At 41.2% G+C, this 288,358-nt stretch overlaps 5 protein-coding genes, 1 long non-coding RNA gene and 1 other non-coding gene across 30 annotated transcripts in view; 6 read left to right on the forward strand and 1 right to left on the reverse strand.

Annotated features, from left to right (window-relative positions):
* The first annotated feature begins 880 nt into the window (after positions 1–880).
* Positions 881–146,225, forward strand: LOC143100796 (titin-like). Of its 20 annotated transcripts, XM_076264288.1 has the most exons (201): positions 881–1,095; positions 3,475–3,578; positions 3,813–4,016; positions 4,190–4,477; positions 4,725–4,822; positions 4,917–5,131; positions 5,352–5,616; positions 6,167–6,322; positions 6,991–7,227; positions 7,336–7,431; positions 8,259–8,516; positions 8,817–8,882; positions 8,979–9,237; positions 9,324–9,399; positions 9,520–9,741; positions 9,840–9,982; positions 10,101–10,252; positions 10,342–10,569; positions 10,684–10,925; positions 11,496–11,716; positions 11,833–11,997; positions 12,097–12,265; positions 12,387–14,089; positions 14,190–14,471; positions 14,577–14,843; positions 14,928–15,200; positions 15,597–15,860; positions 15,957–16,217; positions 16,402–16,662; positions 16,753–17,016; positions 20,280–20,540; positions 20,637–20,897; positions 20,991–21,251; positions 21,335–21,476; positions 21,569–21,737; positions 21,823–22,054; positions 22,207–22,491; positions 22,666–22,776; positions 22,871–23,059; positions 25,469–25,507; positions 25,938–29,663; positions 30,096–30,374; positions 45,230–45,520; positions 45,699–45,986; positions 46,203–46,319; positions 46,446–46,719; positions 46,812–46,980; positions 47,092–47,163; positions 47,261–47,528; positions 47,625–47,651; positions 47,997–48,206; positions 48,320–48,397; positions 48,490–48,516; positions 48,668–48,724; positions 48,822–48,869; positions 49,258–49,314; positions 49,767–49,838; positions 50,239–50,310; positions 50,524–50,604; positions 50,968–51,429; positions 51,738–51,977; positions 55,709–55,786; positions 56,224–56,265; positions 59,351–59,404; positions 59,484–59,885; positions 59,993–60,262; positions 60,382–60,657; positions 60,746–60,885; positions 61,010–61,136; positions 61,247–61,513; positions 61,728–62,000; positions 62,232–62,495; positions 62,606–62,745; positions 62,845–62,971; positions 63,084–63,350; positions 63,465–63,731; positions 64,075–64,341; positions 64,454–64,593; positions 64,779–64,905; positions 65,468–65,610; positions 66,182–66,305; positions 66,514–66,780; positions 66,870–66,967; positions 67,222–67,390; positions 67,487–67,753; positions 67,864–68,130; positions 68,228–68,506; positions 68,697–69,105; positions 69,214–69,338; positions 69,440–69,706; positions 69,907–70,176; positions 70,332–70,631; positions 70,731–71,033; positions 71,143–71,330; positions 71,440–71,554; positions 71,648–71,935; positions 72,054–72,205; positions 72,316–72,463; positions 72,561–72,738; positions 72,916–73,037; positions 73,150–73,437; positions 73,558–73,854; positions 73,958–74,144; positions 74,251–74,366; positions 74,479–74,778; positions 74,898–75,197; positions 75,289–75,394; positions 75,529–75,725; positions 75,837–76,142; positions 76,236–76,514; positions 76,617–76,916; positions 77,026–77,328; positions 77,445–77,834; positions 77,936–78,238; positions 78,342–78,641; positions 78,748–79,044; positions 79,167–79,451; positions 80,210–80,503; positions 80,605–80,904; positions 80,992–81,300; positions 81,390–81,580; positions 81,676–82,105; positions 82,512–82,820; positions 82,903–83,084; positions 83,647–83,776; positions 83,875–84,174; positions 84,268–84,588; positions 84,694–84,990; positions 85,094–85,393; positions 85,513–85,827; positions 85,911–86,059; positions 86,199–86,349; positions 86,512–86,793; positions 87,106–87,408; positions 87,517–87,819; positions 87,939–88,220; positions 88,355–88,654; positions 88,768–89,070; positions 89,158–89,466; positions 89,563–89,844; positions 89,924–90,223; positions 90,339–90,632; positions 90,746–93,712; positions 93,805–94,125; positions 94,214–94,498; positions 94,601–94,906; positions 95,042–95,509; positions 95,594–95,869; positions 96,072–96,371; positions 96,466–96,768; positions 96,870–97,169; positions 97,264–97,551; positions 98,041–98,343; positions 98,428–98,730; positions 98,826–99,131; positions 99,227–99,514; positions 99,602–99,892; positions 100,007–100,294; positions 100,405–100,995; positions 101,081–101,185; positions 101,308–101,505; positions 101,604–101,900; positions 102,000–102,587; positions 102,671–102,973; positions 103,103–120,589; positions 120,699–121,286; positions 121,380–121,682; positions 121,784–122,080; positions 122,176–122,463; positions 122,586–122,885; positions 122,964–123,266; positions 123,393–123,698; positions 123,808–125,574; positions 125,734–126,027; positions 126,126–126,410; positions 126,506–126,805; positions 126,929–129,037; positions 129,143–129,445; positions 129,553–129,858; positions 129,952–130,242; positions 130,337–130,636; positions 130,720–131,025; positions 131,131–131,442; positions 131,543–131,824; positions 131,911–132,504; positions 132,695–132,982; positions 133,120–133,419; positions 133,506–133,808; positions 133,991–134,293; positions 134,411–134,995; positions 135,085–135,384; positions 135,483–135,782; positions 135,908–136,483; positions 136,583–136,888; positions 136,989–137,582; positions 137,703–142,855; positions 142,953–143,109; positions 143,233–143,750; positions 143,850–144,003; positions 144,405–144,702; positions 144,880–146,225. In XM_076264288.1, the coding sequence occupies exons 2-200, from the start codon at positions 3,488–3,490 to the stop codon at positions 144,698–144,700; spliced, it is 82,917 nt and encodes a 27,638-aa protein (XP_076120403.1). In that variant the 5' UTR covers positions 881–1,095; positions 3,475–3,487; the 3' UTR covers positions 144,701–144,702; positions 144,880–146,225. The 20 variants fall into 20 exon arrangements, with proteins under 20 accessions (XP_076120403.1, XP_076120406.1, XP_076120408.1 ...); XM_076264291.1 differs by lacking the exon at positions 55,709–55,786; XM_076264293.1 differs by lacking the exon at positions 51,738–51,977.
* LOC143100804 (uncharacterized) lies at positions 56,410–59,311 on the forward strand. The gene has a single exon (XM_076264320.1). The coding sequence runs from the start codon at positions 56,611–56,613 to the stop codon at positions 58,981–58,983; it is 2,373 nt and encodes a 790-aa protein (XP_076120435.1). The 5' UTR covers positions 56,410–56,610; the 3' UTR covers positions 58,984–59,311.
* Positions 146,226–151,760: 5,535 nt separating the features above from the next.
* On the forward strand, positions 151,761–153,774 carry fkbp7 (FKBP prolyl isomerase 7). The gene is made up of 4 exons (XM_076264336.1): positions 151,761–151,995; positions 152,173–152,324; positions 153,111–153,238; positions 153,509–153,774. The coding sequence occupies exons 1-4, from the start codon at positions 151,784–151,786 to the stop codon at positions 153,671–153,673; spliced, it is 657 nt and encodes a 218-aa protein (XP_076120451.1). The 5' UTR covers positions 151,761–151,783; the 3' UTR covers positions 153,674–153,774.
* A 36,929-nt stretch (positions 153,775–190,703) lies between these two features.
* On the forward strand, positions 190,704–227,520 carry col5a2a (collagen, type V, alpha 2a). Its single transcript, XM_076264313.1, has 54 exons — positions 190,704–190,945; positions 207,258–207,476; positions 207,613–207,629; positions 207,749–207,781; positions 207,889–207,921; positions 208,142–208,195; positions 208,508–208,600; positions 209,273–209,347; positions 209,991–210,035; positions 210,207–210,260; positions 210,562–210,615; positions 210,704–210,757; positions 210,865–210,918; positions 211,146–211,199; positions 211,785–211,829; positions 212,092–212,145; positions 212,290–212,334; positions 213,546–213,599; positions 213,948–214,046; positions 214,159–214,203; positions 214,366–214,464; positions 215,170–215,223; positions 215,953–216,060; positions 216,251–216,304; positions 216,403–216,501; positions 216,618–216,671; positions 216,775–216,873; positions 216,961–217,014; positions 217,104–217,157; positions 217,434–217,487; positions 217,600–217,653; positions 217,803–217,847; positions 218,470–218,568; positions 218,708–218,815; positions 218,909–218,962; positions 219,608–219,661; positions 219,862–219,915; positions 220,004–220,057; positions 220,151–220,258; positions 220,353–220,406; positions 220,516–220,569; positions 220,817–220,978; positions 221,437–221,544; positions 221,709–221,816; positions 222,751–222,804; positions 222,913–223,020; positions 224,188–224,241; positions 224,369–224,476; positions 224,585–224,638; positions 224,749–224,856; positions 224,966–225,266; positions 225,491–225,672; positions 226,181–226,423; positions 226,735–227,520. Exons 1-54 carry the CDS (start codon positions 190,858–190,860, stop codon positions 226,879–226,881), a joined length of 4,473 nt encoding a protein of 1,490 aa, XP_076120428.1. The 5' UTR covers positions 190,704–190,857; the 3' UTR covers positions 226,882–227,520.
* On the forward strand, positions 217,914–218,084 carry LOC143101019 (U1 spliceosomal RNA). The gene has a single exon (XR_012982016.1). It is a non-coding gene; the product is annotated as a U1 spliceosomal RNA (small nuclear RNA).
* Positions 227,521–229,531: 2,011 nt separating the features above from the next.
* gulp1a (GULP PTB domain containing engulfment adaptor 1a) overlaps positions 229,532–288,358 on the reverse strand; it is a 76,898-nt gene continuing 18,071 nt past the window's right edge. The window contains exons 1-12 of one of the 5 annotated variants that reach the window (XM_076264330.1): positions 256,219–256,632; positions 247,226–247,305; positions 239,187–239,248; positions 237,075–237,146; positions 234,919–235,017; positions 234,675–234,812; positions 234,385–234,501; positions 234,167–234,253; positions 233,792–234,016; positions 233,276–233,411; positions 231,920–232,014; positions 229,532–230,795 (exon numbers count right to left, since the gene is read on the reverse strand). In XM_076264330.1, coding sequence (XP_076120445.1) covers positions 230,724–230,795; positions 231,920–232,014; positions 233,276–233,411; positions 233,792–234,016; positions 234,167–234,253; positions 234,385–234,501; positions 234,675–234,812; positions 234,919–235,017; positions 237,075–237,146; positions 239,187–239,248; positions 247,226–247,253 — 1,131 coding nt within the window. In that variant the 5' untranslated portion in view covers positions 247,254–247,305; positions 256,219–256,632 and the 3' untranslated portion in view covers positions 229,532–230,723. Of the gene's footprint in view, positions 230,796–231,919; positions 232,015–233,275; positions 233,412–233,791; positions 234,017–234,166; positions 234,254–234,384; positions 234,502–234,674; positions 234,813–234,918; positions 235,018–237,074; positions 237,147–239,186; positions 239,249–247,225; positions 247,306–255,856; positions 255,946–256,080; positions 256,633–269,259; positions 269,338–288,358 lie in introns of those variants that run through there. The other 4 variants (XM_076264326.1, XM_076264328.1, XM_076264327.1 and 1 more) reach the window with 4 other exon arrangements.
* On the forward strand, positions 282,709–284,370 carry LOC143100812 (uncharacterized). Its single transcript, XR_012981941.1, has 3 exons — positions 282,709–282,914; positions 283,579–283,701; positions 284,206–284,370. It is a non-coding gene; the product is annotated as an uncharacterized LOC143100812 (long non-coding RNA).

A 288,358-nucleotide genomic window follows, 5' to 3' on the forward strand; every position in this document is an offset into this window, starting at 1 on the left:
ACCTGCATTGTTAATTAGGTTAATTTGCATTTTGCAATGCATTTATTATTAAGGAAGGTACTATTCCTTTAAACACTATTATGTTACAAAATGTTTGTTTTGCATTTCACTGGATAGTACAGTAAGTATGTGTGTTGGTGCACAGTGTCTTAAGTTTATGATCAACCAAAAACTTTCAACTGTATCCAAGTCACTTAACTAATGAATTCCATGCTATCCTCTGGTTTGTGTGGAATGCAAGAGCAAGTGTCCAGACGTATTAGTTGTCTTCCAAAGCCATGTTATAAAACTGTGTTGTGAAACCAGGAAGTGTGTCAATATTGTATATTTTTTTAAATAAAGCATCTATTGCTGCCAAAGCAAAACTAAGACTAATCAATAGCCACCCATTTTAGACATAATGTTTCTGCCCAAGAGGCATCAACACTGTATAATAATGATAATGGACACAAAACAAGCATGAGAAGCACCATTCTGTAACAACCGTATCTGCCCCTTTCTGGCAGTGGGGGGTTGTCTTCCATTTGACTGACAGGGACAGCCTCTCTCTCCTTTTGGTCATCCACAGGTTACTGAATGCTTCCTTGAATGTGTCTTTCAAAAGACTGAAGCATGGTGAAATGTAGCAGTGAGGGAATAAAACTTTTTCTTCAGTAGAACACCTCTGACACAGTGTGGGTTCATGGGTGTATCAAGCTACTATTAACAGTGCCGGCATCAAAGTAACTGTGGTTAGTAGCAGGTGTGAGCTTGCATAAAAGGCATCTCTTTCCCATCATGCATCTGCTCAGGCCACCAATAGGCAAGGGTAGGGCAGTTGTGATGCTGCTTTCACCAGGGGTATAAAAAGTAAAACAACCATGTTAGCACTTCTGAGCAGTTGGAGCATTCCCAGCCTTGCCTCGGGTGTAGGGATTGCAAGGTAAAAAGCAAAACTACACGGTGACTCTGTGTAGTTTTGTTTTTGGGGGATATTTCGAGGCTCAACCGTTCTCACCTTGGATTTCTGGAAACACATTTGGATAAAGAGATTGTTTCAGAAGCTATAGACTTCTGGGCAAAGTCCCATCAGTGACAGGCATCCTTGTGACACAAGTAAGTGGCTTTTAATCCACAATGTCAGAAAACTGTTAAAATAGAGTTGACAACTTCAGCCTCCTGTGCTCTATGGGAATGCCTATGCAGTTGTTAAACTGTTGCATGTGCAAATGTGAGAGGCATGTTGAAAACACATGTTCATCACAATATGATTTAGATAAAAAGTACAATGAAGAGATGAGAAGTTTTTGAACTTTCAAGGTTATTATTTGGTGCTATGATTCAGAAAAGCCAAGAATAGACCCTGATAGCATTAGAGTGGTGTCCCAGCTGGGCCGCAATGTCTTTTTAAGGGAATCAGTGGTAGGGCTATCAGTTGCACCTTCAGCTATGTGCCACATGGTGACTGTCAATCAAGTGAGGGACTACTTATTTTTGGAGACTGCCATTTCTGTCATAGTGAATATCATTCTTCAGCCATAGAATCTGTTTTTATGGTTAACGTTTTACATTTTGCTAATGACTTCTGCTCTCGAAGTGACATGGTTGTAGAAATGCTCTGTAATGCTGAGGTGTTTTGGGCGGAAGCGTGTGTTTACCTGCGGTACCAACCTCAGACATTTTAAATTGAAACTTGATCAATTAAATTTTATTCCACTTGGCTAGTTCCAGTTTCTCAGATATGTTGCTGATGTTTTTTGAAAATATGTTGTCTTTAGACCATTGGGTTCAATCTAATAAAGGCCTGCTATTTGGAGATATTAAAAGACATTAGAAGATATTAATTATAGATACTGGTTCTAAGTAATTGGATACAGACAGGGTTGGCCTGTTCATTGCAAGCATTTAGTGTCAGTTAATATAATTTCAAGAATCAGGATTTTAATGTATTTTTTAAGTATTGGAGGTTTTCAGTGTAGTCGCTGTTTTATTAATTTTCATTTTTATATTTGGACTAAAATCATTTATTTACCAAATATATGCAATACCTGTCTTTGATGTAAGAGCATCAGTGCTTGATAGGTTTTTGTTAATAAAACATTTAGTGACATGTTGTAAAATATGTTAATCTTGTGTCTTCCATGGAGTGGCCTCTCAGTAAACCCAGCCATTTTGGACTGCATTTTCCACAGCATTGCTCTGTGTTTAATTATAACTTCACAGGCTGTGCCAGACACAGCCCTGCTTTTCCCTGATTCATTGTCGGCTCTCTAAGCTCTCCCTATTGGTTGTTTGCTTCTTTACTGTAAGATCTTGCTTAATATAATAATGTGGATATTTAAAAAAATCACCCATAACAAAGAGCTTATTGGCTGGAGTAAATATTTGAAGTATATGAGTAGTTCTATTTTATTTATTTTTTCAGTTGAGATCAGTGACAGTTGCATTATCTTTAGTAAGATCACATGAAAGTGATGATGATTTGTCTCTGTAGAAAACAAACAGAACTTGTCTTAAATACAGCATATGTGTGAAAAGACACACATTGCCATCTCTGAGAGGTACATCTGATCTGCTCTGTTACCCAATAACTTCAGTGCGTCTCAGAAGCTATTGGCTTTCCCCCTAGATATATTAAGAGTTTGCCTGCATAAACAACTTTCTATCCTAGCCATTAAGAAAGGATGTGCTATTGTAAAGTTATGTATTGAAATCTTTCACAATAGCAAAATGTATGCATTAATCAGTACAGTTTGGTCATCCTCATCATTGATATGTTTTTGTTGTTGCAAATATTTAAAATATGTTCTACTATACGCATGCAGATAGTGAAAATTGCTGAACATTTGCAAAGGTAGAAATTAAATTAATGGAAAAAGTAGGAATAATGTGGGATGCTGCAAAGTTCTTAGAGTTGACTTATAAGTGAGAATAGAGATAAAATGTTACTCTCTGTATGCAGTAGCCTATGTAAATGTGGACACATGGCAGTGCATTACTTATATCAACACAGTTTTACATTACCAAACAGTGTTGTTGCTGGCACTAGCTCTTGTTTGAAAATGTTGCCTATATTCAGAAACTGAATCATATGTTCTTATTTTTCATTGAGTTTGATTCATTTTTATGTTTATGTTTTGTACATTTGTACCTGTACCTGTACCCATATGGATTTTTGATTTGTTCCCAAGCTTGAGGTCATAGTTTCCAGTTGCTACCAATATGTCTATAAGCTGTCAATTGCTGCTTGTTTTAACACTTAGACCCCATGGAACCACGGGTCTCTCAGATGACAGGCTGTAAAGGGCCAGGTGCTGGGGGGTGACATAAGTCATTAGTCAGTTCAATTCCCCCACAGCAAGGCTATATATAATCCACTTATGTTCTCATTGTTAACTGTGTCAGCCGGATTAACTGGAATGGTATAGTTAATGGTGTTTATGTTTTTGTTGTCATTTGCTTTTTGTTGATATTCATTTCCAATTTCTTTGCCAGGGTGCCTACCAACATGTCAACACAGGCGCCAACGTTTACACAGCCGCTTCAGAGCGTTGTGGCACTTGAGGGTAGTGCCGCAACGTTCGAGGCTCAAGTTAGTGGTAAGGAGAAGGCCTCTCAGCTGCTCTCACATATCACATTGCAGATGTCCAGTTCATTACAGGGAATACAGTGCATGGAAAACAGTATCTTACACAGTCATTTACAGTGAATGGGTTTCCATGTCTCACCTAATGAAATACAAAATTCTACCATTTAAAAAAAAAAAAAATCCTTACAATATCTGCAACTGTCATTGTGCATTAACATGAATTTATATCAACTCATGCTCACAGGTAATCCAGTTCCTGAGGTGAGCTGGTTTCGTGATGGCCAGGTTCTTTCCGCTGCCGCTCTGCCCGGCGTTCAGATCTCGTTCAGCGATGGCCGCGCTGTTCTGAAGATCCCTGCTGTGACAGCCGCACACAGTGGAAGATTTTCCGTGAGAGCCACCAATGGCGCTGGACAAGCCACTAGCACCGCTGAACTTCTTGTTACAGGTGATCATTTTAGCACTATGTACAATATAGGGTGATAAATACACAAGCTATCAATAGATCAGTACTATGAGACTGCCCGTTAACTGAGTGCAAAATATGAACCAGTAACCAGTTACCAGTTAAGCAAAACTTAAATGTTCTTTTTTGGGGGTTGTGTTTTTGTGTGTTTGTAGCTGAGACCGCGCCACCCAACTTCATTCAGAGACTTCAGAGTGTTACGGTGAGACAAGGAAGCCAAGTGAGACTGGATGTTCGTGTGACAGGAATCCCTACACCTGTGGTGAAGTTCCTCAGGGAGGGAGCTGAGATTCAAAGCTCCGCTGACTTTCAGATTGTACAAGAGGGAGATCTTTACAGTTTGTTGATTGCTGAAGCCTTCCCAGAGGATTCTGGGACCTACTCTGTCAGTGCCTCCAACAGCAGTGGCCGTGCCACCTCTACTGCTGAACTGCTCGTTCAGGGTAAGTTGAGGGGTAGCATGATACATTTTGTTTGTTTATTTGTACCATTTTTGCTTAGTAGCCACACTGTAACTTTTTTCCCATGTATTAATACTTCACTAATTTGAACAAAGTTGTGTGTATAATTATGCTTTGATGTAAACATTTATTCTAAAAATACAATTTACATATACCATAAGTGAATAAGAAAGGTTCACAGAGTTCTTTAGCCATTGGTGTCTAATGGAATCTCTTAATTCATGACCAGGTGAAGAGGTTGCAGTGCCTGCTAAGAAGACCAAGACCGTTGTCTCATCTTCACAGATTTCTTCTTCTTCACAGACTCGTCAGACTAGAGTGGAGAAGGTAAAAGATATTTCAATAAATTTGTATCAACCTCATACTTGAGTTAAGTTAAAGAGGTAGTGATTTTTCTCTCCCCCATGTTCTCCACTTCCAGAGAGTGGAGGCTCGTTTCGAGTCCTCTATGATGCAAATGCAAATGGAGGGAGGGGAAGTCACCCAGCAGCACCTGGCACACAAGACTCCCCCACGTGTGCCTCCCAAGCCAACCTCAAGGTCCCCCCCATCAATGGTGTCAAAAGTTGCAGCCACTCGTCACCAGTCCCCCTCCCCCGTGAGACACGTGAAGGCACCCACCCCCACCCCTGTCAGGTAAACTGATTTTTATGTTAATGTCTTATGTGTGTGTCCTGGTATAATTCCCCATGTTAATGTGTGGTTCATTGTACTACATGTGAATAATCTGACATTGTTCTGGTATACCAGTTGACACTGTGGGCAGAACACACGATATATTTTAGCATTCCATGCCTGTGGATCTCTCACTGAAACTCTTGTCTAAACATTTCTACCCTGGCCGTTGTATTCCCAGACCTGTGTCCCCGTCCTCGAGACTCTCAGTGTCCCCAATCAGACCGGTGAAGTCTCCCATCACAGGCCGCAAGCAGCTCATCCCGGGCGTGGACGTACCTCCACCTTGGAAGCAGGAGGGCTACGTGGCTGAGGGCAGCTACACCACTATGACCTCGGGAGCCACCCACGTCCAGACCACTTCCTCCAGCCAGATGCATATGGAACAGCACTGGGAGGCCTCTTACTCCACACGCCAGCAAGTCAGTGGTGCTGTTGCCATGGAGGTGAGTCATCTAGCTCTCACTAAAAGAGAGGTAGCAGTGTCACCTAGTGGCAAAAGTTGGGCAGTCTTTTTTTTTTAATGGAGTGTACTGTGTATTTTTGGTATGCTGTCCAGGGGCCTATTCTTATCCAGTGGCATATTCCTTTCCTCGTGTGTGTATTTTTGTTCTTGTCCTTTTGAAATGGTGATTGTCTTTACATACATTTTATGCAATGCTTATGGTTGCTCTCCCGTGGCACTAATGGTAGGACCTGCATGATGTGGATGAGAATGCAGTGGCAGGTGCTACTGTATTAGCAACAGTTGATCAGGCTCCCAACTGTGAACCACAGGATGATTCAGCTCAGCAGTTCATAACAGAGACCAATTCTACAACACATGTAGACACTGTACAAGAGCAGTTAGTTGAGTTGCTTTGTTCAAACTCACTTTTGCCTTGACCTTTTTAAGTCATTTTTGTCATTGAGTATGTTTTTTTGTCAGGGTTTTGCCTTTGATCATATATATTGTTTTTGGGATATTCTGACTATGTTGTTAATACAAACACTCAGGAAATGGATGCATCTGACGGCGAAACACAGATTGTGGAAACTGATGATGATATGAATTCAGATTATATGGCTTGTCCCTCCAATGCAGCCAGTAGTGAAAGTTTTAATGGAGAAAGTCCTACTGAATCAAAAGATGATGAAGAACTTCTCAGTGAGGTATACTGTGGTGACAGAGGTTAAACCAGAGGTGCGTTCAAATTCGGCAACGTAGGCGAACATTTGAGAGGGTATACGAGGAGGTAGTTCTCTGCGAACATTTAGTGGAGCTGGACAAAGGTAACAATGCAGTTACCATTACAATGGAGTTACTGTTCAGAGAAAACTTATTCGCCACAAATGTTTGCCAATGTTTCCCGAATTTGAACACACCTCTGATAGCACTCTCATAGCACTCTCTTCGATGCGACCACATGTGAGGCTGCTGAACAGGAGGAGGTTGAGCAGCTTTGTCAACACGAGTGTCACTGAGTTTCCATCATCTCTGCATGGTTCATCACACTACTTTTATTACGCTTCACACGATCGGCGTTGGCATGTTTGTCTTTCAGGAAAGCATGAATGAAGTGGCCTCACGTCAAGGAAAGCAGTTCACCGACATTGAAAACAAACAATTGAAACACTTCTGCCTTGCTGACACTGCTTGGGGGGAGATGTTTAGAAAGATGTATTGAAATTGGCGTTTGAACATGTCACTACCATTTTGCTGCTGCAGTACTTGTAGAAATATGCTGTTGTTCGTCAATTTATGTTTGGTTGTGCCTGATGCCATGGATTATATGCAATCTGTGTGCAAAAAATGACAGTTAACCGCTTGTTGTCTATAGGGTGAGGTTGGGAAAAAGGCAGCTGTGGCAACAGTACTAGCTGCTGTTGATCAAGCGCGTGTCCGAAAGCCCATGTACTCTGAGGGTGGCCTTACTGAAGAGGAAGCCATAGAACATGACTTAAATCAGCAAGCCATGCTCTTCTCAGAGCAACAAGTCAGAACCACGACAGAGGCTGTGGCAATGCCCACTGCTATGCAAATGGGTTCCTCTGCACAGACAGTTCATGTCTCCCAGGTTAGAGGAAACAAATGAGAATTACCTTGTTCAGCTTTTATGATTTCAGAAGTGTGTGTATCGTTTCCCCCTGGAGTTTCCAACAAAACTTTGATTCTGTTGATTTAGATTCAGACCCAAATGGATACTGGCCTTGCCCCATCTCCAGTTCCACATTTCACAGTTTCAAAAGTTACTGTTCCTAAACCTGACCATAGTTATGAGGTAAGCGTAGGTAAAATCAGGCAAGCAGGAATGTATTTATAGTACACATCATATGGTATAAGACATCTGTTACTGAGAAAGAAAAGAGCTAATCAATAACAATAATCAGATGAAAATTACCAAAATGGTGAATGGCTCACAGTATTCTGACAGGGCCTTGTCTGAGAATAGTTGCCTAAGTGTGGTCAGTAGTATTATTTAGCTTTGTCTGGTCCTAATTTAATTTCAAGAATGTGAACATTTTGAAAATGTTTGATTCATAAACATTTGTCTATAACAATTTGAAAATAATAACCCCATGATCAAAAATACTCCAAATCCCAAATGCAACACATATACCATATGAAATGCCGTTGAGCATAAAAGTTCTTTGCAGTGCCTTCATAAGAGGCAGCAGGAGTGATCGGTACAAATGCCAGTCTCCTGATTTAGTGTGAACAGATGCCATGTGATGATCTTATTATAGAACGTGGAGAACATTGCCAAGTGTAGGTTACTGCTTGCCTGACATACAACCTTTTCTATCAAAGTGTTTTTTTAGGGGGAAATGAGTGCATATTCCCTATCTAATCTAGTTTGCAAGTTAACAAATTTGTTTTGCATTAGAAACATTAGTGCCTTCATAATATGAATAACCTATATAAACTTTATTTATATAAACTTTATTTAGCTCTACAAAATATTTCTATAGAACTAATATTTTAATCCACAGGGCTTTTTCAAATGGCAGGCATAGCTTTAACGCAACTAACTCTCTAGGACAGCAGAGACTAATCGGTCTTCATGTTATTCTGTTATGGTAATGCTATTCTTCTTGGGTCGGTTAGGTTTCGATTGCAGGGTCTGCTATTGCCACTCTGCAGAAAGAGTTGTCCACTACCGCTGCTGCTCAAACAATCATCAGGCATGTCCAGCCACCATCTCATAGGATCGTGGAGGCAAGACTGACTCCTGAGCCAATCTCATCTCCGTTTAAAGATGTCGGTGACAGATATCAGACCAGTTTTGAAACACAGTTACAAAAAGAGATAGGCACTTCACTGACAGGTGGCATGGATCAAAAGTACGGCGATTGGGACATTCAGGTTTGTCTTTGTCTGGATATGCCACCGCTCTTGGTTTAACAGCGTCCTTAATTATCACTCATTCTTCCAGCCTAACGAGCTTACCAACAACGCTTTACACCCAGGATACCTGTCTGCCTGCCTTCTCCTCCCTCTGACCATCTTGTGTTCTTTTGAATCTTATTGATCCCCTGCATACTCTTTCAGAAGCTCCATCTTAACCATTATCATCACCTCTTCCTCCATCCCACTGAATTGCTAGTAATTAACTCAAATGTTCCATTTTGGGTAAATAATAAAAATTGTGATTTTTTTTAACAGGTTGTTGAGATGGCAATGGTTCCCTCAGAAGCTAAAGAGGCTACTGTTCCTCCTACACTTGTGGCTGTAAGTACAGTCTATGTGCATAGCATTGATGTGCAGAAGCTTCCGATTTAAAGAATGGGCTTCAAATATGACAACTATTCTATGTTTTATTTATAGGGATTGAAAAATATGACAGTTACTGAGGGAGAATCTGTTACATTGGAGTGCCAGATTTCTGGCCACCCGGCCCCAGGCATTATGTGGTTCAGGGAGGATTACAGAATTGAGAGCTCCATTGATTTCCAAATTACATATGAGGGTGGATATGCACGTCTGGTGATCCGCGAGGCCTTTGCTGAGGACAGTGGTCGCTTCACTTGCACTGCTACCAACGAGGCTGGAACAATCAGCACATCTTGCTACCTGCTTGTGAAAGGTAAAATGGCAGAATTTAGTTTAATTGCAATTTTAGTCTTTATATGTAACACATCCAGCAAAACTAAAACCAAGCTTATCTTTTAGTGTCTGAAGAGATTGAGAGCAGAGAGGAGTTAACTACTGTTTCTGAGGAAATTGAAACTGCCCATGAAGAGGCACAGTAAGTGGATTTTTCCTCACTCTCTCTTTTTAATCCAAGTACATATTTATTCTTTGCCTCATTTCATGATCAGAGAATATTGAAAGACAAGAGTATGAAAAGTGATTTAAATGCTTTCAGGATTACTGTTACTGAAGCAAAAGAAGAGACTATGTCTGTGACCAGCGGCTTTTCTGAGACTGTTGAAGCTGCAGCCACTGTAGCCCCATTCTTTATCAAGAAACCCACCGTCCAGAAGCTTGTGGAGGGTGGAAGTGTTGTCTTCGAGTGTCAGATCGGAGGCAGCCCCAAACCTCACATTTACTGGAAGAAGAGTGGAGTGCCCCTTACTACAGGATACAGGTGCTTGTTAGGAAACTTTTCATATGTTTGTGTAGCTGATGTCTATAATTTGTTATATTGTTGCTTTGATACATTTCCATTCACTTTTGGGAATACAGGTACAGAGTGGCCTACAATAAGGAGACTGGAGACTGCAAGCTGGAGATCTCCATGACTTTTGCTGATGATGCTGGAGAGTACTCCATCATTGCCAAGAATCAGCTTGGAGAGGCATCTGCCTCAGCCCAGCTTCTCTCTGAAGGTCAGTATAATCCAAAGATGCATCCAGGCCATATTTCCTTGGATGTAACAGTAAAATAAGTAATACCTGCTTTACGTAATCCTCTTGTTAAAATCTTACACTGTCTTTATCTTCACAGAGGAATATGAAGTATACATGAAGAAATATGAAGCAACAATGACGACAGTGACCACGACCATGGTGCAGGAACCCAGAGTTGGTGATGTTCCTCCTGTGGTTGTCAGTGAATATGAGAAGAGAACACAGACAATGACCTTTGTTACTGGACAGGTAAGACATACTACAGTACAAGAAGAGATGTGGAAGTGTGATTTTTTATTTTTGTGTATTAATGTTGTATATGATGTTTCTTTTATAAGGAATTCCAAATATCTGCCTTTGAGCAAAAAATAATCCAAGAGATTGAACTTCGCATTTTGAGGATTACCTATCAAATACTTGTCACTGAAGACAGAGAAGAGATGGTTATGATTGCAGAAGATCAGGCCACACAACCAACCTTTGACACACCCGTGAAAAGCTACAGAATCATGGAAGGAATGGGAGTCACCTTCCACTGCAAAATGGCTGGCACTCCCCTCCCCAAGGTGCAACCAGCAAACCAAACTTTAATGGCAACATTCATTTGCAATGAATACATATATCTGACCAGGATTTAATATTTCATAAGACTTCTAACATGTAATTCTTTATTATCATAGATTGCTTGGTTCAAAGATGGCAACCGCATCAGACACGGAGGCCGTTACCAGATGGAGTTTCTCCAGGACGGAAGAGCCAGTCTGCGTCTGCCCGTGGTGCTGCCAGAGGATGAGGGTGTCTACACTGCTTATGCTTGCAACATGAAGGGCACTGCTGTGAGCTCTGGGAAGCTGTACATTGAGCCCACCGCTGCTGCTGCTCAGCCACAGTACCCACAGCCAGAGGCCATGAAGAGAATCCGGTAAGTCTCTTACTGAGATGACAAATATTGCAATTTAGACCAGATATTATGATTAATATATTAGTGTACCTTAAGGAAATGTGCCAGCTTTTTTGGAAATTAGCTTATCTACCGTCTACCCCAGAGTTAGATAAGGGGATGACACCCTTCTCTTCTCTGCGTGTGCAATAAGAAGCTATAAGCTAACAGGTGTAAGGCGAGGATCACATCAGCCAGCGGCAAGCGGCAAACGCTCAGACCATAATAAGTTTTGTCTCGTTTCTAAGCAACACAAACAATTTGTCAATTGAATATGCTCGCGTTCAACGCTCAGCTTGTTCAACGCTAGCGTTACGCCAGCGTTGCCACTGTTCGGCTGCCGAACCATAGAGAACAATAGGAAACCTGCTGCTTGCCGCTGGCTAATGTGATAACCCACTTGCTGGCTAATGTAACCCACTTAGGCAAACGGTGTCAAACTAGGTTACTACACACACAGAGAAGAAAATGGTATGCATCCTCTTATCTAACTCCTAATTTCTTTAAGGTTACTTAGATTCACTCAAAAAATATTTTTTTTTGGTTTTGTAGGTCTACCTCTCCTCGCTCCACAAGCCGCTCCCCCGGTCGTTCTCCCGGTCGTTCCCCAGCACGTAGGCTTGATGAGACTGATGAGAGCCAACTTGAGAGGTTGTACAAACCTGTTTTTGTCCAGAAGCCTTCCTCCTTCAAGTGTTCTGAGGGACAGACAGCAAGATTTGACTTGAAAGTTGTTGGCAGACCCATGCCAGATACATTCTGGTTCCACAATGGTGAGTAACAAAATGTAATTAAAATTAAACAGGATTAATAGGTTTGCTTTAATGAGGGAATTATTATTTTATTTAATTTCACAATTCCCTTAATCACTGTTTATTTCTTGACACAGGACAACAAGTGGTCAGTGACTACACCCACAAAATTGTCGTCAAGGAAGATGGAACTCAGTCCTTAATTGTGGTCCCAGCCATGCCAGGTGACTCTGGTGAATGGACAGTTGTTGCTCAGAACAGAGCTGGAAAGACGTCTGTCTCCATGACACTGACAGTTGATGGTAGGTTTTGTCAAAGTTTACATTTTCACATTGCTATCTAGGTAATTGAGATGTTATTTTGATCCTCACACCTTTGCTTGACATGTTTGTCTTTCATAGCCAAGGAACACTTGATTAAGCCTCAATTTATTGAGAAGCTGAAGAACATCACTGTCAAGGAGGGCACTTTGGTTGAGCTTGCTGTCAAAGCCATTGGAAACCCTCTCCCTGATATTGTCTGGTTGAAAAATAGTGACATTATTTCTCCTCACAAGCATCCTAATATTAAGTGAGTGCTACATTTTTAGTATTTTTGACATCACAAAATGGTTAATTGATGTTTGGTACAACAAGCTGAAATGTGAAAAGCTAAAACGTTAAAAGTAATATATTGAAACGATTCTTTTTAGGATTGATGGCAACAAAGGAGAGTCTCGATTCCAAATTCCCTCAGGAGCAGGTACGGACACTGCCTGGTATACTGCTACAGCCATTAACAGAGCTGGTAGAGATACCACTCGCTGCAGGGTCAATGTTGAGGTTGAGTTCACTGAGCCTCCTCCAGAGGCTAGAAGGCTTGTTATTCCCAAGGGAACCTACAAGGCCAAAGAGATTGCTGCTCCAGAATTGGAGCCACTGCATCTTCGCTATGGCCAAGAGCAATGGGAGGATGGCGACCTTTATGACAAGGAGAAACAACAGAAGCCTCATTTCAAGAAGAAGCTGACATCAGTCAGACTGAAGCGCGTTGGACCTGTGCACTTTGAGTGCAGATTGACCCCTATTGGTGACCCCACTATGATGGTGGAGTGGCTACATGATGGGAAACCCCTGGCTGCTGCCAACAGGCTGCGCATGGTGAATGAATTTGGCTATTGCAGTCTTGACTATGAAGCTGCATATCCCAGGGACAGTGGTGTGGTCACTTGCAGGGCCACTAACAAGTATGGAGTTGACCAGACCTCAGCAACACTGATTGTGAAGGACGAGAAGGGCCTTGTTGAGGAAACCCAGCTGCCAGAAGGCAGGAGGGGACAGAGAATAGAAGAGATGGAGCGCATTGCCCATGAGGGAGCACCTGCAGGAGTTTCTGGTGATGACTATACTGAGAAGACAAAGCCAGATATCGTGCTTCTCCCCGAGCCAGCAAGAGTTCTCGAGGGTGAGACCGCCAGGTTCCGTTGCAGGGTAACCGGTTATCCCACTCCAAAGGTGAACTGGTACATTAATGGTCAGCTCATTCGCAAGAGCAAGAGATTCAGACTTCGCTATGATGGCATTTACTACCTTGAGATAGTAGACATCAAGTCCTACGATTCAGGAGAGGTCAAAGTTGTGGCAGAAAACCCAGAGGGTACAGCTGAGCATGTTGTGAAGCTGGAGATCGAACAAAAGGAAGACTTCAGAACGATCTTGCGACGTGCCCCTGAAGTTAAGGCACCAGCACCTGTCGTTCCCTCTGTTGAGCATGGCAGAGTATCCTTTGAAGTTGTCAAAGTTGATAAACCAGCTGATGTTTCACAGCAAAAAGAGGTTGTCAAACTTAGGAAGGTTGAGAGAGTTGTGCATGAGAAATCAACAGAGGAGACAGCGGAGCTGAGAGGCAAATTCAAGCGCAGAACACAAGAAGGCTACTATGAAGCCATTACTGCAGTCGAGCTGAAAGCGCGCAAAAAGGATGAATCCTATGAGGGTATGCTGAAGAAGAGGAAAGAGGAGCTTCTTCACCGGACCAAACAATTGTCTGAGGCTGAGAAGAAGAAGCTAGAAGAAGGTACAGTCAAGATTCCCACAATCAAACCGGAAAAGTTGGCTCTGTCACCCAGTATGGAAGCTCCTAAGATCCAGGAGCGCATTCAAAGCCAGACAGTTGCTCAGACTGAAGAGGTGCGTTTCCGCATAAGAGTTGTCGGAAGGCCAGACCCAGAATGCCAGTGGTTCAAAAATGGTGTCTTGCTGGAGAAATCTGACAGAATTTACTGGCATTGGCCTGAAAACCATGTCTGTGAGCTGGTGATCAGAGATGTCTCTGCAGAAGACTCTGCTAGCATCATGGTCAAAGCTACAAATATAGCTGGAGAGGCCTCAAGCCACGCATTCCTTTTGGTCCAAGGTAATGTGCATTTTGTAGCTTTTCAGTAAAGATACTTTTCAGTTTTAGTTCATTCAAAGGTATGTAAAAATGCTGATTTTTAATGTCTTCCTACTTTTAGCAAAGCAAGTTGTTTCCTTCTCTCAACCACTGGAAGATGCCTATGCCAAAGAGAAAGACACAGTTGTGACATTTGAATGTGAAACAAATGAGCCTTTTGTTAAAGTCAAATGGCTGAAGAACAATGCTGAGATTTTTGCTGGTGACAAATACAGGACACACTCTGACAGAAACGTACATTTCCTGTCTGTTCTGGTGATCACCATGAAAGACGACGATGACTATTCCTGTGTTGTTATCGAGGATGACCAAGTGAAAACTACTGCCAGACTCCACGTAGAAGGTCAGTCTCAATATTCAATTCGTGTATTTTATGTAATATTGTAAAATTGAATATTTATGTCTAGCACTGGCGGTTTGTTAAGGTTATTTAAATTCCATGTTGCAGGTGCCCCACTTGAACTTCTGAAGAAACTGGAGAGTGTTGAAGTCCCTGAAACATATTCTGGAGAATTTGAGGTTGAAGTGTCTCGTGAAGATGCTGAGGGAACATGGTACTTTGAAAACAAGGAGATCACTCCCAGCATGAAATATGTAGTGTCCTCTCGCCGTGGACGTCACAGTTTGTCTGTAAAAGATGTCAAGAAGGAAGATCAGGGCAAATACTCTTTTAAAGTTGGAGATTTGAGCACAAGTGCTTCTCTGAAGATGAAATGTGAGTAACCACAATTAGGAGATGAACCAATGATATTTTTTAATTCATACACTCATTAATTATGGTACTTTTGCTTTGTTCTAGTGCGTCCTGTTACACTGATGCAGGGCCTCACTGACCTGACTGTCTGTGAGGGTGATATTGCTCAGTTTGAGGTGCGCTTCTCACAAGAGAATGTTGAGGGAACATGGATGAAAAATGGACAACCTCTGTCTGCTTCCAACAAAATTCACATCGTCATTGACAAACTCATTCACAAGCTGCTTATTGAAGACACTAACAGAGATGATGGTGGGACGTATTCATTTGTTGTTCCAGCCCAGGATATTTCTACATCAGGAAAACTTAACATTCAAAGTAAGTTTTCTTAAAGAATCCTTCATGTGTTGTCTTGTAATACTTAAACTACTGGTCTCTTATATGTATGACATGCAACACATCAGGCCCAGTTCATTGCACATGAAGTAAAGCTAATTTTATCACAAGGCAAAATAATTTTACTAACTACTACTTTAGTATGCTCACAATTCTTTAACTACTTAACCCATTTTTGTTTGATTGCACCTTATGTTGTATCAGTAAATTAGTGAATATCGGTATCACAGCTTGTACTTTGTGCATGATTGATACGTGGCTGAAGCGGTGTTTGCGGTATGCATTAAGATTTCAAAGAAGAGCCCTGTCTATCCTTTTAACTACATAAGTTCACTGTTTTAAATGTTAACATTATTTATTTATTTATTTATATTACAGCCATTGGCATTGTGGCCCCACTCAAGGACGTTACTGTAGTTGAGGGCACAAAAGCCGTCCTGGAGACCAAGATCTCTGCAGCTGACATCACCTCTGTGAAATGGTACCAAAACGAGAATAAGATGGCAGCAAGTGACAGAGTCCACATGGTGGCTAAGGGAACCAAACAACGTCTGGTGTTTAGCAGGACATATGCATCTGATGAGGGACACTATAAGCTGTTTGTTGGCAAGGCTGACACAAGCTGCAATCTTACTGTTCAAAGTATGCACCTATGTTTTTTTACACACTTTCACTCCATAAACTCAATCAACTTTTGGCTTAATGGTAATTGAATGTATAACCTTTTTTACTTTGTAGAAATTTCCATTGTGAAGCATATGGAGGAACGTGTTTGCACTGAGACCCAGAATGTGACTTTTGCGGTGGAGTTGTCCCACCCTGGTATTGATGCCCTCTGGACTCTGAAAAAACAGCAACTCAAAGCAGGTGCCAAATACAAGATGGAGTCCAAAGGCAAACGTTACAGCCTTACAATCATCAATGCCATGAAAGACGAGGAAGGGGAATATACCTTTGCAGCTGGTGAAAAGACATCCAGTGCAAAGCTTATTGTTTCAGGTACTTTGGGTTAACACATTGAATCAAAATAACATTTTCACTACTGATTTGACAGTCCAGCTAACTGAAAATGAGTTTTGAGTTGTTTTTGTTTAGTGCTTTTAATTTGATTTCTTTTGGATTACCGCAGATGTGTTTCAGATAATGCTTGACTAACATTCCATGCACTACTGTGATTATACAGGTGGTGCTATCAACAGACCCCTTTGTGACCAGACTGTGGCAGAATCTCAGAGTGCTGAGTTTGAGTGTGAAGTCGCCAATGCCAGTGCTAAGGGCAAATGGCTGAAGGATGGCCAGCCTGTTGACTACAGTGATAATGTCCACAGCGAGGACAAGGGTGCTGTGAGGCGCCTTGTGATAGTCATCACCAGACCACAGGACGTTGGTGAATACACCTACCAGGTGGCCAACTCTAAGACATCTGCACATCTCAAAGTTGAAGGTACTTGTAGACTTTCATTCATCATCAATGTGAGTTGATATTTTTGTTGTTGTTTAGGCGCTGGTCCTAATGCTTAATATCTTTCAATAGCTGTGAAAGTCAAGAAGACTATGAAGAATGTGAACGTTATTGAAACACAGGAAGCAGAGTTTAACCTTGAACTCACCCACGAAAATGTGAAAGGTTCTCAGTGGACCAAGAATGGCGTGGAAATTATTCCAGGCGACAAATATGAAATCACAATGGATGGCATGATGCACTCCCTGAAGATCAAAAACTGCAACCTTCAAGATGAATCGGTCTATGCATTCAAACTGGGAAAACTCACTGCTAATGCCAGGCTGAATGTTGACAGTAAGTAGAACAATAGCATTATAGTAGATTCAAGATTCAAAAAATGTATTTGATAAAATAAATAAATACTATAACAAACTAGAAAATGTAATTCCAGGGAATTACCATTGCATGTAAATGCAAAAAACTGCTGTGTATAACATTACTTACAGCATGATTATTTAGATTACATAGACTTACAGTATTCAAGTTGAAAACCACTTACTTGGTTAGATGTTAGCTTAGAGTATATGACAGTCAGTATAAATACATTGTCAATTCAATATTGATCAACATTCTTTGTTTTAATACAGTACTGCAGAATGATACTCAGAACACACTAATGAACACTTAACAAGCAAGCTTGAAGTCAAAAAAATCAAAGTTGTTGAAACCAATTTTAAAGTTAACCAATAATGATAAGGGAGAAACAAGATGTCTACTGAATTTGCATTCTTACAGAACTTGATGATGCCAATCATATTATCCTAAGACAGATCTATTTATCAGTTTTAATTCTGAACTGGCAGCAACAGCTAGAGGCCTCGGTTAATGATAATAGGTCAAATTTGATGGTGATATATACTGAAGAATAAAAGAGTCAGCCCTTCACATGATCAGTTTTAGACAGAACTTAGGTTAGAATCTTAATTTTCCCACAGCACAGCTCAGGTCTAAAAACAGAGGTCTAACAGCACAGCTAAGTTTCACAGATGTTACAGCACAGGTATGATTCAAAGGTATGAATGGTTGACAAATATGATTCACAAGTATACAAGTTCCATATAGTATAGTCCTCACACAACAATATAGTTCTCAGAATGTCTCAGTGTAGTTCTCGGATAAGTCTCAGTATGGTTAAATGTAATGTGCACAGATATGTTGAGATATGGTCACATGTTTGTAAGAATGTATGTCAGTAGGTATGTTGCTAGCAACATTGTCAGAGATGTATGGTTGACAGGTGTGCACACAGACAGGCACACATGTAATGTCATACACGGTCATCACCACTGGTCTGGTCTGGTCTGGAACCTAAAAGGCAAAAGCAAACAAGTTTAACAGTTATACCAAAACAATACAAGGAATGTCTGCAATTGTCCAACAGTAGCCTATCCATGGCTTTCATAAGGTCCCTTTCCACAGGAGTATTAATCAAGCACCAATGCATTCATAATCTAGGTGCTTGATTGTATACACCTGTGGAAAGAGACCTGATGAAACCCATCAATAGACGAACTATGATAGCATACCGTGATAGTGTTTACTTAGGCTACGTAAGAATCAGGAGCATAGAATGAAAACGTAGCCATGGCCTATTTGATACACAAACAAGCGGTGTAGCCTACAACGTTACAAATTTGGTCAAATAAAAACAGGAGCATATTTGTCAATAAAACCAAGGAAATGGTAGTGGATTACAGAAGGCAGCAGCAGAACTACAGTTACACCCCACTAATGATCAGCGGGCAACCTGTAGTGAGAGTCACAAGTTTTAAATACCTTGGTGTCCACATTACTGAAGACTTAACATGGACTGTTAACACTCAATATGTTCTGAAGAAGTCCAGACAACGACTCTACTTCCTTCGTCAGCTAAGGAAATTCAAAGTTTCTACATCCATCATGAAGGGCTTCTACACTTCAGCGGTTGAGAGTGTTCTAACTGGTAGCATCTAGCCTAGAAATCTAGACGCGCCCCTAGCGGCAGCGAATTACATTTGCTGCCAGGGCTAGGTAGCATTATCACCTGGTATGGGAACTCCACAGTTAGAGATTGTAGTACTCTGCAGAGAGTAGTGCGCTCAGCTGAACGTACTATAAGAACTCAACTCCCTGCTCTACAAGATATCTATTCCAGAAGAGTACTCCTAAGAGCCCAAAAGATTCTGAAGGACTCTTCTCATCCTAACAATTGATTATTCCTACCACTGAAATCAAGAAGACGCCTATGTAGTACTGAGAGACTCAGGAGAAGTTTTTATCCCCAGGCCATCCGAACTCTGAACTCACACTATACTGACTTTGCACACATTCACCACTCAGCACTCATGACCCCCCCCCCCCCCACACACACACACACACACACCTACATGGCTTTTAGCACTTTTACATCCCTCTCCCTATGCTACAGACCTTTTATTTATTTTCTTATTTCATCACACGTCAAAACACACACACATACACACATACCAACTTTTGCACATCTCCATAGAACTTTTTATTTATTTGTCCTTGATTGCCTAGCCTTTCTGCCCCCCGCCCCCCCCACCCCCATCCCCAACACACACACAAAAAACACACACACTTACATCATCACTGTCATCACCTCACATACATACAACACACTGCTTGTTACAGTAAGCCTCCTCTACATACTTGCTGCACACTGCCCCCCCCTACATACACAGCACATTGTCTTCAGGATCTTCTCCAACACACATCCTCTACATACTTACAGCACACTGCCCCCACCTACCCACACACACACACACACACACACACAGTCACTGCTCCACTCCCCTCCCGCCCACACACATATCTTCACTGTCATCACTCACATACATCATACATACAGTACTCTGCTTGCAATAGTAAGTCCCTTCACCATACTTGCAGTACACTGCCCCACCACCCCTCTCCCCTACATACACAGCACATTATTTCATCAGGAAGCTTCTCCAACACACAACCCCAACCCCCCCCCCCCCCAGCAATCAGCAATGCCTACTTTCCCTACACAACCTAGGTTGTGTAGTCCTGGTAATTTGCTCGGCACATCAGATACTATTGCTATTCTATGTTTCCAGAAATTACACGCTATTATGGCAGAATAGAAGTACTATAATAAAGTACTTGTAATTGTAAAAAGAAAGATGAAAAGAAAGATTTTGCTACCAATATGCAAAGGCTAGACAAGTATACCTTCACACCTTACAGTTTCTTATGAAACTTAATCTAAATTATCTTCTGTGCAACAGAATGCAGCAATCAAATATTTAGGTCATCAGTCTTTACTTCTGTTAGCTGTTTGGTTGTTGTGAAAATACCCGATTGGTAAAGCTGGCTGTGGGTAGCCTCTGCTTTCCTTAAAAAAGTGGTGATGCATTAGCTAAGTGACCAAGTTTAATGACTAAGTGGCTAAATGACTAACAGAACTTTGCTCCCTCATTTTCTGCCTTTTACGGAAGGATAAACAGGCATGCTGTATGTTAGCTATACAATGTGGGTAAAATGTGGAGCTTGAAGTTATGTATAACCTGCTTATTGTTAATTTTCTTTAGCAATCAAATTTGTAAAGAAGCCCAAGGATGCAACCTCTCTCTTGGGTGGCACTGCCTCCTTTGAGCTGAGTCTGTCCCACGATGACATCCCTGTGAAATGGATGTTTAACAACACTGAAATCAAGCCCAGCGCAGACTACCAGATTCTGTCTGAAAGGAAATCTCACAAATTGGTCGTGCAGAATGTGACTTCAAACAGAGCTGGAGAGTATTCAGCTGTTGTTGGAAAATTGCAGTGTAGTACAAACCTACATGTTGAATGTAAGTTTTTCAAAGAAATAATAATATGTACTGTATATGGGCAACAATTTTTTTCACACCAATGGACAGATTATTAAGCATTTTCTATTCCTCCAGCTTTGAGAGTGACCAAGCCCCTGAAGAATCTGGATGTTCCTGAGACTCATGTGGCAACCTTTGAGTGTGAAGTGTCACACTTCAATGTCCCATCCACTTGGCTGAAGAATGGTGTGGAGATCGAGATGAGTGAGAAGTTCAGAATTGTGGTGCAGGGAAAGCTCCACCAGCTCAAGATCATGAACACCAGCAGAGATGACGTAGCAGAGTACACGTTTGTCTGTGGAAATGACAGAGTCTCTGCAACACTGACAGTTAGCCGTAAGCCATCCATTGTTTTTTTTTTTTCGAAATATAAATCATAGATCAGATTTTAGACAAAAATTGACATCCCTTTCTTCCTTTCCCTTCCAGCCATTCTTATCAGTTCCATGCTTCAAGACCTCAATGCCCAGGAGAAGGACACTATTACATTCGAGGTCAATGTCAATCATGAAGACATCTCTTACAAATGGTATAAGAATGGTGTGGAAATTCGGTCCACAGATAGGTGCCAGAGCCGAAGCAAGCAACTCACTCACTCTCTCACCATACGCAACGTGCACTTTGGTGACAGTGCAGACTACAAGTTTGTTGCCGGATCTGCTGAAACATCTGCAAAACTCTATGTTGAAGGTAACGTAACATCTAAAACAATATTTCATAGAAGATTTTGCACCTGCCGTGCATTTTGTAATGTTATGTGTTCTATGCCCCAGCTCGTGTGATTGAGTTCACAAAGCACATCAAAGACATCAAGATTACTGAAAAGAAGAGGGCTACTTTTGAATGTGAAGTGTCTGAACCGAATATCCATGTGATTTGGATGAAAGACGGACAGGAACTTGAAATGTCTGAAAGGTATTTCACACCATATGTAGTCTTGGAAAAAGGAACATTTGTTGTTTAGTAATAGTAGTCCTCTTTAATTGTTATTGTTATCTCTTGTGTAGGTGCAGATCTGCCTCCGATAACTTCCAGCACTCCCTGACAATTCAGTCAGTGCGTATGTCTGATGCTGGAGAGTACTCTGTGGTTGCTGGTGCAAACATGTCAAAGGGTCGCCTCACCGTGGAGGGCCGCGATGTTGTCATCAAAGAACCCGCTGAGACAGACATCACAGTAATAATCACTTCAGTACAAGCTAAAGTTATTAAAAAAGGCTCTTTTCATTCGCACTGTTCTAAGATCTGACTATTTGTTTTAGGTTGTTGAGAAGTACAGAAGCACATTTGAGTTTGAAGTCAGTGAGGATGACATTGAGGGACGCTGGCTGAGGAATGGAACTGAGATAAATTTTGTCTCAGAGGTGCGGTTCAACTATGTGGCTATTAGAAAGACCCACCGTCTGACAATCACTGAGACATACAGAACTGATGCTGGAGAGTACACCTTTATTGCTGGCAAGAACAGGAGTGTGGTCACGCTTCATGTCATGAGTAAGTATGATGAAAAGTGAGCTTCAACATCTTCAAAGTTATTTGGTCAGGTCTCAGCATGATCCCTGGCCTTTCACAGCTACTGAGAATGATTATATTTTCTTAAAGGTCATATTTTGCTGATTTTTTTCTTTTAATATCCTCTTATTTAGCCGCAGAGCTTCCCCAGGTTGTTAGGCAGATGCACCCACTGAAGGTGGTGTCCGGCAGAATGGCACGCTTCTCGGTTGAGGTCAAGGGCACCCCAGAGCCCCAGGTGACCTGGTTTAAGAACAGTCAGCAAATGTATCATGGGGCTGAGTGCAGCATCTTTAAAGATGGTGGGGAGCACACTCTGATGCTCAGTCAGGTGTTCCCAGAAGACGCAGGTGTCTACAGCATTGTGGCAAAGAATGATGCTGGAGAGGCCACAAGCTCTGCTGCTCTCCATGTTGAAGGTAAGATTTAAAATGGCTTCACTGTCTCTGTCTGCAGAATAAGTAAGCAGTTTAGTCATACTAGCTTTATAGCCAAACAGATAAAAAATGCATGCAGAATTTAAAATAAATGTATAGAAATATAGAATTGTGTGGAATTTTTTTAATCAATTACCTCTTGTCATTTATTTTCAGTGCCAGAGGTGATTACACCTATTTCACCTCCCCAACTTGTTTTCCCAATCTCCGACATGACTGTTGATGAGGGAGATTGTGCAAAATTCAAGTGCAATTTTACTGGAGATGGTAAGACATTGCATGTTATTAAATAATTAACAAAATCATGGAAAGTCAGAGAAAGTTTACTGATCTGACTCCTCTCCCTCTTTCATATCTGTAGACTTGATTATCACCTGGCAGTGCAAAGGCCAGGAGATCCAGAAGTCAGCCTCCTTCAAAATGACTCGGTATGATGATTATATCCAGCTGGAAATTTCCAGAGTTTTCCCCGATGATGAGGGAGAGTACACATGTGTTGCCCGCAACTCTGCAGGAACAGCCTCATGTTCTGCCAAGTTAACTGTTCAGGGTGAGTTCCTGGTATCTTACATTTATTTAATTACTTGAGTATACATAATGTTCCTCCTTTTGCATCTGTAAAATATACAGATCACTCTTTGTTTATATTCATTTTTGCAAGTGTGTAGGTACTGACTTGCACCCAAATCATGGAAGAATTTGCATGATAAGTTGCACCTGAGAAAAAGAAAGCAAAAAAATTAATGCATCTCACTCCACTGTTTGGACATTATGATCAAAATTGTTGTTTTCCAATGGGAAACTTCTTTACATGGCAAAAACCCAAAACAAATTAAAACTGCTCAAGTGCTGCATGTCTCACCAAGTCTATCCAAATAGCACATTGATAGTAAAAAATAAGCTAATTGGTGACTTTCATTGAGCCCACCTCAAGCTGCTTGATGCCTTTCGGAAAAGTGGCCTGATTCCACCCTGGTGTATCTTGGTTGCTAAATCCAGATGCTTCTAAAGTCAACAAAGACTGCTGTCTTTCATTTCGATGAGAAGACAAACACTGCCAGACTAATCATAGTCGGTGCTTTTTCTAAGCATGCTAGACAATGAATGCATATCAATATTGCTGGACAGGCCATTTACACAGCTACTCTTGCGCTAAACAAAAGCTGTTAAACTGAATTGTGGTCAGATTAACGCATCTTCATCAGGACGTCTCTTTTGAATCTTCACATATCTGGGACATCTTCTTTTTGTTTATGGTTTCTTATTAACAGTGTAACAGTGTTTTGGATGTTATTTCAGACATTTTGACATTTATTTTGACATTGCATTGATATTGCAACATTGCAATTGAGTCTGTTTGCTTAATAACTCATTTGATGCTGTGAAATAATCTTTCATCATCAAAAGCACCAACCAGATTTGGTGCTACAATGCATCTTCCATCTTCATTCATGACCTCCTTTTCATCAAAGCTCTCCAGTCATAAACTCACAAATGATTTTTATGAAGTGCCTAATTTCATTTTTTTCACCGCTCAGATGTCAAAGCTCTAGATAGGCAAACTATGTTGAGCACTGGAAGCTCTCTTGTGGAGAGTGCGGAGAAGGTTCCTGGAAGTCCAAGCTTGACTCTGAAAATGAGTGATATCAGAGTGAGCGCTGGTGACCTGGCTCAGTTCAGCTGTTCCTTTGATGGACAGCCATTCACTGATATTATGTGGGATCATAATGGACGCAAAGTTACAGTCACAGAGAGGGTGAACTGTGCCCAAAATGGAGATTTGCTGTCTCTTACCATTCACAATGTCCAACTGACTGATGAGGGGAACTATCGGTGCTCAGTAAAAAATAATAATGGTGAAAACAGAACTTCTGCACAGCTCAGAGTGGAAGGTGGATATTTTCATATTTTCCCTTTGTGGTCCATTCCATCCCATCCTGCTTCCTGCTGGTGCTATTTAAACATTTAATATTTTCCTTGAAGCTATAACCTATTGTAATATTTTTAATGTAATAACCAATTTAATAAATACAGGATCATCCATGACAAGCCTGGCTTAACATCATTTCCCCATCACACTAACTCCTTGTTTAGTGCTAAAATACCCTCTCATTGGTGGATTTAATACCTAATAAATTTCCCTAACTTTATTCTCACCCAGCTAAAGAAGCAAACCCCAGTGCAGAAACTCCTGTACCTTGTGATTCTCAAAGTAAGGCACCTAAAAGTGACAGAGAGTCCACTATACAGACCTCTGAGCAAGAAAAACAGGAGACCTTAAAGAATCTTGGATCTCTTCCACCCTCCCAAAGAATGCAGTGGCATATAAGCAGCCATTATTTCCCTGACGTTGTTCCCTATGAAGAAAGGGGTATATATGGTGCCATTCTACCAGAGCTCCTTCTGAAACTTGCCCCTGAAACTCTTGCCAAACAGACAGATGACGTGGTGTCACCATTTTATGTTGTAAAAGCAGCACCCTCTCCATTTGTTCTTTGGCTCCATGATCTGTTAATTCTCGAAGAGCCTTTGTCTTTTTCAATGAGACATGATGGCCCCATCTGCTGCTTAAATGTAAAGAATGGGGGCATTGGTCAATGGGGGACCTGCACTTGCAAAATTATCAATGCAGCAGGAGACTGTGCGTGCAGCATTCCCCTCAAACTGAAGACAGGTTGGCAATTGCATGCTTTAGTCCTTACCAGTCAATTTCTGAACTTGGACACTCATTAGATTTCTTCACTATTCACATCTTTGGTAGTGACATCTTGGATGGATATAAACCCACACAAAAACACAGGCTGTAAGCAGTTCACATAGGAATACTTGGTTGAATAGTTGGCCCCTTTGGAATAATGTATTTCCTATTATAGACAAAACTCACTTGTTCACACTTAAATTTAGGTGGCATGAATGGCTTACATGTCTTCTCTAAAATGTTTTTTTATTTTCTTTACAGCAGCTAAAGTGGAAGAGGCTGACCAAGGAGAAGGAAGAGGTAATTGCATATTTAAAACATTACCATTTTGTGCAAACATAATTGTCTGCATTTGTATTAAGTGCTATCTTTTCAAAATGATTCCGGTGACTGCAGTGTTAAATATGTGTTGTTAAGGGCTCACATGTACAGGAATGGTGTATCCTGTGTTGACAAATTTGTATTCATAGTTGACACTTATAACCATCAATATTATAAACATGACATTTAAATCCCTACTGCAAGGACAGTGTAATACACATCATGCAATTTTGTGTCAGATATTTCATTTTGTATATTTGTGTTATACTTCTTTTAAAAAGAAGATATTCTTCACATCTGTGCATGTTAGCTGGAATGTAACATGATTACATGACATAATTGTATATCAGAATGGATTATTACATCATTTAGTGAATAATGTGTGTTAAAAGATTTATTTTTTGCTCAGCCTTTTCTAGCTTGGCTGTTTCAACAGAAGAGGAAAAACACGACCACATAAGCATGAAAGAGAAACACACAACATTTGAACTTGAGCCAGAGTCAAAAAGCTATGTTAGTACTCTTTCCCAAAAAATAGAGAAACCAGTATTTGTAACCAAACTCTCACCTGCAATTGTTTCTGTTGGGGACACTGCCAAGTTTACTGTCATTGTATCTGGATTCCCAAAACCAGACGTTCAGTGGCAGCACGATGGCCAAGTCATTGTTTCTTCATCGGTTTACAAGTTTATTCAAGAGAGAGATGAGTACACATTAATAATAACCAAGGTGCAGGAAGAAAGCGAAGGAGAGTACTCATGTATCATGCGCAATGAATATGGCGATTCAAAATGTTCAACTTACTTGCATGTGAAAGTAAGAGACTCAAGGCAGTTAGAGAAACCCAAAGGACAACCTCCCTCTTTTACAAAAGAAATTGACTCAGTGCAGTGTACAGTTGGAGGCCAGGCACATTTTCAGTACACAGTAACAGGAACACCGCTGCCTGAAATTCAGTGGTTGAGAGGTGGATATCAAATTCATCCTAGCAAGTACTGTGTAATAATGAACAATCCAGATGGCTCTGGTTTTATGATGATGACAAGCCTTCAGCAGGAAGATAGTGGTCTCTACACTTGCAGGGCATTCAACTTATTTGGAGAGGCTTCATGCAGTGCTGAACTTATTATCTTCCAAGAGACTGTTGCTGTACCATGGCATCAAGAACAGGTTGTCACTCAAAAACAAAAAAGTTACAAAGTTTCAGTGACTGAACAATCGACTGAGTCTCGCCTGTACATGGTAAATATACCAGGTGAAGTCAGAGAAAACCAGCAGGCAAGACGTCAGATGATCTACACCATTGGCACTGAGGATACACAGGCTGTTGCCAGTGAGCAAGTTGACACCTTAAGAGAGATAGATTTTTCTGCTGCCACCATTCATAAGGAACAAGTGACCCATCAGGCTGCAGTCTTGCAGTCTCATGAGGTGCAAGAGAGAGTGACAATGGGTCCAACCATACCACAGCCAGCTGTAGCCATCTCTGCTAAGCAGATGCACACTGTTTCCCTCACATCTGCCGTTGAGGAAAACCTAGGTTTCATAGAACAACACTCGGAACGAATCAAAAGCCCTGAGGTTACTGAGTTAGAGTATGAGAGGGAACTGCCTTCGAAGTTGATGTCTGCCACCTCTGAGAACATAACTGGATTCTCAATGGTAAGAGCTGAATCTTTTACAGATAGCAAAGAGGAACAAACAGAAACAACAGAAGAACCAAAATACCCTGTCAGTGGCTGTCAAGTAGAAACCAGATTTCCTTTATTGAGAGAACAGTATCAGAATATCCCTCAACCCGAAGAAGAGAAAGGTTTTACAATTACTGAAGGGGTCAAATTGTTATATTCTGCTACTTCCTCAGAGAATTGGCCAGTTTCAGAGGGCCATACATCTGACCTTACTGCTTCGGAAACCACTCAAGGTGTAGTTGGTAAGGAGTTAAAAAAGCCAACACTTGCAGGAGTCAGTGAGGTAAAGCATGTATTGTCTAAAGAGGAGGGATTTGAGGTACATAGGCCAAAAGAGGAGATAGCTGGTCTTTTTAAAGACAAATTATTCCTATCAGCTTTAACTGCAGAAGAGAAGCTAGAACTCAAATCTGACCCTGTTGGCAAAATACAAGGAATAGAAAGTGCTGAATCAGTTACCACACAGAAGGAAAAAGAGCAGATTTTACACTTGCAGGTGATTAGTGATCAAGACGTTCTACTTTCAGAGGGCAGGTTTACCTGTGAGAAACCAGCCCAAGAACAGGCAGATATCAGGAAGAGTCCTACACTGCGCCACTCAGCTTGTACAAACGAACAGAAAACTGCCATTTGTGAGGACTCGGCAGAGTTTTCATCTGAAAGGACCACTTTGACTCTGCAGCCTAAGAAAGAGCCCACTGGGACTTTACATCTTCAGTCTATTCAAGCAGAATGGCCATTAACCAAAGAGGCTATACTTACAACAGAGAAACCAGATGAGCACTCTGCAAGGAAAAGGCAAGAAAAAGCTCAGAAACGTTACGTAAATGTAGAGGAAAAAATGGAGCTTACAGCAGATTACATCAAAGATCTTGATGTATCAGTTGCAGGCATTAAGTCTAATTATAAAAAAGAACCCAAACCTCAAAATATTCTTCAAGTAATTTCAGAGCCTTTGGTGCTCCCGAAAGAAACACCATTTCCCTGTGACGTTGACCAACAGAGAGCTTTAGGCCAAAAGGAAGATCGGTGGAATATAGTGCACATAACATCTATCTCAGACAGACAAGTTCTTGAGGAGGGCCACACTGACCAGCTGAAGACAGCAGAAAAATGCACTTGTGAGTTGGGAGTAGAGCCCAAGATGCCAACACAACCTTTACACATAGAAGAAAAGGCTGTTTCCACAGAGAGCAGTGTTGCACTGGAGTCTACAGAGCAGGATTTTGCTGTTCAGATTCAAGAGGGACAGTCAGTGAGACAGTCATTATTAATGGAGGAAAAGCATGTTATGATCGGGGAAATATCCAAGCACACCACAGAGTTTGAGTCAACAAAAATTCATGCTACTACGCAGCCCAAAAGACCCCTGTTTATCTCTGAGTCCAGAGATAGCAAAACTCTTCCCAAAGAGCTGACATTTATCATTCCTGCACCCAAACCGCATAGCCTAGACATCCGTTATCAATTAAAGACTGCCCTCCAGTCGGCAGTGGCTCGCGATCAACAGCTTATTTTGGCCGATGTTGTGAAGAAACTTGATGTTGTGGAGGTTAAAGAACCCATAATACGCAAAGAGCCAAAATTCACCATGTTCACCTATCTCATCACTACCACAAGCACACCCATTGATATATGTTTTGCATTTGAGGGTGACTACCCTCAGACTGCAGATCTGAAGAATGAACTTCAGGCAGCATTTTATTCTATAGTATATCAAGAACACCAGGTTCTGACCTCAGCACAGCCTGGGGCCTTAGAAATGGACAGACCACAAAGGTTACAGGTCAAGAGTGCTTCCAGGAAGGAGATGCTTACATCTGTGGTGGGGACGGTGCAGACCGCAGAGAGTGTCTCTGGTATCAAATCTGCAAGAATGCAGTCAGCTGCAGTGAAGACAGAAGCTAAAACCTCCTTTGAAACTATTGTAGCTCAGGAACAACCTTTGGTACAGGAAGCCATGCAGATTTCTAAACCAGAAATCAGATCAATGACAGTAAATGGCAGTGAGAGAGATGTAGGTGCTGCAGATATAACTACAACTGTACCATGTGCCCCTATACCCATTGAGCAACCTGTAGATGTTTTTGTACAAAGAGAGTTGAGAGAGGAATTTCTCTCTGAAGAAATTACAATTAGTAAGACAGTAGAGCACATTGCAAATTACCCTATCATTGAAAAACCCCTGAATGACATGTCTGTAGAGGAGGACAGTAAAGTTACATTTTCAGTGACTATAAAATGTGTTAAGAATCTAAACTGGCTCTTCAATGGAAAATTGGTTAAATCTGGCGTCGAGTTCAAATGTTCCAAATTTCGTGACACATACATGTTAGCAATCGACAAAGTTAAGAAGGACAAGCATCAAGGAGAATATGTCTGTGAGGCCGAGAATGAAGCTGGCAAGACCTCCACATCCTCAAGGCTCACAGTTATATCAAGAGGTTGGATTATGGAGATGTTTTAATATCACAGTTTCTCAAGGTTTTACTTTAATCTTTGGCGTTTACCATTAGATCATCACTAATTCATGGATGAAAATCCATATCACCTTCACATTCCTACTCTCTTGATTTCATATAATTTTTCCCACTATTTCTCTTCACTGCCAGGTATTCATCACTCCTAGATTTCACTCTTCGCCACTCTCTAAATCACTTTGTTTCACCCATCAATTTTAGCATGCTTTGAGGTTTCATATAATTTCATTACTCTTCATCAACTCTTCATTTTCTTCATTCCCTCACAATAACAGTTCTTTTCACAGTCACCCTGGATTACTAGAGTGTGTATTCATTCCTTTCCCAGTTATGCAAGATGTCATCTTTCCATTACAGCCTGGGTAACTTTGCTTTTTCTCTTCCTCCACAAAACAGTGCCACCTGTTTTCAGGCGCAAGATCCAACCCTTGGAGGTCAATGTTGGCGATCTTGCCAAGTTTGACTGCGATATTGAAGATGCTCCAAATGTCAACTTCAAATGGTTCAAGTCTAGCACAGAGATTCGTCAGGGTGAGCAGTACAGGATCATCAGCACTCAACATAAGTCCTCGCTGGAAGTCCTGAAGACCACCAATGCTGACAGCGGTGAATTTACCTGCAAAGCCACCAACCAGAATGGCAGTGACAGGTGTTCAGCTTACCTCACTGTGTCTGGTAAGTTAAGTGTGTATTTTCTGACGCAAGCCGCCGTGTTTGCAGGCTGTGGATACTGGATAGTCTGGCATTGTTGGCAATTCTGTTCATGTTGCAGTTTTTGGAGTGTGTGTGTGTGCTTTGCCATAATGTCTTTGTGAGGCATCTCACAGATTTATTTGAATGGGTTAAACTCTGATCTTTCTTGGGAAAGGGAAGGATTTTCACAGAAAGGATTATGTGCAACAAATACAGTTTATTGTCCTATGCTTTGATCTTTTGTAGAACTCCTCCCTCCAACTTTTGTTACTAAGCCTGATCCTATGACGGTCTTTGTTGGGAAACGAGTACAGATTCAACTCTTAGTTACAGGAGCTTCACCTATGGATGTTGTCTGGCTCAAAAACAACGCTGCTATCTCAGAGAGCACCAGCTACAGAATATTTTATGAAAAGAACAAGCATTCTCTTGAAATCTTAAGACTTAGGCAAACTGACAGTGGTGTGTATGTGTGCAAAGCTTCAAACACCATCGGTACATCTATGTGCACTACGGAAGTAACAGTCATTAACAAACCGAATTTTGTGAGAACTTTTGACTCAGTTTATGTAGCTGTGGGTAACCCACTGCATCTTGAGAGTCAGGTTGATGAAGACATGGGTGTGACTGTTACCTGGACTAAGGATAACAAGAGACTTCACAACACTGTGAACTGTAAACTCTCTTTTGAAGACAAGATTGCCAGTCTTGACATTCTTCAGGCTAACCTCAAAGACACTGGAAAATATCTTTGTACAGCAACAAATGATGCTGGAAGCACAGAATACTCTTGCGTGGTTATGGTCCAAGGTAAGTGCATATCCGTGCCCAGCGTACTATTTTACTACTGTGTAAAATGTCTAAGAGTTTATATTTTTCAAGAGCAAACTGTATGCTACTGCTGTACAAAACACAACAACATTGCTCCAAAGGACAATGCATCAGTGTTTCCCACAGTATTGAATTCCATTTGTGGTGGTTGGTTTGCAGAATTAACTTGAATACAACAGTTTTAACAAACTAGCACAGCGTGGTTATGATGCTAACCAGATTTAAGCACAATTTAGTACAACCTGGAAAATCATTGTGTGGTGGTCAATGTTGATATTGTGGTGGGCCGCCACAAATACGTCAATGTATGGGAAACACTGATTCATATGTCAGTGGGTATACAGGTAATAGATTTGATGTACTGTAACACTCCTGAGTTACATGGCATGGCATGATTTATTTCTGATACAACACATGTTGGTTGGTTGGTTGATTGTTTGAAGGAAGGCAGTGTCAAAAAACAATGATTTTAATTAGGCTATATTCTGATATAAAGTACATAGATGTAAAAGGATGCTATGACAATGGTTTCACAAAATGCGTGAATGAGTTTGATTACCTGAAGGGTGAGGATTTTGCTTGGATGGATTTTGATTACCTGAAGGGTGAGGATTTTGCTTGGATGGATTTTGTCAGAGGTTAGATGGTATGTTTTATGAGATTTAAAATGATTAGCCCAGGTCTTACAGGCATTTCATATTAGTCTTGTCATGCAAATCATGATTAAGTCAAGTTATGTGTAAGCCATACAACAAAGAATATTATTATTTGTAATTTCAATGAGTTGGATTTCAGTTACTCTGTTTTAATGTATTGATTGGTAGTAGCTACTGTGTGCTGTGTTAGACTACAAGAGACACAAAATATTCCGACCATAGTCTGGTGGTGAACAGAATAGGCCTACAGCTCCACATTCAAATTACATTTTCAAAAAGTTGTTACTGTAGAGTGTACTTGTCCTTTACTGAGGGGTAGATTGGCTTTGAGATTTAGCTTGACTTTTTGTTTGGAGCATTCTCAGATTGTGTCTGCTGTGCATTGTTGTCGGATAATGCTATCTAGACTATGATGTTATTGAATTTGAAAAAATATTGTTACTCATAGGACAATATAAACCTTGCAACATATCAGTCATGGTGAATATGGACAGAAATGAATCTATGACATCAAAAACCATTATGTTATTGCTATTATGCCATAATAGCAATAGCGAAAAAGGTGACAATGCAATACATCTTGCTAATTGAGTGAATTAATGTTCATCATGCACTCCTTTTTGCAGTGCTAAAATGTCTATATTATGACCTGAGAGTATCTCACATTATTGATTTCCAGAACCACCCCAGTTCACAATGAAACTGCCAAGCACACAATTTTTTAAGCTCCATGAGCCACTGCGTCTTGAATGCAAAGTCAGTGGCTCACCCTCTTTAAGGATCAACTGGTACAAATATAACAACAAGGTTGATTCTGGACACTACAGCAAATCATTCGTTGACTCAGTAGCAGTCCTTGAATCGAAGACCACTGGATTTGAAGACAGCGGAGTCTTTACTTGTGAAGTACAGAATGATACAGGAACTGCCAGTTGTAGCAGCAACGTTGTTGTCAAAGGTCAGAGCTTATTCTGAATGTTTTGACATCCAACTTCATTTGGATGGTATCAAGGGACTTTGACATTTCAAATCCTGGATGTTATATATCTACATAAGGAATGAATCCCTTCATACTGGATGTCTTGTGTTATGCTGATGTTAGAATTTAGCATTTATTCTCAATATGATGTTGAGCCTTTTGTGCTGAGCTGGCATCTGAGGTGCAGTTTTGTCATTTTGAATGCATCATGAGATCAACATCTTTAGTCGTGCAACTTTTGAAGGTGTTTGTCATTTGAGTCTGCATGGAGCACATGGTATAAAACATATCATGCTGTTTCTTCATGTAATGTATGCAGTATGCATACGTTCTCACCTACCTTGTTTTATAGTGGATCGTGAACAGTGCAACTACATATAGTGCCTGCAAGATATTGGCAAGATCTATAGTGCATCTCACTGATTCTTTCTTATTATTTTTAGACCCTCCATCAGTTCTTCATGCTCCTAAACCAGCTGAAGGCATTGAAGGAAAAGATGTCAGTTTTAATTGTGAATTTAATGGCACAGGACCTTTTGAGATAACTTGGTTTAAAGATAATACAAAACTGACAGGAAGCAAACGGTATATAATGGCAAATAAGGAAAACTCAGTCACTCTTTACATTCTTGGATTGGAGAAATCTGATGTTGGTGAATATGTTTGTAAAGCAAACAACCAAGTAGGTACTGCAAAATGCAGTGTCTTTGTCACTCTAAGAGGTTAGTCACATTGTAGAGGAGTATTTCAACATTTCATATTTGAAGTCTGACATCTGGGATACTTAATCTCCCCTTTTCTGTTTCTTACAATATAGACCCTCCTTACTTTGTTAAAAGACTGACAGATGTTACAGCCAAACACGGTGAAGAAATAACTCTGAAGGCTACAGTTAGAGGTTCCCAGCCAATGACTGTTTCTTGGATAAAAGACAAAGATCACATTGTCAGAGATGGTGACAACTTCAAGATGTCATTTGAGAACAACCAGGTTACCCTCAAAATCTTTAAGGCTCACTCTCCCACATCTGGGCAATATACCTGCCATCTCAAAAATGACGCTGGTTCTGCAGAAAGTGTTTCAACAGTTACCGTGCTGGGTTTGTTGAAATCTTCTAATCTTTTATTTACTTTACTCTTGGGGCATTGGGGAATGTTGCAAATTACAGACCCATCATGTTCCCATCTAATTTACAGAACCTGCTGCCATTTTGGACAGACCAGAATCGTTCAGTGTAACTGCTGGTGAGACAGCAACATTAGAATGCACTGTAACTGGAACGCCAGAGCTGATAGCAAAATGGTTCAAAGATGGAGTGGAGCTGTCATCTGGCAAGAAGTACAAGATGACCTTCTCAAAAATGATTTCAAGTCTTAAGGTTTTTTCAACAAATAGCAATGACACTGGAGAGTACATTTTTGAGGTGAAAAACAGTGTTGGCAGAGATGTTAGCAAAGTTCACCTGACTGTCCATGGTTAGTACATTTTTTATCTTCTAAAGAACATTTCCCTAATGAACACTTGTTTGCACAAAGTAGCTATACTTATACTCTACATCCAGTTAAGATTATGTGTGATACCTATCTTACAGACAAAATGATTGCACCAACCTTTACCCGGAAATTGAGAGACTGCCATGCCATTGTGGGTAAATCCATGGAAATGAACTGTAAAGTTGCTGGCACTTCACCCTTAAAAATCTCTTGGTATCACAATGGAATTGAAATCAGAGATGGACAGCAAAACCATCAGATTGAAAATGTTGATAACATCTGCACTCTAAAACTCGTTAAACTGAGTTTGTCAGATGATGGAATATACAAATGCCATACTGTAAACTCAGCAGGAGCCAGTGAAACCAGTGCCTCATTGACTATAAAAGGTCAGTGGTGTGGGCCAGGTTAGGTATCAAGATATTTGTCTTTTTCATAATAAGACATTTACATCAGATTTTGTTTTATGTGCAGAATCCCCAACATTTGTGGTGAAACCACAACACCAGGAAGCACTACCATGCTCAAATGTGACGTTTTCAGCCACAGTTCAAGGAAGTGTTCCACTAAGGTTGAAATGGTTCAAGGGAAATAGACAGCTACTACCAGGGAAGAGCTGTGAAATATCTTTAAAAGAGAACATAGCAATGTTAAAATTGCATAAAATCGACAAGTCTCATTCTGGGGAATACTTATGCCATATCAGTAATGATGTGGGAGAGGAAAGTTGCCAGGTCAACTTGACGGTGAAAGGTCAGTTTGCATACACGTCCTTCATGCAGACAGTCATATTTGCTAAACTGCAGTTTAAGTTTAATGAGATTTTTGTCTTCTTCTTAGAACCTGCTCGTTTTGTGAAAAGACTGAAGGACATTTCTATTGAAAAGGGAAAGCATTTAATTCTTGATTGCACCTTTGTTGGAAGCCCAAAAATGTTTGTTACATGGATGAAGGATGGCAAGCAGATATATGCTTCCTACAGATACAATACAAAAGTGACAGGGAGCTCATGTATCTTGGAATGCCTTTTTGAAAGCAACCATGAGACTTCAGGAACTTACTCTTGTGAAATCAGTAATGGTGCTGCAACTGATGTCTGTCACTCTCAAATCACTGTGCTAGGTTTGTCCTTTTTCTATGACATTTTTACAGTTCAATAATATATGACATATTGTTGAGACATAAGTAATCATCATACATACCCTAATATTTTTACTCTGTAGAACCACCATATTTCATTCAAACATTGGCACCAAAGGATGTCAAAGAAGGGGATGCTGTTTGCATTAGTTGTCACATTGGAGGTACACAAGAGATACAAGTATCCTGGTTTAAAGGGAACAACAAATTGCATGCCTCTGCCACATGCAAAATGGAGTTCTCCAATGGCATTACTTATTTGAAAATATCAAAAACAACTAAATCTGACACCGGTGAATATACATGCACAGCTGAAAACCGCATAGGATCAGCCTCTTGTATCTGCTATTTAAATGTGAAAGGTATTCTCATTTCTCTTTGCTCTTAAAAAAATCATTGGAGATTCTTGAAATGCTTGTATAAGAGACTCTATTCATACACTGTGTTTGCTACAAATCGAATGTCATCAAGAATAATCTTGTTTCTTATAGACCTACCAAAGTTTGTGACAAAGATGAAAGACCTTTGCATTCCTGTGAGAAAGAAATTGAGACTTGAGTGCACGTTCACGGGAGCTCCCAAGATGTTTGCTATTTGGTATAAGGATAGCAGACAGCTCTATGGCTCTGATAGATACAGCACAAGGGTCACCAAGAACATGTGCATCTTGGAATGTCTTCAAAGCAGCAAAGAAACCAGTGGAAGATATTCTTGTGAAATTAGTAATTCTTGCGGAACAGACATTTGTTTTGCTCAAGTCACTGTCTTGGAATTAGAGAGTGGAGATAAAGAGATTCCTCGTGGTAATTCTTGTGATGATTACTATCAATATCCTCTCACCACCTCTAGAGGTTTGTATATAACAGGAAATGTTCAATGCCATCTTTACTATCTCTTCATTTTGAATTATTGAAGCATAGGCTGCAACTAAGTAGCAAATCTCAACAATTCTTATTCTTGAAAATGATTAAAGGAGACAATTCTTGGACACTTTTTGGTCTGGACCAGTACTGTATCACTGCATTGAAGTACAAGATTACTATGTCCGAGTCTTAGCTATCCTCATATTATTTTATCAGAATATCTGACGTATACTTTATTGGTTATTATTCTTTTTAGCACCTGGACGCTCAAGGCCTGCTCGCTTTGTGATGAAGATGGGAGATGTTTCTATTCCAATGCGCAATAAATTGAGATTGGAATGCAAATTCACTGGATCTCCTAAGCTGTTTGTGACTTGGTACAAAGATGGCAAACAGCTCTACGCTTCATACAGATACAACACAAAGCTCATTGGGAACAACTGCATCTTGGAATGTCTTCATGAGTGCAACAAGGACACTCCTGGAAAGTACTCCTGTGAAGTTAGCAATGCCTCTGGCAGCGACATCTGCCATGCTCAAGTCAGCGTAATAACAGGTTTGTATACCAATCATCAGAAAAGTGAGGTAGATAATTCTTTATCTAATTTAACTTTTTCTTACTTAAGCCATTTACTGCTTTTGGTATCTTTATATCAGGTCAATTGTAAATATATTTCAATTCAATATTACATGTAATGGATACTTCTTTGGAATCATCATTTTTTATAACAGTGGATGAGTTGCAGAATTTAAATTTACTGGATTATCTAATTGGACTCCTTATGAATTTAAAGGATCTTGCTGAAAAATAATTCAATCAAAAATATTGTTCCTCTTAGAACCTGCTCGTTTTGTGACAAAACTGAAGGACATCTCCATCCCTATGAGACAGAAATTGCAACTTGAATGCACCTTTAAAGGAGCTCCAAAAATGTTTGTTACTTGGTACAAAGATGGAAAGCAACTCTACGCCTCATACAGATACAACACAAAAGTAACAGAAAACTCTTGTTCTGTGGAATGTCTTCATGAGTGCAACAAAGATACTCCTGGAATATATGCCTGCGAAGTCAGCAACGCTTACGGAACAGAGATTTGCTATGCTAATGTCTCTGTGATAACAGGTCAGTGTAATGTCGTGAACTTCCGGAATGAGAAGGTTTCTGTGAGGATTTCTTGAGACAATGAGAATGTTTGAGTATTTCTAAATAGCACAATAGTTACAACAATTGGTATGAAAAATGCATGGATGCATTGAGCTCATTTTTCGGATTCTGACTGCAAAACCATTTTTTGCATGTTTTATTGGATCATATCTATAAGCAATGGAAATGTTCCACTCCCACTTTATCAAGTTACCATCAAGGCAATATAATATGCCCCAATTAATGTAGTCACAAAGAAAAGCATGGACGCATGGAGGATATTCTTGTGAATACGGAGAACACTGGTGTATTATTAAAGTTAAATTCAAGATCTTAAAAAATAGCATGCCTCACTCGATCCTCCCTGTAAGAATCTCTTATTCTCCTCTCTTGATTTACTTAAAAAGATGTTCCTTTTTCTCAGAACCTGCACGCTTTGTGAAGAAGCTGAAGGACTTCTCTGTTGCTTTGGGCAAGAAATTGAGACTTGAGTGTGAATTTAAGGGAGCCCCTAAAATGTTTGTCACTTGGTATAAGGATGGCAAACAGCTGTATGCCTCTTATAGATACAATACAAAAGTTACAGCTAATACCTGCACCTTGGAAGCTCTACATGACACCAAACCAGATACCGCAGGCAGATACTCATGTGAAGTCAGCAATTCCTATGGAACTGAAATATGCCACGCTCAGGTTTCTGTAGCAACAGGTTAGTATAGCCTTTTGTTGTGAAAAAAAATCCTAGTAAGGTTACTATGTTCCCATTTGCAACTTAATATATACTTTTAATGTTGATACCTTAGACAACCATCCCTTAAATTATTTATCGCAACATTATCTTTCACAGAACCAGCACGTTTTGTGACAAAGCTTAAGGACCATACTATTCCAATGAGCAAGAAGTTGATACTGGAATGTACATTTACCGGAGCCCCCAAAATGTTTGTGACTTGGTACAAGGAAGGAAAGCAAGTGTATGCTTCATACAGATACAATACAAAAGTCACAAAGAACTCATGCATCCTGGAATGTCTACATCCCTGTAACGAAGAAACAACTGGAATTTACTCTTGTGAAGTTAGCAATGCATATGGAACTGATATCTGCCATGCTCAGATTGTTGCCGTAACAGGTTCGTACATTATCCTCTGCATAACTGAAGTCCTAGTCAACATTCTAGGCCATCTTGTTCAAAAAAGTTTGATATAGAAGTTTCAGTCATTACCACTCTAATAACGCTAAAACATTTTCTAAACAAATTTGTCTCAGGATGTAGAATGTTCCCAGGCCTCTTTAACCTCGTAATAATACGCAACCCAGTTTGTCTGTGAAGTGTAGGCCTTCGTAGCACTGGGTCTTAGGCCAGTTTTAATCTCTTCATATTTTTCCTCTCAGAACCTCCTGAATTTGTCACTAAGATAAAGGATCTATCTGTTCCAATGAACAAGAAATTAAGACTACAGTGCACCTTCAAGGGAGCTCCAAAAATGTTTGTCACATGGTATAAGGATGGCAAACAAGTCTATGCGTCCTATAGATATAATACAAAGGTCACACAGAACTCCTGCGTCCTGGAATGCCTTAATGAGGCCAACGCTGAAACTACAGGCAGATACTCATGTGAAATCACCAATAAATATGGATCTGATATATGCTTTGCTCAAGTCACTGCAGTGACAGGTCAGTATCAGGAATTATTATATCAGATACTCTTCTACTCTTTCCAACACCTTAAGGTTAGCACACTATTGAATGAGGTGGCAATATTTAATTGAAATTTAATTAAATAAACAAAAATCTTCTCTCAGACCCTCCACACTTTGTGATGAAGCTGAAGGACCTTTCCATCCCATCGAGCCAAAAACTGAGACTTGAGTGCACTTTCAATGGGGCACCCAAAATGTCTGTCACTTGGTACAGGAATGACAAGCAGCTCTCTACCTCAGACAGATACAACACCAAAGTGACTGGAAACTCCTGTATCTTGGAGTGTTTGCAAAAAAGCAGCAAAGATACCACTGGAAAATACTCCTGTAAAATAACAAACAAGTTTGGATCTGATATATGCTCTGCTCAAGTTACAACAGTGACAGGTTTGTATGCCTTCCAGACCCTAGGACATTGATCAGATTCCAACATAGTAATGCTACATTGTATTTATCATGTTATCTTTAAACTCTTTGTGAGAAAGTTCAAATACATATTTACCGTATTTTTTTTATTTATTATAGTGCATTTAATAGAGCCCTTATAGAGCATATTAACTCTTTATAATAATAATAATTCAAAACATTTAACATTTTGCTCAGATGCTCCTCGCTTTATGAAGAAGCTGCCCAACATCCAGGTCTATATTGGAGAAAAAATGACCCTGGAATGTACATTCACTGGAGCCCCTAAAATGTTTGTAACTTGGTATAAGGATGGAAAGCAACTCTATGCCTCTTACCGACACAATACAAAACTAATTGGTAATTCATGCATCCTGGAGTGCCTTCATGGAAGTAACGCAGAAACTACTGGAAGATACTCATGCGAAATAAGCAATTCTCATGGATCAGATGTCTGCCATGCTGATATCACTGTTGGAACAGGTTCGTTGAGTACTGAGTGTTGGAACATTTTTCATAGATACTCTTTTCCATAAAGTTCTTTGTACAGTTAATTTGCATTAAGTTTTGGAAAGCAACCAGTATGTCAGTCAAGTCCATTTCACTACATCATCAGAATAAGTGATACATCTTGCTTATATAGTAGCATTTACACCTCTTTAAAATATAAGCATGAATCTTTGGACTACTTAATAAATTGCATTGTTATTCTCAGATGCTCCACACTTTGTGAAGAAGTTGACGGACATGACCATTCCAATGAGCAAGAAGTTAAGACTAGAATGTGCATTTACGGGAGCCCAGAAAATGTTTGTCACCTGGTATAAGGATGGCAAACAGGTCTATGCCTCTTATAGATACAACACCAAAACCACCAACAATTCCTGTATATTGGAATGCCTGCATAATGTAAACGAAGAAACAACTGGGAAATATTACTGTGAACTTAGCAATTCTTATGGAACAGCTATTTCCCATGCCCAGATCACAGCAGAACCAGGTTTGTTTTAATTCTCCTTCTTGATGTATTTTCCATGTATGAAAATTAGTCTATTTTCACAATACTCTTTCAAAACCTCCATACTTTCTCAGGATAGCCAACAGTGAGATAAAAATCTGTATGCTCTTATTTCTCTCAGCACGTGCTCGCTTTGTGAAGAAGCTTGAGAACCTCTCAGTCCCAATGAGCCAAAAACTGAGACTTGAGTGTACTTTTACGGGAGCCCCCAAGATGTTTGTCACTTGGTACAAAGATGGCAAACAGCTCTATGCTTCATACAGATACAACACAAAGGTCACTGAGAACTCATGTGTTATTGAATGTCTGCATGAGTGCAACAAGGAGACTGCAGGAAGGTACTCCTGTGAAATCACAAATCCCTATGGAACAGACATATGTCACGCTCAGGTCGTCCCAGTTACAGGTACACATCTTGGTTTCCTCTAATACAATCTTAGAATGGTTTTAAACCTTGTATAGTCATATTGGTTATAGTCATCAATAATAGCTATGCAGAAAAGCAGATATTTCTTGGAAATGTATTGAAACCTTTGGATAATACTTTCGTCTTAGATAACATGGTAATATCATTGTTCTTAGAACCTGCTCGCTTTGTCAAGAAGCTGAAGGATGTTAGCTTCCCTTTGAGTAAGAAACTCAGACTGGAGTGCACATTTAAGGGAGCACCAAAGATGTTCGTCACATGGTATAAGGACGGGAAGCAGTTGTATGCCTCCTACAGATATAACACAAAGATCATTGGTCACACCTGTGTCTTGGAGTGTCTTCATGAATGCAACAAGGACACTCCTGGAAGGTACTCCTGTGAAGTAAACAATTCTTATGGAAGTGACATCTGTCATGCCCAGGTTACTACAGTGACAGGTGTGTAACTTGTCTGTTGTCTTGCGGAATGACAAAGACTGCACGTCAAGTGATTAGTGGACATGAAGATGCATGATTTTCTTGTGGCTAGTTGTCATAAATACCTGACTGTTGATTGTCTCTGTGTTTTGCCTGAAGTGACGGTTCAATGGTACGATACAAGACAATAGGTCGGTTGTTTTAAATACCTGATTGTTGATTGTGTTCATGAGTCTTGCCTGAAATTACTGTTCAATACGATACAAGTGAAGATATTGGTTGGTTTGTTGGTTGGTTGTTTCAAATACCTGACTGTTGATTGTTGATAGTGTTCGTGTGTCTTGCCTGAAATTGCTGTTCAATACGATACAAGTGAAGAAGTTGGTTGGTTATTTTAATCTAACTGTTGGTTGTGTTAATATGTCCTGCCTGAATTGATGGTTCCATATGATTCAACAAGTTAACGATACAATATGGTACAAGTTAAGAAGCCTGCATCACTTGCATATGGTGTTCTACCCTTATCCCATGACAACTTTGCATGATTATTCGGATTTTTGGAGTCCTGCTCTTCAATGCACGTGAATGGAAGGAACGTCTCTAATGTCAAGACTTAATTATTCAAACTATTCTTTCCTATTAGAACCTGCTCGATTTGTGACAAGAATGAAGGACCAAACCATCCCAATGAGCAAAACATTGAGATTGGAGTGTACATTCACTGGAGCTCCAAAACTGTTTGTCACTTGGTACAAGGAGGGCAAACAAGTTTATGCTTCATATAGATACAACACAAAAGTCATTGGAAACACCTGTGTTCTTGAGTGCTTACATGAGTCCAACAAAGACACTACTGGAAGGTACTCCTGTGAGGTTTACAATGCACATGGAAGTGACATCTGCTACGCCCAAGTCACAGCAGTCACTGGTTAGTAAATTTAGTCAAGGATTACTATTCTTATTACTTATGAGTTATTCAATCAATCGCACATGGATACAATACTGTATGTTAGTATTCCAATAGTATTTAAATTGGGAATGCCCCGACATTTCCCATTTGCATAGTTAGTTAATCTATTCATTGTGTTCTCCCCCATAGAACCAGCTCGCTTTGTGACAAAACTGCAGAACCTCACCATCCCAATGACACAAAAGCTGAGGCTGCACTGTACATTCACAGGAGCACCAAAGATGTTTGTCACATGGTATAAGGATGGCAAACAGCTTTATGCTTCTTATAGATATAACACCAAAGTCACCAAGAACTCTTGCATCTTGGAATGCCTTCATGAATGCAACAAAGAAACCAGTGGAAGATACTCTTGTGAAGTTAGCAATGCCTATGGCACAGATGTCTGTCAAGCACAGATCACGGCAGTGACAGGTTGGTTTGCCAAATAAGCGCCGCCAAGTATTTGGAGTTATATCAGTCAGATATTTACAGTAAATAAGATCAGAATGTGCTGTAGGGATCTTTATTGTTCTTGTTGACACTTCAAATATAATTTTTTAGACTTGCAACTGATTATTTTTCCAGATATCAATTTTAAGAGATACCTCAGAATTATTAAGTCCTTCCAGATTAGATATTTTCTATTAGTTTCAGAAATTCAAAGACTCATCAATGCAACACTACTTTGTTTGCTGTAGAACCTGCTCGCTTTGTGAAGAAACTGCAGAATGTTGCTGTTCCAATGAGCCAGAATCTGAGACTTGAGTGCACTTTCACGGGAGTTCCTAAGATGTTTGTCACTTGGTACAAGGATGGCAAGCAGCTCTATGCTTCATACAGATACAACACAAAGATCATTGGAAACTCTTGCATCTTGGAAGCTCTGCACCCTTGCAACAACGAGACACCTGGAACTTATTCTTGTGAAGTTAGCAATTCTTACGGAACTGACATTTGTCACGCCGAGGTCAACACAGCAACAGGTTAGTGTCATACAGGATTGTGTCACGCATGATGGCATGATGAACAGTTTGACCCCAGAGCTATAGCAATTTCAATAGTAGTGTCATGGACAATATAAGGATTGGAATCTTAATGACAAATCTTAACAGTTCTTTCAGACTACAACAGTGCATGCGTCTGTGCATAAATCAACTCTACATATTTTTGTAACCTTCCTCTCTAATGTTGATGTCTCAGATGCCCCTCAATTTGTGAAGATGCTAACCAGCCACAGGTTGACAAGGGAACAAAAACTGCGTCTTGAGTGCACATTTACCGGAGCTGAAAAGATGTTTGTCACCTGGTATAAGGACGGCAAACAGGTCTATGGCTCTTACAGATACAACACAAAACTCATTGGTAACTCATGCATCTTGGAAGCTCTTCATGAGAGTAACAGTGAGACCACTGGAAGGTACTCCTGTGAAATCAATAACTCCTATGGAAGTGATATCTGCTATGCTCAAATCAACTTTGGGACAGGTGTGTAATACTGCCTTTCTGTCGGGAATTTACTGGCATTTGGAAAGTGCTCTGTATATTTGAATGAGAATTTCCTTGGAGAGCATTCTTTTGTACTTTAGATGGATATGAAACATGTCCTTGTACTAGCATAGTGCCAGTGTTGCTGTTATGTTTCAGACATAAGAGTTACAGACAGTGTTTCTCTATATTATATGAATATAATATAGTCATAGACACAGTATCAGTATAATGATCATTAAGCAATATATTAATATATGGTTGATTTTTCAGACATGGCAAAGCCACCAACAACTAAAGGTTAGTTTCAGAATATTTGCCCTTGATAAACAATACTTTGGTATTTTAAAACACAAATACTACTATTTGTGAATGCTCATAGTTAACCTTTTTGTGAATTATGCAGATGTGAGGAGGGCACCAGTGACTACAGGTCAGTATAAGTTCAGCATAAGAAAAATCATTTATATTTGGTGGTAGGATGAAAAAGGAAATGTTGAATCATCATTCACACTTCTCACTCAGATTCTGCAACGCTTTACTCATACTCCGTTGACCTTCATTGTATTATGATTGATTTTCAGACAAGGCGAAGAAACCTGTGACTGCAGGTCAGTGTTTAAGTCTTCTGACTACATACTTGAAATTAGTTCTCGGATATGATACGTTTAGTGTTCTTGTGGCCAGGCATTTGACTGTTGGATCTTCTCTAATGGAATCTTGGCTTGAAGATAAAGGATCTTTGAATAACCGATGGCACACATTTCATATGATCACAAATCTGTTCTTTTGAATACAGCAAAGTCATAGAACACATCTGTATAATTTGATTATCAAAGAGATCCATTTATAGAAAATCTTTGCTGAAAGGCTGATCATCTTGATGATTCAAATTATTAATCCTTCCCCATTTTCCTCTCATGGTCTTCAGTTCAACCAATAGACTCCAGATATCCTCCTTTGTTTGATGTAAAACTTAAGCCTGTGGATATTTTACTGGGAGACAGAGTGGAATTAAAATGTCACATGACTGGATCTTTACCAATTAAAGTCACGTGGTCAAAGGATAACAGAGAAATACGGGCAGGAAGAAATTACAGGATCTCCTGTATGGACAACACTGCACATCTTGTTATTTTGAAAGCCAGTCAATCAGACTTGGGGGTTTACTCTTGCCATGCTAGTAATGACACTGGAAAGGATGCTTGCTCTGCTGAAGTGTGTGTGAAAGGTATTTGACACGTCCTTGTTTGTGGTCATCTACTAATTCTCTGCCCATAAAAATAAGCTAACATTAGTTCCTTTTCGATCTTTTCAGAGCGCAAAATCCCACCAAGCTTTACCAAAAAGCCCTCATCTAATATTGATGACACTGAGGGTAAATTGGTAAAGTTGGAAGCACGGCTGGCTGGTTCACCACCCATCAATGTCCGCTGGCGCAAAGACAACAAAGAAATCTCCAGCTCTGACAATGTTGACATCTCTTTCAAGAGCAACGTGGCCCTGCTGTGCATCAGGTCCTCTACTCGCTCAGACTCTGGCAGCTACATTTGCGAAGCCACTAATGAAGCTGGTACAGTCACCTGCCATGTGACAGTGAACATCACAGGTTAGAGACCATGCACACCAGTTTGTGTGTGTGTGTGTGTGTAGGTGTGTTTGTCTGTGTATGAGATTTAAATAGTCTATAATGGATATATTTTATTATGACATATATTGTTAAATAAATTTGAGCTGTAGTAAGTGTCCATCATGATCAATATTTTCTCCTGTTTATTTATTCACAGAGCAAAAGACACCCCCAGTCTTTGACAAGCCTCTTAGGTCAGTGACTGTTATGGAGAGTGACAAGCTCAGCCTGAGCTGCCATGTCCGTGGATCTCCTCCTCTGAAAGTTCAATGGATGAAGGACAGACGGGAACTTGCATCCTCAGCCAGCATTAAAATTACTTTTGTGGATGGTACACCCAATCTGCAAATCCTCCGCACATCCAAAAATGATGCAGGCGACTATTTGTGCAAGGCCACAAATGATGTCGGCAGTGAATTTACTAAGTGTACAGTCACCATAAAGGGTAGGTTCTGCTTGATTTTTGAAGAGACTGCCCACTCTGAATTTAAACAGCTGAAACATGTCATTACATGCAAGTGGCTGCCAGTCTATTTTCGGTTGCATTTTGTTGACCATGAGAATATTTTCATGTTTATGTTGTGCATATAAGTCTGCAGATACATTTTTCCTCAGCTTCTTATCGGTTGTCTTATTTAATTCCTAATCTTTATAAATTCAGATAAAACAGCAGCTCCTAAACCTGAAGCTGCTCCAGCTGCTCCAGCTGCTGCCCCAGTGAAGCGACTTGACAACTTGTTCTTTATTGAAGAGCCTAAGACTGCCCAAGTAACTGAGAGTAAGTACCTTAGAGTGTTGCAATTATGTAGGTTGGCCATTTCGATGAAACATTTAATAATGTTTTTTCATTAATCAATAAAAAATAGGTTCATCACAATGTGTCTTTGACTATTCTTATTCTTAGAGGGCACAGCTACCTTCATTGCGAAAGTTGGTGGTGACCCAATCCCCAACGTGAAATGGATGAAGGGCAAGTGGAGACAGGTTACTCACGGTGGTCGCATCACTATCGAGCAGAAGGGTCAAGAGGCCAAGCTGGAAATCAAAGAGGTTACCAAATCTGACTCTGGACAGTACAGATGTGTTGCATCTAACAAACACGGAGAGATTGAGTGCAGTGCTGACATGAATGTTGCAGAGAGGAAGGAGACTGGTCCTGAGACAGTGACACTCAAGAAGTGAGTTCTTTAAAAGGTTTTCATTTATCTGTTAACTTTCCTGGGGATTTGTTTGGCATCATTAATTTAAATAATTGGTTAATTCTGTGTAGGACACCATCAAAGCAGAAAAGTCCAAAGGAGGCTCAAGAAATTAACATTGTTGAGCTGCTGAGGAATGTAGATCCCAAAGAATATGAGAAGTATGCTCGCATGTATGGAATCACTGACTACCGTGGTATCCTCCAAGCTATTGAGCAGTTAAAGAGAGAAAGAGCAGAGGTAAGTTAGATTGATTACGCCATCTCCATGTTATGCACTGTTGTCACAACCCCAAGATTGTAGAAGATGAGTGAATATGAAATAACGTCTGATAACCTGTTGTCACTGCAGGCAGGTGAAAAGGAATCCGATGAAGATTTGACCGCTTTCATGGCTGATTTGCAGAGCAAGATGGAACAGGAGGTCTTTACCATTCTTGTATACGAATTATAATGTTACCTTCAGTCACAAAGTGTGTCAATGTGGTCTTTGTAAATAACACACTATTACCTCATTGCAGCCTGTGACACTGGTGAAGGATATTTCAGATCAAAGCACACATGAAAACAAGGACGCCGTGTTTGAATGTGTGATTAAGATCAATTACCCAGAGATTTCTCTCACTTGGTACAAAGACACAAAGAAGCTGTCAAGTGATGGCAAATATGATGTTAAAGTGTCAGGTGATCGCCATACACTGAAGATCAAAAACTGCCAGTCATCAGACCAGGGAAATTACCGGGTAGTGTGTGGATCTCACATCTCAAGCGCAAAGCTGACAGTTCTAGGTAAGTGTTGTCTTCATTTGTTTTTCTTGTTTCAGTTCACATGTTGACTACTGTTTCAAAGCAAATAGTAAGATTGAGCAATATTTATCCATACAGAGTCAAAAGAGCAGATGCCACCTTTGGGTAAGGAGGTTTTGCAGACTAATTAAGTGCTGAGTATAGCTTCGTATTTCTAACCAAAGTTCTACTCATTACAGGATGCAATGATTAAAACAATTCTAAACACTCTGCTAATTTGTTTTAGATGATGTTTTGAAGTGTTTTGTTTTAAATGTCTGTTTTTTTGTTAGTTCACTAACCTCTTTCCAGTCTGTGTTTAATGTGTTATGTTGTCGTTGGTCGCCCTCTGTGGTCATCCTCTTTGGACGCCCTCTGTCTTGGTTAAACTGCCAAGATATATACAGTCTAAAACATTTTTAAAATCATTATTTGGAACAAATCAACATTAGTCTCATTATTTAATTTTAGCTGATCAAATTCAGTTCACCAAACGTATCCAGAACATTGTGGTAAAAGAGCGACAATCAGCAACTTTCGAATGTGAGCTGTCCTTCGACGATGCCACTGTTACCTGGTACAAAGACTCATGGGAACTGAGAGAGAGCCCAAAGTATACCTTCAGGTGTGAAGGAAGACGTCACTTTATGATCATCCGCAATGTAACCGCTGAAGATGAAGGTGTGTAGACAGAAAAACATATTAGCACTGGTATTTTTAAATATACTTAATCTAACAGACTGTATTTAAAAGAAAAGCTGACATCTGTGATGTCTTCACTCGTAACTTTTTAGGCGTATACTCAGTGATCGCACGATTGGAACCCGTTGGTGAAGCTAAGAGCACAGCTGAGCTTTATCTGTCAGGCAAAGGTCGGTAAAGTTATTTGGTTGTAGGCATCTTATTAATTTACCCCCTGTAGTGATGACACGCTAGTAACAGTGTATGTTGCCTCTTCTTACAGAAGTTAATTTAGGAAGGGTTCCGCAAGGTAAGTATTTTTCAGACTGCTGCATTTTCCAGCTCTTAGTTAATGCAATGACCGCATATTTTGAGCTAACACTAATAATATAAATAGATAGAAAAATAGTGTTGGCAGTAACATTTACCTGGACTGTATTTACTGTGTCCAACATGTTCAGATGTCCCTGATACATCAATACAAGTTCCTGAGGTGTCCTCTATAGTTAGTTTTAAAGGTAAGAGTGGGACATTTGTTCTGAATACCTAACAATTATTGTAGACAGTGATTTTTTCCTTGATGATATGAGTAATTTTTACTCTTTAATTTAAAAGAAGAGACTTCAGAATACTATCACTACGAACAAAAGACAGAAATAACAGGTACAAAGTCTAACATGCATCGTTACATTCATTGCTTTAATTCATTCGGGTGTTGATGTCACTGATCATAAAATCATCATCATCATCATCATCATCTTCATCTTCGTCATCTTTATTAACCTCATCTCTTATCATCCTTTCACCAAAATCATGACATTCACTAAGGCTTTTTTTGTTTAAACTAATTGTTTAACCAACCTAAACAACAGTTTGATCTATGGATTTGAGTGAAACCTTCAATGTAACATAAACTAGACCATAACCAAAATATATTTCTTCTGGTGGCAAAAGTTATAGTGTAGAATCTTTTTCTTTATGGTCAAATAATGCGTTTATTTTCCCATTTTTTTGTATCGCCAATCCTTTTCAACATCTCCCAATATATTAGCGGTTGAAAGTTGGACTGTTCAAGAGGAAACAGTGGTTGAGCTCTCTTCAGTTAAAGGTACAACAGGGACCTTACTTTGTAGTTTTCTACCTCTATATACTGTCCATCCCTGGTGGAAAGCATCTTCATTCCCTACTTTACCTGTTGTTTGTCACAATATTTGTGTGATTTATGTTGTATGTGTAAGTGTCGGAGTGTTCGTTCTTTGAAATTGAAAATAATACACCTTATTTTCTTTCAACATGTTTATTGTTCTCTGTTTTCTTTTTCCTGTCACTCACCTTATATATCTTACAACATAAAATAATGAATTTCTAACATAGGCAGCTGTGGTATGCTTAATTTGGATACATTCTATGTACTATCTTTGTAATGATACTGCTCTTTAGGCTGTGTTGTCATGGCTGTCTGTTTTTGTCTACAGGTACCAATATGTTTAAAGATTAATATTTCCTAAATGTTCATGTACTGTCTTGCACACATCTAAGTTAACACTCATTTTTTGTCAGAAACAAAGATACCAGTTGAGGAAACTGTTCCAAAAACAACGGTGGGGGTGAGAGAAGAAAAGCCAGTAAAAGGTATAAAGAGAAAAGATGGCTGCTTATGCTTAGTGCAGCTTAATGGCACATGGTTGAATTACGCTGGTAGCACTGCTAACCCATCTGTCTCCATCTTGTCTTTTGACAATTTTTATGTTTCATGTTTGTTGTCATCATTTTTGTTCATAATCTTCTCATGTTTCATGTTTTTGGTTGTCATTTCTGTCCATAATCTTCTGTCACTCATTCTTAGTGTCAAGCATTATTTTTGTGTGGCATTGTTTTGTGTGTTTGTGTGTGTGTATGTATGTGTGTTTGTCCCCATTTCAATTCCACTTGGCTCCAGACGCTTTTATAACCTTTAAACTTGCAATTGCTAAGATGCTAACGCAAATATGAGCTTTGCTGTTGAGATCTAACAACGCAAATGTCTTTTAAGTACCTGAGGTGAAGAAGCCAGAAGAGAAACCTGTAACAGCAGTGTCACAGGAACCTGCAAAACCAGCCAAAGGTATTCAGCTGTGTCTATTGTGTACACATCTTTTTCATCTTCTCTGCTTATGAGTGTATGTTTGTCATATCTTCTGTTGCTATTGTTTGTTGCTTACTTGGAAGATGTTTCTTTTTTAAATTACAAGCAGTTTTCTTCACTTACAACATTCCTTGTTTAATGTTAGTTTTTGACAACTAGAAAAATATATGCATTGTCATATCTTTATATAAGTACCTGAAGCCAAGAAGCCTGTGGAAGAAAAGGTGACTCCGGTTAAAACTCCTGAACAAAAAGAGAAACCACCAACCAAAGGTATTGTCTTTATGTGTTTTAGTGTATTTGTGTTTGTCTTGATATGATGACTTATTGTTTATAGTTTATGTACAGATTTCTTTGGTTTGTCTTTTGGTTCATCATGAATGTCATGCTATCTTCAAGTTCAATTGACTCTTCTGTTTGTCAAGTCTGTTTGTTGTATGTTCAATATGTGCTGAAATAAATGCAGTTAGCAGATAGCTAACATAAATGTTTCAGTGTTCTATTGTACTGTTCATTGTTGCATGATGCATTGATGCTCATGCATTCTTTGCTTTTGGTCACTCTTACTTCTAAATCTTGCATCTCTTTTCTCTCTTTACTGGTGTTTCAGTTGATAATAACTTTTTGTATCGCCAGCCATGGAATTTAAACCACAGGCACCATCTGAGCCAGTTGTAGAATCCAAGCCTGAACCTGCAGCTGCTCCCAAGGCTGAGCCCAAGCCTGAACCAAAGCCTGAACCTAAGTTGGAACCTAAGGCTGAACCAAAGGCTCCACCAAAGCCTGAACCAAAGGCTCCACCAAAGCCTGAACCTAGGGTGGAAGTGAAGGCTGAACCTAAGGCTGAGCCCAAGGCTGCAGCAAAGCCTGAACCTAAGATTGAGCCCAAAACTGAACCAAAGGCTGCACCAAAGCCTGAACCTAAGGTTGAGCCCAAAACTGAACCAAAGGCTGCACCAAAGCTTGAACCTAAGATAGAACCCAAGCCAGAGTCAAAGGCTGCACCTAAGGCCGCACCTAAGGCCGAACCTAAACCTGAACCTAAGGCTGCACCTAAGCCTGAACCTAAACCTGAACCTAAGGCTCCAGCTACTAAAGGTATTGTTGGAATGTTTCCTATGTGTTCTTCCTGTTATGTGTTTGTTTTCCTTGTATTTACAGTTTTGTGTAAATATGTGTCTATGTCTTGTCTTTCTTGAATAGTTTGTGTTAACTTTACTTAATTATGTTTGTTCAGCTATGTGTAATGTCATTCTCTTTGTCAAAGTATATGTATTTTTTCAGTGTGCAATCTTTCTTTTGTGCCTAAATGGCATAGCTGTGTATGTCTGGTAAATGTTTATGTTCACTTGTTAATGAGTGTGTCTGCCCGACTTGCCTCTTTTAAAACACATATTCTTCAAAAGCACCAGAAGCTCCCAAGAAACAAGAAGCTCCAAAGCAGCCACCTTTAGATACTAAAAAAGAGGTGGCTTTCCTGCCAATGGTCACTCCTCCAGCTGAAAAACCAAAAAAGGTTGAACCATTGACCCCAAAAGACGTCTCTACACCAGATGAAAAAACAAAGGTGGAACCACCAAAAGCAATGGTTCCTAAACCTGCTACTGTCGAGAAACAAGTTGAACCAGAAATTGCTTCACCTAAAGGTATTGCCTTTATAAGAGCATTAGTATTATACTTGCTCTTATATGTGTAGAATTATTCTTTGTTTAATTCTACATTGTGGTTTCTTATTCTCTTGTTAACTACTCTTTATTGCATGTGATTTGTCCTATCATTGTGGTGTCAATGTTTTCTTCTCTTTAACTTCTTATGCCTTTTATACAGTACATGCTATGTTGCAATAAGGTATTCACAGTAAGACTAGGTATATGTTGTGGTGGAAAAGACAACAACCGTTGTACAAATATTTCTTTTGAACAACAGTTGCAACAGATTTGAAACGGCAAGAAATTTTGCAAGCCCCTGTTGAGAAACCAGCACCCACACCTGCACCAGTTGAGACCGCAAAAACGATGGTACCGATACCCGCTGTAAAGACACAGAAGGTAGAACCAGTTGAAAAACCAAAGGTGGAACATGCACCGCCTAAGCCTCTTGTTGAAACAAAGAGGGCTGAACCCATCAGTCAACAAGAGACTGTTCCTGCTCCAGTTGAAAAAGCAAAGGTGGAAACACCAAAACCTGAACCTAAGCCCGGCCCTGTTGCAAAAAAGGTTGAACCAGTGACACCAAAAGATGTCTCCACACCAGTTAAAAAACCAAAGGTGGAACCACCAAAATCATTGGTTCCTAAACCTGCTACTGTTGAGAAACAAGTTGAACCAGTGAAACAAAAAGGTGTTCCTTGTGTTCCTACCACAAAGGCAGAACCAACAAAACCAAAAGAACCTGTGCCCTCACCTGTTGAGAAACCCAAGGTAGAAAGGCCTAAACCAGAGGAACCTAAGGTAGAACCACTGAAACAAAAAGAATCTGTTTCTCCAAAAGAAGTTCCCAAGGCAACAGGTATCTTTTTTAGTGTTTATGCATCTTTTATTGATCTTAATATCCTCTTTTGTATGAATATTGCACGCATAGTGCCCATATGTGTAATCTTAAAAAGCACACATTGTGTTTCCTCTTTCTTTAAAATGTTCTTTGAGCCTATGCATGGTATTGTGGTATTTGCTCCATCTTCCTCATGTCTCTCTGTCTCTGTATTGTTTGTTTGTATGTCTGTCTGTCTGTCTGTCTGATTCAAAGTTGTTGAATTAAAAAAGACAGAAGTGCCAGCAGAGAAAGTAGATGTAACTAAACCTAAAAAGGACACGGAGATAACTCATACTGAAGGTAGGCTTGGGGCCACTGATATACTCTATAGATGTCCATGAATTTGTTTTGTAGTTTAGTCAAAGAGTTTAATCTATCTTGGAAACCAGCCAGTTGAATTCAGTCATCTTATGAATTGAATTCCCCCAGACTGTGTATAGTACTTCAGTATTTTAGTTAAACTATTAACGTGCCTAATGTATTATCTACAGGCCTTAATGAACCATTACTAAGTGTAATAAATCTTGGTAGACTGTCCTTATAATAATAATAATAATCTGTTGTCCCTTTATGTTGTCTGTTTTTTTTCACCGCCTCATGGTGAAATCTTGCGTTTGTCATCTTCAAAGTTAATACAAATTCTGCAAGAATTGAAGAAATTCCCAGTCCTGTGGATAGGTCTTTGATGATTGAGAAGAAGGATCTCAAAGACTCATTTGAAGATTTGTCAGATGGCAGTACAGTAGTTATGTCTACCCAAATGGTTTTACAGCAAGAACTCATCCATGAAACAATAGAGTATCCAAAACAATTCCTAAAGGATGAAACTAAGACAGAAGTCAAAGTGGAGGTCAAGGCTCAGGAGGTAGTTTTAGTGCAAGAAACCATCCACAAAACAATTGAGCACCTCAAAGAGTATGAGGATGAAGGTAGGGAAGAATGGAAACCGGAAGTCAAGGTTAAAGAAACAGTCATAAAAAAACAGGAGTCCCCAAAAGAATACCAAAAAGCTAAGCTTAAGGCAGACCTGAAGGCAGAGCCTATGGCTCAAGAAATGGTTTTAAAGCAGAAAGTGATCCATGCATCAGTAGAATACCCAAAACAGTTCCTCAAGGATGAAACTAAGACAGAAGTCAAAGTGGAGGTTAAGGCTCAGGAGGTAGTTTTAGAGCAAGAAACCATCCATAAAACAATTGAGCACCCCAAAGAGTATAAGGATGGAGATAGGGTAGAATGGACACCTGAAATCAAGGTTAAAGAAACAGTCATAGAGAAACAGGAGTTCCCAAAAGAATACCAAAAGGCTAAGCTTAAGGCAGACCTGAAGGCAGAACCTATGGCTCAAGAAATGGTTTTAAAGCAGAAAGTCATCCATGAAACAGTCGAATACCCAAAACAGTTCATCAAGGATGAAACTAAGACAGAGGTCAAAGTTGAAGTCAAGGCTCAGGAGTTAGTATTAGAGCAAGAAACCATCCAAAAAACAATTGAGCACCCCAAAGAGTACAAGGATGAAGGTAGGGAAGAATGGCCACCTAAAGTCAAGGTTAAAGAAACAGTCATAGAGAAACAGGAGTCCCCGAAAAAATACTTAAAAGCTAAGCTTAAGGCAACCCTGAAGGCAGAGCCTATGGCTCAAGAATCAAATTACCAAAAAGATGAAAAGGCTGAACCGAGGGAAAATTTGAAATCTGAAGTCAAGTCTAAAGAAACTGTGTTAGAGAAACAGGAGTCCCCCAAACAGTACCAAAAGGCTGAACTTGAGGCAGAATTCAAAGTTGAAGCCAAGGCTGAAAAAACAGATATACTTCAAGAAGTTATCCATGAAACAGCAGGGTATCAAAAAGCAGTAGATGAATTGTCTGCAACAGGGAATTTAGTCAGTGGAGAAAAAGTCCCATACAGTATGCAGCCTGTCAAAACAGAGAAAATAGCTTCTCTCGAAGAACAAAAGAAACAGACCCTATCTCACAAGGTAGACATAGGTAAAGAAAATCAGAGAGGGACTATTATACAAACCAAAGACTCACACAAGAAGAAAGAAGACTGTTACTCTCCAAAAAAGCCTGTTACCTTCAGAACAGAAACTTCTCTACCTGAAAAGCAAGACACAGCCAGCAGAACTTTTGAGACTAGGTCGAGTCCATCAGCAGTCTCCAAAGAGAGTGAGAAGGTTCTTCAAAAGTCTCCTCACGGTGAAATAGCAAGCATTGAAGGAAGACCCCTAATCGAAGGGAGCAAAAATTCATTGAGAGAACATACTGCACCTGTGAAAGGTATTTGTAAAGGCAGCTTAGGCTGCACTCTTAGACGTATAGTCTTCCTCTTTTTTCTTCTTCATTTCTTCTTCATTACATGGTCATCATCATTCTTATGAATCCACTCTTTTAACACTCTTTTTTTTTTACATATTTTTGCCTTGATCTGTTTGTTTACATTTCTTTGAATACTTTTGTAGTGTCCATGTGTCTTTTCTTTATATTGTGTTTGTCTTTGTTTAGAATTCTCTTTCTTAATGTGTTATTAAAATGTATGGTCAATCTTCTTAGACCACAGTGTACCTGTTGAAGCAGCACCTGTTTCAGAAGAAATTGAAAAAGGTATACAAACCACCAAGGAAAATCTTTTTGATTTGTTTGATATCTTACTCTTGATTGTGAGAGTGTACAATGTGTACATACTGTATGTGGTTGTGTCTGTGTTTGTGTGTGTATTTGTTGTCATAAGCAGTCTTGTTTTGTTAGTGTGTAAGATTCATAACCTTACATAACCCCATAACCAGTCTTCACCTGTATAGTCATGCCCTGCACGTACCCATTATATCTTGGCATACTTCTTTTCAAAGTGACTCCTGTGGAGAAGAAAGCTTCACCTAAGACACCAACAGAAATTCCTATGAAAGAGAAGGTTTCCCCTCCAGAAGGTATAATCTTATTCTTATAGTGTTTTTGTCTACTTGTCTATATGTGTGTGTTTTTGTAGGCATTTCATGCAGCTAACTACTTAATGTATTTGTTACATGTTTCAGGTCATTTTCCAAGCTAATGAATGTCTTGATGAAAGTCTTATTGCAAATAACATCCTTACTTTTTACATAAGATCTTCACTTATCTTTCAATAATTCTTGAAGCCTTCATCTTGCTTTTTTACAGATGATTTTATACCTGTTTTGATTTAATATCTTAAAAAATCCACTATAAGCATTAGTGTGCACAACTATAATTAAATCAATAGTGCGCCATTTTCACTGTACTAATTTCAACTAACACAATGCTTACCCAGCTTCACAGGAATCCTACCACTTGGTGACAATGTCAGTGATTTCTGAAATTATTAAACATTCTTTAATTTTGGAAATAGGTCCGGGAGATGCAACACAGGCCCCTGGACCAGTCAAGAAAGGTATGATGATATCTGGAATTAAAATGTTAATATCCACATGTACGGATGCTGATATAACACATATAGATATTATTTTATTTATTTCAATATTGAACCAGTTCTGAAATTCAAACATCTAGTTTGTCTGTATATTTATGGAATACCTCAATTCTGTCACTTGTCTATGTGTTTTTTAGTAGCTTGTTTGTCATGATGGTAAATATTTTTGGTCTGTTTTAGTTTGTGTTGTCTTTGGCATAACTGTGCTGTCAGTGTTCAACCGTTGTGTCATTTTTTTGTGTACAATTATCAGAAAAAGCAAAACAAAAAGGTAAAGTTCGTATTGAGGAAGAAGAGACATTTGAAATGCCAACTCTAAAGAAGGTTACGAAAATAGCATCTAAGGACCAAGAAAAGGAACATGAAGTCATTTCACTGAAGAAAATGAACAAGCCTCCACATGTGGAAGAGCAGACACAGCTTGGAATAATACTCAAGTCAGTTGAAAAAACTGAAACGTATGAAAAAAGGACAGAGATTTATTCTGAGGCTGTATCTGGAGTCACAATAACAAGTCGCTTCGAATCAGAGGAGAGCCCTATTCCATACGGAGTTACTAAGAGAACAGAGACCATGTCAAGTTCTTTGGAGAAGAAAACCGAAGAACAAGTAAAAGTGAGTACAATTGCAGATGATCTTCCTAAGATTGCCACTGAGAAATCGTCAGAGGTGGTAGACAAAACCGCCAAGGATGAGAAGACTGAGGAAAAACATGATGTCAAGAAAACTCAGAAGAAGACTCTCAAGGAAGACCAACCTGATACCCCATCCTTAGTGAAAAAGAAAGTAACCAAACTACCACTGAAAGAGCAAGAGCAGGAAACAGTTAAGCTAAAACCATTTGCTAAGCCTGATAAGCCAGATGGACATGAGTTTGAGAAAACAATTAAAAGTGAAGATAGAGAGCATGCCACTTTCCATAGAAGTGAGAGAACATTAAAAGACAAGCCAGCCACAGAACAAGGTGACCAGTTTCCAGTCAAGCAACAGGAGATGGAGGTTAGAACAGAAGAAAAGTCTTTAGTTGGCAAAGATGAAAAAGTAGAGGAAAAGGTTGATATTAAGAAAAGTAAGACACCAAAAGTTGAGGAGGAATCCAAAACTCCTAGTTTAGTTCGGAAGAAAATATCAAAATTGCCATCAGATGAGAAAGAACAGGAGATTGTTAAATTGAAGCCATTGCCATCTAAAGAGGTTGAAAAGCCTGTACAGGATAGTGTAGTTGATGGCAAGGAAAGAGAGCAAATTGCTTTCTCAAAGGGTGAAAGGCCATTAAAAGATGAAACCTTTAAAGACCCTCTTTGTATACCGTCAGAATTAGCCAAAAGCAGTATTACTGAAAAGCCTCCATTTACTGAACAACATGAACAGGCAGGTGAAAAGGCAGGTGTCAAGAAATCAAAGACACCAAAGGATGAGGAAACTAAGGCACCTGGTTTAGTTCGGAAGAAAATATCAAAGTTACCATCAAGTGAAACAGAACCGGAAGTTGTAAAATTGAAGCCATTTGATAAGCCTGCTAAGCAAGATACTGATAAAGAAAGAAAAGACAGTATTAAAGAGTCAAAAGAAAGAGAACCTATTACCTTCAAAAAGAGTGAAAGGTCAGTAGAAGACGATACAATCAAAAAGCCTGTTGCAGAAAAAATACAGCCAGATGCGCCTAAAGACACTGCTCCTGAAAAACCTCCAGTTTCAGATAAAGTATGTGAAGTTCAGAAAGTAGAAGAAAGGGCAGCTGTTAAGAAAGCCAAAACACCAAAGGATGAGGAACCCAAGGCTCCAGGCTTAGCACCAATGAAAATATCTAAATTACCATCAAGTGAAAAAGGACAGGAAATAGTCAAATTGAAGCCAGTTGTTAGACCTGGTGAACAAGAAAGTGGTGAATTAAAACCAGAGAAGAAAACTCCAGAGAAGGAACGAGAGCATATTGCCTTCCAGAGAGATGATCGACCTCCAAAAGATGAAATAGTGAAAGAGCCTGAGAAGCAACCCATGAAAGTTGAGAAACTTGCAACACCAGAAAAAGAGTCAGAGATCACTGAAAATAAATATTTACCTTGTGAACCAGAGCAAAAGCCAAGTCCCAAGAAACTAAGTCCTGTGAAGAAAACTGAGATGAGTCCAAAAGGAGAGGAGAAGCCAGCTTTACAGAAAAAGGCTGGACAATTGCGCAGAGATTCAAAGGAAAAAGAAGAAATTACCCTGAAGCCAATTGAACTCACAAAGAAAATTGAGATGAAAAAGACACCTTCACCACAGGTTGAGAAATTAAAACCGAAAGCTGGTGAATCTGTTCCGATGGAGAGAAAACCAAGTGGTGACATCAAAAGGTTGCCAAAGAAGGTCTCACCTAAGGACTCAATTGAGTCTATCACTTTGAAAAAAGTTCCAAAGAAAGCTTCACCATCAGAAGAAGTCATAAAGACTGAGAAAAATAAGTTGCCTGCAACAAAAGTGTTGTCACCTGCGGTAGTGCAGATGAGAAAGATTTCAACTCAGAATGAAGAAGAGGTTGAAGAGCTCCAGGAAGAAGTACAGGAGGAGGAGGATTCCTGGGGATGGGAACTTGTTCCAACTGATGACTGGGAAGGTGAACTGGAAGAGGGGGCTGTTGAGACCCCTGGATTTGGTGGGAGGCGAGGTGAGAGTTTGGCTGAAAAATATCAACACTGACTCCTCATCGCTCTCAATGGACACATTTCATCGCCAATAATATTCATCCATCTAAATTTCCATTTTTCCATCCCCTCATCTTTTTTAACCTTGTCTGTGACGTTCTGTTATCAGCATTTCTGTTGTTAACTGTCATAACTGTGTTGTTCATCATGACTGTGTTGTTGTTTGTGTCGTCCTTGGTGTTCCATTCCGTAATCTTCATTCATAAAGAAATACCCACCATCATTGTTTCTCATTCCATGACCTTTTAATGTCATGAAAAATTGCTTACTAATGTGTTCATAAGGATAATCATATCTGCTGGGCTTTCTCAACATCCATGGCCTGTGAGTTGGATATATAGTAATCAACTCTGTTTTTATAGATGGAACGCCAAAGGATGATGCTGCCGGTCCAGGTAGAGGTAGAGGACTGAAACGTGAGTCTTTTTACAAAATGCAATTCACAATGACCAATATTGGCAGATAAGTATATTTATATAAATATGCTTATTTCAGCGAGACAAACACCATCCCCTGGTGAGGGTGGCAGAGGCAGAGGACTGAAGCCTGGTGGAGGCAAACCACCTCCAGAGGAGCCACCTTTTGCTGGTTTTAAACTGAAGGCAGTGCCTCTGAAGTTTACCAAACCACTGAAAGATATTGTGCTGAAAGAGGCCGAGTCTGATGTTGGTGCCTCTGCTGTGTTTGAGTGTGAGTTGACCCCCTCCACTGCTGTGACCACATGGATGAAGGACGGTAGCAACTTGAGGGAGGGCCCTAAGCACAAGTTCACTTCTGACGGCAAGGACCGCAAGCTGACAATCATTGATGTCCAGCTTTCTGATGCTGGTGAATACACGTGTGTTGCCAAGAATGCAGGCAAAGAGGCAACATCTGTTGCCAAGCTGGTTGTTGAAGGTAAGTTTTTTAGAAATAAAGCGGAAAAAATCTCTGAAAAGCTCAGTTAATGTACAGGTTATTAATGAAAGTGTTTCACAATGATTATTTTCTCTCTGCAATTACAGAGCTACCAGTTAAGTTCACTAAGACTCTTGAAGAGGAAACATCTGCTCTCAAGGGTCAGCATCTGTACCTGACGTGTGAGTTGAACAAAGAGAGAGATGTGATATGGAAGAAGAATGGAGAGGTACTGAAATCAATACCTGGAAAGGTCCAGATCAACGTCATCGGAATGCAACATGCAGTGACAATTCAAAAAAGTGATGAAGACGATACAGGTGTTTACAGTTGCGAAGTGGCGGACATTAACACCAAGACAAACGTCAAAGTAATTGGTAAGAATTTGATTTCAATGACAATATGGTATTACGCTGCAACATTCACAACTGCAGGGTTTTATTAGTATACTCTCATTAGTAATTAGTAAAACAAATTATCTATATTTACCTCACAGAAATCATCAAAGACTGGATTGTAAAGCCACTGAGGGATCAGCATGTCAAACCCAAAGCTCGTGCTTCCTTCAAATGCGAACTCTTCAAGGATACTCCCAACTGGAAGTGGTTCAAAGGAGACACAGAAGTTCCAAAAGATCCCACAGACAAGACTGAGATCACAAAGGATGGCAAAGACCTCACTCTGACCATCAAAAATGCATCCCCTGATGACATTGGGGAGTATTCCTTGGAAGTTGAGGGACGTAGATATGCTGCAAAGCTGACACTTGGAGGTTAGTACGTTTTTCTGTCTTTTTCTCTTGTTGTGAAGGTCTCAAATTAATATGGTCTAATATGGTTGATTTAATTACCTGTTCTCAGAACGCGAGGCTGAGATTTTGAAGCCTGTGGAAAGTGTAGAAGTGGTTGAGAAAGAGGAAGCTCACTTTGAATGTGAAATCTCTGAGGATGATATTCCTGGAGAATGGAAACTCAAGGGACAAGTTCTGACTAGATCACCGGTAAGTTTTTTTTTTTTTTTTTTACTGGTAACCGTCTGTTAATTTCCCAGAAGAAATATAATTATGTACTTTGACATAAATCACTTGTTAATGTGCTCTGTTTGATTGTCTGTTTGTTCATCAGACATGTGATATCAGAATGGAGGGAACTAAGAGATTCCTCACTCTAAAAAATGTCCAGCTTGATCAAGCTGGTGAAGTGTCTTACCAGGCTCTGAATGCCATAACAAGCGCAGTGCTCACTGTCAACGGTAAGTGTATATGCCCACCAGAAATATGCTGTCACTCAAGGCAACTTGAAACCAGACTGTCACCAAGCATTGAAATAACCCTGAGGACTGTTTCTATTCACACAACACAGAACTGGAAATCGACTTCACTGTGCCTTTGGATAATGTTTCTGTGCATGAAAAGAAACAGGCAAAGTTTGAATGTACCCTCAATAAGGAAGTGACTAAGGTCATGTGGTTTAGAGGCACTGATATTATAACATCTTCCAGTAAATATGAAATCATTGATGATGGATTTAAACATATATTGGTTGTAAACCAGTGTGAGTTTCACGATGAGGAAACTTTCACAATTGAAGTCATGGGCAAAAGGTGTTCGTCCAATCTTATTGTGGAGGGTGAGTTTTCTAATGTTGCAGTTTGTTTGCTTCATTGGACTTAAAATAGTAGTACATTTTACATATTATTTTTAAATACTGCAATAATTACAGAATTTTTACTTTATGCTAATTAATGTATTTCTATATTTTTAATATCCACTGTAGTTTTATATCATCCTTAGGCTAAGTAAACCTAAATGTATGTGTTATGCCCTGAATTAATACATTATAGGCATGAGGCTCAAGTTCGTCACACCATTGTCGGATCAAACTGTAAAGGAAACTGAAACTGCTCGGTTTGAGCTTGAACTCTCACATGAGAATGTTCCCATTACATGGTACAAAAATGAAATAAAACTCCACCCGAGCCGAACGGTGGTAAGCCATGTTGAAGGAAAAAAACATGTATTAGAAATAAAGGATGTCACTCTAGATGACACCTGCCAAATTAAGGCAGAGGCAGAGATTAAAGGAATATCTACAACTGCAAACCTGAAGGTCATAGGTAACCTTGGTTTCTTTCATTTTTTTCTCAGTTTCTTTCTTTCTTTCTTTCTCTTGTTTCTTTACTTTTTTTATTGATTTCTTAATTTCTGTCTTTCTTAATTTGTTGTTTATCTGGAACAACATATTTTCGCAGATGTCATGTACATTTCCTGACAGTCAAATGGCTGCAGTCCTGGAAACAAACAACACAAGAATTACTATTTTCTAAGGTTAATGTTCTGTATTTCAGAGGGTGCTGCCCGTTTTGTGGTCAAACTGCAAGATTTCACAGCAGTCGAGAAGGATGAAGTCACCCTGGACTGTGAGTTAAGTAAAGACGTCCCTGTGAGGTGGTACCACAAAGCGACCGAACTCAAGGCCTCCAAGATGGTGACAATGAGAGCCGAAGGCAACCGAAGGATTCTGACAATTAAGAAGGTGGAAAGCAAAGATGAGGGAGAGTATACTTGTGACTGTGAGACAGACAGGACAAGTTGCAGCATTAAAATTGAAGGTAAGCATGTTATCAAACTGTACCATGGCCAACAACTGCTAATTTAGTGCTGTTATAAAGCTCTAACGTCTTTGGGCTTTTTTTTGTACGTTTTATTTTATCAATGACAGCACGTGACATCAAAGTGGTTCGGCCCATCTATGGTGTTGAGCTCTTTGATGGAGAGACAGCCCGCTTTGAGGTTGAGATTTCTGAAGATGAAGTCCATGGCCAATGGAAACTGAAGGGAGAAGTCCTTACTCCTTCCTCTGTAAGTCTTGCTGATTATACTCTTGCCTACATTCACTTTGTTATGTCAGTGATATTATGAACAGGGTTAATGCATTTTTTCCCCTCTACTTTTCAACAGGAGGTGGAAATTATTGAGGAAGGTGTAAAACACACTCTCACACTGTACAACTGCAAGGTGGCCCAAACTGGAGAGATCTCCTTCCAGGGCGCAAATGCCAAGTGTGCTGCCAATCTGAAAGTGAAAGGTACCACATCACATACAAAGGAATTACCATATTGATTGTCTGGCAGTCCAGTAGCCATAATATGGCATTTGCAGTGTGTTCAATTGTGTTTGCATTTGTGTCTAATTTACAGAACTTCCGATCACGTTCATCACTCCTCTGAGCGACGTGAACGTATACGAGAAAGATGAAGCAAGGTTTGAGGTTGAAGTGTCCAGAGTACCCAAAACCTTCCGCTGGCTCAAAGGCTCGCAGGAGCTGAAAGCTGACGACAAGTTTGAGATACTCCAGGAGGGCAAGGTGTTCACTCTTGTGGTGAAAGGTGCTGCTTATGAGGATGAGGCCAAGTACGTCTTTGAGGCTGAGGACAAGCGAACCACTGCAAAACTGGTCATTCAAGGTATGTAGCTGACATTATTTTAAAGTGTGAAAACAAATGACAATATCTGTTGTTTCAGTAGGTATTATGGTATGTGTTCGATCTGAGTAATATTGATTCAATTGTTCTTTTCAGGCATTCGTCTTGAGTTTGTCAAGCCTATCAAGGATGTCACCGTGAAGGAGCGCGAGACTGCAGAGTTCAAAATTGAGCTTTCCCATGAGAAAATTCAGTTGGCTTGGTATAAAAACGACAAGCGCCTGCACCCTACCAAATTGGTGCACATGTCAGAGATTGGCAAGATCCACACCCTCTCTTTCAAGGAAGTATCCATTGATGACACTGCCCTGATTAAAGCAGAGGCTCTTGGAAAGACCTCAGAGGCCATGCTCACTGTTCTGGGTGAATATTTAATTCTGTTCAATTTTATTTATATAGTGGCAGAACGTAAATATATGTCTCAAATTGTCTTAATGCCTTATGGATGCTTATTGTCTGTATCTTGGAAAAACACAAGTACAAAAAATTAGAAATACAAACTCAATCTGTTTTCCTGTATGTAAAGTATGATGACCAACATTGTAAATGGTAATAACATATTAAAGTAGATTGTGTGTATAGCAAAAGATTGAAATGAAACAGGTTTTTCATAACCGTAAAAATAGTTTTTAAAAAACATTTAACATGTACAACATGTACACGTTAAATATTGTAATTTAATTGCCTGTGACTGTTTGTATTTCAGAGGGAGACATTTACTTTACCAACAAGCTGCAAGACTATACTGCAGTCGAGAGGGATGAGGTTGTGCTCATGTGTGAAGTCAGCAAGAGCTCTGCTGAGGTTAAGTGGTTCAAGGATGGCAAGGAGATTGTGCCCTCCAAGAACGTCCAAATTAAATCAGATGGAAAGAAGCGTAGTCTTACAGTAAGGAAGGCTGAGAAGGCCAACATTGGTGAATACACATGCGACTGTGGCTCAGACAAAACCACTTCTAGGCTGAACATTGAAGGTAATGAACTGCCCAGTTAATGTACTTATTTATTTACAGCCTCGTGCTTACATTTCTATTCAGTGATCTTGATGTTTATTTATATTTTCACTCTTGTGTTTTCTCTTCACAGATCGTGACATCAAGGTTGTACGCCCCCTGTACAGTGTTGAGGTAACGGAGACAGAAACTGCCCGATTTGAGACTGAGATCTCTGAGGAAGATGTCCACGGCAATTGGAAGCTCAAGGGAGAAACCCTGCACCAGTCTGCTGTAAGTGTCTAGCTTGTTACCTACTTATAGTTCACATTTGACTTCTGTAGGCAATGTGAAATATGTTCTCACAATGTGAAAAATGTTTTCACATCTTAAGGCAAATGATCAACAGTGTAATGGATTATGAATTCCATTTAGATTTAGAAATTTAGATTAATTCTGTTTTTGTTGTATTTCCTCAGGATGTTGAGAAGAAGGAGGAGGGCAAGAAGCATATCCTTATCCTCTACAACGTCCGTATGGACATGGCTGGTGCAGTGGATTTCTCGGCAGCCAATGCCAAGTCTACTGCACAGCTTAGAGTTAAAGGTGAGACAACCATATGCTAACTTTACCCTCTGCCCTCCATCTCTTTCTCTCTCTCTCTCTCTCTCTCTCTCTCTCTCACACACACACACACACAGCTAAACTGTAGTAGATTATTCATAGTGCGTATACTGAAGTAATTTCATTACTATCATTACACCCTTTTTACACCCAATTACACCCTTTTTTCTACTGGAATTCCAGGAAAATTCTCCAGGATGTTGATGGACAGCAGCAGATAGCCTGGCAGGGATAAGTTAGTAGCCAATCCGGTGTCAGGGCTATTTTAGGGGCTCCAGTCCTTATCTAGAGTAGGTAGAAGACGATTGGCAGACTGTCCAGCATGCCCATCCAAGTTGACCAAATGCATTGTAAGACAGATGAATATGCTAATGGAGAAGCCTTCTCTGTGATAAGTGTGGAGTGCCCAGCTATTCTGGATGCCCTGGGATTCCAGAGCAATGGGCTGGTTGAAGCAGAAGTGATGTACATCAGCGGTCACAGATTTGCAGGTTTGACTGGGGACAACTGAGGTGACTTAAAATGTCCTCTGCGTATTCCACAGCACGAACAATCAGCGCCACAAGGCCTCTGAAGGATGTTACAGTCACTGCCGGGGAGACGGCCACTTTTGAATGTGAACTTTCCTACGAGGGAATAGCTGTTGAATGGGTCCTCGCCGGACAGAAACTTGTGCCGAGTGACAGAGTAAGTTCATATTGTTATGAAGCAAAGTCATAGTACTGCTTATAATGTAGTGATAGTTAGTCCAGGTGTTCTGATATGACAGCATTTTTCATTCATGTTGGAAAAAATTGAGAGCATGTTTGTACAGTAACTATACAACATTTCATGGGATCTGTTATTCTTTTGGCACCTACGTTTTCTGCATATAAGGGCCGCCTGTGGGGCCTATCACGACAGCAGGAGTGTTCATGATGCAGGCTTCTCTGATAAGAGTCAACTGCTTAGCCCTGACAGCGTTCCTATAGTTATTTTTAACCCCCTAAGAGTGTGTGTGTGCGTGTGTGTGTGTGTGTGTGTGTGTGTGTGTGTGTGTGTGTGTAAATGAGTGAGAAAATGTGTCAAGTTGAAGAATCACACTATGAGATATGTGACTGCTGCACATTTTCTTAATGTTCAAATGAATATTCAGGGTAGACAGTGCTTTCATGCAACAGTTCTAAGTGGGCAAATGGATAAAGCAGTGATCTTGTGATGTGATAATACATTTTTTTAATTTTGAATGATCAGTCACTGACTGTATTACCACCAACAGGTTATGACCAAGTCAGAGGGCAGATTGCACACACTCACACTCAGAGATGTTAAACTGTCTGAGGCTGGAGAGGTATTGCTGACAGCAAAGGATTTCAAGACCAAGGCACAACTCAATGTTAATGGTATGTTTGTTTATTCCCCAATAACTCTTTAATTCATTTAATTGGCTCCTAATCAGTATCAAATGTACAGACCATAATGTGTATTAACTCAGGTTATTATTGTACGTTTTGCTTCTGGCATGTTAAAGATGAAACAGCAGAGGTGATGAAAAGAAGTCATTTGTCATATGCCATAGGTCCAGCATCTTTTAATTCGTTTTCTCCACAGAACCTGCCGTTGAGTTCACCAAACCTCTGGAAGACCAGACGGTTGAGGAGGAGGCCACTGCCACCATGGAGTGTGAAGTCTCCAGGGACAACGCAGAGGTCAGGTGGTTGAGAGAGGGACAGGAGATCCGCAAAACCAAGAAGTATGACATGGTGGCCGAAGGCCGCATCAGGAGACTCATCATCAGAGACTGTACCCCCGATGACTCAAAGATGTATACATGTGACGCCAAGGAGTTTAAGACCTCTGCCTTCCTCAGCGTTGAACGTAAGCGGAGTATTTTATTCATCACATAAAAGCACAAAATTACCATGTAGATGTAAGATAATTATAACATTATTGTTTTATATTTCCAGCGCCCCATGTTGAGTTCTCCAAGCCTCTTCATGATGTTGAGGTTAAAGAGAAGGAATCTGCCAGATTTGAGTGTGAAGTGTCACGCGAGAATGCTAAGGTAGGTCTGAAAATGTGATTTTTATCTATCTATCTATCTATCTATCTATCTATTTATCTATCTATCTATCTACAGTATCTGTCTATCTACATGTATCTATCCATTCATCCATTCATCTATCTATCCATCTATCCATTTATCTATCTATCTATCTATATACTGTATCTATCTATCTCAAATCTTATACAGGGATTCAATTTCCCAAATGGTCCCTGTCTCCGTCTTTTTCTCACCCTTACTTTTGTTGGTTTCAGGTGCGCTGGTTCAAAGATGGCAGTGAGATTAGAAAGGGCAAGAAGTATGAAATCATTGCCAAGGGAGTACAGCGCATTCTTGTCGTCACCAAATCTGTGTTTGATGATGAAGCTGAATATGAATGTGATGCAAGGACTGCCAAAACTTCTGGCATGCTGACTGTTGTTGGTGAGTTGTCATTTCCTATCATTTATTTTGTTTGCTTAAATAAACAACTATTACTGTAAATGATTAACTAATCATGATCATGTGTCATTCCTACAGAGGAGGAGGCAAGATTCACAAAGAATCTGTCCAACGTTGAGGGATCTGAAACAGACAGTGTGAAAATGATCTGTGAAGTATCCAAGGCCAGTGCAGAGGTCGTCTGGTACAAAGGTGACGAGGAGCTGCCTGAGGGTGGTAGATACGAGCAGATCCAAGATGGCCGCAAGAGGATCCTTATTATTCAGGATCTGCGCATGGATGATGTTGGAGAATACAACTGCAGACTACCTAACTCTAAAACATCAGCTAATCTGAAGCTCAATGGTAAAACATTTCTCTTCATGTATTTCTGTACAGCTCCAAATATACTGTACTTTGAATATTTTTTAATGGTGTTCACTTGTAAATAAATAATAACAAATATTGTTATCCAGAACTGGCTGCCGAGTTTATCTCCAGGCCACAGCCCACGGAGGTGGTTGAAGATGAAAAGGCAGAGTTTGTGTGCTCAGTCTCTAAAGACACATACGAAGTCAAATGGTTCCGAGGTGACAAGGAGCTTCAGTCTGGCGATAAGTATGACATTGTCTGTGACGGAAAGAGAAGATCGCTTGTGATCAAGAACTGCGAGCATCAGGATGAGGGAGCCTACACCGCTTTCATTGGAACAGTCAAGGCATCAGCCGACCTGACTGTGATTGGTAGGTTTCTGCCCATGAAACTGTCAATGTGTCTCAAATAGTCTCCACCAAAAAACTAGTTTAATTTTTTTTTTCAACATTTTGTATCTCTTTACAGAGAAACTCAGGATTATCACACCTCTCAGAGACACACCAATGAAGGAGGGCATGGAGATCTCTCTCAACTGTGAGGTCAACTCTGATGGAGCCAAAGCAAAATGGCTGAAGAATAATGAGACCATGTTTGAGAGTGGCAAATTCATCATGACTCATAGGGACACCGTTTTCTCCCTGAGAATCAAGAACGCTGAAAAGTCAGATGAGGCTGAGTACACCATTACTCTGACAAACCAGCGTGGTGAACAAGCCACCAGTTCTTGCAAAGTCTCTGTAGAAGGTAAATACATCTTCATTTATATACTGTGAAACAAAATACAATAATATGATATCATATGCATCTTATTTTCAGTACCAGAGCTCGACAGTTGCAATGAACAGACAAATAAGGTCTGTGCTAGTGCCACTGTTGCTTCAGCATATCCTTCTGTTTTGATAACTGCGTCTTCCATTTCATTTTTTATGTGCAGAGGAACAGCTCAAGATTATTGAGCCTCTTGAGGACTGTGAAACACAGGAGAAGAAGACCATCACCTTCACATGCAAGGTGAACAGACCAAATGTCACCGTGAAATGGATGAAGGGTGGTCAGGAGATCACCTTCAGCAAGCGTATCCTGTACAGGGTGGACAACAAGAAACACACACTTACCATTAAAGATTGCATCATGGATGATGAGGGTGAATACGCCGCTGTGGCTGGATCCGACAAGTCAACAGCCGAGCTGATCATCAGCGAGGCACCCACTGACTTCACTGGACAGCTCAAGGACCAGACCATCACAGAGTTTGAGGAGGCTGAGTTCTGCTGCAAGTTGTCCAAAGAGAAAGCTAGCGTCAAGTGGTATAGAGATGGCAGAGAGATCCGTGAAGGACCAAGGTAATGCCATTTATCGGCTAACTCTTAACTGTTGATATGCTAGAAGAGAAGGATGAATCTTTACAGATTAGATTAGACAATCTGCTCATTCTACTCTCTTGCCTTCAGATACAAATTCAAGAAGGAAGGAAAGAAATGCAGTCTTTACATCAAGAACTGCAGACCCGACGATGAATGTGAATATGCCTGTGGTGTGGAGGAAAGAAGAACCAGGGCTAGGCTCTTTGTTGAAGGCAAGAGCAATCAATTTTATAGACATTATGGTTCTTCATGTTGTCCCCTTCTAAATATGTTGTCAAGCTCACAGCAATCCTTGTGTTTGTCTCCATTATAGAGACCCCTGTGGAGATCGTTAGACCTCCTGCAGATGTGTTTGAGCCTCCAGGCTCAGATATTGTGTTTGAGGCTGAGCTGAACAAAGACAGGGTGGAGGTCAAATGGATGAGGAACAACATGATTATTGTCCAGGGTGACAAGTACCAGATGCTGAGCGAGGGCAAAGTTCACCGACTCCAAGTCTGTGAAATCAGACCTCGCGACCAGGGAGAGTACAGAATTGTTGCTAAAGACAAGGACGCCAGATCCAAGCTTGAGCTGGCTGGTATGTATTAGTTGATTAATTTGGTCTGTTCTAATGGTTGCATTTACCTGGTATTTAAAAGCATTATTCACTTTACCATATATGTAAGATAATAATAATATTGTAATGATTAATATAAGTAATAATGAGGTCACACATAAGCATCACAGATAGCATAACAAACAACTCACATATATTTGCATGTGTTTTCACTTCCACAGCTGTGCCAAAGATCAAAACTACTGACCAGAACCTGGTGACAGATGCTGGAAAGCCTTTCGTCATGTCTGTTCCGTATAATGCCTACCCACGTGCTGAGGCTGAGTGGTTCTTCAATGACTCCAGCTTGCCATTCCAGAACGTCGATACCTCTGCAGAGAGAACGGAGTACAGACTGAAAGCCCCCAAGAAGGCAGACCAGGGTCGTTACAAGGTCGTGATCAAGAACAAACATGGAAAGGGAGAGGCTTTCATCAATCTGGATGTCATTGGTGAGTCTCATCTGAAACATTTAACAAAACTCAATAAGTAATTACACTATGACCATTGCCGTTTTAGATTTTTTCATCCTATAAACTGAGATCATGTTCTTTGATGCTAAAGAAACATAGGCAGTTTATTCACTCTAATAACATTATTTCCCCAGATGTTCCTGGGCCTGTCAAGAACCTAAAAGTGGTTGACACTTCTGATGGAGAGGTCAGCCTTGCTTGGGAGGAACCAGAGAACGATGGTGGCAGCAAGATCATTGCTTATGTTGTGGAGAGACGAGATGTCAAACGCAAGACATGGACTGTGGCTACTGATCGTGCTGACATTCCAGAATACTGTGTTGGCGGACTGAACAGGGACAACTTCTACCTCTTCCGCGTCTGTGCTCGCAACAGAGTCGGAAATGGACAAACCGTTGTAACGGACAAACCTGTTCAGGCTAAGAACATGTTTGGTAAGATAATATTTTTATGGTAGACGTCTATACTTAATACCTAGTGTAAGTCTGATTGTTCGATGTAAATATTCATTGTCTTATATTATTGTGTTTCAGATGTTCCTGATGCTCCTCAGAACGTTATGGTTGGAGTTGTCAATAGGTATGGTGCCAGTATCTTCTGGGAACGTCCACTTTCTGATGGAGGATCTGAGATCACGAACTACGTCATTGAGCTCCGTGACAGGACCGCCGTGAAGTGGGAAGCTGCAATGGTGACCAAGGCTTCAGAGTACACCGCAACACTCACTGACGTTGTGGAAAACAAGGAGTACATCTTCCGTGTCAGAGCAGAGAACAAGGCCGGTGTTGGCCAGCCAAGTGCTGCCACTGATCCAGTGAAGATCATGGACCCCATTGGTTAGTTCAGTTCACATGCCATTACAATTTCTTTTAGGGTTTTCTATACGTTTCTGCCTTCATTCCTGTCCATTACAATATTTCTTAATATACTTGCTTGTCATTACAGAGAGGCCAAGTCCACCACTGAACTTCAACTACTCACATCAAACCAAGAACTCTGTGCAACTTGACTGGGAGACTCCCATGAACAATGGAGGCAGTATGATCACAGGCTACATCATTCAGAAGTGTGAAGAGGGATCAGACAAATGGCTGAGATGCAATGCTAGGCTCTGCCCAGACCTTTGCTACAAGGTACGTATGTAACCGATTGTTTGGTGATTTGATGGTTTTATATGTGTTCAGATGTTATTGAAGATCAAAATAAATTGTATCTGTTTTATTTTATCTGCTGTCTGTGTAGGTTTCTGGACTGAAGGCTGGACAGAAGTATCTGTACAGAGTATCTGCAGAGAACGCCGCTGGAGTTTCTGACCCAGCCGACACACTGGGACCCCTCTTGGCAGACGACCCACATTGTGAGTCTTGCACCATTTGTGAAACACCACATGTGCACTAGGTATTTGGCATTGGAATGCTCAGTAACACATTTCTTTAATCTGGTTTCTCAGTTGCTCCAACAATGGACCTCAGTGGTTTCAGAGATGGCCTAGAGGTTATGGTTCCTCATGCTCTTACAATCCGTGTCCCCATCAATGGTTACCCCACACCCAAAGCAAAATGGTGCTTTGGTGATAAGGAGCTGAGTCCTCAAGATGAACGTGTGACCATGACAACTAAGCAGAACTACACAGAACTGGTTATTACCCCAAGTGTGCGTCCAGACAAAGGAACATACACTCTGACCCTGGAGAATGATGTCACCTCTATCTCCGGAGAGATCGACGTCAATGTCATTGGTGTGTTACTTGTCTCTTAAACCAAACAAATTATTTTCACACTAGCAAAATTACATAGCATTTTAACATTTTGTATTGTATTCATGTATTTCATGGTCCTTTCTCTTGTATCTTGCAGCCTCTCCAAGTGCACCCAGGGACTTCAAAGTTCCTGAGGTCACCAGACACCATGTGCACCTCTCATGGGAGGCTCCAGAGCACGATGGAGGCAGCCCTGTCATTGGCTACCAGATCGAGAAGCGTGAAGTGTCCAGAAAGACCTGGGTCAAGGTTAGTTTACCTGCTTTTTCAACTTTTTGTAGAAAAAACCCCCACTGCTGTTGGTAATGCTTCTGGTAGCTGACTTTGCATAAGCCTAACATTTTTATTTCTTTGTGTAGATAATTTCAGGCGTGCAGGACCTGGAGTACACTGTCACTGATGTCATCGAGGGCAAAGAGTATTTGTTCAGTGTTACCGCTTGCAACAAATGTGGCCCTGGTGAACCAGCATACATTGATGAGCCTGTCAATGTTTCCTCACCAGCAAGTATGTCCAGTCTTTCCAGTCAATTTTTTCATAGTGACATTTTTAAAAATCGTGGATTTTGGAAGATGAGTAATCTATGCATGTGTTTAAATTACAGCTGTTCCTGATCCACCGGAGAACCTTAAATGGCGGGACAAGAGTTCTAAGGGCATCTTCCTTCAATGGGAACCTCCCAGGTATGATGGTGGCGCAAGCATCAAGGGCTACATCGTGGATAAATGCCAGCGTGGAACTGACAAGTGGGAAGCTTGTGGAGACCCAATAGCTGAGCTGAAGTAAGTGGGAAAATAACACAATGTTACATCTGAATACTGTTTATTTTTTATTATTATTATTTCTCTACATCACATTTATAACCCATAGGACATTTTTGTTTTCAGAATTGGCACAAGGAGTTAAATAAATTGCATGGTATATACTGTATAGTGATTTTGCTTTGCACTTCTCCTTAGATACCAAGTAACTGGCCTCATTGAGGGACAGTGGTATGCTTACCGTGTGAGGGCAGTGAACAGACTGGGAGCCAGCAGACCTTGCCGTGCTACGGATGAAATCCAGGCTATTGATCCTAAAGGTATTGTTTTCTACACTAAATTGAGATTATCTTGAATTATAGTTTGTCACAGTTTCCATTGTGTTGTGTGAGGAGTCACCAAGGTGACTAACTTCTCTGTTTGACTCAACAGAACCTCCAGAGATTCTGCTGGATGTCAAACTTCTTGCTGGTCTGACTGCCAAGGCAGGATCAAAGATCGAACTCCCAGCTGATGTGCTTGGTAAGCCTGAACCCCGGGTTAAATGGACCAAAGCTGACCTTGTCCTTAAACCTGAGGACAGGATCACAATTGACACCAAACCAGGTCATTCCACACTGGGCATTGCTAAGACAACCAGAAGTGACACTGCTACCTACATTATTGAGGCTGTGAACTCAAGTGGCCGTGCAACTGCAACAGTTGATGTCAACATTCTTGGTACGTGTTTTCTTTATTGCTGTCTTTATAATGTTTTATCAATTTATTTTTGTACCATGGAGATGATGTAAAAGTGATTAAGTTTGAATATGTTGTTGACATGTGTTTGACCTCAAACAGACAAACCTGGCCCACCCGCTGCCTTTGATATCTCTGACATCACCAACCACTCCTGCTCCCTGGCCTGGAATCCACCCAGGGATGACGGAGGCTCTCCTATTACCAACTACATTGTGGAGATGAGGCCCATGGACAAGGAGGAGTGGACCAAACTCTCTGCCACTATCAAAGCAACCACCTTCAGTGCCCAGAAGCTGGTGGCCTTGAAGGAGTATGTCTTCAGAGTGTCTGCTGAGAACCAGTATGGCATCGGTGCTCCTGCAGAACATGTGCCTATAGTGGCCAAATATGCATTCGGTAAACTATCATATTCTGATGTTTTCAAGTGTTGATTTCTTGGTGAGCTTTCACATTGTGCTGTTTTGAGTTATATGACATTGGATTTTGCTCTTTTGTTCAGATCCTCCTGGTGCTCCCACTAGAGTTACACCTTCTGATATTGCAAGGGATGCTGTGACTCTGACATGGTTTGAGCCTGATGAGGATGGTGGTAGCCCAATCATTGGATATTGGGTTGAGAAGTTTGATGCAGAGAATGACAAATGGATCAGATGTAACAAGCTTCCCATCAAGGACTCAACATTTAGGTAAGAGCTGTGTGAGAAAATTTAGAATCCGTACTTGACTCTGTTGCCACTCAACATTATGTTCCCAATGATGCTTTATGAGTTAATGGCCTGATTCAAATTTCAGAGTGAAAGGACTGCCAACTAAGAAGAAGTACAGATTCCGTGTCCTGGCTGAGAATCTTGCCGGACCAGGAAAACCAAGCACTGAGACTGACCCAGTCCTGATTAAGGATCCAATTGGTATATTCCCTTTTGAAACAAAGCAATGAAAACACTCAAAGTTTCAGTGGTGTAACATTAAAAATGTATATTATAAATCATTGTGCCTCTTATCACATATCTCTCTCTCTAGACCCTCCATGGGCTCCTGGTAAGCCTGTCATCAGAGACATTGGCAAGACCTTTGCATCTCTTCAGTGGACAAGGCCTGAGCATGATGGCGGTGCTAAGATTGAGTCCTATACCATTGAGTTCCTCAAGAGTGGAACTGAGGACTGGGTCCGTGCTGCTGAAGATATACCTACAACTGAACACTGCTTGAAAGGACTCATGGAAAAACAGGAGTACTCCTTCAGAATAAAGGCTGTTAATGTTGCTGGTGAGAGTGAACCCAGCGAGCCAAGCGATCCAATTGTCTGCAAGGAGAGACTCTGTAAGTGAACTCGTATCAACTTTTACCATTATTTACAAACGACCATTATTTATTGTTATGCATTGGTAAGTATATTGCTTTGAAGAAATGAATGATTATTGTGTTTAAATATTTATTAGATCCTCCATCACCTCCTCGCTGGATTCAGGTGACTAACATCACTAAGCTTGATGCTGACCTGAAGTGGACTGAACCAGACTCAGATGGTGGCTCTCCTATCACCAACTATGTTGTGGAGAAGAGAGATGTCAGGCGCAAAGCCTGGCAGACTGTTGACACCACTGTGAAGGAATGCAAGTATACAGTCACGCCTCTGAACGAAGGCTCACTGTATGTGTTCCGCGTGGCAGCTGAGAATGCTGTTGGCCAGAGTGACTTCTGTGAGCTGGAGGACTCGGTTCTGGCCAAGGATACATTTAGTAAGTCTAAATACATATTTATTGAGATGTGTAGTCCTGCTTAGCTAAAATGTGGACATCCATGTAAGAAGTATCAATGCATTTTTTTCAGCTACTCCTGGACCTCCTTATGCCCTGACTGTGGTTGAAGTGACGAAGAGACATGTTGACCTGAAATGGGAGCCTCCCAATAGTGATGGCGGAAGACCAATTACAAAGTATTTGAATTCTCTACAGATGCATATATTTCAGTCTACACTTGCTTTCATTTTCAACTTGTTCAGTATATACTAAGGATAACTTTGCCTTTGAGAGAAATACAATGTAACTGGTTTTGTTTTTGCTTTATTAGATATGTCATTGAGAAGAAAGAGAAACTGGCAACACGCTGGATGAAGTCTGGAAAGACGTCGGGACCTGAATGCAAGTACAGGGTGACTGATGTTGATGAGGGAACCGAGGTCCAGTTCCAAGTCCGTGCTGAGAATGAGGCTGGTGTTGGCGATGCAAGTGAACCAACTGAGGTTCTGACAATTGAGGACGCAACAAGTATGTTTCTCAGTGTTGCACTTTAAATTAAACCGCAATTGTTCAATAATCATTTGATGACTTTGAAAGACACATAACATCTTACTAATGCTAATGATTGTTTGATTTTAGGTCCACCATCACCTCCAATTGAGGTCAAGATTGAGGATGCAAGCAGAGAGCATATTAATATCACATGGAAGCCACCAGAGAAGACCGGAGGAAGCCCGGTCACTGGTTATCATGTTGAGATTGCTGAGGCTGACACTGAGAAGTGGATGAGAATCAACTCTCGTCCAGTCAAGGAGCTGAAATTCAAGGCAGAAGAGGGCATTGTTCCAGAAAAGCAATACGTTCTCAGGGTTCGTGCTATCAATGCTATTGGTGTCAGCGATCCCTCTGAGATTTCAGACAAGGTCTTTGCCAAGGATCCTGATTGTAAGTGGTCAATAAAAAGTAAACTATTTAGATTGAAGCAAGCATAATGTGTAATATATTAGACTGTACATTCTCTGTTCTTTTCTCTTGAAGCATCCCCAACAATTGACATTGAGACCCAAGAGATTGTTATTATTGAGGGAGAGAAATTGCATCTGAAGCTTCCATACACCGCTATCCCAAAACCAACAATGGTTTGGAAGAAGGAAGAGACCGAGCTGAAGACTGATGACAGGATCACCCTGTCCTGTGAGCTGAAGACTGTACACTTGGAGATGCCCAAAGTTGTGCACGCTGATGCTGGAGTGTACACAGTCACTCTGGAAAACTCACTTGGCTCTGTCACTGGCACAGTCAATGTTAAAGTCATTGGTAAGTTTGGGTGTGAAGATTTTGTCTTTTGAAATGCAATTCTTGCAGTGCATCAAAATGTATGTAAATCGAAATCACAGTGTCATTTATGTAAATGCACAGGCCTGCCTGGACAGTGTAAGAACATTGATGCCTGTGAAGTCACCAAGAACTCATGCAAGATCACATGGGAACCTCCAGAGAATGATGGTGGCACCCCCATCATCCACTACGTGCTTGAAAGAAGAGAGGCTTCAAAGAAGACTTTCTTGCCTGTGATGTTCGGTGACAATGTTGTTGAATTTAAAGTCAAGGATCTTTACGTGAATGCAGAGTATTTCTTTCGTGTGAAGGCTGTCAACAAGGTTGGCGCTGGAGAGTATATTGTACTCCGCAACCCTGTTATCACTCAGGATCAGAAGCGTAAGTTAACATGAGATTAAGATGACTAGAAATCAACCTCTATTGACTCACAAATGATATTGTTTAAATGTATTTGTTATGTTTACAAGGATATTCTTAAATGTTGCAGAGCGTCCAGACCCACCCATTGATGTCCAGGCCATCAACCCTACCTCTCAGTCTATCACAGTTACTTGGAAGGCACCAGAGTATGATGGTGGCTTACAAGTCAAGGGGTACCTGCTGGAGATGATTGAGAAAGATGGCGATAAGTTTGCACCTTGTGTTGACTCTTTGGAGCCAGGTTTCTCATACACTGTCAAAGGCCTCACTGAGGGCAAAGAATATCAGTTCCGTGTCCGTGCTGAGAATGCTGCTGGTGTCAGTGAGCCATCTCGCCCCTCTCCTCTGACCAAGGCAGCTGATCCTGTTGGTAAGATATGTTATGGATGTCTTAAAGAATGAGAAATGTCCCTGTGCTTATTTTATTAGTGATTTTTAGTGTTGTAAGTGAGTAAACGTAGGGTCTGTGACATTGTCTCTTTTCAGATCCTCCTAAAGTCACCCTGCATGCACGTGTCCAGGGTGGCCTGGCTCTCAGGAAAGGTGACGAGATCAGGGTGGATGCCTTCATCTCTGGCTCGCCATACCCAACTGTTACATGGCTGAGGAATGATGAGAATGTCAAGAAAGAAGTCACCAAGAAGGTAGAGATTCCTGTCTTCACGAAGAAGAAGAAGAAGAAGGGAAAGGAGGTGGAGCCCGAGCCAGAGGAGTTCCATCCTCCTCTGATCGACCGCTTGTCCTTTGACCAGAGCAAGAGAGGCGAGACTGCCTTAATGGTGCGTGACTCCATTCGTAAGGACCATGGCAAGTACACCATTGTGGTAGAGAATCCCCATGGTGTTGCTAAAGCATCATGTGAAATCAACGTCCAAGGTAAGTCAACACCATTTTGAAAGCACAGAACAAACCATTTCTCATGGATTTTTGTCAAGATTATATCGAAATCTAACCTGTTTTTTTCCTGTAACCTCCAGATAAGCCTGGTAGGCCAGTCAACTTTGAATTTGACGAGATCAGAAACACCTCAGTTATATGCAACTGGGAGCCACCTCTGGATGATGGTGGCAGTGAAATCCTAAATTACATTCTTGAGAAGAAAGACAACAAGAATGAGGAAATTGGTTGGGTCACTGTGAGTTCAACAGTTAAGGTCTGCAGCTACCCTGTGACCAAGCTCATTGAAGGAAAGGAATACATTTTCCGTGTTACTGCAGAGAACAAGTTCGGATGTGGACCTTCATACATTTCTGAGCCACTCATTGCCAAAAACCAGTTTGGTAAGAATCCGTTTTTTTATTCAAATTTATTTTTGAAAATAATTTTTAGTATCTTTGTTTAAATTAATTAAATGATTAATTCAATTGTGACTTTGTTATACAGATCCACCTGATGCACCAAACATGCCAAGAATTGGGGAAGTTACGTCAAACAGTGTGGCTCTCTCATGGCATGAACCTAAAGACAATGGCAGCCCTATCTTGGGCTACTGGGTTGAGAGGCGTGAGATTAATGGCAAATACTGGACCAGGGTGAACCGCAACCTCCTCAGTGCACTCTCAGTCAAGGCAGAGGGACTCATGGAAGGCCTGACATACATTTTCAGAGTCTGTGCAGAGAATCTTGCTGGCCCTGGCGAGTTCAGTCCTCAGACTGATCCTCAGATGGCAATGGACAAAATTTGTAAGTTGCAGACATCCTTGTTTAGGAATGCAAACATTCTTACAAACATAAATATTAATACAATCTTACAAACATGAACATTAATACAAACTTAATTTAATTTCAGTGCCTCCTGGGCCACCTATTCCGAGAATCGTTGACACCAGCAACACTACTGTTGACATCGCCTGGAAGCCTCCACTGTACAATGGTGGTGGAGACATCCTTGGTTACCACATTGAGCGCTGCCTGGTTGGCGAAAAGGACTGGGTCCGCTGCACAGAGTTCAGGTGCAAGGAGTGCAAGTACACGCTAACAGGACTGACAGAAGGCTCTGATATTATCATTCGTGTCTTTGCCGTCAATGATGCAGGCCATGGCCCACCTGGAGTGACTGAACAAGTTCAAGTGAAAGAGCCTGAAGGTAACCAAAAGTATCTTTGCATGTCATCAGAATAGATTCATCATTGGTGAATATTTTTGATTTTCCTTTGGTGTGCATTTTCCCCCTTCAGACTAACCTCTTAAATGTGTTGAATGTTACAGAGGCTCCAGTGGTAGAGTTAGACGTCGCTGTGAGAAACGGAGTTATCATCAAGGCTGGTGAGAGTCTGAAGCTGCCTGCCTTTGTTGCTGGTAGACCCCAGCCTGAGGTTTCATGGACCAAGGATGATGCTGAACCCGACAAAGAGCGTGTTGTTATTGAAACTGCTGGAAAGAACAGCACTCTTTTCATCAAGCATGCTGTGAGAACAGACTTTGGCAATTACCAGATCACTGGAAAGAACCCTAGTGGAACCAAGTCTGCATCTTGTAAAGTGGACGTTATGGGTAAGATTTTTTTGTTTCTACTTGTTTGTTGTTATGACATTTTAGAGTTGGGCGATTTCCCCTTAATTTACATTAGACAATGTGTACAGTAAAACATTATATGGACGATGATATTGTCGAGTATAGTAAACACTAATAACCATAAGTCTGTACAGAAATAAATGTATAATTTTCTATATAGAATTATAAAATATTATATAGGCTATATGGCCTGATGGAATTGGACAGCTAAGAGATATAGACTACCGGAGTTGTGTGCAAGATCTGATCCAGTGAAAAAAAATTGCGTGTGCACCAACCAGCAGAATATTCCATACATCAATATTCCATATATTACATAGTCTGTACCAACCTCATACGCTACACATCTCATGTTATAACCGGCCATGCCGACTATGAGGATGGGCTAAGAAAAGTGAAAGTTAGGGGCTGCGATCGCACAGTCCAGGCTATGAGGGCACAGTGGAAAACTCATACAAATAACAAATCCTGATTACCATTCCACTGCTGTCTGAGGCTTTTGGCAAATGCCAAATACATGTACAAAATACAATCCTTAATTTTTACACCCTCTGGCTGACAGCCTTTAAAGCTTTTTTTTTTACATTTTGTAGCCTATAGAATTATCCGTGTCTTTCCATCGGGATGTAGGTCAACCATCACGATTGGCGACCGGCCCAACCATATGATTACACTATATTACATGTTTTTCCTTATTAAATCTTATTGTATCTTTCCTATTTTCGTTGATAAACCAGATGTTCCTGGGCCCGTGGTTGATCTTAAGACTACTCAAGTGAACAAAAGGATTATATCTATGACTTGGTCAGATCCACTTGACAATGGTGGAAGTGATATAATGGGCTACGTTGTGGAGAGAAAGGATGCTAAAATGCATATCTACAGACAGCCCTTGGAGACTGCTGCCTGCAAATGTGACATCGTTGGCCTTCTTTCCGGAGAGGAATATAAGTTCCGTGTTGTGGCCAGAAACAAATATGGCCTTGGAGCACCAGTTGAGTTGGGCCCTATTCTTGCGGCTGATCCATTGGGTAAGGAGCAATAGTCATTGTCAGACATTTTAGAGATTCTTGATACTTATCATGAAATGATTAAAAAAGAGAGATAACATGATTTTTTGTTGTTGTTTCAGGTGTGCCCTCTGCTCCAGAGAAGCTGCATTACACTGACAGAGGCAAGACATGCATCACCCTCTCCTGGGAGCCTCCTCGCAGTGACGGAGGTAGTCCCATTCGTGGCTACTACGTTGAGAAGATGAGACAGGACTCAGATGAGTTCGATCCTGCCAATCGTCAGATCTGCAAGGACTGTACTCTGACCGTGGAGAACCTGTCTGAGAACATGTCTTATAAGTTCCGTGTCAAGGCTGTTAATGAGGTTGGAGATGGCGAGCCATCAAAACCCATCTCTGCTCACATTCAGGATGATGAAAGTATGTATAGCTAGAAATGAACTCCTATTTATCAAATGAAATGACGGAAGATATATTAAACTAATACTAATTTCTCGTTTCCTCTAGTTCCCCCAACTGTTACATGGCTGAAGCATTTCAAGAGAGACTCTATCATTGTCAAGGTCGGTGCAGCCATTGACATCCCAGCTGAGATAATAGGTCTGCCACTTCCAACCTTTGAGTGGTCCAAGGATGGAGTCGTGATTGCCAAGCCTCCTGAGACAATGACATTAGAAACTGAGGAGGTTAACAGAACAACAATTCACGCCAAGCTCAGTATCCCTGAGACTGTCAGACAAGATACTGGTGTATATGTACTTACAGCTACAAACATCTATGGCAAAGCGGAACCTAAAGTCAAAGTGGAAATCTTGGGTATGACACTACCAGTAAAGTTTGTCAGTGAAATTATAGAAGTCTTTGTATAGTACTTGAATTCCTAATATTGTTTTTTTCCCCTACAGATCGCCCTTCACCACCAAGAGATATTGTGATTTCTGACATCAAATCGGAATCATGCTACCTCACCTGGAGTGCTCCAGATGACAATGGTGGAAGTGATATTATGAACTACATCATTGAAAGGCGAGATGCCAGCAAGAAGAAGTCTGACTGGGAGCAGCTGACATGCTGTGTTGTTGACAGGCGATATGGGGTTAGTTTTTGCCAGACTTTCTGTTATTTAAAAAAAAAAAATGTTGTCAAGTAATTGCAAAAAGTTTTTTTCTCTTCACATTTTTTCTCTTCAAGGTCTATAAGATGAATCCCTATGGTACCTACCAATTCAGAATCATGGCTGAGAACAAGTTTGGAATCAGCGATGGCTGTGAATCTGAGAAGGTTGAGCTGAAGGATCCATTTGGTCTTCCCGGACCTCCCAGGAATCCAAAAATTGTGTCATGCACCAGCAGTTCCATGGTTGTCTCTTGGGAGCCACCCAAGGATAATGGTGGATCTATGATTCAGGGCTATTGGCTGGAGAAGAGAGAGAGAGGAGCAGTGTACTGGGGCCGTGTAAACAGAGCTCCAGTCACAAAGCCTGCTGTTAAGGGACTGGAGTACAAAGTTCTTCGCCTTATCGAGGGTTCAGAGTACCAGTTCCGCGTGATGGCTGTCAATGCCGCTGGAGTTGGACCCCCAAGTGAGGCATCTGAGTGCAGATGTGCTGTGGATGCAAAGAGTAAGTAGAATGTCATTCAGCCAGAAAGTTGTTTTACATGTTGGTTTTTATCTACAGACAAGACATGTTGTGCATATCATATGCAGACATATTATACAGATAACAATGAACAAGCAATATAAAAGCAATATATAAAAAATAAACAATGTACATAATGTGCAATGGGTTAGGCTAGTGTAACACCATGATTGGGAATTAAAGGTGATGTATGAGTATATGTCCAATACAGTATTTGTAGTTGTTTATAACTGAAGCACAAGAGAAGAATATGGCATAGATCAGCTACCGGTATTTGATATTATGAAGTTTGATGTGAGTTTGATTATATGACTTTTACATAGTTGATTAAAAAGCATGTTCCCTAGACTGTTTTGTGACTGAATACAAACTCTTACTTATCTTACAGACACACCTAGTGCACCATCAAGTCCAGAGATTGAAGACAAAACGAAGAACAGTGTTACACTTAAATGGAACCCACCAGAGAAAGATGGTGGAAGTCCCATCAAAGGATACATTGTTGAGTACCAGGAAGAGGGTGACCTGGAATGGAAGAGAGCAAATAAGCCAGAAAAGCTGATTCCAAGCACAACATTCACAGTTCCTGATCTCAGAGAGAACAGGAAGTGCCGGTTCAGAGTCATTGCAGTGAATGCTGCAGGCGAATCGGAACCAAGTGCAAGAAGTGGCGATACCATGGTTCAGGATGTCCTTTGTAAGTCTTTTGATAAGCGAGACATTATTGAAAATTTTTTTAGTGTGTATATCCAACTAATTATGAATTTTTGGTTCTCCAGTGGAGCCTACTATAATTGTGGATGTTGACGTGCAAGAGCTTGTGTCCATCCATGCTGGTGCACCCATCAAAATTCCAGCCACCATCACTGGACGCCCCATGCCTAAGTTCTTTTGGAACTTTGAAGGTGCTGCTGAAACTGAGAAAAAGAATGAAGTTCATACTCTTCCAGTGGACGTAGAGGTAAACAGATTTGGTTTAACCACCTTGTAGCAGCCAATAGTGTAATAACTGCCAATAACGTAATAATAGCCAATAACGTAATAATTGTAATGTAATAAAGCCGATAATGTAATAACTTGTCAATAATATAATGGAATTTCTGAACCAACCAATAACGTAATAACTTTTTTGCCAATAATGTAATAAGTTATTATTGAATAATAACTTATTACATTATTGGGTGGTTATTACGTTATTGGCTGGGTTAAAAAAATAAAACCTTTAAAAATGTAATGCAATGTAATGTAAATTACCTGATAATTAAAAATGTACCTGATGAAGGTCTAATTACACCATACCATATAAGATTGAACTTTAGAAAATTCCACCTTTATTCTCTCAAGTTCTTATATTTAAAGCAGCTAAGAGCTATAAGCTATAATGATATAATAACTTACTTTATTACATTGAAATTATAATGTTATTGGCCGTTATTACGTTATTGGCTGCTGCACACCTAGTTCACACTACAACATCAATTTGTGACATTTTCTTTTCAAACATAATTTACCAATATTCACAGGTACAAGACACTCAGACAACATCAGTCATAACAATCCCCGAGAGTAGACAGGCACACACAGGACGTTTCATCATCTCTGCTGAAAATGCAGCTGGACATAAGAATGTGAAGGTCCGGGTGGCTGTACTTGGTAAGTACAATAGATATACAACACATATTTTCATTTTTCTTTTCTGTTGTTTGATCAGGAGTTTGACAATATTTCTTTGTTATTTTATCTTTATGTAGATCTGCCAGGTATCATTAGAGACCTGAAAATCAGTGATGTCACCCGTGGCACATGTAGACTGTCTTGGAAACCACCAGAAAATGATGGTGGAGATAGAATCAAGAGCTACTTCATTGAAAGAAAAACTGTTGAGGGTAAAGCCTGGACCAAGGTTAACCCAGCATGTGCCAGCCTGTCTATGCTTGTCCCAGACCTCAGTGTTGGACAGGAATATCTGTTCAGAATTCGTGCAGAGAATAGCCTTGGATTTGGACCATACTATGAGACCATTACGGGAACCATAGCCAGGGATCCAATCCGTAAGTAAAACACTTGACTAATCAATTGTGCCATCATCTATGCAAAAAGGCATATCTTTAGAAATATGTATTTGTCCTCCCTTCTCCCCCCAGATCCTCCTGATCCTCCAACAAGAGTCAAAATTAGAGAAGTTCATAAGGGCACTGTCACACTGACTTGGAAGCCACCAAGGAATGATGGTGGAGCCCCTGTTACCCACTACAGTATTGAAAGGCTGTGGTGGGACACATGTGACACAGACGAGCAAGACTCATGGAGACGTATCAACCGTCGTGAAGTTGAGGAACTTACCTTCAAGGCTGAAGATCTTACTGAGGGTGGAGAGTATGAGTTCCGTGTAAAGGCTCACAATGAAGTTGGAGCAAGCAGACCATCTTCCACTGCTGGGCCCATCATTGTTAAAGACCAGACAAGTTCGTACATGACAGCACAACTGGCTTTCTATTCTGTTTGAAACGACATGATTACATCAATACCAATACTTTCTGTTGACATTCTTTCTTGATTATCTATTTCAGAGGCACCATCCATTAAACTCGAGGAATTCCTTGAAGTTGAACAAGGAGCAGACATCAGCATCGTGGCTAAAATCAAAGGGTGCCCCTTCCCCACCCTCACCTGGTTTAAGGCTCCAGCTCACAAATCAGATGCCAAGGTCGAGATGGAGTATGACGAGCACATCAATAAGATTGTGTCTGATGATAGCTGCACTCTGCTGATCCAGCAGGGCAAGAGAGAAGACACTGGGCTCTACACAATCACAGCCACCAACAGCCTGGGCAAAGCTTCCAAGGAGATGAGACTCAATGTCCTGGGTAAACCTACATTAATACTCTGAAATTCAACCGTCACTGTAATACATACCAAACACTGTAAGACATACATACCACGGTGTAAAAAGGTTTATGCCCCTTTCAGGACGTCCCGGACCACCATCTGCACCTATCAAATTTGAGGAGATCAAGGCTGAACAGATAACCCTGTCCTGGCTACCTCCTAAAGATGACGGTGGCTCAAAGATCACTAATTATGTGATTGAGAGACGCGTATCAAACCGTCAGACATGGATCCCTGTGACCAGTGAGCCCAAAGAGCGCATCTGGACTGTGGAGGGACTCATGGAGGGACATGAGTACATATTCCGTGTCAGGGCACAGAACAAATATGGAGTTGGTGACCCACTGGACAGTGAACCAGAACAAGCTAGAAATGTTTGCCGTAAGGATTATACATATTTCCAGACAATTGGAACTTGTTTTGTGTGTTTTTTTCAGGGTTAACTATTCTGAACCTTTCCCTGATTATGCTAATAACAAATGTATTTTTCCCTCCAAAAGTTCCTCCGGGCCAGTGTGAAAAGCCAACTCTTTCAAGTATCGGAATGGATTCAATGACTGTGAACTGGGAGGAGCCAGATACAGATGGTGGTTCCCCCATCACAGGCTACTGGCTTGAGCGTAAGGAGACCACCTCCAAACGATGGGTCAGAGTCACTCGCGACCCCATCAAGCCCATGCCGCTTGGTGTGTCACATCATGTGACTGATCTCATTGAGGGGTCTGAGTACCTCTTCCGTGTGACAGCCATGAACGTGGCTGGAATGGGACCACCAAGTGTTCCTACTGATCCAACCTTTGCTCGGGACCCTATTGGTGAGTGTTCAGTGGACAGTTGTTAATTGAATATGTTTCTCAAACTTCAATTCACAGTGTAACAAAACTTGTTTTTTTATTAGCTCCTCCTGGACCTCCTACACCCAAAGTTATTGACTGGACCAAATCTACTGTTGATCTGGAATGGATCCCACCACTGAAAGATGGTGGATCAAAGATTCAGGGCTACTATGTTGAGTACAAAGAAGAGGGCACCGAGGCATGGGTCAAGGTAAGTTTAAACTCTATGCACTTAAACTTAAACTTATAAACAAATACTTTTGCTCTGGTAATTCTTTGTAGTGTCTTTAAGAGATAAAAGTGTTTACCTGAACTGTACATTTATGAGTGTTTGTTTTTTTTATGATAAGGCCAAAGAAAAAGAAGTGAGAGGAACCAGATTTGTTGTGACTGGACTAAAGGAGAAAGGCCTTTACAAATTTAGAGTTGTGGCATTCAATATTGCTGGACTTGGAGAACCTGGCGAGATTCCTGAAGCTCTTGAAGTCAAGGACAGGACAAGTATGTACTTAGATTAATAAAGAATATAATATATAATACAATACAATACAATACAATACAATACAATACAATACAATATAATATGATGTGATATGATATGGTATAACTGTATACATCTGAGTTGCCAACCTGAAGTCTCTGACAATTTGGTTGATTCTTTAGTTGCCCCTAACATCGAGCTCGACCTGTCAGTGAAGGAGAGGATGGTTGTACATGCTGGGGGAGTCATTCGCATCCTAGCCTATGTGACTGGCCAGCCTCCACCCATAGTCACATGGAACAGAGATGATGGTGCTATACCAGTGGATGCTGTTGTTGAGACCACTGCCATCAGCTCCTCTATGGTAATTAAGCAGTGCACCAGGAAACACCAGGGAACCTACTCTATCACCGTGAAAAATGATGGTGGAGAGGTGAAGAGAGCCATCGTTGTTGATGTTCTGGGTGAGTAACAAGCAAATCAGCTTTTTTGGAACCCATTGTGTTTCTCCATGCTATGTCTGTTATGTTGGGATATCTCAAGGATATGACAATCTATTTTGCCAAAATCCTGCCAACCAAATTTATATGGCTGCCATTTTGGATTTATTCAGAAACTTTTAAAAACGTTTCCCAAAACCTTATCAAATCAAAACTAAATTTGTCACAGATCATCTGATGACCTTGAAACTGTGTGTGAGTGCTCATGGTCATGCCTTTGACATGCCCTGTTGGCCAACTATATTTCAGTATTAAAGTGCTTTTTTGTATCCACAGATGTCCCTGGTCCAGTGGGTATTCCATTCACACCAGAACACCTGACCAGTGACTCGTGCAAGTTGAACTGGCACTTCCCAGAGGATGATGGTGGTTCTGCCATCACCAATTATGTGATTGAGAAACGTGACGCTGAGCGCAAAGCTTGGACATCACTCCATTATACCCTCTCCAGACACAGTGCTGTGGCACACAACCTTATTGTTGGAAAGGCCTACTTCTTCCGAGTTGCAGCTGAAAATGCCATTGGACTGGGTCCATTCACCAGCACAACTGCAGAGATTATCATCAAAGATCCAATAAGTAAGTTGAAATATTGGGAAAGATTTACTGGCTTACAAATATGCCAAACCACCTTTACACAAATGAATTTTCTCTAATCACATCTCAATTCATACCTTATTTTAACAGCTGTGCCAGACCGACCAGAGGAACTTCAGGTGACAGCCATTACTAAAGACCACATCAGTGTCACTTGGAAACCACCAAAGAGTGATGGTGGTTCTGAGGTCACTTCCTACATTTTGGAGGCCCGTATGATTGGCAAAGACAAATATATCAGACTCACCAAAGAGAAACTGATGGACAGGAGGTACACCTATGATGGTCTGCGGGAAGGTGACTCTTATGAATTCCGTGTCAGCGCAGTGAATGAAATTGGGCAGAGCAAGCCATCCTTCTGTACTAAAGCAATCACATGCAGAGATGAACTAGGTAGGACTCTTTCTCTCTAAAATAACCAACTTCCTTATAAAGCAACATCTTTACTGAAATGTATGTCAGAGAGAGGCGTTAAAAGCACTGATATATTTGATTGGGTTTCTTTTGTTCAGAGCCCCCAACCATCGAGCTTGACTTCCGTGACAAAGTAATCATTCGCGTTGGTGAGAGCTGTGCTCTTCTGGGCCGGTACACTGGAAAGCCTGCTCCTTCTGTCACTTGGGCGAGAGATGATGAGGACTTGAAAGCAGATGAGCATATCATGTTCAAGAATACTCTGACTACCATGTGTCTTGGTCTCATGAAGGCTAAGCGTGAACACAGTGGCAGATATTGTGTGACTGTAGAGAACAGCACTGGGGCCCGCAAAGGCATTTGCAATGTCACTGTTGTTGGTATGTTTTTATTTTTCATATTATTATTGTTTCTTTAACATATAGCATTTCCCTATATGAATTTGATGTATAAGAGTACAACTGTTTATCTCTCTGTGAGCCCGAGATTAAGCAAAAATATGTTTTCTTTGCAGACCGTCCATTGCCTCCAGAGGGTCCAGTTGTCTTTGAGGAGGTCCATAGAGACCACATGGTCATTTCTTGGAAGCCTCCTCTTGATGATGGTGGATGCGAAATTTCCAATTACATTGTTGAGAAGAGAGATATCAACAGAGACATGTGGACTTCTGTCACATCTGCCACAACAAAGACAACATGCAAAGTGCCCAAACTCCAAGAGGGACGTGAATACATCATGAGAATCTCTGCCGAGAATATGTATGGCATCAGTGACCCACTAGAGTCTGAAGAGATGAGAGCTAAAGATCGTTTCAGTGCGTAACAAATTGTAACATGATTAAAAATGATATATACTGATATATACTGATAATATTCTGATTTGAATGAACCATGAACTAATTAAAAATATTGTTGTGACATTTTTTAGGAGTACCTGAGGCACCTGCGGAACCCACTGTGAGGGAGGTATACCATGACAACGCCCTAATCCTTTGGAACAGACCACGTGATGGTGGCAAGCCCATCATCAATTATATCCTTGAAAAGAAGGAGCCATCTGCAAAGAGATGGAGTCGTGCAACAAGGGATCCTTTATATCCAAACACTCAGTATCGTGTGCAGGATCTTGTTGAAGGCTGCCAGTATGAATTCCGTGTTACAGCAGAGAATGAAATTGGCATTGGTGACCCAAGTCCACCTTCAAAGCCGATCCTTGCAAAAGATCCAATTGGTATGTTTTTGTTTATGTTTGATCCTTATTTGAAATAGGGCATGGACTAAAATAGTTCTAATATAATTTCACACTTTATTCTTCTAGTTCTTCCAAGTCCTCCAGTCCTGCCAGAAGCTGTTGATAAGACCAAGGATACAGTGAGTCTGTCTTGGCATGTACCTCGTCACGATGGCAAAGGCAAACTCTTTGGTTACTTGGTTGAATATCAAAAGCCAGGTGCCGTTGAATGGCAGAAGGCTAACGAGACTCCCGAAGAATGCCCGGACACAAAGTTTGTAGTTACCAATCTTATTGATGGAAATGAATATAGGTTCAGGATCAAGGCTGTGAATGCAGCTGGAGCCTCTGATCCTGCATACGTCAAGCAAGACATTAAAGTCCATGACAGACTTGGTTAGTTGATCCTACATATCTAAAGCGATTTTAAGACATTTCAGCACTTTCAGATCAAAGCAGATTACTTTACAGATATTTTTTTTCTATCTACAGAGGCTCCTGAGTTGTATCTGGATGGCAATATGTCTCGTGACCATCTTGCTATGGTGGGAACAGACATTGTGCTTAGTGCTACAATCAAGGGTATGCCTATTCCCACTGTTACATGGAAGAAGAATGGCGAGGAATGTCCAGCTAAGTGCATTATTGGGGTCACAGCAACCGGAAGCAAATTGGAAATCCGTAACTGTGATCGCAGCGACAGTGGCAATTACACTATAACTGTGGAAAATGCAGCTGGAACCAAGACTGCCACTTGTGCAGTGCTCACCCTAAGTATGTATAAACTATCAAAATGTGTGTTTTAATGCAGCGTTTGCACTGCACAGTGTTCTGACAATATTTTGTCTCTCAGAAAAACCTGATCCTCCTCGCAATCTGACGATATCCGAGATCACTAGTGAATCTGCCTATCTTACCTGGAAAGCCCCAGAGGATGATGGTGGAGCTGTGATTTCCCATTATGTAGTGCAAAAGAAAGATGTTGCATCTGACCAGTGGGTGCCAGTCAATGCTGCCTGCAAGAAACTTAGCCTTATGGCCTTGTATCTGATGGAGGGAATTCAGTATTTATTCAGGGTGGCTGCTGAAAATCAATTTGGCAGAAGTGAATTCATTGGAATCAAGCAGCCTATTAAGGCTCTTGATCCTCTTTGTGAGTACCATTCAGAATTATACCACAATGGTTAATACATTATTTTACAGTTCTACAACAGAATGCTCTGTAATTACACAAATAATTGTGATTATTATCATATACTTATTTGCAGATCCACCCGGTCCACCAAAGAATTTGCATCATACTGATGTAGAAAAGACTGAAGTTTGGCTTCAGTGGGAGTGGCCAGAACGCACTGGAGGAAGTGAAATTACAGGCTTTATTGTGGAGCACCAAGAGGAAGGACAAACTGACTGGGTCACTTTCAAAACAGTCAGTGACGCTAAGACCCATGTAACTGGACTGGTAGAGGGCAAGACTTACAGATTCCGTGTAAAATCACAAAATGCCATTGGAATTAGCCAACCTGATACCAGTGTTCCAGTGACCTGCCAAGAAAAGCTTTGTAAGATATATTACATTGATTAGTCCATCCAATTTATCTCGCCATTCAATGCTTATTTCTTACAATACTTGACCTACATCTTATTTTACTGTGTTTATGCTTGAACTTTTCAGTGGCACCAGCAATTGAGGTTGATGTGAAGCTTATTGAGGGTCTCGTTGTCAAAGCTGGCGGCACACTTGTCTTCCCAGCTATCATGAAAGGAATCCCTACTCCTACAGCCAAGTGGACTAGTGATGGCAATGAAATGAAAACGGAGGGCAAATTCAAAATTGAAACTGAAGGAACATCAACAACCTTAAGCATCAGCGATTGTACTCGCGCAGACAGTGGAGAGTACATTCTGACCGTGGCAAACCCAGCCGGAAGCAAATCCGTTGCTGTGCACGCAACTGTGCTTGACGTTCCTGGTCCACCAATTGGTCCTGTCGCCATCCTTGAGGTTACTCCTGACCATATGGTCATCAGCTGGCGTCCACCAAAGGATGATGGAGGTACTCCATTGATGAGTTACGTAGTTGAGAAAAAGGATGTCAAGAAGCCTTGGGAGCCTTGGTCAGTCGTCAGCTCGGGAAGCATGAGCTTAAAAGCCAAGGTTCCTCGCCTGGAGAAGGGCCGTGAATATATTGTGCGTGTTCGTGCAGAGAACAAGATTGGTATTGGTGCCCCACTAGAAAGCCCACCAACCATTGCCAAACACATGTTTGATCCTCCTGGTCAACCGGGACCACCATCATGCTCTGATATCACTGAAAATGCTGTAACATTGTCATGGGAAGCACCTGAGTCTGATGGTGGCAGCCCAATCAGTGGCTATATTGTTGAGCGCAGAGAACTTACAGGCAAATGGATTAGGGTCAACAAGACCCCTGTCCTGGATCTGAGATACAGAGTATCAGGTCTTTTTGAGGGCAACAGCTATGAATTCAGAGTCTTTGCTGAGAACATTGCTGGAGTGAGTGTGCCTTCACTTCCATCTGAACCCATGAGGGCAAAGCGGCCTCTTGGTCGCCCTGGTCCTCCTCAGAGCCCCAAACTGAAGGACTGGAGCAAATCATATGCTGACCTAGTTTGGACCAAACCCACAAGAGATGGCGGCAGCCCAGTGTTGGGATATATTGTTGAGATCCAGAAATCTGGCAGTGCTCAGTGGGACAAGATTAACACAGATCTCATTCCAATCTGTGCATTCAGAGTAAATGGTCTTATGGAAGGCATGGAGTACAGGTTCCGTATCAGAGCTGCCAACAAGATTGGAGAAGGTGAACCAAGAGAGCTTTCTGAGACTGTACTTGCCAAGGATATCCTTGTGCCTCCTGAGGTCATTGTTGATGTGTCTTGCCGTGACCTCTTGACTGTCAGAGCTGGACAGATTATCAGTTTGGTGACTCGTGTGAAGGGTAGACCTGACCCAGAGATCACCTGGACAAAGGATGCAAGGGCGCTGGGCAGAGACAAGCGTACTGACATGAACACCAGCTACCCCTTGGCTGAACTGGTCATTGAAGATGCAGTCAGAGGAGATTATGGAAAATATGCCATTCTGGCTAAAAACAGCAGTGGCACAGCACAAGCCACTATTGTGGTCAATGTACTTGACATTCCTGGGCCATGCCAGAATTTGAAGACTGCATATGTGACCAGAACTTCCTGTATGGTTTCTTGGGAGAATCCAGAGGACAATGGAGGTACAGAAATTACAAACTACATTATTGAGTCCCGTCAACCTAGCCAAAGGAATTGGACCATGGTGTCAAATGACTGCACAAAACGTCTTATCAAGGCGCCTCTTGTGCAAAATTGTGAATATTTGTTCAGAGTTAGAGCTGCGAATAAGATTGGTGCTGGGCCATCAATTGAGACAAGAGATCCCATTCTTGCTGTTGATCCTGTGGACAGGCCAGGACCACCTGAGAACCTGCAGATTGCTGAAATTGGTAAAACATTTGCCTTCCTCAAATGGAAGAAGCCAGAGAACGATGGTGGCAGCCGCAACCTTGCCTATCATGTGGAAAAGAAACCTAAAGAGTCTGAGGACTGGGATAGACTACACAGAGGTGCGATTAAAGATACATTCTTCATGGTTGACAGATTAGCTGAAAATCAAATCTATCAATTCAGAGTTCAAACAAAGAACGAAGGAGGCGAGAGTGACTGGGTGACAACCGCTGAAACACTTATAAAAGAAGTTGTTGTGGAACCAAGCCTCAAGCTTAAGTTGGAGGGCAAAGTTGTGGTTAAAGCTGGTGACTCTATTGCTATTGAAGCTGAAGTCAGTGGAACACCAGACCCAGATATCAAGTGGACCAAGGAGGGTTCCACTATTGATTTGCACAGGAGCCCGAGGATTACAATTGAAGGTGGAGTTAAATACTCCAAATTCCTTCTTACAAACTCAAGACGTACAGATACTGGAAAGTTTGTTATCACTGCTACTAATCCTGGTGGAACTGCATCTGCCACAGCTGTGTTGAATGTGCTTGACAGACCTGGTCCAATAAGAGACCTAGTAGTATCTGGAATTTCTATGGACAGATGCACATTATCCTGGGAGATCCCAGAGGATGACGGAGGTTGTGACATCTATAATTACATTGTTGAGAAGTGTGAAACACAGAGAGGTGTCTGGTCTGTTCATTCGTCCGCTGTTATTACCAACTCTGCTTTAGTTGCTCGCCTTACTGAAGGAAATGAATACAGTTTCAGAGTGCGTGCAGAAAACAAGATGGGAGCTGGCCCTGCAGTTGAGAGTGAGTCCATTGTTGCAAGAACACTCTTCAGTCCACCTGGAGCCCCAGATGCACCAGAAGTTACCAAAGTTGGCAAGAATGAAATGACAGTTGTGTGGTGTGCTCCTACTAATGATGGCGGAAAGCCCATCACTGGCTATATTCTTCAGAAGAAGGAGCAACACGCTGTTCGATGGGTACCCGTGGCAAAAGATCTTTCTGATACGTCAATGACCGCGTCTGGCTTGCTGCCCAACCATGAGTACCAGTTCAGAGTCAAGGCTGTAAATGAAATTGGAGTAGGCAATCCAAGCAAGCCTTCCAGATCACTTGTGGCCAGAGATGCTGTTGGTATGTATAACTTTTCAGTCTATTATCTATATCTATTAACTCCCAACTTTTAGCATAAGCATATATTAAACTACATCACTTTTGCTTTTTAGGTCCCCCTGGCCCTGTTGGTCATTTGAAGGTGGCAGATAGCTCAAGATCATCTATTACACTTGGATGGACCAAGCCTGTTGATGATGGTGGTGCACCAATTATTGGATATGTAGTTGAAATTAGAGTCCCGGAAGCAGGCAAAAAGGCAGATGAGGGTTGGAAGAGGTGCAATGTTGCCGCCCAGCTGATTGCAACTGAATTCACGGTTTCAAGTCTGGACGAGAAGATGGCTTATGAATTCCGTGTTTCTTGCCAAAACCAGATTGGCTTGGGCCCAGCCACTAATCTTGGGGCAGCTGTTGTACCCAGAGAGGTTCTTGGTAAGTTAATGTTCTGTATTTAAAATCAAATTGATTTCACCAAATTGATTAAAGTATATTAAATTGTTCTTCACATTTCCACAAACAGAAACCCCTGAGATTGACATAGATGCTGACCTGAAGAAGGGCTTGACTGTCAGAGCTGGATGCCCAATTAGACTGGTGGCTACAGTCAGAGGAAGACCTGCACCAAAAGTCTTGTGGAGGAGAATGGGCATTGACAATGTTGTCAGGAAAGGTCATGTGGATATCATTGACACAATGACATTCCTTGTTATCTCTGACACTAATAGAGATGATACAGGAAAATACACACTGAAAGTGAACAGTCCAGCTGGGGAAAAGGCTGTTTTTGTGAATGTCAAAGTTTTGGGTGAGTTTGGGTAAATGGTGATGAGTATGCATTTAATGATTGTCTACTTCATTTCATTTTTAAAAGTATGCATTCTGACATGTATGCTATTCCTGTTAATAGATACCCCTGGACCTGTGCTCAATGTTGAAGCTACAGATGTCACAGTTAATTCCTGCAAACTTGCATGGTCTCCTCCTGATAATGATGGAGGCAGTCCAGTGACACATTACATTGTAGAGAAACGTCCAATTGACAAAAAGACCTGGGCAACTGTCAACACCAATGTGGATGTAGAAAAGACGGTTCTTAAGATAAGCAATCTTGTGCCAGGCACAGAGTACTACTTCAGAGTGACAGCGGCCAATGAGTATGGTCCTGGCGTGCCAAGAATATCTCCACAGTCCTATCTGGCATCGGATCCCGTCAGTAAGTATTACATGGGAGAAGGAAAAAAACTTTAATTTTCAAATCTAGCAATCCTTTTTAATTCTAACTAGTAACTATATTTAAAAGGAAAATACCATTCAGTAAAATGTATGTGTTAATCCTTCCTCTCCTCAGGCAAGCCAGACCCTCCAGAGAAGATCGAGGTACTGGAAATCACCAAGAACAGTGCAACAATTGGTTGGGTTAGACCAATGCGGGATGGAGGTGCCAAGATCGATGGATATGTGATTGATTACTTGGAGATTAAACCACCAAAGAAACCTAAACCAGCAGAGGGTGAAGCCACAGCAGAGGGTGAAGCAGTGGCAGAGGTTGAAGCAGTACCAGAGGGTGAGGGTAAGGCTGAAGCTGCACCTGCTTCTGCATCTGAGCCTGAGCCTGAGCCCGAAGAAGAAGAGGACGAGGACGGCAAGCCAAAAGAGTTACCTTGGACACCATACACAGTTGTCAAAGGTTTAAGCATTACTTTGGTTGGGCTTAAACTGGGGAAGCATTATAAGTTCCGCGTTGCAGCAAGAAATATCATGGGTTGCAGTCTACCAACAGAGACCAGAGAAGCACATGAAATCAAGGAACTATTGTGTAAGTTCTGTTTATTTACTGACATCCATATATTTTAAAGAAAAAACAGTCCCAGTGTCTGAAATGTAATGTTTTGTTTTTCAGTGGACCCCAAAATTGTCATGGCAGAAACACTGACTGCAAAGGCAGGAGCCAAACTAAGAGTAGAAGCTGTTGTTTCTGGCAAGCCAGCACCTGAGGTCAAATGGAAACGTGGAGAGGATGCTGTTGTCTCATCCAGCCGTCTTGCTGTGCACAAATCTCAAAACCTCTGTGTACTCATCATCAAAGATGTTTCAAGAACAGACAGTGGCCTGTATAGCCTCATTGCTGAAAACAGCTGTGCCACTGTGACAGAATCTATCAAAATTGTCATTAGAGGTCAGTAACCATTTTTGTACAGTTATGTCTTAAGAAGGGCACTTGGGTATAATTGTCTCGAGATAAGTGGTCTTTTTTGATGCAAGAACCCATTTGTATTGTGCACTGCAATCATTGTGATTATCATGTGAATGTGAAATTAAAAATGAACGTTGCAACAAACCAATAGATTCTAATGACAATTTTACCTGAAATCTTTCAGATATCCCTGGACCACCTGAGCCTCCATTTGAGGTCAGTGACATTGATGCCGATGCCTGCACACTGTCCTGGAATGCACCTTTGGAAGATGGTGGAAGCAAAATCACAAACTATGTGGTTGAGAAATGTGATATCAGTAGAGGTGACTGGGTCACAGCAGTATCTTCCCCTGGCAAGACTGGCTGTAGACTTGGGAAGCTTATCCCTGGAAAGGAGTATGTGTTCCGTGTTCGTGCTGAGAATCGCTATGGCGTCTCCGATCCTATTACATCTGACAGAATGATTGCCAAGTTCCCCTTCAGTAAGGAAATTATTTTTTAAGTAAGATTTCTGTTCACTCTTAGAATTATTTACAGAGGCTTTGTTGATAACACACACATATTTGTCCTTTTTAGATGTTCCTGGTGAACCTCTGAACTGCCGCATCACCAAAATCAACAAAGACTGTATGTTTGTGGCTTGGGACAAGCCAGAATCTGATGGTGGCAGCCCTATTACTGGATACTACATTGAGCGTAAAGAGAGGAACAGCTTGCTTTGGGTTAAGGCTAATGACTCTGTTGTTCGCACAACAGAATATCCATGTGCTGGCCTCATTGAAGGTCTGGAATATAATTTCAGAGTGTCTGCCATCAATCGTGCTGGCCAGGGCAAACCTAGCAAGAAGTCTGACTTTGTTACGGCAAGAACACCTGTTGGTGAGTGGGGGTTTATTTCTTTATTTTTGATGATGTTTGCATATTATAACTTGTTTAAACTCTGGAAACTACCACATTGATTGTTTTATTTGGATTTATAGATGCACCAGGTAAACCAGAGCCTCTTGATGTGACCAAGAACAGCATTACACTGGTCTGGACCAAACCAAAGAATGATGGTGGAAGCAAGCTCATTGGGTATTATGTTGAAGCCATGAGATTGCCTGGAGACACATGGATTCGTTGCAACACAAGCAGCCAGAATGTACCAAGAGAGGAGTACAGGGTTACTGGACTGGATGAGGATGTCAAGTACCAATTCAGGGTTATTGCAAAGACAGCTGTGAATTTGAGCAAACCGTCTGAGATCTCTGATCCCATCCTTGTATCTGCTGAGAATGGTAAAGACAAAAAGATTGTATAGTTTCTTTAGTCATAGTGATTGTGATCTGCTTAATGCTCTTCATCTACAATTATGTTTTTTTCTGATTTCAGTACCTCCAAGAATAGAGCTCCAGATTCAGATGAAAAAGATGCAGCCTATTAAAGCTGGAAGAGATGTCCGTCTTGAGGCTGAAATCTTTGGTAAACCAATGCCAAAGGTTACATGGAGTAAGGATGGACAAGTCTTAAAGGGGGACTTGAATCTGAAGCTGACGCAGAAGCGAAATCTCTATGGTTTGGAGATGGCTTCTGTGACTAAACAACAAACTGCAGTGTACACCATCCTTGCTGAAAATGCAAGTGGTTCCAAGACTGAGGAAATAACACTTACTGTCTTAGGTGAGTAAAAAAAAAGGTCTTCTACTGTATATAACTTTAGGACAATTAAGCAATGTAATACACATCTTTACACATAGTTGTAATTAAATTTGTTTGTTAGGGTGTAATGGTTTTGAGACCCATCTAGTTTACCTGCAACAGCAGAAGTCTAAAATAGCTGTTAGTTACTAGCTAATGGACTACTTGAAATCATTAAGCTCCCTAGCAAAAACTGCAGTGTAAAACAAGTGCCGTTGAAAGCAAAATGTTGCATTCAAGTGCATAACTCTGAACTTTCAGAATCTTACACACAGCCCTTTGTTCTTAATTTTTTATTCAATATTTGAAATTAAATAAATGTTCTATGTTCTTTAGTGTTGTCTTTAGTAGTGTCCAAAAACAAAGTATGAGCCACACCATAGTTCAAAAATCTGAACTGAACCATGTATTTGGAGAATCATTACATCCCGCATATACTGTAATACCAAATTAATCTTTCCCTGATCTTAGACATTCCTGGACCACCAACTTCTGTCAAATTTGATGAGGTGCTGGCAGAAACTATCAAGTTAAGCTGGGAACCACCCACTGCTGATGGCGGTTCACCTATAACTAACTACATTGTTGATAAACGTGAAACTAGCAGGGCTGAATGGGCCCAGGTCTCTGCCAAAATCAGTGGTCAGGTCACTGAATGCACAGTGCAAAGACTGATTGAGGGACGCGAGTATCAGTTCCGTGTCCGTGCTGAAAACAGGTTTGGTGCTGGAGATGCCATCCTCACAGATCCTGCTATTGCCAGGAATCCATTTAGTAAGTCATTCATTTTAGCTACTTTTTTGCTGGCATATATACATGGAAAGAATTTATGAATCTGACTGTGAAACATTCTTACAGCTGCCCCTGGACCGTGCGATCCTCCAGTAATTACCAATATTACAAAAGAGAAGATGACAGTAAGCTGGAAGGAACCATCAGATGATGGAAAGTCTCCCATCACTGGATTCATGCTTGAGAGGAAACAAACTAAAGAAATGAAATGGACAAAACTTAACAGAAAGCCACTCATTGAGCGAACCCTTGAGATTACCGGTCTCTCAGAGGGAGTTGAATATGAGTACAGAGTTATTGCTGTAAACATGGCTGGTCCTGGAAAACCCAGTGAACCATCTGTTGGTGTCTCAGCAGTGGATCCTGTGTGTAAGTAACCATACAGAAATACACACAGGACATTAACATGACATTAACATATCAATACTCGAAAGTATCATTGACTTATTTTTTCTTTCCCACAGTCCCTCCTGGTCCTCCTGTTTCACCAAACGTTTTGGACACAACAAACAGCACAATCAGGCTATCCTGGACAAAGCCAGCAAATGATGGTGGAGCTCCAATCTTAGGCTATCTTGTAGAGTGCAAGAGATTAGACATGAAAGACTGGATAAGATGCAATGTCCCCAAGAATCTCCAGGACACCTATTACGTTGTCACAGGCCTTTTGACTAATTCTCAGTATCAACTGCGTGTGACAGCTGTCAACAAAGTGGGTTTCAGTGAGCCATGTGAAGTCCCAGACAAACCTATTGTCAAAGATATTTTGGGTAAGTGGTTATTGCCATTGCAGTGATATCCACAATAATACACTGTATGAGTGATATTTATTTTACTAATCATCATTGTCTTGGTCTGATTATAGTGGCTCCTGAAGCTACACTTGATGCAGAGCTGAAAGAAACACTGGTTTTGAAGGCTGGTTCTTTAATGAAACTTCATGCAACAATTAAGGGTCGCCCTGCACCCAAGGTGATATGGGCCAAAATGAACACCAACATTAAGGACAGACAAGGAATCATCATAAAGTCAACTGAGTTAGATACCACTGTGATTGTTGAAAAAGTGAACAGATATGATGCGGGCAAATATATTTTGAGTCTTGAAAGCCCCCGTGGAATGAAGATGTACACAATTGTAGTCAAAGTTCTCGGTAAGTCTTGGGATTTTGATATAAAGTTTTATTCTAACAAATGCATTGTTTTGGCAAGCACTGTATGAACTCCCTTTTCTTTCTCAGACACCCCAGGACCACCACTCAATCTTATGGTTAAGGAGACCACAAAAGATTCTGCATCAATTCTTTGGGACATGCCTCTTATTGATGGTGGAAGTCCAGTGACAAGTTATATTATTGAAAAGCGTGATGCTGAGAGAAAGGCCTGGTCCTTGGTTTCAAACGACTGCACGAAAACATCATTGAAAATTGATGGTTTGGAGGCAGGTAGATCTTACAGCTTCAGAGTTAAGGCTGTGAACGAATTAGGCATTGGAGAGCCATGTGAAACTGCAGATGCTGTGAGGGCCACTGGTGAGTTATTGAATGTGACCAATGCATGAACACAACGAGTGAATTGTGTGTCTGTGTACTTAAGAGTGTTAGTAGTTGTTGCGGAAATGTATAAAACAATTGATATTATTCCAGAACAACCTGGACCAGTCATGGACTTCAAGCCCATCTTGGTAACCAAAGAATCATGCACTCTTACCTGGAAGAAGCCTATCAGTGATGGTGGCAGTCGAATTATTGCATATGTCGTTGAGGTTATCAATGGTGATGACAACTGGAAGGAGCTTATGAGGTCAAAGAATATGCAGTACAGTGGCAAAGACCTAATTGAGGGCAAAGAATACAAATACAGAGTTAAGGCTGTGAATGATTCAGGAGATGGTCCTGAGAAGGAGCTCAGTCTGGTGGCAAAGGACACCATTGGTGAGTTTTATGAGTATAATGATTTACCCTCAACTTTGCACAGATGTTGATATAATATATTACAGTATATTCCAAGTTCATGATTTTTAACTCACATGTCTCTGTTATAGTTCCACCAAACTGTGATTTGCGTGATTTGCCCAACCTATGCTACATTGCCAAGGAGGGAAGCAATGTCCGTTTGAAGATCCCTCTCATTGGAAAACCTCCCCCAACAGTCAAATGGGTCAAGGGTGAGGACGAAAATCTCACTGATACCGGCAGAGTGTCTGCTGAATCCACATTAGTGAATACAACTCTGCTGATTCGTGACTGCCAGAGGAGTGACGCCTCCAAATACACCATCACTCTCAGAAATAGTTTTGGAACGAGGGAGTCAACCATTTTTGTCCGAGTAGTCGGCAAACCAGGGCTTCCAGTCGGACCTATTAAATTCAAGGAGGTCACAGCTGATGGTGCAACTTTGAAGTGGGGTCCACCTAAGGATGATGGTGGCTCGCCAATCACAAACTACATCCTCGAGAAGAGAGATTCCATCACCAACATGTGGGTCACAATTGCTTCATGTGTCGAAGAAGCCACATTCAGAGTGACTGGACTCCATGAGGGAACTGAATACATCTTTAGAGTGTGCGCAGAAAACAAGTATGGAGTTGGTGAAGGTCTCAAGTCTGAGTCAGTGTTGGCAAAGCATCCATTCAGTAAGTGATTTTTCGAACTTTTCCATAAGTAGCAATAATCTTTATAGAATGTGAAAATAATTAACTTGGTATGTTTATTTACTAGATGTTCCTGATGCACCACCACCACCTCAAATCATGAGTATGCGTCACAATTGTGCCTACCTGGCTTGGAATGATCCAAGGAAGACTGGAGGCTCTCCAATCACTGGTATGTATGTTTTTCCAATCTTTCAGCAACATTGCAGTTTGACTATGTAATATGAATGACATATGTACATGATTTGTCATATGTTTTTGTATTTGACATCTTGAACCTTTTTATTGTTTTAGGCTACCATGTTGAATTCAAGGAAAGAAACAGCATGTTGTGGAAGAGGGCTAACCAGACCAGTTTGAAAATGAGAGAATTCAAAGTGACAGGTTTCACTGAGGGTCTGGAGTATGAATTCCGTGTCATGGCAATTAATTTAGCTGGTGTTGGTCGACCAAGTGCACCAACTGAGTCCATGGTTGCCTTAGATCCAATTGGTAGGTAACAATATTTTGCACATTTTATATTAAGGAGGTTAATTTAAATTATATCAATGTTCCTAGCACTTTTATTTTATGTTAATTTTGTATTTCAGATGCCCCTGGTAAACCTGATGTCATCAGCATTACAAGGAGCACAGTAACACTTCAGTGGACCGAGCCTGAGTCTGATGGTGGACACAGACTTACTGGATACATTGTTGAGAGACGTGATCTACCGTCCAAAATTTGGGTGAAGGCCAATATTATGAATGTTGTGGATTGCGCATACACTGTTACAGACTTGCAGGAAGGATGCAAGTATGAGTTCAGAATCCGGGCTAAGAACTCTGCTGGAGCACTCAGCCCACCATCTGAGCAAACTGACACTATCGTGTGTTCAGATGAATATGGTAATAACTAATATAAAGTTTCACACAATTCATTGTAAATATATTCTGTGTTTTGTCCCTTTACCTCTGTAACATTGTTACTTCTTATTTAATTAACAGCTGCACCAACCATCATTATTGACTCCACTGTTAAGGAGGGACTTACTGTGAGAGCGGGTGACACAATTGTCATAACTGCTACAAGCATCTTGGGTAAACCTACTCCAACCTCTTTCTGGTCTAAAGGAGGAAAATACTTTAAACCTTCAGATATATGTCAGATTGAGTCTACCAAAACATCATCTACTCTCCACATCAAGTATGCAAGCAGAAGTGACTCAGGAGAGTACACCATATCTGCAAGTAATCCATTTGGCATTAAAGAAGAAAATGTCAAGGTGAAGGTATTGGATGTACCAGGTCCTCCTGGGCCCATTGAGGCCAGTGGAGTTTCCTCTGAAAAAGTCACCTTAACTTGGACACCACCAACAGAAGATGGTGGATCTGCAATTAAGTATTACACTCTAGAAAAGAGGGAAACAAGCCGCCTTCTCTGGACCATTCTTGCCGAACAGGTCACTGACTGCCACTATGTTGCTACAAAACTTGTCCAAGGCAATGAATACATCTTCCGTGTCAAAGCTGTAAATCATTCTGGTGCTGGAGATCCATCACATTCTGGGGCTGTCAAGATTGTTGATAACTTTGGTAAGTTAGCCATAGAACCATAACAATCAGAGCTCTGTTATATCTACATGTCACAGTGTACTAATGTGAATGTTTTTTTCTAGGCCCCCCTGGTCCACCTGCAAAGCCAGAAATTGAAAATGTTAGTGGAACCAATGTAACCATTGCATGGAAGAGGCCTGCTGATGATGGTGGCAGTGACATAACAGGTTACCTTGTGGAGAAGAAAGAAAAGAAAGGTGTGCGTTGGATCAGGGCATCAAAGAAGACTGTATCTGACCTTCACTTTGAGATTAAAAGCCTTGCAGAAGAAGTTGAATATGAATTCCGTGTGACAGCTGAAAATAAGGCAGGCTTTGGAGAGCCAAGTGAACCAACTATACCTGTTATGACGAAGGGTATAGCAGGTCAGTAAAAAGTATTTTTCCTACTTTCTTTTTTACTGAATAAGGTGTCCTGCTTGATGACTTTTTGTGAATGTTCACTATGCATTGAAGTTTATGTATTGTCATATATACCTTTTCTTTTAAAAACAGATGTCCCAGGTCCTCCTGTTAACCCAAGAGTTACTGACACAACAAAAACCACTGCTGAACTGCACTGGGGTAAACCACTAGATGATGGTGGACGTGACATAACTGGATACATAGTTGAACATAGAAAAGAAGGAGAAGAAGAGTGGGTCAAAGCCAAAAAAGAAGGAGTACTGAGGATTGCAGAATTTGTTGTGCCAAACCTGCAAACTGGAGTGAAATATCACTTCAGAGTGAGTGCAGTGAACTGTGTGGGTGTTGGGGAGCCTACACAAATTGAAGATCTTACTGAAGTTGTTGAACGGGAGGAAGTTCCAGATCTAGAGCTTGACGTCGAACTCAGAAGGACACTTGTTGTCAGGGCTGGAGGATCTATCCGCATTTTTGTTCCAATTAAAGGAAGACCAGCTCCTACTGTTAGTTGGACAAAAGATGAAGGACCAGTTAAACAGAGAGCCTGCATTGATGTCACTGAGTCTTACACTCTCCTGGTAATCCCTGACTGCAGTCGACGTGATGCTGGAAGATATGACTTGACCTTGGAAAATGCAGCTGGAAAGAAGACTGCTAATATAAATGTTAGGGTCTTAGACTCACCAGGGCCTCCTATTAATTTGAAACCTAAAGCCATTGACAAGGAGAGCATTACCCTTCAGTGGGAAATGCCTCTTATTGATGGAGGATCCAAGATTACAAATTATGTCATTGAGAAACGAGAGTCTACTCGTAAATCATATGCCACTGTAATCATGAACTGTGAGGAATGCTTTGTAAAAATCCCAGATCTGGCAGAGGGTTCTGAATATTACTTCAGAGTTTCTGCTGAAAATGAATATGGCATTGGTGAAGCTGCTGAGACTGCTGATCCAGTCAGAGCATCTCAGGCACCAACTGCTCCACAAACTGTCACAATCACAAATGTCACAAAGAATTCTGCAAGTTTGACATGGACTAAACCAAAACATGATGGTGGTAGTAGAATTACAGGATATGTTATTGAGGCTCAGAAGAAAGGGGGTGATCAGTGGGCCCATGTGACAACAGTGAAGGCCTTTGATTACACAGTGAAAAATCTAAATGAAAATGAGGAATATGTTTTCCGTGTCATGGCTGTGAATCACTCTGGTCGTAGTCCACCACGTCAAAGTAAGGCTGTTGTCATCAGGGAGCAGACCTCAGGACCAGAGTTTGACCTGCGTGGTATCTGTCAGAAGATGATTATTGCCAAAGCAGGAGATGACATAAAAGTTGAGATACCAGTCTCAGGGCGCCCAAAACCTACAGTTTCATGGCAGAAAGATAGTCAAGCACTAAAGTTCACACAAAGAATAAATGTGGAAAATACTAATGTTTCTACAATCTTGAGCATTAATGAATGTCTAAGAAGTGACACTGGAGCATACACCGTTACAGGAAAGAACATACTTGGCACTGTGTCAGAGACCTTTGGAATCAAGGTACAGGATGTTCCAGGACCTCCAAAAGGACCAATCAAGTTGGACAAAATCTCCCTAACGTATGTTGCATTTTCCTGGGAGACACCTGAAAATGATGGTGGTGTACCAATTAATAATTATATTGTAGAGATCAAAGAAACAAATAGTCAGACTTGGACAGAGTTATCCACGCAAATCATCAGAACGACATTCAAAGCAACCCGTTTAACAACAGGGGTAGAATACCAGTTCCGTGTCAAAGCAAAAAATAGATATGGTGTAGGACCTCCAATCACATCAGAAGCAGTGGTTGCAGCACATCCATTCAAGGTTCCTGGACCACCAGGAACCCCCAAGGTTGTTGCCTTCACCAAAGACACAATGACAATCGGATGGAATGAACCTGTCAATGATGGCGGAAGTGATGTGCTTGGATACCACGTGGAAAGGAAAGAGAGGAGTGGTATTGTGTGGCACAAGATAAGCAAATCTCTAGTTAAAGGAAACTTATTTAAATCCTCTGGACTGGAAGATGGCATTGCATATGAATTCCGAGTGTTAGCTGAAAATTTGGCTGGCATCGGAAAACCAAGCCATGCCTCAGAAGCCATGCTGGCTCTTGACCCAGTGGATCCACCAAGTCAGCCAGTTCCAATCTATGTGTCAAAGAATATTATTACAATTCAGTGGACAAAGCCAGAGTATGATGGTGGATTCAAGATAACTGGATACACTGTGGAAAAGAGAGACCTACCAGCTGGTCGCTGGATGAGGGCCAACTTCACAAATATCATTGAAACATCCTTCACTGTCAGTGGACTTACACAGGATGCCTCTTACGAGTTCCGTGTGGTTGCAAGAAATTCAGCTGGTGCTGTCAGTGAACCCTCTGATCCATCGGATCCAATTGTCTGCAAAGATGATGTTGAGGAACCAAGGATTATGGTTGATGCTATATTCAAGGATGTCGTTCTTGTGAGAGCTGGTGAGAACTTCAAGTTAGAGGCTGATGTTGCAGGTCAACCATTCCCATCCATGAAGTGGACTAAAGATGACAAAGATGTTGAAAGAAGCTCAAAGTTGGACATTAGAATGACTGACCTCACAACAACACTGATAAGCAAAGATTCACTGAGAAAAGATGGTGGTGAATTTGTTCTGACCGCATCGAATGTTGGTGGTTTTGCCAAGCATGTATTCAAGGTTAAAGTTCTGGACAGGCCAGGTCCACCAGGAGGACCCCTTGCTGTTTCAGACATAACAGCTGAAAAATGCAAGATAGCATGGACTCCACCAACAGATGATGGAGGGGCTGATATTGAATATTATGTTGTTGAGAAACGCGAGTCAAGCAGGCTTGCCTGGACACATGTTGCTTCTAAGCTAACTGAAAATGAGTTCCAAGTGACTAAATTATTGAAAGACAATGAATACATTTTCAGGGTCATGGCAGTCAACAAGTATGGACTTGGAGAGCCTCTTGAGTCCGCTCCAACCATTGCAGACAATCCATACGTTGCACCTGATGCACCACAAACTCCTGAAGTATCAGTCATCACTAAGGACTCCATGGTACTTTTCTGGGGTGCCCCAAATAGTGATGGTGGAAGTCCAATAACAAGTTACAATATTGAAAGAAGAGATAAAATTGGTCTGCGTTGGGTTAAATGTAACAAGAGGCGTGTAACTGAGTTACAGTTCAGGGTTACAGCACTTGTCCCAGGACATGAGTATGAGTTCAGAGTCTCTGCTTTGAATGCAGCTGGTGTTAGCCCACCCAGTTCCTCAAGTCCCTTCTATAAAGCTACTGACACTCTGTATGAACCTGGACCCCCGGGAAATCCAAGGGTTTTGGACACAACAAAGTCTTCCATTACTATTGCTTGGAATAAACCTGTATACGATGGTGGTTCTGAAGTAACTGGGTATCTTATAGAAACATGTCCTGCTGGTTTAGCAGAAGAGGAATGGACTATTGTATCTCCCAAAGATGGATTAAAGGCAACATCATTTACAATTATAAACCTAAAAGAGAATGAGGAATATAAGGTGAATATTTCGGCCATGAATAGTGAGGGAATTGGAGAAGCTGCATCTGTTCCTGGCACTCCCAAAGCAGAGGACAGGTTAATTCCACCGGAGGTTGAGCTTGATGCCGAGCTTCGCAAAACTGTCACTCTTAGAGCCTGCTGCACACTCAGACTCTTTGTTCCCATTAAAGGAAGACCTGCACCTCAGGCTACATGGACAAGAGACAATGACGAGCCTCTTGACAGAGCCACTATTGAAAGTACTTCATCTTTCAGCTCTTTAGTGGTTGGAAATGTCAACAGATTTGATAGTGGTAACTACAATTTGACAGTTGAAAACAGTTCAGGGTCAAAAACAGTCACAGTGAAGGTCAAAGTTCTTGATACACCAGGAGCTCCACAAAATCTTAAAATTGCCAAAGTTACCAATGAAACTGTGACACTTGAATGGGAACCACCATTGAATGATGGTGGCACAAAGATCAAGAATTATGTAGTTGAAAAACGTGAAGCAACAAGGAAAGCATATGCCACTGTTAAAGCTAACTGTCACAAGACAACATATACTCTAGAGAATTTGCAAGAGGGATGTAACTACTACTTCAGAGTCTTGGCTGAAAACGAGTATGGAATTGGTCTGCCAATAGAGACTCCTGAATCAATTAAAGTGTCTGAAAAGCCACAACCACCTGGAAAGATCACACTTGTGGATGTAACAAAGAACAGTGTTACACTATCATGGGAGAAACCTGAGCACGATGGAGGAAGCAGAGTGGGGGCCTATGTTGTTGAAATGCAGAGCAAAGGCAATGACAAATGGGGTCAAGCTGCAATTGTTCGTGTTACTGAGGCAGTGATTAAAGGACTTACGCCTGGTGAAGAATATATGTTCCGTGTTTCAGCAAAGAACGAGAAAGGAACAAGTGATCCTCGTGTGATTGGTGTACCAGTTATTGCTAAAGACCTTGTGATTGCTCCCTCACCAAAATTGCAATTCACTACATTCAGTGTTCTTGCTGAGGAAGACTTGACTATTGAGGTGCCATACATTGCTCGTCCAAAGGCAGCTGTCTCCTGGATTAAGGATGGAGTCCCCATGAAGCGAACTAGCAGGGTGAACTTTTCATCTACTGAGACAATGTTGACACTATCAATTACAGAAGCCTGCCGTGAGGATGTTGGCCAATACAGTATCAAACTGACAAACACTGCTGGTGAGACCACAGCAGATATTGGAGTGATTGTTCTTGATAAACCTGGCCCACCATCTGGTCCAGTGAAAATAGAAGATGTAACTTCTGATAGTGTAACTATTTCCTGGAAGCCTCCAGAGTATGATGGTGGTTGCACTATCAACAACTATATGGTTGAGAAGAGAGATACAGCCACAACAAATTGGCAAGTTGTAGCTGCTAATCTCGCAAGGACGAAGGCCAAAGCTGGGAGGTTGAAGACAGGAACAGAATACCAGTTCAGAATAACGGCTGAGAACAGATATGGAAAGAGCCCTGCACTCCTCTCAGGATGTGTTGTTGCTCAGTATCCATTCAAACTTCCAGGACCCCCTGGTACACCATCTGTTCATGAATCAACCAAAGACAGCATGGTTGTTGTTTGGAATGAGCCTGTCAATGATGGAGGCAGCACTATTTTAGGTTATCATCTTGAAAGAAAGGAAAGAAATAGTATTCTCTGGATTAAGCTGAACAAGTCTATTATCAAAGACACAACATTCAAGACAACTGCCCTGGAAGCGGGGCAGGAGTATGAGTATAGAGTTTATGCAGAGAACATTGTTGGCATTGGAAAAGTCAGCAAACTGTCAGAGGGGTACATTGCTAGAGACCCATGTGATCCCCCTGGTCAGCCTGAGGCCATTAAAATTACAAAGGAGTCTATTAAGATTGCTTGGACTAAACCAGAATATGATGGTGGAAGCAAGGTGACTGGCTACGTCGTTGAGAAGAAGGAGTTACCAGAAGGACGCTGGCTGAAAGCTAACTTCACCAATGTCATTGAAACTGAATACGTTGCCACTGGGTTAGTGGAGGACCAGCAATATGAGTTCCGTGTTATTGCAAGAAATGCTGCTGGAGTTTTCAGTCCTCCTTCATATAGCACTGGACCCATCACTGCAAAGGATGAAATTGAGCCACCACGTATCAGCATAGACCCAGAGTACACACAGACACTTGTGATACATGCAGGTGATTCCTTCAAGATTGATGCAGATGTCCATGGTAAACCATCACCTTCAATTCTCTGGATGAAGGGAGAAGCCGAACTTGGAAATACCATATATCGCGAAATAAGAAATACAGAAACTAAAGCATGTATTACTGTTAAAGAGGCTAAGCTTGCTGATGGTGGGCAGTACACTCTCTTATTAAGAAATCCTGGTGGTGAAAAATCAGTTAATGTGAATGTGTCTGTGCTGGACAAACCTGGTCCACCAGAAGGTCCCATTAATGTTACTGGTGTCACGTGTGAGCAGTGCTGCCTCTCTTGGAAAGCACCACTACAGGATGGTGGCAGTGAAATTTCTCATTACATTGTTGAGAGAAGAGAGACAAGCAGACTTATATGGACTATTGTTGACTCTAAGGCTCAAAGCACTTACCTGAAAATTTCAAAACTACTTGAAGGAAATGAATACATTTTCAGAGTGATGTCAGTTAACAAATTTGGTGTTAGTGAACCAATTCATTCAGATGCTGTAGTAATCAAAGATCCTTATTTGACACCTGATGCACCCAAGGGAATTGAAATATCTAATATCAAGAAGGACTCTATGGTAATAACCTGGGAAGCACCAACACATGATGGTGGTAGTCCTATCACAGGGTATGTCATTGAGAAACATGACAAGGAAGGAGTTAGATGGACTCGTTGCAACCGGTCAAGAGTCACAGACTTAACATTCAAAGTCAAAGGACTCCTTGAAAGACACAGTTATGAATTTAGAGTTGCTGCTGAAAATGCTGTTGGTGTTGGTGGGCCAAGCACTCCTTCTGTGTTTTTCAAGGCCGTGGACCCCATCTTCAAGCCCGGTCCTCCAAGTAATCCTAAAGTTACCGATATGACCAAGACCTCAGTCAATCTTGCATGGGGCAAGCCTATCTATGATGGAGGTTGTGAAATTCAGGGTTACATTGTTGAAGCCTGTGAAGCTACAGAAGAACCAGAGAAAACTGAAGAAGTGACTGAAGAGAAAACAGAGGAGAAATCAGAGGAGAAATCTGAAGAGAAACCAGTAGTATGGACTATGTGCACTCCACCAAATGGTGTCAAACACACCCGATTTACTGTTGAAAATCTAAAAGTAAAACAAGCATACAAGTTTAGAGTTTGTGCTATTAATAAGGTAGGAGTTGGTGAAAATGCAGATGTAGCTGGAGCAATAGTGCCAGAAGACAAGACAGAAGAACCAGATCTTGACATCGATCCAGAGTACCGAAAGATCATGAACATCAAAGCTGGGACATCTCTCAGACTGTTCATCCCGATCAAAGGAAGGCCTTCACCAACTGTTAAATGGGAGAAAGATGAGCTTCCACTGAAAGAAACAGCTCAGGTGGAGGTAACAAGCACTTACACTTCTCTTGTCATTGACAAAGTCAACAGAAATGATAGTGGAAAGTACAGCGTGACTGCTGAAAACTCTACTGGCACAAATTCAGCTATTATTATTGTAAGAGTACTCGATACACCCAGTGCCCCAGTCAGTTTGAAGGTCAAAGAAATTACATCGGATTCTATAACTCTCTCATGGGAACCCCCACTTTTGGATGGTGGAGCAAAAATTAAGAACTACGTCATTGAGAAGCGGGAAAGCACAAGAAAAACATATTCCGCTGTTGCAACAAACTGCCACAAGGTGGTATGGAAAATTGAACCTCTCCAAGAAGGATGCTGTTACTACTTCAGAGTTATGGCTGAAAATGAACACGGCATTGGTTTGCCTGTAGAAACTGTTGATCCGCTGAAGATTTCAGAAGTTCCTCAAACTCCTGGTAAACTGAATGTTGTTGATGTGACAAAGACAACTGTCTCTCTTGCATGGGAGAGACCAGTTCATGATGGTGGCAGCAGAATTGTTCAGTACCTAGTTGAAATGCAAGTTAAAGGCAATGATAAGTGGTCTGGTTGTGCAAATGTCAAGACCTTGGAGGCTACTGTCAAAAATCTCAACCCAGGAGAGGAATATCTCTTTAGGGTTATGGCCATCAATGAAAAGGGAAAGAGTGACCCAAGAACCCTTGCTGTTCCTGTTCAAGCAAAGGACCTTGTATTTGAACCAGATATATCACCTGTATTTAACAGCTACAGCGTTCGGGTTGGCAAAGATCTCTCTGTTGACGTTCCCATTTCTGGACGTCCTAAACCAACAGTATCTTGGAAAAAGGATGGGGAGGGTATGAAAGTAACTTCAAGAGTAAACATCATCAACACAGTGAACAGCACAACACTAAGCATCAAAGAAGCAGCTAGAGAGGATGGTGGCATGTACAGCATTCATGTTTCTAACTCCGCTGGCCAAAAAGACACAGCTATTGAAATCATCACTTTGGATAAACCTGGTCCACCAACAGGCCCTGTTAGGTTTGATGAAGTAACTACACAAAGTGTCACCATTTCATGGGATCCACCAAAGTTCACAGGAGGCTGCTCTGTTTCAAACTACATTGTACAAAAGAGAGACACAACCACCACCACATGGGAAAATGTTGCAGCATCAGTTGCAAGAACATCCCTTAAAGTACCAAGACTAAAAACTGGAGCTGAGTATCAGTTTAGAATTATTGCTCAGAATCGCTATGGCAAGAGCTATGCATTGGAATCAAAACCAGTGGTAGCTCAGTATCCTTACAGAGAGCCAGGTCCCCCAGGTACTCCATTTGTTTCACATCTGTCAAAGGATCATATGATTGTAGAATGGAATGAACCTGTTTCAGATGGAGGCAGCGCTGTTATTGGTTATCATCTTGAGCGTAAAGAGAGAAATAGTATTCTCTGGACCAAAGTCAACAAGACACTAATTCAAGACACTAAGTTTAAAACAGCTCCACTGGAAGAAAGCATTGAATATGAGTTCAGAGTATATGCTGAAAACATTGTGGGCATTGGAAGATGCAGCAAACTCTCTGAGGGATATGTGGCACGTGATCAGTGTGACCCACCTGGCATCCCAGAGCCAATCCATATTAGCAAGAATTCCATGACAATCCAATGGACTAAGCCTGAGTATGATGGAGGAAGTGTCATAACTGGTTATATTGTTGAGAAGCGTGACCTTCCAGATGGACGCTGGATGAAGATTAACTTCACAAATGTCATTGAAACCAACTTTGTTATCACTGGTCTAACTGAGGGTGAGAAATATGACTTCAGAGTAATAGCAAAGAATGCAGTTGGTACATTCAGCAAGCCATCCTACAACAGTGGACCTATCACTGCCCTAGATGAGGTTGAACCACCCAAGTTCTCAATTGACCCACAGTTCACTAAAGCTATTGTGGTTGATGCTGGAGAAACATTTAAACTTGATGCTGATGTGTATGGAAAGCCACCACCTACAATTGAGTGGTTCAGGGGAGAGAAACACATGGAAAACACTATAAGATGTGATATTAAGAACACTGAAAGTAGAGCAATGATTATTGTGAAAGATGCTGTCAGACAGGACAGTGGAGAGTACATTCTACAGCTGACAAATGTGGCTGGCTCTCAGACTGTTCCATTCCAAGTGAGGGTGCTAGACAAACCAGGACCCTGTGAAGGACCTCTTCATATCACTGGTGTTGCATCTGACAGATGTACTCTATCATGGAAGGCACCACTTCATGATGGTGGGAACCCAATAACTCATTACGTAATTGAGAGACGAGAAACAAGCCGTCTTGCTTGGACAATTGTTTCCAGTGATTGTACTACCACTGTATACAAAATAACCAAGCTTCTTGAGGGCAATGAGTACATCTTCCGTGTCATGGCACTCAACTCTTATGGTGCTGGTGAGCCACTTGATTCAGCATCTGTAATCATGAAAGATCCATTTGTACCCCCTGGTTCACCTCAAATTGTCGATGTAACTAACATTGCAAGGGATGCTATGACTGTTTGCTGGACTGCTCCAGATAGTGATGGTGGAAGTGAAATTACCACCTACATCATTGAGAAGAAAGACCGGGCAGGAATCAAATGGACAAAGTGTAACAGACGAAAGGTAACAGACTTGTGCTTCAGAGTTACAGGTCTCTCAGAGGATCATGAGTATGAGTTCAGATTGGCAGCAGAAAATGCAGCTGGAGTTGGGGAGCCAAGTTTACCAACCTCATACTACAAGGCTTGTGATCCAAAGTATAAGCCTGGCCCACCAACACATGCACACGTTATTGACACAACAAGCAGCTCTGTTACTGTTGCATGGGGAAAGCCTCTCACTGATGGTGGAACTGCAATTCAGGGCTATATTGTTGAGATGTGTAAAGCTGAGGCTGAAGAGGAGGAATGGACAATGTGCACACCACCAACTGGATTAAGAGTCAACAAGTTTGAAATCACCAAGCTTGCTGACCAAGAATATAAGATTAGAGTTTGTGCAATTAACAAACTGGGTGTTGGTGAAGCAGCTGAAGTTCCTGGAACTGTCAAACCAGAGGAAAGAGTTGAAGCTCCTGAAATCCTGCTTGATTCTGAACTGAGGAAAGGAGTCATTGTTCGTGCTGGTGGATCTGTGAGAATTAATGTACCATTTAAGGGAAGGCCAGCTCCAGAGATTAAGTGGACAAAAGATGAAGCAGAGCTGAGTGAGCGGGCAGTGATTGAGAAAGGTCAGCATCACACCCAACTTTCAATTGATTCTTGTGACAGAAGAGACTCTGGAAAATACATTCTGTCACTTAAAAATAGTAGTGGCACTGTATCTGAATTTGTGACAGTAAAGGTTCTGGACACACCAAGTGCTCCTCTGAACCTTAAAGTCACAGAGATTAAGAAGGACTCTGTTGTACTGGTCTGGGAGTCTCCACTTATTGATGGTGGTGCCAGGATCAAGCATTATGTTGTTGAGAAGCGTGAATCTACGCGCAAAGCATATGCTGGTGTCACAGCAAAATGCACCAAAACAACCTTCAAAGTTGAAAATCTTGCAGAGGGTGCCATGTATTACTTCAGAGTTATGGCTGAAAATGAATATGGTATTGGTTTGTCTGTTGAGACAAAGACTGCTTCAAAGGCTTCTGAAGTTCCACTGCCAGTTGGAAAGGTCTTCCTGACTGATGTTACCAAAGTTAGTGCCTCTCTGGCATGGGAGAAACCAGAGCATGACGGTGGTAGCAGAATTGTTGGATACATCATTGAAATGCAACCAAAGGGAACAGATAAATGGGGTGTAGCAACATCAGTTAAGACCTGTGAAGGAACCGTCCAAGGGCTAACAACAGGTCAGGAGTATCTGTTCAGAATTTTGGCATACAATGAGAAGGGGAAGAGTGAACCAACGCCATTGGCTTCACCAGTGATTGCCAGTGACATGACTATTGAGCCAAGCCTTAAGGTACAGTTCAGTACATACAGTGTGAAATCTGGTGATGACTTCCAGCTGGAAATCCCAGTATTTGGGCGCCCTAAACCGAAAGTTACTTGGAAAAAGGATGGACTAAGTGTAAAAATATCTAGCAAAATGAGTATTTCTAATACACCAACATCAACTATCTTAAAGATCACTGAGGCCAGTAAAGAAGAGTTTGGAACATATGCAGCCACAGCCACCAATACAGCAGGCACTGCAACAAAGGAGATTGGACTCATAATTCTTGATAAGCCTGGACCTCCAACAGGACCAGTGAAAGTATCTGATGTGACTAATACCTCTGTCACCATCTCATGGGAGCCCCCTGAGTATACAGGTGGCTGTCAGATCAAAAATTACATTATTGAAAAGCGAGACACAACGACAACCACCTGGCAAGTTGTTTCAAACAATATGGCAAGAACCACTATGAAGGTAACCAAGCTGAAGAAGGGTTCTGAGTATCAGTTCAGGATTTGTGCTGAAAACAGATATGGAAAAGGTGCTCCTTTGGACTCCAAAGCAATTGTGTCACAGTACCCTTACAAAGTCCCTGGTCCACCTGGTACTCCCTATGTCAAATCTGCCACGAAAGATCAAATGGTCATTGAATGGAATGAGCCAGTGAATGATGGTGGAAGTTCAGTCATTGGTTACCATCTTGAGAATAAAGAAAGAAGCAGCATCATGTGGAATAAACTAAACAAGACACTCATTAAAGATACTCTATTCAAGATTATAAATCTAGAGGAGGGTGCCGGTTATGAGTATAGAGTGTTTGCAGAAAATATTGTGGGTATTGGTAGATCAAGCAAAGTGTCAGAGAGCTTTGTTGCTCGTGACCCATGTGATCCACCTGGTACCCCTGAAGCCATTGCCATCTCAAAGAACCAAATTACTATTCAGTGGACAAAGCCAGAATATGATGGTGGCAGCAAAGTTACTGGATATATTGTAGAAAAGAGAGATTTACCAGAAGGTCACTGGATGAGAGTTAACTTTACCAATATCATTGAGACTGAATTTACAATCACAGGCTTAACACAGGACAATCAGTATGAATTCAGAGTAATTGCAAGGAATTCAGCTGGTATTTATAGTGGACCATCTGACAGCACTGGTGCAGTCACAGCTACAGATGAAATTGAGCCTCCAAGTGTCTCAATGGATCCAAAATATAAGGATGTCATTGTTGTCAGTGCTGGAGAAAGTTTGGTCATGGATGCAGATATTCATGGCAAACCAACTCCTACTGTTGCATGGCTAAAGGAAGGAAAGGAAATCGAAAGAGCACTCAGAATTGAAAGGAAAACTACACAGAAATCTGCATCCATTACAATCAAGGACTGCACAAAATTAGACAGTGGGCACTATGATCTCAGTCTGACCAACAGTGGTGGAACAAAAGTAATACCAATTACTGTGAAGATTCTTGATAAGCCTGGTGCACCCACTGGGCCACTGCGTATTACAGGAGTAATGCAGGACTCATGCAAACTGTTCTGGGCAGAGCCTGCTCTTGATGGTGGAGCAAAGATATCTCATTACATTGTTGAAAAGAGAGAAACCAGCAGACTGTCATGGAGCATGGTTGAACCAAATGTTGAAGGTGCCAGTTTCCATGTGACTAAACTTCTGCCAGGTGATGAATATATCTTCAGAGTTATGGCTGTCAACAAATATGGTGTTGGTGAACCTCTTGTGTCTGATCCAGTTGTTGCACGCAATCCTTACATGCTACCAAGTGCACCCTCTGCGCCTGAGGCAAGTGAAATTATGAAGGACTCAATGTTGCTAATCTGGACTAAGCCAGAATCAGATGGAGGAGCAGAAATTAGCGGCTATCATCTTGAGAAACGTGACAAAGATGGAGTGAGATGGACTAAATGCAACAGACAGAAGCTGACAGATGAATTCTTCAGAGTGAAAGGCCTTCAAGAAGGTCACTTCTATGAGTTCCGCGTTTCTGCTGAAAATGAAGCTGGTGTGGGAGACGTTAGTGATTTGTCAATGTTCTACAGAGCTATTAATGCGACTACACCACCCAGTCCACCACAGCATCCCAAAGTTGTAGATTATACAAAATCAACAGTGTCACTCTCCTGGGCTAAACCTGCTACTGATGGTGGTGCATACATGAAAGGCTACATCGTTGAGATGAAAGAGGTCGCTGCTGAAGAGTGGACCACATGCACACCTCCAGCAGGTATTCAGAGAACACGCTTAATGGTGGAAAATCTCAAGGAAAATGGGGAATATGACTTCCGTGTTTGTGCCTTTAACTCTGAGGGAGTTGGAGAGCCTGCTGATTTCCATGGCCCAGTCGTTGCAGTTGAAAAAGTTGAGGCACCAGAGATGGAACTAGATGCTGACCTCAGAAAGGTTGTGTCTGTCCGTGCTGGTGGTTCACTGCGCTTATTCGTAACTATTAGAGGTCGACCTGAGCCTTCTGTGAAATGGGAAAAGGCAGAGGCAGAGTTAACCGAACGTGCACAGATTGAAGTCACAAGTTCTTATACAATGCTTGTTATTGACAATGTCAACAGATTTGACAGTGGGAAATATGTTCTGAACCTTGAAAATACTTCTGGCACTAAATCTGCCTTTGTTAATGTGAGAATTTTAGACACACCAAGTGCTCCTCAGAAATTTGAAGTGAAGGATGTCAAGAGAGACTCAGTCACTCTCTACTGGGAGCCTCCTCTGACAGATGGTGGATCCAAAATAAGTACCTATATTATAGAAAAGCGAGAATCCGTAAGGAAAGCCTACACAACCGTCACAAGCAACTGTACCCACACGTCATTCAAGATCGATGAACTCCCAGAGGGTGGTATTTTCTACTTCAGGGTTTGCGCTCTGAATGAGTATGGTATGGGTGTGATGGCAGAAACTAAAAATCCAGTGAAGGTTGCTCAAGTGCCCATGGCTCCAGGAAAAGTCACCCTTGTTGATGTCACCAAAACCAGTGCAACTCTCACATGGGAAAAGCCTGCCCATGATGGAGGTAGCAAAATTATGTTCTACAATGTGGAAATGTTGCCCAAGGGAACTGACAAATGGGGAGTGGCCACTACAGTCAAGGTCTTGGAAGCAACAGTACCAAACCTGGCACCAAATGAAACATATTCATTTAGAGTTATTGCTCTGAATGAAAAGGGCAAGAGCGAGCCAAAAGAACTTGGTGTTCCAGTTGTTGCTAAAGAGATTGAGATTGAACCCTCTGTCCACATGCTCTTCAGTACTTATAGTGTAAAGGCTGGAGATGATCTCACAGTTGAGATTCCAATCAGAGGCAGACCTAAACCTGTCGTGTCATGGAAGAAAGACAATCTTCCTCTCAAACAAACAACCTCCACCACAATTCTGAACACAAAAACTTCAACTAAGATTGTCATCAAAGAAGCTACCATTGAGCATGTAGGAAAGTATGACCTCACTCTTGCAAATACCGCAGCCACTAAGTCATTTGGGGTTATCATTGTTGTTCTGGATAAACCAGGAGCACCCACTGCTGTGAAATGTGATGCTGTCACGAATGATAGCATTACTTTGTCATGGAGCCCACCAGAATATGATGGTGGATGTTCTATCAGTAATTATATTGTTGAGAAGAGAGACACCAACACACAAGTTTGGCAGATAGTTTCCACTAATGTGGCTAGACAATCTATCAAAGCTACTCGCTTAACTCAGGGCTCTGAGTACCAGTTTAGAATCTATGCAGTCAATCGTTATGGAAAGAGTCCTGGCAAAGATTCTCCAGCAATCACTGCACAATACGTGTGCAAGCAACCTGGACCTCCCTCTACACCTCAAGTTTCATTTGCTACTAAGGCTTACATGACTGTCACCTGGAATGAGCCAGTCAATGATGGAGGCAGCACTGTACTTGGATATCATTTGGAGCGTAAAGAACGCAGCAGCATTTTGTGGACAAAAATGAACAGAAGCCTGATCAAAGACACAGAATACAAAGTCACCGGCATCGAGGAAGGCATGTTGTATGAATATCGTGTCTATGCTGAAAATATTGCTGGAATCGGAAAGGTGAGCAAAGTCTGTGAGCCTGTAGCTGCAAGAGATCCATGTGATCCTCCTGGTCAGCCCACAGTTACTAGCATCACAAGAACATCTGTTTCTCTTTCCTGGACAAAGCCTGAGTATGACGGTGGAGCTAAAGTTACTGGATACATCATTGAACGTAAAGATCTTCCTGACGGCCGCTGGATGAGATGCAATTTCACCAATGTGCCAGAAACATACTTTGATGTTACTGGGCTCACAACAGATCAACAGTATGACTTCCGCGTTACTGCAAAGACTGCTGCTGGTACCTTCAGTGAGCCATCCTATAACACAGGCCCCATCACAGTCAAGGATGATGTTGAGCCACCACGCATAATGATGGATGTAAAGTTCAGAGATGTCGTGGTTGTAAAAGCAGGAGAGACTCTGAAAATTAATGCTGATATCGTTGGCCGACCCCTTCCAGTGGCATCATGGACAAAAGATGGTCACGATATTGAGCCCAGGGCCAAAATTCAAATCCTTTCTACCGACACCACCACATCCATAACAGTTAAGGACTGTGTAAGAACTGATTCCGGTCAGTATTTACTCACACTGCAAAATATTGGTGGAACTGTAACAATGCCTGTGAACTGCTCAATCATTGACAAACCAGGCCCTTCAGCTGGTCCACTGGCAATCACTGGCATCACTGCAGAGCAATGCACATTGGCATGGGGACCTCCTCAAGAAAAGGGTGGTGCAGATATCATGCATTATGTAGTGGAGCGACGAGAAACAAGCCGACTTGCATGGACTCTTGTGCATGGAGAGGTTACAAATACTTATTACAAGGTCACAAAACTTCTTCAGGACAATGAGTATATCTTTAGAGTTAGGGCTGTAAACAAATATGGAGTTGGTGAATCACTTGAATCTGAAGCTATCAAATGCTGTGATCCTTTCACAATTGCAAGTGCACCATCAAGTGTTGAAATCACAGAAATAACAGGGGATGAGATGAAGATCACTTGGGAAAAACCTGTAAGTGATGGAGGCAGTGAAATAACTGGATATGTAATTGAAAGGCGTGAGAAATCCGGCATGCGATGGGTCCGCTATAACAGAGAACTTATCAAGGATGTGACAGCAGTTGTGCGAAAACTGCGTAAAGGTTGTGAGTATGAATTCCGTGTTTATGCTGAAAATGCAGCTGGTGCTGGTCCTCATAGTGACCCATCTGCACCAGCTAGAGCAGAAGATGAAGCAGACATACCAGAACCACCAACAAAACCAAAGATTGTTGATTATACCAAGACCTCTATCTCAATTGCATGGCACAAGCCAGCAGATGATGGTGGAGCCCCAGTCCTTGGATATAGTGTGCAATATAAGAAGACAGAGGATGAGGAATGGACAGAAGCTATTGAATTGACAAAGAATACAGAGTTTACTATCTCGGGTCTTACAACTGATGTAGAATATGAGTTTTCTGTCAAAGCAATTAACAAAGTTGGTGACAGTGACCCCTCTCCAACCTCTGAACCTCAAGTAGCCAAAGAGAGAGTGGATGAGCCTGTATTTGATGTTGACATAGATATGCGCAAGACACTACTTGTCACACATGGCCATTCATTCACACTCACTGCACCATTTAAGGGAAGACCCACACCATCAGCTACTTGGGCCAAGGAGGAGGTAGACCTCAAGGTCAGAGCAAGTGTGGAGACCACTTCCTTTAGCAGTTCCCTCACTGTTGAGCATGCAACAAGAAATGACTCTGGACAGTATGTCATTACCATAGATAATGGAATTGGAACTGCTTCATTGCCTATGGTTGTCAAAGTCCTTGACTCTCCTGGACCACCACGTAACATCAAGGCAAAGGGTGTAACAAGGGATTCTGCTACAATTACATGGGAAGCTCCAGAAAATGATGGAGGTGACCCCGTGAAGGCATACCATGTTGAGAAACGTGAAGCAAGCAAAAAGGCATGGGTCACTGTAACAAGTAGTTGCCATGAGATGTCCTACAGAGTTGAAGACTTGCAAGAGGGTGCAATTTATTACTTCAGAGTCATTGGAGAGAATGAATATGGCGTGGGTGTTCCTGGAGAGAAGAGAGATGGAACTAAGATCACTGAAAAACCAAGTGCACCAGCGAAGTTGGGTGTGACTGGTGTGACAAAGGACAGCATCTCCCTGGGCTGGTCAAGACCAGAACACGATGGTGGTAGCAGGGTTACAGGCTACCTTATTGAAGCAGTTGAAAAAGGACAAACTAAATGGGTGAAGTGTGCAACAGTGAAGACAAACTCACACACTATTAAAGGCTTGAGAGAAAATGGTGAATACCTCTTCAGAGTTATGGCAGAGAATCATGCTGGACTCAGTGAACCTAAAGAAATGATCATTCCTGTCATCGTGAAAGATCAGCTTGGTAAGTGTTCTTATTATAGTTCTCATTTGTAATGTTGACCAACAGAACAATTCAATTTGTACAGTATTTCCTGTTTTTGAGTCTAAACATATAATTTTCTTTTATTCAGATCCACCAGAGTTTGACATGAAGAACTACCCGAAAAACACTGTATATGTACGAGCAGGATCTAATTTGAAGTTTGAGCTGCCACTGACCGGAAAGCCAATGCCAAAGGTTTCAATAGCAAGAAACAATGTTGCTGCAAAAACAGGAAAGAGGTTCAACTATGAGATGACACCAGAAAGCCTCCTCATCGATCTAAAGGAAAGCATTGCCAGTGATGCAGGCAGATATGATATCACAGCTTCCAATTCGATTGGAACAACTAAAATGTTTGTTAACATTCTGGTTTTGGATAGACCTGGTCCACCAGTTGGCCCAGTTGAGGTTGGTGAAGTAGGCGAAACAACTGTGTGCCTGAAATGGCTTCCACCTGTCTATGAGGGTGGCAGTCCTGTTACAAACTATGTTGTGTTAAGAAGAGAAACCAGCACACCTGCTTGGACAGAAGTAACCTCCCAGGTAGCACGGAATGCTGTCAAAGTAACCAAGCTGACAAACGGAGAGGAATACCAGTTCAGAATCAAAGCAGAAAATCGCTTTGGAATCAGTGATCACATTGACTCACAACCTGTGATGGTGAAACTTCCATACAGTAAGTATTTCTTCATGACTTATTTTTATTTACCTCTTTTAGTATTGTGTGTGTGTGTGTGTTTATATAAATATACATACATTTATCTTCTAGCCATCCCTGGTCCACCATCAACACCATGGGCTAGCTTTGTCTCAAGAGAGTGCATCACTGTATGCTGGCATGAGCCAGTTGCAGATGGTGGAAACCCTGTTTTTGGATACCATGTCCAAATGAAAGAGAGAAGCAGCATCCTGTGGCAGAAGGTCAACAAAACAGCTATTCCTGGAACTCAAATCCGTATTACAAATATATGCCCTGGTATGATTTATGAATTCAAGGTTTCAGCAGAAAATGCCGCTGGTATTGGAAAGATAAGCAAAACATCTGAAGAAATACTTGCAATTGATGCTTGTGGTAAGTAAAACCACTAATCACTTTTGTTATGTAGAGTTCAATTTATTATCACCAAACATTATATCAAATATGTTTCATAAAAATATGACTTGCCATTTCAGAACCCCCTGCCAATGTTAAAGTTACTGAGGTCACAAAGAACTCCATCAGCTTAGCCTGGCAGAAACCTCCCTATGATGGTGGCAGCAAAATCACTGGCTATATGGTTGAGAGAAGAGAGGCTCCAAATGGCAGATGGGTGAAGGCTAACTTCACCAACATACTTGAGAGAAAGTTCACTGTCTCAGGCCTGTCACTGGATCAATCTTATGACTTCAGAGTCATGGCTAAGAATGCAATTGGCTCTGTCAGTAATCCCTCACTTATTGTTGGACCAGCAACTTGTGTTGACGTAATTGGTAAGCTTGATTCTTTTCCAAACCTGTTGTAGATTATTTACAATAGTAATTGAATACTTTGTATTAATATTTGTTCAATGTCATATTTTCCCCAGGTGCACCAGTCATTGACCTTCCACCAGAGTACTTAGATGTTGTACAATATAAAGCAGGTGTCACTGTCAAGATCAAAGTTGGAATTATCGCTAAGCCTTTGCCAACAATCGAATGGCTCAAGGATGGCAAGGAGTTGGTACAGACTTCTACTATTTCAATTGAGAACACCACCGATACCTCTGGCGTTCTTATCAAGGATGCAACTCGTCTTAACACAGGAACATATGAAATTAAAATAAAGAATGTTCTGGGCACAGCAACAGCACAAATTAGAATCCAGATCCTAGGTATGCATGTAATACTCCACCTACACTTCTGTGTCCTCATTTTTTTCAAAGACACCACTCGTTCATTTTTCTAGTTTATCTGCAAAAGCCTTAATGTGTTTCTTTTGTGTTCTTCCTAACAGATAAACCTGGACCTCCTGCTGGTAACATTGAATTCAAATCTGTCACAGCTGACAAAATCGTAATTGCATGGGAACCAGTCACTGATCATGGTGGAGCTGAGGTCACCCATTATATTGCTGAGAAACGAGAAACAAGCCGTGTAGTTTGGTCGGCCATTTCTGAAGAACTGCATGACTGCACTGTATCAGTTCAGAAACTTGTCAGAGGTGCAGAGTATGTCTTCCGTGTACGTGGTGTCAACAAGTTTGGCCTCGGTGATACTCTGGAATCTGAGCCTGTTATTGCCAAGAATTCTTTCGGTAAGAATTAAACATAAAGGCACTAACACACCTACATTCAAATTGAAGCATTACTAAAATAAGTTCTTCTTCCTGTAGTTACCCCTGGACAACCTACTACACCAGAGGTCACAGAAGCAAACAAAACATCCATGAAAGTTGTATGGGACAAGCCAGGCATTGATGGTGGCAGTATGGTAACCGGCTACCTAATTGAGAGAAGAAACAAAAAGAGTCTTCGTTGGAAGAGGATCTTCAAAGACCCAATTAGTGAAACTACACTCACGGTTCATCATCTCACAGAAAACAATGAATATCAATACCGTGTTTGTGCTATTAACAAAGCTGGTGAAGGTCCATTCTCTGAGGTGTCTGACTTCTATAAGGCAGCTGATCCAGTTGGTAAGTTTTGTTTTACTCTGCCCAGCTTATCCTAAATTTAGTAAAACTTTTCTGGAAACTTGATCATTTGTTAATTAATTAATTGTTAATTAATGAATTAATTGTTAACTTTCATCCTCCATTTAGAAACACCACTTGAACCATCCAAACTAAGAGTTGTTGATTCTACTAAAACATCAATTACTCTTGGATGGTCTAAACCTGAATGGGATGGTGGAAGTGAAATCACCAGCTATGTTGTTGAGATGAGAGTGGGAGAAGAAGAAGAATGGACTGTGATTAGCCGTAAGGGTGAAGTGAGAACGACAGAGTATGTGGCATCAGGCCTAAAACCAGACACTGATTACTATTTCCGTGTGAGTGGTGTCAACTGTGCTGGACATGGAGATCCAATTGAAATGGAGGACCCAGTTCAAGCAAAGGATATTCTTGGTATGCTGACACAATTTTAACACTGTCAATTTTTACGCTTACACTATTCTTAAGATATCAGAAATTTGTTGAAAACATTGTCATACTTTATATTTTTTTCTTTTTACAGAGGAAGCCATGGTTGATCCAGATGTAGCTATGAGAACACACTATATTGTGAAGGCAGGAAATGATGTGGAAATTATCGTACCTCTCAAGGGCAGACCTGCTCCAACTGCATCCTGGAAGAAAGATGATGTAAACATTGACAAAGATCCAAACTATGAAATTCACAACACAGATACAACATCAGTTATGGTGATCCGGGAAGTCACAAGAAAAGACACTGGCAAATACATTGTGGAGATTCAGAATGGTGTAGGCCAACCAAAAACTCTCACTGTGTCTGTTAAAGTTCAAGACACGCCAGCAGCCTGCAGAAATTTGACAATCAAAGAAGTCACTCGTGGTAAAGTCACTCTTAGCTGGGAACCACCTCTTCTAGACGGTGGTGCTGAAATCACCAACTACATTGTTGAAAAGAGAGATTCCTCCAAACGTGCATACTCTAGTGTAACAAACAAATGCAAAGAATTAACATATGTAATTGAGGAGGTATCTGAGAAGACATCCTACTTCTTCCGTGTCTTAGCCGAGAATGAAAATGGCATAGGCGATCCTTGCGAGACTGCAGAACCAGTGAAAGCTACTGAGACTCCTGGTGTAGTCAAAGAGCTTTCTATGAAAGACTCTTCCAAAGATTCTGTTACACTACAGTGGAATAAACCAGACTATGATGGTGGTAGCATTATAACTGACTATATTGTTGAAAAGAAACTCAAGGGCGAAGAAGAATGGGCACCTGCTGGTACTAGTAAGCACCTTGAATTTGAAGTTAAAAAGCTGAAAGAACTCACAGAAATGTTCTTCAGAGTTTGCTCAAAGAACGAGAAGGGCAATAGTGATTTCACAGAAGTTGGACCTATCAAAGTGAAGGACTTCATCATTGCACCAGAAGCAAGCCTTGAGGAATATCCAACTGGAGAAATTAGTGTGCGCCTTGGACATAATGTCCACATTGAATTGCCATACAAGGGTAAACCTCGTCCCAGGCTAATCTGGCTGAAGGACAATCTGCCGCTCAAGGAAAGTGAACAGGTGCGCTTCAAGAGGACAGAGAACAAAGCAACTTTAATGATCAAAAATGTAACTAAAGACAATGGTGGCAAATACACACTCACTCTTGACAACAACTTCAAGAGAAATTCATTCCACATTCATGTCATCACTCTTGGACCCCCATCTAGACCTATTGGACCCATTCGTTTGGATGAAGTCAGAGCAGAACACATTGCTATATCTTGGGATGAGCCAAATGATGATGGTGGCGGAGAAGTGAAATGCTATACGGTAGAGAAGCGTGACACCTCTCAGTCAGACTGGAAGATGGCCTGCTCAAGTGTAGAAGGAACATCATTTAAGGTGCCTAACCTCATCAAAGGATTACAGTATCAATTTAGAGTGTGTGCTGAAAACAGATATGGTGCTAGTGACCCACTTGTTTCACAAAGTGTCATTGCCAAGCATGAGTTTAGACCACCAGGTCCACCTGGCATGCCCCTTGTATTCAATATCACCAATGATGGCATGAGTCTTCAGTGGGACAAACCAGTATATGATGGAGGTTGTCCAGTCCTTGGCTATCATGTTGAGAAGAAGGAGAAGAACAGCATCATGTGGCAAAAAGTTAACACAATTCTAGTGACCAAAACAGAATTCAGAGCCCTGGAGCTCATTGAGGGTCTGGAGTACCAGTTCAGAGTGTACGCCCAGAACGATGCTGGACATAGTCGCATGAGTGATGTCAGCAAGTTGAACACAGCTGTTTCTCCAGTCGGTAAGTTCCACATAGATGCAATAATCTGTGATTTAATTATTGATTTTTAATGATTGAAATAATATGTCAATATATTACAATGTGATTTTGTATTGCATTCATCACAGCTGTTGAAAACTAGTAAACTGTAACAATGGTATGACATTTATCTAATTGTAGATCCTCCTGGTACACCTGACTACACTGATATTACCAGTAACTCAGTGGCTCTTAAATGGGATCCACCCAAGCGTGATGGAGGAAACAAGATTGTTGCCTACAACGTTGAGAAGAGACAGGGACAAGGCCGTTGGTTCAAGTGCAATTTCTCAGATATTCCTGAAAGTGAATTCATTGTGACTGGACTTGCTTGCAATGAACGTTACGAGTTCAGAGTTACTGCCAGAAATGCCATTGGAACCATAAGCCCACCTTCTCAGTCCTCTGGCTACATTGTGGTCAGAGACGAAACCTGTAAGTTTATGATAACCTAAAAATAACACAACCTCAGCAACAAATATATTGTTTTGTTTGAAGTACTAATGTTTTTATATTAATCCTCTACTTTCTAGTTGCTCCAAACATCGAATTTGGACAAGAGTACTTTGAAGGAGTTGCCGTTAAGGCTGGAGATAACATCAGGATCAAGGTTTCTATTTCTGGACGCCCAACACCCAGGGTTGTATGGTACAAGGATGATGTGGAAATCACGAAGAAGATGATGGACATCATCTCTGCTCCTGGATCCAGCTCTATATTTATTAGAGATTCTGATCGTTCCCACCGTGGACTATATGCTGTAGAAGCCTCAAATCCCTCTGGAACCAAAAGAGAGAAGATAAATGTCCAAGTGTTTGGTATGCATTCCTAACATTTTCAATGGCAATTGGGCTGCAACATTACATTGTTGAATCTGATATCTCATATCATATATCTTTGCATATTTTCATAGACACACCTGGAGAGCCAGTGGGACCCATCGTCTTCTCAGATATCTCAGAGGGCAAAGTAACACTTTCATGGAATCCTCCTGAAAACAATGGCTGCTCTGATGTCACCCACTACATTGTTGAGAAGCGTGAAACATCTAAAATCTCATGGGCTCTTGTCACAGATCAGTGTGAGGAGTGTACATACAACGCTTCAAAGCTGATCAAGACTAATGAATACCAGTTCCGAGTTTCAGCAGTCAACAAGATAGGTGTTGGTAGACCACTGGACTCTGTACCTGTTATTGCACAGATGCAATACAGTAAGTGAATTATATTTTGACATTATATTTGACATTATATTATCCCTGACACTTGGCTAAATGCATTTGTATAGTCATTGCAAATACATGTGTGCAATTCAATTTTTTCCCACTGTTTTACAGCCTCTCCAGATGCTCCAGGCACACCAGATGCAACAGAGGTTGATGGAGAAAGTATAACAATTGCCTGGACAGCTCCAACTAATGATGGAGGAAATCCGATTAAGTATTATATTGTTGAAAGGCGTGAGAAGAAGGGTCGCTGGACAAAGGTTTTGACCAGAAAACCTATCACTGAAGTTGCACACCGTGTTACTCATCTCACAGAAGACGTAGAATATGAGTTCCAAGTGATGGCTGTGAATGATGCTGGAATTGGAACGCCTAGCAATATTTCAATGCCCATAAAATGTTGTGAGCCTACAGAGACCCCTGATGCTCCTTCCATTGTCAATGTATTTGATTCCACCAACACATCCATCAGCTTGGAATGGACCAAACCTGCATGGGATGGTGGAATGGAAATCCAAGGTTATATAATTGAGATGACCAAGGGTAGCAAGAAGGAAAAGAAGGAGGAGGAAGAGGAGGAGGAAGAGGAGGAGGAGGAGGGATGGCAGAGAGTCAACGAGGATTTGTGCACAGCAACAAAATATGTTGTAACTGGGTTGGAAACTGGCGTTGACTACAGGCTCCGTGTCTGTGGTGTGAACAGTGTAGGAAAGGGAGAGACCTGTGAAATCCCTGAGCCAGCCCAAGCTGTTGACAGAGTCATGGCACCAGATATTTATATTGATGCAAGCTTCAAGCAGACACATATTTTGAAGAGTGGAGGATCTCTCTGTCTTAGTATTGCATTCAAGGGAAAGCCAGATCCTGCTGTCACATGGGTTAAAGAGGATGGTGAGCTTGGCGTCTTGTCAGAAATTAGTACCACAGAAGGCACATCTTCATTGACACTGGAGAACTGCTCAAGAAATGACACAGGAAAGTACACTGCCACCCTTGAGAACAGCAGTGGCTCTAAATCCATTACATTTACCGTCAAGGTGTTAGATACACCTGGACCACCAACAAATGTGGCCTTCACAGAAATTGCAAGAGGTGCTGTGTCATTAAAATGGGAGCCTCCACTTAATGATGGTGGTGCCCGAGTTCATCATTACATCGTTGAGAAGCGAGAGGCTTCACGCCGCACTTGGACAGAAGCTGCAGGAAAATGCCTTTTACCTAAACTGAGTGTTTCTGAACTTCTTGAGGGAGTTCCATACTTCTTCAGGGTTATGGCAGAAAATCAGCATGGCCTTGGAGAGGCGTTTGAATTCACAGATCCAGTTATAGCCACTGCAGAGCCTTCAGCTCCTAAAAGACTGGATGTTCTTGACACCACTGATACATCTGTTACTCTTTGCTGGCTCAAACCTGAACATGATGGTGGTAGTCGCATCACCAGTTACACTATTGAGGGTAAAGCAAAGGACGCAGAGAAATGGATGGTTTGCGGTCAGACTAAAACTCTGAACTATGTTGTAGAAAACTTGCCAACAGGTGCAGAGTTTGAATTCCGTGTTAAAGCCAAAAATGATGCAGGCTTTAGTCAACCTAAAGGAATGTTTGCTCCAGTTGTTGTCAAAGAGCCTCACATTGAACCAACTGCAGATCTCAGTGGAATTGAGCATCAGCTCATCACATGCAAGGGTGGTGCAACCTTTGAAATTGATGTTCCCATCAGTGGAAGGCCAGCTCCAAAGGTGACCTGGAAACTTGAGGAAATGAGGATGAAGTCAACAGATAGAGTATCAATTGTAACAACTAAAAACAGGACTACTCTAATTGTCAAGGAGAGCATGAGAGGTGATAGTGGCAAATACTTCATTACCCTTGAAAACATCACTGGAGCAAAGACCTTCACTGTCACTGTCAATGTGATTGGCAGACCTAGTGCACCTGAAGGACCCGTTGAGGTTTCATCAATCACATCTGAATCTTGTGTGATTTCCTGGAATGAACCTGAGGATGATGGCGGCACTGAAATCACCAACTACATCATTGAGAAGCGCGAGTCTGGATCTACAGCTTGGCAACTTATCAATTCCAGTGTGAAGCGCACTTCCTTCATGGTCACAAACTTGACAAAGTACATGCAGTACACCTTCCGTGTCTGTGCTGAAAACAGATTTGGTGTGAGCAAATCCACTGAGTCTGATACTATTGTTGCAGAACATCCATTTGGTAAGTCAGTCAAAATTGAAATTAATTGTAATACAGAGACTATTCATTTTATACATATGCACTTTGTATATCAGTATGTCTAAGTTTTGTTCACTTTTTCTTTAGTTCCACCGGGTCCACCAACAAGACCTGAGATATTTGCTGCTTCTGCTACAACCATGAGCATTCGCTGGGAGGAGCCATACCATGATGGTGGAAGCAAGGTTACTGGATACTGGATTGAGAGGAAAGAACGCAACACCATTCTTTGGGTCAGGGAGAACAAGATCCCATGCTTCGAGTGCGTCTATAAAGTTGAAGGCCTTGCTGAGGGCCTGGAGTATCAGTTCCGTGTGTATGCCATGAATAGTGCTGGACTTAGCAAGGCAAGTGATGCTTCAAAGAAGAGGATTGCCCAGAATCCAGTTGGTAAGTGTACAATTTAAAGTTATAAAAGTAGTAGTTGTATTATTGTTCAATTACATCATGGTTTCATTCTTATAAATGTATAAATACTATTTTATTCTTGTGCCTAGATCCTCCTGGCAAACCAGAAGTAACAGAGGTGTCCAGGTCATCAGTATCAATCAAATGGTCTACACCACTAAACGATGGTGGAAGCCCCATCACAGGATATATTGTTGAGCGCAAGCCTTACACTGTCACTGGTGAAGGTCGCTGGCTGAAGTGTAATTACACCAATGTCACTGACACAAACTTCAAGGTCACTGCACTTGGAGAGGGTGAGGTCTATGAATTCCGAGTTATCGCCAAAAATGCTAACGGTGTGTTAAGCACACCATCAGAATCAACTGGAGCTGTGACTTGCAAAGCAGAATACAGTAAGTCATGTCCCACCTATCATTTCTGATGTTGTTAAATGCTGTTTGAAATAGTCCTTTCAACGTTTTATTTATTTCACTTTTATTTTTTAGCTCCTCCAAGGGCAGACCTTGACAGCAAACTTCTTGCTGACACTGTGACGATAAGAGCTGGCTCTGATCTGGTTCTTGATGCTGCTGTTGGAGGCAAGCCTGATCCAAAGGCGTTCTGGTCCAAGGGAACAAAGGAGCTGGAACTTTGTGAGAAGTATGCTTTGCAGTACACTGCTACCCGTGCCCTGGCAATCATCAAATTCTGCGATCGCAATGATACTGGCAAATATATTCTGACAGTGAAGAATGCCAGTGGAATCAAGTCTGCTGAGGTCAACGTCAAAGTACTTGGTAGGTATAATGACATGAAATAGCCTATCGAAACTTGATATGACTTGAGTGAGTTATGAAGATAATTGAACTCACCATTGATATTTGTTTGTAGATACTCCTGGACCGCCAGCTGATACGATTGTCATCAGCAATGTTACAGAGGATAAGTGCACCTTGACTTGGCAACCACCTCTTGAAGATGGTGGTGATGCTGTTGCACATTATGTTGTTGAGAGGAGGGACACCAACAGACTCAACTGGGTGGTAATGGAAGCAGAGTGCAAGGGCCTAACATGTGAAATCAGAAGACTTTTCAAGAACTGTGAATATATCTTCCGTGTCAGAGGTGTCAACAAGTATGGGGAGGGTGTGCCACTGCAATCTCATGCTATCATTGCTAGGAACAACTTCAGTAAGTATTTTTTTCTTTCTGTCAATTTTAATGACAAAAATACAGTGCAAAGTCTCACTTGTGTCTTGTGGTCGTTATTACAGCTGTGCCATCACCACCTGGACCACCGGAATTACTTGTTGTTGGAAAGGACTTTGCTACCATTGAGTGGCTGAAGCCAGAAAGTGATGGTGGAAGTCCAGTTACTAGCTACCTTATTGAAAGGCGTGAAAGGAAGAGCATAAGATGGATCAAGGTTAACAAGGATTCTGTGCTCTTGGACACAACATTCAAGATCTCAAGCCTACAACAAGGCAACATTTACCAGTTCCGTGTTTCAGCGATAAATGCTGCTGGTGAAAGCTTGCCAAGTGAAGTATCCATGTATGCTGTCTGCAGAGAGGCAACATGTAAGTATTTACTGACTTACCAGTCTTCCTAGACTAAGGCTGACCAATTCTCAGGTTATGAATTAAGCTGAAAACACTGACACTTCACTCTGCTTACTTTTCCAGGCACTCCTGCTCCTCCTTCAATTCCACGCATTACAGATACCCATGCAGAGAGCATTAGCCTGGCTTGGACAAGACCATTGGATGATGGAGGTGCTGATGTTATTGGATACGTCCTTGAAATGCAGGAGGAAGGAGCTGAAGATGAAGATGTATGGACCAAAACACATGAGAAGACTCTGAGAAACACAGAGTACACAGTGACTGGCCTTGTAACTGGCAAGAAATACTACTTCAGAGTTGCTGGAGTCAATGTCAATGGAATTGGTGAATTTAGTGATTCCTGCGCAGAGACAGAGCCTATTGAAAGAATTGGTATGTTGATATTCAAACCAGTTTGTTACAAGCATCGATATGAAATAATGATGAAAAAAATCATAATTTTAATTGTATCTCAACTGCCATTGTCTTTCAGTAATTCCTGACCTAGAGATCCCAGATGAGCTGACTAAGACTGTTTGCTTGAGGGCTGGAGGTTGCCTTCGTCTTTTTGTTACTGTTACTGGCAGACCAGCACCAACTATTGCCTGGAGCAAGCCTGGCACAGACCTTCATACCCGTGGCTTTATTGAAATAACTAGACACACTGCCTCTCTGATAATTGACAAGGTGCACCGCTACGATGCTGGCAAATACATAATCTCTGGAGAGAATTCTGCTGGCAAGAAGGAAGCCGCTATTCTTGTCAAGATTTATGGTACATATGTTTGTCACATCTTACATGTTTCCAGTACATGAATTCACAGTCAATCTGTAATGATTGTATTGATTTTTTCGTTTCAGATACTCCTGGTCCACCAGGTCCAATTAAAATCAAGGAACTTACATCTGAATCTGCTGTAATTACATGGGATCCTCCTACTGTTGATGGTGGTGCCCCTGTCAACAATTACATTATTGAGAGAAGGGAGGCATCCATGAGAGCCTACAAGACAGTTACATCCAAGTGCAGCAAGACCTCATACAAGATTGATGGATTGATTGAAGGAATGCTGTACTACTTCAGGGTCTTGCCGGAAAATCTTTACGGTGTTGGAGAGCCTAGTGAAACCGGTGATCTTGTGCTAGTATGTGAAGTGCCATTGCCACCACATAAACTTGACGTTATTGACATAACCAAGACCACAGTAACTCTTGCATGGGAGAAACCAGAACACGATGGAGGAAGCAGACTTACAGCATACGTTGTTGAGGCCTGCAAATTTGGAACAGACAAGTGGATGAAGGTCACCACTCTTAAGATTACAGACTTAGAGTACACTATTACTTCTCTGACTGAGAATGACCAGTTCTTCTTCAGAGTACGTGCTGTGAACAGCAGAGGACCAAGTGAGCCCAAAGAACTTGTGGCACCTGTAACTGTTCAAGAACAAAGAGGTAATATTACAATGATATCATTATTACCCTTCATTATAATGTGTTCAGTTATTTTGTACCCTTTATAACACTTATAATGAATATATTCTGTAAATTTATATTCTTTTATTTTGTCATTTTATATAGGAACACATTAAGAGTATGCATGTGCAATGATTCTACTCACTTTATTGTTTCATCTGTTTCACAGTTGAGCCACAAATCGACCTTACAGAACTTCCACAGAAGGCAGTCAGTGTCCTTGCTGGTAAACCTCTCGAGATAGAACTGCCAATTGTTGGCAGACCTCCTCCGAAGTGTCAATGGTATTTCAGTGACAAGAAGGTGAAGATAACTGATCGTGTTAAGGTGAAGAGCACTGGAAAGTCATCCAAGCTGACTGTGCTTGACACTACTATTGATGACACTGGAGACTACACTCTTGAAGTCAAGAACACTCATGGAATGGCTACAGAAATAATCAAAGTCATTGTTCTAGGTAAGACTGCTCAAGCTAATAAAATCACCTAACCCTAATAAATCCTCTGCCTTCATCTTTTCAGAGAAATTAAGAAAAAATGGTGTAATTGTTATCAATGAGTTTCAGTGTTTTACCTGTATTTCTCTTTTACCCAGCCAAACCTGATGAGCCTAAAGGACCAATCCGGTTTGATGAAGTTGATGCTACCTCTGTCTTGATCAGCTGGGAACCACCAATGAGAGACGGTGGAGCCACAGTCAGTGGCTATGTCGTTGAGCAGCGTGAAGCTCATCGTCCTGGATGGGTGCCTGTCTCCGATTCTGTTAGCAGACCAACCTTCAAGTTCGAGAGACTGACTGAAGGAGAGGAATATGTATTCCGAGCTGCAGCAATTAATCGCTTTGGCACTGGAGACTACTTGCAGTCTGATGTTGTGATGTGCAAGAGTTCTACATGTAAGACGTTTTCACACATGGAGATATTGAAAGAGTAGTTATGTTCTACATGAGGAAACTAAAATGTGTCTGTTCTCTTCCTTTAGCTATTCCCGGACCACCTGGCAGACCAACTGTATTTGACGTGTCCCGTGATGGAATGACCATAGCCTGGCACGAACCAGATGAAGATGGTGGATCTCCTGTGTCTGGCTATATCATTGAGCGCAAGGAGGTCAGAGCAGACAGATGGGTTCGTGCTAACAAGAACCCAGTGACCATGACCAGATACAGATCTACTGGTCTGATTGAAGGCCTTGAATATGAACACAGGGTAATTGCCATTAATGCCAGAGGAGTTGGCAAACCAAGTCTCCTCTCCCCACGTGCTGTGGCAACTGATATTGTTGGTAAGTACATATTTGTTGTGCAAGACATATTTATCATCCACAAACTGTGGTATAAGTTATAATTTGTTATATATATATATCATAACAATATATAATCATAACAAACATATACATTTATAACTTTAAGTTATATTTTAATAATGACAACGACAAAATAATAAAATTATATATTCTTTCAACAGATCCACCTGGTGCTCCTCAGAACCCAAGAATCACAGACACAACTAAGACCTCTGTGTCTCTGGCTTGGAGTCCTCCAGATGAGGAGGGAGGCGCAAAGGTCTCAGGTTATCTGATCGAGATGCAAAAGGTTGGCTCAGTGACTTGGATCAAGTGCAATACAACACCGTCAATGATCTGTGAGTACACACTGACCCAGATGCCTGCAGGAGAGGAATTCAAGTTCCGTGTTTTGGCTTGCAATTCTGGTGGTCCAGGTGAAGCAGCTGAAGTTCCAGGAACAGTCACCATAACAGAGATGCAAGGTGAGAAAATGTTATAGTTTTATTGTCTCATGACCTTTTTGTAATTCTTTATAAGTGATAATTAATGTCAGTTGATGGGAGATATTGGACTAATCATATCTATATGGTTTATTTCAGAACCTCCAAGTTATGATCTTGAGGCCAGGTACAAGGATGTCTACATTGTCAGACAAGGAGGAGTCCTCAAACTTACTGTGCCCATCAAGGGTAAACCAAGTCCTACATGTAAATGGACAAAGGATGGTGCTGATGTCTCAGAACGGGCAATGTTCGTATCTGATGAAGATGTCAGTGAGCTTGTCATCAAAAATGCAGACAGGAGTGACTCTGGTCTGTATGAGCTTGTGATCCAGAACAAGTGTGGCAAGAAGGTTCTGCGCATCAAGGTTAAAGTGATTGGTCGTCCAAATGCACCAGAGGGCCCTCTTGCATATGAAGAAATCCAAGCACATTCTGTGAAATTATGCTGGAAACCACCTACTGATAATGGTGGCTCTGAAATCCTTGGTTACATTGTGGAGAGGCGTGAGGTTCCTAAGACAGCCTGGTACACTGTGGACTCTAGGGTGGTTGAAACATCACTGGTGGTTAAGGGACTGAACGAAGGTGCTGAGTACCACTTCAAGGTGACCGCTGAGAACCAGTTTGGTATCAGTGGATCCCTCAAATCGGAAGAGGCTCTTGTTCCAAAGACCCCCATCTGTGAGTACTCACCTTATTACACCATCCTTTTATGTGTTTAAAAGAACATTCAATAAATGGCATCTCTTTTATTTAAACTATATCAACAGGTGTACCTGAAGCCTCAACAAGTCCACCTGAAATTATGGATGTCACAAAGAGCTCAGTTGCGCTGGCCTGGACTAAGCCTAGAGATGGTGGCTCAGCAATAACAGCATACTATGTTGAGTTCAAACTGACATCATCTGAAACTTGGGAGCGCCATGAAAAGAAGATTGCTTCTACCATGTACACTCTAACTGGTCTGACTGCTGATGCTGAATATCAGTTCAGAGTAGTTGCTGAAAATGATATTGGTCAGAGTGAACCTGGACCTGCTTCAGATGTAGTTACATGCAAAGATCCATTCGGTAAGTCAGCAATCATCTTTACATTCACTAATAAGTAGCTTGTTCAATTTAATTTTGTTTTCTTTTTGCCTATTTGTAACATTTACTTTTTCTTACAGACAAACCAAGTCAACCAGGTGAGATTGATATAGTAAGTGTTACCAATAACTGCATCACCATTCGCTGGGGAGTACCTGAATGCGATGGTGGAAAGGAGATCCTTGGTTATTGGGTTGAGTATAGAAAATCTATCGAAAGCACCTGGAAGAAATGCAGCAAGCAGCGCATCAAGGAGAAAGAATTCCTCATACCTGGTCTGCAAGAGGCAACTGAGTATGAGTTCCGTGTGTTTGCTGAGAATGCAACTGGAATCAGCAGACCTCGTAGAACAGCCACAGGCATTAAAACCAAACTTGCAAGTAAGTTTTTAGGCCTGGATGGCCCTCTAAGTGACATAACATTTTTTTTCTTTTTGGAAAAGATTTACAGATGATATGATATGCAAAAATATAGATGTCTAACAATTGATTATTGCCTTTAACAGCTGGAACAGCGCCAGGCCTTAGGAAAGAGATGGATGAGGTAACAGCAAAACTTGGACAGACAGTAACCATGAAATGCCAAATAGTTGGCCGACCTGTACCCGATATCAAATGGTTTAGATTTGGAAAGGAACTCAAGGTGGGCATGAAATATGAAATGAGTTCTGATGGTCGTAACCACCAACTGGTTGTGGTAGCAGACCAACAGGAAGATGAGGGCGAGTATACTTGCAAAGGAATTAACGAGGCCGGTGAAGCTGAGACCACAGGTGTCCTTGTTTTGGAGGCAGCTCCTCGCTTCCATCCTGATTATCCTCTAAAGAGCACATACTATGCTGAATGTGGCACTACCGTGCGCATTCATGCTGTCTACATCGGACGTCCTCAGCCAAAGATCATGTGGCTCCATGGTGCAACACAATTGCAACCCTCTGAGAACATTATTATGGAGAACACAGAGCATTACACTCATTTGGTTCTCAAGAATGTGCAGCGCAGAGTGAATGGAGGAAAATACAGAATTCGCATCAACAACCACTTTGGCAGTGCTGACACTGTATTCCAGCTTGAAATCTATGGTATGTAATTATTATTCTTTTTTCACTTGTCCTCTTGTCACCATTTAATGTGTTAAATTATTTAGAGGAATTAATTATGTCTGTCTTTAATTTTTTCAGATAAACCTGCCATGCCAGAAGGTCCAGTCAAGCTTGAGGCTCTAATGAAGAACTCTGTGATCATTAGCTGGAAACCACCAAAGGATGATGGTGGTTCGATGATCACAAATTACATTGTTGAGAGACATGAGGACAAGGAAGGTGATGAATGGCAACTAGTGTCATCTTCCATCACTGGAACATCGTGCCGCATTCCCAATCTTATTGAAAATGCTGGATATCACTTCCGTGTATCTGCACAAAACAAATATGGCAATAGTGAGGCACTTGAAACCCCAACTCCAATCCTTATTAAGAGTCAGTTAGGTAAGTTCAGCAAAATTTACTAACTAGACCAAAACAATGCTATATCAAGAATATTATTGTATGGATATTTACATACTGTATATGTTTTATTGCTTTACAGAGAAGCCTGGAGCACCACTGAGTGTTTCTGTGGCTGCTATAACAAAGAATTCTTGTGTTGTATCCTGGAGACCACCTCTTAGTGATGGAGGCTCCAAGATCAAGACTTACTGCTTGGAGAAACGGGATAAGAAGAAGGGTGAATGGGTCTCTGTGACAAGTGATGAAATTCACCAGACAGTGTTCTCTGTCAAGGGCCTGACTGAAGGTGTTGAGTATGACTTCCGTGTCAAATGTGAAAATCTGGGAGGACATAGCGAATGGAGTGAAGTGTCTCCTACTGTTATTCCCAAGACTGATGTTGATGTTCGTGCACCTGCCTTCAAAGAGGAGCTCAGGAACATGAGTGTCAGATACAAGAGCAATGCAACACTTGTTTGCAAAATTACAGGACAGCCTAAGCCTGTAGTGAAATGGTTCAGACGTGGCAAAGAGATTCAGTCTGATGGCAAAAAAATTAAAGTGCAGGAATTCAAGGGCGGCTATCATCAGCTTGTCATAACTGCTGCAGATGAAGAAGACTCAACTGTCTATCAGATCAGAGCAACAAACCAGGGTGGATCAATCTGTGCAACAGTCTCCCTGGATGTTGAAGGTAAGTTTACAGAATTTAGGTTAACATGGTGTTTTCATTTAGAATTCATACTGTTGAAATATGACTTAACTTAATGTGTTATTAACTATGTTAATAATGTTAATGTGCTTTTGTTTACAGTTCCTGCAAAGATAAATCTGCCCAAGAATCTGAAGGATAAGGAAGCAATTCCAGCCCTTCGTGGTGAAGTGGTTAACATCAAGATTCCATTCACTGGCAAACCTGATCCAGTCATTACATGGCAGAAGGGACAAGATCTTATTGACAACGATGGATACTACCAAGTCATTGTAACAAGATCATTCACATCCCTTGTGTTCCCCAATGGAGTTGAAAGGAAAGATGCTGGATTCTATGTTGTTTGTGCAAAGAACAGATTTGGCATTGACCAGCAAACAGTTGAACTTGATGTAGCTGATGTGCCTGATCCTCCACGTGGCATCAAAGCCAGTGAGGTCTCAAGAGATTCAGTGACTCTGAACTGGGTTGCACCTGCTAGCGATGGTGGTAGCAGAGTAAGCAACTACATTATAGAGAAGTGTGCCACTACTGCTGAAAGATGGATTCGTGTTGCACAGTCACGTGACACTCATTACACTGTCACCAACCTCTTTGGAAAAACAAGTTATCAATTCCGCGTTATTGCTGAGAACAAGTTTGGTCTAAGTGCACCATCAGAAACATCTGGACCTGTGGTAACCAAAGAAGACAAATCAAGAGTGCTTAACTATGATGAAGAAGTTGATGATACCACGCCTGTCTCTAAAGGAAGAGCTCCACACTCTGAGGCCAAGAACTTGCACACTAAGTACATGATTGCTGAAGAGCTTGGACGTGGCCAGTTTGGCATTGTTCACCGTTGTGTTGAGATCAGCTCTGAGAAGACCTTTATGGCCAAGTTTGTTAAAGTCAGGGGTGCAGATCAAGCCCTCGTGAAGAAAGAAATTGCAATGCTGAATATTGCCCGTCACAGGAACTTCCTGTGTCTTCATGAGTCATTTGATAGTGCTGAAGAATTAGTTATGATCTATGACTTTATCTCTGGTGTAGACATATTTGAACGCCTTGGCACAGCCAACTTTGAGCTCAATGAGAGAGAAATTGTCAACTACATCAAACAGGTCTGTGAAGCTCTTGAGTATATACACAGTAGGAGCTATGGTCACTTTGACATCAGACCAGAAAACATTGTGTATACCACAAGAAAGGGCACAAACATCAAGATCATTGAGATAGGACAGGCTATGAAACTTACACCTGGAGACATAGTCAAAGTTCAGTTCACTACAGCTGAATATGCTGCACCTGAAATCCACCAAAATGAAATGGTGAGCACAGTTACAGACATGTGGTCAGTTGGTGTCTTGGTGTATGTGCTTCTTAGTGGACTCAATCCATTTGCATCTGAAACTAATCAGCAAATGATTGACAGCATTTCAAATGCTGAGTACAGCTTTGATGATGAGTCTTTCAAGGAAGCTAGCATTGATGCATTAGATTTCATCGACAGACTGCTTACCAAAGACCGCAAACATCGTATGAGTTCTGCGCAAGCTCTGGAACATCCTTGGTTGACAAAGAGCACTGAGGAACTGAGCACAAAAACAATCAAGATCGCAAGACATAAGAGGTACTACCAGTCTATGGTTAAGAAGGAGTGGAACACAGTTGTTTCTTCAGCTCGTGTTGCTTCTGGTGGGGCCATCAGAAGTCAGAGAGGTGTAACAGCGGCTAAAGCCAAGATTGCGCCATTTGAACACGGCCCTATTGCAGGACCAATCAGGCACAATGTTTCAGATGTAGGTGGAGAGGTGAAGTTCGTCTGTAGCATTGAGAACTTTGACAGTAACACCGAGGTGACTTGGTACTGCGGAGTGAGACAACTTGAAGAGGGTGCTAAGTATGAAATCACCTATGATGATGAAGAGGGAATTGCAACTATCACCATCAAGGGAGTATCAAAACCAGATGATGGAACCTACAGATGCAAGGCCGTCAATGAATATGGTGAGGATTCTGCCTATGGAGAACTCTTTGTCAATGGAGTTAGAAAATACCGTGACTTCTTCACGTCACGTGTTGTAAAGAAAGTGAAGCGCAGAGTTGACACAACAAGACTGCTCCAGAGACCACCTGAGTTCACTTTGCCTTTGATGAACCGCCGTGCTTACATTGGTGAGGATGTTCGCTTTGGTGTCACTATCACTGTGCATCCAGAGCCACGTGTTATGTGGTTGAAATCTGGGCAGAAACTCGTACCAGGCCATGATGAGAAGAAGTACACATTCATAACAGATAAGGGTCTGTATCAACTTGTGATTCACAATGTTGATGCTGATGATGATGCTGAATACAGCGTTGTGGCACGCAACAGATATGGTGATGATAGCTGCAAAGCAAGACTCACCATCAGTCCTCGTCCTCCTCCTGCTGATAACACTTTGAGGCCTATGTTCAAACGTTTGCTTGCTAATGTTGATTGTAGGGAAGGCCAGAGTGCACGCTTTGAAGTGAGAGTCTCAGGAAAACCAGACCTGAGGTGGGAGAAGGATGGCGCGCCTTTGGCATTTGGTCCACAAATTGAGGTTGTGCATGAGGGCTTGGACTACTTTGTGCTACATGTAAAAGACACTCTACCTGAAGATTCAGGAGTTTACAGAGTCGTTGCCACAAACTCTGCTGGGTCTGCAAGTTGCCAAGCCACGCTTAAGGTGGAACGTGTCACACATGTAAAGAAGGACTATGAGGCTGAAGACAAGAAGAAAAAGAAGAAAGAAACTGAAACAGAAGACATTGACAAGAGAGCAAGACTCTCAATGATTCTTGCTGGTGCTGATGTCACACCTCTTACCCCAGTTGCACAGCAGGCCTTGAGGGAAGCTGCCACTATGTTCAAACCAGCAGTGGTACCAAAGAAGGGTAGGTCTGAAGCTGAAGAAGCCAGAGAAAAGGAAGAGCGCAAAAAGAGAGCAGAGGAAAAGAGGCTGAGAATGCCCTATGTTGTACCACCACCTCGTGAGCATGCTCCAAATGTACTTGAAGAGGATATGGAGATCAAGTACTTTGTGCCCTTCTCTGACATGAAATGGTACAAGAAACTCCGTGACCAGTATGAATTCCCTGAGCCTATGGACAAGATCCCGCAGAAGAGACTCAAACGTATCCGCCTCTCAAGGTGGGAGCAATTCTATGATATTCCTGTAAGAATCAAGGACCAGTATAAGCCAAGATGGCACATTCCAACTGTTTCTCAAGATGATCTCGAAACAGTAAGACCAGCAAGACATCGTACACCTTCCCCAGAAATAGAGAATTACTACAGAATCAGGAGGAGGTCTCTTGGTGATTTGTCTGATGAGGAACTCCTTCTGCCAGTCAAAGACTATCTGTCTATGAAGCAAACAGAGGAAGAAAGGCTTCGTCTTGAAGACGAACTTGAACTTGGATACTCTGCTTCTCCACCTAGTTTGAGCCCTGTGCGTTTTGAACTTTCTGCACTACGTCATCCATCACCACAGAGAGTGGCGTATGAAGAAGATGAAGAGGGCGAGGAGGTCCCAACATATGACTCCTATCGTATTCCCTCTAAATATGAAGCTGGCCCCAGCTACATTGACTTGCGCCAGCGTCATGACAAGGCTACTTACAGGCCTCCAAGGCAGAAGCAGAGAGTATATGAAGAAAAGGAGGACCAAGAGCTACTCCGCTCAGTGAAAACCACCCAAAGAATTACTTCATACAAGAGTCAGCTCAAACGCATGGAGTTTGAGGATAAAACAAGAGTGACTAAAAAGGAGAAAACAACTCATGCCCCAGTAATGTCTGAGGGTGGCGAGATGCCTTATGTCCCATTACCATCTTCAACAACCATGCCAAAGAGGAGACGATCACCATCTCCTAAACCTCGCAAAACACCTGCAGCTGAGACTGAGGCAGCCAGGAAACCATCACCTGCACCAGAGAAGCCACGCACCGCATCTCCAAGTGTTGCCTCCTCAGAGAAAGTAGCCTCTATTGACTTGTCAGCAAAGGTTGACTACATGTCAAGGTATGAGGCAAAGAAAAAGGCAATTAAATCTGTGAAGAAAGTTGAGGTTACGACACAACAACCATTCAGTCTTGACCATGCCCCACGCATTACAATAAGAATGCGCTCTCATCGTGTGCCATTTGGACAGCACACAAAATTCACTCTGAACATCCAGTCTCAGTCACAAACACAGGCCAAATGGCTCCACAATGGACAGGAGATTCATGCAAGCAATAAATACCGTATGAGTAATGTGAGTGGAGTTCTGACCCTTCAAATCATGGATTGTCAGTTAGAAGATAGTGGTACCTATCGTGTTGTTTGCAAAAATGCTAAGGGAGAGACCTCTGATTATGCTACTCTTGATGTGGCAGAAGGAGGATACTCTTCATTTGTCACTATTCGCCAAGAAGAGGAGCCTCCTGTTCTCTCTCTCCCAAAAATGACCAGAACTGATGTTTACCAAGTGTCTTCAAAATCGGCAGCATTTGAAGAGACAGAAGTGTCTTCAGTGATTTCCTTGAGTGAAGTGGAGACTATTAGTGAAACAGTGGAGACTCATGAAGAGTATGCATCCTCTGAATCAAAGCTGCAAGTCCTTGAAGAGACTGTAATAGTAGAGGCTTCTGTTGAGCAAACAAAACCAACTCTCCCTGCAACAATTCTCATCAAACCACTGTCACTGACAGTGTCTGAGGGAGAAACTGCCAGATTCTCATGTGACGTTGATGGTGAGCCAGCCCCTAGTGTGGCCTGGCTCCGGGAAGGACAAGCCATTGTAACCTCTCACCGCCACCATGTCTCAACCACACAGTACAAGTCTACATTTGAGATTTCCTCTGTTGAACTCTCCGATGAAGGCAATTACACCCTTGTGGTTAAGAATTCCGAGGGCAAACAGGAAGCTGAGTTCAGTCTCACCATCCGCAAACCATCAGCTGAGGAGAAAGCCGTTGCCTCACCTCCTAGAGTGAAGTCACCTGTTGCCTCACCCCCACGGGTAAAATCACCAGAGGCAATCAAATCTCCAAAGAGAGTGAAGTCTCCTGAACCTGTTAAGTCACCACCAAGAGTGAAGTCTCCAACATCTCCAAAGTCTCCGAGGTCTCCAACTCCCAAGGAGAAGCCTTCTTTCACCATGGGTCTGACAGATGTCTCAGCAGCCTCAGATAGCATTGTGAAGCTGACTGTGAAGGTGTCTGGAGAACCAAAGCCCAAAATCTCTTGGACGAAAGATGGAAAGGTACAGTTGTATTATGTATTATGAATCATTGTATCAATTTCACTTTTTGAAATTGTTCTAAGAAATTACCTAACTCAAATTCATATTGTCATTTCAGACTCTCTCCCAGGGTGGGAAATATGAAATCTTTGAGGAGCATGGGTCAGTCTATCTAGAAATTTATGAATCTGAGGTTTCAGATAGTGGAATGTATAAATGCACTCTCACAAACAGTGCTGGCTCAATCTCCTCAACATGTACTGTCACAGTTAAAGGTAAGGCTTTTCACACTGAACATTTAACAGTGTTATGTAATTTATAACATGATTATGATTGAAATGATCAAAAAGTTGATGTTCTTGATAAAATATGTATAATATTGTTGTGTCTGCTTATAGCATCCGAACAGATGAAAACTCAAAAGGAGTCTGTATCCACGTATGAAACCAAGGGAGAAGTCGTTGAACAAATCACAAAAATGGAAATTATTCATGAGGAAGTCCAATCTTACACAGAAGTAAAAGCATCCCACACCCAAATGACCATGACAGTCGGTCAGTCAATGACACTGAAAGCAAACATCCCTGGGGCTACTAATGTCAAATGGATCCTGAATGGAGTTGAAGTTGCCAACTCAGAGAGCTACAGATATGGAGTATCGGGAAATGACCATACATTGACAATCAAGAGCATTAGTCAGCAGGATCAGGGAATCATCACGTGTGAGGCAAAGACTGACCATGGGGCTGTCAAGTGCCAATTCGATACAACGATCAGTGAGGCGCGTTCCGATGCACCATCATTCCTCAGCCAGCCAAAATCTCAGAATGTCAATGCAGGACAAAGTGTAGCATTCAAATGTGAAGTATCAGGAGAGCCTTCTCCTGAGGTTGAGTGGCTTAAAGACAATGTCCTGGTACGTAGCATTATGTCACAATTATAGTTTACCCAGTACCCATTTCAAATTGAATTACATGTGTTTATATGTATTTTTGATATATTTCCCCCTCTATAGATCTCTGTAACATCAAACATGAAACTGAGCCGTTCAAAGAATGTGTACACCCTGGAGATAGAGGAGGCCACTGCTGCTGACAGTGGGAAATACACAGTCAAAGCTCAAAACAAGTTTGGACAGTGCTCAGCTACTGCATCTTTAAATGTTCTTGGTAAGTCATCAGTGCCTTTGCTTCACTAACACATCCAAAGAAGAATAATGCTTTCCCAAGTTTTAAGGGAAAAAAAACTTGTGCACGCTCAAATAACATCTGCTTCATGCAGACAACTACTATTGTACTACTGTATATTATATATCTATGGGAATGATGCAATTCTACCCTCATGTTTGTTACTTATCTCAACTCAACTGAACTCAACTCACTGAATGTAATTTAAATATTACATTATGATGCATATGATTTATGCTTTTATTCACAATGCACACCAGAGGTATATTTTATATATTATACAGTATGTAATCATTAAAGACAAAGAAAACTGTAAATACTCACAACTCAACTGCTGCTCAAAGGCTTCTTCGCTTCACTGTGCTGCTTCTATACTCTCACAGCTCTGGTTGAGGAACCTGTCAAAATGATTGTAATGGAGAAAGCCTCCGCTACTGAGAGTTTGCAGGGCAGTTTATCTGCGGCGGCCGTCCACATGGCTTCATCAATGAAAGAGTCATCCTTCAGCAGCTCCAGCATGTCTGAAGCTAAATTTGAAAGCATGTCTGCTAGCATGTCCTCCATGACCTCTGAAACAATGGTAGCCATGAGCTCCAGCACTGTAATGAGTTCCAGCAGTGTAATGGAGGTCTCAGCAACTCACTCACATACGGAGGGGTCCACCTCCCAACACCAGTAAAGGTGAGGCCGTGAACGTTGTCTTGTGTATGTCAGATTCACCGCTCGTGACCGAAATACTAACAGAATTATACTCTCTATAAAACAAGTGCTGAAGGTGTTCTAACATTGTCTACGTCTTCGTTTGTTTTGTTTTTTTGTTTGTTTGTTTTCTCCTCCCTCTCCTTTCATGATGTCTAGGTGTGCTAAAAACACATGGGGCTCTCCTGGATGATTTCAGCTTCGGAAAAGGAAAGATTTTGACAGTCCCCTGCGCTTTCTCAGGAGAGTCCACACCTTTCATTGAGTTGTCCCATTCAGGGAGGACTGTCCAGTGAGGAGGGGGAGAAAAGAGGATCTCACAACACTCGCTGTGTGAAGGAGAACAATGCTGGAGCATACACCCTCAAGCTGTTCAAAGAGCCTGGATCTGACACTGCAGCAGTCAATGTCAACATTTGATCTATGTATAAAAAAAAGAGAAAAATCATAATAGAAATTCTACCCCTATCCCATTTCCTTTCTTATTCAGTGCCTTTTTATTTATTGAATGAGTTGAAATACTCATTACTTGATAAAGACCTGGATTTCTGTTCTTGTAAATATGAACTATTTTTATACCAAACTTGACATTAATTTATGCCACACTAGACTAAAGTCTAAAGTTGTTATAAAATGTGCCATATTGGATAATTATGACTAGGATTTTTGAACCATTTTTCTGTGACATGTACATAATGTATATAGCCGAATTTACCGGTTATGGAAAATGTATGAATTGTTATTTATGACAATAACTGAAACAAAAGGAACTAAATGTTTAACAGGAGAAAGTTTCACATGAAACGAATACCCTGAAAAACTAGAAACGAAACTATGTGCCTCAACAATAAGTTGAAGTCTTAAGATTGCCTCAACAGGTAGAGAGGCTCCCTGTTGAAGTTAAACTAAATCAGACACAATGAAATGCACTGATGCATCTGTGCATTTGATATTTCAACACACATATGATTTTAAAAACTATGATCATAAGACCTTGAGTGCTGTTTGCATATTACCCTCATGCAAGCAGGACGACTAGGCCTTGTGTTCAGACTGATTATGTCATACCACCATTTTGATGACATGCTCAAAGTGCGAGCGGCCTGCACTTTGAGCCTTTTTTATTTTATTTTATTGTGCACAGGTTCTGGCATAGGACCATTTGAATTGGATTTTCTAAGAAACATCACCTGGCCATTTATTTTTCAAAATTCAATTTAAGTGCTTCTTTGCAGAATCAGTGCCACCTCTTGGAGGATTGCTAGGTAATTGTGTGTGTTTTTGTGTTAGTGTGTGTTAGCATTAGAACCTCACATTGTCAGTAGTCAGGGTAAAAAACAAGCAAGAGTGCCACAGTTTCACCATCTGCTGTGCTAAGAACATGACTTAATACATGTATACAATGCCCTGCACTTTGATTGAACTTATTTATGTAGTACTTATATATTCAACCTCCTTGAGTTTTATGATTACTGATTTAATAAAGCATGATTGCAGCACCATAATTGTTTTGTATTTGTGTCTTCATTTCATTCATTATACTATCACTGGCAAGCTGCTAAGCAGCTTGTTAAGTTAACCTGAATTTACACACACTTCAAGTTATAGACTTTATATTATATTATATTATATTATATTATATTATATTACCCCTCTCAAACTATGAAAACATTCAAATGATCCTTCAGTCATTATTGATTTATCAATTATCAATATAAATGACATTATACTGCAAACACATTTTACATAATTATATAAAGTATATAGAATCAAATTAATCTTAAAATTGACATTTTCTGGTCATATTCTGACATATTCAAGATATAAGACATATTTTCTCTCATAAAAATACACACCATCACATAAGACATATTATTAAAGAAAATTATTGCAATTTTAGAAGTTCCAAATAGATTATATGCTGAAATGGGATCTAGATCATGTTAACTTAGTTGATCATGAAACTATTTCACAATATTCATTCCAAACCAGTGCCAAGGCTTTATTTCAAGTCCCGTAATGACCACTACCATTTAGCATCTCAGAGCATTTATTTCTATCACCTGGCACAGCGTCTTCTTGGCAGAGCTCAGATGTATTTAATTTGCTGGTTTGCCTAGTTTGCACTTCTATCATTAGTGAGATGGCATAAGGGTAAGTGGTTTCTATTGGAGTGCTCGCTCTCATAGATCCACCGTGTGGATTCTCTGACCTGCTCCCAGACCATATCTCACAGAGGGGATGAGAGGAGCACAGAGCTTAGAGAGGTAGGTGATGATACTTTGTATTAATTATTGTCCTAAAACAAAAATACATTTTGTTCATGAAAAATAGATTTGTGGTTTGCATTTTCTATGTAACTGTTATCTATAAAGTCAATATCAGTCAATACTATTCTTCAGTGTGTACATTGTTTCTTTGCCTTCTCCAGATTTAGAGGTTACAATATGGGTAAGCCGGTCCACCTGCTGCCTCAGATTGTGTTATTGTGCACACTGACTATTACAGATAAAATATCAGCTTTTGGTATGTTAAAGATTTTTTATTTCACATTCAGAACACACAGCTATGTTGTTTATGTTTACATAAAAAATTGTCTATGACTTAACCTGTTATGCTTGGGAGTGTGACATAAGCTATGATATAAGCAGAAATAATAAATGCAAAAAGCTATGGCTTTTCCATTCTAATCACTTAAGCTGTTGCACAGACTGAACCTGCCAGCAAAGGCCATAAAGTGTCTTAGAATTGGCAGATGTAGGCTCTGTCCGTCAGCAAAATGCCAGCAGATAGAGTGCGCAGTAAATTAGATTCAGGTTGAAGAGCTATCAGAGTACGCCTCTAAAGGTTTCCTTCTCCATAGATAGTGTTTGATGTTTTGAATGCAGGCAGTCAGAGGTTACACTGCAAAAAATACAATTTTATTTTTTTTCATATCTAAAAGTCTTATTACTGTAATCTTATATTAACTTAAAAAATCTAATTGATATTGCGAGAGAGACTAACGTAATGCTCTCTCATAAGATCATTTTGACTTAATTTAATAAAAGTTTGACATATTTTAAGGTGTCTTATCAAGACAAATTGCTTAACGCACTGGCAGCCAAATTTGCTTGTTCTGAGACGTCAAAATAAGTCAAACTTTAATTTAACTAGATGTACCGCCACTCAGTCCTGCACATTCTCTCTGCAAAAATAAATCACACTTCTCAATTTGTTTCCATCTCCTACTCCATCCCCTGCTCTTGCAACTCATGTGTATGTAAATGAGTGTGTGCATGTGCATGTGCGTGTTTGCTTTTGTGTATACTGTATGTGTGCTTGTCTCTGTGTGTTTTTTGTGCATGTGAGTGTGTGTGTGTGTGTGCATGTGAGCGTGTGTGTGTGTGCATGTGTGTTTATGTGTTTATGTGTGTGCGTGCGTGTGAATGTGTGCTGAGTGTGTGGAGTGGCCCCCGGAAACCACACTCTTATTTTCCGTAAAAGTCTAGTGGGGCTACATGCCTACCGCTATGCGTCAAATTATTTTATGAGAAAGCACTAAGTCTCTTCATACTAAAAACAATACCAGCTAAATGTTTTGATCTTAACATAAGATTAATAACACTTAGATAAGCAGTTTTTGCAGTGTATGTGAGTGAATGTGAAACTCAGTTTGTAATAATTGCTCATATTTCCATTTAGACTACAAATGCAGAGATAGGATGTCAGTGTATGGGTCAGTCTTCATTCCTCCTCCACCACCACCTCCTTTTCCTCCTGAATCACAAGTGTCTTTACTGATGGTGACAATAATATTTTATTTTTATTTGATATTCTTATATATATATATATGCCATGGTCTATAATAACAATTTAGAAAAAAAATAGCTTTAATAGCTTTAATAAAGTTATTCTTTCAGATTGACATAACTGAGGATATAACAGGAATAAAAGGTGAAAAGGTATGTGACTTAGAAAACCCATAGAATTTCAAACCTCTGACAGAGTTAGAATATCTTTCACCACTGTTTATCCATTGATTTAGGGAAGTCGAGGACCCAGGGGTGAACAGGTATCAGTTTCCCTAACAATACAACATCTACACTACATTCATTTCAATCACACTAAAAAAAACACACAGCTTAACAACTTTTTTTTATTCAAATGTCAGGGCGAGACAGGGGAAATGGGACCTAAGGGTTATTTAGGTTTCCCCGGTAATATCGGTCAACCTGGAGAGAAGGTAAACAACGTATACTTTATTCCATTTTTATCTGCTTTTTCTTTCATTTCACCTAAGGTTAAGATCACTGAGTGTACCATAGTCTGGGGATTTTGTCGGCAAATTTATTAGAATATGTCACACTGAATTTCATCAAATCTTTATGAATTAACACGTTTTTGTCCGATCACACTGATATCCAGGGAGAAAAGGGCGAAAGAGGCTGGATTGGTATGTCTGGAGAGGATGGTGAATCAGGAACAGAACAGGTAAGGTATTTAAGGAGACAGTATTATCATCAATTACAATAATTTCCAATTCATCTACACCTAGTGTTTCTTTCAAGGGAAGAAGAGGCCGAACAGGTTCCAAGGTAAGTATACAGGTCTTCTCTACTTCAAACATTTTGGTAATGCTATCTTTGCATTTTTCACTCATGCATTTATTGTTATGACATACCACAACAGGGAGAAAATGGATGGAAAGGGAAACCAGGAATGCCTGGTCAAAAAGCAAGTAAATTAATCAAAAGTATTGTATATTTGGTACAAGTACATATATAAAACTGCTTGAAAAGTGAGATTTTCTTAATATGTCCTCTTTAAACTTCTGCAGGGCATGGCTGGAAGACAAGGTGCCAAAGGCCACAAGGTACTCTATCCTTAATACTGTATCTTCTACATATCTACATTTATGTTTAGCTTCAAGTATTTAGCAACAAAGAGGTGTTGTGGAGGCATGATTTCAGTAATGTCAATTACACCCCCCCTGACTTATAGTTATTGTGTCTTATACTACTGTACACCTCCCCTACTTTTTCCAGTCTGTCTGTCATGAACACAACAGATCTAAATGAGAGATGTACAATTTGACAAATTATCATTGGCAAATTGTACACATATGTGAGAAAGCTGTCTTCGTTTAAAAAAAAACATTTTCATTCTTCATTCATTGATGGTAAACGGACTTGTAATAGGCAAATCGTTCACCTATCATAACTACACAGAATAAACATAACGTATCGCTACCGAGAAAACAATTTCAACTTCAAGAACGGCGGCCCAACAAATCTGGCAAGAATCATGAAACATTACCTTGTCAGTAGATATAGCTCTTTTACCTGTTGTTAATCCTTCATCTCCACAACAAAAACATTTTCATTGTGTACAGGGGGGGTAAGTCATGAGAAGTTTGATATTTACAACAGATATGATATAAATATATCGTGACTCTAGAGGGAGCTCTACAGTCGCCAAAAATACCTAAACCTGCATAGTGTACCTTTAATGTTCACCATTACAGGGTGATATGGGATTGAAAGGATACACTGGATTACAAGGCCTACATGGGCCAAGGGGAGTTGCCGGAAAAAGAGGCCGAACAGTTAAGCTCACATTTTGCTGCCTGTTGTCTCAAATACGTGCTACATAAACATGTATAAGTACGATATGTACTGTTAATGACATTTCTCTCACACTTGAATCTCTTATTCAGGGCATCAAAGGTGACCAAGGGCCACCTGGCATGGCAGGATATGCTGGTATAATGGGCAAACCAGGGATGACGGGACGGCCAGGGGAACCAGGAAGAGGTTTGGTGCATCATATTAGCTCCCAATTCATTCATGACAATGGTATTCACCTGAAGATGCCTTCACAGAAGCAGACATGATGTATTCAAAATGGCTTTTGTTCACAGTACTAATGATAGCCGGGCCCAAAGGAGAAAAGGGAGTCGATGGAGTGACAGCACAATGCAACTGTTCCTGGGCTAATGCATCTGAGCAGCCTCATAAACAACTACCACAGTCTACCGGGGTTGTATCTGTATGTATCTGATGATCTCTTCAGCAATTTGTTAATATAATTGTGGTCGCTTAACATTTAGGTCCTGTGAATATGGGTTGTTTTGGCCTAACACATCTCTGCAATAACTTTCTCTCATGTATTACTTTTAGCACATTCTTATTGCAAACAATGAGAAGGAAATGTTAGATTTACAATCAGAAAATACAATGGTCTTAAGGAAGGATATTCGGGCATTATTCATCTTCACAAATTCAAAATGGAAACGTGTTCAAGTAAGTTAGCTACCTATTCTATTTTAAGTGTCAGTTTGGCTGTTGTTATTAGTCTGAATTTACTTTTGAGTGTAATTCCAGAATGTAATGTAATGTAAACAAATACCACAAACCCACTCTGCCCTCTCCGCTCTCCCTAAAGACTTTTCCCTTGTTGCACGTTGCTCTCTATCTAGTCAGACAAACAATACACATACTTTGCCCACTCTGTGCCTATTGGCATCTATTGGAATACTAATTGTTGTTTTTGTCTACGCCTGCAGGTACCTCAAAAATTGCACAAGACGTGAATAATGAAAACTCCATTCATCCATTACAAGGCACTTGTGAGAAGAGAAAAACTGACTTGTGTTCTGTTCTACAGCGGGGAAATGCTCAGACATGAAGGATGAACACTTGGCTCTCCAAATGATCACCATAATTCACAATCAAATAATCACTATGGCTGCACAATATCACATCTGTTTCACAGATCAAGTGCTTGGTTGAATAAAATGTTCCAACATTGATGCTGAATCTATAGTCTGCCTTTATTGCTTGTTTGTGCTCTCTTGTGGGTAGCCTACAACGTTAAACAAGCAAGGTCACCCACAGCAAGTAGTCGTCGTCAATAAAGTTAGAAAACAAAATGCATTGTCTCATCACTTCGCTAGTCTGCACTCTTCAGGAGACTGAGGGGATTGTGAAAGGAAAGCGGAAGAGATGACTGAAAGTGGGATGGTGCTGCTGCCGTCGCGTCATCAGTCTGTCAAGCCGTGCCACGCACACAAGCGGACATCATGACTTCTTCTAGGTTATTTATTTACTTATTTCTTGCCCTGCATCTCCAAGTTGCGCCACGGTTTTCTGCGGTAGCAACGGAGATAAAGGATGAGGTTAAAGTAGAAGTTTTGTTCGTACCAGAAAATTGCACACAGAAGAGTGGAAAAGGGGATTTGGTTAATGCTCACTACGATGGATACCTTGAGGACGGAACAAAGTTTTACTGCAGGTATGCGAAGGCCTTTGCGTCGTGTTTTACCCTACACATCTTTATACTGTTATATGGGCTAGGCTATTCATTTTGAACATTTTTGTCATCAGCAACATTTGATCCAACCTTTGTTTTAATGTTTAACAGCATAGTCTAGTTCGAGGCACTCAATTACTCACTTGAATTCCTTTTCAGTCGGTCAGTGAAGGATGGACACCCTCAGTGGTTTGTTTTGGGTGTTGGGCAAGTATTAAAAGGCCTTGACATGGGATTGATGGAGATGTGTGCTGGAGAGAAACGAAAACTTACTGTGCCTCCCTCATTAGCGTTTGGATCGAAAGGGAAAGGTATAGTACGCAGACTGCAACCGCTCATCATTATGTGCATGACAATACCGCCACCGCCTGTTAGGCCAGAGGTTGACCCGGAGAACCGTAGGGAAGCGTCATGCATGATCCTCAACTCTTTCGGAGCAATTTACTTTGGGAGTTTGCTTGCACGTTTTGAACTAGGCTGGAGATGCTGTTCTAACCCTAACGTTTGCTTAGAATACATGCCATATTTTCGTTTTGTGTACACCACACCATGGATATTATGATGGAGTCAGTAAAGGGTCACTGTTAATTATAGCATGAAAGAGAAGGTAATTAGTGTTGACCTTTCTTGACTGAAGTTATGCTGCTATACCTAGGCCTATATATTTAAACAGTCTCCTACCAGTTTACACTAGTGTAAATGTTCAAGTCATCAGTTCAAGTCATTTGTTATCTTATGGGTTAAACATTCTCTCTATTTAAGTAGGCCCAATTAAACAATTGTAGTGATGTAATTAACTTATAGTAAATTATTTAACATGGAAATAGTTTTATTAGTAGGTCAGTTTCAGTGAGGACTGTTTTTAAAATCTGGGGGGTTATGATTTGTGTAGGAGCAGATATAGCATCCTCTGTGTTTTAACAACATAACTCCAGAAACAAGTCCATCTGGTAAATACAAAATCATGGGAGTGCTCTCAAAGTCAGCTCTTGAAATATTTAGATATATTTTTAGAGCTCCTCACTCAATGAATGACAGATCTGACAAGATTTCTTGAGTTATGCCTGATTCCACAATTATTTCTGTGGTTGGTCTAGCCCCTGTTCCACCAAATGCAGTAGTAATCTTTGAAGTGGAGCTCTACTCAGTGGCCCGAGGTCCACGTAGCTTGGAGGCCTTCAAAGAGATGGACCAAGACCAAGATAAGAGTCTTACCGAAGAGGAGGTAATAATTGCTCAGCTTTTATCAGAGAATAATAATATTACAATATAATAATATTATAATAATGCCCTTATTTCCTCAATATTTTAGATTGTAGACATACATATAATGTCATAGATCAGTCTCTATTTATGATTAATATAACAGTCCTTAATGTGACAATAATGTGTCGGAAAGTTGTGCTATACATTATAACATTTTGTGTAACATTTTTATCAGTATTTCAGTGCATACAGAAACATAATTGTTTTGGGCCTCCTTTTTCTTTTGCAGATTAAACAATACCTGAAGACACAAGATTTGAAAAACACCGGCAAAACTAAAGAAGAGACCTTCTATGATGGTGTCGTGAAAGATGTTTTTCGCAGGAATGATGCTGACAAAGACGGAACCCTATCTGTAAAAGAGTACAATGTCTTTGGACATGATGAACTTTAGCCTCCAACCAAAGTGCTCAAGTTTTTAATTGTGTTTTTATGTCATTTCAAACCTCACAATTGCACAGATTTCCTACAGAAATACCACTACTGTGACAGTAATTCAGGCCTCTTGTCTTTTTTTCCCCTTATAAACACACCCTTACACAGAGAGAATATAAATACACACATACAAAATATGAACACACACACACACACAAACAAACATACATACATTTATGCACACATATGGATGCCAGTGACCAGTACTCAAGTGAAGAAAAGGGAGATCGCACACAGGGGCTGAGTAGTTTCAACAGTGTATTATTTAAAAAGCCGAAAAAACAGTTACAGGCCACATAAACAAGGGGTAAACGTTTCGGGTCTAGCCCTTCATCAGTATTCCTTGTAGTGACGCGTCAAAGAGCGCAGCGGCCATTTATAGGCTCGCCTGCCAATCACCCAGTAACCCCAAGACCTATGAGTTCATTCGGGGTCACATATCCGAATCACCAAAATTACAAAATTATATCACAAATCATTACAATTATATACAAACATATACAAACATGTACAGGAGGTATAACCACATTTGTATACAGCAACATACAGTCACAAAAAATGTTTTAAGAGGCTATGCCATATTTTAAAATAGAGAAAGCATAATATTTAGAGAACAGAGGGCATATATTAATCTAGGTACATATTCTTATCATTATCATCAACATCAACATCTCACTTTGGATATCTTGCATCCATGTAGGCCTAGTTCATTATTCAACCAAATATATCCATCACAGCCAACATGTTAAACTAAATTCATCATTAATACCACTAGGGTGCAGAGTTTTGAGTGTAAAAATCCAGAAGGATTCCCTTTGTAAAAGTCTTCTTTCAGTATCCCCCCCCTCTACGTGTGGGTTTCACTTGTTCTATAACAGTGAAGACGAGTGAGGCCAGCTGATGGCCGGCTTCAGTGAAATGTCTCACTACTGGCGATTTATCATCTTTGCGTCTAATAGCGCTGTTATGTTCTATGATGCACGTTTTTATAGGTCTGTTAGTTTTGCCTACATATTGTTTATTGCATGGGCACGTTATCAGATACACTACCCCAGCAGTGTTACATGTGGTGCATTGTTTAATTTTGTAGGTCTTGTCTGTGATGGAGCTTGTGAACGAGGTGGTCTTTTTAGTGTTATTCTTACACACAGCACACCCTTTGCACGGAAAGAAACCAGTGATGTTCCTTAAGCGTCCCTCCTTGTTCCGCTGTGTGGTGTGACAATCCGCTTTAACCAAAAAATCCCTAATGTTACTAGCACTATAGTGGGAGAAGAGGGGAGGTTAAGAAAACAGCGATTGCCAGTGACCAGTGAAATCAATGTTAATTAGTGGACTTTCATGAGACAGGCCAGAACAATTTAATATGCAGCTTGGTGGGGGGGGGGGGACAGCTTTTAAAGCTGTGTGTAGAATTGAATGTGAACCTTAAACAGAAAAGTAAAAAAAAAATTCATATAAATAAATTAAAGTGTCATTCAAGTATTTGCATTTCCGCAACATCACCACTAGATGCTACACACTGCCACTTAAAAAGTGAATGATAGAGAGCTGACATTTCCTTTCTTGTGGCAATCCAATCAGAAACGTTTGTGTATGCACATGTGTTTGATCCTCACTTTGTATCTTTTGCTACTGAAGCCTGACGAGGTGGAATATATTTGAGGATTTATTTTACCCACTCTAAATGTATCTATGGACACTACTGGCAGTTTCTGAAGCAAGCACACTTCCTGCTAAAAGATAAACCTTTAAAATATGTTAAAAACTTGCCATCGACCAGCCCCATTACTGTACATCTGTGTCATTGTTCCTTTGTCCGTTGTGTGCCTACTGGACTGGCTGAATTCAGTGCTCAGCCAAGGCAACCCCCAACACCCCCTTCAAATGTGAAAGCCCTGGGCAGCTCTCCATTTGGCCTTGGCCTGATGACCACCCACAGGAATTCCTGAGATTTCCTCCCCAAGTACTCCATGTGTCCATGTTGACAGCTGTCCTGAAACATGCCAGCAATGCATAATCCAAGAACAATTCAATTAAACAGGCACTGCAGAACAAGCTTAACAGAGTCACATTCTGTGCCAAAAGACCCACTTTGCCATATAAGTCAAAAAAATGATAATCAAAACAACTTATTTCAAATCTTTTTTTTTATGCTTCCCGTGAGTTGCTCCTAAAATAGAGGTGATATCTTCATTTTTCTTTTAGAACCATTTTAAACAACGGATCACACCCCTTTACCTCATAGACTCAACTCTTGTGCAGTACAGGGGAAAGCCAGTGGATGGCTCTCCTGTGCTATGAATATAATTTAAGAAGAAACCATACCAAAAATAACATGTTTGAAAGATATATAGGGTCACCTATATGCTTTCTAAATATGCACTTTATTCCCAATGCTCATTGCAATTAATGTTTTCATCACTCTGATTTCTTTTGACAGTGTAGTGACGTATTCCTTTATTACATTACAGACTACCTGTTGACGCAATAGACAACTTGAGAACAAAAGGCAGTTTTAGTAAACATATAGAAATTGGTGTTGCAGATGCCAATAGTCCCTCTGCTACAAGTGCAGCAAAAATAATACTTTTATGACTCATTTACAAACAGCAAAAATGTGCTTGGACTTCATGCTGAAGTATATTAAATCAAGTTCCCAAGGTTACAAAGTCCCTTGGCGATATGACAAATAATAGAACCAAACTGAAAATTCAAGGCAAATACAGAAAAACAGGAAAAACAATAGTGGACAATATTTTTTCACATCAGATTTCGGATTGCGTTATGTCTAACCAAGATCTCCATCTAAAACCACCATTCCAATAAAACTTGTTTTTGACTTCTCCACAAACTGCACAGTGATAATGTGTGAATTGGTCTGGAGATGGCGTATCACTGGTGCATTCTGGGTATTTGTTTCCGTTAGTGCTTCAGCTGGCCTTTGTCATCTGTCCTTTGGGATGTAAATATTGGCCGCAGCAGAATGTGAGATCCTGTGGTAGTGTGCCCCCAGGGCGGAGACACACTCAGCTGGTTCTCCAGTGGTGATTAAAGGTCTGTGTGAGTCTGCTGCAGACCATCCCAACAAGAGTGGAGCGTGAAAAGGAAATCATTTGTTTTACACCACACTTTTCAAACGTCCCTCCCACCCAGGGACCATGTTGTTGTCATTGCTGAAGTGTCGACCATGTTGTTTATACTACTGTAGCATGTTATACACAAACATCCCCAAATCTTTTTTAAAAGCTAAAATCCATTCTCATTCCACTGGCATAATCCTCATAGGACTTTGCAGGCAGGATGTGTCAGAATGCTGCTAAATAAATCAGACCCACAGAATGTGAGGGGCAAGTTTCATCACAGGGTGTCTTTGTTATCTAGTAAAATACTTCTATTGTACAACACAAGGCTTCAGTGAAACTGCTGATGAAGCTACACTAAATTTAGACATTCATATGTGGGATGCTTTAGTCCTGCATCACACAGTCTATTCCAACCAGTTTACACCAGTTTGTATCTAAATACATGTAAAGCAGAGTAAATTGAAGAGGATATATACAGTGGTGCTGTCTCATTCCTTTGTCAAAATCTGAATCTCATCAGATGAAGTTAGACCTACTTAACTGCACGTGCGTGTGCTTAAAAACATCAGCTCCAGGGGCCAAGGCCAACCTCCTTTGTGAAAAAGTTGGGAGGTATGATGTCAAAGAAACAGATGCGGAACATGGGATTGGAGCACACTCTACCAAATCACAGCTGGTGGGACAAAAACATTTTCACTTTTTTTTTTTAATTTATTTTAGGTAGTGTAAGAAAAAAAATATGCATACGATCTTAAAGTATTTTTTTTTGCCTTGCTTCTTAATCTGTGCTACAAACAGACAAAAGAGAACTGACACTGTGCTACAGACAGACAAAAGAGAACTAACTCTGCAACGTAGGCTTTACTGACTTACAAGAGCATCCCTGAGTTTATTAGTGCAGTGTTACAGACATTAAGTCTCCATCAGGATGGTGTTCTATTTTCCAGCACACAGACTAACAACACAATCCAAACAAGCTCAGGGAAGAGCAGACAGCAGCTGTGAGCTACTTTAAACAGAAAGAGAAAAGTCATTACTCATGAAGAAAATCCACCTTCAAATTCACAGAGATAGTGTGTATAAAACCACAGTGCAATTGGGCCCTCTTCAAAAGGTCACTCCGAAAACACACACACACACACACATACTGGAGAAGTCTTGGAACAATAGAAGCAGACCACATCAGACAGCTGAAAAGTTCGGGGTACAAGCCGCAGAGAGCACAAGACTCGAGGGCAGCAGACGAACCGCTACATCAAGCATCCTAGCAGCATAAACAACATCAGCTGCAGTCCACTCCACAGCAAAACCTGAGGGGACATGGGACTGCTTCTTCTTGGGGAACACTGCGCCAGCACCGGCCTCCTGGATTCACCCATGCCACGATGACAAGACTGCTGAACCACAGAATGGGCTGGCTCAGCCAGCCGCATGTCTAAACTTCTTACTCAACAGACAAAGTGCCCCATCGATCAATAACATAACAGTTATGAACATCCGTAATGACTGAACTGCATATAAATGCATTTGGGTCATTACCCTTAATAGTGAAAGCCTAAAATGGCATCTGAAAGTCAGCCTCACATCATCACCAAGTCTTTGGAAGTTGTTACTTGTTTGGAGTCAAGAAAAACAGGCGCCTATTAGTTCAGACACCTTTCCAGGGCTTTATTTTGTCACATGTGATCCATATATCAAGTCTTCCCATTCTACCCTGACAGGCCCTGCTCTTTATTGGAAAGACACTATAAAGTTCCTGCTCCTGTGTAAACACGTCTCCAGACATGTTTACATGGAGGGGGGAAGGATACAGAAAAGGCAAGGAGGACCTGAGTAAATACTACAGTTTGCTCCAGAGTGGAACAACTCATCAGAGGCTTGCATCTTTCATCTGGGATTAAGATGAACCTTATTTATCTGTTGTTACAGGATGTACTACAGTATCCTTTGAGAGGACCCTGTAATAAAATGTGTGTGTCTAATTGCTACCAAGATTACTTTTTCAAATTTGAGCACAAAATAGAAATTGATAATCGGAACAGATCGTATCAGCTGAGCTAATGGACGCTAAAATACATTTCTTGATATGACTGTACTCAACTTTTGGGGAGATGCTTAATGCAAAAAGAAAGATTTTAAGTAAAAGAAAAAAAACTATATAAGATGATATATGATATAGGAAATGAAAAGTACTACTCTTATACAGTACGTTGCTGGATAAAGACCAATGTATGGTCAATAATGACCATGTTTTCATCTGATATTTAGATGTAGTTTTAATAGCTTGTACTTTTGGACATTTGTATGGATTTTGCTTTCCCTTCATGTCAGAAGACTTAGACGTGCTTTGGCACTCCCACTGTTTGTGTCTGGAACTCAACTTTGGCGGATATGACACCATTCTTTCACAAGAAATCCCATCAATGTGGAAAAAATTTTTCCTTGGGCACTGTTAAAAAGTCTGTTAAAATACATGTTGAGATGGTTCCCAATCCAGTCAGTAGAACAGCAATAGAATAAAGTTCTCAATGTGTTCATACTCATCTCAGCTAAAAACCTGCGGCAAGCTGTGGTTACGTCCAGAAAGAGGCCGTTTCCATCGATAGAGGAATGCTTCACCACAGGACAGCCGTGGTCACACTCCGTGCCCCCTGTTTTCCTTGGCCTTTACCTTGTCCTTCTAGAGAATGAGTGCTGGGAAAATGCTCACCATAACACAGCAGCCAGAGCCTTTCATTATGGGCAATGTACTCAGGTCGGTTGGTAGGTTTGCTTTGGCACGTGCCGCGAAACGCTCCTGACTCGTCGTCGCCGAGAGCAGGCTAAAGGGTGAGTCATCTGACCCCCAGACATTTTCCAGTGCTCAGTGGACCAGTTTGTGGTTTTTGCATCACATGCCTCTAAACGTGCCAGTGTCATGTTAAACAAGGCACTTAGTTGAAATGAGATCCATGTTATCTACATCACCATTTGAACATCACCGAAATGACTCTCTTGACAACCATGAGGGGTGGTATAATGGTTTAATCTAACCTTAACCCATACTGTAGAGACGGATGGATGCTGGATGAAATTTTCATATCAAAAAAAAAATTACATTTAGATAAAAATCAAAAGTTTCCTGAAAGTTAATTTTCTCACTACTGAAAATGGAAAATTTAGCGCAAGTTCTGCTAGGAAGACTCTGGCATAAGACTATGTCAATCATTCATTACTCTTGTCCAATCACCGGATTTCATCTGTCTTTATAATGACTCCTCTAATATATTGTAACGATTTAATAGCGAACCACACAGTTGTCCAATCAAAAGGTTTATTCACTGAGAACGAGAGCCGGGACACAGATAGGCCAAGACACAGAACACAATGCAAACAGGGCAGGTCAAGCACGCACACACACTACACATACAGGGGAGGACGCAGCCTCCCACACAAAAAGGATCACACACGAGGGAGAACTAAAAGGGAAACATGTTACAATAAAGACGCTAACATTACACACAAAACTAAGGAGAATAACGACATAAACCCCCCAAATGTTCGCTCTTGTATCCCAGGATCCCCTGCGCGGGAGAACGCGAACACTGTCTTTTTGCGCCGACGCTACATAGCTCCCCCAACAAGCCGTTGCCGTCCTCGGCAACGACCACGAGGTAGCCACATGCTAGCGTCGGCGCGCGTCGCCCGCCACTCAGTCCAGTGCGACAGTACCGCCAAATCACGTGGGGTGCACGCGCCGCAGGAGCTCACTCAACGGGGCGCCACGCTGCTAGCAATCCAGTTCGGGCGTGCTAGCAGCCACGTGGCCGACCCGCTCGTCACCAGCTCCCTCTCAGCAGCCGCCCTCAGGCTGCACTTTCCGCGGCGTGTCACCGCGGCACTCCTCCTCTCCAGACGGGGCCCTAGGTGGCCTTACAACCGTCGACACTGTACCAAGCACCGGGGTTCGAGGGGGGCCAGATGAAGCTGCGCCAACGCCACTGCGCTCCGTCGAGTCGCCGACCAGGACAGACAGGCACCGACTCTACAGCAACCGGACCGCGCTGAGCTCTCCCGCTGCAGCTACCGTTTTCGGCGTCCCTCCTCGTGTTGCCATCTCGCAGAGCCGTACTGCTCTGTTCCCGGCCCGTTCCACTCCTTCGCGGCCTCGGCGAAGGCACGACCCCCGAGATGGCCGTGCTATCGAACTCCACACACAAACTTTTTTCAAAAGGCGCCGGCCAACAGGCCAACTAGAACGGGCGCCCACACAGCACGGTGCCTCTCACACGCACCCAAAAGTTTTAAAGTTCAGAGGGCCTTTCCAACGAAGCTGCCCCACCGTCGTGAGTTCGCTGCCCTCAGCGGCTCCGCCAACCGTCCATCGTCTAGGAACCTCTTCCTCGCCGCACTCCCTCGGCTCTGCTCACGCGTCGCGGCTCGCAGCGGAGTCAGCGCCCAGACCAGCGTCGTCTTCTCCGCGAACGCTTCTTCAGGCCCCTCTTCCGGCAAGATCTTCTCCCATGGCCGCAGGCAGCTCCAGACGATAGCTCCTCTCCTACGTCGGCAGTAGCGTAAGAAGGCCCCGAGCTTTTTAGTAGCCCTTACAAGGGCTCTCCCTGGATCCTCTTGCGTGGGCCTCCACCCAGTGGTGAGGTCTCCCGCTCCCAGCTTCTCTTGCTGAGTGGAGGCCATGTCCGAAAGTCGCTTCTGACACCAATGTAACGATTTAATAGCGAACCACACAGTTGTCCAATCAAAAGGTTTATTCACTGAGAACGAGAGCCGGGACACAGATAGGCCAAGACACAGAACACAATGCAAACAGGGCAGGTCAAGCACGCACACACACTACACATACAGGGGAGGACGCAGCCTCCCACACAAAAAGGATCACACACGAGGGAGAACTAAAAGGGAAACATGTTACAATAAAGACGCTAACATTACACACAAAACTAAGGAGAATAACGACATAAACCCCCCAAATGTTCGCTCTTGTATCCCAGGATCCCCTGCGCGGGAGAACGCGAACACTGTCTTTTTGCGCCGACGCTACAATATCTTCCTTGATGTCCCCTCCTTCCCACCACAAACTGTTTCATCCCTGTCCATCTGTCCAGGGGGTAGGCTCCACCACTGTCGACTATCAGGCAGGATCTGCATAAGTCTAGACATTCCAACACCTGAACGGAAGACAGTGCCTTTAACTAGACTTTTAACCCTTTCAGTGGTTTTAATTCTTGTACTTTTAAAAATCAATTGTGGATTAAAATCTTTGAATTTCATCGTTGCTCCCTGAGCCTTTCTGGTAGAACTGGATTGAACACGTGGGTTTCAGCCAAATACATTCTTTCCCCAATGATTCATCTTTTACTCAGCTCTTTTTGTACACGTGGTCCATGTTTTTCACTATGATATATCCATCCATCTCTGTAAAGGCTTTTATTTTTTTATCAGAAGAGAGCCTTGGATCTTCCCTCTTTTTAAAAAAAAAGTATCCACCCCACTAAAGAGCCTTCTCTAGTCACTCCCCACTGCACAGAGCCCATCTTGAAGCCTGCATGCAGCCCTCCTCTCTGTGCTCTGTGTGTGCGCTGTGCACTCACCTGTTTGTGGGGAACATGATGAGAGATGATTCGCCTGACCGTATCACGGCCCGGTGCCACTCAGTAACCTAATGCCTGGGCTGTTTTCAACACTGCTTTTACAAATGCCACTCGCCAGGCGGAGTGAGTGAAGGCTTGCCCAGAGCTCAATGGAAAAATTACCCCTGATGAAACATTAGTGAGTTAAGTGGTCTTTGTCGAGGACCAGTCAGCATCAATATCAATCAAGGACATCTTTTGCATTATCCACACTAGGGAAAATTAAAGGAAATTATCTGTGCTTTGGTGGCCCAAAATACCAAAGTTTATGCAGTTGGAATAATGGAATAATAGTCAAGCTACTGTACAAGTGAGCAGACAAATACATAATACTATAGGATTCATGATATGCACTATTTGTCCTCCAAGACAGAAAGCAAACTTTCATGAAATTACCAACTATGTGTACTAACATACCTGCGAGACCATGGTATAGAGTGAGGATTTAAATTCAAATGTGGACTAAATTAAATACTTTTTTTTCTCAACAACTGTAATCCATTATAGCCATTTTGCACAATCCCATCCCTCTGTTGAGCAACCTTCTAGTCTTGTTCTTCAATAGTGGTTTGAAGGAGCCCAACTTACAACAACATGCTTCCCAACACACATAACCTAAACAAAAATGAAAACAAAGCCAGCCAAATGAGTTAAAGATGCAATGCTCAGACCGATGCTTGTACATACACGCAAATGGGACTGGCCTTTTCTTCTTATTTTTCCTCTAGAAAAAGACTTGGACAGCAACTCTACACCTTGGCACCTCCCACTACCCCAAGAGGCCCCTCCCACCATGAACCCCCCCCCCCTCCCCCCTTTGTTGAGCCTCATTTCTTCCAGGAAACAGTTTAATTAGCCCAGCATCTACAGCCCAATGTGGTGAACAGATCTCTGAGCTGAGGTCATTGTTATCCATTCATCATGGCCATAGCATTTCCCTTTCTAACTCTCCAACCCCCAGGCCCCATGCCTCAACCTCAGCTCCTCCAACTGCAGCCACAATCCCAGCTCCCACATCACCCCCTACTCTCGAGTGACTCAACTCCATCTGTGCTTCTCACCAAGTCTAGTCTGCCCAAATGCAGGGGAGGGTCTAGTCACTAGTGATTAAGTGGGGAAAATACTTCTCCAAAGCGGAAAAATGTGTGCAGCATTGCCGTGTCATCTTGTCAGAGTGGCCCCTTTGAAATTCTACCCTGTGAAGGAAAAAGAAGATCCCACACAGACAAATCTTAAGGATCTCCATTAATGCTAAGAGACAAGTACTGTGATATACTGCAGCAATACAGTATGTTTGAAGAACAGTATAAAGGATCTGAAGGTCTATATGTGCCAGGCACTAGTAGTATCAAGTGAAACTTTAAACATGTGGATGCCCTCAATCTTACAATATTGTTTTTGGACTACATATTCAGCCTTTGGAGATAAGACTTGAATGTTCTTTCAGGACCATTGCTGACAATAAACCCTAAAATCCAATGGTACAATCTTAAAACAATGCCAGAGACCAGTAATGTTCCACAGTCAGAAGTAGAGCTCCACAGTGCAGTACAGGGGAACACCATGAACATTTCCAAGAGAGAAAGAGTTGTAACGTTCATGAACCATAATACATTTAGAGCACAAAAGTGTGCTTCAATGGCACAGCACACAGTGAACAGGAGGTGGCCCCTGTGCTGTGCAGCAGAGAGTGCATGGCAGACGAGTTTAACTTGTATGAACAGTGACTGAACTGAGCTGTATAAATAATGTTATGCTTGACTGTCATTACTCACCCATAAGTTATTTGCAAGATAGGCTGCTCGGGGCTACTTCTCCCCTTCTTTCTCTCCCTCCTCTTTCTCTCTCTCTCTCCCTTTATCCATCAATCAGGCACATAAAGAAAGAAGCAACACATCGCTTTAAACCAACACATTTTTGAATGTATTAACCGACTCTGTAGAGACATGCTTCTGGCACGTTGGAGGGAACACTTGAGAGAAGCTTGATTGCTGGAACACTGTAGAACACTGATGCAGGAGTCAGTGTAGGTCAAGGCAGAGACAAACTATGCCTCTGCAACAGGTTTGCAGAATTTCCCATGCTGAAAAGCCTCACTGGCATTCACATATTAATTGACATTCACATACAATATTGTTTTCAGTCACAGTCGCTAAGCACAATCACTTAATTCTCACACAGTCTTTGTACTTTTAACACAATATAATCTAAACATCTTTACTTTAATAATTATTGACTACTGACTTAATGGTTCAAAATTATGAAGAAGAAAAAGTACCGTACCATACTTTCTTATTAAGAAACAGAGTATCACTTAAGAAAGCTACTATTTGTAGTTCTGCATCACTGAGGAATGTGATTATTCCCATGGGGCAAGGGTGTTTAGCTATAGTTATAATCTCTCATGGCAAATAATATCATAATATTTCCCTGCTTCATTGATGAGTACCTCCCTTGGGCATGCTGTCAGATTCATTTCACGAATACAAACTGACGCCTTTTCGCGTGTTCTCTTCCGCTTGCCCTTTTAAGTTGCCAAATGAACTCTGTGCCAATTGCCACATCTCTGACTACATCAATGCAAGCCTGGAGGGCATCAAAACAGAACAGTATCAAGATGAGATCTTCTTGCTTACCCTCAGAAACATACGCTTGCATGTGTTCTTGAGGGAGCTGTGCAGTTCATAGTCCCAAATGAAGCTTTTGCATTGCATACCTCATTCATCATCATATTTCGGAGAGAGACGCAGTAGGGGTTAGCAGGTCTCCTGGTAAAATATGTTGAAATGTGTCCTTCTAGAGTTCTTGTCTTTCTCTCTATCCCGCTATTACCAGAATAACAGAAAGGCAATTGATGATACAGGAAAAATTTTATATGTACCTTGAAAATATAACTTGTCCACAGATAAAGGTTACACTTGTGTCTCTATTGACATATGAGAACTGAGATAAGTTCATGAAATACACTGTAGTTGTTGTAATTGTAATTGTATACAAACATGCCATATCACTACAGTTTACATACTTGGATAGACATTAATTTGTTTTAATTAAACGCAGTATTTATGGAATAAACATATCTTTTTCAAAGACAGACTGTCAATCGTGTAGTTACTGTGTATACCACACTAATGCTGATGATACACTTTTACTTTGAAAATGGTGGCAGCACACTGGTTTTCTCTATAATTACAGCACAACTAACAGCTTTGTGAGTGAACCTGCCTACACTGTATCTTTCATGATGTCTTTCAGCAATGATGCAACGGCTTAAATAGACAGAGAATAGAACAGAGTTGAAAGAGTAATGACAGATGTTTTTTTCCCCTTTCTGTTTGGTGGTGGTTTTTATTCCTTTTCAGTTAGCCCCAACGCCAAACCTGTGTTGAAATGTCACCTCTGACCTCACCTCTCCTTTCAGCGTTTCAGTACGACAAAAAGTCATGTTCCCTCATGTGTTTCCCTTCCTGGAGCCCCTCAGCCACACTAGAGCTGAAAGTAAACAAAAGTCCCCCCATCCAGCGTTATAGCCAGGACTCCTCCATCCCCCCTCCGAGATAGCTCAGCAGTGAGTCATGTTCAGGGATCCAGCGTCTGCTAACATTTCCCACTAGGCGCAAATCATTTCCCTGCAGCCGTGCATATGCGATTTTACTTGTGGTTCTAAAATCTGGCTGTGTAACCCTGCAAATATCTACCCCAGCGCCTCTACCCTTTAATTGGCAGTGCTGATTTTTACAACTTGCATTAAGTAAAAGTGAGCAGGGGTATTATACTTAAATCCACCCAAGAATAACAGCGTTTTTGTTGCGCAGCTTGTTGTGTGGACCAGGCAAAAACACTTTTACTGATCAGTATGACTGTTCCTCTGGCTTAAAAGGAGACTAAGATGACCAAAAGTCACATAGAGTTCATTGAGGGAAACTGGTGATAAATGCTTCTTTGGGGTGGGCCAGGACCATCCCCCTATTGCCCCTTCCCTCTTTCTGTCCAAGAATGTAACAAACGACTGTTTTGTTTTCTGTTTATGCCCTCGTCTGTCACTGTAGACAACCTCGGTGTGACAGGTCTGTTTGGTAGACCCTGCTGAGACTTGCTCTGGCAGTGCTTTGGTAATCAGCTTGGGGGGTGTTAATCACTGTTAAAAAGTTATTGAGACAGTTTTTTGCAGGGGTGGAGGTGAGTATGCTTGGACTGATGGTATCACACCACAGAGAGGGATCAGCTTTCATAGAGAACTGGGGTCTCTCCCCCAGCTGTGAACACTGCTGATAAAGAACTCCTGAAGCTAAAGAAAACGCAAAGCGTAGCATTGATGTGAAACATGTTAAGGAACATGTTTTAAACAAAGGATCATTTGACACTATAGTAGGAAAGCTGCGTATATACACAAAGGATAACTGAGAAGAGTGAGCTGCATGAGAGTCCTGCACAAGTTCAAAGGAGGGACAGGGAAATGTTCAAGGAAGACGTTTGTCTCTCTTGGGGAGATGGAAAGTTCGCCATGTGTCTTCTGCAACAGAAGGTGTTCATATGTGGACACCCCCAGAGAGTCATCTATCAGAGGACAGCACACGTGACAGAAACATACCACAGAGTGTACACTGCACACTAGCCTATACCCATATTCATGGGCCTAACCACCCTCCCCTCCAAATCCATGTAATCTATTAGATAAACAGTACATAATGCTCTGTGATAACCTGCTGAAAGGAGTATTTGCCCAAGGAACTAGGAACGTATGTTACGTTTCTGTATGTATGACACGGATGCATGTAACAATTACATACATCTAAACAATGTTGCTAAAATGGCTGACTTTGAATTGTGTCAAATGTCAATGCGTCTGTATTTGGAGTAAAGAAAACAACAAGTCATGTTATCCAGTGGTTCTTTGGAGCAGAAATGGCAGTGTCTGGTTTCATATTTTCCTGTATGATTTGTCCTGTCCTTTATTACCCTCAGATGTACTCCATTTCACCAAAAGTCAATGCATTTTGCAGAGAGGCAAAGTCCAGTGCTTCTTAGCAGAGGAAAAAAAGATTACAGCATTGGCAAACCTCCTCTGCCATGTGGAAAAATGTTTAGTGTGGAGGTGATGTTCGGGAACATTACAGGCAGGAGATAGAGATAGGGGAGTTTTCAACTGGAGGAAATCTCTTTCTGCCTTACATTACCTTAGAGAATTGGAGTGAAGTTATGGCCAACACTACACTCACTTTTCTTTTTCTGTCTCTGAGTGTTTGTTGACTCAAATGATTTTGTGCAAAAAATTAGTTTCACTTTAATAAAATGATGTTCAACTAAAACAACTAAAGCCATTTTGACTCTCTTTACACCTTTATTATCATTACTACGTTAACAAAAAGTAAAGTAGGCCTCAAAACTCCATGTAGTTTTTGAAGAATTGTGATGTTACAATGGAAAAATCTACAGACTGTGAGAGCTAGTGTAGATGGCGAAGCAAGTTGAGAATTACACTTTATAATGGTGTGTGAGCTCTGGCTCGAGAAATTGTTTATTGCCGTATTTGGCAGCTGTATCCTTGGTGACCCAGACTTTGCTAATTGTTTCCATTCTCGGGGAAGTTAAGTTAACTTAGACATTATTCAGCAACTGCCATAGGCCTCCATTGTACCACTCTTTTACGTATAATTAAACCTGACCAACATGTTGAAGTAATTGACAGTTTTGTCTTCTACACACATCCAGGGGCATTGATTTTGTCTACAGTTTAGTTGGCTTTTCCTGGCAAACTGAGCATGACATGTTCATGACACCATCTCTACTTAATATACAATGAAATGAAGAGAGAAATAGCGGGGGAAAAATACACCACCGTGTTTAAAAGTTGGTACAGTAAGCTACAACCCTACTTCGGTGTAAAAGTCAGCGGTTAAATGAAGACTGCTAATAACTGTTTTCTACAGGCCACGTAGGCCTACCATAGTTATGAGACCACATCAGTGAGCATGTTCAACATGGCAACCAGGCACTCTGCTGGGTAGCACAAACAGCTCCAAAGATCTTTTCAAATGTGGATAATTCTTCGCCCTCAGTCAGGTCTGGATTTCATCTATCCAGTTTACGTGAGTCATGCATGTGGTTTTTGGAACAGACATGCAATGTTTGAAAATAATAGAGTATGAGGTTCTATGCCCACAACAAAACTTTGAGTCAATGCTTTCTTTCCCAGCTCTCAGCATTCTGGTGAAGCAGAATCTACTATGTGATGCAATTAAAATCAAGTGATGGAACTGGGTTGAAAAGCTGTTATTATACACAATTAATTAAGAGACAAACAGTCTTCAAAATAAATAATCATAAATAATAATGCATGAATGTTATATGTAGTAGTCAACAAAGAATATTCATCAGAATTTAACCCCTCACCTGCCAAAGAGGCCACACCCAAAGTTCCGATCCAATTCCAAAACCTCTTCAAATCTGCAGTCGGGTAGTTGACAAATGGCCAAGATTTTTTTTTTTTTGGAAAATATCACTTTTTTAGAAAAAATACATATATTTATGGAGTATGACAACTGCAGTTTCAGAAAATGGTACTGGTCACTCATTTTGTCAATGACTTAACATATTATTTTCACTTTTTCACTCAACTGCATTGTAAATGTGTCCTATGGTGTGACATTTAAAAAAGTACTAAGAAATTATATTAAATAACATAAAAAATACCTCAGACAGAATTGTTCACATTATTAAAACATTAATTTCTTAAAGTGATATTTATTTTACATCAAAATACTAATTAGAATCATTTTCACCATGAATAGATGAACTTGATTAACTTTTTCCTATGAATGTCAATAAAACTTTTTCGCCAACCCTACAAAACTGTTTGAAATTGTAGCTATCTAAGAGGAGATATTATTGTAACTCCTCTAATGCCAAACCTGACTTTTTATAAAAGTTATTTTGAAATTAAGATTATTTTTCTGTTGTTTTATGTTTGTCACACCATAGGACAAAACGTCACACCAAAGGACAAAGATAGTCATTGCATAAAGAGAGTCAGAATATATGAAGTGTTTATTGTAACATTGATAAAGGAGGACATTTGTTTTTTTATTTTTCAACAGTATAAACTGTGCAAAACACGTAGCACACCAAAAGTAACTTTGATTCTTATAGATCCATCAATAAGGAAACATTGATGCATAATATCTTCGAGAAATTCAGTAAAATGTAATTTCAAAACAATACTGTGACATTGTCAAACAGCAAAATTAAGTAGTTCAACAGTAACAGTGAAGATAAAGGGCCCTATGGTGCACCCTGCGCTACTACTACAGATTCTAAGGTGGCACAAAAGGGTTGTTCTTATGTTTCTCAATCTGTAATGGGTGTGTTTTGGGTGTAACATCTATTAAACCAATGAGAATGGTATGTATCAATCCGTTTAACAGCAAGCAGCGCAACTTCAAACAGCGCATCTGTATTTTGATAGTCAGCGGTGCATTTGAAGGTATAGCTGCTTGCACGCGAGACCATATGGAACAGGGATTCCACTAAACCTTGCTTTACTAAAACCTTATTTGTGACTAGCAGAGTATAGCCTATATGCATCTACTCGCCTATTATTTGAACTATAGGCAAAGTAAAACTTCACCATAGTCTCGTAGTCAATGACAAAACAGTTCAACACAGTTAACAACTTCAGTGGTCTGAAAACATAGTTAAATATTTGAACAATTCTGAGAGAAATACTAATGTGCACTGCTCATGGTCTTCATAGGAGTCTTCAGTCACATGACCTTGAATGGGGTCTTTCAACTATGTAGTTGTCCATAATATTGCCCAACTCAATATCAAGTTATTGCATAACGCCAAAGGACATTTTTTTCTGTGACAAACTTTATTAAATTCTTACAATTTTAGAAATGTATGTATGGGAAAAGTGATTGGCACTTAGTAAAATAGACACTTGCACAATTATGCCAGGAGTGTTCATTAACATTTTTAAACATTATTTTTTTTATTTATAAAAGTTGATATTTATGAAATGATGTTGTCTACCGTCACACCATAGGACGATTTTGAGGTTTGGTTACAGTATTTTAAATGATAAAAATGTGAAATAAATGATTTTTATCTTCTGTGACGGTGAAAAAGCCATGTCACGTCAACTACCCAGTCTCTGTTGGTGTTTTGTTACAAACAAGGAAATCTAACTTCATCTAGGGTATTATTATGGTAACCCTTCTGCACAATCTCATTTAACAGATACATAACATAGATAATAGATGAGAATAGGAGGTTTGAAGATGTTTGTGTCTGTAAATTGGAGTCAACATGTGGATACATCTTTCCACACTCCTGGATAGGTCAAATCTGAAATTGAATAGGCTACACATGGCAATTCTATAGGACCCTGTTCAGACTGCAGGCAAAAGTGGCCCAAGTCTGATTTTTTGGGGGTCAAGTGACCAGGTCAGACTTCTTCATATACTGTAAGTAGTGTGAACACTCAAATCTGGCCCAGATCTGATTTTTTTAAAACAGATTTAGAACACTTCCATATGTGGTCCTGAATCAGACCCAGGTCTGATATTTTTCAATGCGGCCGCAGTGTGAACAACCAAGGCGGATTTGATGCAACTTTTACGTCAATCTACATCGACATTTGTCACCGCGGGAGTTAGCTGATGTCATTGTTATTGTTCTTTTGCACATGCAGGTCTGTTCAAAACTGCAAATAGTTCACACTGAAATCTGATATAGGCCACATTTTAAAAGGTAATGTGAACAGCCAAACAAAAAAATGTATCTGATCTGAGCAAAATATCTGAATTGAGCATTAAGACTTGTAGTGTGAAAGGGGTTGATGCAGAGCACATAACGAAACACCAGAAACATGGATCCTAACAGTAGATCTATCTATCTATCTGTAAAAGGTTTGAAAATGCCTCCTCATAAGGGCCTACAAATCTGTGTGTGCAGGTGTTAAAGCTGCAGTTGGCAAGTCTGACAAATTGAGGGGACTTAGCCAAAATTTTGAATGTTTACAACTCTCATGCCCCTCCCCCACTACCACCGAGCACCCTCTCGAGTTCATGCTCAATAGTGCGCACCAGACTTCACCAGACTGTGATTGACAGTCAGATCTCACACAGCCCTGCTCTGATTGGACCAGAAGAACCGGGAGCTGTGGATTTTTTCAAAACAAATAACAGGCTCTATAGGTGGAGGTAGAAGTGCGGGTTTTTTTTTTAAAACCGGCTGATTTATGTTGTTCTGTCGGAGCATAGTGTCGGTTTCACTGAATATGATTAAAAAAACAGAGTGTCTATTCGTACCCCTGGGGCCTGTTGCACAAAAGCAGAATTAAGACATCCGGGATAAGTTACTGAGTTGCGCTCAATGAATCCAAAACAATAGCGTACAGGCTTAATTGGTTGCACAACGAGCAAGCCAGGATGAGATGACACGGATTGATCAAGCCAGGTGAAACCTATCCTGGATAAGTGCGCGCTCACGTCTCTCTCAAATAGACCCCACCACCGATCACAGATTCACTGATTCACCATGGCAACTAGAGCGGCTTCGTTGCTTCTTCTACGGTGTGAAGTAGGCAGATAGCCTTCTCACAACAGCAACAAACAGCAACACCTCTGTTAAGGAGAATATTGCAACTAGTTCCGCGACCACCACGCGTGAAATGGTTAGGCACTTCCGTGACGTGACATTGTCGCATGACCAGTCGGGAATGGCGAGTATGTAAAAGTTAATTAATGATCACAAACGTTTAAATAATGACAGTGGGTCTAGGTATATGTGATAACAATGTGTAGTGGGCAGTGGAATAACTATTGGTTTCCGTTTGTGGTGACTGCTGACTGAGATAAGGGATGAGATTAAATAGATCCTGGAACTTAGCCTGGTCTGGAGCAGGCTAGCTCCACAGAATAAATCGCCATGGTGATTTATACCATAACATATCCTGCTGCCCCCTATCCCACTTTTGTGCAACTGGATCACGGATAAATTGAGTCAGGATAACCAAGATATCCCGGCTTAATCCCTTGTTTTGTGCAATAGGCCCCTGGTACGAATAGCCTTGGCCACACAACTGGGCTATATTCACACCCTGTTACATAACAACAAAAACATGTTGCTTGCGTGCCCAGAGGGGTATTTCACAAAGGCAGAATTAAGACATCCAAGATAAGTGATAAAGCGAGGTTTGACATAGCGTTGTCTGGTCATCCTAGCTAAACTCGTTTCACTAACGCCAATCCAAGATGAGTAGGAGCAACTATGTCAAGCCAAGTGTAAGTAATTCAGGATGTGTGCGCGTTCTCGTTTCTGCTCCAAAATGCCCACGGTTGGAATAAAAAAGACGCGGAAAATAGCGTTGTAATGATATGAACAAGTAATTATTTAGTTATTACTAGTTCAGCTGTATAGCTATGAGTTTAATAGAGCATGCGCAGTAGGCTGCTTGAAGTAGAGCTGAGTAGAGTGCGTCATGAAATGTAATACTGAAACCTACTACATAAAGACCATTCTCTTTCAAGTACGTTAAGTGTGTTTATTCGAGGACCCACACATTCATAACAAAACATGGTGTCAGAAGATGGACTTGAAGAGAAAGGGCGAGTTTGAGAGGAATATTACGGTGTAGCCACAACTTCGGGAAGCTAGCATGGTGAGAAGCCACAGCGAATTAACGTCAACCCATTGAGTGAACATTGTTAGCCTGTTTTCCGAGAGAGAGAGAAAGAAAAAAAAACGGACATAACGAATTGAAAATGCAAGCTTTACAACCACCACCCAACCTACAGCTGACAGGTAATGTGGCTGAAAATTGGAGAAGATTTAAGCAACGTTTCCAGTTGTATTTAGCAGCAATTGGTACTGACGAGAAGAGTGCTAAAATGAAAGCGTCAGTATTCTTGCATGTCGTGGGTGACGAAGCGTTAGAAGTTTATAACAACTTTCAGTTCCATGCAGAAGGTACGGAGCCCGGGAGAGCTCACTTTAAGTGATATTTTTTCTGGTCGTGATAATTTGTGAGCACGTTTTCCTTTAATTGAGCCCTCGAATTAATAAAACGTGAGCACGTTTTCCTTTAATTGAGCCCTCGAATTAATACAACGTGACCCCGTTGTAGGACTAAATTGAGCTCTCGAAATATGTATTTCGTGCTCACATTTAGTAATTCCCGACATTTTCTTACCGCTCGCTGTGCTGTGGTTACCTTGTAACCTTGACATGGACTAGGCCTACAGCTGTCTGTAACAGTTCATATTGGTAATGTGATGATAACCGTAGGCAGCTAATTACAGACTTTAGGTGGTCATGGTTTATAGCGGACTTCTACTCTTTGTAGCAGGGGCTGTGGTGTCAACCGCCAGCTATGGAGACTCATAATGGGGAAATTCTACTAGGCTACAAAGGCTACTCGGGCTCTGTTGTAGGCTAATGACCGGTTTCCTCTATCTCCTGGATTGTTGACTTAACTGTGAGGTCTAGAAGTCAATCGAAGCACATCACAGCGACAAGCTCCCAAACAATTACAACACGTAGACCTACTGTTGGTACAAATAGGCTACTGCGTATTATAGCCTAATACCCACCCAATACAATAAGGTTCCCTCTAGCGCCCGATGGGCCTCACCATATAACCCACGCGCACACCAATGATGCACACAACGAGGTAAGCTTTGATACGGACTATGAAACGGGAGACATTAACAGTGGCGTTCACGATGCTCAGCTTCTCAGGCTATGTAGCCCCGCTCACACCGTTCGCGATAAACACCACAGCTCTGCATACACCTCAACAAACACTCAAACCTTCGGCAAACATTCAGCTGGACGATGATGGCAAGGGGCCTGTACAAACACACACGATCATCTGCTCTCCCACCTACAGCCTACCTAACGGGGCTATATCCAGGTGCATTGCAATCAATGAGATTCCCTCTACGTCACTACAAGCGACACACCTCCCGACGTCATTCCCGGGGATACCCCTTGACATTATGTTTTTGTGCACACAATTTAATTTCTTCGAGCCCACGTTTTAATTATTCGTGGGTGCGTTTTAGTAGATCGAGATCTCGAATATCCTATTAACGTGCTCATGTTTACATGTGTCAAGACAATATTGAGTGCACGTTTTACAAATTGTGGCCACGTTTAAGTAGATCGTGCACACAATGTTCTATAACCATGTTCACAAATTGTGCTCTCGTTTTAATAAATCGTGCCCTCGTTTTAGTAAATTGTGCGCTCGTTTTAGTAAATAGTGCACTCGTTTAATAAATTGTGCCCTCGTTTTACTATGCTTAAAATGAGAGCTCAATTTAGTAAAATGAGCTCACACTATAGTAAAACGAGAGCACAATATAGTAAATTGTGCACACGATTTAGTAAACCGAGCGCACAATTTAGTAAAACGAGCGTACGATTTAGTAAAACGAGTGCACAATATAGTTAAACGAGAGCACAATTTAGTTAAACAAGAGCACAATTTAGTAAAACGAGCGCACAATGTAGTAAAACGAGCGCACATTCTCTCAACATGCAAAACATTTTGCGATGACCCCTCTAGGGCTCCATAAGAAGGGGATCAAATGAAGTTGGATAAAATACTAGAGAAGTTCGAGGCCTACTGTATTCCTAAAAGAAACGTGACGTTCGAGAGACACCGATTTTTCACATGTGTGCAGAAAACGGGAGAGACTGTTGATCATTAGGCCTATGTTACTGAGCTAAGGAACAGAAGCAAGACGTGCGAATTCGGAGAGCTAACGGACTCGTTGATAAAGGACAGACTTGTGTGTGGAATTCCAGATAGTAGTCTAAGAGAAAGGCTGTTGAGGGAACAAGATTTGGACCTAGAAAAAGCAGTTCGAATGTGCAGGGCTGCAGAGACGGTGAAAACACAAGCAAAAGAGCTGTTCAGTGAAAGCTGCAACGTAGATGCCGTAAGAAGAGATGCACACAGAGCAGTCAAAAAGAAGAGTGCCGCTCCCGACGTGAGAAGTGAAGCGACACCGGTGAACAGAGACAAGCTAGGAAAGACATGTGGTCGATGTGGCACGCAGCATCCTCCCAAAAGATGTCCAGCATTTGGTAAAGTATGTCACAACTGCAACAAAAAGAATCATTATGCACGGCATTGTAAGGATCAAACACAACAGAGCAAAGTTCATACGGTGAATGAGAGTGACTCTGAGGAATTCTATGTGGATGTAGTGACAGAACAGAACACAGAGAAAAAAGACTGGATGCTCACATTGAAATTAAATAATACGCACATTGCAATGAAATTAGACACTGGAGCTCAAGCAAATGTGATGTCAGAGGCTGTGTACAACAAAATTAGACCCAGACCTAAATTACATGCAACGACAGTGAAAGTAAAAGGATACTCAGGAGCTGCTATACCTGTTAAAGGAAAATGCATTGTGAAAGTGACACACAAGGACAGAGAGCATACACTTGCATTCATTGTAGTACCCAGAGATGTACAGGCCATACTAGGTTTATCTGCTTGTGAGAGACTGAACCTAGTAAAGAGAGTGCTAGTGATAGAAAGTGAAGAAGACACAGATTATGATGACCTGATGAAAGAATACAGCGACCTATTCCAGGGTCTAGGCTGTCTTCCTGGAGAGCACACAATTAGAGTGGATAAAAATGTGCCACCAGTCATTAATCCATGTCGAAAAGTGCCGTTTGCTCTTCAAAAGCCATTGAAAGCTGAGTTGGACAGGATGGAAAGCCTGATGGTGATTGAAAAGATTGACGAGCCAACCGACTGGGTGAGTTCACTGGTCATCGTGGACAAAAGGAATGGAAAGCCTAGAGTCTGTATGGATCCAAGAAATCTGAACAGAGCAATAAAGAGAGAACATTTCAAGCTCCCCACTAGAGAAGAGATTATGTCACAGTTTGCAAATGCAAAGTACTTCAGCAAGCTAGATGCTTCATCTGGATTTTGGCAACTGAAGCTGGACGATGCAAGCTCAAAGTTGTGCACGTTCAACAGTCCATTTGGAAGATATAGGTTTCTTCGTTTACCATTTGGGATAGCTTCAGCGCCTGAAGTATATCATAAGACAATTCACATGATCTACGAACACTTGGAAGGAGTGGACACATCCATGGATGACATCATTGTATGGGGAAGTACGAAAGCCGAACATGATGTAAGACTGAAGAATGTTTTGGAAGCAACAAGAAAGGTGAATTTGAAACTGAATAAAGAGAAAGGCCAGCTTGGGGTAAGAGAACTGACATTTGTGGGAGACATCCTTAGCAGTGAGGGTATCAGGCCAGATCCCAGAAAAGTGTCTGCCATTGAAAATATGCCAAGGCCACAATGCAAGAAGGACATACAGAGATTTAATGGGATGATCAACTACATGGGGAAGTTCATACCCAACCTCTCTGAACGGATGGCACCACTGAGACAACTAACAGAGAAGAAAACAGAATGGGAGTGGAATCATGAACATGAAAAAGCATGGACAGACCTAAAGACAGAGCTTACAAGGGAACCAGTGCTGAAGTTTTATGACCCAACAAAACCCATCAAGATTTCATCTAATGCGTCACAGAGTGGGCTTGGAGCTGTACTTTTACAGAAGTATGATGACTGGCAACCAATCGCATACGCATCACGCTCAATGACAGACGCGGAGACGCGTTATGCTCAGATCGACAAAGAACTGTTAAGCATAACATATGCCTGTGAACGATTTCACCAGTTTGTGTCAGGACAGGAAATTAGTGTTGAAACCGACCACAAGCCATTGATTGCATTGTTTCAAAAGTCACTAAATGACTGCCCACTGAGAATTCAGAGAATGATGATCCGACTGCAACGCTACTCCTTGACCGTGATGTATACGCCAGGTAAGCTGATGTACACAGCGGACACGTTGTCAAGAGCAGTTGACCCGAAGGAGCAGGCGGACACCAAAATAAATGAAGACGTGGATGCTTATGTGGACATGATCACAAGTGCGCTGCCGGTGGCGGATGTGAAGATGGAGCTCATAAAAACAGAGACAAGCAAAGATGAAACTTTGAAAAGACTGAGTAAAATCATTATAGATGGATGGCCCAACACTAAACAAGGTTGTTCACCTGAAATCACAGAGTACTGGAACTGCAGGGCAGAGCTGTCGGTGGTGGGAGACATCATCTACAAAGGCAGCAAGATTGTAATCCCAAAAAGTCTGCCAAGAGAAATGCTCAAGAAGATACACACAGGGCATCTTGGGATTGAAAAATGTAGGAAAAGGGCACGTGAGGTGATGTACTGGCCGCGAATAAATCAAGATGTTGCAAATGAAGTGTCAGACTGCCCAACATGTCTGAGATATCAAGCAAGTAATCCTGCTGAGCCACTTAAGCCACACCCAGTGCCAGACAGACCATATCAGAAGGTGGGTGCTGACCTGTTTGTTTGTGCAGGAAAAGACTGTGGTGACAGACTACTATTCCCTTTATCCAGAGGTCTGTAGACTGCATACTACTACAGCAGAGGCTGTGATAACATCTATGAAGGCAATATTCTCCAGACATGGTGTACCAAGTGAGGTTTTCTCAGACAATGGACCTCAATTTTCCAATGCAAGTTTTAAGAACTTTGCTGAAGAATGGAACTTTGTACACACAACATCAAGTCCTCACTACCCACAGTCGAATGGGTTAGTTGAAAAATCAGTTCAGACAGTGAAGAGGCTGCTATACAAAGCAAAGGACAGTGGAGCTGACTTCTACCAGAGTCTTCTCGTGTACCGCACGACACCACTGGAGTGTGGTATGTCGCCAGCACAACTCCTCATGAGACGTCGGCTGAGGTCAAATCTGCCCATTCAGGAAAATCTACTGAAACCGAAGGAGGGAGAGAAGGTAAAGAGATTTAAAGAACAACAGAAGACAAAGCAGAAGTTCTACTACGACAGAGGAACACAGAACTTACCTGAACTACACACCAACGACCCTGTAAGACTTAAAGACAAAACAAACACATGGGTACAGAAAGCAACTGTTCTCAAAGAAGTTCAACCAAGGTCATACAGTGTTCAGACTGAAGATGGTGCAATTTTGAGACGGAATCGGCGAGATATTATGGGACCAGCCAAAGCAGATCAGAGGACTGATGATGCTGCTGAGCAACTGCAACACTCAGAGGCATCTGAGGCACCAGCTTCTGTGCAAGAACAATTCTTTAAAAGATCTTCAAGAATTGTGAAACCACCAGAGAGACTTATTGAACAGATTTAGAATGATTCTGCTTAGTTGTAAAGTTATGCGTTTACTCTCTCTGGAAGTATTTTAGTTAAACACTGGAGTTGAATATTGAAGTGTAACTGTTCAAGTAACTGTTTTGAGTAAGTGTAAAAGTTTTAGAGTTAAATATATACATCTGTTGTCTTTATAAAGGTACATTTACTTTAAGAAAGGGAGATGTAATGATATGAACAAGTAATTATTTAGTTATTACTAGTTCAGCTGTATAGCTATGAGTTTAATAGAGCATGCGCAGTAGGCTGCTTGAAGTAGAGCTGAGTAGAGTGCGTCATGAAATGTAATACTGAAACCTACTACATAAAGACCATTCTCTTTCAAGTACGTTAAGTGTGTTTATTCGAGGACCCACACATTCATAACAAAACAAGCGTCATTCACACAAAGTGAACAACCGCTTTTGATATAGACTAACAATGAAGTAAAGTTGTCCTTTTTGGAATGGGGAATCATGGCTATTTCTGTAAAACAGCAGGAGTAGGCGTGGTAGACCAACTGAATGCAAATTTACGTATGCAGCCACGTGTGAGTGCTTTCTTGTCTCGGCACGCAACGTCATTAAGAAAGCGCTTGCCTCTGCAAAGATGCACATATGATGTACCTTAATATTATAGTTGAAAATACCTCCGAGAACTTCCCGCTCCACTTCCAATCAACTACAGTAGGCTATTCATCAAACGCCTATCAATAAAATAAGCAAACAAAGAGTAGGCCTACCTAGGCCTATGTTAATAATTATAAGGCTATCACAATTAAAATAATAACTATATGGTAGTAGGCACACAATCTGTTTTGTTTTGCGAGCAAATACATTTAGCAAATAGTTTATAAATGGAATAAAGCTCCTAAAAAATTAGCACGGAGGTCTGATGTGAATGACAGCTAGCTGAACCAACAAGACGACATAATTACCATTAGAATTAACTTAGCTTGGCTGTTAGCCTGGTCGGGACCAGGCTAGGTGCAGAGAATAAATCCCCATGGTAACTTATGTGCCATCTCTTTTGTGAAACCAAGTCAAGGCTAAATTCATCCAGGATAACCTAAAAATCCCAGCTTAATCCCTTATCTAGGTTTTGTGAAATACCCCTCAGAAAACATGGCCGATATTCATTTTTTCGTCAGCAGAAAGTGAAGAATTCTGAACGGTTTCAGCCCTAATATCTGTTCAAATTCAATTTGAGATGGAAAAGTTGTGTTTTATTTTCATAATCTTTGTTCAGAGAACACATACAACCGTCAGTTTGTTAGCTAACAGAAATTTTGTGAATATGACATTCAGGCCTATAAACTATAAGTTTACCTGCAAACCTCACCTCCTTGTGGAAGCAGATAGTGCAGTGGTCACAGGCAAGGGCTGGCATGTGGGAGACTGGGGTTCAATTCCTGTGTGATGCTTTTTGGCAGTGCATGTGTACCAACGTCTCTGGAGAGAAGGCGCGCAATTTGAACAAGAAATCGGTTCTCAAACGGAAGTTTTGATTGCAACAATTAGCTAGTTCAACGGGCCCCTGTTATGTAAAAAAAACAAAACATGTTGCTTGTTTTTAAAAAAAAAAAAATTCTTCATCTATTCTTTTACTCCGCTATACTCAACGTGGAAGTTAGGAAAATCGCCCTTCTGGCTTGTGTCAATATTGCACCGTGCGCGTATGTGTAGGTCTACCAGGGGCCCGTTGCACAAAACTAGGATAAGGGATTAAGCCGGGATATCTTGGTTATCCTGGCTCAATTTATCCTTGATCCAGTTGCACAAACGCGGGATAGGGGGCAGCAGGATATGTTATGGTATAAGTTACCATGGCGATTTATTCTGTGGAGCTAGCCTGCTCCAGACCAGGCTAAATTCCAGGATCTATTTAATCTCATCCCTTATCTCAGTCAGCAGTCACCACAAACGGAAACCAATAATTTTTCCACTGCCCACTACACATTGTTATCACATATACCTAGACCCACTGTCATTATTTAAATGTTTGTGATCATTAAATAACTTTTACATACTCGCCATAGACCTCTGAAGTTCGCCTACAAAAAAGATCCAAAACGGCCATCTTTGCCCATATAAGGAGATCCGGTTGTTAATTGAAGCTAACTACCTATGGCAAATTGCATTGCAAGTTAGCTCTGGGGTAGCAAAAATCTAAGTGTGCCGCCTTCACTTACCGGAGATCACAGTATCTACTCCAAGGCAGAGGACAAAAGCGTGTTCAGGAAAACGTCTGCATTTCAGACTTTTTCATCCCCACGAGACTTTAACAGGTGCGATTATTCAAAATCCCCATGTTATTTTCCCATAGGAAAAATCGCCAGATACCGGATGTCAAAGATGGCAGCTTTTTTGTAGGCGAACTTCAGAGGTCTATTCCCGCGGCATATGCGACAATGTGACGTCACGGGAGTGCCTTGCGTGGTGGTCGCGGAACAAGTTGCAATATTCTCCTTAACAGAGGTGTTGCTGTTTGTTGCTGTTGTGAGAAGGCTATCTACCTACTTCACACCGTAGAAGAAGCAATGAAGCCGCTCTAGTTGCCATGGTGAATCAGTGAATCTGTGATCGGTGGCGGGGTCTATTTGAGGGAGCCGTGAGCGCGCACTTATCCAGGATAGGTTTCACCTGGCTTTATGAATCCGTGTCTGCTCATCCTGGCTTGCTCGTTGTGCAACCAATTAAGCCTGTACGATCGTGTTTTGGATTCATTGAGCGCAGCTCAGTAACTTATCCCGGATGTCTTAATTCTGCTTTTGTGCAATAGGCCCCTGGTGTGCTACGACAAGCAACATTGATAGAAAAACACACTTTGCTACCGTTTGTGCACGAAATGTGCACTCGCAAGCATATCCCATGCAATTTCCGTGGTCAGATACAAGGCGGGGAACATAGGACCCTTTTCTACAAAAAGGGTCCTATGTTCCCCGGTCCCATACAAATAGCGGGGAACATAGGACCCGGGGAACATAGGTACGCTCCCCCCATAGAGCAGTGGCGGAGCTAGGGGGTGGCTTAGGCCCCGAATCTTTTTTCAAAAGCCCCGAATCTTTTTTTAGTGTTTTAAATTCCCGGCAACTCTTATTTCCAATATAACTTCCCCTCGGTTTCTCTATAAATGTCACCAAATGCTCTATTACTGAGGAAATATATCCCTTATTTTCAAAGCCCAATATTGAAAAATAATTTGACTTGCTACACAATCTATGCCAGGTCTCTGGGCTATCCGCTATGGTGATTTCAATGGTTAGATTGATTTGTTTAGATCCAGTGAAAATGCTGCCTTGACAACGCTACGTCATGGCTTCGGTGTTCCAAAAAGCCTCTGTCAGAAGTCTGTCACTTTTACAGTCTATGATAAAACACTTTGTGTACATGTTGTTGAAACGTTATGGATATTAGAAAGTTTTTCAAAAGACCACCCAGCTCCGTTCAAGCAACAGCATCGCCCAGTGAACTGACGGATGGTGTTGTTTCAGGTTGGTGATTTCACGTTAAGAGCTTTCAGTCAGTTAGGCAGGCTGACGTTAGGCTACTTGGCTAGCTCCCTAAATGCTTAACGTTAACGTTAAATGTCCTCGTTCGTCGGCGTAAAAGGCAAATTCAGTACTCTCATAGGCTAGCTGCTAGCTAAGCCTACTGCAAAATAAGAAATTCCAGCTCCCAAAACAAAGTGATCCTCGTCTTGTAATAAATTAGGCTACACTGTTTTGAAATGTCAGAAAAACCCATTAACAGTTATCTGCCCATGTCAACTTTTCAGTGTCATATGTTGCACAAAAGAATGTTAACTGTTAGCCTAATTAAAAACCTTGTTGATATCCTATCCACCACCACAGATCTTATAATCCAAGAGTCCACATAAATATAAAAGTCATGTTATGTTGTTTTGGCTGCCTAACTAATTATTAACTAAAAAATGATATATTGAGAGGAAAGGGCCCTTTCCATAAGTGTGTTAATCAAGCACCATGCAGTCTGCATTCATAATCTTGCTTGATTTTATGCACCTGTGTAAAGGGACCTGAAATTACAAAATTAATATAATTTAGAAACGCCTATGTCAAGATGATAATGCATTCCTTCTAAAATACCCTTGTATCATGATGACTGGCCATACTGTAATTATATCATAATATTATGTATATTATAGTATAAGATATTATATATATTTGTCACACAGATGAGATCAGGGAAGAGGAAGAAGGAGAATAGCAATAATAAACAATAATGTCATATCAAACAATAGCCTAATGAAAATAAACAAATACTATAATATACAAACCATAAGAAACGCTTAATTAACTAAAGACATGCTAAACAGATATGAACAGATATTGCCTCTTGAAAGACCCAAAACTATAATTTTACACAGGGTAGTGCCAGTCAGATACCTTGAATCTGTTGAATGTTAGTTTCACATTTTTTAAGTCTCAATGTGTCCATTAGTTTACACAAAATTCACTAGAAGTCATTATTTAAGGGGTTATTTAAAAAAAATATTAAATGGGCTAAGCCCCGAATGTTTACAATGTCTGGCTCCGCCCCTGTAGAGTGGTGAAATACATTCACACCGCTGACATTATATTGAGGAAAAAGTAAAGCCAACCAAGCTCAAGTAGCTCAGTGTAGCCAGACGGACCTTACATAGGCCTAAATTAGGACTTTAAAAGATATCGGCGCAAATTATCGGCCAGAATTCTGTTATCGGACCGATAATAATATTTTCATTGTTTCACTTATTGGCTAATAATATATCGGCCGCCGATATATCGTGCATCCCTAAGTTACACAGCAAAAACAGCAGAAGGACAGGGATGAAGGGTCTGGAGAAGATGGCGAGTTGGCGACAGGACAACGGATGAGGACAGTGAGACGTAGTGGAGGCTAGTTCTTCCCTTTGTTACTCAATTGTGAGTCACAGCAGAGGGCCAGTGAATAGCTATTTCCAAAATGATTGTGGAATTCAGAAATAACTTGAGGATCCAAATTATTCCTAAACACTGAACATTTTTATCCTCCAAAAATCTGTTTAAATCGCCCCCAAAAACTCAGCAAAATCATCTTAATGAGAGTAAAAACGTGACCAAACCAAGTTTAAATAACCCCAACAAACATACTAACATGGTCCATTTTGGCCAAGCAGCTCTTATAATATGATCAATATAGGTGATTATGCTAATTCATGCTAATTAGCTCAATTACACAAATTGCCCAACATATGCAAATTAGCATCCGGCAGTTTCTGCATGCTGGGAACCCATACTATATATTTCCATCATAAAACTTTGGTGTACTCAACATTTCCGGGTTCACCTTTCTGTCCACTGGACAGAATGTCAGTGCTAGTCATTGCAATTTGCAAACAAAATATAAGTTTGTCAGTAGACTAACAATGGTTATTTAACCATAACCATGATATGTAATATAACCATATATTATATATAATAAAATATGTGTATAATAAGCAGCAGATATCACTCGTTCAGAAAATCTTACCTTCGAGGCAGAAGCTAGCTTTCCTGAAGTTGAAGCTGGCTCAGAGCATATTATGTAGCCAACAAGAACCTGGACGATGGATTGTAAAAAAAATAGCAATGTATGCATAAATCTGTTATTTTAACTTTTACACCTCTTAATTCATTGCCAGATTCCATCTTTGAGGACAGAACTACAAAGTGTTACCTGATCTTGGATTACCAGGTGAGTGTATAACCAGTGACTTTCTAATGAAGAGACACAGCACTCAAAGGTTAGCACTGATCAATTTCTGCACCTGAAGACGGACCTGTTAACTACACTATCCATTGTACTTCAGGCATTATGTATTTTCTTTCACTGTTTTAATTATATCATAAAAACCCTGTTAGCTGGTTATCTGGTCATGGTCTCACAACACATTGATGGTTTTGGATGAGATGCCAATGGGTGTTGCGGTAATCTAACCTGGAGGTGAAAAAGGTGATGTTCTTGATGTGTGAGTCAAAGTAGAGGGTAGTCGACTATGACACCAAGGTTTCTTAGCTCAGCATGAGGTGGAGTAACCAGTGGGCAATTCCATGGAAAATTATATTTTTTGTAACATCCATAACACCAATAAAATGTGATGGTATGGTATGATGTTAATGATTACATGAAATTTGAGCATTTGCTATTTTTGGCTGAAGAATGTACATGAGAAGAAATGTACAAAAAAATGATGTTATCATTCACATTATACAAATGCCAAGGCATTTCACTGGCGTTATGGATGTGACAAAAAGTAAATTTTCTGTGGAATTGCCCCAGTATATTTTGCAGTATATTAGGGGTGGAAATGAGGATGGCTTCTGGCTTGTCTGGGTTGAGATTTAGAAGGTTCTGTTTCATCCAGCAATTGATGGTATTGTTTGCTTTGTCTCTCTCAAAACATTTCTGTGCTTAGGATTTGTTACTTGTTCATCAGTCCTGCTTGCAGGCCATTGGCTTTAATTACATCATGTGGTTTAAATTGTATTTTTAAGTGGTTGTGGCCACATATGCTTCGCTAAAAGTTTGGGGAGAGCCAGACTCAGACACTGGATGCTGGACATCGTCGATGCATGTCGATAAAAGTAATGTCAGAAGTAGGCCCAATATACAATGGTGTCACACACAATGGATTAGCCCATTTAGTAATTCTTGTAGATTAGCCTATAGAGACTACCAGTACCAGGTGATGCTAGGTGAGCTAATACTCAGGGGGTAACTTTGGTACACACATTTAAGTTGCACATAAAATTGTTTGATCGCCTCCTTGGGCATAAAGTGAGCCAGGACGTCCACTGTTATTCCGTCTGTTAGCAGTTTCCCCTTTATGAAGGTCTTTCTTGTTGCCTTTTCGTGTTTATTTTTCATTTTGCCAACACATTTATCATTTTTGTGGTGGAAATCACTATTGTGGTGATCTAGAGTTTGAGACAAGAGAAGGGGCTTTACAACCATTTATACTCCAACTGAAACCCAGACAGGGTCGTAGTTGGACTTCTTCCATTAGCTCCATTTGGGTAATAATTTCCCGCTCCTTTCTTTCTTTCTTGCTGGTTTGAACTGTCAACACATCCATCATTTCCTTATCACATGCGATTTTATTTTTTGTCTCTGGCTGTTTACTGTATAGGTAATTTAAGAAACTAGTCAGAGCTTGACTGCAGCTGGAGCCTGTCCAGATGAGAAATTCCTTTGGATAAATCCACCATTGTGTTTAAGTGGATGGTTCAGTGCACAGCTCAATACATTATCAATCTCTATTTTTCCAATCTAAGTGTGTTCATTCTTTCCTCTGTCAAGATGTATGAATTTGAACTTCAGGGGGAAAAACATCAAAAGTAAGAAAACTACTAAAGTAAAACTACTTTATAATAGTTCCCAGGTTAGTTGTATAACATAACTGTATGTATATTTACTTATATACTTATGCATTTGTCATGTATACAGACCTTACTGTCCTATATCTGACCCTAGGCAGACCCTTGAGTCGTGGATCTGCTCGAGGTTTCTTCCTATGTACAGTATATGTATCTCCAATTCTAGGGAGTTTTTCCTCGCTCCTGTTACCCATAGGCCTTCTTTTCTTTTTTTCCCTTTTCTCTGATTGTCTAACACTCTGTAAAGTGCCATGAGACATGTGTAATGTTTTGGCCCTCTATAAGTACAATTAAATTGAAACTGAAATTGAAATTGAAATATTTACTTTACCTTAATGTTGCCAGAAGCGCAGTTATGGTAGTTTAGCAATCACCCTTAGTTTGTTGAAATAGTATATTACCTATCCTTAATGTTGCCAGAAGACACAGTTAGTTTAGCGACCACCCTTATTTTGTTGAATTAGTATATTACCTATCCTTGATGTTGCCAGAGCACACAGTTTGTACAGGCTCCCACCCTTTGTTGGTTGAATTAGTATGAATTGGTGCTGGTTGACATAATCAAGGTTATCACATAGCCTAATGTAGGACAAAGTTGTGTAGGTATGTAAGCCCACAACTTGATGAATAGAGAAAACAGTCCATAGTCTTTACAAGGACTTACCAATGTATGGTTCCCTATACCAGAACAATAGCCTAATGTAACCTGCGTTGTGTGGAACCTGCGCGGTTAAGCTCTGCACACACCCGGACGTCAAGCGTGCTGACAATAGAGCTAAAAGCCCAGGCTGCTCTTGAGGCGTCGAGGAGTGAGGTTTTACTAACGTTCCAGAATCATCCGGTATGCTAGCTTGCATCCATTACACTAACAACTGAGTAGTTGCAATCTAGAGCTTACCTGGATCAACACTAGGCTACATCTTTCACTGAAGGTAAATTATTTTACCCTCTTTGTGTGCTCAATTGGTGGAACATACTTTCATGTTTGGGTCAATCTTAAAATTATGGCGAGTGTCTCAGTATAACCAGACACTGTGCAGACCAGCAGGGAACAGGAGGCTATGATTCATCCTGGTCTCTGCAGCTCGTGCAGCTTTTACCTTCCTTCTGGCTACATTTTGCCGATGATCCAATCCTTGGCACGCCAGAAGCAGCATTACAAAAGCCTGCCATTCCCTCGTTCTCTCTCCCTCCGGTGAATATAAAACTGATCGTTGCAAGGCCCTGTTGCTGAGGGTTTTAGATTGGCCAGGGGCCTCGCCATTTATGGGCAGGGCAACGGGAGAACAGCTGCCTTTCTCCTCTACCTCTGCCGGAGTATCCCATGCTGCTGTCTGATGGAAAGTAAATCACCTGATTCTGTTAGCACTCGCAGAACATGGGTCACAGCTGTTTCCTCTGGTTTCTCTCAGTTTTTCCCGAAGACACACATGCGGTCTGAACTAAGGTACTCACATAGTACACTATGGGCTCTACATTTCACCCAACATGTTACAGATCGAAATCCTATATGATATTTTAATAGATGATGTTCCATTGAAAGAATCAGTGTTAACAGTTAACACAGTGTTAACTAAACTGTGGTTGATTCTTTTCAATATGGTTTGAACATGTAAGCTATAGATGGCAGCCAGAAAACGTTCACTTAAAGGTGCAGTCAGCGATTGCACAGGAAGTTGTGTTTGTTTATGTTTACGTTTACATTTAAATTTATTAGGAAACATATTTTTCCAAAACAATATACATTATATTTTAACCAAGGACCAAATGATGAGGTAGCTCACTCCTCCCTTCAGTATTCCCAGAGAAACTTCACACAGGGTTTTGTTTTAGTTTGGGGGACAGGCTGCCCTCACTTTGATTCCAGTTTTTGGAGCCTGGGGCGCAGTGTACTCACGGAATGGGCAGCTAGCGGGTCGTGAGGAAGCTGAATGACAAGACAAATTATGGACGATTTAACAAATTATTGAAATAGCCTAAAATCCCTGACTCCACCTTTAATAACATTAATAATTCATTCAATGACCAGTGCAACTTCTTTGTAGCTTATGCAAGTATATCTAAATCTGTAAAATAATTGATTTCATGTCCTTCTTTCACTTTGTCATGGTAGGTTGTTACACCAATACAAAAACCTGTTAGGATGTAGAGAGTGTAGCCTAACATGATTTAAGAACTGGTATTTATCCTTTGTTGTCATGTTTTGAACATATTAGGTAACTAGGCATATTTTTTTCAAACTGCATGGCTCCATGAAAGTGTGTATTTTAGTGTAAAGTCTCCTTGTGCTGATTCCATCTCCCTTTGCTTTTTATGGTGATGGAATACCTTGTGATATTATATTGTTACAATTGTTTAAATGAATTGCCTTTGAATGAATTGAGAATTGAATAAAGAAGTATTACAGATTGGACACAGTCGTGAGATGGCACAAATGTAGACAATGCTCTCAGAGTGCAGATAGATTAATGGAAGCCATACAGAGCAAAGCAGAGTGTGAATAGTTAGTTGATTAATCACTGTAGAAAACCACAACATTACTGAAAATCACAAGTTTCAGATCATTTCAGCGAAAATGATCGACTTAAGACCTGTTCTTTATTAACATGCACCACATGGAAAAAGAAACCCAGCTGAAACTCTGTTAATCATTGTGCACAGTCACTCACCAAAAGGCTGGTTTTGAGCTCTGGCCAAAATAACTGTCAACACCCCCACAACCCCTGAGCTTTGACCATCCAATAAGAGGGCAGTTTGTAATCTCTATCAGATATGGATCTCATTTCCTCCCTCACAAACAAACTCAGACTAAAATTCACCCCTTACACTACCATTTATTCCACACATAAACCAGGATTCATTAATATCATCAAGTGTCCTGCTGAATACCTCTTGTGGGAGGATTCAGTGAAAGTATTTACTCTGGAATTTATATGTTAATTTGAGTTATAGGGTTAAGTTTTTATTAAATTCTATCATTTTTTAGATTTGTATCTGTGTATGTTGATTAGGTTAATTGATGTGACATCATACAGCTGGGATGTAGTCACGCTTTTGTTGTAAGTTCAAATTCCTTATGTTCGCTATCCGTTATAAGACCGCCTAGAATTCCATTCAGTTGTTCATTACGAGCCACACAGTATACACATCCTCTGGAATCCCATGCTAACTTGCTATGCAAGTTACTTTGAGCTGAGAGGTCTGATTTGCTGAAGAGATTTAGCTTCCCACATCCATTAGATTCTAGAATGTACACACCTCTTGGGAGGCGTGGCCTTTCACCAGCCATTTAAATGATTAATTGTTATTCACATCTATTTTACACTCTGTAACACAAACATTGTGCTTTTTTAAAAAAAAGTTTTTTGACGTCTTACTGACATTTAGATCAGGCACTTAGGGAAATTCCTCTTACATTTTAAGGAAGTCAAAGTTCTTTCAGAAAATTGAGTTTTTACATTTGAGCATGTGGTTGTGGAATATTGATTGTTGCTTACTGCATATTAGTGCTGATGTGATGTAATTGGCCTGACAGAGTTGATGTTGATAGACATCAGACACATGAGCTCATAAAGTTATATTGGAGGTCTTCTGTTGCAAGAAGGGTGTTGTGAAGTTGTTCCTTAGGATAGGAAAAGGCTACTTTTGTAAAGACTGCTTGTTGAGAAAGGGCTGATGAAGTCCAGGGATGGTAGGAGGAGAACCATTTGTGTGGCATGCTTAGAGACAAATGCGAGGTATGTAATGTTGCACAGCACATACCAAGCACCTGTAAAAACAACATCAAACTTTTCAACAGAGGTGAGCATTGGTGTGGGTCTACTGAACACTAAAAAAGCAACAAACAAGTTTTACTGTTGCATCGCCAGGTGGCATAGCTTTACTTGAAATGAAGTGTGACTTGGGACACTCCTGTTGTATATAAGAAGTAACACACATTATGCTTGATCTCCATCCGTTTCATAAATGTTAATGTTTATCATGGGTTTCATATCAACAAGAACATCTGTTCAGCATGTGAGAGATGTGCTTTGAAATCCATGAAGCTTCCCCAACTTAGTGAACAATAGGAAAATTGCACCCCATATGCATGACATTCAGTAAAGGATTGATTTATGTGACTATGAACACAGACAAACAATAAAGAGATAGAGTGAGCACTCTGTCTCAATTTTACATGAACAAAATTGCTGATCCCACAGCCATTCTTCACATGAAGACAGCTGTAGCATAAAATCTATTCTTGTTCACCCATAAAAAGTGCCTTTCAGTGAGATTGGTGCCGTTAAGCCACTAATAAAAACTCAGTTTACGGTCTTGCTAAGCAACCAACACTGGAAAAAAGCAGTTCCATGAAAAAAAACTTATCTTTGGGTTATCTTCTCGAAATTCTCTTCTCCCCCTTAAACCAAAACTTTTTCCCATTTATAAGTATTACTAAAACACCAACAAGCCATGAAGGAAGTTTCATTAGAGAGAAGAGACGTGTGGACAAGGGTGTAGTTTCTCAACTACTGTCTGTGACTGGATGATTATGAGAGAGCACTGACAAAAGGGGGAGGAAAATTAGGGCTGCCAGCATTCTTCTTATTTAAAGCTGTAACTACAAAAAAGTGCTTCCAGAGGCTGGGCTGGGCTGGGTCTTGTTGCTGCTAGCGGGAGAGGAGCAGTCTGCCTACATGGTGAAGCGATAACTTGGAACCTTTCATCCTCCTTTTTTCCCCATTTTGCACACAAGGAAGGCTCATGTCTTGCCTATAGACATGATGAGCTTCGTGCAAAGCAGGACTTTCTTATTTCTTGCTTTCTTTCTGGCACAAGAACTGTTTGTGAAATGCCAAGACATCAGTGGTAAGTTCTGTTTGTTTTTACTGTTAATTGTGCTGATGGGCTTGTGGATATTGGCAAATTGCTGTTGTTAAGACTCACAGATTCACAGTGATGAAACCAACCTCAGCATGTTTGGCTCAGACATTTGTTCGATGTTTTAAGATAAGGCAAGGAAGCCTGACATTTTAAAGCTTACATGATTTGGATTTATTTTAGTTGTTTACATTAATTGTTTTAAAATTGAAGAAACATCTTTTTGAGGTTTAATGCAGAGCAAAATCCTTTTAACTCCAGATATTCCATCACTTTGAAGTATAGCTGTATTGTAGTTGTCTACATGATACTGGATTTTTGTCAGGGATTTTGACTAATGCTAAAACATTGCTGTTTAACATCTTTCAGTAAATGCTTTTGTAGACATCTTGTCACAGGGACAATGTGGATGTGAATTGCCCCTGGCAGGGGGTGCAAATTAGTGCTATTGAGACTAATTGTGTCCTTTTGTACCTTCATTTCTTGCTGATTGCTGGTGATGTCACCTTGGGTAACGCAAACATGTGAACCATAAGGGGGGCTCCTATAGGGGCCATGCTTATACCGCAACTCTATTGTCAGACTGTAAGCTTCACTAAGTGTTATCCACATCCAGATTTGGGTGCCCCGGCACTTTCTTCAGAAACATCTGTTGAGTCCATTTCATCGGGACTCAGGCGTCTTTGAGGGAACACAGCCTGCATGTCTAATGCAGCACAGATGTGGGTGGGGTGGGGTGGGGGGGTGAGGATGGCAGTGGTGGGGTGGAAGTCACAGAGATAGATTGCCCAAGTGAAAGAAAGCGGTCCAGACGCACCTGAACACTATTATTTCTGCCAAGCAATGTTTTCCTAGACCCTCCTTTAACGGGATGACATCATTTTTTCCCCCTAAATGATGTCACCAGGATTGTCTGAGCCTTTGGCGATGTAGGGAATTTCCTTATGTGCTTGTTTTGTTGGTTCTTTGCTTTTGCTCAACAGTCTAAAATTGACAATAAGATCAAAATACTTAAAGCATATGTTAATTATGCATACTAGTGTTATCAGAGGAGAGCAGTTCATGTGAAAATCACATGTTTTACTTGTGGGAAACATGCATTGACTTTTGGGCAAACAGAGACATCTTGTGGCAGAGCTGCATACTACAACTGTGATGTCTGTTTTACATTGTCAATTTAATCCAATATATGACATTCATGGAAAAAAACAAGATTACAGCAGTTTTCTTTTTAAAATATGTTAACACAGAAGTGAATATGAGAATGTGCTGACTCCTAACTTAACGACTTGTGTGGAGTTAAGCGAATACCCTTGAAGTAAAAGGATGCTGGACTCATCAAATCACACACCCTTGGGGTTAAAAGTTTGCCTTAACTGCACTCTGCTGAAATTAGAATTATATATATATATATATATATATATATATATATATTGGAGTTGGAGAAATGAACCAAACGTGACCAGAGATCAAGCAACACTTGGCATAACGGAATTGAATGACCATCCTTGTTTGTCTAGTTCTGCAGGACCTCTTTGCACAGGGTGGACATAAGCATTCCATGGAATAAGTGCAGCATGACCTGCAATAGTTGCTGTACATGGAGTCAGGGTGGCTGGTTGACAGTGTGTACCTTCACTGTGCTAGGCTTCCACAGCCATTGTGGTTGTTGGAACATGTCAAATTCATGAAGAGCTGGGCTTTAGTGTTGACTTGTGTAGGCTGCTGATTTTGTAAAGCTGTGTTGATAGAAAATTCCTGACACACCCAATCATGGAATACAAGAACATACCGCCGCTCTGTGGAATGGGCTATTTTCCTGTCTGTTGCAGATGTATCACTGACACAATTATTTTTCTGGAAGAAAAGCTAGTTTGGAGAGTTGTAAATGTGCTGTTTGGAGTCATTAAAACCCCCATCTAGAACCCAAACATTTACCTAAAGATCCATTATGCATATTACTGTTCTCTAAGAGGAGACTACATGTGAATGCATGTGAAAATGTATTCTTTAAGAAGAGAATACATTTTCTATGTGAGCAGGCAGCAAAGATCTTGTAAAGATTTTAGGTGGCACCCTTTTCCCTGCAGTGCATTATACATTTGAGTCCATGAAGGCAAAGGCTGAGAGAGCCAGCATGTTGAGTGTCTTTCTCCAAACATGGCGCCGGAAAATTGAATATGGTTGCATGTTGATGTCAGTGAATAATGGAAAGCAGCTGGAAATGCTGGAACACTACTGTAATACGTACATGCGAAGAAAGGACACATATTGTTTTGTCAAAATAGTGGTTTTGTGGAGGTCGCCATGTCTTGGTAATTGGATGTCGACTGGTGGTATCAGGATAAGACTTCGTAAAATTGATTCATGAAGATGAATTGATCGTGAATGAATAACTTTGATGAACAATTGTCACTGGTCAAGCACAGACAGCAGACATGTTACATGTTTGTAGTGAATCAGGTCTCTGAGCAAGTAACCTGGGCAAGTAACTCAAGTAAGGGAGTTCATGTTCAGAGTTGTAGATGATGGAATCCATGCTTGAATGCGTGTGAACATCACCGCCCGCCCACCAGGTTCACGGGCCCCACAATCCTGGAGAAGTTGTAAAACATCTCCGCAGATGGCACTTTTAACTTCAAAGGCGCCAACCACTTAACACTGTGTTCACTTAGCCCGCTAAATGCTTTTATGGACACGGCAGTGGGAAAGAGTATTCAAAAGCATGTAATCATGTGCAAGATGTTCTGTTTTTTTAAATGAAGATTCATTTGTTGCTTTAGATCCATTGTTGCAGCCAATTCATGTTTCATGTTTAAATTATTTTCATGGAACTGGTCTTCTAACTGAGACAACTTACCAATCTCTCTTGCCAGATCAAGTCTGCATCCATAAATACATTTCTAACAAAGCTGTCTGAATGCCCAAGTTCAGAAACCCTGCCAGGCCCGCAAGACAGCATTGATGGAAAACATGTGCTGCATTTTTGTGCCATGACTTGATTACACGCCTCTTTGCTCCACATGTGAAAACAGGGGAATCAAGCTTTACCTGAACCAGGACTGAAACCAGGGCATCCAAAATCAGTAGTCATACATGATACGCCATAGAGATGGACCTTGATATTTCTGTGGGGTAGACATTTTAGTTGATGGACTTTTAATACTGCTTGTGGTCATGAGAAGGCTCCATGGGAACTACCAATAAAGTAAATTATGGCAGTCAGCAAATGCGGAGCACTAGATGACTTCCAGATGTGGAAATGGTTGCTTTGGCAGTATTTGTAAAATATTAGAACAAATCTTGGGCGAAACGCAGAGCTGGAGGAAGTCATAAGGCTGATGTCAGACGTAACGTGTCATTGAACAGCTTAGGGTTGGAAGACATGGAAAATGTGTACACATGGGTACGTAGCCTGAAGAAACATTAGCTTTTTCTCTCTCACTCTCTCTCTCTTCTCTCTTTCTCTCTCTCTCTTCTTTAAAGTCATTAAGAAAATAATCACCCATTTTAAGATGGGCAATTTAGCCTTCTTGTGTGTCAGGGGCAACTTGGTGGGCCACTTCCCTGTGAATGTGCTCCGTAATCCTAACAACCTGATGCGGTTGTAAGGTGAAGAGGTTGGAAAAACCTGAAAACACGGGGAGCACACAGGTGGGCTGCGAATGCACCACACGGCATCCCACTGAGCGCGGTGTTTAAGTCACACAAGTTTACACAGCTGGTTTTGGTTTTCCTGCCTCCGCACGGAGAATCAGGCCCCAGGAGTGCTTTATTTGTGGTTGGCTGTTTACACACGGCAACATACTCGCATCCATGTTTCACCGTGACCACAATAATGAGCATGCGATTGGTTGTATAATCAGAGAAGGATGAGCCATCACTTCTGATTATGGATGAAAAGTCCAGATAATTTGGCTAATCAATGTAGTTTTGCCATGGCAAAGGACTAAGCACACTTGTATGTGTTCATGTTTTGGAAGGGAAATCCTCAATGATATACTTCCTCTGGCTTGATGTGGCTTACTAATGGCCCAAGGATGGCACATAGTACATTGTAATGCTTGTTTAAAAGGGAACATTTTATTCAACAAATGGTGGACTCAATTAATATATTCAGCTGTGAAACATTGCAATGGAATGGCAGTTAGCCACAATGGTTACATTAATCTGCCCACTGTTTAATCAGTTAAAGAAACATCAATTTTTAGTAGTAATCTACACTATTACTACAATGGATAGAGATTAATGGCACTGGACTCTACTTCAATCACAGGTAATGCCATGGCTGTGATTTCTGCTGATAGGTGGTGAAAACATTCCCCCAGTTGTGTATTCTTAACCCGGACAACCATATGTCTTTTTGTATTACTGTAGGTCACATAGTGATGTTGATCTGGTCTTGGATCTTGATCAAAGTATTGTCATGAAGTTGCTGAAAACCGATATTAGCATTCCAGAAGACTTTTGATTTCTGTCAATATCTAATAAAATGCAGTCCACATGGCGTCCAATACAATTACATCTGTTATCAAAATGGAGCATGGGGACTTTAGCCTGACCAGGCAACCTTTCCATATATAACCAGAATACATCAAAAAGGTCATGTGCTTGTTCTATCAGGATTTTGTTAAAACATGGCAGCCACATTTGCAAGCTGGCCATATACCAAAGTTAAAACAACATTTTTAATATGTCCCTACTGTCTTTTATGAAGATCTGCATCGCATTACCTTGGTACCTTATACAGTTTTCATATTGCTCTCAAAATCACATGAACAGTTTGGTTCTAAAATGCTTTATCCTCCATTTTCATGATTATTTATTTATTTATTTTGTTTTCCAGGTAATTTCAGTGAAACTGTAATTGGGTTATTGCTATTTTATTTATCTTTACTCAATCAAAACAAACTGCAATATTATTGATATTACCTGGGATACACAATTAAATAACATGACTTATTCATGTTTTTAAAAAAATGGGAGATTTGGAACCAAGAGTGTGTAAATACAGTTGATAAATTCATGTGAATCTGTTATGTCTAAATCTGTGCACTAGTTATTTGTCAAAACCTGTTGTATCAACAAATGCAAATATCTATGCTGAGAGACAGAATGTAGGCCTACACTGTATAAACTGTAGAGTATGTAAAACATACATATCCAGCATTTGTGAAAACTAGTTAGCTAGTGTCACAGATTTGGGCCCTCTTGTTATGTATCTTTATGGATTAGTTCTGCATTCATTAGTGTTCAACACAGATGTAATTATGGCTAAATAGCTTTTCAGCTAAGAATGTTTTCAGTGACCGCATCTTTACAGTATATTTTCTATTTAGGGATATCTACTGAAGTATGATATATTAAAATATTACACATTGCAAACCTGCAAGCCCATGAAGACTGCACTGATTATCCTTCAGAATACATCTCTCCTAGTGGAAGTCAGGCTATGCTCTATCTTATGGAGATGCTGGGAAACATGTCATCTGACTCTGATAAAAAAAAAGAAAGAACATTTTTTAAAAATGAAACGCTCGACTATCCAGACTGGCTAGGCAAGAAAGTAGGTCATTAAGTGTCAGCCCTGAAGTGCTGAAGGACCTTGTTGTGTCACACACCCACTGATGTTCGCTCCCAGCACAAGGGCAGATTAATGCGCATGGATGTTGCCATGAGTTACTCTGAGTCATGGGACTGGCTTTAATAAAGCCAAAGACTAAATTCAATATTTGCATGGGAGGAATCCCTGTGATTCAGCCTTCCAATCTGATCTGGCAAAATCACACCGCGTTTTGACCATTTTTGTTTTTCAGATGTTTTGTGCTTTTTATCAGTTTGTGAGTGTTTCCATATGCTTCTTTTTTGTTTTTGTCTTTTCATTCTGGCACAGTATAAAAGCCATAAAAATGGAAGCAGAACCTAGACCATGTGGACACGTGGGATATATAGTCAATTGTGAGGCCTCGAATGGTTGGTTTTGTGGGTTGTGGATTTGATTTCCCTATGGCAATCAGCTATGTTGCTAGCGAGACAGAGCCCATGTAAATAAGCCATAACACAGACTCCTACATGCTGTTCTTGCAGACAGCACTATCTGCTTTGCAGGATGTCTCGTCACAGAGGAATTTCCTCTGGACAAGATGATGTTTGGTTTCAAGGTTTCACGAATGTCAGTCAACTGCTCGTTTCATACCAGTAGGAAAGACTATGCAAACAGTCGCAGAGCACAAAGGTACATTCCCACATCTGTATAACAGACATTTATTTGATCATTTCCCTTAGCACATAAAGCAAATGATCAAGGGAATTCCAATGCACCAAGTAATTGGGGGCCAAGCAGAAAAGCTGCATATTCATCTTTCTGCTGCAACTGAAGTCTATAAAAGCTCATACAACCATAGTCTTTATGAAATGTTGCACACTTACTGGGAACAGGCCCATGATTCTATTCACCAAGTTTCATGCACATTGAGCGCTCAAACACCACCAACAGGTCAAAGTATGAGGTGTGTTTTAAAGCATGTAACCTTTCAACTATATGCCCAATTAAAAAAAAAAACGAGGCACCATTGGACTCCTTACATAAAGGAACTCCTAAGATGTTAATTACAATAGATTTATCCTTAATGGATCCATAATAGTTTTCCATCATATTGGACTTTAGCTGTATAAATGTAACCATTCTTCACAGGCCACAGATTTTCTCAATTTTTCCACAAAACTATTCTGTTTGTGGCAAAGTCGCCAAACGGGAAGTGCACTTATATCTCAGCCAACCTTTGGTCTTACAGTGCTTACAGCCATGCCCTTGACATAATGACTAAGTTTCCATGGCAACTGTAGCCTGCTGGGATGCTTGGCCCCTCATAGCTGCTTGCAACTGTATTTTTGCAAGTAGTTCATTATATAATTTCTTTTCATCCTGACCATCTGTTTTACTTTTAAGAAACTTAAAGGGACACCAGACAACATTTTCGTGTTAATTACTCATCTTCGTAAGTCGGTATATGGTTAAATGACTCATTACAGGGCGAATGAAGACTCTCGCCCGCCCCTAATGCCTGTAGGAAGAATATCCCGCTTGCAAGTTCAGTGTATCGTACCCGCCGACCGAAGCAGGATCAGTTTACATCCTGCATCCACAACACAGAGGCAGGCTAACGAAACGCGATTGTTGCAAACGTGTGTATAATGGCAGAGCCGGCGAAGAAGCAGCGAAAACCCTTGATGGAAGATGCAAACAAAAAGGAAAAGCACGAGCAGAACGAGCGTGGGGGAGTTTCGTAGAGAAAAAGCATCAGGCTTGCCTGGTGTCCCTTTAAATCCATCCATATTCCACCCATAATCTATCCATATTCCTGTGTTAAATTGTTGTAAAGTGAGGCTGTATATGTATCACTGCTGACATGAATTCATCCTGGTTCAGTAGGCCTACATGTATGCCATGAACATACAGTTCTGAGTATTTATTTACTGACAGCAAATTATTTTACTTTGAAACTGATGTGAAAGCCACACTCACCACACCTACAATAAGCATGCCCAGCAGTTGTGAAAACTACACAATTACTAATTCAGTGATTCCGGGGGAGGCTTAATGGAGCAGAGTCTAGCCAAGCCAGCTGTTGATGACTGTTTGGATAAGAATGTGATAGGTCTTTAGAGGAAGATGGCCTCTACTAGGCCAGATTTTTAAAAAAACGTCTAGGCAACATCGCTCTCTCTTTGTCCTTTTGTGAAGAGCAGATGTGAATTGTGTGGAGGAAAAGATAGATGAAGTGTTAGATCAATTTGCTCAATTCAACATGGAAAAGAGTGCAGTAGTAGTATATTCTAACTGATAATCTAACTTCAGTTATTCATACTCTAGGTCCCTAGTCCGTACTTACTGACTTGAGTGTACAGTTAATTACACTGGTGATATCAACTGAACTTCCAGTGGGGGTTGCTGCATTGCATTTGCTTTCAATTGTATCTCTTTGTAGCTTGTTTTTAAATGAGCACCCACCTGTATTTACTGTAAATTGACAATTCTAAGCGAATGGCAGACAGTGTCAGTCTGAAGTTCTGTTGGCCCAGAAAGCAAGTGTACGATTCTTGTAGTAAGTAGATGATAGAAACTTTTTGTATGTTTTGTGGTTCTTAGTTTTAATTAATTTAGAAAAAAATAGTTATTTGATTCAAACTGCAGATTTTGTATTGTGTGTGCATTGGGAAATGTGAGTGAGTGTGGAGGCATTTGTAAAAGGTTTGAACAACGGGGATCAATGACTCTTGCACTTTGAAGTCAATTTTTTCCTTCAAAATGCATTTGTGCCATTTTAGCTGATCAGCAATCTGGTTTGTCAGCAACTTTGCACAAATGTTATGTCTATGCAACAGCCAAAGCATTTTCTTGTCAAGATAATTTAAGAACCAATAAACTTCAAGGGATTCACCTGGTAACTAAGTGATAAATTACACAGTTGCCCTGAGGCCCCAGAACGGGTGATGTCACTGACCCTGAGCAAGGCAATTTGGGCCATCTCACTGACAGGGGGCCCCATGAACAGACTTTGTGCTCGCCAGGCTGCTCAATCATGGCTTTCTTCCCAAATCTCAAACAGACTCCAGCAGAAATTAAAAGCAGGTTAATCCCATCATGGAGAGTACTTGAGGAAAAAACAGCAAAAGATTTTCCATTGGTGTGGCTGTTTTAGGATGTACATATACAATGCATGATTGCATAGTATCAGATTTAGCAGAGGTTTTAATGTTCTTGGAACTGAGGTTGTAATATCTATTGGCATGTTGGACTTCTACTTACACTGTGAGGCTACTCCTGCTTGGTGGCAGATTTACTTGAACTGACTTTCATCATCAGGGCACTGACCGAACATGCCGATGTGCCAAATAGTTCTTGGACACCGCATTATCTTTGCTTGATGGTCCAGTTGCCACTGGAGCCTTTTATTACAGGCTAGGACAGGGGTGGGCACACTTTTTAGCTCAAGGGCCGCATTAGGTTTTGAAAATCGGCCGTCTGGCTGTCTGTCACTTTAATAGCATTTTATCTGCACGTTCTCATAATGATGTTTTGCCAGCTCCATTCAAATATAGCCTATGGCTAGTGCTATAGCCTATGGCTATGCCCTCTCACAGTGCCCTCTGGGAACTATTGGGAACTACTGTTGCCTTCATGATTTCCTTTTAAAAGTTTCTGATATTAAAAAGGAGATATCAATTATCAATACTGACAAGCCAGCTGGAACCAGCCGCTCTCTCTCGCTCTCTCCCTCTTGTGCGCGCTCAGACGCGTTCCCTATTAAATGGAGTAGCATAACATTCAAGTTAGATCTGCTGAAATGGAGATAGAGAGAGGACACAAAAAGTATCATCCTTATATAGAACACGCTGTATTGACATTGACATTGTCAATGTTCTCTAAGAAGAGTGAATAGCAGTTTGCATTAAGCTAACCACGTCATCTATCGCAGGAAAAAAATAGCGAGCAGCCTATGATAACCTAATTAAATGCTCGGCGGGCTGTAGTGTGCCCACCTCTGGGCTAGGAGAATGTGATTGGGCTCCGGTCATTCTTTTTGGTTTAAGCCAATATCAGCAGGGGCAGGGATGTGACCAAGAGAAAAAAACAGGCTGCCAATGAAAAAGGCAGGTTAATGAATATGTGGATGTGGCCACTGGATCTTAATGGAAAGTGTATATTATTCACTGCTAATGCACTTTCAAAGTGTGCAAGCCAGAAATCATTGTGGTTCAACAGTGAAACACTCCACAGCTTCAAAGCTTACTTACAGTATTTAATTGATTCTGACTTTTCAAGTTTGTCTGAAATTGGAATTGATTTTCTCAAACCAAAAAAACATCTAAGTGACCTCAAGTGTCCAAATCCTATTCAGTTCTGGAATCAATAACTCAGGATTGCACTGTTGTGGTTTGCCTACTGAGAGTTAAAATGTTGCTTCTGATGGCTTTCTGGAGTCCCCCTACCCTCAAATTCTTCAAGCCTAAGCTGTTTAAAAAGTTGGAAATAATAAAAATTCCAATGACGAGAAGCAGAACAAATAGCATACAAGCTCTATGCAAAAACAACAACAGCAACAACAAAAGGTGCTTTGTTCAAACAGCTTGTTAAATTCAAGCTTTATATGGAGCAGAGAGACAAGATGGCTGAGCTGAAAGCAGTTGGATCCTTGCTTTCGGGGTTCGTGATGTAAATATTTAGCTGACACGCTGTTGCTTTGCTTTGAGTGATTGGGGAGGCAGAGGGCAATGTAAGCCAGTGTCGCTGCTCACCAGCTGTGACTGTTCCACAAGGCCTGACAACATTCAAACAACACACAAAAAAGAGGGCCCAGAGAAAGTCTTTGTTAAAGGAAACATCAGGAAGGAATATTTTCATCCCCCAGGACAGAAAGTAGTTGTTCCACTGTGGACTGAGGAGAATGTGGGGGCAGTTTACATCTCAGCAAAAAAAAAAAGCAAGTAGTCCATTACGGACGTGGTTGACCGATGCATAAAACATAGTCAGAGGGCGCCTCCAGAAACCAAATGCTCCAGTGCATTGTACGTGAAATTTGATCAACTAGTTGTTACCCAGACTCCAGAATGTCCATCACTGTATTGCTAGAGTAGGCTGGAATAAGCTAATATAAACTTTTGTTTGGGAAGAATTCCAGAAATATGAGTTCAGCCTGGTTTCAGCTGCCACATGCCTAGGGATGGAGCTATACCCATTTGTAGCTATTACATGTCCAAGCATTCAAAATGGAGATTGCATACTGTATATCTTTGCATGTGTAGTCTGTCTATGAACATATACAGTATGTCAAATATGACATGATGTGTGCTGTATTGTTGGACTCAACCAATGCAAGAGATTATTGTTATCTGTGAAATGGTTGTTGTTAGTGTTGTGTATTTCACATCTCTACACTGCTGGTAGTGGCAAAGGTTCCTTTTCCACAGAATTTCCACAGAATCCATTTCATAGAGGACCAAAGCCAGATCTGTGAGAGTGAGTCACCCTTGCCAAACTAGTCCCTGTGGAGCATAAATCATGAGGAAAGGGGGTGGTGGAGGAGGAGTAGTTTGTGTAGCAAAATAGAGATGCATCAGATAGAGAGGGCCTCATGCTACGATGAGCCCCGCTCAGAGTCTGTGTAAGTTTAGAGATTCCCGTCAGTACGCTGCCCTCGGCTTGATCCGCGCAAGTGGACGCAGCTTGAGAGGATATGAAAAACAAATGTTTTGACCCCTGTCCAACTCCCATGTAAGATGCGGTTACAAATCAAACTGTGCTTGCTATCTGAGCTCTACACGTGAAGACCCATTATTTCCACTGTTTTCACACATCTTCTGTTGGTCATGCAGAGTCTTACAGGAAGATAAACGTGTCCTCTGTGATGGAGGTCTTTATAAGGACACATATCATTTAAAGTTTGTGATTAAATATACAGTACTTAGGCTAAATGATAAATGACTTGTGTATGGTGCTTTGAAAAAAAGATGGCAGAATTACTGAATCTTTTCGTTGTGTAAAACTGTGTGGAGGCTTTGATCTTCAATCCTGTGTTTATGTGCCAAATGTGTTAGAACACCATAAATTATATACTCTCACTGGATTTGAGGCTTTAGGGCTGTAATTTATCTGAGAAAATGGCAGACTACAAGCCACGTATGGTTTCAGAGTAACCACTGTGCCAGTCAACATTATTTGATGAGAAGAATATTGACATGGAGGTTTTGTGAAAATAATTGATTATTTCACTCTACGTTCTACACTCTACAAAGTACATACTGTATAGTTGTAATACACTCATTTTAACTGATTACTGTGAAAATAAGCATCTATTTTAGCTTTAGCAAGAAATGAGTCTCATGCCATACATGTAAATTTGTCAGTTCCAGCAGTATTACCATGTGTATCATTAGTCGACAGTAGCCAGCACTGCAGTGGTTAAGGATAGCCCTGAAACAGTGGAAAGTTTGCGATCCTATGAGGCCACCACAGCTGTGGTCAGAAAGCGCTCCCTAGCCCAGATGGACATACTTGCAGAAGTAATCAGAACAATGGAGTGTTCATCAGAGAACCCCATAAGACGCTAGCATCAGTGACCAGTTCAGACATGCTGTCAGCTACTTATTCATTTTAACTTTCCTGGCCGAGCTTCCCAGCCAGCCCTACCCGTGAGCAGAGCAAATTGATTGTGGAAAAGAGGGTAAGAAGGTGCATGTCTAAACCAGAGGAAGAGGTGTTTCATGCTCTAGTCTGTTTTCCCCTCCCTAAACTAGACCAGTCATCTCTCCGTTTGTAACAAACTTACTAATGCACAAATTTGGCAGTTTAAAATGTACAAATAGGGTAATAGGTCAGTTTGGTTGAGAATTGATACACCTTTGACCAATACGTAGGAGACCACAGAGAAAAAACGAAACCCATCTGGGCATGGGAGGCAAGGGATAATCATAGGTTGCGCAGTGACTTTGAAGTCCATGTGTCTGTTAGTAGACACTGTAAATGAACGAGCTTTGTCATCACTCCACAGACGCATTTGACACCGCCAGTGTGAGAAGTACAACTCTAACTGGTCTCGGTAGTCACTGAACAAAGGACTTGGAAAAGACCCTTGAACTCTGACCCCAGCCGTTTCAAAATGGAAGACATTGAAAAGTTGAGGAAAAATAATCTTCCTGTAGCAGAACAGCGTTTTAGAGTGGCCCACAAAAGAGACCCAATTCCTCTGGTTCCCATTTTCCTCAGTCTTGTAATGTTGGAAGAAGCCCAGCTGAGAACCCAGGAGGCAGTCTTGCGTCTGAAAGTCTTTCTGGCACAGTCACACCACTCTCTTATTTCTGTCATTATTTTCAAAAGATGGTCAAGGAGCTTAAGGAACTTAATAGACCTTATTGACCGTGCATTTTGTAAGGTAAAAGCAAAATCTGCTGTACACAAGAAAACAGATTTGCTTCAGTGACTCACTTTTTCCATAAGGTCATTTGTCTAACCCCTGCAATCTGGCAACAGCTGCAAACCTCTAAACACAGCACGTTATGAGTATTTCCACATCAGCCAGGGAAAATCCATAAAGTATTCATTTGTCCCTGTTTCCTACATTTGACAGATATATTTCATTATCATTCCCCTCCCCCCTGCTTGGCTAGTGTGATGTTATTTATCTCGCTTATTTTAGATGTCCGTGGGAGGGCTATTATTTTTGATACGCACCAAATGCTATCTCCCCCATTTTTTCCAGAGGAAAATCTTACAGTCAGTGTGGTTGAGGGGCAACGAGGAGAGCAGATACAGACTAACATGTAGCCGGTGAGCTCATGTTCACGGTGAGGGGTGTGCAGGTTGAGGGGGAGGGCAAACGGAAAATCTACATCAGGAAGACTCCTCAAAAGGGTATGCTTTCGCAGTCGTCATCATTTGTGGGCTTTTAGAAACGTCTGCGGAAAGAACAGAATCTGCACTGAATTAGCTGAAACCGGGAGGGGGGGGGTGCTAGGGGTTGGCGAAATAGCTTGTGGACTACATTCTATGCCTGTACAGAGAGAATGTTCTTGAAGCTTTATCCCTAAGCATCATGGGGAAGCAAACCAATGCTGTTTTAGTGCTACTTTTTGAGGAGACTGAAACAGTTTTGCTGTGCTATTGTTTTATATCTGACATAAATCTTCTAGATGGAGATCCACCCATCCTTTGCATTTTAGACTTTTACTCAGCTCAAAGAAGTTGTGCGGGATGAGTTATTGGTGATGGAAACAAAGTACTTACATTGATGTCATGTATAAAGTCAAGGCTGAAAATAGCTGCCATTTACTGTCATGAGTATAACTTAATGTCAGAAAAGCACGCTCTATGCTTTGACTGGTTGATTCCCTTATAAGAGAGCTCACACTCAAAACGAATCCCTCATACATGAAATAGCACACTGAAAGTCCAACAGCAGAAAATTGTAGAAAAAAGAAAAAATACTGCCAAACTAATGCTGCGAAACAGTTTACTGGAAAGATTTTTGGAGAAGCACCCCTCTCCCCCAACTCCTCCAAAACCAAACAGTTTATTAGAAAGGCCGTAAAAATCCATGGTGAGTGCCATTGGGTCGTTTTTCCATCGTGCCAGATGAGGCATCAGCCTCTACATCTGTGCTGTCATGGGGTTCCTCCACCATATGTTCCATTTGTGATGCAGGGGAGCAGGAAACTCTTCTTCAGACATACCACACACATCTCTAGAGCTTTCCTTTAGTCACCCAGGTCAAAGGAAATGCCTCCTCTTCCCAGACACTAATACCTGAGCAATGTGCACACCCACTGTGCGGAGCGTCTGCACTTTACAAGAGGGATTTTTCAAGGCACACTGTTGTCAGCCGAAGTCATCAGACTCGTCTGTCTCTCTCGGTTCCCCAGTGAGGCACGTTAAAGCACGACTTCAAACAACATCTATCCCGAGGATATTAGCATTTCAATGAGCGTATCTTTTCCATCTTTTCCTTTGCCAGAATGTGCTTTGGAGATATGGTTCTTATCAGCTTGTTCTGTTATGGTGTCCATGCAGAGTAAGCTACAGCAAGCAGGACTGCCAAACTGTCTGTAAAACTAGGTAGATAGATAGATAGATAGATAGATACTTTATTGATCCCTAAGGGGAAATTCAAGGGTCTCAGTAGCATACAGACATCACACACAACATGCACTTACAGCAGAAATGGTAAACATAAGTATAAGTATAAACATATAAGTAAACTCCACTGTACAATAAAGACAGTAGAAGATAAGAAAACTAACAAAACTAAATACTAAATACACTATATAAATTACATTTAAAAAGTCCAATGTGCTTGAGGGTGATCAAGCATAAGACGCTTGTAGTGACAGGGCCAGGACTGGTAAGGTGCTCAAGGGAGTGAGTGTCATGGTGAAGGTGCAAAAAGTAGTCCAACATTAGTCCAACAGTGCAACAGTGCAAGAATAAGGTCTAGAGACCAGCATAAATAATATGGTACAGTAGATATTAACTCCACTGCCACCTATGAATACCTGGAAGGATTGTCTGTATGACTAGATTGTTTGATCATTTATCTCTTTTATAATTCTTGCCTGGAGATATGTAGCAAAAGTGTTATGAAATGTGTATAATGGGTTAGCTGTGGTAAATCTGTTTGCAAATGGTGAGGGAATTGAAGGCATTGTTTTCAACAGCCAAGAGCTTTTCAACTAATATTTGTGTGAAATCATTGTGATTTTGTCTGTAGGGGCCTATTGTCCATGCTTGGTGTATACAGTCTCAAAAACATTCCTTCTCAAGCTCTTCAATGCCATCTGGTGTTCATGCAGGTACAAGACCATGTATGAGAGGGATAGTTCTCCAGTGCTTGTAATGCACTAATACTGCAATATCAAAATGGCCACCAAAGATTATAAGATGGGAAATGATATGATGCTGCATACATATTTACTATCAGCAGACATAAATGGGAAAGTACTTAGAGATGTTATTTTGCTGTACCAGACGACTATAGAATTTTGTAGACCCTTATGACCTTTGCCATGTCCTTGCCATGCTCAGGCAAGCGTACTACAAAAAGCATTCAAATTATGTGCCACTTTCACATGTACTTACCTCTTTATCAGGAAAAAAAACACATAGCTTATCAGTTTTGGGAGAATTTGGTTGTATAGTACAAAACAGTTTTGAGAGTGATAGTGTATTTCTGGTTGCATTTTTTTTTCTGGAAAAATTATTTATATCTGGTGAGAAAACCACTTCGTGTTTTAGCGGTAGGGGTCACCTTTTCCAGAAACTGGAACCAAACATTTATAGGTTTTAAGAGTGACTTCCTGAAGGTTAAAGAGCCCAGAGGCATATAGACACACACACACACACACACAAACACACAAAGGCTTTCTGGTGTTGACTGTCAAATATTTTGAGTTATTTTGTCTGTTCTAATCTTGGCTAGATGGCAGATGCAGTCATGTATGCATATGGATTTGTGTAAAAAGCCACAACTTAAAAAAAAACACAATTTCTCTGTTCCTGGGGGGTGAGTGGCACAAGTGGGTACAACATCCATACATTAGGATTACAGGTGCCCACAGGGACCTGGGCTCGTGTCCGACCGGGGTCATTTCCCGACCACCCCCCCCCCCCACCTCTCTCTCCCACCCTCCTCCTGTCACCCTGCTCTCTCCTGTTTGTTTTCCGGCATAAAGCCCAAAACATATATTTTTTTTTAATTCTGTTTTCCACACAATGCTAAATGGGAATGATCTATTGTCATGTCTGCAGGAGATGACGAAAGCTGTACGGAGGACGGTCAGACGTACTCCAACAAAGACGTTTGGAAGCCAGAGCCATGCCGGATCTGTGTGTGTGACAGCGGGACCATCTTATGTGATGAGGTCCAGTGTGACGACATGACCAACTGTGAGAGGGTGTATACTCCGCCAGGCGAGTGCTGTCCTCGGTGTCAGACCGACACGGACGGCTATGAGACTGGCACGTCAGGTGAGACGCACCTAAGAGGTTAAGAGGCCTTCCTACAGACTCACATAGCAGTCACACCAGTAAAAATAGAAAAATAATCAAATGCAAAAATACGATTGCTAATGTTGTTATTCTCTCTTTCAATTTTCTTTTACAGGTGGTACAGTGTATAAGGTGAGCTACATTGTTTTATGTTGCATGGAACAAAACACATGTATCACAGTGTTTTGCAACACAATCACAAGGTTTCTTGCTTCATGTTTTCAAAAAGGTTTTTCATGTTTTATTTTTAGGGTCAAAAAGGAGAGCCAGGAGATGTCCCTCTCGTATGTATATACTGCTTGCTGTACATTCATATTGTAAAACTGCTCATCCCCTGCAGTGATACGTTGCTTAATTCATTTGATCATCTCTAATCATCATATTATTACAGGTGACAGGAATTCGAGGTCGCCCAGGGCAAATGGTGAGTTGTTTGTCAACGCAAGTTTGGTAATACATATAAAAATCCCAGTGTTTGGCTTGCAGAGAAACAGTTGTTTTATTTTGTAAAGTCATGCACGTACAATGAACACTAGGTGGTAGTAAGTAACTGTGCTTGGTCTCAGGTTAAATTTGTGGTGTGGAGTATCACAAATGCAGGTTCTGGTTCGTCTGGTCACTCTGTTGTGTTGCTTGTGTTTTAGGGTCCTCCCGGGGCACCTGGATTTAGAGGCGACCGTGGTCCTAAAGGCAGACCTGTGAGTAACCAAAGCCTTCAACATGGCATCTGTATCACAGTACTTATAAACCTTTGATGATAACTGACTGGTAGATGAGGAAATCATCCTCACAAATACTGATAGTTAAGAGAACAGCTATCCAGTCTGAGGTATTAGCAATAATTACACCCTATAGATTTTATGAATTTACACTCTGTCAGCTGAAGTTTATGTAATAAATGCTGACCACAGTCCATTTACAAGCCTTTCTCCACTAATCAGTATGCTTACATGAAATACAGTACTGAATGAATTAGTTGCTACTATTAACCAGGAGCCATCTTCTTGCAGGGTCCAAGAGGACCAGCAGGATATGACGGGGAACCCGGTATTCCAGGAAACCCAGGACCACCCGGCCCGGCTGGACATCCAACTCATCCAGGAGTAAGTGTGGCATTAGGACTACAGGAGTGGTCACAGTGTAAAGACCCTCAAGCTAGTCAAACAAGTTAGAGTCGGAAGCCCTTATTCTTCTTAGCTCATATCTTCCTCTTAGGCTGGCTGCAGGGAGATACAGTACCCCAGAACCCTCTTTAACATCTGAGATCTGATCAATGGTTTATCCCCTTAAAAGTCGATTATTTCTTTATTACCATGTGCTAAGCTCTGCCATTTCTGTGAGATTTTCTTGAGGCCATATTGATTATGTATAAATCCAGTATTTGAGTGGAAAAGAAGTCATGCATGCTTAGTTCATTTCCTACATCGCTGGGACTAGCATTAGCATTTTCTCAGCACTCCTACTCCTATGATTACTGGTCATCAGCCAAGTCCAGTGCTTAATCACATCTATGACCTGCCTTCTATCCCTCGGCAAGGGTATCATAACTTAGCAACAATGATTATTATGTCTTTGTAGATGTTACAATTAATGACTCAATATATTTGTTTGAGCTCTTTAAGAATATATATTTTGTGACAGTGTGTGTGTCATAGAGGCAAACGCAAACATAGTCCTACAGTTTTGAGATCACACTAATGAACTGTGTGACTTTAGTTCTAATTTGATAATCAGAAGTATTAGGATGTGACTGAAGAGACATGTGCTGTTTCCAGGGCCAGCTGTCTGCTAATATGGCTGGAGGATTCGATGAAAAATCAGGAAACCTGGCAATGTTGCACGGGTCGCAGGTAAGCAGAGGTTGCTGCTGTTATTTTTAACTGAAGTATAGAACCTGTATAGTGGGTGTTAATGTGTTTAAGACATACATGTCTTCTCTCATTGGCTATAGCAAGGAGTGTCATGACGTGAGTGTTATAGTATTATTTTTGAATGACAAAAAAATGTGAGGTAATGACAGTTTGTCTGAGACAATTATTGATAAACAGAAACCAATAGAACTTGATGGAGGTAGAACAAAGAAAAATCAACTATGTGGCCACAATTCTGTTCTGAATAATGACTGTTGCAAACCAGAGATAATACTATTTTTAGTTTTCTTTTAACTCTCGCCAGTTTATGTCCAGACTTGTCCCTTCCTAGTCTTATGAACTGAATGACCGTAATATGTGAAGACACTTTTTTGGGATAAAGTGTCAAATGTCAAACTAGTGGAAAAGCAAAAAGGTACATTCAAATTCATTTTATAAATCATTATGATTTTCAACAATCCTGAAGTCAATCTGACCTTTTCCCACCTTTATTTTTATAAATCAGCCAGCCAAATGAGTCCTCATTGGTCTCTAAGCAACGGCCGTGACAAATAAGAAATGAGATCTTGAACTGTATTATTTTGGTAATATGCCATTGATGATTGTTCTACTTTCCTTTCAGGGTGAGGCTGGAGCAAGAGGACCCCCCGGGCCAAACGGCATGCCAGTAAGAGAACTCTGCTTTCATCTGTCTGATTAATTAATATAGGCTTATTATCAATTACATAACAACTCATTCTTGGCATGCTCCTCTTTGCACACTCGTATGTACCTGTGAAAGTCTGTATTTTTCCTATTCCATAAACCGTGACCGTTGACCGTTGGCCATATGTTTCAGGGATCCTCTGGACCTCAAGGACCCCCTGGTGATGTTGGTGATCCAGGACCAATGGTATGCTGACACATTACCCAATACCAGCCAAATTGTGAGAGATGATTACTGGTTGTAGCTTATTTGATAAACGATGTGTAAATACAAAGTGAAAATTAGGAAAGCCAGGATCTTTGTGAACCAGCAATCGAGACACATAATTTATGTTTATCTTATTACAACAATTTATTCAAACATTTATATACATGGTCTGAAGATATCCACGTTTGGCCAGGTCTTTAACAGCAAACCTGTTTCAGTGTAACAGCCTGGATAGCCCAATCCTAATAACGTGCATAACATGTCTGTTTATCTTTCATAGGGAAATTCAGGTCCAAGAGGTCCTGAAGGCCCTCCAGGAAAACCTGGTGAAGATGTAAGCAGATTGTTTCACCAAAGTCTCAATGTTTTTCGTGCCATTACTTTCTATGGTTAACTTGATGTGTCAATCATTTATTTCCCAGGGTGAAGCAGGAACTGGAGGAAAGAATGGGGAGATGGGATTTCCAGGGTCACCGGTAAACCTGAAAAGCATTATTTCTGGTTGCTTAGATAAATCTTTTATATTTCATCCATTTCATAAATTGCAGCCTTATTTGAGTATTATGTATATTTTGAATATTAGGGAGCAAGAGGATTCCCTGGCACACCTGGACCCCCTGGCCTTAAAGGTCACAGAGTGAGTGCACTGTAAATTCTTCATCTGACAGACTTTTGCATAACCCATACGTTACTGTAATTTATTTAGGCCCCATTTACATCTAAAGTGGTTTTAGAGGTGAAACTCTGACCTGCCCCCCTTCATCTCATCTCTTTGTGTTTTGATTTCCACTCTTCCATCTGTCAGAGTGGGTAGCAGGTCGTATTTTCAAGTCAAAATGCTGAATATTATGTCTGATATTCCAGGGGCACCAAGGGCCAGGTGGTGTGAAAGGAGAGCGTGGTACCGTAGGATCGAAGGTAAGTGTTTTCAGTGCAAACATCCTTGAATATCCAAGGTTGGGAGATCAATTCAGCAGAAGCATCAGAATGATGATTGTTGGACTAATGTTGGACTACTAATGTTGGACTACTTTTTGCACCTTCACCATGACACTCACTCTCTTGAGCACCTTACCATGCACACATAACTAAAGGACTACTGTTGGACTACTTTTTGCCCCTTCACCATGACACTCACTCTCTTGAGCACCTTACCATACACACAGAACTACAAGACTACTGTTGGACCACTTTTGCACCTTCACCATGACACTCACTCTCTTGAGCACCTCACCATGCACACAGAACTACAGGCCCTGTCACTACAAGCGTCTCATGCTTGATCACCCTCAAGCACACTGGATTTTTTACATTTAATTTATATAGTATATTTAGTATTTAGTTTTGTTAGTTTTTTTTATCTCCTACTGTCTCTATTGTACAGTGGAGTTTGGTTATATGTTTATACTTATACTTATATTTACTATTTTACCATTTCTGCTGTAATGCTCGGCATGTATACTCTATCACTATCACGACAACTGATGCTGTTTGTTCCTTTAGGGAGAATCAGGTCCTACAGGTCCTATGGGTGGACCTGGTCCTATGGTAAGATTTACTAACTTAATACTTGAAACATGACATATTTAAGGAATTTATAGTGAACCACGTATTGATGCCCTTAAAGCAAAGTCCTTAGAATGTCACAACTACCACCTGACTAGTTTGCAAAGCTAGACAGCCTCTATGACAAGAAACCAGGTATAATTTCATCTTTCTCACAGATGTAGAGATAAAGTAGGCAGTTTAAGTGAAACAAAAGGATGTCGGAGGTTCTCTTTCTAAGATGATTTTATTTTATTCCACAAAGGGCCCCAGAGGAATGCCAGGAGAGAGAGGACGCTCAGGACCAGGTGGACTGGCTGTAAGTGTCCTCTCAACCAATATTTTGTCAGCTGATTTCAGATGAAAATAAAAAGAATCCACTTGCATTAAAAGTTTGCCCTGTTAGTGCAATATATTCACGGTATATTTACATACTTGTTCATTTTACCATTTGCTGTTGTAGGGATCCCGGGGACCTCCTGGAAATGTTGGGAAGCACGGCCCAATGGTAAGAGAAATGTTAAAGAAAAGCAAAGGCTGTAGGCTTAGGCTCATTTCCTTTTTATATTAGGTTTGCCGATCTATTATTATGACCGCCGCGCAGCGAAGCGGCGGTCATATAGGTTTAGTTAGATTTTTTTCTTTTTTCTTTTTCGCATGGCCAAAGACCGGGGTACACGAAACTTTGTGGGCATGTAGCCCCACATGGATAGCATGGAACCATCGTTTTTCGTTTTGATCTGTGGCCCCCCCCGCTGGACTGGACCCCCCGAAAGGAGGGTAGGGCAGACACAGTTTTCTGTGAATATCTTGAGAACCGTAGGGTTTAGGAGGACCACCTTTTTTTCGTATGTTGATCTTAAGGGGCCATGTCAACCCATTCCATAAGCACTCATTTCATGTATAGCGGCACCTAGTTAAAAACAAAAAAAACAGGTATCTGTGACCTAACATGGTCAAAACTGCACGAAATTGGAAGTGTACGATCATTATGACACCCTCTGAATGCACGCCATGTTTCGTGGACTTTCGTTCATGGGGGGCCATACAATAAATTAATTTATGTGTACATTTAGTGACCGTACACCAACAGAGTTTTCTGTGAATATCTTGAGAACCGTAGGGCCTAGGATGACCAATTTTTTGCGTATGTTTGCCTCCAGGGGTCATGTTAACCCATTCTATATGCACACATGTGCATAAACAGATACACACGCACACACATACATAGTAATCATACGTATGACACATACTCACACAGTAGACATATGTACGCATGCATGCACATGCACACACACAGGCACACACACAAGCACATGCACTACGTTATGTTAAATACGTATTTAATTACTTTAGCGTATATTGTAATTTGTATTTTGCAGGATTGGAAAAACTCAAATGTAGTTTGTAACAAAATACTTTGAGGGATTGTATTTGAGGGATTGTATTTCAACTACTTAAATACTTCTCAAATAAGCCAAAATGTCATCACTCAATTAAATATACTACCCGCTATAACCATGACAATAGGCAATGCTTATCATAAAGCCAAAGGCCAGAATCTTGGTGAATCTGGTTTTAAGAATAGGCTGGGTGCCTGTAGATATATTTTGGGCAATTCCCTGTATTCAACTGTAAAGTTGACCTAAACATTTCATTACCTTTTAGGACATACCTTATATATACATTTATACATACCTTTTTTGTTGACTGTTATAGGGACCCTTAGGTCTTTCCGGAGCCCCTGGCTTTCCAGGAATGCCAGGCATGAAGGTAAGTAGGCTATTACAATGATGTCTTACTCTTAAGCCTAAGCTAATATATATCGACTAGACACAAACCTTATAAAAAATATTATTAGACACATAAACTAAGTAATTAGTAGTGTAATACAAACAGACAAATAGTTTCTGACTCATTGTTGGGACACCTGAACTGTTACAGTATATACTTTTAGCCATTTCTGGATATTTCAACTTTAGATTTAGAATGTAATAGCATGTCATTTAATCAGTCTTGGATTTGGACTGGATTTGGCTGAAATTAGGTTTATAAAGCAAATACAAGGTTTATAAAGCAAAGCAAAGCCAAAAGAGTTTTAACCTCTGCACCAATATCTAGGGTCAACCTGGACCCACTGGTGTGCGAGGGCCTGAGGGACCACAAGGTCAGAGAGGTGAGACAGGACACCAAGGAAGAGTTGGATCAACTGGTCTTCAGGTTTGAACAGTGTTTTCTGTGTCATCATCCTCATTCAGGCGCATTTACCTCCTGAATATACACACATATCAGTATTTGAAAAACATGTGTTCTCCTTGTTTGATGGTTTTAGGGTCCAGCAGGTATTGATGGAGGTCCTGGTACCAAGGGTCCTGTGGTATGTAGAAAAGGCAGAATCGTCAAATATCTAGCATCTTACGACACCCTAGCAAATGATATTCATGATTAAGGACTGTATTTCAGTGAACAATCATAATACCCTTTGTAGACTTTTCAGGATTCATTCAACGTAAACATTCCGTAATCCTTGTTTCCTCAGGGAAATCCAGGTCCCCAAGGTCCTGGTGGTCTCCTGGGTCCACACGGTCCCCCTGGGCCCCAAGGAAGCACTGGACAGCCTGGAATCAAAGGCACAGGGGTACATGTTCCACACTTTCATTTAAAAACGGTTTGAAATGGTGCTATATGTAAGGCATTATGGGCACACCACTCAGTCGTCTATCATCTCCTCAATCTGGAGCTGGCCCGTCAGGCTTTGAGAAGAGTGGAGTCAGACAGTCGAGAGTCTTTAAGGACACACCACTGTAGTGCATCCAGTGGTCAGACATTGCTTTCTTCTGGAATTTGCACCCCTGTAATTCAACAGAGAACCCCAACCAGCTCACCATTTGACACTATGCCAAGAGATGTGCTTATCTATATCTTATGTGTTATGGCAAGATATTACAATAACAACAGAATTGACATAGGTACTGTATCACCTAGTTCTAGAATATCTGAAGAGAAACCATTAATGCAATGGGGAAAAAATGACATGCTATCAACACAAGATACACAACAACACAAGATTTGGACACAGAAAACCCCACTAACTTGAGATAGAACAAGAGAAAAAATACAGTACACATCAAAATGAGTGAGTATAAACAGCACCTTTCAGTGAGTTGCAGTCTAGAGTTGGTGCAATGTAACCATCAGTTCCTCCTTCTTTAGTTATTTGTGTTAATGTGTTCAGGCAGTCCTAATGCAGATCCACTTCAAAAGGAATATGACTGCCATGTGCCATTAGTGTGAAGTTGTGTTGAATAACTCCAGACAAACTTACAGTGATGTTCTTTTGTAGGGAGATGTTGGTGTTCCTGGATTTAAAGGAGAGGCTGGACCTAAAGGCGAAATTGTAAGTGATAAATGACTGCCATAGATCATTTACATTTAAATGTTCCCGTGAAATCAACGCAGACGAGGGATACCCGAAATTATCAGTAGGACATCGGATTGGTAGTTAACAGTTTGAGAATTATATTATCAGTATCGGCAGTATTTCTGCAGATATTCCTGGCAGAATAATTGGCACAATCTTTTAGGATTTCAGACGATACTAATCTGTTCAAAAAAGGATTAGATTTACATTTCTTTAATGTCAATATGTCATACATATTTACATTTAGCATATAGCTCTCATATGGCACACAGTAGGCCTATGTCATATATGAAATTGCATATTTTTTTCCATGTTGCAATAATTCCCTATTGTTCGTGAGCGACATTTATGAAAGTATACATTTAGGGTAGAGTGAATGACAATGGAACTTGTACACCTGTATCTGCAACAACTAGGCCTTATCACAATAAGAGCAATAGATGAATTCTAGTAGAGACTCTTAAAGGAAATACAAATGACCATCATTATTGTCATCATTATCGGCAATCGGCCAAAATGAGTTTGAAGATATCGGCGTGTTAAATATCGGCGGTAATCCAATATTGTGCATACAGACTAGACATATGAACAAATGAATGTAGTTTGTTTGACTAAAAACAACTGAAATGTGTTTCAGCTTTATTTCACATATTCATCCTTGTGTATGATATCTTTTTTCCTACCTTTGAATGCTGAATGTGATAGGGACCTTCAGGGGCCCAGGGACCTTTAGGCCCTCAGGGAGAGGAAGGGAAAAGAGGCGCCCGTGGAGACCCAGGGTCGGTGGGCCCTCTTGGACCTCCTGGTGAGAGAGTGAGTTCAATTGTTCAGTTGTTGTACACATTTGAAATGGTCAAAGTTTTGCGTACATGTGGTACCTTTATGGCAATGTTTGCTTGAGATAAATCAGAAATTACCCTGGAACGTTAATGGAATCCCATGATATACGAGATTGTTTAGTTTATAATCGTAAATCATTACATCTCTGTTCGTATTTCCATAGGGTGCTCCTGGAAACAGAGGATTCCCTGGTGCTGATGGATTACCTGGCCCTAAGGTATATATGATACTCATGAAATGTTTACCAGTAGACCAACAAAATTCTCCTTTACTGAAAATCAAAGTGTAAAATTTGTCATTTTCTCTCACTCCTAGGGAGCCCAAGGTGACCGAGGACCATCAGGAATCGGTGGACCAAAGGGCACCAATGGCGATCCTGGGCGGACAGGGGAGCCTGGGCTACCTGGAGCCAGGGTAACCATAACAATACAATCATTCCCCATGCAAGGATACATGCAAAGACTTGTTCTTCTTTTACTCAGTATTGCTGATACACTGTACTAATGCGGATTACTGTTCCTCTTTCAAAGGGTTTGACTGGAACACCAGGTGTCCAAGGTGCTGAAGGAAAACCAGGGCCACTGGTATGCTGAGCAGCTCATTAATTATACAGGAAAATGATTGTGTTTGAAAAGCAATGATAAAGTATTATGATAACAGTAACAACACATTTTTGTTTTTTCATAGGGTCCACCAGGTGAGGACGGTCGTCCAGGGCCAGCTGGGTCTGTTGGCACACGAGGCCAGCCAGGATCGATGGGACTGCCCGGTCCTAAAGGTTTCAGTGTAAGTTTGACAAATTGACAAAAGTTTTGTCTGGTCAGTTGTTGTGCCACCTAACAGGCTCTAACAAGTTAATGCCAATGTATGTAGGGAGATCCAGGCAAGACAGGAGAACAAGGATCTGGTGGAGTTCCAGGGCAAAGAGTAAGTGTCACGGCCAACCATGCACGCCAGCAGCTGATATCCTTTCCTGGGTGTTCTCTGAAGGAGTTCTGACTATTGCTTTGTTTCAGGGGCCTCCTGGTAAAGATGGTGAAGTAGGCCCAGCTGGTCCTGCAGGTCCTGCTGTAAGTTTTGCCATTTTTTTGTTTATATTCAAAAAGACACTTTATCCTTTAGTAGAACCTTATTGGTGCTATTGACTTATAATCATATCGGATGTAATTTTGAATGTACATAAATGTAAAAGGCAAACATAGAAACTGGATAATTTCAGACTTTTCAGCCAATGTGAGCAGCTGTTTAGTCAACATTTTTATTTTGATCAACTCACTACAGGTTGTCACTGAGAACACATGACCTCACCAGTTTTCAGTGTCAGCATTGACCCTCTTTTGTTTCAGGGGCCAGCAGGAGAGAGAGGAGAGCAGGGACCCCCTGGCATGCATGGCTTCCAGGTGAGAACTACAGCCTATTCCTCTCAACTAAGGTGGCTGAATAACTATGTCAACATGTGCACTAATGCTGATCTAATGCTTATGTTTTGTCTGTCTTTTGTCATGTGTCTAGGGATTACCTGGACCTCCAGGTGCACCAGGAGAGGGAGGAAAGCCAGGTGACCAGGTAAGGAATGGTCTAATGTTAATTCAACACCACCAATCAAAATTTACTTTCTAATGTGCATAGCCTCTATAAGCATGACAACTATGTTAATATAGTCCTATATAGTCATTGGTTGTAATATTCATGATGCATTAAAATGTCATACTCAGGGCGTTTCTGGAGAAATTGGACCTGTGGGTGCCCTTGGACCAAGAGTGAGTTTGATTTCAAGAACTATTCTGAAGATTCAAAACAATGCTAGACTATGCTAGACAATGCTCATACTTACCTGGCAGGGGTGATACAATGATCATGAAGGTTGTTTGCCCAGGGCCATTGCACATCCGGTCGTGCTGACCCCTGCAAATTCCTCAAATGTGGGAATCTCGACTGCACAATTTCTGGTTAGCATGCAGTAGTAGTGTAGTGGTTAAGGAGCTTGGCTAGCATGCAGTAGCCTGAAAAGTTGTGGGTTCAATTCCCGGCTTCCACTGTCTGGGGCAGCCGTGGCCTACTGGTTAGTGCTTCGGACTTGTAACTGGAGGGTTGCCGGTTCAAAGGCACGGCTGAAGTGCCCTTGAGCAAGGCACCTAACCCCTCACTGCTCCCCGTTGATGCAGGCAGCTCACTGTGCCGGGATTAATGTGTGCTTCACCTCACTGTGTGTTCACTGTGCGCTGAGTGTGTTTCACTAATTCACGGATTGGGATAAAATGCAGAGACCAAATTTCCCTCACGGGATCAAAAGAGTATATATGCATGATATGCTTAGACTAGGGTTCTTTGCATTGTTTTCCTATGCTTGTTCTTACGCTTGCTATGTTATCTACCCATTAGGGAGAGCGTGGCACACCTGGTGAGAGAGGCGATCCGGGGCTTCCCGGATTGCAGGGACCTAAGGGTATTCCTGGAGCGGCAGGACCCGACGGAGCAAAGGTACGTCCCGAAACTATGTCGTTGCTGTTTGGCCCTGACAGTTACTGTCATGGTGTATTGATTTGTCCAATTACTCTGTATGAAAATACATCAATAACAGTTTGTAGCAGAACATTTACATGTCTCCCTCCATCCACAGGGAAGCCCAGGACCTACAGGTGCTCTTGGTGACCTTGGCCCACCTGGGCTCCAGGGCATGCCAGGAGAGAGGGGCATTTCTGGGCCATCTGGACCAAAAGGAGACAGAGTATGAACCTGAACAATTGTGGGGACAATGTCATGTCACAATTACTGTCAAGACAGCACAGAGTTGTAAATATGTTCTGTTTGATCATTTCAGGGAGCCTTGGGTGATAAAGGTTCAGAGGGAACCTCAGGAAATGATGGTGCCAGAGTGAGTCTTTTAAAATGACACTACATTATTTGATGGTTTACAAAGACAAAGTATTGAAGAATCCTGTTGTATCTTTGCAAAGGACACAATACTGTTAGTAATAATAGATACATGTTTTGAGGGCCTGGTATCTCAATATGATCTACTTCAGTTCTGTTGACTTCAGTTTGGTCTGCAATTAGGTACATGGAAATCCATTGAACATTGAATTACTGATAAATGGCTCACCCTCGCAAATTATTCTAGTAGCAAAACTTCAGAGTATTCTGGTAGCAAACCTTTTGGCAAAAACAAAAGTTGACATGTTTTTACAGACTTGAGATTTTCATAGGACAACATGTCCAATAACAAATAGAAGAGGCGGCTGTTTTAACCATTGCACTGGGATAAGCAACCGCCCTGTTTACAAGACTTCAGCTGCGTTGCTTTAAATTCCATGTCTTCATCCAAATGGATTGTGCACAGTTCCTCATAAATGCTTATCTCATTGTGTCCGTGTGTGTGCTCAAACTGTGAGGGGGGCATGTGATGGCATGTTTCCCCTGTGTTTCATATGTCTCCGCTGGCAAATACTTCTGATATAATTCACTGGCAAATACGACTGAAGCCCTCCCTGACATGGTCTTGTTTATGCTGTGATGATAGGGACTTCCCGGTCCTGTGGGCCCAGGAGGACCTGCTGGCCCTAGTGGTGAGAAGGTAAAGAACTTTTTTGTTGTTGCCTTTTTTGTTGTTTTGTTGTGTTTGATTTGTTGACTATTTTATTGTGATAGCCAACACATGGTCTGCAAGATGACTGTGAGGCTTGTCTAGGACTGGCAAATTGTCGTAATTACATAACCATAATCAGCAATACTTTTCAATTTGCCATAACATGGTATTTTGGAATTCCTTCTTAGGGAGAACCTGGTCCAAAAGGGCCACCTGGACCACCAGGGTCAAGAGCAATGCCAGTGAGTAATTATTTCAACAAAACCGATAACAGAAAACAGGAACCCAGTATTTACATGTTGCACTAAACTCAACTATCCCTGTCCTTAGGGATCTCCAGGAGAACCTGGGCCAATTGGTCCTGTTGGATTTGCCGGACCACCTGTAAGTTGACCAATATTCACCATGGCTAAATTCACCTAAAATTGCGTCTTAACACTCACTCCATCATGTTGATTGCTCCCGTGATCTGTGCAGGGTCCTGATGGTCAGCCCGGAGTAAAGGGAGAGCCTGGAGAGCCAGGACAGAAAGGAGATGCTGGGTCACCTGGGCCCCCAGGGTTGTCAGGAGGTCACGGGGCTCCAGTGAGTATACATTAAACACTTTTGTCCACCATTTGTCAGTAATCTATTTTACATGAGGCTGCAAACTTACTAGATTGATTTGGTTGTTTTTTAGGGTCCTGTAGGAGTTGCTGGGCCTAAAGGTGGCAGAGGAACACAGGGAGCACCTGTAGGTGTTTTTGTTTTTTGTCGTTGGTTCATTTTTATCCAAACATAGCCAGCATATGATGAAAGGACCTAAAACCTGAGAGCTGACTTGTTGTCTCTTTTTATCTCAGGGCCCAACTGGTTTCCCTGGCTCTGCTGGACGAGTTGGCCCACCAGGTCCAACTGTGAGTAATCAGTTCTCCATTTAGTATTATTTATTACATATAGCACCAATATGAATATTGAAATTGACAGAGGACTACAGCAAGAACCCCAAACGTCCTAAAGCTAAAGGACTACACCTACTGTAGGTGATGATGGGAACCCATCTGCTTGAAGTTGACTGGGTAGAGTGATAGAAAGGGGTGGTGGGTGGGCAATAAAAGGAAAAGGGAAGTAAAGAAATGGCTTAACCTTTTTTGTATTTGTTAGGGTCCTGTCGGACCAGCTGGACCGATTGGTCTTCCTGGGAAAGAAGGACCACCTGGCTTACGTGGAGACCATGGACCTCCAGGACGTCAGGGTGAGAGAGGCCAAGCTGGTCCTGCTGGTGGCTTAGGAGACAAAGGAGACGGTGGAGAGGATGGACCCACGGTAAATATCCTATTAACGTCTCTTATGACGAATAAGAGGGAGTTGGAGTTGGTTAATTGATGCCATTGGCTTCTTGATGGTACTGCCCCCTTTTACTCATCTGAGGATGATTCTAGATGTACTTTATAAGACATCACCGCCTTTGTCTTCCACTGACTCTGATGAAGATGTACTCATACATCTAAACGTTACTCCAGTCTTCATGCCCTTTTTTAGATAAATGAGTATTTTAAACGTTTGTGTGCTCCAGTGTTTCCTTCCCTTATAAAGGATGAAAAGAGGGCCTTTCAAATAGCCACTAGTGCTACAAACACAGATATAATATCCAGGGATCTGAACAGACTGGAAATGAAATGAAATTATGTGCCTTGAATTATTTACCCTCAATTTACTGTCTGTGCTTTTTTTTTTGGATAAATACATCCATATGACCAATAGTAAATCTTCCTCACTTTCAGGGCCCTGATGGACCACCAGGTCCGGCTGGCACAACAGGACAGAGGGGAATTGTGGGTCTTCCTGGTCAAAGAGGAGAACGTGGAATGCATGGGCTTCCAGGGCCTGCGGTATGGATTGAATTCAAGACCCTAAATGTCAACTATGCTATTTAACCCAAATATGCTACTTGCCCAAATATGCTATTTAACCCAAATATGCTACTTACCCAAATATGCTATTTAACTCAAAATGTGCTACTTAACTTAACTGGCTTGGCTTGATGTGTTTACAGGGTCCTCCAGGAAAACAGGGAAATCCTGGCGCTCAGGGTGACAAAGGCCCTTCCGGACCAGTCGGTGTGCCAGGTGCTAATGGACCCCGTGGAGACCACGGACCTCCAGTACGTTCACATGAGACTTGCATCACTTTTATTCATTCAGCTCATAACATCCTGAAATGGGCAAAATCATTTAAGATGAATGTTTTTCAGCATAACATTGTTTCCTTCTCACCCTTAAGCAGCATGGCACGAGAGAGAGTGGCGTAACAGATATCACCATGGCTGTGTTTCGGCCGTAGGCACGAGGCCAGAGACCCAATGCCGCAGGTTATCACAGCCATGGCAATATCTGCTACCAATGCCACAATCACAAGTGCCATATTACTTCCATACAACAGTTCTACTACCATCTGATCGATCTTAAAGACATCAAATTGTGTTTTCTATTACTTCATTTGATTTTTGTTTCTTCATCTTCCGCCCTAAAGCATAGTTCCAATCTGTCTTGCGCCTGTTGTTGCCAAGCAATATAACTCTTCACTTCGAGAGTTTAAAGTTCAGTGAGAGAGGCTAGATGTGCTTGTGCACACAGTAATTTGTAAAGCCTACTTGCTTGTCTATACATCACATGCTAAATTGAACAATCACCCTACTCCATTTACTCTATTTTCTCACTCAATCACTCAGTCAATTGTGATGTTATGAAATCACTGCTCTCTCGCTTTGAATGAATGGAACATTCACAATAAACAATTCAATGCAAAATGTGGAGTGATTACTAATTTACTAGCGAGTGGGGATGTCCTGAGATATCAAATCACTCATGGAATGCCTCTTGTCCAATCAGAAATTACTAACTAGTTCGACCAGATCAAACTGTTTATTAGACTGTATAATAGTGCATTAGCCTCTTGATTAGAATATTTCTTAAGATGTGCATTGTAATCTTCACCATGGCATCATATGTGTGCTGCTTAAACAAAGAACAACATTATAGTCTACAAATGACAATGAAAATGTCAGCAGAACAATATTATCCAATCTATCTTAACAGGGTGTCCCTGGCGCTGATGGCCCACCAGGCAAGGATGGAAGTCTCGGTCTCAGGGTAAGACTGCTGTCCACTCTCTACAGTGTATCTTAACTCACTACACCTCACGTTTGGAATCCCCCAACCAACGGTTGTCTTAATCCGCTCCTCCTTTCCTTTTCACAGGGAGACAGAGGAGATCTTGGCCCTGAGGGACTGACTGGGGCTCGGGGGGCTCCTGGGTCTCCTGGCCCTGTTGGTACAACTGGAGGTCCTGGCAAGAGGGGAGAACCAGTACGTGTGCTTTACCTGGTTTTATGCATGATTCCTTGACATTTGGAGTATTAGGGCCACACATTTTGCTATGACGAGATTAAACTTGACATGTCGACTTTAAAGTCATGTTGACATTAAACTCAAAATTTCATGAATAAAGTTGAAATATGTCAACTTTAATGTTGACGTGTTGACATTTAAAGGCACACTATGCAGGTTTTTTAGATTAATATGCAAGTTTTTTAGCTTAATTTACCTTCATTTAACAGCTTCAGAGTCATTGGAATGGTTATATGACTTTTTTCGGGTTAAATGGTGGCCGTGTCGCTTCCCCGTAGCGCCTGTGAGCGGAAAAACCACCCTTGCAACTGTGGGCCGACGGCCTCAGTGTCAGGAAGTATAACGAGTGTAATGAATTACTTTACTGCATTCAAATACACATACATGCCAGGCACCGGCTAGAAAAAGGTAGCAATGGAGTTTCTCAGACATTCGTCATGACAGAGCCAGCGAAAAAGAAGCAAAAACCGAGAAAACAGTAAGGAAATTGCCAATACTGCATAGTTTACCTTTAACTCGAAATTTCGAGAATAAGTTTGACATATCATGTCGACTTTAATCTCGACATTTCATCTTGATATGTCCATCAAAACTAGTTTGGAGAGAGAACGACCGCTCGAAAGTAGTTGCCACTGAATCCTGACAGTCAGTCTCAGACTCAGTTGGCCGAGATGATTTGGTGAAATTGTACTTCAGAATCGGATTTAGCAACTATACCAACTAGTTTTGAATGTCGAGATTAAAGTCGACATGATATTTCAACTTTATTCTCGAAATGTTGAGTTTAATCTCGTCATGGCAAAAAAAAAAAAAAAAACATTTTCTTCATTTGTGGCCCTAATACTCCGTTGTAGGTGAGCCATAATCTGATGTTCTTATCATGTTCCAGATGTTATTGTGTTTTATGAGATTGATTTATGGAAATCAAATGGCACACTGTCAACAATTACTATAATATGTAATCTGAAATGCCTTATTTAGGTTTGCAGGTGACAGATACATTTGTGTTTGTATGTGAGAGAGATAAACTATAGTTTGCTTAATGAAACAAAGTATATCTCAATATTTCCATATATTTTTCATATACGCTGTACAAGTCTTCATATCTGTATTTTCCTAAAACAGGGCTCTAGAGGTCCGGTGGGTCCTCCTGGTTCAGCTGGAAAGAGAGGCCTCACAGTAAGATCTTACACATATTGTCATTACTAGCTTGCTGGTACACTATTTCCTTGAGGACTGCTGTTTAATAGCATGACAAAAAAAGAGATATACTGGTACACAGATACTCATAAACGCACACTTACAGGGACCACAAGGACCCAGAGGCGATAAAGGAGACCTTGGTGATCATGGCGAGAGGGGGCAGAAAGGTCACAGAGGATTCACTGGTCTGCAAGGACTTCCTGGACCACCAGTAAGGACAATGATCATACTGCCATTTCACACCAATACTTGTTGGTATGTTGATATCTTAAGCGAAATTTAGGGCGCATTTTGAATATCTGTGTGTTGTTTTAACAAGGGCTCAACTGGAGATCAGGGAGCACCTGGAATTTTTGGACCAAGTGGCCAAAGAGTGAGTATTACTGTTAAAATGGGGGTCAATATCTGATCCACAAATTATAGAATAACTTGTTGAACAAACTCCAAAAAATACAGTACAAAGGACCATATGTTCCATCTTAGGGACCTCCTGGGCCAGTGGGTCCTTCTGGTAAAGAAGGCTACCTGGGGCAGCCTGGACCAATGGGACCTCCAGGAACTCGTGGTCTAAGTGGTGATGTCGGACCCGAGGCAAGTAGTCACCTGTAGACTGTATAGCCTTAATTACCTGCTGTATACATGCTAAAGGCTAGTGTTACAGTATGTAGTAAATCGCCATCTTTTCATTTGTTCTCACCAGGGACCTCCTGGAGAGGAGGGTCCCCCTGGGCCTCCTGGTCCCCCTGGCCGCCCCACTGCAGCTATGGACGACTTATTCGGTGGGGGTGATTACGGGCCGCCACCACCTCCAGAGTTCAGCGAGGACGAGGCCCTGCCCAATAGCAATGGCTCCGAGGCCCTACAGGCCGACCCCGGCGTCCAGGCCACTCTGAAGGCCCTCAGCAGTCAGATCGACAGCATGCGCAGCCCCGATGGCAGCAAGAAACACCCGGCACGAACTTGCGAGGACATCAGACAGTGCTACCCCCTGAAAAAGAGTGGTCAGTAAAAATGTCTTGTCATAGTAACTGTTGTCGTCATCTTGACATGATTTACATGTATGTAGTTTCATTACCACAATGACCGAGTTCACGAGTCATGATGAGAAGGATGTTTTAAGTCCACGTCTTTGTGTCGACGTTTAGATCTTCCACAATCTAGTGTCAGTGATAGTCATTGACTTACTTATCCATAATAAGAGTTTGGTCATCATTCACAACACCAGGTGAATACTGGGTGGATCCAAACCAGGGAAGTGCAGAGGATGCCATCAAAGTGCACTGCAACATGGACACGGGTGAGACGTGCATATCCCCAAATCCATCCAGCATACCTCGCAAGTCCTGGTGGAGCTCCCCTTCAAATAAGCCTATTTGGTTTAGCACCAACATGAATGGTGGAGTTCAAGTAAGTACACTGGTGTTGGTCAGCACTTTTGGTTTCAATGTGATTGGTGAACCCTGAAGGCCATTAAGTCATTAGGAAATCAGTGTTAACTTATATTATTGATATATAACTTTGAAACTGTGCCTTCAAAGAGGAATTAGAGGATTGTGGGTCAGGTTAAGCTGATTTTTAATCATCTCTGGCCCTAAAAATGATGTGATTCAAAGGTGTTTACATACAATACATGTTTGTGATACATGCTTAAAGAGCAGTGCATTTCAAATGAATCTCAACCAACCAAAGTGCCTGTGGAAAATGGCAGAATAGTCCATTGGCATGGACCTTTGGCAAAAGTCTGTGTGTCTGGTCCAAATGCAAAACATGATATATAGACAATGATATAAAGATGGGCAATAAAATCATCAAAAACAATGTGGCCTCAAAGATTCCTTACAACTTGGATGTAGCTCATACTACCAACATATTTAAAAAATATATTTCAAATTAATCAGTCATAATTCTTTTTTAGTTCGCCTACGGAAACAAAGATCAACCAGCCAACTCTGTGACGGTACAGATGACTTTCATCCGTCTCCTCTCCAAAGAGGCTTCCCAAACCATCACCTACCACTGCAAAAACAGTGTGGCTTACAAAGATGAGAAGACAGGAAATCTGAAGAAAGCAGTTGTCCTTAAGGCAGCCAACGATCTAGAGCTCAAGGCAGAGGGAAATAACCGCTTCAGATACACTGTCGTAGCGGATACTTGCTCAGTAAGTTGAAAGCATAATACTTTGGCTGTAAAGGGAGCATGCTGACATCTGTAGTCATATGTGAGAAGCCACATACCTATCTACAACTCTTAAAGGCACAATAGTCCAACATGAAGCAGTATGTGTTCACTGATTGTTAGCCTTTACTGAATATAAAAGCACATTATATTTTTGAGCTTCAGACTACTATACTGAAAACATCAAGCCTTAATCCACACAATTGTGAAGGAAGTTCACGGTCATAACATATCCCTGCTACAAATTTACCAACAAAATTATAATTAACATGAAATCGCTTTTTCTTTTTGCAGCAAGCCAATGGCAACTGGGGCAAGACAGTTTTTGAGTACAGGACACAGAAAACAGCAAGACTTCCCATAGTGGACGTGGCCCCTGTGGACATTGGTGGTGCAGACCAGGAGTTTGGAATTGACATTGGGCCGGTTTGCTTCTTGTAATAAATCAGAGGAGAATGGGATGTAGTGACGAGAACCCTGAGACTCTTGAACTGACTGCTGACTCGATCAGCCTTGTACATACCGTACAATGGACTACTCTGACCCTGTTGCAAGATATTTATTGTCCCTTTCTAATCATTTAGAACAACAAAAAAAAAAAACAGCAGTAGTTTCAAGCCCACTGTAAATCATTATTTTTTCCTAATAGGGAAAAATCCACTCTCATAGAAATCAATGCATATAATGATGTGCATTGATTATTGTGAAATCGAACCCAAAAATAAAACCTAACGTGAAATTTTCATTACAAATAATTTGCAGACAAGTGTTTTTATTCAGTCATTACCTGCTGTTAGTCAATCATGAGTTCAGTTGCTTCACCTGACACAAGTGTCTCTGAGCATCATTAGTTTCCTTTTCAAAACCATACTCATTTGTTTATTTTTTGTCATTGCATTTTCAAGTTTACTTTTTTACAACAAAGAAATGGTGCTAAAATGGAAACCTGTTTGTTATTCCTCTAAGAAAGAATGTTTGATAATGTTGATCAAATTGCCACCTGTAACCAATTAAAGTACCTTCACTCTGTAATGATGATGACATCCAACTGAGAATTAAAGATGAGACAGTGGATTGGTACAGATGTAAGCTACCTCGTCTCTATGTACTAGGATTGATACATTTTCCACACAGTTGCAGGGAGGATCTTCCAACAAATGCACAGAACAGGGTTGTGGACAGTGGAATAAAGATCTTACAGTCACTGATGGAACAACCAAATTGGACGATTGGACATATTAACATTGGTATGCTTATCAGTTAAGCAAGGTATTTGCTATTGGGATGTGTTATATTCTTATGCATGTAGCTAGGCTCTTTAATCGGCTTTGCAGTCCCTTCTAACAAATCTTTTCCCTCCCAACAACCTTTCAGCCATTGCAAAGAATGGCCTTAACGCCAAGACCTTCATGTATCTTTTTGCTATGCAACAAATTAAACATATGCTTGTGTATCTCAGCTCTTTTTTTTGTGAAATCAATTGAGAATATTTAATTTACATTTTTTTCATTATGAATTTCTGGGAAATTGTCTACATAAAATTCACATTATGATTTAAATGACTCACTGTTCATTTAAACTTGAGTGATGATTTTCTTTTAAGAACATGGTTATGAGATAGATAATATATTCCCTATTGAATTGAAATATTCTTCATTATACTGGTAAATATATTGTATGTGGTTAGCTCTGCTGTTCTTTGTATGAACCTGTGCAATATATTTTAGTGCTAGGAAGATGTGACTTTTTCAGTTGTTGAACTGTACTGCAATGTATACCTCTAACAGCAAGGGCTTGACCTTGTCTGACTAATTGTTTAATGTTTTGTATCATAACTTATTTCAGTTAGGTGCTGATGGCTTTTTTATAAGTGCATAGACATTTAGCTTTAGATAAACGATTTGAAACAGTATCACTTAAAGGTATGCCTTTGACCGAAGTTATGATTACATGTTACAACTGGATGGCCAAGTCCCGATAACGTATAAGTGGCTGAGAGAGTCAGCAGAACCTGTGGAAATGCACTTTGGGAGAAAGATGTGATGGACTGCTGTCTTACCCAGCCAAGTGTTCTGCACTTGTGAATTGAGATGGCATAGCAGGAGGAGGAGACCACGGCATCCAGGCAACCCTTACGCTGCATGTGGCATCTCAGCTATACAAAGAATGACTTCAGGGGTATAAACCCAAACTTACTAGAGACATAACATTGATATTAAGTTAATTTGCTTTGTACTAGATAAATAGCCTTTTACACTTCTGAATCTATTTCAAGGTAAATTACCAAAAAAAAAGTTGTGATATGATAGTGTGTGTTTACATTCAAAGTTAACCAAAGACTGTAGCTTAAATTGTAAGAGTTCATCATTCATCATGTGAATATGACATGGAAGAGTTGATAGCTGCAACTCCTTTGAAAGAGAAATGAAAAGAAGTGGACATGTAGCATAATAGCTACCCATTCATGTATATGTATTACCACAGTTTGATCAATAAATAATATATTATATTGTAAAAAACACATGGTTTTATACTTCCTCACTCTGAGAGTATAACATCAATAATTAACTGATATTGTAAAAAACACATGGTTTTATACTTCCTCTGGGAGTATAACATCAATAAATAACTGATATTGTAAAAAAACACATGGTTTTATACTTCCTCACTCTGAGAGTATAACATCAATAAATAACTGATATTGTATAAAACACATGGTTTTATACTTCCTCACTCTGGGAGTATAACATCAATAAATAACTGATATTGACTCTGGGAGTATAACATCAATAAATAACTGATATTGTAAAAAAACACATGGTTTTATACTTCCTCACTCTGGGAGTATAACATCAATAAATAACTTATATTGTAAAAAACACATGGTTTTATACTTCCTCACTCTGAGAGTATAACCAACACGACTGGTCTCAGCTGTCCAGTGGCTCCTGGCGTGATGCTTTGTGAATTCCTCTTCCACCTCCAGAACAACACATACACAGTACTGTAGGAGAGGTGTTCATACAACAACCCGACATGGATTATAGAATATCAAAACACTGAAAATGAAATGTCAAAAACACCAGTGGTGTATCATGTGATGTTATATTTAATGACTACAGGGGCAAAGTTTAAAATACTGCATACAAAATTAAATGTAATCATGTAAACATATAGGTGTTAACATGGAAATATACTGACAAAGGCTTTTAAAAGTGCTTCCTTGTGCAAGTGGGTACTACAACATAGTAAAGAATGAAATTCTGCTACCCAAGAGGATTTCAAAAAGTACATATTGGGCTAAATGGATAAATAATACAAACAGATGGTTAAATGTTCTATTAAAATATCTCAATGAATCCATTTTAGTCATGAACATATGTTAAATCGTACAAAATGTGTTAAACATGATGAAGCTCAGTTTGGCATTCCAGTAATATGTCAATAGCTACCCAATGATGCATCATACTTAAACCCAATACAAATGTAAGGGACAACATCACCCTCTAATGATGTATTTGTAAACTTAACAATTTCAGGTCAATACTGATTTTGTCTCAGAATCCAAAGAGTACACACAAAGAACTCCCGATATTACTGTAATGTATAGGCCTACTTCAATATGGGGATCAACATATTCATTGGGTCATGAAGGAACATTTCTGTATCTCTAGGTTTTAGTGCAGTCCTTCATAACTTTACAGAGCTGCAGCCAGAACTGAGGTCATGCTAGTGTTTCCTGTTTCAGACTTCAAAGGTGTCATATTGCATTCATGAATCCCTACAATGGTCTTACATGGCAATCACAAGCAGACTGTCAGGTACAAGTACAATGGAAATGTATGTGTGCAATAGAAGATGTTTCTGAAATGACAACCAAGACTTAAAATATAATAAAAGTTGGAAACATAATACAATGTAATTGCCTTTTGTTTTTTGTTCATTAGGACATGAGAATTCAGATATTAAGCTTTTTGATACAGCATGTACCATTGGACATACTATTTACATCCTTCAATGACTGTACAAGGGGGTGTCAAAACTACTCTATACTTTTTTTTTAATAATTGTTATAAAAATAGTGTTTTAACTTATCAGACTTAAAACGTAGGTTCGATCATATTTCTCTCTTTTTCAAACATTTCTGTTTTTGTAAACCAAATTCTAATGCAAAGACATACAAATCTCAAGTGAGAACATTGACATCTTGACTGTAGATTAAATTTTGGCACTTATTTAATAGAAACAGGAAACAGTATTTCACAAAAAGAGTCCTCTTGGCATCAGCAGCGACCGTCTAGTGGGTCTGGAGAAAAGACAGTGCCCTCTAGGGTCAGTCCCATTTTGAACCCCTCCTAAAAAGACAGAAAAAGAACACGCATATAAAATGAGCTAAGTTAAAGTTAAGTACATTGATTCAAGAAATAAAATAACTTTTTTTACTAGGGCTTCTGTTTTTTCAGTGTGAAGTGATATTTACTAATACATAGCTTAAACTTGAATGATAGGCCATTTGGCACTTTGGACCTTTTGACTTATACTTGTGTAATACTGGGGTGGGAGGATGGGAACTTGAAAAACCACAAGAAAAGTGTGAAGTTAGACAAAGATACCAACCATCTCTGACGCTGCCAGCAGAGGCAAAAGAGAAAGGAGAGTTAACAAGAAAAAAGGTTACAGATATACAAACATGAAAATAAAAATAACAGCTGGGTGGCAAAGAGCAATACAAACGTTTATCATTCAATGATATTAAATAATATGTTTTATTTAACAGTAAACAGGAATCAGCTAGTTCCAGCATTTTTCCATTTTCATTACACAATTTTGCAGACGTTACCTGAGTAGTTAAAAAAGAAGAAAATAAAGAGTTCAAAAACTTTAAAAACATGAGAGAAAGAGAAACGTTGACTTATAGTTTTTGGTTAGATGAAATCAGGATCACACATGCACAGTAAAGACAGACCGCTTCATCAAGTAATATCACTGCCAAATTACAGAGTGATAATGGAATTTCACTGGCTAACTCCCTCACTATGAGGCAAAATATCATTACCATCACAGCTCTCGCGTGCTAGCCAGCTACTCCCTGAATGGCAGCAAGATTACCTGACTGAGCTCCAGCCGTACACACACACACACTCACCCACTCACACACACGCACAAACACACACATGCATGCACACACACTTACGGGTGCACGCACGCACACATACATACACGCACGCACGCACACACACAGACACGCACTCACGCACGCACACACACACACACACACACACGCACACACACACCCGAGCATGGCTGAGCATGCGGGCTTCTGGGTGTGATCGATAGACATTAGAGTGACGGGCGGAGGGGGAGAGCTGCCTGGGCGAGGGGGTCCACCTCTCCCAGTCACTGTGCCTACCGTCTGCTCCGGCAGCTGCCTCATGTGCATGCGTCGCCATGTGCTAATAATTCACAGACATGCAGTCACCTGCATCTCGTCCAGCTTGGATTGGATGTCCGGAGGGAAGTCGGCGGCCCCACAGATGAACGGGTCAAAGGGTTCGGCGCCAAAAAGATCTTTCCCTGTGTGTGAGATAGATAGATATAGATAGACAGATAGATAGATAGATAGATAGATAGAAAGAGAGAGAGAGAGAGAGAGAGAGAGAGAGAGAGAGAGAGAGAGAGAGAGAGAGAGAGAGAGAGAGAGATATGTAGAGAGGTAATGTGCTGTGCTGGATTGTGACACAGTGCAGGTGTCCTGTTTGGGGAGGTGTCTGGGACATGGGGGTAATGGATTGTCCTAAATGGGCAATTAATTTCTTTTTTTTCATTTCTGGAGTACTTGGCAGAAAGTCTCTGGAAATGTGACCCTCAGGCGGTTTGGAGAGACACATTTGTTGTAAACACACACATGCACGCACGCACGCACTCGCACACACACACACCTTAGACCAAAGTACTAGTATCCAAAAAGTAGCATCCCTGTGAAATTCCACTTGTCCAGCTGTCGTCCAGTTAAGCAGTGAATCAAATGTCTCGCTGTAAACCAATGAATCAGAGATGCACGGTCCAGTCTCATTAGAGGAGGCATCAGTCAGAGCCATCACCATCTGGTGGCATCTATCTCCATGGAGTACCACTGCGATGATGTTAGGCAGGGGGAATGCTGAGCGGGGCACAGTAAGTACAACTGGCCGTTTCCAAAGGAGTCTGAAACCTCCTGTTTGTCTCAATAACATGGAGTTTGTGCTGTTTGAACAGCACAACCGCAAGAAATTTTTGCAAGATGTGCCAGACATTTAGTCTTTTATTTCCCCTACTGGCCCTGAGAGTTTTACCTCCCTTTGGAGAACGATGGAGAAGAAAAAACGAAGAGAAAGACAGCTGACCGCCAGTCAGTTTATCACTATTAGGTTTAGGCTTGATACAGTTATGCTACTACTTTCAATTCTCTTGGTCAACCAAGTATATCCCAGAAATTGCTCACGGGTAAGAAACAGAATTCTTTATAGTTGAATTCTGAACAATTAAAGGAAAAAGCATCTACCTCTTACTGCATCATTTATATTGTATTTGAAAGAGCAACATTTTACTGACAGGATGATCAGGGAGATACCAGTTCTACTATTTAGAATCCACGAATAACATACTAAGGTGTGAGTGAGTTACAGATTCGCTCAAGAGGTGCTTAGCATCTCAAAAAAGCAAATAATTCTCATTCATTAATACTGATCATTACAGAACAGAGATGACCATCATCCAGTATGAGAATGCTGTGCCTATAGTAAATCTGTTCTGGTAGCGGTAGCTCATGGCGTTGGGATGCAAGTCAGCGGCTTACGTAGGTCTGCTGGTCGTGCTGGGGGAGGGGGCGGCGCTCCGTTGCTCGCCGGTAATGGAACCAGTGGCTCCACAGGGGAGAAGGGAATCATGTCAAAAATGTCTGTGGATGGCGGTTTTGTGGAGATGCTGCCTGCCTGCAGGGAACCGAGGACATAGAGCAAGGTCAGAACAGCGCTCCCCAGCCTTTACACTACTATGCTCAGATCAACAACACACAATAATGCGCACTTAAGCTGTATGAAAGAACCACACACAAAAACCATGCACACTTAAGCTGTATGAAAGAACCACACACCAAAACCATGCACACTTAAGCTGTATGAAAGAACCACACATAAAAAAAAAATGGTTTTAATGGAGAAAAAGTAACATGCAGTTGCTAATGCAGAAGATGGCAGGCTGGAGCGAAGCAGAAAAAAAAAGAAAAACAAGTTGAGAGAGCTGGCTGCTGAGCCCAAAGCATATCAGCCAAGATTGGAAAGAGAAGAGAAGTTAAGGTGTGTGCTTTTTTTACGCGAGGCCGTGGGATACTGTTTCCGTTGGGAGGTTTTGGAAGCGCAGGCTTAGCGGGAGGAGGGGTGAGGAGGCCCGCAGAGAAGTTGGACTCGGGAGAGCTCATAGGCGTGAGAGTGACAGAGGAGATCTCGAGACACGAGAAGGAGGTGAGATTGTGACACCAGAAGAGAGAGGAAGGCCTCTGCAGCATGTACGCTTCGTTAGCCGAGTTTAAGTGCAGCAGCTGTGGAAAAGATCACACGGATGGGGAGATCAGGAGGAAGAGAAATCGACAGCGCTAGTACTACTCAGGACAAAAAACAGCACAAGAGGTGCAAGAGAGAGAGAGAGAAAAAGAGATATCTGGTGGGGAATCTGCCAAGGAAGCTCATACAGGGGACACTTTGGAACTTGTCAACTGCTCCTCTAAGTTCTGTAACTGCTTCTTCAACTCGGAATTTTCCGATTCGAGTTCTTGGATCTGTAGAAGACAAATAAGTGAAAATACTGTTAGTGGACATGTGTTAAATATATCAAATCAAACACAGTAACAAAACTCCTGAAGTATTCTAGGATCTGAGTGAACAACCTGCATGTCCAAATAAGTCTTACTCTCTTCTGAAGGGTTCCTATTTGTTTCCGTGTCTCCACATCTTTTCCTCCTGACTCCAGAAACTTCTTGTAGGCCAAGTCAAAGGCTTGGCCAATAGTCAGAGTGATCTCCTCTGCCTATAAAACAGGTGACAATCCTCAATGACATTGCATTTAACTGAATCTCTGTACATAATTCTGGGTAAAGAATGTTTCAAGCTTATCAATGCAGTTGATAATGAACATTTAATTCATCTTTAATTTCAGAAACTGATTGAAATGTTAGGTAATAAGTGCTGAAAATATCTTACACATTTTTCACTGTCAAACACGTAGCAGAGATGTTTATTTGATTCCGAGTCTTTGCAGATGAATGTAAATATCCTTTTGTCTGTTTTATCATCAGCACAGAAGGATATCCTGTGCAACTGGCAATTGTGCAGCACATCCTGTGAGTAGAAAACAGACATTTATTTGAACAAAGAGGACATCTATAATTACATATATGATTTAGGCTACATATTACACATGTAAGTCAATACACTTAATTAGTACCTTTGTCTTAGGATCTAATATCTTTACTCCGTAAATTGATATTTGTAATTCCACCTTTGGAACCTTCTGGCCTTCTGATTTCTTGATGTGCCTTTGAAACTGCAAGAGGAGAGAAAAGAAGGACATGTTGTAATACTGTAACACTGGACAGCAGAGCTGTAACTGCCCCAAGGGACAGCTTGTGTGACACACAGTTCTCAACCAGGCTGATATGGACGGATGGATAGCAATGGATGGATCGATTTTTATGTCAAATGTTCTCCCTCGGACACTTCGGAAAGTCACAGCAGAACTACAGTATCGCACAATAAAATGGCCTAATTGTTTTTTGATATATTTACACATTTTTGTCTGTGCAGAGACCTGTCGGTGTGGCCTGTCATTTTAAATGACTACTAGCTGGGGTTCCCTCTAAGTCTTCTGATGTTCTAATCAGATTCATGAAAATGTATGCAAATAAAAGTGTGAATCTGTGCACTGATTCCACATTGCAGCACATGTCCAATGACACAAGATTGCAGTTTAAAAGTGGTTTATTACTCATTTTCAGGAAACATTATGGTTTCTTCCCATTAGAGAGGAAAGAGCAGGAAGCCACTGAAGGTGCTGGGATTATCAACATCGTCATAAATCCTCCTTGTCGTAGGGAGTCGTAGTTTAACAGCATCTCTCATGTTCAACTGTAGAGTGGCACCACCTGTCAGTATCATACTCTTCTAAATACATGACTTGCTCCCAATTCTTAAGCATCTTGATTTTCATAGAGCAAGATTTTGGCAGGTCCACAACTGTGAATCTGAAGTAGTAGACTCCCTTGACTGGAGCTGTAAAGAAACCAGTTTTGCTGCTGTACTGTAAGCCTGTCCAACATTGGTGATGATTTTAGTGAAAACCAAGTTCAACTCTGTATTCTCAGCCACTGTGTCTCCTGTGTTAGTTAGAGCGGCTGAGAATGCCACCTTCTCCACGGCCTCCTTCTGTAGATTCATTACTGCATTCTCAGTGGCTGCCAGTCTGTTCTTCAATGCCGTCAGCTCTGACTGTTGTATTGCCTTTTCAGTGTTCAGGTCCTCCGCTTCTGCTTCAGCAGTGTCCTTCTTTCTCTTCAGCACAACCAACTCTGTCTCATGTGCGGCATTTTCCCTGACCAGGTCCATCACTGTGGTCTTCATAGTGATCAGGTCTGTGTGCTGTGATGCATTTTCCATCTTGAGGTTCATCACTTCAGTCTTCATAGTGGTCAGGTGGGTGTGTGTGTTATGATGCAGTGTCTTTCTCCACTCATGTCAGTTTCCGTGGCTGCCAATCTCTCAGTCATTGACCTCAGATCAGCTTTCGAGACAGACATAACGTTACACTCAGACATGAGCTCAGATGGTGCACTCCGCTCCTGATGCAGATGAAATTACCGAAATTTAGCATCGTTGAATTTTACGTGAACCAATACTCGGTAATAGGCCTACCGACCTAATTCGATCGGTACCGGTAGAGGTACAGTGTTCGGTACCCAACCCTACCTGTCACCCAACTAGTAGGACAGGTGGAGTGTCATGACTTAGGAGTAAAAACAATCTAGGGTCTATTTACGGTAGTATATAACTTCAAACTTGATTTAGAGCAAAATTACGTTCATTGGTGGCGTTTTGATCAAGACTGTTTATTTGCATTATTAAATTATCACTAAATAGCCTTACAGTGATGCTATCCAGGCAGGGTGCCACGTCACTATTTTATACCCCTAATAATGCTCAAAATATAATTACACTCTGTGGTAGTGTCGTGAGGGTTTCTACAGACAAACCAAAGTATTGTAAACTTTGAAAGTCTACACAAGAGGTTATAACCTATAAGAAAATTCCATGGCTTCCTGGTCTGGTATCGTCAAATCAGCACTCATTGCTGTTACACTTTAAATGAGTGAATATAAAAGCGATTAAAAACAGCCCTGATTTCAGGCATGTGCACTGTTAAACCCCATGACGTAATATGTGTGTGTTCTTAGTTTAAGGAAGAAGATATGTAGTAAAATTAACAAGACTATCTACAATCCAGTTTATTTAAATAAACAGAAGTGTTTTTGCTCTACTCCATGATACAATATTTGGTTTAAAAATGCCCTTTTAGTGCAATATGTGGTGCATTATATAACATTTTACCTTAAGCTTTCTGACTGCATCTCTCACAATCTCTGTGCCTTTAGGTTGGTCAACCTCTGTGTTGCCAAGGAACTACAGAAAACAAAATTCAGTCATTAATATTTGCAACAAAAAGGTACAGGTAAAGGGTCAATTGGTTCACGTTGTTTTGTCCAAGCCTAACCAAAATTACGCACAACAGCACAACATGAATTAAACATTCTACAACAGCACATCTCAAACATGCCAATTGCAATGAATAGATTCAATAGGTTGTTACCAATGGGCAAAGTCTGAAGAAACCTCTTCAATAATACACAGGATTGACAAAAAGATTTTTGAGCTGCTACTAGTGTAAAGAAAACTTGACTTCTGTTGAGAGGCATTTCAATGTACTTTTCCCCTACTGAAATCTTTTGAGTGTGAACGGTGAGCGGAGAGTTAAGCACTACTGCCTGTATCCAACAGATGGAGCTATTAACCTTTGCCATACCGCCATGTGGTCGGGCGTCTGGCTGGCAACATGCTCTGGCTCTTCTTTTTCCTTCACTTCAGGTCCTCATGTTCTGGACATCTGTATCCCAAAGACCTCTGCAGCTACTCCGCAACACAACACTCTCACCAGCACTCTGTGACTGCACACCGGGTTTTACTGAGATGATGTACTTTATTTTACATGACCAAAGTCTTTCTATAGTTGTAATAGCATATAGAGACACCCCTCCACAGCCACTGTGTGCATGTTCAAAATACACCTCACAGTCCAAATGACTGTGAATGTCATTGAAGCTCAAGCTCCATACACTCACTTCTAAACAGAGAAATTTAGCCTCAATCAAAAATTTTCATGGTGCTCCTTGGGTAACATCCCAATCTCCAGTTCTTTCCTGACAATTTGTTTTTCATTTCACAGATACATAAGTAATTATGTGCTTTAATTTTTACGTTGGCTAAATCTTCATTTTGGTTTATATTAATTTTCAGCATATTGAAATTATTACTATGATCAATATTATCAATACTAAAAGTGCTTGATACATTTTGAATGCATCACGTTATACTTGAACTGAAATGCTTAAACCGAGTCTCCTGATCATTTTTTTTGGCCCTGTTTTATGACGGTGACTGGCTGCCCATGTTCAAGGGCGAGCCATGGCACAGAGGGAGCAGGAGTGAAGTGGCGATGACAGATACACAAGGTGAAGCGCAGCTCCTTTCCAATCACTGCACCGCATCCTTCTGGACTCTGGAGGAGGAGGAGGTTTTGCCACATAAGCCCCGTCTTTGCCCGTCCATCACCAGGCCCGCTGTCCTATTCCTCACCCTTCCCGATAGCCACTTGCTCTGTCTGCCCTCCACTCTCTCTATCTCCCTCTCTCTCTTTGTCTCTCTCGTTCTCTCTCTCTCTCCATCTCTCTCTCTCTGTTTAAGAAAGGGGTTGGAGATGCTTCAGCTACAGCCGATAGGTTTAACTCACACCTCCAATTTCCTTCTTCTTCATAGTTCAGTAAGACATTCCAGAAAGCCGGCGCGGAAGCTGACAAGCCTTCACCTTCGAACAGGAGCCCAGGCTTTTGTGAAGCGGTGCAGAAAAGAAGTCTTACAGGCAGTGAGTGAGGCAGTGAGGGAACAAGCAGGCTAGGGATTGCCTTTTGGATGTGTGTGTTGTTGACTGCCAAAGACAAAAACAAATTCTGTTTGTAAAGGTTCATGTTCTGCAGTCAAAATCTATTTGCATTGATCCGTCCATTCATGCTGTTTCTCTGTTTGCGTGTTCCTAACCCTTACAATGTTGTATTGAGTAGTTTCGAAAACGGCACTTTGAAAAGCATTTGTTGTGTAAAGTGTATTTATTTATTTTTTTGTACTAGACATCAGAAAGAGGCTATACTGAAAACTCGTTGAAATGGACAAAAAAAACCATCTGGCATCTACAGCAGTACAGCAGCAAAAGCCCACTCTACGTATTGATTCAAAACAACTGCTCATCAGTAGTTGTTACACGCTGCCAGGTACAGCATACATGCCGTTGTGGACATGCAATAGTCAGATGTGCTCCTGCTGGAATACATAAACACTTGAGTTATTAACATGTGAGATCATATACTTTTATAGGGTCTGTTCTTTACATACCTTGGCATTGTATGCAATGAAGTGTTTGGCCAGAGCCTCAGGGGTATGCATCCATGATTTATCTGGAACATAAACAGTTTAACAGGTGAGTGGAGAAACAGTCATTTTCACAAAATTACAAACAGAATGCTGCATTTGTATGTGCATACAACTCCCGAATATTAAAAGTGTCTGACACAGCAGATACTAATGCTACATTTGAACTGTTAAGGCAAAATATACAGTATATATGTATACTGTACAACTACAGAATATTGAATATAGTATCCCTTGGTGCTCACAGAACAGGATTGTAGAATCAGCAAACCTCAGTGGGCCACTTCAGATGACTGAACCCAGAGGAAGTGCCAGAGCACAGAAATATCTTATAGAGTGTTTAATAGGAGCGAAGAACCAACGATTCGACGCACAGCGTCTTCATTGCACATATTAAACACTCTTTAAGTTAATCGAGTGCTCTGACTCTTCCTTTGGGTTCAGTCATCTGAAGTGGCCTACTGAGTGCTGCTAACTCCAGAATATTCACAGTGCCTAACACAGCAAATATGATGCTACTATTTACTGTTGTGGCTAAATAGATCCCTCTCTTTTCTTTAGAAAAAAAATAAATACAGACAGTGATTTCGTTCAAACTGAGAGCAAAAACAAGAGATAATGAAAAAAAAAGATGTGCCACTGAGAGTTGGTATTAGTCAGAATAAACATTTCTCTGGCTCGCACCTCACAAATGCGCCGTTCCTCTTTGTTTTGCTTGGCATGCATGCAATCAAGACATTTGGTTTCATGAATCATATTGTATTTGTGTGTACAAAAGAAGAAAGCAAACAAGCCGACAGGACGTGCCTGTGCTTCAGACAGAAATCTATTGAGGGAATGGGAGGCAACTGTAGCCCGATGCATTTTTCAGTGACAACATAAAGCATCAGTGCCCGTCACTGTAGCGCTGAAGAGACGATGATACACACACAGACAACCAAAGTCTTAAAAGTAACACAGCTGAGCGAACAAAACAATACAAAGCCCAGATGGAATAAATAGCCATGAAACACCATATTGAAAATAGCAATGTAATTATGAGATACAAGACAAGGAGATGTGCTCCTGTTAAATATTGCCCGAGGAAAAGGTCAAGTTGCATAACTGATTTATCATCGTAAAAACCTCAGTGCGTGCTTTTTTTCTTATTATTTTTTCTTATTAGTATTTCATCAAACATCTGCAATTTTGCAGAGGACGGAACAATACTGATGAAGCAGCACTTAGGGCTGGGCAGCGCTGGGCCTGTGGGCTGCGTCTGGACGCTGGGCGCTGGCGAGCAACAGCTGGATGGATAGCGATGTGGGGGGATGTAAATCTAACAAAGGACCTCATGAAAGACTGAATGAAAGAAATGAATCTCCCCTGGAGATTCACCGCCCTCACACCGCATCCCCCACCACCACCCCCACCCCAACACACTCACGCACGCACGCACTCACGCACGCACGCACGCACGCACGCACGCACGCACACACACATGTACCCCCTTCCCCCGTCCTGAGGGACAGCTTGAGGGAACAGTAAATTCTAACTATGATAGATGAGCTGCAGGAGTCACCCCAGTCAGGCAGGCACTTGTGCACTTTTTCTTTGTGTCAGCAGACTGGGCTGATTAATAGAGGTGGCCACACCTCGTTTCCACCTTCAGAGAAAAAAAACGGAGGAGGAGTAAGAAAAAAGAGACAAGCCCTTCAAAAACAAGACGACACCTGAGGAACTGAGCACTCGACCGCGAGGAGGGGGTACGAACTCTGAAGGTTGGATCACAATGTGTCTCTTTCGCTCTGTTTCCTTCTTTGTCACACACACACACACACACACACACACACACACACACACACACCACAGTGCTGACTGGATGTGATCTGATACCCCACATACTGATCTGATGTTTAAAATGGTCAACTATACCAGTATCTTTTCTATTACTGATGTCAAAGCTAGGTACTGAGGCTACTTATAGCCACCACTTCCCCATGTCCTGTCTATTACCCAGAGTTTTCAAACCCACTCATCCATCCAAGTTGAAAAACATAAAACACGATTGGTTAATTGATTGGTTTGAAGTAAGCTGGGTTGATCTACAGTATATATCCCATAGTCTAACAGTAGATGGGAAATGTTACACAATAAAGAAATAAATCAGTCGCTGGGATTGCAGTAGGAAAAAAGTGTAGAAAAAAGGACTAATTGCCAATGATAATGATTCATTAAAGGTATTAACCCCCCCCCCCATGTAAAAAACAGGTAATGTTTATAAGACAACAAGATTTATAACACAACATTCGCTTGGAAAGCAGTCACTGATAACCTTGAACATCCCGGAAAACAATAGCCAATTAATCTCCAATTTGGCGCAAGCAAGAAAACCCAGTGGATCGAACAACAGGGTCCTGTGGATTAACATTTAAGAGACCTCTGTCAATGTGCACAACCTTAAGTGCTTGATTCTAATTACACTCAATTGCCAGCAATTAATAGTGGTTCATTAGGTAAGACAACCTCATAGATTTTGTCCTTTTATTGCAGATGGATTGCTCCTACAGATGATCAGAAGAACTATAATACTTGTGGATGTGAAAAATACAGAGGATGAGGGAAAGAGAGAGCCAGACAGGTCAGCTGGCAAATGGCGAAAGCAGCTGTCTGGTTATTGACTGCATAAGGACAGCCAGGCTGTTATTGCAAATATAAAAATCAAAACAAATAAACAAAACACTGAATGCATGAATGGCCACATGCACCCTCTAGACAGTGTGCTGATGCTGATTCACTTTCTTATCTCTGGCCTGTCTTGACACTGACAAGGTTTGGAGCAGGCTTGGAATTTCACCATTTTAGGGGCAAGGCCACTTGGCCTTCAGTTGGGCATATTTGGTGGGGGGCACAAAGGCCACATGTCAGGGCACCAAGGCCAAAGTTAACTATACAGTAGTATGCTATAAAAATGATCAAAGTTGTATTCACTGCAGTAGACCTGCATCACTGTATGAAACATTACAAAAACATAAAACATGACATATATATAACTGTAAATCATCTGATCATCTAATATTTTCAGATATCTAGGCTATATTTAACATTTATTTTATATTTGGCCTGTTATGAAATCATGTATTGAACAATTTAAGCACAGCTCAGCTTTAAGAAACTCAAATAGCCTAGATGCATGCTTAGCATTTTGTGATCATTAAGGCTACTTTCACAAATTCTTATAGTCATCTGTCCTCTGATTTACCGATATCTAGGCGACATTTGTAATATTTATTTTGTATTTGGCCCGTTATGAAATAATGTGGAACAATTTAAACACAGTGTAAAACTTAAATCCCAAATTTGGAGACATCCATGTATGTTGAAATGTACTGCAAATTCAAAACGGGATTAGTCTGGAACGGCTAACTGTACAGGGGACTGCTTTACACCTTTCTGTTCGGTAAGGTCTGCTGTTTATTCTGATATATGGTTTGTCATATGTTAAAGGAAGGGTTCGTGAAGTATTCCACCGAGATGAATGGGTAGGGAGATGGACGCAAAACCTTCAGTAGAATTTATGATTAAATTGAATGATATTATTTACTTTTCTCGCGAACCGTTCACCACAGTAATTAGCGGCTAACATCGTTTAAAAGCTGAGAAAAAGCTCTTTCATGTGATACTTGTGATGTCTGTGTGATGAGTAGGCTACTTCGCGAGTAGTTCAACTGAGAAGAATGGGTTAATTTGGACGCACTTTCTTTCTTGCACTGTCACTTTCTTCACTGCGTAATTTGCGCTGTGAATGCTAAGATTATTTTGACAGGCCATAGGCTAAATATATATTGCTATTAGTAGGACGCAAAGCAGAATATTTAAAGAAGGGGGCACCAAGGCCACCGTGGCCTGTAAACCTCTGATTTTCAAAGGGGCGTCACGGCCAACGCAAGGGGCTACGACGGCCATGGCCCAAATATTCCAGCCCACATTAATATATCCCATTAGGCCAACCTCATGTCAGCAATAAACTATATGATCTTGACTTAAAAAAAAAAAAAAAACTTTTTTTGCTGCATTCAAGTTGTCATACATTAAATTAACCATGTCTAAAGAGTTTGGAACAAAAATGCTAAATAATACTGATTGAGTGAATATGGTTCCAAGACCCCTACACAGAAAAAAATTGCATTTACGTAAGAAGACTGAGATGAGGCTAACACACACACACACCAAGACCAACAGGCAGCGAATGAGATGAGGCTAACACACACACACACCAAGACCAACAGGCAGCGAATGAGATGAGGCTAACACACACACACACCAAGACCAACAGGCAGCGAATGACAGAAAACCGGCATAAAGGATTCCTAGATTTTGTCAAAAAGAAGAAGGTCCTCCAGAAAAGTAGTCTAGTCGGCTCCATTCACAGAGTGAATGAGTCATTTCATATAAGTACAAAATTAGCATTCCAATAGGCCAACTCTCATAGGCTCTCATCTGAGCCTATTCCATGTCCATCTCACCGGCCTGAGAGTGAGCAGACAGTTTAAAAATCATTTAATATAGGAAATGGTGTGATAAGGATAAAAATACAATATTGTCAGATTTTTATACTTTCAAAAATGTTGAACAGTGTTTCATTATGCCAGAATATAAGCAATTATATAATGTATTCATGACTTTCTTTTAACTGAAAAACGTCTGATCTGAAAATCTGATCTGACTATGTACACCTCTGGACCCCCCCCCCCCCCCCCCCCACCCCCTCCATCGGAAGCACACATTCATCACACACACACCTACACGCACGGACATGTTTATTCATGCACACACACACACACACTCACGCTCCTCCTCCACCCCCATTGTAATCTGTCCCCTGTAGCGTATTGTCTTGTCAAATACTGTCTTTATTTGTTTCATGTTGTTTGTGTTCACATGCTCTGTCTATAATTTCAATAATCTCAAATAGCCGTTGTATACTATATGTTTCATGTCTGTTACACTTAGTTGGGTTTTGTAAGGTTTGTGGGGTCTTGTTAATATTTGTATAACCTTTATTGCACCTTTGGAAAAACTTAATAAAAAAATTAAATTAAAAAAAAAGATCTGACTATGTACATGTCAAAACATTATGCTGAGTGACCTGGAACCATATCCCATTCACCCTTTGGGAAATGCCACTGGACACCAGCTTCTGTTAATGTATCATGGCTGACATTCAAACTTTGACCTTTGCAGAGAAAGGTTAACACAATGGAGGACCCATCACATAAAGCATGCTGAATTCAACTAAAAATATACCGCTTGCTATGCCACTTGAAAAGGTGTCTAATTTATATAATGGAATCACTCCCTTGAGAAAGCAGTGCAGTTGGTTGTCTTTTGTAGTGTCACTCAAAACTAACACAGTCAAAAGAAATGAAAGAGTCCATAGCCTGAGTATCTAATTTTCCACTTGGCTGATTTTATATGTTGAGCTCTGAATGATATACAGGAGACATTAAAGTGTTGCAGCGATGATACAAAAGATACACATCCAATACGCCAACGGAGCAAACAAATCTGTCCCATTATAACAAATGATTAAAGCTCTTATTAGCTTAACCTATCTGCACTGTCCTCACTGCCACTCAGTCCACACGCCACCACTGCCCCTCATTAAGAGCCGTGACCATGCATCAGGCCGACACCTGAACAAGTCCTCCAACGGCAGCAGTGAAACATGAATTCAATGCGGTGGCACAGCCAGAGACAGAGAGAGAGAGAGAGAGAGAGAGAGGGAGAGGGATAGAGAGAGACAGAGAGAGAGGGAGAGATAAAAAAGAGAGAGAGAGGGAGAGAGAGAAAAAATGGGAACGCTGGGGATACCAGAGCATCCAAATCACTGTGATTGCAAACTATTACTCAAGGGAGGGGGGGAGGGGATAGTAGTAATGGTGGTGGTAGTAGAGGGTGTTCTGGGAGGGGAGAGCTGGCACAGATTAAGACAGACATGAGAGGGCTCCGGTGAAGCATTAGAGAGAAAAATGATCGGTGCTCCTCGACACTCTGCCTCACCCACACAAGATTAGGCAGTCCTCAGAGTTGGGCCAGCCCAGCATATGATTAAATAAAACTGCCTTGCCATATTAGATCATCACTGAGTGGCACGGAGGATTATGACGGTCACATAAAACCTCCACAGTTACACTCCACAGCTACCGGGAGCTACAGTACAAGTAAGAGGACTCATTTCCATCTTTAACAAAGTACAGTTTATTTACACACCATGATGAAGAGTTTTTCCATCTTTTAAAACATCTTCTACTTGTGAGTAATTCTAAACCTCACTTTATCTGCAGAGTGCTACGGTAATTAGCGGATATAAAAGGTCAGATGGGTTTCTCCATATGTGGTCCAGGCTTTGATTTCGCTATGCTCTAATCACAAACAATGCTCCCATTTAGTGGTGGGTAATTGGATGCACATATTTGGGGAGCAATTGACGAGAAAGATTTTGGACCCAATTACTTCTTTGTCATCACATATACACACAGGCAGCGTTTGTGTGTCTGGTCCTTGTAGATAAGGAGATCAGCTACATCACTTGTAAACAAGTGCACATTGGACTTGTTGAGCCACAGGCACATTCAATAACCTGTTGTCAGCAAAAAGATCAACATGATCTCTGTGCAAACACCTATTATGTCTGATGAGTCTGACAGTATCACTCAGCATAGTGAGATTTCATCATCACACTACAAAGCTGATTCGCATCACAAATCACTGCTTACATAGAAATGGGGACAACTAAAGCTGACAGATCCATTTGAGACACCATCCACAGTTTTCCATGCTTAACGCATAAGCTTAGATCTCTGTGTCTCAACCAGTGAGTACTCACCATTGAACTGTGAGGCATCTTCTACTGCTTAGCAGTAAAAGTCGTGTCTGAGAATTCTGCCCCTGGTAATATGGGGACTGCAAAAACAAGATAACTAGGCATAGCAACTGCCTCAGCTAAACACTGTTCTTGTCTGACTGAGCAACGCTCATTATCAGCGACAAAAACAATGACCACTAATGAATGCCTGGCTCTGGAAGAAAAAGGAGGCGTGTTCCACCCCTTTGCTGAAATGTCAGTTGTGCACATGAAGGGCTTGCATGGACCTTTGTCCCTGGAGTGAAAGGGTTTAAAGCCTTCTTTATGCCAGATGGCTGGATGGCCCTTTGTAGTTTCCTCTGGCGTCCAACAACACTGGCCTGTGTGCACGTATTAACTCCTTTGAAAGAGCATATCGGGCCACATCGGTGCAAGGCGGGCGGTTGTAGCTGTGCCGAGCCGGCCCGAGTAGTGTCCTCTGAATACAGTATGGTTTTTATCTGCTAGAAGACATAACAGTCTATTAGTCTAAATGTCCCTGAGCACACTGATTCATGGAGGCAACAACGCGCGACTCAAAAAATGTATTCCCTTTGGCTTCATTAGTACGGAAATCTCAACAGAGAAAAATTACAACAGCCGAGATATCACTGATAAGATTACTCATCTGAAAAAAGGATAGCAACTCTGATCCTACAATAGAGGCACAAGTTTCTTAGCGCAGAAACACACCCCATTTGGTGGCATTGGGGAAGCGGCATTCTCCAAGAGGGAAGAAGGGGGGGGGGGGGCTATCACATCGAGAATCCATTAATTCACTTGGGAGTGAGTTGGAGAGACAGCCGGTGGTAAATATGTCAGGTGAGAAGAAGAGCAAATGAACCCCAGGAGCCTACTGTCCTGCTGGAGGCCATCGACGTGCGGCTGAGAGAGAGAGAGACAGTCAGCGCTGCGAGGGGGCAGAAGCCGCGTCTGAAACGCTTGTTAGAAGGCGGAATCTGGCACCTCCACCAAGACTGGAATCACATTATAGGAGAGAGAGAGCGAGAGCGAGAGAGAGAGAGAGAGAGAGAGAGAGAGAGAGAGAGAGAGAGAAGGAAAGAGTGGCAACTGAGACGAGGTCACAGACAGAGATGGCCATGCTGCTGCTACTCACCTCTTTTCCTGTTAAATGCTCGGTTCATGCTGGAGCAAGACCTGTTTGCGCTTTCCCTCCCAGAATGTTACCACTTCCACCTGGATACAGAGAGAGAGAGAGAGAGAGAGAGAGAGAGAAAGAAAGAAAGAAAGAAAGAAAGAAAGAAAGAAAGAAAGAAAGAAAAAAAGAGAGACAAAAAATATGTCAGAACATGTTAGCATTTCCAAACTTTCTCAGGGCTGAGGGAGAGAAGTGCTCTTCAAAGAAGTCATCTTCTGGGACAGTGAGCTAATCACTAGTGACATTGAAGTACTCTGATGGGTTGACTGACGAGTTCAGTCCAAAGAAATCATAAACCATCTATCAAATGAGATTTACGAAAAATACAGAGGTAGAAAATAGTTTCAACTGACAATGTGCATTCTTAAAAACCACAGAAACGTTTCCCCATGATAGGGTCAGATGGTCATGAGCTAAGGGCATTCTAGGATTTTCACCTGGACACAGCTTGCCACAGAGCATCTCCATCATGCTGCTACCGTCACGTCATTCAAATCATGTCACAATGGGGGACCATGACAACAACCGACACATCTATCATATACATGGCATGTCATGGCTGACCCACTATATTACTCTGTGTTGTTGTAGAGACCTCAAGGTATATACTGCAATTCAAGCAAGTGGCACAACATGATGCAGCCAAGGTACTAAATCTACTGTAGTTCACCTTGTGATGAGACAACAATACATGCATTTCATGAACCTTACATTTTAGCTGGAAATAGATGAGTTTTAGATGCACTTTCTTTTCCTAATAAATCTTACTAAATATGCTGGATGAACAAATAAAGCTGGTCAGCTATTTGGGGAGATGTTTGTTTTATAAAAGATAATAAACTTCAAATACCTTCATACCTGTGGGAAGCTTTCTATAATTTATTAAATTAAACTGGAGGTAGAGCTGGATTGAAGTGCTTTGAACACTGCATGCTAAGTAGGTGTGCATCACAATGTCAATGTCTGTGTCTGTCTGTTCAAAGTGGATGCTGTCTGATTTGAAAGTGGTTTTAGTTGTGGATTACATTTGGAATGTGAGAATTATTTGCACGCAACCACAAGTACCAACATAATTTGCTGTACAAGCTAGGACTACTCTCTTAAAAATCCCCAATTTAATATAAACTGTGATTTTTTATTTTTTTTTAAATCCCCAATTTATTACATTCACCACCATCACCAATGAAAACAGTGAGACACCGAAAAAAATGAGTCATTTTCTATTTTTCAAAACAAATTAACATGAGAGAGAGTTTTTCCAGAGTTAAAACACACTCAACCACCCCAGGCACCACAGGTAGCCTATGAATCATTACCAACTAGGGACCATTGAGAATTACACAAAGCTTATGTTCCACCATTCGGACAGGCACAGGCTGGTGCATACCTCTTTGCAATGGACACTTCTGGAATTTTACAGACCACATGAGATTCCTTCCTATCCTTCTGGAAAGAAAATCTGCATTTGTAAGATGTGCCAACCACACAAAAGAGAACTGACTTTCTATGAGCCTTTCTATGCAGAGTATGTGGCTTGGAAAGTGTGTCTGTGCAAAATGGAATGCAAGCAGAATCTGAATATGTGAGGATGGTGTTGTTGCTTTTTCTGAAGTTTTTGTCAAAATTGCTCAGCCTTACAAAAGGGAACTGTGCATGCTAAGTCACTTGCCAACTACTACAGTACCTCTACAGTGTTTAACATAGTTTTAAAAACTAGGTTTGTTCACTGAGAATGACTGATGCATTTTTATCGCATTCATCAAAAGATGCTCAACTGTATACACAGCATACAAAAAGATATCGGCTTATATAAACCAAAGAAACAAAATCATTCCCTTAGAATTATAAGGTTCGGTCTGACATTTTGGTCAAAATTGAGCTATTGACATATTCTCATACTGTGACAACTTAATAATGTGAGGTGAGGTGTTTCTTTTTTTGTATGCAATTTTGTAGGCTATATCTGAAGTGGATTGTTCCATTTATCAGTGTAACTCTATGGAATTCTAAAATCTTGAAGCTGAACTACTCAGAACGCAGATATAACCTTATAATTCCAAGGGGACGGAATGTTGATGATACCCAAAGTACCAACAGAGCTGGAAAGTAATGTTATCATGACACTGAGGTGTGTAAAACCTAGCTCATATCACCTACAAACAGTTAAAACCTATATTATATAATACTATAATCTATAAGGTCCTGAATGGTTCATATATAATATTTTACCATTTAATTTAATTTGGATAACTGGGGTTCTAATCAGGGTATTTGACACACTGTCAATTATAGAAATGATGACAAAGCTTCTTTTTTTTTGGAAATGCAATTTCAGAAGCTCATTTTCTGACATAATTCAAGCCATTGGGAGATGGGCTGCTGCTTGGGTACTGGTGGGTACAAATGGGTCTATCAATCATTTTACTTTTTTTTCCTTTAATAGAAAATTCAGCTGGTGCCAAAAAGACAGAGGTAGCTGTGGAGAACCAAAGGCCACAGAAACATCTGAGCTCATCGACACTGCCTTTGGCAATAACAACTTCACTCTTCATCACTGTCCAAATAGATATCGATCCTCGCTTCTAATGGCCATTTCTTAAATACAGTACATCTAACCCAGGGACAGTAGAGGGCTGGAGAGTGAGTTCACTTTTCTCTCATCTGACCCCACCACTCTAAGTAAACATCAAACCCTGGACTGGGGAAGAAACAAACAGTGTTTTGACAGATTAAATTTGCTTTAAAAAAAAAAAAAAAAACTCCCCCTGAAAAAAACGGAAACCCTCAAGGGCATTTGGCCACAATTTGATTGAAGCTTTAATTAAGAAATGATTTGATTCAATCCCTCAGTACAATCCTTCTATAATGCTCTGGGGCCAAGACGACAAAGCTACCCATTCATGCACTGCCTGAAACAACCCAAATAGACAGACTGTATTATTTCAGGTGAAACGCTTTTGTAACCCACAAAATAAAGATGTCTCCTAAATTAAAGCGATCGTTTAACAGGAAGTGAGGTTTAATTAAAAGTCAAGACAGGGTTTTCATGAGGCTACAATATGTCGCTTTTGTCTTTGTTATACCTGTGCACTGATTTAATACATACCGGTAGATAGAACTCGTTAAACTTGATTAATCAAAACTGCAATCGCTAAGGCTATGCTGGCTTGAAGTGCTTCCTGTCTACCAAGTCTCTCATTGATTGGGAGGAAGACATTGTGTAAAGTGCTACAGAATTAGAGGAGCAGATAGGAGCATTCTAGAGTCTTTTTTTATCAGAGCTGAATGTGCCTCTAATTTCAGCTCTTCAGAGGAAGAGCATAGCTCGACAATGTTAGCAATACTGTTCATCATACCTTTTTTTTTATCATTCTTTTGTTGCTTTTGTGACTGCTGCCAGAAAATGATGCTTGCATTTCCCACTGAGCACAGATGAGTATTGCATGTAATTATCCTCTGTAAAGTGAATCACTTTGGATGAAAACAAATTACATGACAACATTAGCGTTATACGAGAACCCCAGAATCACTGACTGTTGTTGCCTTTGGATTTGTAACAAGAATCATTATCAATTCAAATAACATCTATAAAGAAAATGAGGTCATGACTATTTTGGCAACCCAGAAAATATATTGTCTCATTCCTTCACATTCCTCCGATATTCAACTAAGCCACTTTGAAGTCTCTACGCACACAATGGGACTCTACATTTTCCAGAGACTAACATAACTCGAAAGCTGCTCTAATGTTATGTTGTAGGAGAGGTCTGCCAAAAATTCTCGTGACACACTAGCTTTACTACCATGTGGTGAAGCACCATCCATGATTTAAAGGAACCGTATGTAAGATTGTGGCCAAAAACTGGTACTGGAATCACTTTCAAAATACTGTAGAACGGTGTAACCCCTCCCCCTCCCCCCTGACTGGCAGAGCTGGCAACCCGGATGCCGAAACACTACTGACTTTTTGATTAGTAGATAGGTGGAGGGTGGCGCATCAGGCCAAAACACAACATGACAACATCAACATCAGTTGAGGGCTGCAACTTCACTTTTTAAATGACAATATCCTGGCCGGACTACTGTTGTCAGTGATATAAGTATTTGAAATGAGCATGATTTCTTAATGTCTAGTGACATATCAGGGCCATTTTATGCTTCATTGAAATACATTTCTTACATACGGTTCCTTTAAGGAATCATTTTCAAAAGGGTGTGGTGCAGAATAGCATGCTACTATACAAACACGTAATGGTATTTCACAAGAGCCCCATGAGAAAACTTCACATTTGGAGAAATGGGAAAGTAAGTTATAACATGTTATAGCACGCACAACAAAGGCCACAAATAAATATTAGATGGCAGGAATAACACCAGAATTTTACTGTAATGGGCAGTACTTAATTGGAGAATTTCTCCTTGTAATCTAAGCCACTGTACCAGTCCTTCAGTAGGTGCATGGAATCATATCAAACATTGTTAAGTAGTGTTTGGCATTCTAGGTAGTGTTCTCCTGTCAGTACTGCTGTGTTTTGCTGTACTTTTGTATTGAGGAAATACAAAATAATATATCTGTTTCTATAGAAATATTCTTTCTGATCATTCCACTCAGAGACAGAAGGTCAAACAGAACAAACAACTCTGTGGAGACTTCAAAGATATTTCCAGGGTCTGGCAAATAACTTATAGTTCCACGTAGTAGAAAACATTGCAAACAAGCACTCGTGCATGTGTTTCCTATTTACAGCCAATTGGACTGTCACAAAGAGCAATGCACTGGCAAATGTAAACAGGCAGAAGGCATCTACACCTGTGTCACAGCAGAGCAGTGATTCATGGGAGAGAATCATGTTTTTGTGCGAGCACTCGGCAGGGAGGCAAAGACAAGGCTACGGTAGCTACAATCACACAGTTCCAAATGCCACAATGCAGACAGTCTCAACACCATCAATTAAAAAATCTTCAAAACTTTGCTGCTGTCCAGGGGAAGACGGAAAATACAAATGCCAAGGCTACTTCTTAGACTGACAAAATGACAAACCTCATTGATCATGAGTTACTTCAAGGACACAGAGTGTCTGTGAATTAGATAAGGTTTGCCTTCAGTAGTATCACATCCAGGAAGGACAGATTACCATCAGTTTATCGGATGCTGTGAGTGCCAAAACACCTCTTGTGAGCTTGATGGGGTTACTTTGGCATGGCTCTAAATATAACTCACATTTAGCAAGTTATACCTTAATTCACAATTCTTGGAAGTGGCTCAAAGTAATTGACACCATTAAGTTAGTTTTCAGTGAAATGTATTTATCAAATATAAAACTAATGATCAAAAGATGCCTGGTAGGGAGGCTTCTTAGTGTAGTCATTTGTTTTCCCAAGTTGATGTTTGGCTACAAACAGCACAGCATGTTTTTGTCAGTACATTTCAATATTGCTTTGATGGGTTTCATCTACCATCTACATAAGCATACCGTTCACATACAGTATTTAAATCATACCTCACCCACCTACCATTTCAAATTCAGCAGGCCACAGGCTGTCTAGTTTCTAAGGACACCAAACACCTCACTGTGCTTTCTTCTTTCCCTTTTGTCTCTCTAACATGTTTTGGCCCCAACGAGGAGCTGACCTCACATCAGTGCTGTGTTCAAACACCATACTTCATCTGACTTATTCGTTCCACACTTTCTGGACAACGGTTAGCAGCTGACATCAATCTAAACCTCAGTACAGTGTTTCACAATATGCCTTCTTGGGAGAAATGAAGTTATTTTTATCTGTGTTTTTGTTTCTGTGAAACTGAAGATACTTTGGTTAGTATAATTGAATTACATAGAAGAAAATTGGTAACACTGTTGGTGACAGCTCTTGTGGGCAATACTGTTCTACCACATGGGTAGGGCCTTTATATCATGTATTTCTGACACACTTTACCATAATCTAGTGCTCCATGGGTATTCTGCAAGGCTATATTAAGTACACAGGTGTCAGACCTTTCATGCCCACCTCACACCAGAACTCCCAACAAATTATCCCAACAAGAACCATCCTGAACATGTAAAGTGGTTCTTGAAGGTTGCTTAAAAAATAATTCCAGTCAATTTTCACATAGATTTTCTCAAGGTCACTGAGCACTGTTAGTACGAAGTGGAAAAAAACGGAAATAAAAAAAGTGCTACCTAGCTCGAGTTGCTGCTGCTAACAGCTAGAGCAGGCAGGCAGTAGTGCTACACTCCTGGGTCATTTACAGTAAATCATGCCACCTGAGTGTAGCACTGTCATTTTTCGTACCGACAGTACTCGGTGACCTCGAGAAACAGATATCTAGCCTATGTGACAAATGCCTGGCTTTTCCTTTAAGGTAAAGGTGAGCAACAATCTGCCACTTTCCAAAGTAAACTACATTTGGCATGATCTATAAATTCAGTTTCATAGTACATGCTCACACGAAGCATACTTCATACTTGTCATTCACACTAATGTTCCAGGCTATGCACAATCATACACATCATCAATCACATCACCAAAACACACCAGCTAGCATGCTAGCTTTTATCAGTGCCAACTGTACTCTTATTGGTGTAGGATTTTGTGTATTAGGGAGCTGGCTCACTAGTTTTAGACAAAGTCTGTTTAGGCCCTTGGATTATTTATTGATATCAACTGAACTGGGAGGCAGTGGCTCTTTCACAAGCTAGGCTATATTTTCAGTCATGACTGATGCAATAATGGGATAATAAATCTCTTTCTCTTCCCGCTATTCAGAGCAGCCTTTAAGAAAATTGTCATCCTACTACTCACTTGTTGCCTCAACCTAACAAAATAATAAAAATATTTTTTCGCGGAAGCCTGGACATAAGCTGATTGTATCATCTGGCTGCACAGCTACATTAATTACTCTGTTAAAGTTAAGCGACTTTGTGTTACTCTTACTAAAACAGAGGTGATATTGACAAGGTTTAGAAGTTGCGAAAACCAGCTGGTTATACGTTTTTTTGACAAAAAAGCTGTTGGACCCGTGACGTCTGACTTAACAACCGGATGGATGTACTGCTCAACGGGAAATTCGAACACAAAGCGGACAAAGATGGTGCCCTCCCCCTCTTTTGCTCGCAGAACAAGGTGAATACAATCCAAAAGAGATATACAAGACGCATACGATATTGAAAGGTTTGTCATTCATGTTGTTGAATGGAGTGACAGAGTTATTGATATTTGTTAAGGAGAAGTTACTAAGTACACTGATGTCATGTTCCCTTTATCACCAAGTTGCTGTTTATTTGCTTTAGCTCCTCCACCAGACAAATTTAAATATTTTTTGCGATGTAGAAATAATGGAACATTCTATGCCATGTGTCAGTGGCAGCTTGGTTTGAGGTCTACAAGCTGTAACACATTACCAATTTGGCATATCAATTGTTTTTGTGATCAAAAAAACATGATGTCTGTTACAAAAATGGCTTTTTGCATAGTGTTACTCTAATTCAAAATACAGCTTAATGGCCGAAAAGTTAAACTGAAGCAATGCAGACCAAGAAAAAACAGTATACATTTAAACCTAAAAAAAAAATGACCTCCACTCCTGGTGATGGTGCGACATGCTCTGATTGACAGCAGCTGTGTTTGCCTTGTCTTTACAGGTTATTCTCAGCTGAGTCAACCTCACCGGGAAGAGCCATAACCCAGCTTTTTACACAGAGCTCAGCACTGCCCACTGGTACACACACAGACATACCGGTACACAAACATGCCCCATAATATACTTCTGTCATGAGAGCACGGCTAACACAACAAGCTATAATCACAGATTCATGTGTGAGTCAGGCATCTTCCTTTGCGAGAGTAGGAGGCAATGGATTGCACCGCTGGGAACATGGAAATGCTGTTTACTAGTGTGCTTCTCACATGATCAGATGCACCATTCCTGGTACTTACAACAGAGTGTAAACACTACAAGGTCCGACACACACACACACTGAGAAGACTTGGAAAACAAGACTTTTTTATGCCCAGAACAGACCTCCTAATACACTCCTAACTACAGTACGGTTATCAAGTACCATCAGATTCAAAGCCATAATTTGTGTCTCATTATGATGAATAGAAAACTAACCTGCTAACATAACACTATGAAAGAAAACGGCTAAAGCAAATGCTACAGGCATTTAATGAGATTCATGCAGTCAAGACTCAGGGTAAAATTCCCAGGCACCTTATAATTTAAATTCCTTGCACTATATGTGAAATTCCTGTGAAAAGCAAAACTGCTTGAAAAAAAGCTGACCTACTTTGACCCCGTGAAGTTTTCCCTCTTGGAGGAAAATAGTGTCTCTGAGTGGAAGTTAGAAAACTAAGGCACAACAAGAAAATATCCCCAGATTTAAATAGATAACATTTTAACAACATAAAAATGGGAAGGCAAAGCTGAAGATTTTAAAAAGCCCTTTAGAGATCCACTGATCAGTGCCATATGTTTAACAATACTGGCAGCATGAAACACCGTCCAAAAACACGTTCCACAATCCTAACAAAAAGCCACAGAAAAAGACAACAATGACAGTGCTTTGTTCCTATGGTCAGACTCACCATCACCCTGGAATGTTGCTTGCTAAGTGTTCACATTCAACCTCACAACCACGAATCTATTAATTTACAGCACAGCATTCCAAGCCAGGATCAGCTGTGCCTTAAAGCTAGGCTCCGTCATATTCTAACTGATGTCTCTCTCTCTACCCCATCTCTCTCATTCTCTCTCTATCTCTCTCTCTCTCTGCTACTCTCACAGACCCAGAGACATAAAACACTCTTACCAACTGCAAGGGCAGTTTCACCGAGTCACAAGCTGATGCCCAATGCCAAACCGAGCTATGAGGGGAAAAACCGGACGAAGAGCAGCAAGAGGAGAGCAGAGAGTGGTTTTCATAGAAACGTGCGGAGGGGAGACTAACCCCAAGCCGGAGCGGAGGACCTTTGCTTTGCTCGTCGCTCGATGGAAGCCAGAGAAGAATAGTAGAGGAGGAAGTTCCAACAGTGCCTAATGGTTTTCAGCTGTGGGCCAGATGGAGAGGCATGGAGTGCTGTGGTGGAGAGGGCTGATGACTTTGCAAACTCGGGAGGATGTTTGTGCAGTGACACAGTTCTCACATTTTCAAAAAGCCAGAGATGTTTACCCTGAACAGGTTTGAAGTGTTAAAACTGCACAGCCAGCTTTTCTGTTAGTTTATGTGTGTGTGTGTGTACTGTGTGTTGCAAATTATAAGAATAATGATGATAAAAGATGTATGCCCTTTTCACAAGGTTTGCAAACAAATGTTTAACTCATGATGGAATTCAAATGAGGCTTAAACCACTTCAAACCCCTGTCAGTTAAAAACAGCAGCATGTGGTGAGCTTGAGACTTGAGAGCAACAACAACAATGATGGTTGTGAGGTAAAAATATCAGTCACTCAGACCGGAGCATTTCTAAGAATTGTAACAAGGAAATACAGAGGGGTACGTTTTCACAGAAGCTAAGCAGTTTCCATTGCAGCTGCAAAACTACTTGAATTTAAGGCAGTGGATTCTGGCAGCAAACTGTGTTATGCCTTAGTGAAATCTGACACCTATGGTTTTTTCAGCACTTCACAATGAACTGCTACAGATGGCTTTACAAGACAGGGGCCATACAAATAAGAAATGGGGGGAAAAACATCAGAAAAGGGAAAAGTACAGCTTCTGTTTACAAACAAAGTGAAGCCTCCCCTAGCTGTACTACCTCCCTACTTCTAGTCAGCAAGGCCAGTTTTATAATGGGTGGGGCCATATTAGTTTTGGCTTTGGAGAGAGAGTTTGATTTCATGAGATTCTACTCTTAGCTTTTTTTGTAAACTTGTTTTGCTTTCCATCATGTCGTGTTTCAGTCTTGTGTACACAGCTGTGGGGTGGGGACAAAAAAAGGTGTTTAAAGACTTGCCAAGATGTTTTCCATTTGTAAAGGTAAGGCTCTGCAATGTGGCAGTGACCATCAAGGAGAAAGAATAAAATCAGCAAGAGAGCCTACATCTGGAGATTATTCCTCTGGTATGTGCTAAATATGACTTTTGGAGAAACACCTCGTGTCTAGAGACAGTTTCCGATGTTTTAATCAAAAAATCAAAGCTCAGTAACAACATTGCAAAATACTTTCCATTTGACCCCCCCCCCCTTACTTAAGCCGCAATTCTCTCCGTATTCCCCACATTAAATCTCACTGGAGTCCTTTATAATATCTATTCAGTGCAATCTCACTGGAGTCCTTTATAATATCTATTCAGTGCAAACATAAACAAACATTAAATCTCACTGGAGTACTTTATAATATCTATTCAGTGCAAACATAAACAAACCAGAGAAGTCCACCACTTCGTTGTTTGGGATGCCACTAGCACTTCATTAATTCATCAGCGATAATACATTTAATTAAATTATTATTTACATGTGAGTCTACAATCTTCACGGCTGTTTCTAGAGAAACACAACAGCAGTCAACAAGAATGGGGAAAATTAAAGCCCACGGCATTTCAGTAGGTCAAGCCCTGACATTTCCAGTTTGCTCAACAAGCCAAACTCTCCAATTAAAGCCAATGGAGGATATTTTGTTGTCAAATAAAAGGTGAAATCATTCTAATAATTTGAGAGCCACAATTCACTCAATAACAGTACAAAATAAGGCTTGACAGCTTAAAAGGCTATAGTGCTGGCATTTGTGTAGCGTGAGATTGGGCTGTGGTAAGATGTGTCAGCACGTAAAGAAGAGAATAAATAATTCCCACTTAATTAATTCAGGCTACTTTAGATGTATGACTCATTTGAAATTCAATAAATGAGTTCAGTTGATAAAACCTGTCACACTAGTACATATCTAGTTTAGTCATTCTTGGCCAAGGATCCACACTGCTGATACATTAGTTCACCAAAAAAGGCACAATGATGTTGGCACAATGGATTTGTGCAATTGAGCTAAAAATAAAAATGGGTTTGTTTATCTTACTAATAAGGTTGGTGGAACAACAGACAATCCATACAGACAACTGCCCACCTGTCTGAGGGTGCATTCACATTGGGTCTGTTTAACACGACCGTACTGAGTGTGATTACTCCCCCTAGCCCTGACCCAGCTGCTCTCTGGTCACATTACGGGCTCTATTTTGCACTCTAGCGCAATTGACTTTGTATACTCGCGCTTTTGTCTTTCCTATTTTGCAGTCAGCGCATATTGGAATTTTCCCTCCACAGGTACATGTGCGCCCACGGGGGCGTTTCAGCGAAAAGAGGGGCAAACGGTCCCGGTTGATATTTTGCAGTTTCAGAAAACAATTCCGCCACAGACCAGGAACCTCCTGGTCTAAAGTCAGTGGCGCAAATTCAGATGCTATTTTAAGGGCGCATGCATGGCCACATGCAGGAATGAATGCTATGCACACCGATCTACAGACACCCTGTGCACAGATGGAAACATTCAAAGCCTTGATAATATTTGTCCGTTTCCCGGGTTTGTTCGTGCATTGGTCAACTAAACATTTAGTAGCCTATATAGTACATCTACATGCAATATCTTTACAACAACAACGCCTAATTATGACCTATTAATTTGGACAACTTTATACAGCCCTATAAAGGCTAAAGTTACCTTTAGTTTTGTTCCAATTTACTGTTGTGTATGGCTTTAAACATCATGTGCGCTTTAACATCAGCCTATAAGCATTATTCCAGCTGCGCTAAGGTTTTGACAAGCACCACAATTTTGCCTACCTTGTGGTAGCCCATCTGAAATAACTCCAAGCTTTGCTATGTTCCCTCCATCCTTTCGTTGTTTATCAAAAAACGTTTTATATCCATGATGGCCTTGAAGTCTTGAGTTTGTGAATTCGCTTAAATAAGCTTATTATGTGCTGTTAACCAGCAACCACAGACAGTAAAAGAAAGCAGCAAGTAGCCTTGGCTACAATTTCTGTAGTTGCTGCATCCATTCATTGTTATTCTCTCTCCTGCTCAAACAAAAGTTGTACGTGCATTAAGTTGATGATAACGTGTTTACAAACTCTACTTTACATACAATATTGTAAATAGCCTATTGTCATGCAGTTAATGGGATACTGTGCAGAGTTGATAAGTTAGGTCAACTTGGAAACTGTTTCTGTTGCCTGATGGTAAGGTACAGCCGTAGCTTTACACCTGCAGGAGCACTTGCTTGGGCGCCTGTATTGCGCAAGGCACTTTGCTCCTCTCATCTATACGACGCAGTTCCCATTTCTCCAAACCATACATAATTACAAGGACAAATATTGCTACACGAGGGAAATCAGTGTGGTGTCCGATGTGAAAAAATAGGTATAAATCTAGCGTACACATTTCCACGAATCACGGATGTGTTGATGACATAAATTAGGAAATATTAGAGGACTTAATGAGACGTGATGTTGAACTGCATGCCAATGCCATTTAACCCAAATGCACCAGCAGCAGCACGGGAGAGGAGAGCTTATCTGACAGATCTGCATTGTCTATACTCTATAGTGAGGTAGATTACATTGCAAAAATATCACCATGCATTCATAACCTTGTGATTCAGTGAGAGTGATCCCAAAACATCGGAAAGTGACATTTCTGTATTACATTTTGTCAAGAGGAAAAATCAATAGCAAACTGTTCCCAACTGACTATAGCGCTGTGAACCATTCCTGGCTGCGCCTGGCAATTCCGCCATCATAATAGCAATCCGCTATGGAACAAGCGTGCCTGTTGTTAAAGGGAATGTGAGATGACGCTCTGATTGGTTTATTGCACATTACGCCCAAACCACACCCATGATTAATGTAGCTACTTCAGACCACCCCATTTTAGATTTGCGTCGGGCGCAACAGTCATTAACCCGCCGGTAAAATAGAAACAGCGCCCAAGATCCACACACAAAGCGATTTGCGCGAAGTCAATTGCGCTAAAGTGCACGATAGAGCCCTACATTTTTGTTTGCGGACCTGGGTCCGTTTATGTCATAAACACTAGCTTCTTTTTACCAATATCGCTTGACAACATTGCAAAAACGGCAGTTAATTTCCTGGTTTTGGAACAACTGCACCGGAGTTCTAACGAACCGTACCCCAAACCCCCGTTTTCTAGCGGACCTGGGTTCGGTAGACTGCGTTCACATTAGCAAAAATCATCGAACCATCGGTCCAAACGAACTCGTGTCCGGACCAAACGGTCTAGTGTGAATGCACCCTGCATCCTGTATGTTCCCTGCATCTCATGTGGTAAAGCATGACCCAGACAGGTGGGCACTGGAGCCAGTGGATGTAGCTCAGTCCCCAACATACTGCAGTCCCACAGGTTACTCAGCAGCAACTGCCAGTGCAGATGATCATGAATTATATGAATTATTATATTCAATTGAATTAGGACATGATTAACACTAACCATGTGACTTAACACAATGTACAGTATATAGGCGTAACAGAAAAAAATATTTCTTTAGTATGCAATGTAATGCCATGGCCGAGCAACAGTATAGCTGCTTCCTTCATGGTGGTATAGGCCTAATTAGTCATATTAAAGGAATATATGTTCTTACCTTAACTTTCACGAGTTGAGTCATACCTCTCCCGTGTTGGTACGTGCACTCAAACGCTCTGGTGCGCGGCGCGAATGTGTTAGCATGTTGCTATGCTAGCGGGCTCAGACGTAGCCATAGAGGGAGGAAGATAACAGTAATCAAAAACATCCACGTTTTCCCTACTTAAATACAGTTGCACGAGTAGTTGATAAAAATGCGTAAGGTCAGCCATGCTTTCCGCCGTTTGCAGCAAAGCGGAGTTCTATGAAACATGAAATCACTATAATACTGCTTGTTATCACAACCCTTCACAATGCATGTTATAACCATGATTGTTCACAATCTACTTTACCACTACCTGCTACATTGCTAAGTCAGCTCAAACTAACGCCAGCAGGGCAGGTTGTCTCTATTTACGGAAATGACTGTGTGTGTGCCACAGAGGGGGAGGGGGTGGGGGAGGCTGAGGGGTCGGCTGAACTCTGTGGTGGATAGGATCTACAATTAGGTGTTAATTAATATTACTACGCTAGGTCGAAGTACTCCCAAGTGCTATTGCGCCACACATTGTAGTTCTCCTGTTTATTCACTTGGAAAATCGCCACGTTTCATGTTGTGTGACCTTACACATTTTTATCAACTACTCGTGCAACTGTATTTAAGTAGGGAAAACGTGGATGTTTTTGATTACTGCTATCTATCACACTGACTATGGCATTTAATGAACCATATTTAATGGAAATATGTTACCAATGTTACCAATCAATTTGAACATTTATCTCGTAAAATGCTATTTCCAACCTGGACAAGTAAAATAAAAGATAAAAACACTCATTAGAACTAACAACTGCTTTAATGACCTGCTTTAACTTAATGAACATACATACAAGCTTAAAGCTGCAACACAAAACCATTCAACTGGGCAATGTAGCCTATGCCTAATTGGTTTTCTATACAAGATCAGATGGTAATGAGAGATCTAGTGTAAGGGGCTTCTCTTCTGTACAATCATATCAGCTAATGGGAAATTATCTGTCCTACTGCTCACATCACTGGCATCAGCATTGGTGGTCTATGGCTTCCTCCTTATGAAGGCTTCAGTAAGAACCTATTCAACATTCAACACCAGCATTGGGTAGTGTTGATAATCATTACAGGAATGTGAATCCTATGTGACACCACACTTTAACCGAATTATTTTTTGCAACAGCCAACCCTTTCAGTCCACTGATTATGCCAAGGTATCAGTGATCTATTTGAATATGCCAGACATTTTCATCGGACATTTCCATTCTCAAAATAGAATCTCCGTGTTGTAAATTTCAAACGCACACACACAGCACAGTAAGGATGCCAAGAGGCTTTGATTTTGTTCTTTGCTAACCACCCACCTAAAGCAAAAAAAAAAAGCTTGCCTTTCCTGAAAAATCGCAAGAGCATCACTCTGACAAAGCCTCAGCTGTTTTCACTTAGGAGCTGAGCATGTGCTTTCGACCATTAGTGGCTACAGGACAGGAAATGGGGAGTTAGGTCTCCACACACACAGTGTAGATGACAGGAGGTGGAGAGTGAATTTGTCACACAGGACTACACTACCTGGCTGACTAGCCTCTCTGTACGCTCCATGTTCACTTTAGCAGCAATTACACTGGCAGGATATATGGGCTTTTGATGGTTTTCGCAACTTGTAAACTTTGTCACCATCACCTCCGTTTTAGTGATTTTTAGTCAAATCGCTGAACTTTAACAGAGTAGGCTAGCCTAATTACTGAAGCTGTGCATCCACATGATATAATCAAGGGTAAAGTCCAGGCTTCGGCGAAAAATAGGATTTTATTAGGTTGAGGCAACAAGTGAGTAGTAAGATGACAATTTTCTAATAGGATGCTCTGAATAGCGGAAAAAATAGTTTATTTTACTGTCTATGGAGAAAAACGAGCGGGTCTGGAAACAGTTGGACCCGGAAAGATAATTATCTGTCCATTATTCCACTGCTTGGTTGAATTTCCCATTGTCATGCGTTCTTTAGAACGTGTAATAACCGTATGTTATTTGCACACCTATGAAGTAGGCCTAGGTCCAATATCTTGGCCCTATTCGGCGAACTCGTTGTGAAGTTTAAATGAACTTTCAGGCTCATCAGAATCTTGGGATATGCCCGCTTGACAACGGGAGAGATGGAACTAACGACTGGCCTTTGGTCATAGCAACCATCCATTTAAAAGTTCAACCATCATTGGGGCAGCCGTGGTCTACTGGTTGGGGCTTCGGACTTGTAACCGGAGGGGTGTGCCGATTCGATCCCAAACCAGTAGGAAAAATGTGGGTGGGGAAAGTGGTTGAGCAGTGCTCTCCTATGCCCACATCCACGGCTGTAGTGCCCTTGAGCAAGGCACCTAACCCCTCACTGCTCCCCGAGCACCGCTGTGTGTCGGGGCTGAACGCCATGTTGTTCATTATCCCTTATTGCATCATGACTTAATAACCAAATGGCTCTTTGGCGCAGCTACCCATTTTTTGAAGGGTATGCAACACAAATTGGCGCCCCCCCCCCCCCCCCCCCCCCCAAAAAAAAAAAAAAAAACTAAAGTAAAACAAAAGGCCAATAATGTATTACACATTATTATTTTTTAAGAAATTCTGCCAATTTTAACTTGAAGTATTGTTTAATGTCGCATTGTCACTTTAAGAGTCTAAACGGTTCTCATAACGTCCTTTTGCCAGCTGTTGCTCACAAAGGATAAGGCTGATCCAACTCTAGCCTTTGTTTGCGCCACATTGACAGCACAATATTAAGTTATTACAAGGAGTCTTCATTATTAGGAAATGGAAACATGTAGGCCTAATGAGTGGTTGCTCGTGTGACATTTCTGTTTGCAGTTTGCCATTAAAAGTGCAGTATGAGCATGGTAGCCACCTACTGTAGCTATCTGAATGGAATAGGCTATGTTTCAATCGGCATATGCTTAGCAAACGCTAGTTAGTCTGTCAGACGTCACACTTTAAATCCTACCTGTTGCTTTTCACCATCCACTTATTTAACTACTGTCACCTTGACATGCCATCTCATTTTCACTTTCTTTTTCTATTTTTAGCCCCCGACAGCTTTTTTGCTGTATCCATCTTTTTCTAGACGAAAACTCACTACTCGTAGGCCTACCTGCTCGCTCAGCGATCACGGCGCCCCCACTCCCTCTTCTATGTCAAAATTCTATGATGGAATCTTATGAAATAGGGCGCCTACTCTAGCCTGTTAATAATAATAATAATAATAATCTTTATTTATATAGCACTTTTCAAAACAAAGTTACAAAGTGCTGTACAATATCAACATAAATGAAAATGCAAATAAGACATAATAATATAACAATCAAATAATATGTACTAATTCAATTAGAACTTAACATAAATTTGAAAAAGGAAAATAAAACTTACTTACTTACTAGGACTTGTTAGTCCTCTAAAATGTTATTTAACATTGAGGAAATGCAGAAATGATTTAGAAACGTACAACAGTAGCTACATATAGAAAATACCAAATATATTATTTTATTTTATTTAGCATGGCTTTGGCGCCCCCGTGGTGCTGCGCCCCTATGAGCCGCATAGCATACCCACTTTTTGTGCCACTGGGGGGAACAAACCACGAGAAGTCGGCTATATTGGCACTGTACAATGGCAGAGTAAAATATAAATATATAGCGACTCTAGGGGGAGCTTTACAGTCGCCAAAAATACCTGAAACTGCATAGTATACCTTTAATGACACAAATCTAATAGGTTAATGTTATACAAAATGAGAGGTATTCCTTGTAAATATTGTTTGGTATTGAGGTTTATTTAATCTCAGGTGTCGGTCTATAACCTTACCTGGCCCTTCTAGCCAAAGGCATGTCTATCTGACTACCATGTTATTACATGTAAAGTATTCAAAATGGTGAGTTCACAATCAAACATACAGCATAATGTACTGCTTTCTCAAGCTGGCCACCACATCCCCTTTATGGAACAGTTCAGCTGTTCAGCCAACCTATCTGCTGCATCTTGCCAACAATGAAAGCTGACAGCCATTGATAAACAGTCTGCCATAACTTCCAGCCCACCTTCTATTCTTAACAAGGTCAAGAGACTGTTAGGACCAAAAAAACACAGTGCTCCACATTGGTAAATAATGAATTATGACAAGTGTGCCTAATTCTCCACAACAAATCAGGACAGTGCCAAATGCCTAACAACCAAGAACGCCCCAAAACGACAACATTCAACTTGCATGACTGCATTCAGTGAGAGAACACATTCAGTCAAAGGCTCTCAACTGCAGACATGAAATGGGTTAACGTGTTTTCTCTCCACCGGACAGAATAATTTGTGGACATGCAGCTCTGAAAGAGAGAGAGCCATGTAATGAGGGAGGGCTACAGAAACTGTAAACTATGTGGAGAGAAACATAATTGGCAATTAGCTGCAGTTTGGTGGGGGAACCCCTAACAGGGGCTGCGGTTGGGAAGAGGGACATTTTCAGCAGATGCTATTTTATTGGGTTTGATCTGATCGGAACTCTCCAACTGGCATTCATGAGTGGATGCGCTATAGCCTCTGGCACCGTCGCCTCTTTTGTTTTTTACACAGCATCAGCGTGATGGGAAATAAGGGACAAAAAATGCAAACAACCCATGAGTCGACGAGCCAGCCACGCCATTTAGGAGCCGGCTTTATGCCAATGTATTCATCCCTTCTACTCCAACAGGGACAGACTCCCAGGGATGACCATTAGATAGTGAGATGAGGTTGAAATCTGGAAGCATGACTGGTTTTATAGCCGGCTGTTATAGCCGGCTATCATTGTAGTGCAAAAAATATGTGTTGTGATGCAACAACAAATAATTGTCATTCGGTGGAAAGCAGAGGTGGGCCATATTGGGTGGGCCACATTGAAATGATACAAGCAGTGTTGGGAAAGGACTGAAAAACAATAACAAACTTTAAAAGGCTTTAAAAGCATAATTAAGACATCAAAGCAGTTTTTCCCATAGGCTGAACATTTCACAGTTGAGAATTATGGTCTGATGCACACAATTGCATGGCTCAATGTGCCAATCCATTTGAGAAATACAGTTTTCCAACTTCTATCTATTGTAGAATTATTCTTCAAAGTTTTCAAAATGTGGAAAATACATCAGTCAATTGGCCCTGCTCAATACCAATAACTTTGCAAATCCACACAACACAGACACAACTACATCTGTGTTGCATGACACTGTAGTATCAGACTTCAAAAAGACTAGCCACGAGGTCACCCACTTGCATGACTTCCTTTGTAAAACCATGTATCCTTCAAAGTCCAAATGCAGACTGATTGTCTGTGCATGATAAGCACCAGAGTGGATTTGGGGTAAACCTGCATGTGTAAGCCACACATAGGTGCATGTATCAGTCAATGTGTCTGGCTGAATTTGATCCCACACATATACACTGTGCTCTATGCTGTGCATCAGAATAACCCAATGTCCTTAAAACTCCTGAGGCAATCTGCACAGTTCATTGAGAGAGCTGACCACAAGATTTAGCACAGATCTAATTGCAGCCTCAGTTGACAAGGTTATTGAGCGCGCTCACCTCAAGACTCCTAGCCCCTGTGAGTTGTGACCATGATCCACTGACACATTTGTTCTGTGCAACAACATGTATGTGTGGAAGATGAAAAAACCTTCTGGTCTCCAAGAGGAGTCCTATCTTTTTGACAAATAAGAGTTGTCATTATTGTATCATCAGCTGATATCCATAACAAACTTATGACCTGACTGTGACCTCTAGAGTGAGTACTGTGCAACTGTGCACTCTGACCGAAAATGAACCTCATATATGCCTGGCAAACACATTTCACATCCATAAATATAAGCACGAAGCAGCAGAATGCAAAACCCATCAAAACAACTGTAAATCTCCCTTTCTCCATCCGCTCCGCCCTCTCCTGGAAATACAACTCCCCCAAACATCTGCTCCGTCCCTGTCTACAAAGTCTGCACTAGATGGATTTAAACACTACACTTTTTTTAATCAAAGGCCTAACTGCATACAGCACTCCATTATGTGTTCATGATGAGCGCAGACTAGGTGTTACCAACAACATTCTACAGCAGATTGCACAATTAATTAGATTTACTTGTGATTTGGCTAACAGCCAAATAGTTTATTCAATGCTCCAACTCTGACAAACATCAATAAAACTGCTGATTAATGGCACTTATTAAAAAGATTAGCTTGTTACCGAGCAACTTCAATTTTTTGTCTTTTTCCCCAGGGGGGGAAATGAGGGTAGCACAAAAAATTCTTAAAGGTCAGACAAGGCACAGGTTTCACTTCAAAATGATAACTGGATCAAGGATCAGTAGTTTTAAATACTTTGGAATCTTGCCAGAGTCAGAGATGCTCCGTCAGATCACCTCACATCTACATACAGCACCCCTGGTAAAGATGAGTAAAAACAGGCATAAAACAATAATGTGGCATGCATGTTTTTGTTGAAAATATTTATTTCTTTATGAGGATTTTTTCTTTCCCTTCAAGGTTGGACTTTTCCTCATTATTTTCATTGTGAAACTAAGATAAAATGCCCAAGGCTGATTTTCTATACCTTATTTTTACATATCTTCACCAGTGCTAATAAATGTAAAGAATAAATAAAAACAATAAATAAAGAAGGGCTCTGTAGATGGCAATAATGAGTGATCTGAGGACAACTGAAGTTTACCAAAGAAAGAGGAGACATATAGAATATCTCTGGTGTGCCAAGTAAGGACGATAAGACAACAAAACAAGGACAGGGTAGGTGCTGAGGACAATGATTTAGTTGGCTGTATTTTCTTTTTGTGTAAGCCAGTTCATTTGAAGCACAGAAAGAATTTGCTAGAACATAAATATTATATACAATTAAGGTCAAAATCTTTCAAGCACAACCTGCCGGCTAAGTTTAATGTTTTCATTTTCCAGTTTGATGGAGTAGCACATTAAGGCCTCTTGGTAGTGCAGGGCGACGTATTTTTTATGCAGTACTCTTTGATTTTGCATTTCTGCCTCAGCTCTGAAATACTGGCTACAAAAAAGTTACATAAGAATATCAAAATCAACAAACAGAAACTGTGGACTATTTAGATACCACTGGCAGCCTGTATTCATTAAGGCTATTTGGTGAATTTAGCCTTAAGGGAAAATGCGACATTCTACCAGCTATTAAAGTAATAGAACATGATAAAGCAGGAAGGACTGGTTGCTCAGAAAGGCCTTTTATCATCCAGAGAGGAGAGTGTGTTTAATTAAAGGTCATAAACAAATATGACCATGAAAATATAGAGCCCTAATCAATAGAAGCAGAGTACTCATTCATCACAACAACCTGTTTACATCTTTATGGCTCTCGAGCTTCCCACCGGTGACTGCCGTGATGTAAAATGTAAACACTGTATCGAAAGTCTCATTACATTTGGATTGCATTGCTCCTAGATTATCTGAAACATAAAATGCGGTGTGGTCAACATCTGAGCCAAGCTGGGTCATGAGTTTTTAGATGTTTTGGTGTCATGAAAATTAACACACATGCAAAGGTGTTTCAGATTCAAAGGTGCCATGGTGGCATGCATTCAATTCTTGAAACAATATGACTACACATATCAGTCTCCACAACACATGGGGTGTCATCAGTAGCTGTAGTAGCAGTTCTGCTGTAATCAGCCATCACATCTGTCCTTTAAGAGTGAATAATACCTCAAGCCATTGCAGCACAAACAATCCCTCCAGCTTAATATGTACCAGTGTAACAGAAACAACCCCAAGGGACGCTGGACAACGTGAAAGTGCCAATGTGCATTATCATCACACAATGACTTCATGACTTGAATGGCAACTCTGCTGTGATCTGGCCATCTGATGAACCATCAGTGCTTCGCTGATGGATTTCTTTCTCACAACGCTTCAGCAAATCCTTGGAATAATCGATTGTGTGTGGTGTCTACCAAGCTTTCCAGGCCTCAAGGTGAAAGTCAGGTCTGACCACTCGCTTGTTTTAAACAATATTCATGGACACTATTCCATTTCACCTTGAAAGAAAAGAAAATATTCTGGTTCCCAAAGTAATAAAGTAAGAGAGAGTGGAGGAACATTTTAACTCTTCTGATCTACCACATCTCAGAAATTCAGGACATTAATTCTTCGTTCATTCTTTCAAGAGGTAATAGTGAACACAGAGAGTGAAGCAAATTTAAAAAAAGGTTTTCTCGTACAATGAGTGTTTCATACAATAAAAAACTAATTTGGTGTTTAAATTCACATTGTCTAGCATCTACATACCTGGACGTAAATCTATTCACCTGAAAGCACAGAATCAGCTTTGTGTGCAGTGATCAATTTCAAAGATTGTCTTACCTGAAATGTCTTAATTAATGACCAAAATCCACGCTTTTTCTTTTGCTCATTTAACTGTCTGGGTATGTCATGTGTATCCTAGACAGGAAGGGGAGAGAAAAAAAACCACACAGTTAATGTATAGCTGCAGACAAGCATAAAATGAATTCATTTCCATGAATATCCGCAGGCTAAATAGAGCAGATATATTTTGAAGAATTATCCACTGTCAGAGGATGCAGATACCAGATCATATTGAAAAACATGACTAGACCAAAACTGATAAGACTCTGGAGAAAAAAAAAACCCATCAGCTATGCTTCAGCTGTATTGGATAATAGTGGCTTTTACTACAAAATCCATTTGTATCTACCTTACTAACATAATCATAATCCTAGCACTGCGCAGCACAGACAGTCATAGACCATAAGAGACACACTTCTCCCTCTAAGGCAGTGCTTCTCAAAGTGTGGTCCGGGGACCACCGGTGGTCCGCAAGCTATCCAAAGTGGTTCGCGAGCAGACTTGGTAAAATATAATATAGATGAGTTGGTTGCAATATTGAACCGACTTGTATGTTAATCCAAACAGTTCTGCTACACTGCCTAAGCTACACCAGTTTAAATCATATGAATCCTCTGACACAATAAGCAAGGTGCAAAGACAATAAGCAAGGTGGTTCAGTGAGTAGGCCTATTGTGTAATATACTGTTGAAGTAGGTCTACTGTTTTTTTTTTTTTTTTTTTAGCTAGGTGGTCCGTGAGGGTTTTTTTTATTGGTAAAGTGGTGTTTGGTCTGAAAATGTTTGAGAAACACTGCTCTAAGGGGACAGTCACATTACTGGCTTCTTACAACACTTTGTTTTTTTCCCTACTACAGAGCATCCATTTTCAAAGTAGCTGCAGATATGTCATTAGGCTATGAGCATTCAACAAGAATGAGCATGATTTGATCCACGCACTTCACTAGTTAAAGGAACCATATGTAAGATTGTGGCCAAAACTGGTACTGCAATCACTTTCAAAATTCTGAAGAGCGGTGTATCCCCTCCCCCTCCCCCCTGACTCGAGGTTGCCAACCCGGATGGCGAAACACTACTGATTTTGTGATTGGTAGATAGGTGGAGGGTGGTGCATCAGGCCAAAATACAACATGACATGACAAAACACAACATCAACATCAGTTGAGGGCTGCAACTTCACTTTTTAAATGACAATATCCTGGCCGGACTACTGTTGTCAGTGATATAAGTATTTGAAATGAACATGATTTCTTAATGTCTAGTGACATATCAGGGCCATTTTATGATTAATTGAAATATTTTTCTTACATACGGTTCCTTTAACACACTACCCTAAAGGACACTTGGGCTTCTGGGTTTACACAGCATATAACCCATTCTACATGCAGTCGCAGAGTAATAGCCACTGTGCTGGATATTCTTTCAGGATAAAACATCTTCAAAGATTTTACTTCTATGGCAGATGTTTTGTAGAATTCTGAAGTCAGCTGACATTCTATTCTAATTGGCATCACTCATTTATACCCATTAAAAATGTATGCATGCTGTATATCTGAGATTGCATACTCTGGAATCAACAACTACAAGCCAGACTTCCAATGTCGCTATGCCTAGCCAAAGTCAGCAATCACTCCAAATGTTGCTTACAACAATTTCAACCTAATGCCACACTTAATCTTCTGCCACATTGTGAATGTGAATTTGAGAATTAATATAATGTCATGCATTTAAATGTATCCACATTTCCGGGAAACGACATGATAAGAAACATTTCGAACTGTGATAAGCCTCTTAGGATTTCTATTTACACACAGGTTTGATAAAGGCTGAATGGGCAAAGCCAAGGTGACTGCCATTTTTAACACTCACAGTTCCGATTAAATATATCTTAATCCACCGCATCTGAGCATTGCCTCTTGAGCTGCTTATTCTAGTCAGAGTCAACATATTTAAAGATGCTTCAGTAATAATCTGTCACATAGTCTCTGGGTTCAGTAGACATATCGGCTCTCCACAAAAGAGGAAATCATAATGTTTCAGCTTGACGAAATTACTTTTTAATCTACCTTGGAAAATACATAAGCCATGTAAGTTGCCACAGCCCTAGACTGCTCTGTGATACAATGACTGAGATTTCCAAAACTTGAAAAGCACAGAGCATTATATTTGAGGTGTGCTCAGAAATGGGGCTGTCCCAAACATTGAGGTTGACATACAGTAACACCTTTAGATTGCATTCCTGCAGAGCCACTCTGTGAAGAGCAGTGCAAGTACCCCCCTGGGAATGGGCTAGAAAGCTTGTACAGATTATACACCTTTATGCCAGTTTAAAGGAATAATATGGGCAGTGGGGTGGCTTGCTCCTCTAATTCATAATGGATGTTCAAATAGTAAGTTCAAATACAAGCAAGGACAAGTATTGCGTCTTTCCAAATTAACTTCAAACAAACAGCTTTACAAATTCTCGACTAATTAGTTATTCATTTGGGTAACATGGTGGCAGTGACTAAGAATGTCCATGGTAGAATTTCCCTAGAGTTCTTGAAATGTGACTGGGAATGAAATGGGAAAGAAACAAACCTGTTTAGAAGATGGTTTATTGTCCAATGTTCTGCCAATCACACACTAGCATACTTGTTCAGCACTCCGTCAGAAATACAACCAGTTTTAATGCTCTCGAATATTACAATCAACACCTTAGAAATGTTTTATCATGCAACGTAGGTGGACCACTAAAAGTGTCCGACCAAATAAATAAATACATAAAAAACCCGAAAAACAGCTTTTCCTGAAAGACATCAATTTGTCTCTATGCAAATGATGTCAGATAAGAGGACATCCCTCTGTCTTTCATGGTGCGTGTGCCACGGAGCCGGTGCCAGGATGCTGCTGCGGGCAGATAAGGACCTAAGACCGGACCTGAGTGAGCCAGAACGGCAGGCTGTCAAGAGGGGCTGCTGGAAAGGGCTGCTGGGTGAAGCTTAGCCCTGGCATTTCCTGTGTACTACCATAATTATCACCAAAGCCGGGGAGCATGATACACGATTTCTAGGAGGAATGACAAAATTCCGTATACAGATTTATGTATTCACACAAGTCAATTGTCAAGTCAAGTCAGTTATCTTTTAAAAAAACTCCATCCTCGTAAGGCAGCCGGGCCTGACAGACTGTGTCCAAGGCTGCTCAAGGCCTGTGCTGCTGAACTGGGGGAGCCACTGAAGCACATCTTCAACTGGAGTCTACGTCTCAGACAAGTTCCAACACTGTGGAAGACATCATGTCTCACCCCCGTTCCCAAGAAACCACACCCCAGCGAGCTTAATGACTTCAGGCCTGTCGCTCTAACATCACATGTGATGAAAACAATGGAGCGGCTGGTCTTAGGTATGCTCAGACCCCAGGTACGCCATGCACTAGACCCGTTACAGTTTGCATACCAGGAGAAAGTGGGCGTGGACGATGCCATCACTTATCTTCTACACAGGACACATTCTCACCTAGACAAGGGGAAAAGTGCTGTGAGAATCATGTTCTTTGATTTCTCAAGTGCTTTTAACACCATCCAACCCCTCAGACTGGGAGACAAGCTCTTGCAGATGGGTGTGGACGCTCACCTGGTAACCTGGATTACAGATTACCTGACCGAGCAACCACAGTTCGTCAGACTGAAGAACTGCCTCTCTGACACTGTGATCAGCAGCACTGGAGTGCCACAGGGAACTGTGCTCTCTCCAGTCCTGTTCACCCTGTACACATCTGACTTCTGCTACAACACTGAGTCATGCCACATGCAGAAGTTTTTTGATGATACTGCAATTGTGGGGTGTATCAGGGACGAGCAAGAGGAGGAGTACAGGAGCCTGGTGGAGGACTTTGTGCAGTGGTGCAAACTCAATCACCTTCAACTAAACACTTCAAAGACCAAGGAGATGGTGGTGGATTTCCGAAGGTCTAAGCCCGCTCTGCTACCAGTCTCCATTGATGGGCTCAATGTGGAGGTGGTAAGCACCTACAAGTATCTGGGTCTCCACCTGGACAATAAACTGGACTGGTCAGTCAACACTGATGCACTCTACAAGAAAGGACAGAGCAGGCTGTACTTCCTGAGAAGGCTGCGGTCCTTCAATGTGTGCAGCAAGCTCCTCAGGATGTTCTATCAGTCTGTTGTGGCCAGCGCCCTCTTCTATGCAGTGGTATTCTGGGGAGGAAGCACAAAGAAGAAGGATGCTGGGCGACTTGACAGGCTGGTAAGGAAGGCTGGCTCTGTAGTGGGAGCTAAACTGGAGTGCATCACTTCAATATCTGACAAAAGGACCCTAAACAAACTGATCAACATCTTGGACAATGAATGTCATCCGCTCTACAGCACTATCAAAAACCAAAAGAGCTTGATCAGCTGGAGACTTCGCTCACTGCCATGCACAACTAAAAGGCTGAGGAAGTCATTTGTTCCTAAGGCCATTGAACTGTTCAATGCCTCACTAAAGGGAAGAGGAGAGATAGACTTCTCTGCTTCTCTGCCTCTCCACCCTCTCCATGTCCATGCTTTTTGAGTACTGACTGCCCACTACTGCTTACTACTGTTTTACTACTGTTTTACTATTGTACACAGCCTAATGTTTTTCACTACTGTTTTACTGCTACACTGTTTTTCATGCTATATTAGCACACATGATCAATGGCTGCAGTCAGGCTTCTGATACAATACTGAATGAATGAATGGCTATAACCCTATTACCTCAACCTGTTCTTGCACTGAAATAGTTTTTATTTATTTTTTTATTTTACCTTGTCTACATTACACTTTACTCTCCTATTTGTCTATATTATTTATGCTGGTCTCTAGACCTTACTCTTGCACTGTTGGACTAATGTTTGACTACTTTTTGCACCTTCACCATGACACTCACTCTCTTGAGCACCTTGCCAGGCACACATAACTAAGGACTATGGTTGGACTACTGTTTGCACCTTCACCATGACACTCACTCCCTTTAGCACCTCACCAGTCCTGGCCCTGTCACTACAAGCGTCTTATGCTTGATCACCCTCAAGCACATTGGACTTTCTTAATTTAACTTATATAGTGTATTTAGTATTTAGTTTTGTTAGTTTTATTATCTGTCTTATCTTCTACTGTCTTTATTGTACAGTGGAGTTTAGTTATATGTTTATACTTATACTTATGTTTACCATTTCTGCTGTAAGGACATGTTGTGTGTTATTTATGTATGCTACTGAGACCCTTGAATTTCCCCTTGAGGATCAATAAAGTATCTATCTATCTATCTATCTATCTATCTATCTATCTAAGTCAAGTCCATGACTAGTAGTTATAGTAGATATAGATATAATTTAGTAATAGTTATTAAACAACATAGACCAGGATTTTCCCTCCATGCACAGTAAGTAGGCCTAGTTAAAAAGGCAAACATAACTAAACGGTAGAAATTTGTTTGGGATTCGAAACATGACTCTGCAAGGAACCATGCAATATATTTATCTTTTGTGCCTTAGAGTTGTGAAATGGCATAAATAATTGCAAGTCATAAGTTTCGGAAGAGAACATAAAGTTAGGAATAGTCACAAACACATTTGCATTTAAATGAGTGGCAGTAAGTGTGGCAAAAAAGCTCTATAGACATACATTTTTCTCAACCCAGTGGCAGCTCTTGAACACAAATCTGAGTCTGCTGTCTTCTGCCCATGCTAAAGTGTCTCGAGTCAGATTGACCTCCATCACCACATCACCACCCTTAAAGGATAATTCCGGTATTTAGCACTTTGAGTCCCTTTTCTGTAGGGATGCACGATATATCGGCGGCCGATATATTATTGGCCGATAAGTGAAAAAATGAAAATATTATTATCGGTCCGATAACAGAATTCTGGCCGATAATTTGCGCCGATATTTTTTAAAGTCCTAATTTAGGCCTACGTAAGGTCCGTCTGGCTACACTGAGCTACTTGAGCTTGGTTGGCTATACTTTTTCCTCAATATAATGTCAGCGGTGTGAATGTATTTCACCACTCTAACAAAATCTGTGGATATGCGTTCATTTGGGAATCTGTGCATCTCAAAATCCTCTTGTGAATGATCCGCCATTTAACCTTACCAGAGCGGAGCTCAGCCCTGTCTAGAGTCGTCTTGTGCTGATGTGTTTGCACTTTACCGCGCTGGTCGGGGAAACAAATAAACAAACTCGTTAGTGGGACGAGTACATAAGTAGGCCTAGTTCTAAGTTGTGTTTTAGTATTATATTTGCATTACTTTAGCTTGGGTTTTGTATTATTACCTAGAAATATGCTAACCATTCCTGCTTCAGTTCCAGACAGGTCATCATAATAAGTTATTAAAACCTTCGGGGCTAACCCCTTTCATTTCTGCTGCAGCAGGTTGTTCGCAACAGAGTAGACGGACATAAGATACAGTCTGAGGAGTTGCAGCTTTATTCAGTACCCGCAGTTGAAACTAAACCTAAGTTTCCCTCACAAACTCTGATTTGGTCGCTATACTGTAGCTTATTCCCAGCTGAGCCGTTTATGAGTGTTTAGTCCAAAATGAAAACGATTCATACTCTCTAGCCACTCACTCGCAATTCACTGACGTCAGGTTCACTTAAAGGAGCCACACATACTGTAGGGCTAGGCTACTGTTATGTTGACTGCTGTACTATTGAGGACTATTATGAGTTCTGTCCATCATTTGGTGGTAGGTAAAATTACTGCAATAAAATTATGCTTATTAAATGCTTTCCCCAAATCACTTTTCACAATTTTTTTTCAAGAGTAATATTATCGGTTATCGTATCGGTATCGGCCACAACAAACCAATAAATATCAGTTATCGTTATCGGCCCTAAAATTCCATATCGGTGCATCTCTACTTTTCTGGTTTGTTTTGGATGAACTAGAGTGGTGGACACCGAAATTTTGACAATGGGTCCTGTCTCGACATTCTGACTCGTTTTAAATCGCCTTTGACTGGCTGCTATGGGCATGCACAAACATGTCCTTAAAACACCCTTAACGTTCATTGCCTTTCGCTTTCTCGCCCTTGCTAAGAACGGATAATTTCTTCTACTGTGGTTGCGGAACAGCTAACTTCGGAGTATATCTCCAACAGCTGGCTTCCACAGCTTACTCTCGCTTCGACTCTAAATCGTTTCCTTTGTCTTACGGAATTGCTAGTTTTTGGTGAGTATCTTCGAACGCAGACCCACTACACCGGTCTGTCGCTAAGTGAACTAGCATCCCTCAACGTGTGTTGCCCACACCCCGGCAACATCACACTGTCTAACACACAACACTGCTTGTGCTAGCGCCCAGCCCCCGGTGCAGCACGGCACAATAACGTTTATTTCCTTGTTAACTCTCCCGACGCGGTTACATCAGGTAAGTACTCGAGTGCTTGAGACCCGCCACACCGGTCTAGCACTAACGCTGCTAGGTGAAGCTGCTGGCGCCCAGCCCCCAGTTTTTAAACTCTGTTACGCACAGGACCGGTGCTTAGCCCCCGGCACCAGATAACTCCGTAGTGTCAGACGTTCCTGCGTTTAATTACAGACGGAGCTCAACAGCGATTTCCTATAGGCCTACTGCTGATTGGGATTACACTATTTACATACGATTATTATACCTAAGGTTATTCCTCTATTCCTCAAAGTGCTGTGTGCTCATTCCCCAGCACCACACTAAATCTACACTACAGTTAAACAGGAAATGGCTTGGTGTTCTCTGTGCAGTGCGCCCATGGGCCTAGAGGATCCACATGATTGCTGCCCTAGTTGCTTCGGCATTGATCACCTCAAGGAAGCTATGTCTGATCCTTGTGTGCATTGTAGCCAGCTCACTTTGCAACAATGACAGGCACGCCTAGCAGGGCTGGATGGAAATGAGGACTGCCTCCTTTCCTCTCAACCTGTCCATGAGCGTGGAGGTAAATGCACAGCGGTGTCACACACACCTTGTGAGAACAAAAAAGCCCAAACACTCAGACATTCTGACGCGTAGGGTCGACGAACTCACTGAGAGTGTTACACAAATTAAGGACTTACTTCTGAACATGCAGCCACCATATCTGCAGCCCAATTCTCAGAAAAGTGACGATGCCTCTCTACCTGCATCGCAGCCGGACCCTCCTACCTCTCCTATGAACAGGGAGGTGGATGTGGTTTCTCTTGCTGCCACTGATTCTCTGTTTCCTCTGGACACTGATGAGTTTTCGCTTCCAGAGGATCATGCTTTTGACTCTTCTGCAACAGAGAGTGGCAGGGAGTCAGAGGATGAAGCGGAGCCTTCGGCGCTCAGCTCCACTTCAACAGGAGCAATCCATATGGCTCTGGCGAGGCTCAATGTGGAACCTCTTCCCCAGGCTATGATAGCGTCCATGGCAGAATCGAGCTCTACAGGCCTGGGCCCTATGCCTCCAGTGGAAGCGGCAGTGGTCTCCTTGGTCGTCTCACCTGACGAGGCTCTTCGCGCTGACCCACGGTGCCCTAGCCCTGAATGTAGACGTACTGACAACTTAGTGTGCAGAGCGTATAACACACAGGCGACGATTGGACGGGTCCTTAACACTATGGCCCATGTCTTGCTTGCTCTGCAGACAACACTGCAGCCATCCTCAGATGCAGCAGCTTCTGAGTTAGTTGATACAGCACTTCAGGGTGTGGGAGCCCTGGCTAAGCAGTGTGGGAAATCAATGGGGCTGCTACTTCAAGCCCGCAGGCAGATTTGGGTAGCACAGTCCCCTCTTCCATATGCAGCTAGGAATGTGTTGCGCCAGCTGCCTCTGGCCCCCGGCCAGGTGTTTGGCCCAGCTGCGCAGGAGGCTTTGAACCACCGCAAACTTGCGTCTGAAACTCGCTCTCAGCATGTGAAACCGAGAGTAGTTTTCAAGCGTCCACCGCCGCCGCCACCACCTACGTTTCGTGGCGCTCCCTCTTACCGCCGAAATACATCGACTACCAACCAACAACCATATAGGAGACAGGCGGAGCACAGTTTTGCTCAACGTGGAGGGCGAGGCAGACCCACGCAGTCCTTTCATAGGACAGACCGGGCTGCTTATGGCCGTCACCCCAAACCTACACAGCGTGCACAGACACGAGACTGCAGGGTGTTTCACTCCTCAACAACTGGAGTTCTGGGGCTCCATAACAACGAACCCATGGGTCCTCGACACACTTGCAAATGGCTACCGTCTTCAATTTCGCCGCCGGCCACCTCTGAACTCCGGCATACGCCCCACACGGGCGTCAAGTCCGGAAACACGCTCCGCATTATACTCAGAGATACAGTCCCTCCTACACAAGGACGCTATCGAGGAAATAGACCCCAAGAACAACGGGGAATGTTCTCCACCTACTTTATTGTGCCCAAGTAAGACGGTGGTCTTCGACCGATATTAGACCTGCGGCGTCTAAATGCTTACCTCAAGCAGCTGCCCTTTCGTATGCTGCGCACGTCAGATGTTCTTCATTCAGTGGATCCAGGAGACTGGTTCATTACGATAGATCTGAGGGACGCTTACTTCCATATACCCATCGCCCCTCAGCACCGTCTCTTCCTTCGTTTTCACTTCGAAGGTCGTTCGTTCCAGTTCAAGGTACTACCTTTCGGTCTATCAGTCTATAGACTTCATAGGTATCCAGTTGGATTCGACCACCGAACGTGCTTGCCTTACTCAGGAAAGAGTTTGCAATATAATAGGGCTGGTGACGCGTGTCAGGTCAAGCCGGACTGTGCGGTACTGCGTGCTACTACACCTTGAAGGCATGTTGGCTGCCGCAACGCCTGTTGTAACACTGGGGAGGCTACATCTCCGCCCCTTCCAATACTGGCTAAAGACCAGGAGGCTCTCAGCTCAAACACAAAAATGGGTGCTAGTGAGCATCACCCCCAAGGGGGCTGCCTCTCTAGACCAGTGGGCGCTGAGGTTTTTTCTCCTCAGGAGGGTTCCGCTGGTGCCACCTCCAGCAAGGAGGGAGGTCATCACCACGGACGCCAGCCAGCACGGCTGGGGCGGGGTTTGGAACCATCAGGGAATACACAGCGTATGGCGGGGCAGGCTTCAGGCCTACCACATCAATTATCTGGAGCTACATGCAGTATGGCTTACACTGCAGCACTTCAAAGAACAGTTGGAACACAAACATGTTCTTGTTCGGTCCAACAACACATCGACAATCTACCATGTCAATCACCAAGGGGGGGCGAGGTCCCCAATGCTGAACCGCCTGACCAGACAGATCTGGCTGTGGGCGGATGCACACCTGCTGTCGCTGAGGGCGATTTATGTGCCCGGGAAAAAGAACTGTGTGGCCGATGTCTTGTCCCGGGGCGGGCCCCTCATGGGGGAGTGGCGTCTGAACGAGGAGGTTGTTCAGATGGTCTGGAACACCTATGGGCAAGCAGAGGTAGATCTGTTAGCCACCAGCGACACGACTCACTGTCTGAAGTGGTTCGAACCAGGGTCCCTGGGACAAGATGCATTAGCCCAACATTGGCCAAATCTGAGGCTGTATGCATTTCCACCGTTTCCGTTGCTTTGGCAGACGCTCCAGCGAATACGGATGACCAACCAGCCAGTACTTCTGGTTGCACCATATCGTGTCCACAGCCCTTGGTTTTACGTTCTCAAAGTGCTCCTGACGGGGCCGCCCAGCCCACTACCAGTCAGGGCAGACTTGTTGACCCAGTTGAATGCCCGTCTGTGGCATCATCAACCGTGGAAACTGAAGCTTTGGGTCTGGCCCTTGGGAGGTCATGCGACGTACTGGACTATTCACAAGGGGTCAGGGACACTATTCTAAATGCCCGTGCCCCGTCTACGCGCTTGCTGTATAGTAATAGGTGGAGGTACTTTTCAACTTGGTGCGCTGAGCGTAACATTGTACCACAAACATGCTCATTGGCAGACATCTTAAATTTTCTGCAGGGTCTATTGGAGGCTGGTCGCTCTGCGTCCACCTTGAATTTCCCCTGGGGATCAATAAAGTATCTATCTATCTATCTTGAGAGGTTATGTGGCAACAATGTCGGCCTACAGGGGCTCAATTGAAGGGTCTACAGTAGGAACGCATAAGATGATAGTGGCCTTCCTGAAAGGTGCAAGGCGTTTGAACCCACCTTGTAAATGTTTTGTTCCTCAGTGGGACCTCAATACTGTGTTGAACAGCTTACTTGTCTTCCCCTATGAACCTTTGGAAGAGGCAGGCGTTAAATGGCTCTCAATGAAAACAGCTTTCCTGCTTGCAGTTGCTTCCGCAAAAAGAGTTAGTGAGTTGCATGCTCTCTCTGTCAGCCCACAGTGTCTGCAGTGGGGGCCAGAGTACTCGCGAGTAACATTGTGGCCGAATCCTGCATTCCTGCCAAAAGTCTTAGGTCCAGATTATGTCAACCGAACTGTTACGATTCCTGCTTTGTGCTCTTTTGACAATGCGCAAAACACAGACCTTTGCCCTGTCAGAGCACTTAGGCGATATGTGGCAGCCACGGGAGCTTGGCGGGCCACTGACCAATTGTTTGTGTGTTTCAGTGACCGATGTAAAGGGGCAGCTTTGTCAAAGGACAGATTAGCTCACTGGATTACAGAAACTATTACTTATGCATACTCTTCTACCGGTCATGATACGCCGGGTCCTGTGAAATGTCATTCCACTCGTTCTGTGTCTACTTCTTGGGCTGCCCTACGGGGTGTCAGCCTACTAGATATTTGTTCTCCCGCGACATGGACGTCGTCGTGCACATTTTCCAGGTTCTACAGGTTAAATGTTGCTTCAGGTTCCCAGTCTTGTGTACAGGCAGTATTGAGCACTGTTTTGCCTGTTCAATTGACCTCTGCTGTGGATAACAGCGGGTCAGGTTTGTGAGTCTCCGCCTGTTGACAATAATAACAATAAAAAATAATAAAAAAAATGCATAAAATGTAAAATTGCAAAAAAAAGTAAATAAAACAAAAAGTACAAAACTGAAGTATTCCTTGTTTTTATTGTTCTTTGCCCTATGCCATGTGAATAGTGACACGTACATGTGTTTGGGCCCTCGTGACAGCTTGGACATAAATCTTCCACACAGTCTAAACGACGCCATCTGGCGGTCTGGAGACAAGGAAGTAGAACGCTGGTTACGTATGTAACCGTGGTTCTACGACTGGTGGAAGACCGCCAGATGTATAGGTCACTTGGGCCTCTGATTCTGGCGAGAAAAACTCCAGGCAATGAATGGCGTGTACACTGCAATATATATAGTTAACGTCACGCCATACAGTGTACGTCACAAGGTGACAACTTTGGTTCTCGGTAAGAGATGCGGCTACGCGCAAGGGGTTTCACACAGTCTAAACAACGCCATCTGGCGGTCTTCCACCAGTCGTAGAACCACGGTTACATACGTAACCAGCGTTTTAAGGACATGTTTGTGCATGCCCTTAGCCAGCCAGTCAAAGGCAATTCAAAACAAGTCAGAAAATCTCGTTTCTGAGTTGTATCTCCTGGGATACATTGCCCTATTAAAGTAAAATGCACTTTAGATCAATTTACGGATAATTGGGAGTACATACGTTGAGTTGACATCAAAATCATGTCATTCGGATGTGTTTTGAGAAAGTTCGATTTTACCCTTTTTAGTCAAAACTCGTTAGCCTGGAAGCGACCAGGGCATGTCATTTCGCCGCTACAAAATGCTATTTTTATACCTCTTCTACAGTTCCAAACAACATTACACTTACGTGGTAGTGAGTAGAGGGTCCCTAAAGCCAAACCGAAGTATCCCGAGGTCTTTATGTGGTCGGATAGAGAGTCCAGAATGAATTTCATCAAGCCAGTACCTTTCCGGAAATGTTGCTGCTGCAGCTGGCATCTTTAGGGGAAAGTCCGTAGGAGTCGATTGCATCACGTCGTTGCACGACATCACGTCACGTGACATTTCAAAATTCCAACCTGTTAGTAAGCTAGGGTTTGCTGTTGCATACAACTTCATTTCAATTTCGAAAGAAATACTGGACTATGTTTTTTTTTTTTTTTTTAAACGGCGACGAAATTGTGAATTTCCAGAGCGTGTTACTCCACACTTGGCAATCGACTCCTACGGACTTTCCCCCCGGTAAAATCGAACTTTTTCAAAACACATCCGAATGACATGATTTTGATGTCAACTCAACGTATGTACTCCCAATCATCCGTAAATTGATCTAAAGGGCATATTTCCTTTAAGGTATAAAAATAATCAAAATGGTGAACTTTTCAATTTCTCATTTGATACATATAACTGATAAAATCTTGCTTTCCTTGATCATTTATGTCATAAATACTATTTTTAAATGGATTTCATATTATTTTTTTATCAAATTCTACTATATACACTGAAAAAAAGGTCTCTTTGGGGTTGTTGAAATTGCATGAATTTATTGAAAGAACCTCACATGATTTATTAGTGGTCCTTCTGAAATAAAAAAAAATCATGTGAGCCTAAGCTATTCCTTGAGAATGTCAAATTCACATAATTTTATCATGTTGGATGGTAAGAACTAAGTGACGTGACCACCCCGGTAGCTCGTGCACCTGACCTGAGTCTAAGCGGGAAGGAGGAATCAACTGGCTTTCTTGCTCTGAAGACATTACGAGCGGCATGCAAGATCTACAATGTGAGGTAAATATCAATTGATTCTTAATCTTCGGTAGCTTTTCCGAATGTTTTGCCAAGCTATTGCGTTTTTACAGTACAAACAGATAGTTGCACTAACTTCTTACATCTAATCATACCAGCTATGGGTTACTGTTGTGGCGTCAGCCCAATATAACGGTCGAGAATGGGGTTATTGTTGTGGCGTTTTCGTCGTATTCAAGTGGTGTGTGTTTTACTATTTCGACACATGTTTCATAGCGAATTCATTTCATTTTCGGGAACCTGTTGTGGTCACTGCTGTACGTCAATTGCTGTGCGGATTTAGAACCTAGAAAGTGTACATCAAGCTAAGCTAGCTGGGTTTTGATGGCGCCAAGGCATGACTGGCTGTAACGCGTGCGTACATTGAAACCCATCGACAACTGGTGAATATTTATGCTGAAGCTTTTTGATGATGATATTTGGAAAACGGTGTTGTGAAATCCTGCTTCAAACAGCCAAAGGAGCATTTTTGTTTATCTGGCAGTCACTGGTTAGCATTGCATATGGACAATAGCTGCTACATTTAGATAACTGAACCTTTCACTGTTCAATGCTACATGGTCATAAATCTTGGTGCACTAAATGTGCTTTTGTACTTTTTAAGACAAGTAATGCTGAGTTTGTATCATGTATTTGGGTGTTGCAGAGCGTGTAGAAGAGGATTTACCACCTGTAGAGCAAACGGTCCCTCACAGTCCAGTTCCAAATACACTTCAGAAGGAGCTTGCTGCAGCATTACTGAAATTGGAACATTTGGTGCATGTGCCAGGTAAGTTACAGCAATTGATGATTTTGTACACACACACACACACACACACACAGCCCTGTTCTCTAGGTCACTCCCTTCTTTCTTTTGTCTCCCTCCCTCATACTTTCTATACATCCTTTCTCAGGTTAATCTTGTATTCCTACTTCCCTCTTCTTTTCTTCTCCATCGGTTTCTTACTTTTTTCCTAACTCTTCCACTTTCTCTCTCCCTCCTTCTTTTTGTTATTGTGTTGTACTTCCCTCTCTTTCTTCTCCATCAAACTGAACCTTTTATAACTGTTCAATGCTACATGGTTATAAATCTTGGTGCACTTAATGTGCTTTTGTACTTTTTTAAGACGAGTAATGCTGAGTTTGTAAAGCTGTACACAGGACAATACATGGTAAATTTGATTCATGAAGTGTTATACATTTTTAAAAGTTGTGTTGTGATCACAATGTTGTGTGTCTGTATTCATATTCTGTATTGGTATATCAACCTCCCTTTCTGTGTTCTCTTTCACAGTAAATGTGGCAGTGCAAGGGATGTGAATCAGCGGTTCAAAGTAGGTCTGATCTACTTGCTCATTACAAACTCCATCATCCCCACTTTGGCCGCACCACAAACTACCCCTGCACATATACAGATTGTCCCTGTACTTTTAAAACATGGAACGATCTTATTGTTCACAACGGCACACAATTAGGTCAGACCTTAGATCAGTTAACCACCTTCTCGTGTCATCTATGTAGCTGTTCCAATTTGCCAAACGAAAGGGAGTATTTCATTCATGTCAACACACATCTGAGGAAAAATGAAGTTGTGTCTTGCATGTTCACTGGCTGTACTTTTCAAAGTTATGACTTGCAATGTTGAAAGTTCAAGGGACTAGCAATTTTGAAATGCACCGAATATTGCCCAAGAAATTTTTTTATTTTTGTAATAAATGCATCAAGTTTTTATTTCATTTGTCTGCAATGTCTGGAAATGTGAAATAAATGTTGTAAATGTGTACTCAAATTCTAGTTGTGGTTGATTGCTTCAGGTTATTGAAGAGGCTTTTTAAAATAACATGTTAATTTGACATGCAATAGTTTTTAAAATATGACATGAAAAAATCTTGTACATCGGTTGCATCAAAAAAATTATGTCCATCAAACAAGAAAAAAATCATGTTGGACTTATGACAATCTTATATATCAGTGGCACATGTAAAAATTATGTTCATCAAAGCAAAATAAATCATGTTTGACTGATAAGAAACAATTTCTTCACATACACATGAAAAAATCATGTTAATTTAACAGAATACAATTTGCCACTTTTAACATGAATTAATTGGACTTCGTGGGCATGATTTAATTGATGCAACCGATGTACAAGATTTTTTTATGTTAATTTAACAGCCCATTTTTTTCAGTGTATAGTATGGAGATAACATCTCCATCTCATGTTCTGAATTCACGGGATTTTGCTGTTGACAGGTGCTTAAACTTTTTCTCAGAAGTACACACAAAGTTATTAAAGGAGATAACTTGGCAATTTGTCAGTATTTGTGTACATTCATCTGGCTTTTCTTTTTGATTTACCAAAATGGCAGCAAAATAAAGCCTGTACATACTCAAACAGTGTTATGCTATGTGTATAACAAGGGAACTTTGCAGGGAGCCATCCATACCAAGACCTTAACAGTCACAGCCCACTCAGGTTCTGGAAGTAACAATCTAATTCACATTCTCCTTTGAGAACTGGATTATAAGTCATAAAATCGTAACCATCCAATGTAGACTTAAAACCTATTTTATACAGTCTATGGTTAAAATCAGCTATGGCATGATCAAGCGATTATATATGCCCATATAGAACTTCACTGGTGTGGCCATCCAGTGAAAACTGTTTTGCTTACCTTGAAGTGGAAATGGCTTAATGTAAACTGTGGAGTAAGTCATCTGGTCTTACATTCAAGTGTGTTAAACTATCATTAGGTTGCCAAACATTGGAAAATGCATTATTCGCAATAGCTTATCAAGGGATTAGTAGTTCCTTCGATTGGAAATTAAATGTTAAATGTTAAACTATTCACACTCTACTTGATTATCCTCATCTTCATCACTAGTGCCTATGCCTGAAGAGTGTTCAGGGATCTCCATCATCACGCTCATACTCTCGCTCTTCTATTCATCTTTCGGTTGCCATAAAATGAGCTAACTGTGATACCCTGAAGGGCAATATATGGATGTACTGTCATAATGTACATACCTGTACATGATAACATCTCTTTTTGCAGTGTATATTAGCACAGGATGTTAAAAAGTATGTATCTCCTGGTGCACGTTGCCTGTTTAAAGCGATGGTTCGGAGTAATTTCACCCTAGGGTCCTATGCTATTATCTGCTACTAAACCGCTGCGTCGACGTTACTTCCGTGATTTGGGAAAAGCTCGTAAAAGTCCTGGCAGGAAGCATGCATAAGGATGTAGATCCAGGAATGCACTAATATTTTGTTCGTAGTACCAGTTTGCAACAATTATTAGTTAACACTAAGTTGTAAACACTTCGGAAAAAATATATTAAAAACTGGATATACCAAAAAACGTTGATGTAATCGCTTCCTGCCAGGACTTTTATGGGCTTTTCCCAAATCACGAAAGTAACGTCGACGCAGCGGTATAGTAGGGCAGTTCCAGCGTTATGGATGTGACAATTGGACTCATATTGGTAAACAAAATGCCTTAAAGTGGGGGCAAAATTAGTATCAGTGAATTAATTTGCATACATTTTAATGTAACCTCTGTCCTCTGAATACTGAGAAATCCTCAAATTGCATATAATCAATTTCATCCTAAGAATACAAGCCATTTTATCAGTGTTATGGATGTGACATGAAATGGACACACTTTTGTGAGAGATTACAGGTTTTCTACAAACTCTGTGAATTTTGAAGGAAACTGCCAAAACTATGATATATGTAGCATGAAGGAGACTTGAATGAACACAAAAAGTGTGTTTTTGAAACTATGCGTCATTTTCGTAATGCATTATGTAGGAAAAACTGGCGTTATGGATGTGACGGTTTCACGTTATGGATGTGACGTGTCTGAACCAGTCCTCGACAAACTACATAAAACACATAATTAAGTAGTGAATTTTGATATGAAACAATTGAAATAGTAATCATGAAAAACTAGCAATGAAAGTATTGCTTCCTCAGTGCCCACTAAGATCCACAGGAAGAATCAGGACAACAAGTCATTTAAAATATAAAAAAGGAATTAATTTTTTTCTTTTACCGTCATCAATTTTGGTCAGTGATTTCCGGGTTACTGAAACACCAGGGAACATGATACTTGGTGGCCACTCCCCTAAATAACTAGCCCTACCTGAACCGTTGCACCCAAGATGACAAAATATTTATGGTATGTTAGTCTCAAGAGCCCGCATTACCCTAACCCATACCCTCTCATTTGTGATTTGCACACATAAAGTACATGCACGCGCACGTGTACACATGCACACACACAGACACACACACACACACACACGCACGCACAGTCGCACACATACAGACAGGCAAGCACACACACACATAAACACATACAGACAGGCAAGCACACACACACACACACACACACACACACACACACACCCACATGAATGCAGACACATAAACACACACACACAGGCACGCATACGCATGTGCGCATGCAAACACATGCACACACATAAACACACAAACACAGGCACACATACACACATGCACACACACAGACACACACAGACACAAAATAAACAAAAGCAAACTCACATATACACACACTACTCATTTACATGCACATGAGTTGCAGGAGTAGGAGATGGAGACAAATTGACAAGCGTGAATTATTTTTGCGAAGAGAATATGCAGGACTGAGAGGCGGTCATATTTTGCACCGCTATGCGGTACATCTAGTTTATTGCTGCCGTTACTCATGTTACTCTGTGGGTATTAGCTACAGAGGACCTGACACTTCAAGTGCTGGCATATCGCGTCATTTAAAATGAAACTGTGTTAAGCAGACATGAACGGCAGGCTGAACAGATCTGCAACAGAAGGAGGTTGCTATGTTAACTCCAGCTGCAAAGTCAGCCATCTTCACCAGCTAACATGATAATCCAGTCCATACAGGAAGATAATCGCTCAGATTTTCAGATTTTTATTAGGCCACTTGAAAATAGGCTATGGCTAGGCTAATCACTGGAGGTATTTTAATATTATGTTTGTTTTGCTAATGCTTAGGCGAGGCCTCCCTGTGGTTTTGATCAACCTAATAGTCTTTGAAATGTCAATTGTAAACACTAAGGTGAAATGCATCGAAACTGACATGCCACCAGAACAGACGTTTTATCGGCTTTGAGGTATAATAAAGTCTCCAGTCTTGTAAATTTACATAATGTAACATCCATAACGTCACATCCATAACGCACCATTAAAGGTTTTAAAAGTAAGAAAGGGGCACAATTTGGTCATCACACTTTACATTGATATAAATCAGCTTTGCACAGACACTATGGACATTGTCGCATCAACACTGTATGTGTAGCATAAACTTTTCCTATAAAACGTTATGGATGTGACATGGCCATGGAACTTGTTGACTTAAAAACAAAAGCCTTACAAATGTAAGGAGTTGCGCTCTTAA

This window comes from Alosa pseudoharengus, unplaced genomic scaffold, assembly GCF_046254945.1.
Source record: "Alosa pseudoharengus isolate Yale_2024_CS ecotype anadromous, Long Island Sound unplaced genomic scaffold, YU_APseudo_1.1 YU_APseudo_1.1_scf_3, whole genome shotgun sequence".
In the NCBI taxonomy this organism is placed as follows: domain Eukaryota; kingdom Metazoa; phylum Chordata; class Actinopteri; order Clupeiformes; family Clupeidae; genus Alosa; species Alosa pseudoharengus.

Coding starts and splice junctions, on each gene's coding strand:
- col5a2a (XM_076264313.1), top strand. CDS start 190,858: ATGATGAGCTTCGTGCAAAGCAGGACTTTCTTATTTCTTGCTTTCTTT. Junction 220,570..220,816: donor TTGGCCCACCAGGTCCAACT/GTGAGTAATCAG, acceptor TGTATTTGTTAG/GGTCCTGTCGGACCAGCTGG. Junction 224,477..224,584: donor AAGGACTTCCTGGACCACCA/GTAAGGACAATG, acceptor TGTTTTAACAAG/GGCTCAACTGGAGATCAGGG.
- LOC143100796 (XM_076264288.1), top strand. CDS start 3,488: ATGTCAACACAGGCGCCAACGTTTACACAGCCGCTTCAGAGCGTTGTG. Junction 63,732..64,074: donor GGCCATGCTCACTGTTCTGG/GTGAATATTTAA, acceptor TTTGTATTTCAG/AGGGAGACATTTACTTTACC. Junction 98,344..98,427: donor TATTGCCAGGAATCCATTTA/GTAAGTCATTCA, acceptor ACATTCTTACAG/CTGCCCCTGGACCGTGCGAT.
- fkbp7 (XM_076264336.1), top strand. CDS start 151,784: ATGACTTCTTCTAGGTTATTTATTTACTTATTTCTTGCCCTGCATCTC. Junction 152,325..153,110: donor GTTTGGATCGAAAGGGAAAG/GTATAGTACGCA, acceptor TGGTTGGTCTAG/CCCCTGTTCCACCAAATGCA. Junction 153,239..153,508: donor AGAGTCTTACCGAAGAGGAG/GTAATAATTGCT, acceptor TTTCTTTTGCAG/ATTAAACAATACCTGAAGAC.
- LOC143100804 (XM_076264320.1), top strand. CDS start 56,611: ATGCCAACTCTAAAGAAGGTTACGAAAATAGCATCTAAGGACCAAGAA.